The sequence below is a fragment of the Giraffa tippelskirchi genome, chromosome 2 (genome assembly GCF_054371585.1).
Source record: "Giraffa tippelskirchi isolate mGirTip1 chromosome 2, T2T-mGirTip1v1.2.pri, whole genome shotgun sequence".
NCBI classification, from domain to species: domain Eukaryota; kingdom Metazoa; phylum Chordata; class Mammalia; order Artiodactyla; family Giraffidae; genus Giraffa; species Giraffa tippelskirchi.
In genome coordinates, this window is record NC_137276.1 from 155,117,958 (window position 1) to 155,354,303 (window position 236,346).

Genomic DNA, 236,346 nt, shown 5'->3' on the forward strand with positions numbered 1-236,346 from the left:
CACTTGACTTCACATTCCAGGATGTCTGGCTCTAGGTGAGTGATCACACCATTGTGGTTCTCTGGGTTGTGAAGATCTTTTTTGTATAGTTCTTCTGTGTATTCTTGCCACCTTTTCTTAATATCTTCTGCTTCTGTTAGGTCCATACCATTTTTGTCCTTTATTGAGCCCATCATTGCATGAAATGTTCCCTTGGTATCTCTCATTTTCTTGAAGAGATCTCTAGTGTTTCCCATTCTATTGTTTTCCTCTGTTTCTTTGCACTGATCACTGAGGAAGGCTTTCTTGCCTCTCCTTGCTATTCTCTGAAACTCTGCATTCAAATGGGTATATCTTATAGAGGTTGGGAAAATGGTATAGCAAGTTTGGGAAAGCTTTCTGGAGGACCTGTGACTTACCAAGGCCTAACTGTAGAGGGGAGTAGCTGTGAGCCTCTGGGAAAAGAGCAATTGAAGAAGAAAAGGGAGTGCAGGAGCAAAGGTGTGGGGTGAAGGATGGTTTGTTGCTGGTGTGGGGGAGCCGCTAGTGGGTTGATGTACCCAAAAGGGAACCGCAGAGGCAGGAAGTGCAGGGAGATGAAGCTTGAACCTTTACACCCATTATCAAACATAATTTTCATAACTTCCTTATTGTGACATATACTATTATCATGTCTACTTAATAGATGAGAAAACAAAGGCTGAAGGAGGTTTGGTGACTTGTTCAAAGTCAGAAATGAGTGAGTTGAAGTGCTTGAACTTGAATGCAGGCCTGCTCGGTCCTCATAGCATTGACTGCACGGGCAGGCTGAGAAGGTCTGCTTTGAAAACTAAGGTGCTTATTTCCTCTCTATTAATCTTTCAAAGGTCATACCCTTGGTGAATCCTCTTCCTCCACGCACCTCATGATGTTCCCAACTTGTAATTAAGTTGCAACTAGTGAATCTGATGTTGAGGCCTCTTCTAAGTCTTGATTATAATTTTTGTCTTCCCTTTCATTCACAGAATCAGTAGCCCAGACATCTTCAAAGAAAATCTCTATTTGCCCAACCACGTGTTACAAGGGAGGAGGAGAAGCTTTATCCCTTTTCTCAAAAGGTCCAAGTTCATTAAGTAGCCCAGGTATTACCTTTAATTCAGAGAAGCCCTCTGGGTCTGAAGAGGGAGCAATCTGTGTGGGCTGGAAAAGTCTAGAGCAGATGGGCTTTGAGCTCTCCCTTGAGGATGGGTAGGATCAGGAAGGTGGAAGGTATGGCATGTGAATAATATTATTCTGTCTTACTCAGTGATAAATGGGCTATTCCTCCCATCCACCAAGATAATTTCTGGGTTGGAGTTGTCTCTTGGGCTGAAAAGGCAGAAGTGGGATTCATTCATTTATTCATTCAAAATAAAGTTTATTGAAAACTAATCAATTGAGAGTTCAAAGACAAGATGATGAAACTACAGAATGAAATGAAAAAACACAGTTACAGAGCTAAGGAAAAAAATTGAGGCTACAAACAACATCATTAGAGGGAAGGTTAATAAAGGAACAAAGTAGAATCCACTGAAAACTAAATTACTAACAGAGAGGGAAGGGTTAGGAAAACCACAGTATGTGCTTAGAAAAGAGAAATGAATCAGAGAAATTCAGAGATCTAAAGTTTGTAAAAAGATGATTTCTCAGAAGGGTAATTGGGCTATCTGTAGTCACAGCTCACTTCATATGCTGCATTGGCCAAAACATAGTCACATGGACATGCCTGGCTGCAAAGGAGCCCGGGAAAACATCTCCATCTGGGTGGCCGTGTACCCTCTTAAAACTCAGATTTGGGAAAGGCCTTTTATTACCCAAAGTGGGATGAGGAAAATGAATATTGGGAGCAATTCATCCCTGCCTCAGGGAAGAAGTCATGTTAGTCTCAGACTTGATTTGCCCCAGAAGGAAAACTTGAGAACATGGAGAGGAACTATTTACAGAGTTCTGAGGGAAAGGTCATAAAACTGAAGACTTTAACACTCAAATCACTCCTCAAGGATAAGACAGGTAGGCATTATCTCCTGTGTGCAAGGACTCAGGGAATACGAGCCCTTCTTGAGAAAACCTGCTTGATGATGAAAATGATTAGTTAAAAGCACCCTTTGTAAGAAGTGGTGAAAGGCCATTTGGTGAGCCCCTCATCCGCTCAAATAGAGAAAACCTTGGCAAGGGTGGGCTGTAAGGATAAGGAAGGAAGTGGGAGGAAGTAAAAAGAAAGAATGTAATGGAAATGGAGAGCTGGGGGAGAGGGTGGAGGACGTTAAGTGCTAACTTTCCCTCTCTCACACTGTCTTTGGAGGGTATTAGTGTCATGGCTCCAACCTATCAATTAATTTTTTTAACCCTTTATTTAAAAATTTTTTTTATTTTATTGGAGGAAAAAGTCTAAAATAGAATGGCTATATGTACACGTATAACTGAATCACTTTGTTATATACCTGAAACGAATGCAACATCATAAGTCAATTAATGTTTTTCTCTTAAACTTGGAGGGATTTTTAAGGAAATAGTATCTATTTTGATGTAGAAACGTTTGTTAAAATTTCATCTTTTCTTCTGTTTTATGTAGAATTAAAATTAAATCAAAAAAATTAAAAAAATAACTATTTTATTAAGCAATCCTATTTATTCTTCTTTCATGTATTCTTCCATCCTCCACACTCTGTCCAAATATAAATGTAGAGACATGCAGTGAAGGGTGTTAATTTATTAATCTGTTTATTTTTCTTGGGTGGAGGGATCTTGGATGACTTTTAGCTCTATAAATTTATACACTGATTTAAAGAATAATGAGCTGATATTACTTGTTTTTGTTATCAGTTTTGTAACTTCTTTAATTTTTTTCCTTTTCTTAATACAAGTATAGATGATTTACAGTGTTTCAGGTATACAGCAAAGTGATTCAGTTATATATATATATATTTTTACATATATTCTTTTTCAGATTCTTTTCCACTGTAGCTTATTATAAGGTACTGAATATAGTTCCCTGTGTTATACAGGAGGACCTTGTTCATCTATTTCTGTATAGTAATGTGTATCTGTTAATCCCAAATTTCTAATTTATCCCTCCCTCTGAGCTGGTCTTATTTGAATCAAACCACTAAAGCTAATTTAAGAGGCATCATTAAATACTAATGCCTAAGGTGTGGGGACTGGGATGGGAGATACAAAGAGATGAACAAGACCTTGTCTTTTCATGGAGAAGTTGATGAGTCAGTTATGTGAACACCAGGCTCTAGGCAGAACAAAACCCTTTGTAAATCAGGCGGACTACTGGTGTGTTGAGGCCCGAGGACAATGGGGAAGGTTTCATGAAGGATACAGCATTTGAACTGGATGTTGAGGGATGAGCAGAGTCCTGATGGGTGGAGAATAGGAGGCAGGGCACTCCCAGCCTGGAGGCAGCAGGAGAACCAGGAAGGGTGAGAGTCCAAGCTGTGTCTGGATAACCCTGAGTAATCTGTTGTGGCTAAAGCACAAAGGATGAATGAACAATGCTGTTCATTAAGTGCCAACGGCGTTCCAGGTGTGACACGCAGATCTCTATAGGCTGCCCGGCAGCCCATACAGAATGGCTTTAATTATCCCTACTGTGCAGATGGGGGCTTCCCTGGTGGCTGAGTGGTAAAGAATCTGCCCGCCAATGCAGGAGACATGAGTTTGATCCCTGGATTGGGAAGATCCCTTGCAGAAGGAAACTTAGGCTTTTATACTTACCTAAAAACTTACATGCAAAATATATGAATATGTCATGGGTCTACGTGTATATAAATATATAAAATATATTTACCTGTACAAACTTTTTGATATTTATTTATACCTGTATGTTATGTTTCACAGACGTGGCTACTTCAGGCCTTCTGAGCGCTGCAGATCGCAGCACAGGAGAGAGAGAGTGGGCTTTGAGGTATAGACACTCCAGTATTTTTGCCTGGGAAATCCCATGGACAGAGGAACCTGGCGGGCTACAGTCCCTGGGGTCGCAAAAGAGACACGCCTTAGGGACTAAATAACAACTGTGCAGATGAAGAAACTGAAGCTGAGATAAACTTACCTGCCGAGTCGTTTAGTGGTGAAAGTGGTTGAATGCCCTGAGCTGTCTGTACCTCAAAGCCCACCATCTCTCTCCTGTGCTATGATCTGCAGTGCTCAGAAGGCCTGAAGTAGCCACGTTTGTGAAACATAACATATACAGGTACAAATAAATATCAAAACATTTTTACAGGTAACTGTATTTTATATATTTATATACACACAGACTCATGACATATCCATATATTTTGCATGTAAATTTTTAGGTAAGTATAAAAGCCTAAATTACGGTTTGGACTCTGCTGTCCAGCGGCTGTGTAGCCCTGTGCAACTCAGTTTGAACTCTCATTTCCTTATCCATAAAAGGAGATGATTCTGATGCTGCCTGCCTGCAGATTTGTTTTTGTGTTCCAATTAGCTCATAGATGTGAAAAGATGAGAAAGTATAAAAGAGCCACACAGAAGAGCTTGTTATTGCTGACACACTCCTTACTCTTCTGAGAGCTTACAGACATCTGTTAGGGCACCTAGGGTGTCTGTAAAAACTCCCACAGTCATGGACACGGCCCCTCAGGCTTGCAACGACCGGTCAGAGGCTGTGCTCTCCTGGCTCAGATAACCAACTGGGGGCTGTGGTGGGAGATGTGGGGGTGTTGAGGGGTGGGGGTGTCAGGGAGCGAGGCATGCAGTTTGTCTGGCTGTCCCACTGCAGGGCAGGGGAGGACTTTGGCCTCCCTTCCTGTTTGCTGAGAAAGTCTGGGCCAGAGAATGGAGTCGGGATGGGTGTTGACAGCTTGGTGATTTATACGGGGCAGAGGAGGGTGTTTCAGACATGCCAGGCTGCAGGAAGGCATATCAGAGCTGCCAGGCGAGCAGGCCTCCACCACGTCTGTCTGGTAGAGGCTCATGGTCTGGACAAGGGACTCTGGAGCAGTCTGTAGGAGTCATAGGAGTACTGATGAGGATGAAGCAGGGTCCTGGCCCCAGAGAAATTGGGCCCTGATGCAGCACATTAGAGTGGACGGGCAGCAGCCCTTGGCATGGGACCTGAGGGGCCCAAGGCAGCTTATACCTGCTCCAGGAAGGATTGGGAGTGTTCTAGGGTCTACACTGGGGCCTGGCATGCCCCTGGGGGTCCAAAAGTCTTGTTGTGTCTTATGTGTGGGGCGGTGGTTGGTGGTTTCAGAGAGATAGCCAAGCTGCTCCTTACTGACGAAGAGATCGGTTCCTCGCTCACCCCACTGGTCTCTGCTCTGCCCAGACAGGTGTTTTAGGTCAGCCTCAGCTCTGGGTGAGTCCTTCAAATTCAGGGCACCCAAAGCGAAGAGAAGACCTTTCATCACCTACACTGTACTTACTGTGTTATATGAAGTTAGTTATGTTAGACAGTGTCTTCCAGAGGGCAGGGACACTGAGGGGATTCTCTGCATAGCACCCTGCCCTCAGGAGGCCTGGTAGACTGAGCTCAGCCCTCCCAAAGCTCCCCGCCCCCACCCCTTTGCCGAAGCCAGGATGTGTCTGCCCCCGGTGGGCATGCACAGGTGCTCTCTAGGTAAGGCCAATGTATGAGAGCACATAGCAGCTGCAGGAGCCTGTGTTGGGGAGCATCCTGGGGCTCTGGTGGGCCCTCCTGCCCCACTGAACAATCCTTTTTCTGCCTGTCACCCCTGGTCATGGGAGTGAGAGACAAGCAACAAGATAAAATGGGGAATGCTCTCTGGGCTGATCCTTGGAGCTGAGCCCTGGCGGGGAATCAGGTGTGGGACCTTGCTCTTCTTTTTCTTATGCTGTTGGGAACCAGGGTCATAGGAGTGTATCCCAGGGGAGAGAGGGAGGAAGGTGGCAAGGGAGCTATGACAAAGGCACTGAGGCGAATCATCTTGTATCTGAGCTGCCAGCAGGATTGCCTTTGTCAATTGTGTGCTGTTGGGAGGATGCTGGCCCAGGGCCGAGCCGGGGGTGGCTAATGATGGTGTCAGGAATAAATCCTCAGAAGATGCTTCCTGCTGGAGGGCTTGTGGCAGTTCCTTTTTTTTTTCTCTAAGCAATGAACAGCTTATTCTGGCCTGAAGATTTGGAAAAGGAGAAATAACAGGTATGAAAGAGACAGATGAAAGCTGCCTCCCAGGGAAATGCTCATGGGCTCAGAGAGTCCCACCCTTGTCTCCCAGCCAGTCCAGGGTACTCATAGCGGGAGGGCTGGGAGGCCATCCCATCACCATCTGTAGGGTCACCTTTCCCGGAAAACCCTGATGTTGGGAAAAAGTCTTAGGCTCTGCAGCCACACAGACTTGGGTTTAACTCCAGATGTGCCACTTCTCAGCTGTGTAAACTTGGGAACTTAACTTCTCCAACCCTCAGTTTCTCATCTGTTATCTGTGTTCATCATTCCTGCCTTATAGCATCAATGTGAGTACTGTGTAGTGCTTAACCTAGCGCAGCATGTGATTCGTGATAAATACATGGTGTGCTCAGCTGCTCAGTCATGACTGACTGTGCAGCCCCGTGGACTGTAGACCACCAGGCTCCTCTCCCCATGGAATTTTCCAGGCAAGAATACTGGAGTTGGATGCCATTTCCTACTCCAGAGGATCTTCCTGACCCAGGGATTGAACCCGCATCTCTTGCGTCTTCTGCACTGGGAGGCAGGTTTTTTTTTTTACCACCAGTGCCACCTGGAAAGCCCTGAATACATAGTAGCTCTTTTTAATATCATGGTACTTGTTAATAGTTAGTCTCAGTTATTGATCACTTAATAGGCAATTAAATGACCAGGCACTCTGCTAGGCCCTGTGGATATGGGGATACATGAGACCCAGTCTCTCTGGAGGAGCCTCCAGGTAGGAGGACAGAGCACATGGGATCAGGGATTAGATGAATGGGAACTGCATGATGTGCTGTACGAGCAGGAGGCAGGATGGGGAAAAGGAAGAAGAGGTGAGACCCCAGCAGAAGGAGTTTGCTGGGCAATTAGAATGTTCTCCCCAGAACCGCAGCAACAGACAGAGGGAGGTTTACAATTGGGATTTGGTGGTAGATCCACCCATAAGTGGTCTTCCCTGGTGGCTCAGACAGTAAAGAATCTGCCTGCAATTCAGGAGACCCAGGTTTGATCGTTGCATTGGGAATATTCCCTGGAGAAGGGAATGGCAACCCACTCCAGTATTCTTGCCTGGGAAATCCCATGGACAGAGGAGCCTGGCGGGCTACAGTTCATGGGGTCACAAAGTGTCAGACACGACTGAGTGACTAACAATTTCACTTTCACTTTTTCACCAATATGTGGGGGACAGGAGCCCACAGTAGGGTCTCCCTTAGCCCACAGTAGGGTCTCCCCACAGGGCTTCTGCCCTCTGTTGGCATTCGAGACCATGCAGTTTGACTCAGGATAGAGTCTGAAGTCTTTTTTTCTGGTGGTGGGGTGAACATGGACAGGGACCTGGCCAGGTTGGACTGGGGCAGACAGTGTTGAGTGACAGTTGTCATCACAGAGATCTCTCCAGGCTCAGAGCTAGGATCAAGGGTGGACCTCCCTGGAGGGAGCAGAGCAGCTTATCAGACAGAAAATTGCAAATGTCGAGCCCTCCAGGTGGTTGGACTGGAGGGGTTTCATGAAACTGTTGTTATCAACAGTGGGACATTGGAGGGTGGGGAGGATGGGTGACCTGGAATTTTTGTAGTTGTTGGAAAGCCTAGTCACCCCATGTGCAGTGCTCAATGTCACATAGAAAGATCCAGAGGACACCTCCTTGAACTTCAACGGTGTACATTTGTGGTTTTAGTTATTTACAAATGACTTCAAAACTCTATGATGTACACCAATTGGGTGAATCATTTGGATGAGATAAAAGCTAAATTATATTTGCTACGAGGATGGTTTATATCACTTGGCTGTAGCAGCTTTCATTTACTGAACTCATACCACCATCCCGACCGGTCCCACTCTAATTCACAACTATGACCCTTAAGTAGACTTTGGTGTTGTCAGGTCATCTTACTCTATCCAGTGGTTCTCAACTCTGGCTGCCATTAGCACTACCTGGGGAAGCTTATAAAGAATACTGCTGCCTGACTTCCACCCCAAACTGCTACTGCTACTGCTAAGTCGCTTCAGTCGTGTCCGACTCTGTGCGACCCCATAGACGGCAGCCCACCAGGCTCCCCCGTCCCTGGGATTCTCCAGGCAAGAATACTGGAGTGGGTTGCCATTTCCTTCTCCAGTGCATGAAAGGGAAAAGTGAAAGTGAAGTCGCGCATGTCCGACTCCTAGCGACCCCATGGATCTGCAGCCTACCAGGGTCCTCCACCCATGGGATTTTCCAGGCAAGAGTACCACCCCAAACTAATGAAATCTAATTTTTTATGGGGTGGATCTGGGCATGAGTATCCTGTTTTAAAGCTCTGCATTTATTCCAGTGGGCAGCCTTGGATGCAACCCACTGCCATTCTCTTCAATCTCCATGACTGTTTCATGCTTTTCTCCCTCTCTTTAAACCTTTAACACCTCCTCTCCATTCCCTGTTTTCAATGGAGAAACTTGCTTCTCACTTACCTGAGAAAATAATGGCAAAGGAGCACTTTCACACTTTTCCATCACCAGATTGATGCCTGTGTATTGTACTTTCTGCCTGTTGCTATGGATGATGAAGTGTTTCTGCTCCGTTTTAAGACCAACCCCTCTACTTGTGTATTGCATCCTGTTCCCTTCCTTAGCTACTGGACAGGACTCCAGCAATTCTCCTTTCTTTTTCCATTGTTCCTCTATAGACCACTCCCATCTGCCCCTCCCCCTGCCCCATCTGTCTGTCTGTGGCTGTTTCTCCCACTGAAAACAACCGCCCCCCTACATAAGCATATATATATCGTCTTCTGACCACATCTATTCCTCTAGCTACTGTCTCATTTCTCTGCTCCTTGAAAGTCATCTGTACTCGCTTCCTGAAGTTTCTCTTTTCTCATTTTCATTCAAACCCAGTCCAACCAATGTTTTGCCTCTGTTAGTCCACAAAAACTACACCTGTCAGGTTCTCCAGTGACCTCTGGAGACGTCAGTTCGGTCAATTCAGTATTGCCGAATCCGAATGGTCAAGTCTCAGTCCTTATCTTGATTTGTCATAGCGTTTTGTATGGTTGATCACTCTGCCCCCTGGAGTTTCTTCTCTTAGTTCTGGAACACCACTCTCTTTGGTTCTCCTTTTCTGTCACTGGCTTCTTCTTCTCAGTTCCTTGTGTTGGCTTATCTTTGCTTGTTCACTTTGGAGCGCTCCAGGGAGCAGCCCTTGAACTTGGCCTCTTCTCTGTCCCCTCAATCCCTGGGAATCTCTTACCATCCAAATGCGGACAACTCTCAATGTATAGCTTCATCCCAGACTTCCGCCTGGAATTCCACACTCACATTTAACTGTCTACTCAACAAGGCCTTCCTCTGATGTCAGCGATGACAAGTCCATGGCCCAACTGCTGCCATTCTCTTCCCCACGTCAGTAAATGACAGCTCCATCTTTGCAGTTGCTATGGCTTAAAACTCTGGAGTAGCCCTTGACTCTGATACTCTCATGCTGCAGCCAGTCTGTCAGTAAACCACGTAACCATACTTGCAAAATATGTCAAGAAACTAACTGCTTATTTGATCCACCAAATTCATGTTGGTTCAAGAGAGATCAATCTCTACCTCTAAATTTTAGAACGCTTTCATAACTAGGCTGCCAGAGGCAGTGTGTCATTTTCCATTTAAAACCAGCAAAGGCTTCCCATTGCACTTTGCAAGCCAAAGTTCCTAGAAGGGCCTCCAGGGTTCTGCACGAGCCAGCCCTCAAGTCCTCCCAGACTTCATTTCCTGCTCTTTTCCACCTCTTCATTCTGCTTCAGTTCACTGACCTGGCTCCTTAAACATAAAGCACATTTTTACCTCAGAGCCTGTTCCCTCCAGTTGGAACACCATTCCTTCGTATAGGGCTTCCCTGGTGGCTTAGAAGGCAAAGAATCTGCCTGCAACCCAGGAGACTGGGGTTCAATCCCTGGGTTGGGAAGATCCTCTGGAGAATGGAATGGCAACCCACTCCAGTATTCTTGCCTGGAGAATCCCATGGAGAGAGGAGCCTGGTAGGCTACAGTCATGGGGTTGCAGAGAGTCAGACACGACTGAGTGACTAACACTTTAACTTTTTTTCCCATTTATTCCCATTGTTTTCTCTGCCTCTTCTTCTAGGTTCTCTTTAAATGTCACCTCACTAGAAAGGTCATTCTGATCACCTTACATAAGATAGTAATCTGGGTGTCTCCTGCCCCATCATACCTGGTTCTCTTTTTCCTTTTTATCTTGCTTTGTGGTTCTTCTATGGCATAGATGATCATCTGACTTATTTATTCTGTGTCTCTTCTCACTAGGAAGTTGTTTTTTCAAGGGCAGGGACTTATCTCTTTTGTTCATGGTTATTCCTCTAGGATCCAGAGCAAATGCCTCAGGAATTATAGACACAATAGATAACTGTTGTCCGAATTCAACTAAATCCACACAACCGCACTTCAAAATTAGTTGGAATAACCCACAACTTATAAATGAGGAAATTGAAGCTCAGACAGGTTAAGTAACTTTTTCAAAATAACACAGCTTGCTAACATATTTTGAGTTAAGACTCAGAACCTTCCAAGTGCTTTTGTCATCAGACTGTCTCCCAGCATCCACATCTCAGCTTGCCTTATATTTTCCACATCTCACTGCAAGCAGGCAGCCCTGCAGAGTGACAGAATCCCTGTGAAAATGCCCCAAATGTGTCTGGAGGTGTAGGAGGTGTATAGGAAATGCATACACAATCCCTTATTTGCAATTCCCAAATCCCCAAGTCTTTGAAAAACCACACTTTATTCTTAACTCGGTGGCAAAACCTTATCCAGAGTAATGTGAGGCTATTTATAAATTCTTATTTAACCTACTTAGTTAAAATATTTATTTGTTTTGCTGCAGAAATATTAATCCATATAATTATGGAGAGTTGCCCTGCCCCTACTGCTGGTGTTGTGTAATATATGGGTTAGGCAACATACTGCTTTTCTGAAATATGAAGAATTCTGAATTCTGACGCTTATTAGGCCCCCCGAATTCCTGATATGTGGTTGTGAAACTGTGTTCATGGTTTCCTAAATGTCTGACATTTGAAATTATGTCTTAAAAATTTTCTTTTTTCTTAATAACCACAGTTTCTTTTAAGGATTTTACCAAGAACAGACTCAATTTTACAATCTGATTAAGATCAAGCACAGCAGGCCATGCTGAGTGGGGGCATGCATGAGATGCCATTCTAAAACAGGGTATGGATAAAATTCTGCATACTGAATAGAGAGACCATCTCTTCCCCAGCCTTCTTTTTTTTTGTTGTTTCCAACAGTGGTGGCAATTTCCAGTTTAGTCAGGAGATCAGTCTCTCTGATTAAATTTAACAGCTTAAGAGAAAATATTTATGTTTCTTCAGATAAGATGGACAGATTATTTTCAATCTCCCTTTGGTAAGACCCACCAGTTCAGTAGCCTTGCCCATGTACACAGAGCTTCTCAACAACTTTTTAGTGTTTCACTTTTCTTTCTCTTTTGGCCACATGTCTTGTGGGATCTTAGTTCCCTGGCTGGGGATCAAACCCAGTGGTCTTGCCAGTGAAAGTGTGGAGTCCTAATCATCGGACTGCCAGGGAGTTCCCAGTGTCTCACTGTTAAATTTAAGCTAAAAGATCACCCAAATATTTGAGAAAGTTTGAAACATGACAGAAACCAAAAGAGACAAATAACAACAACAAGAACATAAAAAGAGACTTACAAGAAACAGAGACAGTGTAGGGAGTAGAAGACAACTTCACAAAAATAATTATGAGTATCACAGAGGCAGGTGAAGCTATCCCATTAATAAAAATAAAGACTGAAAAAAAAAAGAGTGTTCAGGGAATAAGAAGGAACTCTTGGAAATTACAAATATGATAGCAGAAGTAAATGAATTGAGAGAGGGTTTGGAATATGAAGTTGAAGAAACCTTGTAAGAAGTCCAAAAAAGGCTGTGAATTGAAAAATAAGAAAGGATCATTCTAAGAAGTTCAACATCTGAATAGTAGGACTTACACAAAAAGAGAATAGAGCTAATAGAAGGGAAGAGTCATCAAAGAAACAATGGGAAATAAAAATTCCCAGAACATGGGCTTCTCGATTGAAAAACTCATTTGAGTATCCAGAGCTAAGAATGAAAACGGACACATACCAAAGCATATCATTGTTGTGGGTGGGGCGTGGGGGAAAGAAGAAGAGGCTGCTGGCACAGGAAAACAAAAACAAAACCAACCTCAAACTGATTATATATAAGAATATATATAAGAATCTTCGTCTATGCTAGAAGCCAGAAGAGAATGAAGCCACCTCTTTAAAATTCTGACATGAATTTGTTTCCAACTGAGGATTTATATCCAGACAAATTATTAATCAAATGTCAGGGTGGGACAATGGCATTTTCATGTATGAGAAGTCTCAATTATTTTATTTCCCTTTCTGAAGGAAGCTATTATGGATGTGTTCCTTCACATTTAGAGAGTAAATTAAGACAGAAATAAATGAATTCTTCTTTTCAGCTCCAAGAGCAACCAGCTCAGGTTGGAGTAGGAGAACAGAAGTTTCCAGAGGGAAGAGCTTCAAGAAACTAAAAAACAACAAAAAAAAGAATTGTTGAAAAGTCGAGGCCTAAATTAATGATAGCTATCTAGAAAACTCAGCAAATTAACAGAAGAGACAATAGTGGCCTCCAGAAATGACAACTAAGAAATGTACACAAAAGGGATTAATCATAACATACTACATGGCTCCATGGCTCAGCTGTGAACAATCATTTATCTGGTCATAATGATGAAGCTTCTAGTGCTGACTTAATAAAAAAAACAAACATGGCATAAAGCTGTTAGGGGAATGTGGGAAGAGGTCTGTAGGATGTGGTTAAAAAAAGAACTAAATCCTCATTTTCTGTAGTAGGAAGTCAGTGGAGAATCTCTAACACTGAAAAAAAAAAATACAGCCATATAAGCAGGCTATTTAGATACAAGGATGTAACCAAAAGTAAATAAAAGGGTTGAGAGTCCTTGCCTTTGAGCATCAGAAGTTAGGGGTGTGGAGGAGTGGGGCAAGGCCTGAAATCATGTATTTGGAGGGCTTAGCATCCCATCCTGTATCCAGATTGGCACCTGAAATAAGTGGAGGGTAAAAATGGAGTGATCGCTGCAGAGAATATGATAACAACACAGTGGAAGTTCTGAGAAGGAGCACTCTCCTTTGAATAGTGTGCATATGGCAGTGGCAGAAGAACTTCCCTTTTCTGGTTCTTGGAAAATCACTTTTTACTCCATTTCTCTTTTTGTTGGAATCTGTATATGCTGTGCTTAACTCAGTTTTAATTTCAGCTCTTTTACTGAAAGAGCTTGGCCTAGCTCTCCCCAAACGCTGGAGGGGAAGGCAGGCCAGTGTATGGAATTCTGGTTTAGTCACTCACCAGCTTTTGCCTGGGATAGATCCTTAAGCTCTGATTCCTCATTTGAAAATAGAGAAAACATTCCCTGTCTCATAGGAGTGTATGAGGAATAAATGAATAATTTAGTACATAAATTGTCTGGTACTTAGTCATTGCTGATATATTTAAACAAAAAAAGAGATACACTGGATAACCCTTAGTCTAGGGTGGGCACCCCATAATGTAGGGGCTAGGGCCCACAGATGAACCATCCTGTAGGGGCAAGAGCTCTGGGAGGGGGGAATTTGGGGGGTGGTGGTGGTGCAAATAATCCATGAAGTTTGCTGATTGTAGCAAAAGTTCTTACTGTATTTTTTGAGTGTAGTGTCTTTTGATTAGACTGCAGGGTTCAGCAAACTGTGGAGACCCAGATCCTGGAATGGTTTAGGCCTAAGGATCTATAAAGCGCTTAGCTTGCTGAGCTTCCAAGTCTAAACACAAAACAATTGTTCCCATCCCAGATAATGTGGAATAATGGATCCAGGGTTAATAGGATTATCTTTTACCCCAAGGCTCCTGTGTGCCTTGTGGTGATTGTTCATTTAAGCCAGGGACCTGGGATCAGGGCTCTAACTCTGTGACTAGCTCTTTCATTCTCCGACTCAAAACTGAGCTCTTTACTAATGGTCTTGCCAGGACGATGCTCACCTGCGGGGATGCTGGGGTGTGAATTTCTTAGGCTGTATTCTTGGCTCATTTTATGAACTTCTTTAGTTCTGGGTGGGATCTCTAAACCCTGGAGTTGGTCTGGAGTCAGGGCCTCACAGAGTGAGGGTTACATTTGCCTTACACTTACTGGGAGCATGTGGGAGTTCATGAGGTCTAGGCAGACTCTCATTTGCTCTCTTTGTTAGAGTTTGGTTTGAGTGCTTCTGTGTCTGACTTCGCACAGAGGAAGAGGGGGATTAGTTGCCAGAGGCCATAAGGTATGGGGCCTGTGCGGGCAGGAGTGATGGCAGAAAGAGATCATGTGGAGAACAGACCCTGAGGAAGAGGAAGGAGGTGGGTTGGCTGGGGGAAGAGAAGTGAAACTACATCTTGATGTCAAGCCAGTGACCCTTGTGGGGTAGGAGGGGGTTCCAGGAGCAGAAGATACAGATCACAGTGGTGTCCTGCTTTAAATGGGCACTGTACTAAAACTGCAAGGAAGCACATAAGTATATAGGGGGCTCAGGGACAAGGGGGCTGCAAGGAGACCCTGGGATCAGCTGATACCGCTAGGGTGATAGGAATAGTTGGTTTAAGCCACTTAATAGAAAATTCTTATAAAGAAAAGCCTGAAGTCTCTATTGTTGTTTATAAACGATAAGCTCTGTTGTTTATTTCTCATGTTTCTGCAAAGTACACTTGCAATCCAGAACTGTCCTTTCCCATTGCCTCATCTATCAAAAGCCCAGTCACAGTGTTTGGAAAGAAGTTAAAAAAAAGGCTTTTGAGCAGCCACAGTGGATGGCTACAGCTCTATCACACAGCCGAGGCCCTCTGGTCTCACACCCCTGTAAGGCTGTAGTGGGTCAGAGGCAGCTGGGATCCCTAGGGCCGGTCTAAACCGAGCTCTTCAGGGGTCCATTGAAGGGATTACAGGAAGGAAAATAGAAAGTACAGACGAGCCTTGCAGCCACTAGAAAGTTTCCAAGCATCTGCCTTCTCTGGGGATGCAGGGTTTCCTGTCTCTCTGCGGGCCTCTGCCCTGTTCTCTTTGTCGACCAGCTTCCTTTCCCTCTGCAGGGCCCCACAGCCCTGTCACCTGATCTTGTGCATGGCATTTGCTTCTCATCTTGTGCTCACTACCTTTCCTTTAAGCTCTGAGTCTACCACCAACTGACTGTAGTCTTTTTTTCACAGCTGCAATGGCACCCCACTCCAGTATTCTTGCCTGGAAAATCCCATGGACGGAGAAGCCTGGTAGGCTACAGTCCATGGGGTCGCTAAGAGTCGGACACGACTGAGCGACTTCACTTTCACTTTTCCCTTTCATGCACTGCAGAAGGAAATGGCAACCCACTCCAGTATTCTTGCCTGGAGAATCCCAGGGACAGCGGAGTCTGATGGGCTGCCATCTAGGGGTTGCACAGAGTCGGACACGACTGAAGCAACTTAGCAGCAGTAGCAGCAATGTTGAAAGCATCTAATTGATCCAACTCCCTTATTTATGGAAGAGTTGCTTTTGTTTATTAATTAATTAATTTATGTTGGCGTATAGTTGATTTACGATTTTGTGTTGTTTCTGGTGTATTGCAAAGTGATTCATATATATATATTTTCCTTTTTCATATTCTTTTCCATTATGGTTTCTTAGAGGATACTGAATATAGTCTTCTATGCTACACAGTAGGACCTTGTTATTTATCCATTTTATTTATAGTAATTTGTGTCTGCCAATCTGAAACCCCTAATTTATCCCTCCCTCCCTCACCTCTTTTTCCTCTTTGTTAACAGTAAGTTTGCCTTTGTGTCTGTGAGTCTTTTTCTATTTTGTAAATAAGTTCATTTGTATCATGTTTTTAGATTCCTCATATAAGTGATATCATGTGATATTTGTCTTTCTCTGTCTGACTTACCTTACTTGGTATGATAACCTCTGGGTCTATCCATGTTGCTACAGATGGTATTATTTCATTCTTTTTGATGGCTGAGTAACATAGTGTTGTTATGAACACTGGGGTGCATATATTTTTTCAAATTAGATATATGACTAGGAATGGGATTGCTGGATTATATGGTAACTCTACTTTTAGTTTTTCAAGGAACCTTATACTGCTTTCCATAGTGGCTCCACCAGTTTACATTCCTGTAATAGGGAAGAACCTTTGTATTCTATTACAAGTTAGTTATTAAAGGGATGTTGCCTATAAGCTTAAATTATGCACAATGGCTCATCTCAGGGAACCTTGTCTCCCAGATAATGAGTCTTAGGCAAAAATACTTTTGTTTAGCTCATAGGAAACATTCTGACAAGGCCCATCTGTGAATGACTTCAGGAAGGAAACGAACACATTCCGTCTGGAGGCTGACTGGGATCCAGAAGTGACGAGGAAATGATTGATTTTACTCTCTCTCCTTTTAGTGTAAAAGAAGCCTAAATTCTAACTCAGGCAAAATGGTTCTTTGGGACATGAGTCTACCATTTTCTCTGTCTGCTGGTTTTCTGAATGAAATTGTTATTCTTTGCCACAACAACTCATCTCTTGATTGATTGGCCTGTCCTGTGGTGAGCAGCATGAGCTTGGACTCAGTAACATTCCCAGCCACCCACAGTGTAGGAGGGCGCCCTTTTCTCCACAGCCTCTTCAGCATTCATTATTTGTGGACTTTTTGATGATGGCCATTTTGACTGGTGTGAGCTGATACCTCACTGTAGTTTTGATTTGCATTTCTCCAATAATTAGCAATGTTGAACATCTTTTCATGTGCCCACTGCCCACCTGTATGTCTTCTTTAGAGAAATGTCTATTTAGGTCTTCTGCCTTTTCAATTGGGTTGTGTGTTTGTTTTTTTATTTTGTTTTGTTATTGAGTTGTATGAACTGTTTGTGTATTTTGGAAATTAAGCTCTTGTTGGTTACACCATTAGCAAATATTTTCTCCCAGTCTGAAGGTTGTTTTTTCCTTTCACTTATGGTTTTCTTTGCTGTATAGAAGTATATAAGTTTGATTAGGTCCCATATGTTTATCTTTGCTTTTTTTTTCTATTGCTTTGGAATACTGACCTCAGAAAACACTGGTACTATGTATATCAGAGAATGTTTAGCCTGTGTTCTCTTCTAGGAGTTTTATGGTGTCATGTCTTGCATTTAAGTCTTTAAGCCATTTTGAGTTTGTTTTTTGTGTATGGTGTGAGGGTGTGTCTCACTTCATTGATTTATATGTGGCTGTCCAACATCCCCAGTGCCACTTGTTGAAGAAATTTATCTTTGCTCCATAGTATAGTGAGTTGCCTTAAAGTCAAAGTTCTACCCTTTGTCCATAAGCAGAGGCCCAAGTGTGTGAGTGGGTAGCAGTAGGGTAGGCAGATAGAATGACTTGCCTATTTGAGTAATATGGGAGGTCTACAAGCCATCTTCCAAAGGATTTAAAAAACACTAAAGGGACCTCACATTTCCTCACTAGTCTGCCGAATGCTGTGGCCAGAGTGCACGGTGCATGGGGTGGAAAGACAGCAGGGTTGGTCTTTGCCTGGGTCACGGGGACACAGAAATCCATTCAGTCTCTTTAGACAGATTACTTGGTGTATTATCCATTTATCACTGAAGGTTTGGCCTAGAGCAAAAGACAAGTTAAGAGAGGCTGGCCAGAGAGAGATGGAGAGTAGGGGCCTCCTTCATGTAAATGAGGCAGGTGGGTAAGCAGTTCTGTGGTTCTCTGGCCCTGAGGGCACTTTGCTCCTGTTTCCTGGAGAAGGTTCCTTATTGGCAGGCTCCCAGATAGCCACCAGCTCAGCTGTGTTTGCAGGCAGTGACTCTTCCTGGCCTGGTTCACTTTCCCCACAGTGACTCTGGCTTTTGGTGTCTTGTTGGTATTAATTATAGACAGCAGCAAAGAGCACAGATGCCACAAGTGATTTTTTTGTTTTTCTATCTCGCCTGATCCCATTGTTGTTTGCTCTGTTCTGCCATGAATCTTTGAGATTTTGACATTTGCACCCCCTCAAATGGCTCACTTCAACTTCAGTTTCATCTGATGTCAGTTCCCAGCATCTGTGCTTCCACAGGTGGGCTCTTATTTCTCTTAGCATCTCAGGGTCTCTTTCTTCTGGACAATATCCTTGTGTACTACCATTCCTCTCTTCATTGGATTTTTCACTTTTTCCCTCTGTACCAATTCTTACTCATGCATCTCCCCTCCCCAAAGCTTGATTAGGGGAACTCATTTTCTCATCATGGTTCTTGTTTTAGCCTTGGCCTGAGCTGAGTGTGAGTATGAAATATGAAAAACCTGGGTGCCCCAAACTCTACACTTGTTTCCACTAAAATGTTACATGTGGTGAGCAAGAATGTGGGTGAGGAAGGACTTGGGTAGGAGAGGCGTGTTAGAGGAATGGGCAGAGTTCTCCACTCCTGGGAGTTTGTGTGGTATTATAGTTCTGCAGAGAGCCCGCCAAGACTGTTCAAAAGCCCGAGAAATTTGAAAACTCTTTGACCCTGCAATTTGACTTCTAAGACTGTGTCTTATGGAAATAACTGTGGATTTCTCCCATAGTTTTAAGGAGATGGGAATACCAGGCCACCTTACGTGCCTCCTGAGAAACCTGTATGCAGATCAAGAAGCAACAGTTAGAACCAGACATGGAACAACAGACTGGTTCAAAATTGGGAAAGGATATACAATACACAGTCGAAGTTGTATATTGTCATCCTGCTTATTTAACTTCTATGCCGAGTACATCGTGCGAAATGCTGGACTGGATGAAGCACAAGCTGGAAACAAGATTGCTGGGAGAAATATCAATAACCTCAGATAGGCAGATGACACCACCCTTATGGCCGAAAGGGAAAAGGAACTAAAGAGCCTCTTGATGAAAGTGAAAGAGGAAAGTGAAAAAGGTAGCTTAAAACTCAACATTCAAAAAATGAAGATCATGGCATCCGGTCCCATCACTTCATGGCAAATAGATGGGAAACAATGGAAACAGTGACAGACTTTATTTTCCTGGGCTTCAGAATCACTGCAGATGGTGACTGCAGCCACGAAATTAAAAGACGCTTCCTCCTTGGAAGAAAAGCTATGACAAAACTAGACAGTCTATTAAAAAGCAGAGACATTACTTTGCTGACAAAGATCCATATAATCAAAGCTATGGTTTTTCCAGCGGTCATGTATGGATGTAAGAGTTGGATCATAAAGAAAGATGAACGCTGAAGAATTGATGCTTTTGAGCTGTGGTGTTGAAGAAGACTCTTGAGAGTCCCTTGGACTGCAAGGAGATCAAACCAGTTAATCCTAAAGGAAATCAACCCTGAATATTCACTGGCAGGACTGATACTGACTGAAGCTCCAATACTTTGGCCACCTGATGTGAAGAGCTGGCTCATTGGAAAAGACCCTGATGCTGGGAAAGATTGAAGGCAGGAGAAGGGGACGGTAGAGGATGAGATGGTTAGAGGGCATCACCGACTCAATGGACATGAGTTTGAGCATACTCTGGGAGTTGGTGAAGGACAGGGAAGCCTGGTGTGCCACAGTCCATGGGGTCACAAAGAGTCGGACATGACTTAGCAACTAAACAATAACAACAAATCTGTAATTTGCAAAAAAAAAAAAAAGAGTTGAAGATGACTTAATTGTTCAGCTTTTGGGTACAGAGGCATACACTTTTAATATGATTACTAAACCATGACTTGATTGGATCTTTGTAAAAAATCCAGATAACAAAATAAAGCCAGGAAGGGTGTGTTATCTGTAGTTATCTTGGCTGGAGAAGAGAGGGTAACTTTTTCCCCTTCTTTTGACAGCTACATTTTCTAAAATTTCAAGATTAAATATACATTTCTTTGGCACTAAGAAAAATAACAATTACTTTAAAAACAAACACTATCCACCCAGACACAATAATAACATACAAGTTGAAACTTTAGATTCGGTTAAAAATGTTCCCCAGTAAGTTTAGGAATTGAATTCACACTTGTAACATCATAAAGAATTTACTATAGGTCAAAGGGAGACTATGAGCCAGTTGGACGTATTTGTTGATGGAAATCGGTTGTCCACAAACCTTAGCTAAACATAAGACTCAGGGCCAAAACTAATGCTTTCTTACTCTTGCTTTTCTTACCAATAATAGCAAGTAGCATGAGGATTAAGTGATTGTAGAAGAGTTTGCTTTGCTTAATCTGCAGCTCACTCTGAAATTGCTCAGCTCCAGAAGGGGTAGGTCTGGGTGAACAGATGGCCAGGTTGAACCCTGGGAAGGAGGCTGGAGTTCTGAAAGGGGCTCTGAAGTGGCCGGAGTGACCAGGGATGGGAGGAGCAAGGGTGTTTCTCCTCCTGTGTGTATTAACATGTGTGCCTCTGATGCTCAGCCGCTAACTTGGCTTTGTTTTTTTTTCCTTCCTGCAGGCAGTGTAGAGTGAATTGTGCTGAGATCTGCAGAGAGCAGCCCAGAGAGAAGCAGTGAAGTTGTAGACCGCAGCTGAAATGAACTGGCCCACTTGAGCCTGCCCAAGCCCTGGGGCAAGGCCTGTGCCCCATCGCTGAGGTAAGAGCCCTCGAATCCTAGCCTGGGGGACCAAGAAGGTAAAATGCCTCCTGGGGTGCTGGGGTGGGGTGTGGACCCTTCATCCTCTCAAGCTCAGGAGATAAAGGCCACTTGTTTCTGGTTCAAACCACCAGCTTCTATTTCAGCCCAATCAGGGGCAAGGTCATTTCGTGGCTTAAGAGGTTTTGATTTTTTAGGGCAGGTCTTCTAACGAAAGTTGTGTTTTCTCAATTGCGGGTGAAATTTGAAGTCCTAAGGGAATGAATTTATCCTTCAGGTAAAACTGCACCAAGCTCAGGGAATGCTTAACATTGGTGCACCAGCTCTGTTCTGCTGGGGAAGTTGAATTTTTAGGATTTCCCCCCCCATCCCCCCCCCCTTCCCCGGCAACGAATATAGTGACAGAAACTACTGGGGGAGATTATTGCAAAATAGTCCATTAAGCTCACTAAAAAGTGATTTAAATTACCTAGGTATGTTCTGATTATAAAAGTAAAATGGAGAAATAACGACAAGGAAGAAAAGAAAACATGCCTGAAATCTTAGCCCTTGTAACAGACCTTCAGATAGTTTCCATTAAAATTACTCTTTAGGCCTCCAGCATACGTTGGCTCTTCCTGCGTGGAGACAGAGCCGGGAGGCAGAGGGAATACCTAGGAGCTAGGAGAACTCACCTCTCTTCTGGAGGCTATCCTGAGCTGATTTTAAATATTCAGGGCTTTTGCAAATTGGTAGTTAAAAATTGTTGGTGACTTGAAATTGGCTATAGTGGGAAAACTGATACCACTGAAATTAGCCAGGGCTGCAAACCAGGGACTTTTTGCTTTGGAGATTCTGATGGACCCCCCCCGCCCCCACTCCTGCCCCCGACGCTGGGAGGCACAGGACAGGTCACTTCACTTGTGTATCCCTCCGCTTCCTCCACTGTGAACTCTAAGTGCTCCATAATCATTAACTGAATAAATGAATGAGTTTCTGTTCTTATTATCCCATAAAGTGAGTCCCATAAGAGTGAAAATGAAATATTTTGCATGTTGTAAATTTTCCTGCCCGTAGAGGGGAGGGGCTTTAATTGATTGGTAAGCCTTTGGTTTATTGATGGAGACAAACTGGCTGGCACTTCTCCTTTTGGCTCTTGCTTCTGGGGAAATCTGTGAATTACTGACACCCTTTCATAAGGGCCGATGAAAGCTCTCCATTTATGGACCGACATCTGGGGCAAATTTCCTTCCTGGAAAAATCAAGAAATCAAGAGAAGTGTGAAAAGGAAGCCCGGGCGCTGCTGGACGTGAGAGTCAGGGTTGAAATCAGAGCTTTAGACTCACAAGCTCTGATGCGGGAGCCGGCGGGTGAGGGGGTGGGGGATGCCGGTGTGGGGTTAGAGAGGAGCAGGGGCACTTCCTGCCAAATGTGAAATTTAAACAAAAGCTCTTTCTTCCAGGCACTGCTGTCAGCAGATTAGAACTAATTAAATTAGCATAATGGAATCCCAACCTCTGCCCTCTCCCTCGCTTTCTGAACCTCCTGTCTCCTTTTCCCCACCTCCTTTAAGTAGCCTGCAAGAGGGGATGGGGAGAAGGCAGGGCACCAGGGGACTCTGTAGAACTGTAGTTTGGAAAATTACTAAAGTGGAAAGGACTGTAGAGGCCATCTGGTCCCACACTTTCATTTTAAGAAGCCTGGTCCCACAGCTGTAGTTCGCAGTTGTAGTTGCTGAGGAGAAGGTGTGTCCTCTAGGGGACGGAGGGATACGGGTTGGTGAGAGGATACTGCTCAGGAGGCCATGTGCTCACTGAGCCTTGTCTGCACCTGGCAAGGGTACAGGTGGGTGTCCTCCAGGGGCCAGCCATGCCTCCCTCACCCCCCGCCCTCCCCAGCCCCTCCTCTGTATCTGACATGCCCTTCTGGTGCGCTTGGATTTAAGTCCTCTTCCTTCATCAGGAGCTTGGCTTTCTAGGTCAGTGAAAGAAGCTGAGAAGATGTTATCTGAGGACCTTTTAAGGTTTATATATATATACACTTGGAAGGGTAGAGAAGGGCGTTGATTGAGCTCATGGTGGCGTCAGGTGCCCTGCTTCTGCTTTGGAGACACTTGATTTGGGTTTGAGCCAGGCTTCACAGTAGCTGCATGATTACCTTGTCTTTCTGACTCAGTTTCCTTGTTTGTAAACTGGGCTGAATAATACCTACCTTGAGTGAAGGTTAATAATCACAATTTTTTTCCCCCTTTTGCTTGCTTAGTCTCTATGTCATGTCCGATTCCTCTGAGACCCCATGGACTGTAGCCTGCCAAGCTCCTCTGTCCATGGGTTTTCCCAGGCAAGAATACTGGAGGGGGTTGTCATTTCCTTCTCCAGGGGAAATTCCCAGCCCAGGGATTGAACCTGGGTCTCCTGCATTGCAGGCAGGTTCTTTACCACTGAGCCACCAGGGAAGCGCAGATTAATGGTTATTTTTATAATGTTCTGCCTACAAGGTAGCTGCTTATTAGATGATAACCATCACTTTTTTCCCATGCAACTTTATTGAGATATAATTGAGAGACAAAAACCTGCATATATTTAAGTCGCACAACTTAGTGAGTTTTGACATATGCATAAACTTATGAAATTTTCCACACAAATCAGTGACTATAACCGTTACCCTCCCAAGTTTCTTCACCTAATCCTTCCCTTCTGCCCCCTCTGTGTCCTGCCTCCCATCCCTAGGCAACCACTAATCTGCTTTATTGCTGTAGATTGGTTTGCATTTTCTAGAACTTTACATAAATTGCATTATACAGCATATTTTCATCTTACACTCAGCATAATTATTTTGATATTCATCTGTGTTTGTGCATCAGTAGTTCATTCCTTTATTGCTGAATAGTGTCCCAATGTATGGGAATACCAAGATTTGTTTATCCATTCATCTGTTGACAGTTTTAGGGTTGTTATCAATTTTTGGCTGTTAAAGCCCATATATATATTTGCAGTGACATGGATGGATCTAGAGATTATCATACTAAATGAAATAAGTCAAGCAGAGAAAGAAATATCATATGCTATCACTTATGTGGAATCCCCCCAAAAATGATACAAATGAACGTACTTACAAAATAGACTTACAGACTTAGAAAACAAACTTATGGTTACCAAAGGGAAAAGGGTGTAGGGAGGGATAAAATAGGAGTTTGAGATCAGCAGAATCAAACTACTATATATATGATAGATAAACAATAAGGACCTATATTCAATATATTGTAATAACCTATAATGGAAAAGAATCTAAAGAAGAAGATATGTGTATATAACTGAATCACTTTGCTGTACACCTGAAACTAATACAACATCGTAAATCAACTCTATTTCAATAACAAGTTGTTTTGGGGAAAAAAGCCACTATAAGCATTTGTGAAACAATTTTTGTGGGGGTTTATGCATTCTTTTTGGGTGAATACGTAGGAGTACTACGTCTGGGTCATATGGTAGGTGTATGTTTAGCTTAAGGAGCTGCCAAACTTTTCTAAAGCAGCTGTACTAGTTTATATGCCCACGAGCAATGTATGCATGTTCCAAGTGCTCCACTTCCTTGTCAACACTTGGTGTGGTCAGTCTAGTTATTCTAATAGGTTGGTGATGATATCTCATGGTTTTATGTGCATTTCTTTGAAGATTAATGATGTTGACTAGTTTTTCATGTGCTTATTTAGCATCTGCATATTTCCTTTGGTGAAATGTCTCTTCAGATCTTTTGTTCATTAAATGAAATTGGACTGTCTTCTTATGGTTGGATAGTAAAAGTTCTTTATATAGTCTATAGACCAGTTTTTTTAATTGGAGACTTTGCAGATATATTTTCTAATTCTGTGACTTGCTTTTGGTGGGAAACAGTAACACATTAGCAATTACAATTCAGTTGAATAGTGCTGTGCTCAGGGAGTACAAAGGAACATCCGTAATCTTAGGAGGCAAAGTCAAGGAAACTTTCAGGAGGTCAAGGTATGTGAATTGGGGCTTGAAGGAAATTGTATGTTAGCTAGGCAGGGGAAGGGCAGTGTAGGTAGGAATTTGTATGTGCAAAGGCATGGAAATATGCAACATCATGATGCATGCCCAATTGTAAGTCATTTGATTGGAGCCCAGGGATTTGGGGAGTGGAAGGATGTGGTGTGGGCTGGAATCCCAGATGCCCTCCTACTGGCTGTGCACCTCTTTTATTTATTTTTAACTTTTAATTTTGAAACAATTATAAATTCAGTTGTAGTTGCAAAGATAGTACAGAGAGGTCTAGTGTATCCTTTAGTATCTTCCCCTGGTTTCATCTTACACAATTGTAGTACAGTATCAAAACCAGGGATCTGAGTTTGGGTACAGCTGTACATGGAACACTCTTATTTTCTCACATGTTTAAATTAATGGAGCCACAACTGCAATCAAGGTACAGAACTATTCCTCCACATAGAGTTCTCCCTCACGCCACCCATTCATTGTCATGCCGGGTTGGTCCTGTCTCGCTTTTCTCATCCCTGTAATTTTGTCATTTTCAGAGTGTCCTGTAAATAGAGTCATATAATATGCAGCCTTCTGAGACTGGCTTGTTTTCACTCATCAGAATGTACTTCAGGTCCCTCCAGGTTGTTGAGAGTACCAATAGTTAGCTCTTTTTTTTTTTTTTTTTTTTACTGATGGGTGTTATTCCATTGTATGAATGTATCAGTTTCACTATTGACCCATTGAAGGACATCTAGGTTGTTTCTAGTTTTTGACTATAACAGATTCAACTGCTGTGAGCAATTTTGCACAAGTTTTTATGTGAACATCAAATTTTATTAAAAAAAAAAAGAAACCCCCTAATTTGTGTGTGTGTGTATTTTTCCAGGATAAATGCTCAGGAGGGAAATTGCTGGGTTGTATGGCAAGTGTGTTTTTAATTTTTTAAGAAACTGCCTAACTATTTTCTAGAGTGACTGTATGGTTTTCTCTCCCCACCAGCAATGTAGGAAAGATCTACTTTTCCACCTCCTCATCAGCATTTGCAGCATCCTCTTTTATTTATTTTTTATTGGAAAAAGCACTCTAATTCATCAATTTGAACACAAACATTTCTTCAAAAATTAAGAAAAAAAAAGCACTTTATTTTATATTGGAGTATAGCCAATTAACAATGTGACAGTTTCAGGTGAACAGCAAAGGGACTCAGTCATACATATAATATGTATGCATTCTCTCTCCAAGTCCCATCCCATCCAGGCTGCCACATAACATTGAGCAGAGTTCCATGTACTATATAGTAAGTCCTTGTTGATTATCTGTTGTAAATATAGCAGTGTGTACTTGTCCATCCCAATCTCCCTACTGAAGGAAGTAAATCAGACAGAGAAAGAGCAGTATCATATGACAGCCCTTATATGTGGAATCTAAAAAGAAATGATACAAATGGACTTACAAAACAGAAAGAGACTCTCAGACTTTGAGAATGAACTTACAGTTGCCAAGGGAGGGAGTGGCAGGGAAGGATAATTAGGGGGTGTCTTCTTTTTAATATCAGTTGTTCTAATAGGTGTGCAGGGGTAGCTCATTGTGGTCTTCATCTGTGTTTCTCTAGTGGCTGGTTGTGTAACTCTTTCCCTTTCTGCTCTCAGGTTGGCTGTGTGAAGCTCAACCCCAGCCTGTACTTTTTAAATGTGAGAAGCAAAAGGAAGCTGACAGCCCCCTCCCACTGTTTCTGGAGCTGCCCTGGAAGTCTGGCTTCACTTGTTTTCGGATCCACTTAGCTGGCTATAGGATCTTGCTTCATTGTCCTGCGTGGCTCCAGGAAAGTGATAGTTTGTAGACTTGGGTGTTTTTTTCAGGAGAGGGTTTTTTTTTTTCTTTTTTATTGTTTCCCACAGATGAACAAACAACCTATGTTGATTTTTTACTAGGCTCTGGGGTAAGTTCTCCTCTACCCTTTCCTTCCCTAGTCCCCATGTGCCAGAATATGTACTTCCTGGCAGCTGAGATGAAGAAACCTCTGAATCTGACTCCGGATGACTTTTCTCGGTGTTTGGAGGTCTGAGGTGCCAAGGGAGGCTGCCATGGCCTCAGGCCCTCTCTGTGCTTGGGATCATCTCTTCTTTTTACTTATGGGTGGAGAGGCAGCTTCATTGTGCTGGGAAAAATAATAATGGTAGCTAAGAATTATACAGCACTCATACTGGATAACAAGTGCTTTGTGTATATTTTCTGATTTAATTCCCATGACAAACTGACAGATGCAGAGCTTTAGATTCCTTACTTGTAAACAGGCCAGTAACCATACCTAGTGGGTAGATTGGAAAGGATAAGTAGGGGTGGTGTAGTGACTTACCCTAGAGAATGTTGGTTCCCTCTGCTCTACAGAGGCCCTTAAGAATTATGAATACTCAGCTGCACGGCAGTACTGCACTGAGAGAAAACGAGGTGTGTGTTTACCTTGTCCCACTTTAATCAAAGATGAGTGTCCATTCACTCAATCAGCGTTCAATCAGCTTTAAGAATAAGAATGTAAGGTGTGCTTCCTTCTGTACTAGGCACCGTGAGCCCTTGAGCTACAGTCCTTGACCTCATACAGCATGTGGTCTACAGAGAGAAATATGAATTGATTAATAACACAACCAAGTGTACACTCATGGACTGTGGATTTCTGTAAAGGAAATTCTGTGGTGCTGGGTGAGTTAACCAGTCTGAGGTCGGAGGATACCTCCTTGGGGAAGTGATTCTGCTTGGAGTCTGATTCCTTAGCCTTGATCTACCGCAGGGGACCTTGTGGAACGTTCTACAGGATCAGTTCACTTTCTGCTGTGTCCTGACTAGAGACTGACCCAATGCGTGGTCATTCCTAGTGCTCTTCCCACCCCAACAACCCAGGCTGTTTTGTGAGGTTACTCATCCCCAACCATTTACAGCTGCTGCTGATGCCATGGGGATGGAGACTAAGTTCAGAGTCATACCTCACAGGGCTGGGTCATCATTTTTTGTAGTTTCTTTGTTTTTGAATATTCTCATGACTCAGTCACCTTATTACTCAACCAAACACAGTGAGCCACCATGGTAGAGTTATTCATCACACAGGTTTTTAAAAAACCATCTCTATTGAGATAGGATTTGTATTCCATGAAATTAACTTGCTTTAAGTGTAAATTCAGTGATTTTTAGTAAATTTACTGGGTTGCACAACCATCACTAAAATCCACTTTTAGAACATTTCCATCATCGGTTGGGTCATCTTCAAATGGAAAAATCAAGAAATTATTTTTCACAGAAATAGCTCTGTAATTATTTTTTATGGAATTAGTTTGTGCTCCCAGTAGAAGGATCTCATCAATTAATTCAGTTAGTATTTATTGAGAGCCTGCTGGAGAGCACAGCTGGGCTAGGTGCAAAAGGCAATAAAGAGAGCAACAAGTGGAGACGGAGGCTGACAAGCTTCCTGTTGAAGATACATTGTTAGATGTAATCTACCTTCAGGTTGGGCTTCCTTGGCATCTCAGACAGTAAAGAATCTGCCTGCCAATGCAGGAGATGCAGGTTTGATTCCTGGTTCAGAAAGACCCCCTGGAGAAGGAAATGGCAACCCACTCCAGTATTCTTGTCTGGGAAATCCTGTAGCCAGGGGAGCCTGGTGGCCTCAATCCATGGGGTCACACAGAGTTGGACAGGACTTAGCGACTAAACAACAGCCTGCAGGTTATAGGTTACCTGTGGCTGCTGTGGGGCAGGTGATAGTTTTCTATCCTGTGGCTCCTAATTGATGAGACAAGGGCCATGCTTTTGCAGTACCTGCTGATTGCACTGAAATTACTGGCCAAGCTGGAGGGACGCATACTCCCCAACATTCGCACACAGTTGTAAGCTTTGGCAAAAGTGGTTGCAGGATTGGGGAAGAGAGGAGATTGGGGGTGCTGTTTGCAGTGTGAAGATTCCACAGGTGGACTTGGGGTGAGTGGTGAGGTGTACTGAAGGAGGAAAAGAATGCCAGGAAAGTCAGGGATGCTTGGCTCTTCAGGTGGCCAACAGCCTAGGGGCGCATCTGCATACAGTGGGGTGGTGATTGGGGGCAGGGTGGGAAGTTTGGATGCTAGACTGAGGAATTTGGACTGGCTGGAGCAAACAGGGAAGATGCTATTTCAAGTCTCCAAGGAGGGGGCGTGACTATGCAGAGCTGGGCTTGGGAGAGTAATCTCGTGTGATCTGAGGGATGAGAAGTGGGCATGGGTTAGGAGGTTCGTAAGTATCCTAATGTTAGGTGATGTGGACTTGGTGTGAACAGGGGAAGTGGGGCAAGGAAAGAAGAAGTGGATGGGAGAGAAGATTCTGCCAGGTAGGGGAGAAAACCTCTCTGTCCCAACCTCTTCTCTTAGGGTCCATACCTGCCTTACCCATCTGCCTGTTGTACTTCAACCAACCCCTCAGATTCAGCCTGTCCAAAGCCAGACTCCACAACCTCCTCCCCATCATGCTTTCCCTTTGCCTGGTGTGCTTTTCTCTTTCCCTCCATGCCGCTCCTTGTCCTACTCCTCTTGCCCAGGAGGAAGGAGAGGAACCAGAAAGAAGTGGAACACTTATCCTGGTGGAAGGTGGCGCCACTGAAGGTAGTAGTGAGAGATTTCCAGGGAGGGAAGTGCCAGAAGTCAACGCGGTGAGTGAGTATAGACACTGAAGAAGGGCTGGGGACTTGGGGCGGTACTCGAGGTGAGTGAGGTCCCTCGGGCACAAAATTTAAGGAGGCCCTGACTGCGAACCCTGTGTTGCATAACCCTGAGAGTGAGGGTCCTAGACCAGGTTCCTGCAGAGTACTGGTGGTTGGGAGGATGCCAGCAACTTTGGAGAAAGCATTAGCTTTCAGAAAGTTAAGGACCAAGGGTGGAACTGTTTCTTCAGAAGATCTCCTTCGGTAGGAAGCTTCCTGAAGCTGCCTGAGGGCCTGCCTGTCTACTTCCTCTTTACTGCAAGACAGCCCCTTAGGGTCTCCACAGATTCCCTAGGCTTCCTGGAGCACAACATGAAGACCACTGCTTAGATCTAGCTCCCCTTCTTACCAGAGAATTCTGAGACCTAGAGAAATACATGACTTGTCTAGGGCCACACATGGAAGGGTGACCATAGGGGTCTTCTTTATCTTCCTTTGATGTGTGACCTTTAGTTGGTTTATCTTCTCTTTTCACTGTTTCTCCCAATCTCCTTTTCCCTCCTCCACCGATGAGAATTGGCAACAGCTGAAACTCAAGGACTCTGTTGGAAGACCGAGGGCTAATTCTGAGAAGTTCATTTCTAGAGTGCCTGCTATTTAGCATTCTTTTAGGGGCTATTTCATTCATTATTCTTATAAGAACCTTTCAAAGTAGCTGTCATTGTCCCATTTTCTTGATGAGAAGACTGAGGTTCAGAGAGGGTAAGGGGCTGGCTTAGATTTGCATGGTTACTAACTCATGCTGCCCCACTACATATTTCTTTATTCATACAACTGAGTGCCTGGAAGGCAGGCACTGGTTTGGTACTGATATGGTACAACCAAGGGCTTCCCTGGTGGCTCAGTGGTAAAGAATCTGCCTGTGATGTGGGAGACAAAGGTTCAGTCCCTGAGTCAGAAAGATCTGGACAAGGAAATGGCATGCTGCTTCAGTATTCTTGCCTGGAAATTTCCATGGACAGAGGATCCTGGTGGGCTACAGTGCATGGGGTCACAAAAGAGTCAGACGCAACTCAATGACTGAACAATAACAACAGCAAAACAATGGTACAAACAAGGAGACAAAAATCCTACTGAAACCTACGCTGTTTGTCCTGTTGCTTCTGGAGGGGATCGGCCTGTGCTTCCTCAGGTCTCCTACCTCAGGGTCTCTGGGCTGCTTGTGGTAGCTGCTGTATTTTGGGCTGTTGCTGAGGTGCTCTCCACAACTAAATTCATTCCTCAACCAACATGTCTCACGGCCTCCTTTCTCTGTGCCTCTGGGTCGAGGAAACTTTCCACTTGAATCATTCAGAAGCAGTACAGGCAGTTTATTCCTCAAGGAACACGGTTTTGCTTCAGTTCTTAGCTTTATCATCAGCCATTTCATTTGGCCACCACCCCTGAGCAGAACTGTGACTCAGCCCCATGATTTAGCCCTGATAGGCACGTTATTTTGGCTTCCTCAGCCCCAGTGAGAATTTGGACTCAATGTTTTCACTTGTCACTTTAGACTGTTTGCCAGAGTTTGTGGAAAAAGACATGTTTTATTAATGCCTTTGCTGGGAATGGCTGCGCCTTGCCAGGTTGTCATGTGAGCCCTCTGAAAAGTCCGGGGCTGCAGGGCTCCCAGCTCTCCTAGGCCCAGGGGCTCAGGTGGGAAATGTGATCCTATCCTACGGAAACTGCAAACAGCCACGGAGGGCAGAGAGAAACTTGGAAGGGGTGGGTCAGGGTCTCACCTAGGAGCTCACAACTGCCTAGTGAGTGTCTCTTGGGGCTGACTCCATTCTGGTGCTTCAGGGGGACCCGTTGTTCTTTGAACGTCCTTTAGTCTGGTGGCCTCCTCCCCTCTAAGACAAAATGAACATATTAAAATCAGCTTAGTAATATTTAGAGAACCATTTTACAGTGGATGCTATGCTGGCCACTTGAAATAAGTGATCTAGTTTTAATCTTTAGAACAAATCTTTGAGGTAGAGCTTGTTAGCCCTGTGTAAAGGATGAGAAAACAGCCTCTGAGAGGTGGAATGAATTACACAAGGTCATGTAAGTAGTAAAGAGTGGAGATGGGATTCGAATCCAGAGTCATCTGGCTTTGAGGATGCCTTTGAGGACACCATGAGCCACCAAACACAAAATAATTCCTCCTCTTTCCTCTGGTTTGTTCCTACAGTTGGTCCCAGCTCCTCTGTCTCTCATTTTGTGGCTTCTCATCACTCTGTAAATGGGAACTTGACTAGAGTTCAGTGTCAGTTGGGTCAAGGTTTGGTGGAGTAGATGGTGGGGCTGCAGGCCAGCCTAGGGCTGAGGATGAATGGTCTCTGGCTCCTTCCTCTCTGTCAGCTGAAATGACTCCTCTTCAAGCTCCACCAAAGCTCCTTTCTAGTGCCAGGAGCTCAATTCTGAGTTTAGAGAAAATAATCGAGCAACATCACTTGCTTGCTTGGAAAACCTCCTTAATGTCTGAGCAGATAATCCTGTTGAACCCCATTTCTCATCTCTGCAGCTCTCATACCTTTACCCTTCACAGCTTAATATTTCTTAAGTACAACAGGCCCACTTTTGTGACAGCCTTTGCACTGTTTTTTCCCCCCCGCTGTTGGGCATACCTTTTTCTGCCTGGTAAACTCCTATTCATCCTTCAAAACCCAGAGTGAACATTACCTTTTCTGACTTCTGAGTTGGCACCACCCCCAGCCCTTAGTTCTTGATACCTTACATGATCTTTCCACCTATCAGTTTATGGATCTTTCCCTTTCTCTAAGGCCTCAGGAATAGGGACTGGACCCTATTTATTTCTGTATCATCTGTACTTGGGTGATATATTTATGTGAACAAATGAATGAGGGCTTATCAATTAAACTATTAAATATGAGTCACAGGTGGCCCCACTAACTGAAAATCCAAGGGACTTTAGAGAAAGAGAAGTGATAGGCTAAAGCTGTGGGGCTAAAGCTGTGGGGCTCTTGATTCATTGACAGGTGAGCCAGACTGTGTGCTAGGAGCATTCCTGCAAAGGGGCCCCACTGCAGAAAGAGGGTCCCAGAGGAATGAAGCGAAGTCTCACAGTTGGGGAGCGAAGCATCCCACCTGCAGTCTCAAACTCTCCCCAGCCTGCCTCCCAGGAGAGCTGGGTGTGCACTGGGAGAAAAATTAGGCATTCTGAATATTCCCAAAAGGAAGGGGAGGTGGGTGGCATGTAGAAGAGGAGCAGAAGCAGAGGCAGAAGGAAGTTCAGGGTAACCTTTCTTTCCTTAACTGTGGTGCTCGGGGCGTCCTGCTGGCCAGGGCTTCTGCCCCATGGTGGCTCCTGAGGATGCAATATGAGCTGAGTCTGAGTGAATTTGGAGCTAGGACCTGGATATGTAGGTCATTCTGTGCCACTCAGCCTCCTGCCCATTTACTTCCGCCTTCTCCTACTGCTGCGTGTAGGCACTTAGACTTTAGACATGGTCAGATCTGAGTGTAAATAAATCCTTGTCTTGGGCACTTTAATTTTGAATTGTGTAGCACTGAGCAAAAATAAGAGGGTTGTTATGGATCAGTGATTATATTAGGATCAGTTATCACTATCTACAGACTTTCTGCTAAGTGGTTTATGACATACCCTGAAGATAGGTGCTGTCATCGTTCTGAAGTACAGATACATGACTAAGGTTCAGAGAGGCTAACTACGTTGCCTGAGGTCACGCAGTGGGTAAATGATGCAATCGGGTAGTGGACCCAGGTTTGCCGCACTTGATTCACTGGGCCACCAGCCTCCAGGTTGTGTGATCTTAGTCACCTGGGGCTCACTGATTCAGTCTGGTTGCGGTAGGGCCTGGGGAGCAATGTATATAGCAGGTACTCCAGATGGTATTAAGATCTAGCAAGTTCAGAAAATACTATATGTTACTTTCCTGCCTGTAAGGTGTGACTCATGACTGGCTGCAATAAATATTAGCTGTGACTATTGTGACATGAATTAACTGAAAGGATATTTTATTATATGGGCTTCCTGGGTGGCTCAGTGGTAAAGAATCTGTTGCCATGCAGGAGATGCAGGAAAGGCAGGTTCAATCACTGGGTTGGGAAGATCCCCTGGAGGAGGGCACGGCAACCCACTCCAATATTCTTGGCTGGAGAATTCCATGGACAGAGGAGCCTGGCGGGCTACTGTCCATAGGGTCTCAAAGAGTTGGGCACGACTAAAGCAACTTTGCACGCAGCGTATTTTATCATGCAAAGACTTTCATCTTTTAAAAATTCATTAGTCTTAGAACTAGAACTTAGAAGTAGAAGTCAAGAGAAGTAGATTCTGGATTGTGAATCTACAATCTAAAACTGTATACTCAGAACTATCTGTACATGAAATGAGCTGCCTTCAGAGATCCCTGTTCCTCCCGTTCAAGAAATCGGCTATACCACAAAGCCGGTGTGCTTTAAGGACCTAGGGCCAGGTTAGTGACTGCCCTCTGCACGCACATGCTGGGGAGGATTTGGGTGTGTGAAGGTTCCAACAGAGGTGGAGTTGAGGAGCTATGCAAAGTCAAAACAGATTCCAACCCTGGAAGGGAAAGCAGGAAAAAGGAGTGGCGGCAGCCAAAGTGAGTAGATACTCTGGGGCCATTGCTTCCTGCAGTGTGTCCTAGGCAACCTGCACTGTCTCTTCCATAGCTTCTGGGTCACTAGAACCCCAGTCCTGCCATCAGGGCTCTGAGCACTTCATGTTTCACAGAGAATGCTGGTGGGCACATGTCTTTCTATCTCTTCCCAGGATTCCCAGGTCTTCTTGTCTTTAAGTTCTCAAGGCCTATCCTGTGAGCACATACATTACAGATCATAGTCTGGAAATCTTGTCTCATTAGAACCTGGAGGAAGGCTTGACCCCCTACCCTGGCCCATTGACCTTTTGTTTACAACCTCAACCTTGATGGTAAAACTCAGCATAGGGATTCCCCTGGTGGTCCAGTGGTTAAGACTTCACTTTCCAATGCAGGGGGTGCAGGTTCGATCCCTGATCAGGGAGCTAAGATCCCACGTGCCTCATGGCCAAGAAACCAAAACATAAAGCAGAAGCAATTAAAAAAAAAAAAAAACTCAGCATAAGCTTTCTTACAGACTAAGAGCAGTCATTAAGACCCTGCTAGAAGAAAACCAGCTGAATGATTGCCTACGTTAGATTCTAAGAGCCAGGACGTTATTAATAGCTGCCACCTTGAACACTGATTGTGGGCTGAGTGTTTCTTTTGTCATTTAATTCTCCCCACAACTTGATGATAGAGGTAGCACTACCCCTGTTGTACCAATGAATAAACTGATGCCCAAAAATTCAGCTAAGTTGCCCTAGGTGACAGAGCTAGTAAACAATGGACTTGGACTTCAAACCTATCTCTCTGTGAATCACAAGTTAGAACTTATTATGCATATATAATTTCGCCTTATTGGAGTAATAGGAAGTTTTGCTTCTCTTGATGAGGAAGCTTAGGGATTGGTTATGCTGACAACTGATAGAGAGCAAAGCTGTGTAAAAGTGTATCACAGGGATGGCAGATCCTTATACTCACATTGGAACTCCTCTCTAACCTTTATTAATATGGACAGCCATGACCTTCCCAAAGACATCTTTTGATGACTTTGGCAGAGAGAGATTTCTGGTTGCTAGTGACTCTCAGTGAGGCACCATTAATGCTAAGGATGGTGGCTGACTATGTTGGGGACTGTTGGGCTCTGAGGCAACTACGTTGAGGGCCAGGAATTTGTTCATGAGGAATGAAAACAGGTGGGAAGATTCAGTGAGAGGAAGGGAGTGTGAGATGTACATCATTTCATCAACCTTGAGATAAAAGGGCACCTGTGTGTATTAACTTTGAGAAGGAGACCATCTGGCCCCATCTTGGTTGGCCAACACAAAGAGATTGTCTTCTGATACATAGATCTGTTCTGTTAGAAGAACAAAAATCATCCAAGAGAGGTAAAGAAATTTGAGGGCTTTCTCCAACTCAAGCTTTATTTTCTGTAACTGTGAGCAGATCTTGTTTTTGGTTTAACATCATTTGAGTACTCAAGATGGCGGGTCCTCACCATCCTCTCCTTTCTGATTGCCTGTCTGCCATCTTTTCTTCCAGAAGCTCCTTTGGGTTCCAATTTGAGATGGCAACCCACTCCAGTGTTCTTGCCTGGAGAATCCCAGGGACGGGGGAGCCTAGTGGGCTGCTGTCTGTGGGGTCGCACAGAGTCGGACACGGCTGAAGTGACTTAGCAGCAGCAGCAGCTCTTACACAGTACCATTTCTCCTTTCCAGGGGGAAGGAGAGAAGCAGGGAAAGGAAAGGAAAGTGGGTAGTAGCACCTTTCTTCATTTCTAACTCTAGCCACAGTATCTTTTCCTGGAACTCTTTGTGTAAATATAGCCAATATTATACACTTTACTCTGTCATTAATTTCATTACATTTGTTCAGCTATTTTGTTTTCTGCCTTAGGTGCTAAGTTTGTCTCTCAAAACTCTTTGAGGGCAGGAAATGTAGTTTATGTGGAGGTGGTGATAACTGTATTTTAATTTTAGTGTCTAGCAGGTAGCCAATAAAAACTTTTTAAAAATTTGTTTAACTGATGTTTATTCGATGCTTTCTTTGGTCTGGGCACTGGACACAAAGGCACTAGGGTTACGGAGCTAATTATTACTTGGTTGAGATGCTTAATTTTAAGGGCAGACAGACATGCAAGCCAATTAAAATTTTAATTTTATTTGAGCTATAATTGATGTTTGAGTAAAATTTATTGGGTGTTCAGAGGAGAAATGATGAGACAAGAGAGATGGAGACAGTTGTAAGAAATGTTTTGAGAGCAGTAATAATAGAACTTTGTTTCCTGTTGTGTTTGATTCAATACCTTTATGCTGCTGCTGCTGCTAAGTCGCTTCAGTCGTGTCTGACTCTGTGCGACCCCATAGACGGCAGCCCACCGGGCTCCCCCGTCCCTGGGATTCTCCAAGCAAGAACACTGGAGTGGGTTGCCAATACCTTTATGGGCTTGTGTTAGGGGCAGTGAGGTACCAGGATGAAAATGCAATCCAGGAGCACCCTGAGTGAAGGGACATTGAATATGGGATAAGAAAGAAGGAAAAGTGCTTAACAAAATATTAAGTGATGGAGAGACTGAGGGAGAGGATTATAATTCCTAACACATATTGAATGCTTATTACCATGTGCAAGGTAATTAACATGAATTGCCTCCTTTCCCTCTCATTATAATCTTATGAGATAGGTACTGTTTTCTCCATTTTTACAAATGAGGACACATCTTGAGAGTAGTCAAGTAACCTGTTAAGATCACATAGTTGAAAAGTGGTAAAGTCAGGTTTAAACCCAGGAACTCTTGTTCCAGAGTAAACACCCATATGATTGGGTAGAGAAAAACTCAACCAGCTGATCAGGAATCTCCAAAGGGCCCTCAGTGCTGATACATACTGTGTGCTATGCCTAGTTGCTTAGTGGTGTCTGACTCTTTGCAATCCCATAGACTGTAGCCCACCAGGCTCCTCTGTCCATGGGGATTCTCCAGGCAAGAATACTGGAGTGCTGATAACCCCCACATTTATACCTGTGGCCTGGACCTTCCTACCACCTTCTGTAATCTTCTATCAGACTGCCCGGTCGCACTCCACTTGAGAGTCTAATCTCAAACTCAGGATACCCAGAGCTGAACTGACGTGCTCTTCCCCAAGCTTCTCTTCCCTCATCTTCTTTTCTGTTGAAGCAGCACCATCCCCAGATACTAAGTAATTCACTCATTACACTTATGGTTTTCTATGTCTCACTCTGCTAGAATGTAAAGCTCCAAGGGCAGTGGTCTTCATCTGGTTAAGCATCTTAAGCCCTCAGAATTATGCTGAGCACATAGTTAGTGGTTAATACATTTGAAAATGAGTAAATGTAGGTGTAAATTTTCTGTACAGGTGTCTGGTTTAAGTTTTGTTTTTAAATGTGGTCTGGAGTCTAGGGGAGGTGCCCATGGGTGTGTGTAAGGGGGTACAGAGTGAGGGGAGCCCCTGAGGTTGAGGCTGGACCCCTGGGGTTGTGGACACTTCAGGGCCAGCAGGAATCTGGTCACCAGAGGAGGTTGGCATGGGGAGGGAGGAGGGAAGCTGGGAGGATGCCTGTTAAAGGGAGGGAGTTTGAAGAAAAGGAACCAGAGAGGCCTCACTGAGGAAGGTGCTGAGAGGAGATTTTGCAATTAGAGACAATTTCAGTGGAATGATGTGGGCTGACTCCAGTTATATGGGGAACAAGTGGAAAGTGGAGAAGTGTAAGCATCTCAAAAGGCCCTGCTGTGAGGAAGGAGAGGTTAGTTGTTCTTTGAGGAAGTGATTTGTTTGAGGATTTAAAAAAATTATTTATTTTTTAATTGAAGGATGATTGCTTTACAGAATTCTATTTTCTGTTAAACATCAACAAGAATCAGCCATAGGTATACATATGTCCCCTCTGAGGGTTTTTTTTTTTTTTTTTAATCTGTTAAAAAAGAAACCCCAACCTTTTGGGTATGGGTGGGTGAAGAGAAGTGAGGAAGTGACACAAGAGGGGGTTGGGAGGTGACAAATAAGCTAATAACATCCAGTTTGGCAAAGGAGACATGGAGCAAATTCTGTCTGGTGCTTGCCAAAGAATTGCTGCTGAGTCCAAGCGCATAGCTCAATGCCTGGCACATAGTGGGTCCACAGTATTTATTGAGTACAAAGTAAAATACTATAGAATTGAGTGACAGGTCACTATCAACTACAATACAGTAACAGATGTCTGATGTAGGGAGTTTGCTTTTCAAACCACTGACTGTAGGTGAGTGGCATTTATCTCCCCTTAGCAGGCTGCCATCTATGGGGTCGCACAGAGTTGGACACGACTGAAGCGACTTAGCAGCAGCAGCAGCAGCATAATCATGAGTGTTTTGGGCGGGTGTAAGTGGTTATATTTTGGTTTCCTCTTTTCTGCACCATGGTTATGCTTTTAGAAGATAAATTTGCAGATGACTCACTTGGGTGACTAGAACGACTTGTTACCCAAGAGTTCTGTGCGCATATAATGATGACTTAGTCAGTCGGGGCTACTTATAAACAACAGACATTTATTTCTCACTGTTTAGAAAGCTGGAAAGTCTTAGATCAAGGAACCAGTGTGCTGGCATTCTGGTGACAGCCCACTTCCTGGTTCATACCTGGCACCTTTTGCTGTGTTCTCATACAGTTGAAGCAGTGATGGGGCTTTCTTTTTTTTTTTTTTAATAAGAGTGCTAATCACATTCATGAGGACTCCATCCTCATGACCTAATTATGTCCCAAAGGTTCTACCTCATACCTTAACATCTGGGGATTAGGATGTCAATACATGAATTTGCAGGGGACACAAACATTCAGCCCATAGCAAGTGGTAAGTCCAAGGAAACAAAAGAGTTGGCCAAGGGTGACAGAAAGATCATTTGACTCTCAATTAGAGCCTGGCACTGAACCAATTCCATTTCACACTAAGTGGTACCACCTCTGGGAGTTGGATTTAAATGATCTAAGTTTGTTTCCTTTGAATTTTATAAATAGAATAGTGTCAGGAAAGGAAGAAATAAAAGGAACTATGATTTATAAAATGTATTAAGAACTACCGTCTATCTGTTTCCTTTTTAAAAAATGGCATGCAAAGAATGCAGGTTTAATTCCCTGATGGTGGCAAATGACAAAGTTTACAGATGTCCAGGGAGAAGGCAGAAGATTAGACTCCTATTTTAATCCCACCTTCTCTGGGAAGACATTGGCAGACTGCATAGGAAAGAATGAAAGAAAAAACACCCTTACTATTTATGAAATATCCCGTGTGCCTGAAATAATGCAAATGCACATGACACTCATCCACACTAGGGAAAGGGCAGTTTATCAGTGTTCAGTGTAACCTACCCAAGGCCACACAGCCAACAAAGGGGAGAGGAGATTGACTCCCATGGCTAAAGAGGGATGCATCTAAGAAATGCAGCTACTTGAAGTCAGCCAGAGTCCCTAGCACCTAGCACAGTGCCTTTTAATCAGGAAAATCTTGAGAAATATTTATCAAAGGGATAGTGTGTTAATTGAATGAATTACCAAAGCCCTGGGAAAACTTGCAAATGGGTTTGCTGAAGTGCTGTTGGAGGTCTTCAACACTTTCTAGAGAGTGAGAGAAACCGAGGGAGAGAAACACATTTAAATTTTCAAAAGGAGTAATTACAAAGCATCAGCATCAGGTCATCACTAAGATGACTTATGTAAAATGCCTGCACATGGTGGCTCTCAGTAATAACTAATGCATAAGGTAATTATTAAATCAATACATCCCCATTGCTTTTCCTTACTCTGGGACACAAGATATAGGGTTCCATGACCTGACACTTTTGGGGTTCATATTGGAAAACACTATAGCTTTTCTCTATCTCTGATGTCTTATTATATATCTTTCCCTGTTGGCAGTCCTAGCCTCTTGCCCCTCAGTTTAGCAACTCTTTGTGGTTTCTGCACAAGGAAACTTGTGTGTTGTCTCAGACCCTATATTTTAAAGACCATCCCAAGTATTCCCTCAATGGCCAGACATTTTTGTGTGATACCAAAGCATAGAGACACTTTATTTTGATTATGATGATAGTTAATTTAGAACTCTTCTATCAGTCAATAAACATATTTGTATCCTTAATAACTGAGGCCTCAGTTGATAAAGAATCTGCCTGCTGTGTGGGAGACCTGGGTTCGATCCCTGGGTCAGAAAGATCCCCTGGAGAAGGGAATGGCAACCCGTTCCAGTATTCTTGCCTGGAGAAGTCCTTGGACAGAGGAACCTGGCAGGCTACAGTTTGTGGGATCACAAAAGAGTTGGACACAACTGAGTGCCTAACACTTTCACTTTCAAATAAGTTGGAAAATGTGGACTGATGGTGGTTGGTTCACTACTTCAATGTAGTGCTTTTATAACTATCACTAAAGGATACTAATTTGTGTCTGTTGGGAAGATAGCACTTATTTAACCCATGATATCGAGCAGTACATAGACAGGGCTTGCTGATCCCATTTGTGGATGATTTAAAGACAGGAAGGGTAGTGAATGTTGTGTGTGCCAGGGTCAAAGTTCTCTGTAAGCTTCACAGGGTAGAAGAGGAACAGAGTGTAGAAAGATAAAGTGTAGCACCAGGATAAATAGAGGAGAAAAGGTGAGCTCCAAATACCGATGGCACACTCAGACAGCCCAGCTGAGAGGTGTAGTTAAGGAGAAAGGCTTATAAGAAAGGCTGGTAAACTTGAGTTCAGTTAACGCTTGACTAACTGAGGGTCATCAGCATGAGGCTGCTAAAAACTAACCAGAAACTCTTCACATTTGCATGGTAGGGGTGTAGTTGGTCTCCTGTTCCCTACTAGTCAGGCCACACCTAGACACTGTGGAGTTCAGAAAACGTGTCATTTAAGGAATGGCTCAAACAATGAGAATGTTTAGCTTGAAAAAGAGAAGGTTTGAGGCGGGATGCGTGTGTACTAGTTTTGGGCTTCCCAGGTGGGGCTTCCCAGTGGTAAAGAACACATCTGCAAACACAGGAGACATAAGAGACATGGGTTTGATTCTTGGGTTGGAAAGATCCCCTGGAGGAGAGCATGGCAACCCACTCCAGTATTCTTGTCTGGAGAATGCCATAGACAGAGGAGCCTGGTGGGCTACAGTCCATGGGGTTGCAAAGAGTAAGACACGACTGAAACGACTTAGCATGCACATAATAGTTTTAAAGGATTGTTTCATGGAAAAAAGAACTAACGTTTGTTTTCCTCTAGAGCGTGGTCTTAGAACCAGCAGGTACAAGCTAAAGGGTTTGGGAGGATATAAGTCCTATGTTTTGAGTTGACCTAAAAGTTCCACTCCAGTATTCTTGCCTGGAGAATCCCAGGGATGGTGGAGCCTGGTGGGCTGCCATCTATGGGGTCACACAGAGTCAGACACGACTGAAGTGACTTAGCAGCAGCAGCGGCAAAAGTTCATTTGGGTTTTTCTATAACATCTTGCAGAAAAACCGGAATGAACATTTTGGCCTACCCAATAAATAAAAGGCTTTTCAGAACTAATATTTAGCTGTCTGCAGATGGATTGCCTTGGAAGGAGAGTTATCATTATTATAGATGTGAAAGCAGATGCTGGTAGGGTGGCCATTTTTTTGTTGCTGTTGAATGGGGAGTTCATTCATCAGGTGGTAGGTTGACCACCTGACTGTGCCCTGGGGTCATTTCTAACTGTGATGGGGTTGCTAGGCCTCAGAGAGCATCCAGGCCCCCCACTTCACGTACAAGGGGACCCAATAACCAGATACCTGACGGAGAGGCGGATGTGGAATGCTTGGGCTTTGGACAAAGAGCTAATGATGGAAATCTTCCTCTGTTTGACTTTTTCTGCAATTAATGAACAATTTGAATTCTAAAGCACCCATAGGCAGCATTTGTTATTTAAAATACAGCGGTATAACAATAGGGCACTGGGATTTGAGTCTCCCAAAGGATTCCATAGGACTTCAGGGACCTTCAGGACCTCCTCATGTTCTTCCAGCCCTGTTCAGCTACCCACATCCTACAGAGCCTCCTAGGTCTAGGGCCTGGTGCAGGTCAAATCCTATTTCTTCACTGGAGGCCTCCCTTACCCACCCTTATCTGCAGGGCTGGTCTTGTCTCTGGATGTGGTAGATATGGGCTTTGGAGAGTTAGTTGAATTGGATTTGAATCCTGGCACTGTCCTAACTGCATGACCTTAAACAAGGGACTTTGCTTTCCATGTAAAGCATACTCATCGTTATCTATAAAATGTAGGTGAGTCGTATCTGCCTTGCAATGTTATTAAGATGATTGGAGAGAGAAAAAATGTTTAGCACAGCATCTGGCCTGTGTTTCATGTTCAGCCAGTAGGATTCATCTTTATGATGTTAACTGATAGGCATCAGTCTTGACATCTGTATTCAACCTACCCCAAGGATGGTTACCTGCCAAGAAGAATTCCCTGGCTGGAAACTGCTGCTCCTGGGGTGAGGTTTTCCAGCATCACCCTCTCCAGTCCCTCTCTCATAGACGATTGCAGTCCTTTTCCACAGCTTTGTCTTTTTTGATTTCCTCTGAAAAATTTCAGTAAATAATATAAACCAGATGCTGGTTTTATCCAGATTCAGCTAACTCAGATACTAGTTTCAGTCAGTTCTCCATCATTGATTGTCATGGTTGCCTGCCTTCCACTTCCTCCACCCATTTCCAGGTCACCTGCAAATAGCTATGCAGAGCTTCCAGTAAAGGCATCATCTTGCCAAATTCCTACCCTGTGTGCCTGGTGGTAACTAACGAACTGGTTCTTTTTAATTTTTATTTTTTACTGAAGTATGGGTTGATTTGCAATGTGGTATTAGTTTCAGATGTACACCAAAGTAATACATATACATATATCTACTCTTTTTAAGATTATCTTCCCATGTAGGTCATTGTAGAGTATTGAGTAGAGTTCCCTGTGTTATACAGTATGTTCTTATTAGTTTTTTATTTTATGTACAGTGGTGTGTATATGTCAATCCCAGTCTTCCAGTTTATCCCTCCCCTGCCCTTATACTCTGGTAGCCAGAAGCTTGTTTTCTAAATCTGTAACCCTATTTCTGTTTTGTGGATAAGTTCATTTGTACCCCCTTTTTAGATTCTACATATAGCAATATATGATGTTTGTCTTTCTCTGACCTACTTCACTCAGCTGACTGATTCTTGTTTTTCCTTTTGTGGGGAGGACCTTTCCATTGAAGCTTTTAGTTTATACTATGGGGGAGGCAGGTAGGACTTAGCCAGTTGCTTTCTTGCCGGAGTCCAGCTCCAGCTGATCCAGGGGTTCACTCAGGAAGGACGGCGTCGGCGATGCAAAATGAGAAGACACAGCGAATCTTGGCGTTTCCAAGTGTCTCCGGACTTTATTGTTTTCAAGACAGCTTTTATATTTTTAGTGGTACATAGAAACAGATGTAAAGTGTAGAGTCATACCAAATCAGCTTAATGGGTCAGCAGTTTTGACCCTTATCGACACCATTTGCATATCTTAGTTACAAAAAGTTTCATTTTGTTTACATCATCTTCTGGCCTGGGGGCCTGCTAACATCTTGTGACTCTCCATTGACAAGGGTTGATCAATCAGAACACTTTTGTATCAGGCACAGCAGGAAAGAATTCATCAATAGAAAGTTTCAAGGTAAAACCTGTTTTCGGTAATCTATCCTATGCCTTGAGCTTAACAGAAAAGAATGTGGTTCCATAAAGTCATAGAACAGCAAGCTGAAGGTCAGCTCTAAGTAAGAATCATCAGTTAAATCAACAATTATCTTATTATTTGTATTAAAGCTAAACTTTTATTTATATAAATCTCTAACTATTATGCTTTTATTATATAGGCTAAATACGTTAAGAGCAAAAACATAGTGAGTAAATATAAACTAAGTATCAGTTTCATAAAGCAATATTTCTTATATTTCCTAATAAGCCTTTTTTCCTACAAAGGGTTCTGTGCCCATTGGGGCTTTCTGTGCAGAGGCTGTCAATACTGTTTTATTGTTAAGGAGCAGTCATGCACATTAGCTCCAAAGGCACAGGCACACTTGTTAAACAGACTAAAATACTAGCAAGGAAAGTTTAGATTAAAATACTCTACATCCTAGATAATCTAATAGGGTGCCACCGTTCGGGGGCCTAGTTGATTAAGGTTTCAGATTGATCTATTTTAGAAGAGAATCAGGAAAAGCCTTTTGCCCAAGTCACAGAAAATAAGAAGAGGTTTATTATAGCTAACATCAGAAAGACAGATATCATCTTTAAGGTGAGCGCTGAGGCAGCCTTCCGAGAATCCCTGAGGCCTGAGAAGCTGTGCTCAATCAGTCCTTCTCCTCATGACTCTGTCATGGGTGGGATCTCGTGAGCTGGCTCCCGGCACTTTCTTGTGGGCTTTTACTGACTTGACTCTTCAGTCAGGCCAGGCATTTCTTTTCTCTTGGGTGGAGTGTGATTCTCAGACAGGCATCTCATTCATGACTCTTTCATTCAGGGCATGCAGAAGTCTTTGCTGAGGAACCAGTCGAGACAGACCTAGCAGTCCTCAGAGAGACTGGAATGCTTTCTGCAGTCTGGAAGATCACACCCTTGTAGAGAGACAGACGTAGACACTGTGAGAGGGTGCTGTGGGAGCACAGCTGAGGGGCTCCTAGCTCAGAGTTGGGGTGCAGAGAGACTTTGGCTCCTATACTGAATTACCTCCTGGTCAACACACTCTTAAGAACCAATCAGACCCACTGGTTCCTTCCACATGTTCAGTCAAAGGATGCCTGTGGCACCTCCCTGGATGGCCCCATGTAGACCTTTTGCAGTTGTCCCAAGTGAGGACTCTCTCCTCCAGCCTCCTCAGGCTTCCCTTGTGAAGCCTGTGCTCTTGTGACCTGAGTTCGTTGGAAACCTGGGTTAGTTGCCTGCTAGTCTCATGCCAAACTGGGGGTGGGAGGAGGTATGAGCTGCTGTGGTGCCCTCTGTATCATCCTTATTTGTTTTGCTTTCTTTGTTCCTATAAATCCACTGCTGGGGGTGAGGAGGGCCTTGAGATTGTGGGCAGAGGTGGGTTCCACTGAGTTACAGAGCTTGACCTCTGTTCACCTTCCCACAGTAGAAGTCAACATGGGCTTCTGTTCCCCAGCCACCTCCCTCCCTTCTGAGGACAGAGGATCATCTGCCTAAAATCTTTAGGGCTATCAGTGGATCTCACCATTTGAGAGGCTTCTCTGTACCATTGTACCATCTCCTTCCTCTCCATCTGACCTCCCATTTGGCCAAATGGGGTCCGAGGACAGGAATCCACTTCCTCAAATTGAGCCTTTCAGATACTCCTGTGGCACCTGAGAGTGGTTTCAGTATTCAACCATAAATATCTTTTAAAAGTATAAATTTAGTACATGACCACAACCAAAAATACCCACAACAAATATCTCAGGCCTACTGTTCTGGGAATACAAAAACAAATTAGATATGGTCTTTGCCCTCAAGGCATTCACAACCCACTGTCCTATCCAGATCAGATGGGTCCCATTGCTGGTCAGCACTTAGGAGGAGAACTGTTTACTAACCCCTCCACCACCACCTATGTCCTCGAATCCTACTGGGGATGGTAGGATTTGAGGAGATGGTCTCGTGTGACAGAAGGTGGCTCTTTTCCCCCATACCCCTCCCATGATGCCCATAGACTGGGATTCTGACTTGAGTGTCCTTGTCCCCACAGCACCCAGCCTAGAATGGGGGCTTCTTTTGCAGGCACTTGATAAACACTTGAGTGAAGAGTTGAAGCATCAAGTTCATAAAGGAATCTCTTTCAAGGTCATGCTCCCTGTGGGGTCCCTGTGGTCACTGCTTGGCTGGCTCTTGCCTGAACACATCCTTTGTCCGTTCTCTTTCATGAATGGCCAGTCTGAGTCAGTTATTAAGTTGCCATAAATAACCCAGTGGACTTGAGATTTAAAGGAAAAAAACAGTCTTACAGGGCCTGTTTTATTTTTGGGGGGGTGTTATGAGGTAACCAGGACTTCTGTCATTCCAAACAAAAAAAAGGTCATTTCCTGTTCTGTTCTTTCAGCTATGTCAGATGGAGCCAAGAGGTGCTGAAATAGCAAAAGGAATGCCAGGGGAACTGGACGTAAAGCTCAACAGGCTGCAGACTTGCAGAAGTCACCCTGTGGAATCATGGAGTGGGGTTTTTGTCTGCTTTTCAGTTAGGCAACTCAACATTTTTTTTTTCATTTTTAGATTTATTATTTTAAAAATGTTTTAAAAAAATCAAGGGGCCTTGTTAAATAACTGTGCCTTAAAGACCTCATTTGTAGGCAGGGGTAGCTGTGTGCTAGACTTGGGGAGTGAGATCTGAATCTTGGTTTTGTCCCTTTCTAGCTAGGTGGCCTTTGGAAAATCACTCAGTTGCTCTAAACTTCAGCTTTCTCGCCTGTAAAATAACCCACTGAATTATTCAGAGGACTTAAAAATAGAGAGTGCCTAAGAACAGGGACTCAGGAAGTGAACCTTATAATAATGGTGATGTGTATAGGTAGACATAGCGATGCTTCCTCATCAAAGATGGTCTCTGTGACCTGAACCACTCCGCAGGCTCCTTATCACCCATATATTCCTATGTGTTAAGATGTGATTATTTTCTTCTCCTAAATATCAACTCTAATACTAGAAACTTGGTATAGCTTCCTCTCAGGCAGCAAATGAGCACACAATGGCATGTCAGTTCTACTCGGCACATTTTTAAAAAGGGAGGCCTTGGGAAAGAAAGAGAGAGTAATGGAAATAGTGCACACAGTTCTGACAGCCAGTCAGCTTAATTTAAGGCTTGCATGAGTGCAGGTGGGGGACATGAACCAGGGGTCCCCCAGTCTCTGTAGGCTGAGCATCTTGTGCCGGATATGATCCCAGTGTTGAAATAGTTGTCTTTTTCGTGCTGCTGCTGCTGCTGCTGCTGCTAAGTCGCTGCAGTTGTGTCCCACTCTGTGTGACCCCATAGACAGCAGCCCACCAGGCTCCCCCAACCCTGGGATTCTCCAGGCAAGAACACTGGAGTGGGTTGCCATTTCCTTCTCTGATGCATGAAACTGAAAAGTGAAAGTGAAGTCGCTCAGTCGTGTCCGACTCTTAGCAACCCCATGGACTGCAGCCTACCAGGCTCCTCCGTCCATGGGATTTTCCAGACAAGAGTACTGGAGTGGGTTGCCATTGCTTTCTCCTCAAGATAATTATTTCTTCAGGTCCCCAGAAGAAGAAATCATCATCTCCTCTTGGGTTGGAGGAGAGCCCATCCATGCTGGATTCACTGAGTGAACTTATTTGTATGATTGTTCCAGGGTTGTATAAACAGACTATGTATTCTATATTTTATGGGTGATTTAAGGTAGGACTTTTTTGTCTGTTTCTTTACTGCACATGAACATCCTTATGAAATAAGGATTTATTTTAATTGACTTCTACTTCAGATTTATTAATTCAAATTTATTTTTTCATTTTATCTACAAATATTTCAATATGTACTCTTAAAAGATAAAGCTACTTAATAGGCTGTTATCACATTTAAATAATGAACAAATACCTTTGTATCTTCAGATATGGAGTCAATATTCAAATTTCTCCAACTGTTGTATGTATGTGGATGTGTGTGTACTCACACAGATGTATGTATCAGTATGTTTGTATGTGTGTATATGTACATTTATGTAATTTAAAAAACTGTGTTTATTCAAATCAGGGTCCAAATAAATTTATGACATTGCAATAGGTTAATATGACTTTTAAAATTCCTAAAATGCTTTTAATCAAAAGTTTCCCTGGAGAGAGGGATTTTCGAGCCCCAGAACTCATTTTGCAACTAACTGTTGGGTGAGGTGTGGCTCCATGTCTGTGGGACAAGGGCCCACAGACGACATCTCTGCTTAGCTGCCTATTTACTTGTACTGCTCAACTGTCCCTTTCAGAAACACCCACTTCCTGATCTTTTATTCATACTTAAAAGAGAATCTTCTTCTCTAAATCTTTGAATACCTATCCAAAGGACAAGTTTAGCTGCCAAAACCGCAGCTTCCAGATCTTCACCCAAGAAGCTTTGTATATTTGCTTTTCCTGGCCATGCAGGTAGAACACTGAGTTTTTGATGAAATGAAACTTTGCAACTTAACTAGAAATAATCTGGATCTCACCTTGGAATTGGGAAGACGCATGTTATGACGTAGAGAAGCCAGCCTGACCTACCAAACGATGGTGTATCTTGGTGCTTTTCACACTTGTTGACCTCGAGAGGAGGTATAGACAGTAAGGAGGTATTTTCTGGGTTAAAAATAAGAACAAAATGTTTTGAAATAGGGCTCCTGTGCAAATAACTGAGGTTTATGCAGTTGCCACAGGTGAAACTTAAGTTCCTAAGATCATGGCACACCTTCCTGAGTGGCCTGTGGGGTGAGCTGGGTGAGCCTGAAGTAGCTGAGTCAGGAGGGCAATCGTGTTTCCGCCTGTAGGCAGGACCTCTCAGCCTCATGTGGGTAGGGAGCCCATTGTACACTCTATGCTGACCTTTGCTTTGGATTAAATGCTGTAGCACTCCATGCTCATTCATATCTTTATGCCCTTCTGTTTTGTGAAATGTCTCTAAGAGTCCTTCCTATTGGCCATTTCATACAGCTTTCCCACCCCCACTCTTCTCTGCTTCTCTCAGGTAAAGTGCACCCCACTCTTGGTACCTGGTGTGCTTACACTTACTCGATTCCTCCGTTTCATGCACGTCCCATGTTGTGTTGCCAGTTTCTCTTTCTGCCAGGCCATCTGCACTGCTGCGCTCTGAGAGCCCTAAGCTTATTGCCTGGTACGCAGGGTGTGCTCAGCTTTCGTGGGGTTTTGAGGTGAGAGGCGGGTTGTCTGTCTGTAGCCCTCTGCTTGGGTTGTGTTGGGGGCATGTGAGAAGGAGGAGTTGTTTTCTTGGGGAAATTGGTTTGCAGAGACATGAGGCAAAAAAAAGTTAAATAATTGTACAGAACGGAAGGCAGAGAATGTATCAGAGTGGCCAGACAGGACCGCCCAACTTCCTTCCTGTGTGAATTATCCTACTTATTCCTGGCCTGTGCGGTCCTTTAGAGTTTATCCAGCACCTTCACGTGCATTTTCTCATGCCATGAGCAGGAGATTGTTGTCCTTTGTTTTGGGATTACAAAACGGTGGCTCAGAGGAGTGAGATGATGTGCTTAGGGCCACCCAGTTAGTAAAGGTAGAACCAGAACTGGGGCCCAGTCTTCTGATTCGAAATCAGGTTTCCTTTCTACTCCTGGTCTCGGGTAACCTGAAGCCTAGAAAGGAGAAGGGACTCACCTGGTACTGCAGTTGTGATGCAAGACTTTAGACAGTGAGTGGTCAATGAATGGGGAGGGAGAAGTAGAGAAAGAACATTGAGAAGTTACCGTGTTCAATGAAAATCAAGTCACAGATGTGGGCCACGTAGGTAATTTTAACTTTTATAATAATCACAACAAAAAATACACAGATGAAATTAATTTTAATAGTGTATTATATGTAACCCAGTATATACCCAAAATATGTACTTTATCATGTAATCTATATAAAAAATTATGAATCCAACATCTTGCATTCTTTTTTTCCCCGTGTGAGGTCTTCAGACTCTGCTATGTATTTTACATTTATTGCTCATCTCCACTGGGATTAACCATACTTCCAGGGCTCAGCAGACACATGTGGCTAGTGACTACTGTATTGGGCAGGTCAGTATTTTTTACATATTTCAAGCATTTCAGGCATCACATGGAGAATTTACTGTAGTCCTGCATAAGAACTGAGGAAATGAAACCAGGAGAGATTAGGGAGCTTTCCTGCGGTAATAAAGCTGGAGAGTGATAAAGCTGACCCAGGTCTGTCCCTTGGCTTCCAGCTCCGGCGGGTGGCCTGCCAGTCCTCAGGCAAGGAGGAAGGGAGGGATTCTTGACCCCTGGTCTGGAAGGATGGTGCAATTGAATAGGTGGAAGTGAGCGGTGTTTTCCATGTCTTGATGTTACCCCCGAGTGTCTGAGCTGCTGCTGGTGTGGATGGTGTTGAGTGTGGGGGGAAGGGGTCCCAGGTGCAGAGGCAGAAGTAGCCCATTTCCAAACCATTGTTAAATAAGCTTCTGTGGAGGTGGCTGAGGGAGCCCAGGGAAGTGAAGGGAACCATTGTCTTCAAGTACATTTGCTGGAGTTAAGGGAGTCCTTTCAGTAGGTGGAGTGTCTCTCTCCCAGGATAAGGGGCCATTAAAGACACTTACCTTTCAGAAGTTATGTGAAGAGTCTCTTATAACACACAGAGAGAGCTCAGCTAGCCAGGGCTGGGTCATCAGGTGCTAAGGGAATGTATTTGCCCTGCTCTGTGCTAAGGCAGGTGTTTCTGTGAAGTCCCAGTTTTATCTTTTTTTCAGGAAGACTGATATTCCAATGTGGGAGAAACTGAATTGGGAGGGTCACGTGCCTCTCCTGTGGGCAACCAAGTTGGTTCTAAGCTTTTCCTGTTTTATTATTCACAAAGATTACAACAGCAGTGAAGATACATTTTGAAAACCCTGGCATCCTGACATATTACTATTCATTTTACACTGTTCCCTTGCAATCATTGTCCTTTTGTGGAAAAATAAGTTTTTAATATAATTTTAATGTCGACAAAGTTTATTTCTCCTGTCGTCATAAACATTTTCCCTATCTTTATAATGCATGTAGTATGTTAATGGCTTCAAAGAAGATCACTCAATTCTACATCAAAGTTTGCTTGTTCCTTTGGTTAGGCATTTGGGTTGTTTCAAAATTTCTTGACATTGTGTTGGCTACTACTGCCTGCAGCCTCATGCTTATTTTCTTTTATATCTTTTATAATTAATTATAAACTTATAAATTTATAGTTGTCATTATATCTTATTTATAAATACAATTATAAATTTAAAACTACTTGTAAGAAATTACTCAGCCTTGGAATTCCAAGCCAGAAGGGTTGTAAACATTTTAAAATGTATTGGCTGTTCTGGCACAGCACTTCTGTTTTCTTGAAGTGTTGCTTCTGTCCCCACCTCCATTTTATTGAAATGTACTTGACATATAGCACTGGTAAGTTTTAATATGTACATCATAAGCTCTGTTTTCTTAGCAACGGGTGACATGTGAGCTCACCAGTTTTGCCACAAAAAGACCAAGACGGGATACAAAAATTTACCCAAAGTTTTGCTAAATTTCACAAAGGGTCAAAATGTGTCAAGTGTTTGTGTGTCCTTCCCCACATGCCTCTTAGAACACCACTGATGTAACTGACCAGAGGAACAGGTGACCACTATGTTTCCAGGGTGCTTCCCTGGGGAAGCTTTTGTTTGTTTGTTTACAGACTGATGGGGAGGGCTAAGCCCAAATACCCACAGCCTTTAAGTCCGACATGGCACTTCCCCACAGCTCGGCCTCAGCCTCTCACAGCAGCATAGATGCATGGAGTACAGAGCCTGCAGGAAAGGGATGACCTTCCTGTTTTCTTCCACATTCTAATTGCACTTGGATCTGCCACAGGCTTTGGAGCAGGAAGATGTGTACAGCTAGGCATGTTATTTAATCCCTCTTTCATCTAAAGGGGACGACAGCGGTAGTTCCCTATAAATTTTCTGGGAGGATCAAGTACCAAGAACATAATTACTACTCAATAAAATGTTGTAAATGTAGCTTTGAATCTTAGTTTCAATATATTCTAGATGCCTTCTTCAGGCAAATTACTTAACCTTTCTGGCCTTGTGCATCCTCATCTGTAAAATGGGATTATAGCATCAGCCTCCCAAAGACATGAAGGGATTTTAATGAGATAACGTATAGAGAACATTTAGCTGAGTCCGGCATATAAATGCTCTCTACAAGCGTAATGAAAAGAAAAACTGCTTTTTAGTTTTATTTTCTGCCCTTATATTGATCTAAGCAGCAGTTCTATTGTAATTAGCTCAGATTTTGACATATGTGCCCTCACTGTGTGTTTTTACTGTCCACATTGTTGGGAATCATCCTGAAGCAAATGGGAGGCAAATCAACATTGTCATGTCCCTGAAGCTTGTAACAGGTTTTAATGAAATCTTGTTTTTAAGGTTAGAGAGAGCATAATTTCACAGAGAAAGGATGATACTTCATATACTTATTAATTTTGTGGCTTTACCCTATGGTTGTCATCAGAGGAAACTCAGGTTTATGGAAGGTATCCAGTGTTTATGCTCAGCAACACAAATCAAGTCTGTCTAAATGATAAGGTAAAAACCCACTCTTAGGGAATGCAAAAAATGACCAATGAAGTGCTTGAACATAGCTCATCTCACACCCCCTCCTCTTATCTTTTCTGACTCCTCCTCCTCTTCATGCTTCAGTTCAGTTCAGTCAGTTCAGTTGCTCAATCATGTCCAACTCTTTGCGACCCCATGGACTGCAGCATGCCAGGCTTCTCTGTCCGTCACCAGCTCCTGGAGCTTGCTCAAACTCACGTTCATCATCTCATCCTCTGTCATCCCCTTCTCCTCCTGCCTTCAATCTTTCCCAACATCAGAGTCAGCTCTTCACATTAGGTGGCCAAAGTATTGGAGCTTCAACATCAGTCCTTTCAGTGAATATTCAGGACTGATTTCCTTTATGATTGACTGGTTTGATCTCCTTGCAGTCCACCTGCAGTGATTTTGGAGCCCAAGAAAATAAAGTCTCTCACTGTTTCCGTTATTTTCCCACCTATTTGCCGTGAAGTGATGAAACCAGATGCCATGACCTTAGTTTTTTGAATGTTGAGTTTTGAGCCAGCTTTTTCATTCTGTTCTTTCTCTTTCATCAGGAAGCTCTTTAGTTCATGTTTGAGTTACTCACATGTGAAGTTGATCCCCAGGCTCCTCAAACCATACACACTGGATGGCTGACTTCCGCACATGGCACACACTGTGACTGTTATTCCTACTTAACCTGTTTCTCTTCCTCTGGAGGCAGAGTCCTCCGCAGTGACCCTCATGTTCTCATTGCCTAGCTCTGGTCCTGAGTAACATAGCAATCCATCAGTATATATTGGCTGAATGGAGAAACTTGGCAAAAATCTGCATGTGAAGTTAGAAAGTGTGTGTAGAGTAATGACAGGTGCATCTGCAAAGTGAAGCAAGTGGGCTGAGGAAAAGAAAAACAATAATATTTATGTTTGGAAAACGCAAAGACTTTCCTTTGCCTATATATAGTTCCTTGCACCCTGTGAGGCATCGATGTTCCCTCATCCCAGTTGTTTCTTGCCCCTAAGCTGTGTTTCTCTGTGTTTCTCTGCATCTCGCCAGCTCCCATCTGTTCCATTCACCCTTGCTGAGGGTTTGGGGTGAGGATAGTCCAGTGGTGTGTTCATGTCCAATTTGTAGCCTTCTGATTTTGAGAGTAAAACCTGGACTCTGGGCATATCAGCAGAAAGGAGGAGTGTTTTCTTTTTTAATCCTCATGCCCTATAGGTTTGAGAAGGGCCAGGATCTCTTTGGCTTTCCTTGGATGGTAGTCACTGGTGGCATGGGGTGCTAGGCAGTTGGAGGAATAATCTTGGTATGAAATGAGTCTTTGCTATTCAAATGTTGGCTTCGGGACCTTCTGCATTATCACTGCTCATCTGGGAAGTTGAATCTAACTCAGTAATAGTATTCTTTACTGAGCACCTACTGTATGTGGGACAATATACTGAGAGCTTCACAAATGCTAGCTCAGGTACTTACATCTGTAGGACGATTGTGAGACATCTTCTGAGAAACCTGGCCAGACCCTGAAGCCGGGAGCATAACAACAACTTGGTGATGAAAGGAGAAATTGTCAGGGAGCCAAGAAATCTGAGTTCCACTTTGGCTCTGTCATAAAGTGTTCATGTAGCTCTCTCTGTGGCAGTGGACCTCAGTTTTTCTGTTTATGAAAATGGGATGTGGAGAGTTTGATCAGATGCTTTTAAATTTCCTTCTGTTTCATGCCATCATTGTGTTGAATACGATCCAGCCTGCTCTATTCTTTGCCTGAGTGACTTTTTGGATCGCAGGTTGGAACTATGTATTCTGCGTAGGCTGAGTGAATCTATCTCCTGGTGATACTCTGACCTCCCCGTGACAGAAAACTTGTTTTCTTAGATGCTTCTTAACCCTGGGCCTACCATGTTGGTGAGATATGAGGCAACATTGTGTAAGGTCCTGAAACATCTTGGCTGTATGTGTTTATTCTGGGACAGTTGCTTCCAAGCCTGAATGTAGTGTTTCTCACACTGAAAACTGAAATTAGTTGTTAGAACTGCTTTTAAATAACTTGGCCTTTAAATGTGTTGAAGTTCTTGCTATTTTCCCTTTTATTAGTAGTACCTTTTGTGTCTGGTCTAAGAATCTTCTCCTACCCCAAGATCATGAAGATACTCTAATATGTTTTCTCCTAGGAAGTCTGTAGCTTGATTTTTCACATATAGGTCTAGGTTCTGCTTCACATTATTTACATAGAGTGTGAAGAACAATTCAAGATTCATTTTTTCCCTATATAGATGTCCAGATACTCCAGAGCAGTTTATTAAGAAGACCTTTCTTTCTCTACTGAATTTAACTGATACTACTGTAAAAAAAAAAAAAAAAATTAAGTTACTGTTCCTTTTGGATTCTGTTCTTTTTCATTGATCTATTTGTCTGTCCTTAATCACTGTCTTGATTACTGTGGTTTTATAACAAGTCTGATAATTTGCCTTTTTTAAAAACTTTATTTTGTATTGGGGTGAAGCCTATTAACAATGTTATGATAGTTTCAGGTGAACAGTGAAGGGACTCAGCCACATATAGTAATTTATGTTTTTTTTTAAATTCTGTTTTTTAAGCCCTCTGTATGCTTTTAAAATAAGTTTTTAGTTATCTTGTTAATTTCTACAACTTGCCTGTTTGGATTTTGATTGAGAATGCACTGAAGTTATAGATCAATGCAATAGTCAAGATTCTTCAGAGAAATAGAACTAAGAGAACATGTGCATGTTTATCTTATCAATACTCTTACAGACTTACCTGGTGTAATGTTTGACCAAATATCTGGGCACCTGTGGTCCAACTGACACATTAAATTTACCATCACAGTCTATTTGGGGGAAAGTGAACATTTTAACAAAACTAAACCTATCAATTCATAAACATGATATATGTTCTTGTTTCTTTAAGTCTTCCTTAACTTCTCTCAGTAAGAACAATTTTATAGTTTTTCAGTAAGAAGTCTTGGCTACCTTTAATTTGCTTCTTGGCATTTGATGTTTTGTTATTATAAATTGTGTATAAGATATATTTTCCAATTATTTGTGTATTCATACTTTTAAAGAATGCAGAGTGTTTTGCAAGAAATGTAATTCCCAATTCATCAGACAGCAGTGATGTTTAGGAACTACTGTTCTGGAGGTAACCATAAATCATCACTAAAACATCCTTTCATCTATGTGCCAGTTTACCATTGCTAAAGCATTTCCTTCCTTTGGGCCTGACAAGGGCTCTCAGAGACAGGGGAGCTATTATTTTTCCTAATATCATATAAGAAAATTTGGCCTTAGGGATATCATGTAAAAGTCCTGTGACTGGCAAGTGACCATGGCAGTCCCAGGCTGTCGGAACTCAGGACTTTTCCTAAGAGAGAGGGTCTGCTGCTGATACCACAGTCTATGTTTATCAACGTGGACTTTTACTGAGAACGCACGGCAAAGGCATCTGGCTTTATGGTGAATCTTCAGCCTCTGGCCTCTGTGGACAGCACAGAAGGCAGGGAATAACATAGCAGAGGGAGAAAAGCGGACCAAGGTAACTATAAGTCGCCGGAACGCAGAGGAAGGACAGGCTCACCATCAGCCCATTAAGCGTGTTGTCTGTTGGGAAAGATCCCCGTGCCCCACTGAGCTCTAATGTGAGCACCGTATGCAGTGCATACCTTTCACAATCATGTGCTGCATCCCAGAGGGAAAACAGCAAGCACAGAAGTCTTAATTACTCAAGAATCATTTAAAGTGGAGGAACTTAATTTACTGAGTGTTTTGTTTCTTTTCCTTTTGAGAACTTCAGTAGAAGTTGATTCAAATCTAAAAGACTTGATTAAAGGAAGAGACTCTCTTCCTTTAAGTTTCCTTTTCCAGCCTTTCCAGTTTCCATCCTTTCTCTCTTCTCCTCTTCCCTCTGTTACTGAGCACTGAGTGCCAGGTCCTGCAAAGGTAGAGATAAATGAGGGGGCTTCTCCCCTGGGGAACTTAAAGTCTTACAAACTTTTTGGACTGTCACCAGCAATAAGGAATGTAGTTTATGGTATTATAGTTGTGTTTTTAAAATTTTTTTATTTTTTAGAAATACATACTGAAGTATTTACAAATGAATGTCATGCTATTTGGGATTTGTTTAAAAATTATCTAGGGGGTACAGGAGTAGGTAGAAATATAAACAAAATAAGATTGAACATCGTTAATAATTATTGAATCTGAGTCATGGGTCCTTGAGAGTTCATTATCTGTCATCCATCTATAGCCACCTTGCTAATGATCGATTTCAGATAAAAGTTTCATGAAGCACAGTTATTACATGCAGTGAATTCTGATACTTTCAAATCTAGTTTGCTCTATTTTATAAGCCAGTAGTGATGTTTTAAATTGTTTTTGACTCATTAATGTAAAATAATATGTATTTTGAAAAACACTGGTATAATGTGGGAGAGAAGGACCTGTTAAGTAATTACCACCCACCCCAAAGGGCTACTAGGGTGTGAGCTGAGGGACACAAAGGAGAGAGAGGGACTGAGCAAACAGAGTCCCGGAGAGTCTGGGAGAGCCTCACAGACGTCCTTGAGCAGTTTGGATGGAAGAAGAAACATTTACGTGTTGACAAGATGCTAAGGAGGGATATTTGAGCTCAAGGATGAGGGCCCTGGTGCAACTGGGAATCAGTGAGGTGGACTAGGTGAGCCTTAGTTAGGTCAGTGCAGCTAGAATCTCAGAGATGAGATTATAGATAGCAGCAAAAAACACAAAGGTCTACAAGACAGCTTAAGAAATTGGGAATTTTTTTCTCTGTGTTTCAGGAATGCATTTTGATGGTAAGCCTAGAAATGACCCTATAACATTTGCTTTTTCTCAAGATTGCTATCAGCTACAAGGAGGTAGACCAGCTTATTCTATGCAGTGATGGTTTACAACAGAAAACACAGACCCAGAGGAGACCTGATCTTGGAAACCAGATCTCCCAACCCACCTCATGCATCTCATCTCCCACCCTGCCACATTGCTTCTCTGAAGATCCACATAGTTACACAAATTGAGCTCCTACAATTTTTACTAAAGCAAAAATTATAGTCATTTCAGGACATAGTAAGAGCTGGGAATAGAGTAAGCCCTGTCCTTTCTTCTTCCCACTGCAGGGTTCTCTCATCTGCAGAGTGAAGTTATGGTAACTGTGAGAAATTGATAATAATTACTTACACTTACAACATGGTATTTCTTTAGGTGCTTTACAACTATTACCTCACTTAATGTTCACAACAATTCTATGTGGTAATCATTTTTTCCGTTTCACAGATGAGAAAACTGATGTATACACATAAAAGTAAGTGATGTGCCTGAAGTCCCATATCTAGCAGTTAGAGAGCTTGAATTTAGGTGAAGTCCAATCTCTTAGCCACCATGATGCTTCTTAGTTAGGTTTGATTTTATTGAATCCAAATGTTTGAACAAAGATAGTCAGTGAAAAGATTTGGCTTTCAGCTTGATTCTCAGTATTGCTGAATTTGAATCTTCCCTAATTCAGAGGAAGGAGACTGTTTTTCCAGCTAAGAGAGGAAGAATGACTCCTTGCAAGGAAGTAGTATTTTAATGGAGCTTTGAGAAATGGGTGAAATTTTGAGAAGTAAAAATTGCTGAGAACAAAGGGCAGAGTACCAGCCAAGATGAAATAATCCAGCTACAACTTCTCCTCACGACTATTTGTAACAAAAAATTGGATAGAATGCAAAAACCAACTACATGAAAACTTGGAAAAGGCAGATAGGATACTGGAGCCAAAGCTTGAATAATGACCCTTGCCACGTGGAATTGTGCAGTTGTTTGGGAGGCTAGAACTCTGAGATAACCCTATCTTTCCAGCCAGAGGAACCAGGAAAATGAGCCAGTGAAAGCCAGAGACTCCAAGGACATTCCTGAGAAGAAAGAGCTGAAAGGGGGACCCACTAACTCTGTGTATGGTTTGGCACAAGTCCTGGGCATTCTACAAGGTGTGCTACAAGATTTGGGATGGATCCTATGAAGCATAGCAAAAGTTTTGAGAACGTAATCTGTGGTGTTAACCACTATCTGAGTCCCAGATAAACCCTTGAGTTGCCTATGTGACTGGCACACCCAGTTGGCACAGGAAAGGCTTTGAAAATTGAATTGATGTCAGAGATACCAGTTATAAAAGATGAGGGAGAATTTTCTATTTGAACCAAAGTGGGCTAAATGCCTGCTAAAACAAATAAACAGAAATATCAACATTTTTTTCAGAAGAATTTAACAGTTTAGAGTCTATGACCCAACATTCAAAAGTCCAGGATACAATCCAAATTTACTCACTGTGAAAAGGACCAGGAAAAGCTGAACTCAAAGGGAAAGATTTTCAACAGGTGCTAACCCCATGATATCTCAGATGGTAGAATTCTCAAAGATTTAAAGTAGCTGTTAAAACCATACTCCACTCTTGAAAGACATGAAAAGAGAGAGATTTTTGGCAGAAAAACGGGAACTATACAAAATAACCAGATGGAAATTTTAGAACTGTTGAAGAGACAACATCTGAGGGAATGAATCCACTAGATGGGATCAGTGGCAAAATAGAAATGACAGAGAAAGAAGTCAGTGAACTTGAATATAGAGCAATAGAAATTATACAACACTTTAAATATGTTTGTAAATATGTTTTTTTATTGGAAAAAAATGGATAGAGTCTTATGATACCGTGTGTGTGTGTGTGTCCTCAGTTGCTCAGTCATGTCCGACTCTTTGCAATCCCGTGGACTGTAGGTTCATCAGGCTCCTCTCTCCGTGGGATTCTCCAGGCAAGAATACTGGAGTGGGTTGCCATTTCCTCCTCCAGCAGATATTCCTGATCCGGGGATTGAACCTGTGTCTCCTGCATAGGCAAGTGGATTCTTTGCTACTGAGCCACCAGGGAATTATCTAGCCACAAATGTCAGTGGTGCCAAGTTTGAGAAACCCTGCTCCAGACTAATCTAAGTTTTCTCCCTAATGGTATTTCCAGCATTTTCTTTGTGTTCTAATTCTGGACGTATACTTATCTTGCATCTGGTTTTGTATTATTCTCTTTTTTGTTTCCATCATTGAGTGAATGTGCATTTTGATACCAGCTTTTTCATTTATCCAGTTGTGTAATTTTGGTCAGGTCACTAAACTATGCTATGCTTCAACATCCATATCTGTAACATGAGATCAAAGTCAGTATGCATAGATAATGCACTAATTGCCATTTTCTCAGTGTTTGCCATGGGCCACGGACTGTGGTAAATGCTTTAGGTTTGTTATGTTTCACTTCTTCAAAACAGCTCTGTAGAGTTAGTGTAGGGACTTCCCTGGTGGCTCAGCTGTAAGGACTCTGCCTGCAATGCAGGAGACACAGGTTTGATTCCAGGGTGGGGAAGATCCCCTGGAGAAGGAAATGGCAACACACCACCAGTATTCTTGCCTGGGAAATCCTATGGACAGAGGAGCCTGGCAGGCTACAGTTTATGGGGTCACAAAGAGTCGGATGTAACTGAGCATACAGCACACACGGAATCACAGTGAATCCCAAACAGAGTAAATCCAAATGACAACTACTCAGTCACATCATAATCAAACTGCTGAAAAACAAAATTAAAAAAAAAAATATTGAGAGCAGCCTGAGAAAGATGATACATTATATGAAAGGGAAACCTATTCAAGTACTGCAGACTTCTCATCTAAATCCATGTAGATCAAAGACAGTGGAACAACGTCTTCGAAGCAGTAGAAAAACAAAACTGTCAACCCAGAATTTTATGTGTAGAAAAAAATCCTTCATGATTGAAGACAAAATATTCTCAGATGTAGGAGATCTAGGAAACTCATTTTAAATCATATTGGAGGGAAACTTTGAATGTGAGCAATAAAAGAAGAGCAGGAGAAATAATAAATATCCAACATAGTAGATTACCCAGCAGTGAAAATACACTCAAAAATACGAAAGTGAGCAGAGATAATCTACTCCCATGACACAAGGGTAATTATAGATTACTGGCAATATTTTGAATTCATTTCCTGCAAGTCATTTTCCTTTGTGAATAATTTTCCCTTTCCTTTTCTTCTCCCTCTTTTTCTCTTTCAACCAAGATTTTATAGTTTTATAATATTCTTTATCAGTTTGCATTATATTATGAATCCATTACTATTTTGTTGAGAGACCTAAATTTTTTTGTTTGATAATGGTGATTTGGTTATATTTATAAAAAGAGTGCTTTTTAGAGATCCATAGTGACATAATGGATGCAATGATACAATGTCTGAGATTTGCTTAAAATAGTCAAGATATGGAGGATTGGGTTCTTATGTCAAAGAAATGAAACTTGCCTTAAATCAGTAATTGTTGACGCTGGGTAAGGAGTACATAGTGGCTCATTATATTACTTTCTCAGTCGTGTCTGACTCTTTGTGATCCCATGGATTGTAGACCACCAGCCTCCTTTGCCCATAGGGTTTTCTAGGCAAGAATACTGAAGTGGGTAGCCATTCCCTCCTCCAGGGGATCTTCTTAACCCAGGGGTTGAACCCCAGGTCTTTTGCATTGTAGGCGGATTCTTCACTATCTGAGCCACCAGGGAAGCCCATACCACTTTCTATAGTTTTCTAAATGTGTTTTTTATATTAGAGAGCTTTAAGAAGTCTTCATAAGTGTGATTTTAATTGTTTAATCACACCCTGTCCTGCAGATATTCCATAAAATTTGATTCTCCTACTATTGCTGTGAATTGAGGCTGTTTCAGGTTATGTGTGGGCTGAGATTGAATCAGACAGCTTTTCTGATTATTTCCTTTTTGGAGATGTAATTACTGAGTTAAAAGAGAATGGGCATTTTTAATGTTTTGATACATTTTGCCAAATTGCCCTTCAGAAGAGATGTTCCATGTTATTTTTGTTCAAGAGACACGTGAGAGTGCTCTTTTCAGCTCTATATTATATATATTTTAACTGCTAGTAATTTTTTTTTTTTTACAATGACTGGACTTTATTTGGACCTTAATTCAAACAAACTCTTTAAGAAAATCAGCTCTATAAACAAACACATGTATTTGAACTTCTGGCTAGATATTTGATGGTATTAAAATTTTACCATTTATTTATGTTTGTGTTTATTTATTTATATTTACTGGGTTTGGGGGTTATTTTTTGTGTTTTTGTGGTTACTCTTTTTTAAATTAATTTTTATTGAAGGATAATTGTTTTACAACTGCTGTTAATTTGATAGGGGGAAGCTGGCATCTTGTTATTTTAATGTATATTTCTTTGAATTTTCAGTAACACTGAATCCTCAACCTGCCACTGGATTGGTCCCCATCCTCATAGGGAGAAAGCAAGGGAGACAAGTAGAAGGAAAAAGATTTACAGCCCCTCCTCATTCCTCCCTTTGGGGATAAGAAGCAAATGCAGACACAGAGCCCTGGGTTCAAATCCTCTCTGCAACTTCTAGCTACTGACTTTGTACAGCCTTCAGCTCTCGGAGCCTCAGATTTTTCCACTGAAGAAATAGAGCAGTCTCACTGGCCTGTGTAAGGGTGAGGTGATAGAGATTTATAGGGAAATAACCTGATGTGCAGAGGTCAGTCGGAAGATGGTAACTTTTTATCTCTATGGGGCTGAAGTTCAGGATCTAAAAGCACTACCTTGTGCGCACAGGCAGCAGGAACCCAATGCCAGCTCTCCTGCCTGGGACGGCCCAGCGGGGACTGCTGCTTGTGTTTGGTGTTTGGGTCAGTGACTCTTTACCTTTCATTCTTTACAACTTCCCCACACAGCAGTCTTCCAATCACTGCTTGGTGACGGAGGCAGCTATCCCGAGCCAGGAAATTAATCCTGAGGAGTAAATGTCAACACGTAATGTATTTACCTGATTCTGTGGGAACGCACCTTTCAAACCTCGGCTCCGGATCAGGGTGAACTTCAGGTGGGTTTCTTTGGCAGTGTCTCCCCTTCTTCTTTGGAGCAGAATTCAGAGTAGGAACCTGCTCTTTCCAGGGCAGCCCAGCCAAGCTGGGGTCTCAGACTAAATTCATTGTCCCTCCCTGACCGCTCACCTTCCTACTGCTCCCTCTCTGCCCAGGCCCATAATTTCTGAATTGGACGTATTCTTGCTCCACACCTAGAGGTTAAGAGCGGCTGAGACAGAGTTGGGGCCTGGGACTCTTAATATCCTGTCTGCTCACAGCTCAAGAGACAACCTGACATATTTTTCTATTTACTGCTTTGGATTGGTGGTGGGGGGTGGGGGTTACTCTTTAGGTCTTTTGAACACCAAATGAGAAATGTGTGTGCATGCATGCTAAGTTGCTTCAGTTGTGTCTGACTCTGTGCGACCTTATGGACTGTAGCTTGCCAGGCTTCTCTGTCCATGGATTCTCCAGGCAAGAATACTGGAGTGGATTGCCATGCTCTCCTCCAGGGGAATCTTCCCAACCTATGGATTGAACCTGTGTCTTTTATGTCTCCTGCATTAGCAGGTGGGTTCTTTACCACTGGTGCCACCTGGGAAGCCCCCAAATGAGAAATACTTCTCCTGAAATCAAGGCTGGATGCCCAGGCCCTGGTGCTATCAGCCTAGCCCAGTTTTGCTCTGGAATCACCTCACTGATTTCCCGTTTTCTTCCCTGGACACAGTCTACTTGCAAAAGACCAAAGGGTGGAGCTGGGAGATGGAGTGAGTTTGGCTTATTTTCTAAGTTGAAGGAAAATTCAGAGGCAAAGTCAGCAGGCTTTCTTGTGAGAATTTGGGTCTACCGACTTTTGTCTTGGGCAGCAAGCCAGCCAACTCCTGTGGGGCTGTGTGGGCAGAGCTTCTCTAGTTGTTTGTCTGCAGAAGACTCTCAGGTATGTCCATGCTCTGAGAGAATTGAATGATTTTGTGTTTGCATTTTGATGATCATTGAAAAATGATTCTCATACCAGTTATTCACCCTAATTCATAGCTAAACGATCCTTTAGTAGAATAAACCATTGGTGTCTTCAGTAAACGTTTGTCAGATGGCAAGCATTTCTTTTTCCTCTTTCAAATGGAAGGGTGCATGATGAAGCACAAACTTTATTTCTTATCGCTTTATAGAGGTGGTGAACTCATGCCATTGTTGACATTTACTCCTCAGGATTAATTTCCTGGCTCGGGATAGCTGCCTCCGTCACTGAGCAGTGACTGGAAGACTGCTGTCTGGGGAGGTTGTAAAGAATGAAAGGTGAAGAGGCACTGTCAAGTCACAGCCTTAAGGTTCCTTCTCCTCTATTATTTTCCTAGTGTTTCCATCACAACCCTGTGAAGTAAGGATTATTAAGCCCCTTTGATCGTAAGCAAACAGAGGCTCAGAGAGGATGAGTGACTTCCAACAATACACAGTGATTTGACCTGAGGACTGGGGGTCCTCACATGTATACCATGGTATCAGGCTTTTCCATGAGTTCGGCCCTCCCAGTGACAGCCCCTTGTCTGTAACTCCTTTGAGAGTTCCAGATTCGGGTTCTCATTGCTTTGGATCAGTGTTTGAAATGGTTAACACTGAAAGTGGCCAATATTGATTTTGTTGAGGTGGACATCTAGGTCCCATATTTAACCAGGCAAATATTGAGTCATGTACTCCTGGAACATTCATCTCTTCTCAGAAATGAAGACTTCCTCCATCCTCAGTAGATAAGCCTTCTGCTCCTGGCAGGCTCAGGTTCACAAGGCGCCATTTATTAAGCACCTACAATGTTCCAAGACATGGTAGGATCCTTTCTTCTAACCTTACAGCAATCCTATGAGGTAGGTGGTTTTGTACACATTTTACAGATAAGGAAGCTGACACCCAGAGCGTTCATGTAATTTGCCTAAGATCATACTGATGGCCAGTGAAGCTGGGATCCAGATTCGTCTGACTCCAAGGCTGGGTTTGCAGGAAATTTAGCTCCACTCTTCCAAATGGAGCCTTGTGTGTGGGCCTTCACCATCTTAGTCCTGATCCTCATCTCATGAGTGTGTGGGGGTGGGTAGGGAGTGGGGGTGCACCTAGGTTGTCTTGACCTCTGGACCCTGAATCAAACCTGAATTGGGGATTCTGGCTTTGTCTCTTAATAGCGGAGTGATTGTGGAGAAATCCACAGCCTCTCTGAGCCTGTTTCCTCATTTGTAAAATAAATTAGACAATTATAGCATTGTTTTGAATGTTAATCAAGTACTTGGCACAGTGCCTGGCACATAATAGTTGCCCAAGAAGCAGTGACTAGTATTTGTTTGTTGGTCACATACTCTCAGGGGGTGGAGAAGAGGGTTTTGGGGATGGACAGGTCTGCCCCTCCACCTACCCACCCCTCCCCATGGCTGAACTGGCACAGTACCATGTTGGCTCGGTAGCTCCCTTCCCTGCTCTGAAGCTCTTGATCTGCTGTCCACTGCGCCCCTGGTGAAAGCCAGACTCTCCTACCTGATGCCGTGCCTCACTGTGAGGCCTGAGGCTCCCTTTCAGCTTCACCTCCTGACGCTCAGCTTTGTCCCCCTGGCTGGGCTGACTTGAGCCTCTCTATGCACAGCACCCTGCCCTTGCCCACCTCCAGGCCATTTCCCTCCCATCCCACGGGTCTTTCCCATCTGCCAAGGCTTCTTTGATCCCAGGCTGAATTTGAATCCCTCCTCCTGGGCTAAGATCCTTGAACACCTTTTCAAGAAGAAAACACTCACTAATTTGGTAAAGGATGATGAGCCACAGGCCCTGACCCAGAGGTAACTGGGCCACAGGCTGTGGAAACACAGAGGTAACTAGATGGTTCAGGTGCTCACTCTCTAGTGAGAGAAGCAAAGTAAATTGTGCGTTAAATATTTTATCTTTGACTTCTCATGGTATTTAGGATGATTAGCATCTCGAGGGCAAAAAAGAGTACCAGTTACTTCTGGGCCGCTGTTCTGAGCTCATAGTTACTAGTGTCTTGGTTGAATTGATTGATCTGAACAGATGTGATCAAAGGTAAGCTCACAGTTCTGGCACCCCCAGGCCAGCACTGGTGGGGGTGTTAGAGGGAGAGTGGGAAGCCCAAGGGCAGCCCTCTCCCTTCTGTGGCCCTCTCTTCTACCCCTCCATCTTCCTAAGTTACATTCTGTGACTGAGTCAGCATGCAGGGTTTGGCACTTTTTTTGATGACTTGCTATTGGCTTCTAGGGAGGGAAGCACCCTGGGCTTAGAGACAGACATTCCTGGGCCAATCATATGACCTCTTCCAGCCTTGGTTTCCTCTTGTATAAAATGTTCAAACAGTAGACTCGACATTCGTGTGAGAGTTCTCTGGAGATCTTCGGAAATGCTCCACATCATCTTCATCGTTCTTACCAAGTTCTCATTTATTGACAGTAGTCCTAAGGTGAGGTGTTCTGCTCTCATCTGATGGATGAGGACATCAGGCATATGCTACCAGAACACAGAGTTTCCCCCATTTATGCAGTCAGGCTTAAGCGATATGTGTCCTGAGCAATTTAAGTGATCTGTGTGCTCTACTGATTTCATGAATATGGAGCTGTAGACATTTGTAAGTCTATTAAAAGAAATTCATCATTGGGTATAAACGTTCCTTAACACGGACTAGCAGTCTGGTTTCTTTGGGAGCCATAGCTCACAAAGTGAAAGTCGCTCAGTTGTGTCCAACTCTTTGTGACCCGATGGACTATACAGTCCACGGAATTCTCCAGGCCAGAATACTGGAGTGGGCAGCCTTTCCCTTCTCCAGGGGATCTTCCCAACCCAGGGACCAAACCCAGGTCTCCCGCATTTCAGGCGAATTCTTTACCAGCTGAGCCACAAGGGAAGGCCAAGAATACTGGAGTGGGCAGCCTATCCCTTCTCCAGCAGATCTTCCCAACCCAGGAATCAAACTGGGGTCTCCTGCACTGCAGGTAGATTCTTTACAAACTGAGCTATCAGGGAAGCCCCATAAGCAAGCAGTTACTTCTATCATGACCTGATACCTGAAGGGTATGGAACCCCACCCTGTGCCCTGAGTCGTGGTGAGGGGGTGAGCTCTCTTGCAGACTAAGGGACTCAAATAGTCAAAATCCCAAATGTTGACTCTGTAAATGCCAAAGTTCAAGTGTCAGGACAACAACCATCCAGGGCTGCTGATGGATTCAGTGAGATGGTAAGTGTCCAGCCCCTGAGTGTGCCCTGGACTCAGAACTATGGCACAGTTACTTTCCTTTTTCACCGAGATCATCTGCTTCTAGGGTTAGTGGGCTCTGCTGTGGCTGAGAGAGTGTAAGTCAAACAAGATGAATTTCTGAGTACAGGCATTAGGAGCATGGTCAGACAATTCTGGATTTACGTCTTGGCACTGCCACTTGCTACCAGAAGCCCTCTAACTTCTTTAAGATTCAGCTTCCTTATCTGTGAAATGGAAATGATAGCAGTGCCAGCCTCAGAGTACAGTGAAAGGAGGGAGATCTAGGGGTGGGATTAAGCAGTGAGTGCTGAGATCTGATTTCTAAAGTAAAAGATGCAAACCTTCCATCTGCCAACACAGGCGCAGATATCAAGTGATCTGTGTGTACGTGAGGTGGGCAGGGAGGCAGATGTGAAAACCCCAAGAAAACCAGCTCTTGCCTTCTGGAAGGGACTGACCATGGGCCAACGGCAGAGTGGAGTGTGAGCCTTCCTCTGGGACCACTCTTGGTCCAGGAGATGAATTTTCACACCACTGCTGCCTGTGTCATCCGGCAATCACATTCAAGGTCACAGATGGGAGGAGAGAAAGTTGAAAGGTCCACTTTGATGCAAGGGTTCATAACAGATTGAGTTATTCACATCTTCACTTTGGTCAGGGTGCCCCTTGAAAGTCTTGGAGATTTGGATTGAAGCTGAGGGCCTGTCATCCCACCTCCTCAGTAACTCTGGCCCATCACAGGCAGCGAGTTCCCTGGGCTATGGAAAAACCTGTGCTAAGTAGAGACTTAAAATGTCTGAGCTCCTGTGTTGACCCATCAACCATGTCCACATTTGCTGTACTGGTATTACCCCTGCCCTATCCTGAAAGGCTTGTACCTTCTCCTGTCCTACCCAAGAACCTATCCCTGTGAATGTCACATTCTTCAAGGCCTCAGTCAATGTTTATTGGTTCAGACCAGTTAAATCAGAATCTACTGAGGAGAATATTAAGCATCTAACTATATTTTTACTGAAGTATAGTTAATTTACAATATTGTGTTAGTTTCAGGTGTGTAGTAAAGCAATTCGGTTAGACATATATATCTACATAGGTATATACATTTTTTCCATTATAGGTTATTATAAGATATTGAATATAGTTTCCTATGTTATGTAGTATGTTTTTATGACTTATCTATTTTATAAACAGTAGTATACATCGGTTAATCACATCCTCCCAATTTATCTCTCTCCGCATCTTCCCCTTTGGTAACCATTAGTTTGTTTTCTATGTCTGTGAGTCTGTTTTGTAAATAAGTTCGTTTGTACTATTTTTTATGTTCCACATATAAGTGATATTATATATTTGTCTTTCTCTGACTTTCTTCACCTGGCACGATAATCTCTAGGTCCATGCGATGCGTGTTGCTGCAAATGGTAATATTTTATTCTTTTTTATGGACGAGTAATATTCCTTATGTGTGTGTGTGTGTGTGTGTGTGTGTGTGTGTGTGTGACACACACACACATATGCACCACATCTTTATCCATTCATCTGTTGATGGACACTTAGGTTATTTCCATGTCTTGGCTGTTGTAAATAGTGCCACTCTGAACATTAGGGTGCATGTATCTTTTTGAATTATAGGTTTCTTTGGATATATGCCCAAGAATGGGATTGTTGGTCATATGATAATTATTTTTATTCTAGTTTTTACCATTTTCAATAATGGTTGCATCAGGTTACATTCCTACCAACAGTGTTACCTTCTCTTCACAACCTCTTCAACATTTATTGTTTGTAGGCTTCATGATGATGGCCATTCTGACTGGTATGAGGTGACATCTCATTTTAGTTTGAACTTGCATTTCTCTAATAATTAGCTATGTTGAGCAGTTTTTCATGTGCCTGTTGGCCATCTGTATGTCTTCTTTGGAGAAATGCTTATCTTCTGCCAATTTTTTTTGCTTGGATCATTTGTTACTGAGTTGTATGAGTTATTTGTATATTTTTGAAATTAACCCCATTCTTTGCAAATATTCTCTCCTATAAGTTGTCTTTTTTTCAAATTTTTTTTTTATGGTTTCCTTTGCTGTGCAAAAGCTTATAAATTTGATTAGGTCCCATTTGTTTATTTTTGCTTTTATTTATATTTGTCTTGGCATACTGACTTAGGAAAACATTGCTATGATTTATGTCAGAGACTATTTTGCCTATGTTCTTTTCTAAAAGTTTTATGGTATCATGTCTTATATTAGGTTTTTAAGCCATTTTGAGTTTTTTTGTGTATGGCATAGAGGTGTGTTCTAACTTCATTGATTTACATGAGGCCATCCAACTTTCCCAATATTACTTGCTGAAGAGATTGTCTTTTCCCCATTTTATATTTTTGTCTTCTTTGTTGATGATTTCTTGACCGTAGGTGTGTGAGTTTTTTTCTGAGCTCTCTATTCTGTTCCATTGATCCATATGTCTGTTTTTGTGCAAGTACCATACTATTTTGATTACTGTAGCTTTGTAGTATTGTCTGAAGTCTGGAAGGGTTATGCCTCTACTTCAGTTCTTTTTCCTCAATACTGCTTTGGCAATTCTGGATCTTTGGTGTTCCCATATAAATTTTATTTGTTCTAGTTCTGTGAAAAATGTCATGGGCAAGGCATCTGTACTTTTAAAATGCTTCCTAAGTGCTGTTAATGCTCAGGCAAGAGCAGCAGTCTTCTAAGGGGTTCCCTTCACCCACATTGAACTTCATGGCTATGGGATTTAGAAGTGGGGAGCACTTCTGAGGACAGACTTGATCCAACTCTTTCGCTTCGCTTTTCTCTTTGCATGGTGGCCCATTTGCCCTTGAGATCCATTTGCAGGGATCTGAGAGGGGTAAACAGCCATCACCTTGGTGATGTTAAGGAGAGGCTGATCACTTCAGTGATTCTGGTATTTAGGAAATGTTAAGGAACTCTAGCCCTGAATTCCTCCTGTAAAACTACAGTTTTTCCTCAGGTAAAACTACATGGGGGGAAATTGGAAATGGCCCCTGACACAATCCCCAGTGGTGGGGTTTCTGGAGGAAATTATGTTTAAGACAACATTAGCAGACGTCATTGTTCTCACTAAAGATACACTTAAACTGGGGTTCGAAGAGCGAGATGTAGGTCATCACACCTTGTTACCAAGATTTAAGACAAAATTCTTAAGCTTTGTTTTTTCGGTAGCACTCTTTCCCTTCTGTGTTGTTGCCATTTAGTCCTCCTTTGCTCTTTAGTGCGTGAGAATTCTGGGCAGCTAATTACCCTGCCCAGCTATCACAGCACTGCTGTGCGTTCAACTGTTGAGAGCTGAGATGATGAGGAGGGAGGCTTGTGTCTGTTTGATCTGTGAGTAAGTGAAGTCGCTCAGTCGTGTCCAACTCTTTGTGACCCCATGGACTGTAGCCTGCCAGGCTCCTCTGTCCATGGGATTTTCCAGGCAAGAATAGTGGAGTGGGTTGCCATTTCCTTCTCCAGGGGATCTTCCCCACCCAGGGATCGAACCCTGGTCTCCCGCATTGCAGGCAGACTCTTTACCGTCTGAGCCACCAGAGAAGAACAAAGTGAAAGTCACTCAGTTGTGTCCGACTCTTTGCGACCCCATGAACTATACAGTCCATGGAATTCTCCAGGCCAGAGTACTGGGGTGGGCAGCCTTTCCCTTCTCCAGCGGATCTTCCCAACCCGGGAATCGAACTGGGGTTTCCTGTATTACAGGAGGATTCTTTACCAACTGAGCTATCAGGAAAGCCCTGTTTGATCTGGCAGTCACATAAATTCTGGGTTTTCATGGCTATTTTCCTTATTTTTAAGCACTAGGAGCCAGATTCTTCCAGATAAACTTAGAGTGCCTTAATTTTGCCCAGTTGGGTGCAGATGGGGGTAGATTTTTGAAAAGTACTCTTCTATATCTAGTCAACTGGCAGGACCTGTTTTTTTAGGAGGCCAGCTGAGATCAGAAAGTTATGATTATATTGGAGTCAGTTTCAGGTCATGGACAAACCAGAATTCCTTGCCCAGGGTTTCCTGAGACCCATCAGACACTTCAGGATTTCAAAAAGTTAAATGGGAGAAGCACATTTGTCCCCAAAAAACTGCTCAGACCAAGGAAGTCATCAAGTTTCTTTGTCTCAAGCTCAACTTGTGTCATCTGATTGTGATAATAATGACAGTCTCATGCTGGTCAGAACCTCTTTTTTTAAAAAAAATTATTTTTAATTGAAGGATAATTGGTTTACAATATTGCTTTGGCTTTTGCCATATATCAACATGAATTAGCCATAGGTATACACATATTCCTCTCCCTCTTGAATCTCCCTCCCACCTTTTCCCACCCCTCTAGGTTGTTATAGAGCCTCTGATTGGCAGCAACATCCTTGTCCATTTGATGAAAGTTTTGTGAAAGTGAAAGCCGTTCAGTTGTGTCTGACTCTTTACAACCCCATCGTTCAGTTGTGTCTGACTCTTTACAACCCCATGGACTATACAGTCCATGGGATTCTCCAGGTCAGAATATTGGAGTGGGTAGCCTTTCCCTTCTCCAGGAGATCTTCCCAACCCAGGGATTGAACCCAGGTCTCCTGCATTACAGGCAGATTCTTTACCAACTGAGCTACAAGGGAAGCCCTGTCCATTTGATAACAAATAAGAATGCAAATTATTAGTTAAATTTGGCTGACAACAGTTTTTGAAATTTGGGGGTCTTGACAGGGGTAAACAAATAAAAAGGCACTAGATGTAGAAGAATTTAGAAACTGGTGGCTTTGGCTAAATTAAGGAGAACTGTTATTTTACTGTGCTAATGAAATGCTGGGATGAAGAGAGAATTGTGTGGACAATGAAAAATCTATAGCTAAGAATTCTAATGAATTCTCAGAATTCTACTTAGACCAGTAGAAATCAATACATAAAGTCTGGAGTACAGTCCATGGGGTCACAAAGAGTCGAACACTGCTACACAACTAAGCAGGCACACATGCACACACACTCTACTTAGTAGCCTATTTAGTTACAGTAAACAAATAGAGCAAATAGATTCGATTCTTACCTTGCCCAGAAGTGACACGTGTTATTTTTGGTCACACTTTATTGCTAATAACTAGTCAAACAGTCCCAGTTCCACCTAAATGCAGGATGTCTGTGTGTATGTGCACGCATACACACTTCCTGAAAAATATCAATATAATCCCTGGTTGGGCCACCACCAGCAACTCTATATGGCAGAAAGAGCACATCTTTGGTAGGATGGCAGCTATCACTGACATGAAGAAACAGGGAAATGAGTCATTGCCGAGTTGAGTGGTAACTCAAGTGACCCAAATTAAGAGTTTGAGGAGACTTCCCCTGGCGGTTCAGTGGTTAAGACTTCACACTTCCAATGCAGAGGCTGCGGGTTCCATCCCTGGTCTGGGAAGTTATATCCCGCATGCTGTGTGGCACAACCAAAAAGTGAAAAAAAAATAAAAGAGTTCCTGATCTGAAAGAAATGGGAGCCCATTACAGGGAGGTTTCTGGAGGCCAGGACATAGAGACTACTTCTTGGAGGTATTGTGGTTAGCTGAAGGCATATCATATCAAGGATTCTAGTCTGGGGACAGAAAGTTTGGGTTCTAAAGTGCAGACGAGGGTGAAGTTTGCACACTGAGAAATTAAAGAGGTGGGGATCAGCGCAAAGTATAAAGAACTGTCAACAGAAGTTTCCAAAATGGTCACTGGCAACTCTAGTTGACCTGGTAAAGCAGAGGTGCTCCAGTAAACAGACTGAGTCGAGGGACATATGTTGGATTGCAGAACCAGGCTTACAAGTTAGAACAGGCTGGCTCACACCCCAGCTTGACCATTTACAATATCTTAAGTAAATGGCTTAAACTCTTTGAGCCTCAGTTTCTTCACTCATAAAAGAGAATTGTTAATACCCGCCCCACTGGGTGGTTGCAAGAATTAAATTTAGTAACACAAAATGCGAGCGCCTGGGAAGAACTCTAGTTAACAGGACCCTGGGTTTTCCTCCCCTGGCTTGTTGCAGTAGCCTCTTAAAAGGTCTTTCTTTTTCTTTAACCTTACCCAACCTGCCACCCACCACAGTTGATTCTCAATGTAGCAGCCAGAATGATCCCTTTCATACCTAAGTCAGCCAAGTCTTACGTAGAGTGAGTTCGAGTTCTTAGCTAGAGTTCTTACACCAGCGGAAACCCCTCTGTGATCTGCAGCCACCACTTCCCTGCCCCCTCCTGCACTGTTTTCCTCCTCACCATCTCGCCCCAGGCCTCCATGCTGGTCTTCAAGCAGGTCAAGCGTGTCTCTGCCTAACAATTTGTTGGTCCTCCATCTGGAAACCTTTTCTCTCCAAAATCTGCCTGAGCCCTCCTTCACTCCCTCCAATATTTGCTCAAATGCCTTTTCAGTGAGGCTCTCTCTGAATATCTAGTTTACAAGGGATCCTCTGCCCCCCAGCCCCTACTATCCCTCTCCATCTTCCTTGCTTTAATTTTCTATCCACTTACAAAGCACACTGTATGTCCTTATTTTGTCTTACTCTCCACTTACCCTCTCACTGGGAGGCATATTCTGGGGCGTGAGATTTCTAGCTGGTTTATGCACTGTCATATCTCCACTTTGACTCGCAGTAGAAAATGAGTACTTGCTGAATGAATGAACCTATTGTTGAAGTATTGGAGTATGTTGTTCCTTAAGCTCTGGGACCACTGCAACGTGGAGAACTCCCTGTTCATTTCTCCACCCCAAACTCCCTTAGATGATCAGGGTTTAGCCCCTCTTAGAATATCAAAACAGTGGGAGGATCATTGAACTTAAAACCACTGCATCTCAAGAAGCCTTGGAATCTAACACTAAGGTTACAGGAGACACAGAGCAAAGGGGAGTAAGTTGATGCCACAAGGAAATCTCAACCAGATTCAGTATGTGGCATATTCCATAGGACAAATGACTTATACATTTCAACAAATGTATATCATGAAAAAGAAAAAAACAATAAAGGAGTAGGGAACTGTTATAGATTAGAAGAGAGTTGAAAGTGGTGTATCATCCAAACAAAATGTGCCCACCTTGATGGGATCCTCATTCAAGGAATTTAGTGTAAAAGACATTTTTGGGAGAATTGGCAAAAATTTGAAAGTGAAATGGCTATTGGATGATAATGACATCGTGGTCATGTATGTACACACACAGAACCTAACATGTAGAGGTTGGGGTGGATAATACTATACAGAATTCAGCTCCACAGAAAATGATTTTGAGGGCCTATGTTCTCAGTTCTCCCGAGGAGGGTAATAGCTAATACTATTCTAGATGCCAAAGTGTGCCATGCTAAGTTGCTTCAGTCATGTCCGATTCTTTGAGACCCCATGGACTAAAGCCCGCCAGACTTCTCTGTCCAAGGGATTCTCCAGGCAAAAATACTGGAGTGTGTTGCCATTTCTTCCTCCCAAGATGCCAAAGAGGTAAGTTAATTCATTACATAAAAGGATGTCTTAAGATATTAAGACTTCATTTTCTCATGGCACCCCAGTTAAGAAGAGCTGGTGTGGGGAACTGACACGAAGCCTGGCATTTGCTTTAAATTACCAGAGTGTGAGATGGATAAAACAAGGTTGGCAAAATACTGATAATCTTTGGATTTGAGTTATGAAAACATGGAGGTTCTTTATGGTGTTTTCTGTCCATTTTTGTATGTGTAAAAGCTTCCTTAATAGTCACTACAAACTTAGTTTTTCAAGATGAGGGGGAGGTGAAGCAGTTCTTCTTTCTCAGGAGGAAAGAGGCCTTTTTTTTTCTCTGTGTCTCTGTGGGGTGTGAGTTGGGGTGTGAAGGAAGAGAGGTGGGTCTCTTGCTTGGGAGGAGCATTGTGTCTGTTCAGCCTTCCTTGTAGGCCCTTTTGCTCCTTCCTCCTCGGGCCACTCATGACTGATGCGGGGGAGCAGACTTGTCGTAGCTGGTAAGAGTGGGGAGATGGTTTGGGGCTGGGGCTTCTGCTGCTGGTACTGGGAGGTGGGCGTCATACAGAAGGAGAGCTGATGGGCTGTGAAATGCTTACTTTCCACCAGGCACCTATTGAATTGGAAGGCAAAAATTTCCACAAATATGTGTCCACTAAAGACACAAAAAAGACTGAAGACAAATCACAAGCAAACGGCCTGTGATTTTTTTTCCCTTTGTCCGCTCCCTTAGCCCGGAGTTCAGAGATCCCCTCACCTGTTCTGAGAGGCTGGCTCTGGCCTGGCACCATGGAGCAGCTGCCCTCTCTGTGGTGGGGACTCAACACCCCTACAGATAAAGTTCTGTTCTCCATGTTTTAGGAAACCTCAGGGAAATGTACTTAGCCATTTCACAATCTTCTCCATTAGTGCCTGCCTGGCTGGGAAAAGATCTAATCTCTGTTAAGAGACCATTTTGTTTGTTTTGTTTGCAGTCTGGATCTGGAACAGGCAGGAATGAAGGCCCATGTATCTTGAGGGCTCTGATCTGGCAGGATTTCCCCCTCCCCAGCAGGCAAACACTTGTCAGCGCAGCCACTTAGGTACTTGGCGAGTCTCTCATGGTTTCTTTTCACTTCCTCCTCAGAGTCACCAGCTACAGATTGGTTTCCATTGCTTATCACATTTCTGATATTTTCTGTCCTTTTGAGTCAAACTGTGACTTGTCAGAAGTGTTTTGACACAGCGACTAAGGTTCTGACCTCTGCTGGCTCTCATACAGTGGAGCTCAGTGGTTGGGACCTGAAACACTGTGTCTGATAGCAGCCTGGACCAGCTCTGCTGGGGACCCTGGGAGGTGAACCAGCTGCACCCACCTCGAGCACTATTGATGCTGCTGGGAATAAATGACCTTCACTCAATTACAGGAACTTTACGTTCTGTATTGATGATGTATTTAGCACATGGTAAAAGTACAATAATTATTAGCCAGAACAGAGTGATAAAGTCTATCAGTAGATTGTCAGCACAACCTTGTGGAGGCAAATTTTTAAGTATTATTATCCATACTTCACAGATGAAGACACAAGGCTTACAGATTATGGCAAAACTGGTCTAACATCCTGCAACATCTGACAGATAGAAAAGCCAGAATTTGAATCTGGGCTTTTGAGATGCCAGAGCCTGAGCTCTTTCTCCAAAGTTGGGGCTTCTCAAACCAGTGGTGGTAAAGGACAGGATTTCTGCCCTAACCTCTCCCACATCCATAGTTTTTAAAATACAATAAAAAGGAGTTACTAGAATAATGAAATGAAAAAGACATTTAAAATAGCAAGCCATATTTTTAAAGTTACTATTAGACTCAACAGGCATAAAATTACTCTTTCAAATTACTGTAAAAGTCAATTACACTCATTTTCTATGCTTTTCCCATCCTGGATCTTGATAAAGCTTTCTCAGACTAGCACTTCTGTTGGCATCAGAATCACCTGGGGTGCTTGCTAAATGCAGTTTTCCTAGCCCTATCTCTACTTGGATCAGAATGACTGAGGGTAGAATTCAGGAGTCTACATTTTAACAACTAATTTCAATAATGTGCTCTAAATCTGATCGTCATTGTTCTCTGCAGTGCTGCCTCCTCTCTACAGATTATAGAGGGTACAGTAACAAGTGAAGTGAATATAATGTTTATTTTAGTCTCCTAACCCGAGCCCTACTCTTCCTTTTAGTTTGTTTTTAAGTATTAGAGACTTCCTTTCTGTAGAAGCTCATCAACAGAACCTGTTTCTGAACTCATTTTAGTGCATGTCAGTGTCAACAAAAAAGTATAGTCACAACCTGAAAGTAGAGAGTTATTTTATTTAGTGGGAATGTTTAAGACTCCGAGCATGGGAGACAGCATCTCAGTAGCTTTGAGAAAACTGCTCCAAGGAGGCAGGGGGAACATCAGGCTATATAAGTTTGCAACAAAGGGAGCAGGCAGTCTGAACATCAAAGATCAGGAATCAAGTTAAGGAACTTAGCATTCCACCTACGGGGAAGATGCGAGCCTCTGGGCTCACTGAATTCATTCCTTTCATATGCACCTCAGCTATCTGAGGGGCCAATCCTGTCTCCTTGTTCACCTTGCTTTTTGCATTCCCCCAGCTCCTCAGTAATTACTATGAGTGGCAGCATCCACTGGACGCCGGTTTGGGGAGCCCTCATTCACATTTGGAGGCCAGAAATCGCTGATGGCTGTGACATTTCTTGTTGATTAATATTGCAGGGAATATTTTCATTTCACATTATCAAAGGTGTTTTGGGTGCAAACTACAGACTGGGTAGACGGGGAACAGGCTACAAGGTGCCCACATCCAGGAGAGAGGGAGTATCACTAGAACAAAGTCCAGAAGCTGGGGCACTTCTGTGTGTAGAGGTGGGGGAGAGTAGGGGGAACCAGTGTCAGAGACAACTGAGGAGGAGTGAACAGTAAGGGGAGAAAAAAAAAATGTGGGTTTTGGAAGCCAGAAAGGGGATGTGACCAACTGTGTAAAGTACCGCTGATGGGCTGAATAAGATAAAGACAGCCCTGAGCATCTGATTGGTAGCATGGAGGTCATGGAGGTGTTTGGGACATGGCAAGAGCAGTCTTAGAGAGATGAGGGAGGCTTGATGGAGGGGCTTCAGGTGAGAAGGGGAAGAGGGAAATTGGAAACAATAACTCCAGATAGTTCTTTCAAGCAGTTTTACTGTAAAGGGAAGAAAAAGGTCTAGAGCTTTCATTGGAGGAACAGGGAAAACGAGGTTATTTAGACCTCACGTAATGGCTAAATAGGCGACTTCTCTAATGTCCTGTATCTTTTTTCAGTTAATTCCTCCAGTAAAACAGAAACACTATTAACCATAACTGTTTTGTTTTCAAGCTCTTTGAAACTCTCTTAAATCTCAAATGATGTTGTCTAAGAGGAGTCTACAAATCACCCTCTTTCATTACATAGCTTAATTTGAATATATTTGAACAAAACAATATTGCATTTTTTTCTTATTTGCTTTATTTTTGGCTGAATTATTTTAAAGTAAATTTTATTTCTAGTTCAGATACATAGTTTTTTTCTAACATAATCACATATATAATCATGATAATCCTATTATTATACCTAGCAAAATTAACAGTGATTTCTTAATATGATACCTAATCTATATTCAGATAACCCATTTTGTCACCAGTGTTGCTCTGTTTAAACCAAAGGTCTACAGACTGCATGTGATTGTCTTTTTTTAAGCTATTTGGGTTTTTTTTGTGTGCCCATTGACTTGATGAAACTAGTTCAGTTGTTCTATAGAGTGTCCCACTTTCTGGATATATCTGATAAATTAGGGTGTCTTTTAACTTGTTCTTGTTTCTCTTGTATTTCCTAAAAAACTAGAATTGCATGTACAGATTAAACATCTTGGATAAGAATTTTTCATAGGTGGTGCTGTGTGCTTTATATTGTCTCACTTCAGAAGGCACAAACTATTGAGGTGTCCCATTGTTAGTGATGCTAAGACTGATCTGGGTCAGGCGGTGGTTGCTTCAATTAGGAGAGTTTGTTTTTTTTTAAAGATAGGAGAAATAATAGCATGCCTATATGCTGATGATCTTTCAGAGAAGGCTATCTATTGATGCAGAAGAAAAAAAGAGGGATTTTTAAGGATGTCTGTAGGTAGACAAGAGTGTGTAGAATCTATGGAAAAAGTTGGATATTGCAAGTGTTGAATGCAGCCAATTTATTCATAGTAATGAGATCATTTGGGCATAAGTGCAGGTAAGGTGAGTAGCTGTTGTACAAAGGCATGCGTGTGAAAGTTCTATTTTGTTAGCTTCCTTTTTTTTTTTTTCCCTGTGAATAAGTAGCAAGTTCATCAGGTGAGGGTAGGACGAATTTCTAGGGGGAGGAAGTCATACAGTCCTCTAGGAGAGTGGCAGATGAATTGACTGGAAACGTAGCATATTATTGCTGTGAAGCATTAAGGAGCTACTTGCAGTTAGTAGTCATGAACTTGAAGTGAAATTGGTAAGCATTGTTGTGTGATTTTCTTCAACCGTGTTCAGCTGCATACTTGCAGGTTGCAGTAGCACAGAGAGTTGAATTTAACCAGACTTGGGGTTTATCCAGCCATGCATGATGCGAGAGGTCAGTTGAATGACTGACCAGGGAATCTGAGGTGGATAGAAAGGAAACGGAGGGCAGGGAGGAAGTGAGAGGCAGTGAGAAGGTGGTAGGATCAAACACAGAAGACTGTTGGAGTTGGGTACTGGTTGGACTAAGCTGCAGAGATGAGAGTGGTGATGAGAGAGGGGATACCTGAAATCGAGACTATGAAGGGAGTCTATTTTTTGGAAATGACAAGATCAAAGATATAACCTTAGAGTGTGTTGCTGAAGTCACAGTCTTTGGAATTGAGGAGATAAAAAAACTGAGACCGGTTGTTGTTGTTGTTCAGTCATGCACTTGTGTCCAACTCTTTGCAACCCCATGGACTGCAGCATGGCAGGCTTCCCTGTCCTTCACTATCTCCCAGAGTTTGCTCAAAGCCATGTCCATTGAGTTTATGATGCCATCCAACCATCTCATCTTTTGTTGTCCCCTTCTTCTGCCCTCAATCTTCTCAGCATCAGGGTCTTTTTCAATGAGTTGGCTCTTCGCATCAGGTGGCCAAAGTATTGGAGCTTCAGCTTCAGCATCGGTCCTTGCAATGAATATTCAGGGTTGATTTCCTTTAGGATTGACTGGTTTAATCTCCTTGCTGTCCAAGGGACTCTCAAGAGTCTTCTCCAGCACTGCAGTTCAAAAGCATCAATTCTTTGGTGCTCAGCCTTCTTTTGGTCCAACTCTCACATCCATACATGACTCCTGGAAAGACCATAGCTTTGACTGTATGGACATTTGTTGGCAAAGTAATGTCTCTGCTGTTTAATACATTGCATAGGTTTTCATTGCTTTTTTCCCAAGGAGCAAGCATCTTTTAATTTTGTGACTGTAGTCACTCTCCATGGTGATTTTGAAGCCTAAGAAATAAAAAAACCAGGGGACTAGAATAATTCTGTAAGTGGATATTAATGCTATGAACAGTTACGATAGAAATAGTGTTGGAAAGAATTGTAGAAAGCCAGGAGCTAGCATATTCAAGGAATGAGGAAGAGTGTCCTGGGTGGAGGAGAAGGTGGGCAGCAAGGTGGGCAGTAGGCAGTGTGGCCTTCACAGGGTTGTCATGAGGATGAAATGAATGGGTGCATGTGGTAGAGTTCCCAGCACTGAGCATAGGCTCAGCAAGCATTACTGGTTTTCATTTTGAATCTGTATGAATCTAGAGATCAAAGCTTAAACCACTGAGTTTATTTTTGCAAGTAGGTTGATTGCTCTTCATTTTAAGACTTTTCTAAGAGGCAGAGCTGCTCATACAGCCACATTCAACCTGGGGAAGTGGTGAATTTCCTGTCACTCAGCATGTCCAGCAAGCAGAATGAACATCTGCAAATGACAGTGCTGTAAAGGGGACTGCAGCAATTGAAGGTGATGGGTAGGGAGATGGTGGGGGTGATTCTAAAAATTGAAGGGCATGGGGAGAGGGGAGGAGAGGTGTCCGAGCTAGATTCTTTCTTTCATTCAAACATGACTGAGCACTTCGCAGTTATGGCGCAGAGCCTGGCTAGGTGCAGGGGGCCAGAGATAGATCTTACAGGCTGGGACAGACCTGCAAACATGTGGTCTGGTGAGAGCCAGCACAGGCATGGCAGAGCTGTAATGATCTCTGTGGGGTCAAGAAAGGCTTCAAAGTCCAGGGGCACTTGAGCTAGTAGAGGAGGTTCAGGTGGGTGGTTGTGGTCCTATGTGAACAGGGAAGGAAAGGACATTTTAAGCAGAAGGAGCTCTCTGGGCAGGACTGCAAATGCATGGAAGAGCATGAGGCATTTGGAGTGCTACAACTGAGTTACTCTGGGCAAATCACTCTTCTTTCTTGTCTCAGTCTCCCCGTTTGTAAAATGGGGATAGCAGTGGTATCCTCTCAACCATGAGATGGTGAGGAGGGTGGTATGGTGAGGAGTAAATGAAGTGATGTGGATAATTTTTGCCACAGTTCCTATTGCAATCTCTTTGGGTGTTTTGTCTAACTTGATTATTTAAATAATCCCATGAGATGGGCTCTGTTGTTATTATTACCATTTTACATATTAAAAAAACTGATTCCTAGGGAGTTGAACAGCTTGTCCAAGGTCATGTAAACTGGTGAGAGGCAGTTTGAACTCTTTCCCAGTCAGTCTAATTCCAGAGTCCTTACTCTTAACTCTAAAGCTACAGTCAGTGCTTTGCTTGTAGCTAGTATTACACACTTGGTAACTACTATTGTCGTGAGTGCTCAAGTGTCTTTCCCAGAGAGTTGAGGATTCTATTACTACTTCTGTAGCTGGTTGAAGATCACCACTGCTAGTATCTCATAGCCAGCAGTGACTATTTTTGGAAGGCCCTCACCACCTACAGTACATATAGATCAATGGTTATATCACTTGTTTCAATTGGTTGATTTTTAGAAATCAAGAATCAAGAGTGATTTTTAATCTCCTTAGAGGGCAAGTTGTTCCAAGTAAATGTGATATGAGGGAGGAAGAACTGGGTTTTCTGCATTCCTCTGATGTCTGTGCAATGAACCCAAACACAGGTCTCATGCCCCAGCATTGAGGGAGTGGCAGTGAAGTGGCAAATAAAGGTGTGAGTGGCATCCCAAGTGCCATGACTGCCCAGAGTGTTGTCTGTGAGGCCGCTGAGCAGGAACCCTGACCATCAGTGGTGCCTGAGGTAAGCATAGACCTGTAAAGGATGGGCAACACTTCCCTCACTCACTCATTCATTCATTCAACAAATAGTCCTTGTTTGTTGTTGTCTAATCACTAAGTCATGTCTGACTCTTTGCGATCCTATGGACCACAGCCTGCCAGGTTCCTCTATTCATGGTGTCTGGGGAGTTTGAAATTTCCTTGGTTCCATCTTGTTGCAACAAAAATTTGAAGTGACAGATGGCCCAGTGTTACAGCCCCTTGTGATTTCCTCGGATGGACTAGTGTTACAGCTCAGTTTTATTTCTAAAGCAAAGGAAACTACATCCTCAAGGCCTGAGGGTGGGTCGACCCAAAAGACACAAAGAGAAGAGAAGCCCCCAGCCCAATTTTGGCTCCTCTTTTTATATGTTTTTTCTCCTCCCCCTGGGCCTGCCCTATGTAAATTGGGCTAGCCAGGAATGCTGTTTGTTTTACCTGAGGTCCTCACTCCGTCTGGACCTTCCTTTGTTCTATTTTTGTGGGCTTTTCCTTCTTTGTCTTTTAGCCACTGCAATTCTGGACTCCTTTTTCCTATTCTAACTACCTGACAATGGGATTTCCTAGGCAAGAATATTGGAGTGGATTGCCATTTCTTCCTCCAGGGGATCTTCCTGACCCAGGGATCGAACTTATGTCTTATTGAGTATCTCCCATATGCCAGACATGCATCTGGGCACCGAGTGTAGTAGTGAAGAACCAACACTTACAGGGTTCACATTTTTAGTAGGAGGAGACAAATGGTAATCCAATAATAATATGAATGCTTGCATAGTCACAAACCCCCCTCCCTCACCTCAGAGGAAACTTATATGAATGAAAAGAAGGCTAGCTATCAGAGGGAATTTTTGGACTGTATCAGGAGGCTGCTAGGGAGCCAGTGCTTCTCTAAATGGATAAAGGGGAGCCCTGACTGTTTTTTGACAAAGAGCAGAATGGCACCTCTCACTTCTGTCCTGTCCATCACGCCCAGGATCTACCTGCCTGCCTCCTGGTCATGAAAAGCTCAGACATCCCCAGCCTAGATATTTGGATATGTAGAACTTTTAGTCACAGTGATGTATGTACAGGTAACATTTTGTTTCACTTTCTTTGTTATAATATTTTAAGCATTTTATTTCATGTTGCTACTTAAAATTCATATACCATTATGTATCTGATTGTAAGTACCATTGTTTAATTATTTTGCTATTGTTGTAAGCTTAATTATTAATCTTAGATTTTTTTCACCATTATAAATCTCTTTGAAACTGAAAGCTGTTTTTTCTTTTTGCACATGCAAATTGGTTCATAAAACTCATTCTTTATCTAATGAATCTTCTTCCAATTCTCACCAAAGCTGTGTACAGTAGGGAATTATCTTATATGTGAGGAAATAGAAATACACAACTTTTTCCCCTTGGAATTATTTATTCAATCTTATTTCCTGGAAGTACTATAACTTGGTTCATAGTCATAAGCTCTTAATTCTTTGGTGTGATTACTTTCTAAAAAAGTTAAATTAATTTCTCCTGCTCTCTTGAAATATACCAATTTAATTATAATCTGCCTGTCAATGAGTATTATCATTTTGAAAACTACTAGTTAAAGTTAATTTTATAAACTAGTATCTTAATGTTCCAGTTACCTCTTTTGGGTTTCTCTCAAGAGTAATCATAATTTCATATGTTCATTACTGATATTTTCTGTTTTGTGATTTGTTTGCTCATGTTAATTACCTGTTGATTTTTTTAAATTAGTTTATTTATCTATTTTTTAACTTTACAATATTGTATTTGTTTTGCCATACATTGACATGAATCCGCCATGGGTGTACATGTGTTCCCCTTCCGAAACCCCCTCCCACCTCCCTCCCCATCCCATCCCTCTGGGTCATCCCGGTGCACCAGCCCCGAGCACCCTGTATCATGCATCGAACCTGGACTGGCGATTCGTTTTACATATGATAATTTACATGCTTCAGTGGCATTCTCCCATATCATCCTGCCCTCACCCTCTCCCATAGAGTCCATAATACTGTTCTATGTATCTGTGTCTTTTATTGTCTCTTTTATTGTCTCACATATAGGGTTTAGTTCAGTCGTTCAGTCGTGTCCAACTCTTTGCGACCCCATGAACCACAGTACACCAGGCCTCCCTGTCCATCACCAACTCCCGGAGTCTACCCAAACCCATGTCCATCGAGTAGGTGATGCCATCCAGCCATCTCATCCTCTGTTGTCCCCTTCTCCTCCTGCCCCCAATCCTTCCCAGCATCAGGGTCTTTTCCAATGAGTCAACTCTTCACATGAGGTGGCCAAAGTATTGGAGTTTCAGCTTCAACATCAGTCCTTCCAATGAATACCCAGGACTGATCTCCTTTAGGATGGACTGGTTGGATCTTCTTGCAGTCCAAGGGACTCTCAAGAGTCTTCTCCAACACCACAGTTCAAAAGCATCAATTCTTCGGCACTCAGCTTTCTTCACCATCCAACTCTCACGTCCATACATGACTATTGGAAAAACCATAGCCTTGACTAGACGGACCTTTGTTGGCAAAGTAATGTCTCTGTTTTTCAATATGCTATCTAGGTTGGTCATAACCTTCCTTCCAAGGAGTAAGCGTCTTTTAATTTCATGGCTGCAATCACCATCTGCAGTGATTTTGGAGCCCAAAAAAATAAAATCTGACACTGTTTCCACTGTTTGCCCATCTATTTGCCATGAAGTGATGGGACCAGATGCCATGATCTTAGTTTTCTGAATGTTGAGCTTTAAGCCAACTTTTTCACTCTCCTCTTTCACTTTCATCAAGAAGCTCTTTAGTTCCTCTTCACTTTCTGCCATGAGGGTGGTGTGATCTGCATATCTGAGGTTATTGATATTTCTCCCAGCAGTCTTGATTCCAGCTTGTGTTTCTTCCAGCCCAGCGTTTCTCATGATGTACTCTGCATAGAAGTTAAATAAGCAGGGTGACAATATACAGCCTTGACATACTCCTTTTCCTATTTGGAACCAGTCTGTTGTTTCATGTCCAGTTCTGACTGTTGCTTCCTGACCTGCATACAGGTTTCTCAAGAGATAGGTCAGATGGTCTGGTATTCCCATCTCTTTAAGATATCTTTACCAATTTACTAAATTCCATATATATGTGTTAGTATACTGTATTGGTGTTTTTCTTTCTGGCTTACTTCACTCTGTATAATAGGCTCCAGTTTCATCCACCTCATTAGAACTGATTCGAATGTATTCTTTTTAATGGCTGAGTAATATTCCATTGTGTGTATGTACCACAGCTTCCTTATCCATTCGTCTGCTGATGGGCGTCTAGGCTGCTTGCATGTCCTGGCTATTATAAACAGTGCTGCGATGAACATTGGGGTACACGTGTCTCTTTCAATTCTGGTTTCCTCAGTGTGTATGCCCAGCAGTGGGATTGCTGGGTCATATGGCAGTTCTATTTCCAGGTTTTTGAGGAATCGCCACACTGTTCTCCATAGTGGCTGTGCTAGTTTGCATTCCCACCAACAGTGTAAGAGGGTTCCCTTTTCTCCACACCCTCTCCAGCATTTATTGCTTGTAGACTTTTGGATAGCAGCCATTCTGACTGGTGTGAAATGGTACCTCATTGTGGTTTTGATTTGCATTTCTCTAATAATAAGTGATGTTGAGCATCTGCCTGTTCATTTTTAAAAGCTTTTACTGTGAAACTTTCACACACCTTGAGTCTTATTTTCCTTTTTATTACAATATTTTTATTGTATAGAAGTTGGAATTTTCATGCAACTATTAAGTTTTCCTTTGTTGTTTTTCTACATTCCATCAGAAGGAAGAAAGCTGACAAGTATAGAGTTCTATTTTTAGCTTCTAAAACTTATATTTTTATAATTTTTTTCTAACTCTAAGAGTAATGCATGTACACTTTAGAAATTTTTTGATGTACAAAAATTTATAAAAAATGAAAATGCTCATTACTCCTTATTCTACCTTCCAGGTGTGTGTGTGTGTGTGTGTGTGTGTGTGTGTGTGTGTGTGTGTGTGTACACACACATATATTGGTGTAATCTTTCCTCTTTCTCACATTTGAATTTAAAATTTTTTGTCTGAATTTCAGTTAACATTATACTGATAGAACTTTCATATATCATTAAACATTCTTTGATAATAAATAACTTTTAAAAGGTCTGTTTAGAGTTCATTTTGGATGAACTGAATCCTGTCTTCCCAAAATTGCTATTTATGTATGCCCAAACCAGCGACTAAACAATTCTTTCTTCCCACGTTGGAGTATGGTGCTTGCTTCATCTTTCTGTCATGTTCTTATTAGTATTGGACTATTTCTAGGATTTCTGTGCTGTTTATGAGCCCAGAACATTGCACCTGTAATTGACTTTTGTCTCTCTCTTTTTTTCATCTGAGCCCTTGGGGCTTCCTGGATTGAGCCATACCAGGGCCCATATTGGAGTTAGGCAGAGGTCCCTGTCTATCTTTTTAATCTTTAACCTTGCTACTCTTGGAAACTGGTGCTTAACTCTATTTTACCCTCCTCTTTGTAGATGGTTTTTGATCATCCTGAGAAGAACGAGCCTTGGCCTCCAGACCCAGTAAAATAGACATCCATGGAGAATAGTGCTCATTCCTGAGGACCTGGAGGGCTTACAGCCCAGGAGGATTAGCTAGAAGCAGGTAAGGAACACCTGGAGGAGTGGGATGTGGAAGCAACATAGGGGTCCATACTCTGTTTAGGAGAGGCACAGTGGAGTGCGCTGGCAAGAAGCCACAGGGGCTCAACGTCTGGCTACAGCTTTGCTGTTTTCTTCATGTTTTTTATTTATTTTTTTCAGTCCCTAGTGTTGATAGGTGATTTGCTTATTTCTATAAACTATAAATATAAGATTTAAAGTTATTCTGTAATTCAATCTACCTTTTTAAAGCACCTACTCTGGCCAAGCCCTGCATATGATACCTGGCATGTAGTGATATAGTGATATAGATGGGGAGCCCTCCTATGGGATTTTCTTTCTGTTGGTTCATTGTTGGCTTGTTCTCTGTAGGTGATAATGTGAGTTATTACTTATTCTTCTAGAAGCCAGGTGGGGGTTGTTAGTGTTCATTGATAAAGTCCAATCAATTTCAAGAATCCTTTATTGAATACCCACTATGTTCCAGGTGTGAGGTGGGCACTAGAATTTCAGAAATGAGCCAGGAGGAGTCTCCCTCTAGCCAGGGGGTCAGCATGAAAAGCAAACATTACTGGGACTTCTCTGGTGGTCCAATGGCAAGACTTCATGCTCCCACTGCAGGGGACAGGGGTTTGATTCCTGGTTTTGGAACTAAGATCCCACATGTTATAGGGCATGGCCTAAAAAAGAAAATCAAAAACAAGCATTACTAAACACTAGAGACAAATAGCAGGGAGCAAGAACAGTAGGGAAGGGGAGGTGGCCTCCACAGGAGCCCAGAAATGGAAAGGCTGTTTGGTTGCCAGGCAAATGGACAAGGAGAGAGATTCCAGCAGTGCAAAGTTCTAGAGAAGTAAGAAGGCAATCTGAGAAATGATTGAGAAATTTAAAACTTGGACTGTTTTCCCAACGAATTGGGGGAAAAATATTTACTATTTCTTTCCTTCAGTTTGGGCTGTTCAGATGAAACTTCTTCAGTCTGTGTCTCTCTGTAGCAGCTTGAGAGATGAGATTGATGCTCTAAGTCCCTCTGACCAGAGGGTCTAGCCAGTGGTGGACTTGGTGCCTCAACAGAGGATGGTGTTCAAGAGAACTGGGAGCCCTGACATGAGGTTTCAGATGAGTGCCCATGGCACTCATGACAGAGCACTGACCTTGAAGGCTGAGGTGCTCTTGAAGTTGTAAGACTGCGTATGGTTGAAGGTTTGGAGAAGTCTTCTTTCCTGGGAAACTTGACCTTTGAGGGCAGGGTTTGGCAGGAAGCGGAATGCAAGCCCTTCTGAGCCTCGGCCCAGTGAGATAGTGAACCAGGTTCCACATCCCTACCTCCTGTCTTATTTCACTTATACACATGAAAGTTAAGTCCAACCTCCATCATTACCAAATCATTCACGCAACTTTGAAAATTATTTATGTTTACAAAATTGTAGTTTCTGTAGTTATAAATGAAACTAATAAAATTTGCTCTGCTTATCTCACAGGGTTGTACTGGGTCTCATAAATCCAGTTGCTGGGTCACCTAAATGGTAAAATAGTGCACAGTAGCAGTGTCAGCATTGATAGTGAGGGTGTTTATTCTGTGATTGTCCAGCAGTTGTCTCATTAGAGACCCTAAATTCTGAGTCTTAAGTCAACACTGACTTTTCATTGTACTTTTTCACAATGCCTGTCCATTAGTGCAAAAACCATGGACTTTTAGTCAGACAAATCTGGGTTGGAATTCTGGGTTGTAAGTATGCTCACCAAACTCAGGAGAAGAATAGAGGAAATAAGTACTGGGAAGGGTGTGGAGAAAAGGAACCCTCATACACTGTTGGTGGGGGTGTAAATTTGTGTATCCACTGTGGAAAACAGTATGGAATTAGCTCAAAAAATTAAAAATAGGACTATCATATAATCCAGGCAGTTCCACTCCTGGGTATTTATCCCAGAAAACAAAAAGCTAATTCAAAAGATTTATGCATGCCAGTGTTCATTGCAGAATTACCTATAATTTATAATTGCCAAGATATGGAAGCATCCTGAGTGTCCATCAACAAATGACTGAATAAAGAGTGTGTGATATATACATGTATATACACAAACACAATGGAATATCACTCAGCCATTAAAAAGAATAAAGCCATATCATAAAACCTTGCATTTTGTGATATGGATGGACCCAAGGAGTATTACGCTAAGTGAAATAAGTCAGAGAGAGAGACACACACAAATACTGTATGTTTTCATTTACATGTGGAATCTACAAAAACAAAAAACAGAAACAGACTTATAGATACAGAGACCAAACTAATGGTTTCCAGAGGGAAGGGTGATGGGGGGAAGTGTGAGAGAGGTAAAGGGGGGTTAAGGTATAAATTACCAGTTATACATCAGTGTGCTGGTGTGATCTTGGCTGGCTGGCTAGAGTATCAGTTATAAATAAGTCACAGGTATGTAATGTACTGCATAGAGACTATCGTCAAAAATGTTATAATGGTACATAATCTATAAAAATATCAAATCACTGTTTTACACCTGTAACTAAAATTATAAGTGAACTGTACTTCAGTTATACTTGATGAAGGACCTGAAGTTCAGGTGGATGAGTCATGGCCAGTGTTCCACTCTGCCAGTGTTTGCCGTCCCACATTGCCTCCACGTGCCTCTCATCTCGGTGGGGGCTGGGGACTGCTCTAACCTTCTGTGCCTTTATATTTACCTAGTTCAAAGTCCATGAATGCCATTCTCCATTGGAGTTCCCTGGACCAGTGAATGACAGGGCAGAGATGATTACTCCATAGAAACAGGTGCAGAGAGGTTAAGAGACTTGCCTAAGCCCACCAAGAGCAGGGACAAGAAGCCAGGTTCTGTGATACCCATTTCAGTACTCCTACCACCTTATCTCTGATATCCTTAGGAGCAGGCTTCCTGGAAGTGCACTATAGATTTGTTTCTTTTTTTTTTTTTTCTGAATTTTTAAAAATTATAGTATGGTTGATTACAATGTTGTGTTAATTACTACTGTATAGATTCTTAATCAGTTAGCAAAATCCTGGGGGTAGTTGCTTTGACTCATTATGGTAAATAAACCTAGTTACTTAGGGAATAAGTTAATGTTTTCCAGAAGATACAGATATTATTTGAATTCAAAGTTCTTCCATTTTCCATTCAGTTTGACAATAAATTCTGGGAAAGCAAAGTAGGTCTTTACTCAGATATAAAGAGGCCTATTCAGGCTCTATTTAATTTGTAAAGTCCATTTTCTAGAACTTTCAGCATCCTGGACATGATGCAGTGAAAGGGTCATGGGTTAGGAAAGCAAGTGCGCTTGGATTTGAATCTCAATGCTACTGTTCACACAGTTCTGTGATCCTAGGCATTTCTCTCAATTTCTCAGAGCCTCAGGTGGTTAATCTATAAAAATGGAGATTATGGCACCATCATGGTTGGTGATGGTCAGGGCTTTTCTGCTCAGCTCTGGAGATGCCCTTCATGTTAGGTTATTATTAACATGGTGCTCACTGACATTGTGTATCATGATGCCCCCTGGTTTATGATGAAATTAAATGAAATAACCTCCTATGTGCTTAATGCATTTTTGTTTTCATTTCCTTAACTGGTCACATATCTGCTATCTTATTAGGAGAGCCCATCTTCTGCTGTGAGGAGAGTCAGTTTCCTGCCACATGCAGAACTCCATAAACCTGAATGTTCTATTGTGAAGCTAACCCTTGGCTTTCTTCTCGCACAGGAATCTAGCACCAGAGCACTTACAGAGATGCACCATGCACCTACCACACTGTTTGTGGTGAGAGGTCTCTTCCTGGCAATTATAAAAGGAGGCCAGGCCTTTTTACGGAGTTTGGCTTCCTGTGATGTAGACACGTCAGCCTGCTCTGCTGTTTTCTTTTAGTTTTTCAAGCATGTATGCCTTCCTTGAACAAATAGTGTGAGGTCCTAGGAACTGAATGTGTAAGCTGTGGTTCCCAACCTCAGGAGGCTCAGAGAACAGTCAGGAAGCCAGACTGAGACAACAGGAAACTAAGATTCAAGGAGTACAAAGGTGTGATGGGCAAGTCCATAGAGTGCTCATGGCTCAGAGAGGAAGATGAGAGTGTCTGAGGATGACTTTCTACATTTCAAGCCCAAACTGAGGGTGATTTTTTTTTTTTTTTTGAGATTTGCTGAAAATGGGAGATAGGCATGGGCTGGAATTCAGTTCTCGTCACTCTAAAGCCATTGCTCAGCTCGTCATAACTTTTGGCTGTTCTTTACATCACTTTCTGCCTTGTCTCACTTTTTTTTAGGCATATTTTCCTGCTCAGAACAGCATGGTTTCCTCGAACACGTCTTTCATTATGACTCGCACCAGCTTGAAGAAAAAATTCTTCAGCTGCTGTGTGCTCATCTTTCTCCTGTTTGCGATCATCTGTGTGTGGAAGGAAAAGAAGAAAGGGAATTACTATGAGTTCTTTAAACTGCAGAACAAGGAATTCCAGGTGTTGCAGGGCCTGGAGAAACTGGCCGTGAGCTCTAGTTCCCAACCTGTGTCCTCCAGCAGCACCCACAACCCCCAGAGGAGCAGCCAGGTGCTCGGTGGGCCCAAGGCCAAGTTGAAGGCTGCCTTCCAGGTGTGGGACAAGGACAGCTCCTCCAAAAACCTTATCCCCAGGCTGCAAACTATCCGGAAGAATTATCTGAGCATGAACAAGTACAAAGTGACGTACAAGGGGCCAGGGCCTGGGGTCAAGTTCAGTGCAGAGGCCCTGCTTTGCCACCTCCGGGACCACGTGAACATTTCAATGATAGAGACCACAGATTTTCCCTTCAACACCTCTGATTGGGAGGGTTACCTGCCTCAGGAGGACATTAGGACCAAGGCTGGGCCGTGGGGCAGGTGTGCTGTTGTCTCTTCAGCAGGATCTCTGAAGTCCTCCCGGCTGGGTCGAGAAATAGGTGGGTTCTGCCGTGTGGAGACTGTTATCTGAGTGGCCAGTGCTCGTTTGGACCATCTGGGCATGTGGACAGGAGTGGGGACTAGCAGTCCCAGTATGGCTCATGGACTGGTGGAGCAGTCCAGTCGGTGTTCCTCAGATGTGCTTTATGAGTCAGAGGTGGCAAGGGGGCAGTAGAGAGAATGGGGATCCAGTCTTCCAGCAGCTTTGTTAATTCGAATAGCTCTATTTTGATCCATCTTAAATACTGGTGTCCTACAGAAAATTTTGTTTGAAAAGAAAGTTCCTTTGCTACCAAGAAGTAAAACACTGCATTAACATTTAAAAATATTTAAAGCATAGATCTCTACTTTATCTTCAGATCCTGAGATTCTATAATTTACTGATTAATTAGCAACTAATTATCTCTTTTGGCCTCAATGACCTAACTAATTTTTAGTTTTTCTTTTTGAAAGGAATTAATTGGGGATTCTGGACCAACTTCAGGAGGTTCACAAATCCCTAAAATCGTATGAAACACATGTGCTGTTTCAGTGTGTTTAATGTGTGTATTTGTATAATTCAGCATGCATTTTTCCAAAGAGAGAGTCCATAGCTTTCAGTTGTATCTCAAAGGGGTCTGTGACCCCCAAAATGGTTAAAAATCACTGATGAGAATATATAAATTTTCTTTTCCTGAAATTTTTCATAGTTAATAAAGATAGACAAATTAGGAGTTTGGGTTAACATATACACTATATGAAAGAGATAACAAGAACCTGCTGTATAACATAGGAAACTATTCTCAATATTTTATAATAACCTATAAGGGAAAAGAATTTGAAAAAAATTAAATGTATATACATATATATATTTCATGGGCTTCCCAGGTGGTGCTATTGGTAAAGAACCCACCTACCAGTACAGGAGGAATAAGAGACGGGTTTGATCCCTGGGTTGGGAAGATCCCCTGGAGGAGGAAATGGCAACCTACTTCGGTATTCTTGCCTAGAGAATCCCTTGGACAGAGGAGCCTGGTGGGCTATGGTCCATAGGGTCACACAGAGTTGTACATGACTGAAGTGATGTAGCATGCATATATATGTATATGGTGTGTGTGTGTATGTATATGATGCACTGAGCAATATGCCTGAAGCTGATGTAACATCGTAAATCAGCTATACTTCAGAGGCTCAAGAGGGAGGGGATATATATATGTATATAATTATGACTGATTTGTGCTGTTGCACGGCAGAGACCAACACAACATTGTAAAGCAATTATCCTCTAATAAAAAAATAAAAAAAACTATACTTCAACAGAAATAAACTTAAAAAAGTAGAAAGTTTATCCAGATTTGTAAACATGTATACATCACAGAGCTATGGATTTGCTTAATGCTCCTTAGTTCGATTGTTCTGAGAGAATGTGTTTTCCATGATTGTGAAATGAATCAGGCTAAAGAAAGCAAAGCACAGGAAGCCTAGCTCTTCTGTCAGGCCCTGGAAGGTACTGGAGCAGGTGAGGTCATATGTCTCCTTTTTTATTTCCTTCATATGACTGCCAGGAAAAATGGTCTGAAACCGAGCACAGGCTCTCAAAGGAAGAAAAGTAGACCCAAATTAGATTCTCTAGAGCAGAAAGAAGTGATGAGATCATCTTTTATACTTCCCCAAATGGGCAGCACTTAGGAATAAAAGCTGCCAAGATAACCAACCCCACCCCAACTTTTGCTTTTGCTTTTCTTGGTTTCTTTTGGACTTCGTTTTCTAGAAGCTAAATGTAATTGGTTTTTATTTCATCTATAATGGAACTAGATTTCCCCTTCCCCAATTTTTCTCTTTAATGGTAATGTTTAGAATATTCCAGGTGTTAGCTGATCCTCTTCTTCAAGTCATCATTGCCTGCCTGGCTGGAATTGTGTTGAAGTTTCAGGTAGAACCTAATACTTTCATGAATTGGAACTACAATCTTTATTTTTATGTACTTCATAAAACATTGGAGGGGTTTAACTAAACTTCAAAATAATCTTTTTCTATAGACTGCAGTTATCATTTCAAATATGTGATTCCATGGAAGGACTTTGATCCTGAGATCTAACAAAAATCGTGTGCTAGACTTCAAATGTTCTGCCTTTTATTGGGTATTTCCTTTGGGCATTTAGTCTAACAAATACTTTAAGAAATTAATTCATGTATTCTTTTATTCCCTCATGGATTCATCAACAATACCAAATGGGAACTTAGAATACAAAGAGGAAAGTGCGAGGAAAGGCCTTTTGTTTAAGGCCTCTGAGCTTGCCAGGCCCACAGCCTTCCCATCACACCTGGAATTTGTCCAGCTTATTCCCAACTGTTGAACATATCAGATAGTTTCAAATTGTTTGCTCTTAAAAATAGTACTGCTAATGAGTTTTTTGTGAAGATAACTTAAGTGACTACTACTACTGCTGCTAAGTCACTTCAGTCGTGTCCAACTCTGTGCGACCCCATAGATGGCAGCCCACCAGGCTCCGCTGTCCCTGGGATTCTCCAGGCAAGAATACTGGAGTGGGTTGCCATTTCCTTCTCCAGTGCATGAAAGGGAAAAGTGAAAGTGAAGTCGCTCAGTCGTGTCCGACTGTTAGCGACCCCATGGACTGCAGCCTACCGGGCTCCTCCGTCCATGGGATTTTCCAGTCAAGAGTACTGGAGTGGGGTGCCATTGCCTTCTCCTAAGTGACTACTACTGCCCTGCAAAGGGGAAATATCCTCAGGAGTGGGGCTAGAAGACCAAAGTAACATATGTTTTAGGGCTCTTTTTCTGGTGCATTACAAAACTGTTTATCAGAGGAACTGTAACAATGCGTTGTGTCTCTGGCAGTCCCACAAATCAACCAATGGTGGGCATAGTCATTTTTAATTGTTTTTGATACATACACATGTAAAGTATCTTAGATTTGTTTGAATATTCATTTCAAGCAGTAGCACACTTAACAAATATTATAACTAATAGGAGTAACACGTACGGTGCACCTGCTGTGTGAGTAACAAGCCTTGCTCTTAATCCTCCCAGTAATCCTACGAGGTAGGTACAATTATTGTCCCCATTTTACTGACGAGCTAAGTGTTAACACTCAGAAAGCTTACACAGCCGGTTGATAGTAGACTGGGACTTGACACTGCGGTGTTTGACTCCAAGGCCCCCACACTTAGCCTAACTTCTTCTTTTGTGCCCCATGGTGGTTGTAATTTTATAATAATGAATGACTCCCTTATCAGGTTAAAATAATCACTTCATATTCTTCCTGATTTTTTTCTCCTAGAAGAGAGGAGAAGAGCATTCTGAGACAAAAATAAGAAACAAAGGCTGCATGGAAAAAAAAAGTACGGAGCATGTTTAAGCATCACAAATAATCCTGTTTGGCTGGGAGGTAGGGTCTCACAGGGTGAAGAGGGCTGAGAAATGAGGTTGGAAGGGTAGTCAGGGATCAATTCTTAGAGGAAGTTGACCGTCATAATAAGGACTTTGAATTTGATTCTTTAAGCCATGGAGAGGCCTAGAAGGTTTTGAGCAAGCAAGTTATGGGATCATGTGTGTTTCAGAGAGGTTTCATATGTCTCTGAGTCTCCTTGTCTCAGGGGATTGCAATCTAATCTCTTTGCTGTTAGGGACTATTGCCACATCCAATGAGAAGTGCCAGGCCTGGTGAGCAGTGGTAGTGGTGGCGGGAAGAAAAGATCTGACTTGAGAGGCATGGTGAGGTAGAAGAGACAGAACTTGGTTCTAATTAGACATGACGTTGAGTGAGTGATAGAAGCCAGGGTCTCTGGCCTGGGAACAGGCTATATTATATCACCAGGGAGCATTCTTCTGGAGGAAGACAGGTTCCATTTTGGATGTTCTAAGTCTGAAGTGTTTGTGGGTATCTATGCAGTTGGGTATTTGCTTCCAGGGAAGTGTAAGGGTGGGAGATTAAGAATCATTTGTTTCAAGGTGATAGTTGTAATCCAGAAAAGAAGACTGATGAGAAAACCTAAAGCAAAGTTTACATTTGAAGGGCAAGAAATAACAGGGACAAGCAAAAAAAAAAAAAAAGAAAAAATCAGAAGGACCAGTAAGAAGGGCTGAAGTGAAGCAGGTATGTACTACATGATGGAAGGCAAAAGTGGGTAGAGTTTGGGCATATTTTGGGGCAGATGGTGTTCCTAGACAAGGTGATGACTGGGAAGACACCTTGGATATTGAGTAGCTCAGATAGCATGATTGTTTATATCAGGGCTCAGCAAATTTTCCCTATAAGGGCCAGATAGCAAATATTTTTGGTTTTGAAGACATCAACCACATGCATGCATGCATGCTCATTTGCTCAATCATGTCTGACTCTTTGTGACCCCATGGACTGTAGACTGCCAGGCTCCTCTATCCATGGGATCCTCCAGGCAAGAATACTGGAGTGCGTTGCCATTCCCTTCTCCAGGGAATCTTCCTGACCTAGGGATCGAACCCGTGTCTCCTGCATTGCAGGCGGATTCTTTACCATCTGAAAATCAACCCCAGATAGTAATAAATGAATGTATCTGGTTATGTTCCAATGAAACTTTATTTACAAAGATGAGACAGGTCAGATTTGCTCTGTGGGTCATAGTTTGCCAACCCTGATCTGTATCATATCTGGTTTTCCTAGTCAGAATCAGAATGTGGTCTTCCATACATGGTTATATGATTCATTAAGCTCATTGGAAAATACAAAAAAATATTTGGGCCAAGTAGTGATAAAATTTCTTTCACCATAATTTCTAGCTATTTGGAGTTATTATACCTGGACACAGTAGATTTTGATGTATTTATGAATTTACTGACAAACTGATTCTGTTGAATTTTCTAAGCATGTAGTGTGTCACATGCATATCATTGTGTATTTCTTCCTTTTCTAATTTGCATCTTTTTCTGTGTTCTAATTCTAAGTTAAAGAGAAGTGGATCCCCTTGTTTTCTACAGCCTTCCTCCTTCAAGACTTATTTGCTGGGAGCCCAGTAGCTGTGGATTTTTCCTGGTGATTTCCTGGAGACCTATTTGAGACAAAGTTTTTTAGTCTTCAATAGCAATAGCAAAGGACAGTTTGGCAAATAAGAATCCAATCCCTTTTTTTTTTTTAATAAATTTATTTATTTTAGTTGGGGGCTAATTACTTTACAATATTGTAATAGTTTCTGCCATACATTGACATGAATCAGCCATGGGTTTACATGTGTTCCCCTTCCTGGACCCCCCACCCACCTCCCTCCCCATCCCATCCCTCTGGGTCATCCCATTGCCCCGGCCCTGAGCCCTTGTCTCATGCATCGAACATGGAATGGTGTTCTGTTTCACATATGATAATATACATGTTTCAATGCTATTCTCCCAGAATGTCCCACCCTCACCTTCTCCCTCAGAGTCTATAAAATTGTTCTATGCATCTGTGTCTCTTATTCTGTCTCGCATATAGGGTTATCGTTACCATCTTTCAAATTCCATATATATGCATTAGTATACTGTATTGTTGTTTTTCTTTCTGGCTTACTTCACACTGTATAATGGGCTCCAGTTTCATCCATCTCAGTAGAACCGATTCAAATGCATTTTTTTAATGGCTGAGTAATATTCCATTGTGTATATGTACCACAGCTTCCTTATCCATTCGTCTGCTGATGGACATCTAGGTTGCTTCCATGTCCTGGCTATTGTAAACAGTGCTGCGATGAACATTGGGGTACACGCGCCTCTTTCAATTCTGGTTTCCTCGGTGTATATGCCCAGCAGTGGGATTGCTGGGTCATATGGCAGTTCTATTCCCAGTTTTTTAAGGAATCTCCACACTGTTCTCCATAGTGGCTGTACTAGTTTGCATTCCCACCAACAGTGTAAGAGGGTTCTCTTTTCTCCACACCCTCTCCAGCATTTATCGCTTGTAGACTTTTGGATAGCAGCCATTCTGACTGGTGTGAAATGATACCTCATTGTGGTTTTGATTTGCATTTCTCTAATAATGAGTGATGTTGAGCATCTTTTCATGTGTTTGTTAGCCATCTGTATGTCTTCTTTGGAGAAATGTCTGTTTAGTTCTTTGGCCCATTTTTTGATTGGGTCGTTTATTTTTCTGGAATTGAGCTGCAGGAGTTGCTTGTATATTTTTGAGATTAATTGTTTGTCTGTTGCTTCATTTGCTATTATTTTCTCCCATTCTGAAGGCTGTCTTTTCACCTTGCTTATAGTTTCCTTTGTTGTGCAAAAGCTTTTAATTTTAATTAGGTCCCATTTGTTTATTTTTGCTTTTATTTCCAATATTCTGGGAGGTGGGTCATGGAGGATCCTGGTGTGATTTATGTCGGAGAGTGTTTTGCCTATGTTTTCCTCTAGGAGTTTTATAGTTTCTGGTCTTACGTTTAGATCTTTAATCCATTTTGAGTTTATTTTTGTGTACGGTGTTAGGAAGTGTTCTAGTTTCATTCTTTTACAAGTGGTTGACCAGTTTTCCCAGCACCACTTGTTAAAGAGATTGTCTTTTCTCCATTGTATATTCTTGCCTCCTTTGTCGAAGATAAGGTGTCCATATGTGCGTGGGTTTATCTCTGGGCTTTCTATTTTGTTCCATTGATCTATATTTCTATCTTTGTGCCAGTACCATACTGTCTTGATGACTGTGGCTTTGTAGTAGAGCCTGAAGTCAGGCAGGTTGATTCCTCCAGTTCCATTCTTCTTCCTCAAGATTGCTTTGGCTATTCGAGGTTTCTTATATTTCCATACAAATTGTGAGATGATTTGTTCTAGTTCTGTGAAAAATACCATTGGTAGCTTGATAGGGATTGCATTGAATCTATAGATTGCTTTGGGTAGTATACTCATTTTCACTATATTAATTCTTCCAATCCATGAACACGGTATATTTCTCCATCTGTTTGTGTCCTCTTTGATTTCTTTCATCAGTGTTTTATAGTTTTCTATATATAAGTCTTTTGTTTCTTTAGGTAGATATATTCCTAAGTATTTTACTCTTTTTGTTGCAATGGTGAATGGTATTGTTTCCTTAATTTCTCTTCCTGTTTTCTCATTATTGGAGTATAGGAATGCAAGGGATTTCTGTGTGTTAATTTTATATCCTGCAACTTTACTATATTCATTGATCAACTCTAGTAATTTTCTAGTAGAGTCTTTAGGGTTTTCTATGTAGAGGATCATGTCATCTGCAAACAGTGAGAGTTTTACTTCTTCTTTTCCTATCTGTATTCCTTTTATTTCTTTTTCAGCTCTGATTGCTGTGGCCAAAACTTCCAAAACTATGTTGAATAGTAGTGGTGAAAGTGGGCATCCTTGCCTTGTTCCTGACTTTAGGGGAAATGCTTTCAATTTTTCACCATTGAGGATAATGTTTGCTGTGGGTTTGTCATATATAGCTTTTATTATGTTGAGATATGTTCCTTCTATTCCTGCTTTCTGGAGGGTTTTTATCATAAATGGATGCTGAATTTTGTCAAAGGCTTTTTCTGCATCTATTGAGATAACCATATGGTTTTTTTCTTTCAATTTGTTAATGTGGTGTATTACATTGATTGATTTGCGGATGTTAAAAAAACCTTGCATTCCTGGGATAAAGCCCACTTGGTCATGATGTATGATCTTTTTAATATGATGTTGGATTCTGTTTGCTATAATTTTATTAAGGATTTTTGCATCTATGTTCATCAGTGATATTGGCCTGTAGTTTTCCTTTTTTGTGACATCTTTGTCTGGTTTTGGAATTAGGGTGATGGTGGCCTCATAGAATGAGTTTGGAAGTTTACCATCTTCTGCAATTTTCTGGAAGAGTTCCAGTAGGATAGGTGTTAGCTCTGCTCTAAATTTTTGGTAGAATTCCGCTGTGAAGCCGTCTGGTCCTGGGCTTTTGTTTGCTGGAAGATTTCTGATTACAGTTTCGATTTCCGTGCTTGTGATGGGTCTGTTAAGATCTTCTATTTCTTCCTGGTTCAGTTTTGGAAAGTTATACTTTTCTAAGAATTTGTCCATTTCTTCCAAGTTGTCCATTTTATTGGCATATAGCTGTTGGTAGTAGTCTCTTATGATCCTTTGTATTTCTGTGGAGTCTGTTGTGATCTCTCCATTTTCATTTCTAATTTTGTTGATCTGATTCTTCTCCCTTTGTTTCTTGATGAGTCTGGCTAATGGCTTGTCAATTTTGTTTATCTTCTCGAAAAACCAGCTTTTAGTTTTGTTGATTTTTGCTATGGCCTCTTTTGTTTCTTTTGCATTTATTTCTGCCCTAATTTTTAAGATTGCTTTCCTTCTACTGACCCTGGGGTTTTTCATTTCTTCCTTCTCTAGTTGCTTTAGGTGTAGAGTTAGTTGATTTATTTGATTTTTTTCTTGTTTCTTGAGGTACGCCTGTATTGCTATGAACCTTCCCCTTAGTATTGCTTTTACAGTGTCCCATAGGTTTTGGGTTGTTGTGTTTTCATTTTCATTCGTTTCTATGCATAATTTTATTTCTTTTTTGATTTCTTCTGTGATTTGTTGGTTATTCAGAAGCGTGTTGTTTAGCCTCCATATGTTGGAATTTTTAATAGTTTTTTTCCTGTAATTGAGGTCTAATCTTACTGCATTGTGGTCAGAGAAGATGGCTGGGATGATTTCAATATTTTTGAATTTACCAAGGCTAGATTTATGGCCCAGGATGTGATCTATCCTGGAGAAAGTTCCATGTGCACTTGAGAAAAAGGTAAAATTGATTGTTTTGGAGTGGAACGTCCTGTAAATATCAATTAAATCTAATTTGTCTATTGTATCATTTAAAGTTTGTGTTTCCTTGTTAATTTTCTGTTTAGTTGATCTACCCATATGCGTGAGTGGAGTATTAAAGTCTCCCACTATTATTGTGTTATTGTTAATTTCCCCTTTCATACTTGTTAGTATTTGCTTTATATATTGTGGTGCTCCTATGTTGGGTGCATATATATTTATGATTGTTACGTCTTCTTCTTGGATTGATCCTTTGATCTTTATGTAGTGTCCTTCTTTGTCCCTTTTCACATCCTTTATTTTAAAGTCTATTTTATCTGAAATGAGTATTGCGACTCGTGCTTTCTTTTGGTCTCCGTTTGCATGAAATATGTTTTTCCATCCCTTCACTTTCAGCCTGTGTGTGTCCCTAGTTTTGAGGTGGGTCTCTTGTAGACAGCATATATAGGGGTCTTGTTTTTGTATCCATTCAGCAAGCCTTTGTCTTTTGGTTGGGGCATTCAACCCATTTACATTTAAGGTAATTATTGATAAGTATGATCCCGTTGCCATTTACTTTGTTGTTTTGAGTTCGTGTTGAAACATCCTTTCTGTGTTTCCTGTTTAGAGAAGATCCTTTAGCATTTGTTGGAGAGCTGGTTTGGTGGTGCTGAATTCCCTCAGCTCTTGCTTGTCTGTAAAGCTTTTGAATTCTCCTTCATATCTGAATGAGATCCTTGCTGGGTACAGTAATCTGGGTTGTAGATTATTCTCTTTCATTACTTTAAGTATGTCCTGCCATTCCCTTCTAGCCTGAAGGGTTTCTATTGAAAGATCAGCTGTTATCCTTATGGGGATCCCCTTGTGTGTTATTTGTTGTTTTTCCCTTGCTGCTTTTAATATTTGTTCTTTGTGTTTTTGATCTTTGTTAATTTGATTACTATGTGTCTTGGGGTGTTTCGCCTTGGGTTTATCCTGTTTGGAACTCTCTGGGTTTCTTGGACTTCTGTGACTATTTCTTTCCTCATTTTAGGGAAATTTTCAACTATTATCTCCTCGAGTATTTTTTCATGGCCTTTCCTTTTATCTTCTTCTTCTGGGACTCCTATGATTCGAATGTTGGGGCGTTTCATATTGTCCCAGAGGTCCCGGAGGTTTTCCTCATTTCTTTTGATTCTTTTTTCTTTTTTCCTCTCTGCTTCGTTTATTTCCATCATTCTATCTTCTACCTCACTTATCCTATCTTCTGCCTCCGATATTCTACTGTTGGTTCCCTCCAGAGTGTCTTTTATCTCCTTTATTTCATTATTCATTCTATATTGACTCCTTTTTATTTCTTCTAAGTCCTTGATAAACATTTCTTGCATCTTCTCAATCCTTGTCTCCAGGCTATTTATCTGTAACTCCATTTTGCTTTCAAGATTTTGGATCATTTTTATTATCATTATTCTAAATTCTTTTTCAGATAGATTCCCTATCTCCTCCTCTTTTGTTTGGCTTTGTGGGCATTTCTCCTTTTCCTTTACTTGCTGAGTATTTCTCTGCCTTTTCATCTTGTTTAGATTGCTGTGTTAGGCGTGGCCCTTCTGTATTCTGGTAGTATGAAGTTCCTCTTTGTTGTGGAGGTTCCTCACTGCGGTTGGGGTTGGACAGGTGGCTTGTCAAGGCTTCCTGGTTGGGGGAGCTTGTGTCGGTGTTCTGGTGGGTGGAGCTGGATTTCTGCTCTCTAGAGTGCAATGGAGTGACCAGTATTAATTTTTGAGATGTCTATGGACTTGGTGTGCCTCTGGGCAGCCTGTATGTTGATGCTCAGGTCTATGTTCCTGCGTTGCTGGAGAATTTGCGTGGTATGTCTTGCTCTGGAACTTATTGGCTCTTGGGTGGAGCTTGGTTTCAGTGTATATATGGAGGCTATTGGATGGTCCCTTATTAATTAATGTTTCCCCTGGCTTTCAGTCTTATTCTTGCAGTAGCCTCAAGACTTCTCCTTCCATACAGCCTCAATAATAAAACTTTTAGGTTAATGGTGAAAAGATTCTCCACAGTGAGGGATACCCAGAAAGGTTCACTGAGTTACATGGAGAGATGAGGTGGGGTGGAGGGTTGAGGTGACCAGGAGGGGAAGAGAGGAATTCAAATGTGGAGAGAGCAATCTAGCCAGTAAGCACTTCCCTCTGTGCTTTCCAGTTTGGAACCCTCAGAGTGGTTCACAGAGATACATAGAGAGGGGGGAGGAAGGTAATAGAGGTGAGCATGAGTAGAAAGGGAGGAATCAAGAGGGGAGAGAGAGATCTGGGCAGTATCCTGTTCCTGAAGTGTTCTCCGGTACCCAGAACACCCTCAGAGATTCACAGAATTGGGTTGAGAAGAGAAGGAGGAGGGTGGGAGATAGAGGTTCCCTGGGGGAGAAGAAAGAGCATCAATAGGGGGAGAGAGTAATCAGGCCAGTGATCACACTCCTGAGTAAAAATGGGTCCTAAAGATTGGGTTCTTAAATGTACAAAATTGATATCAAATATGTAAAACAAAGATTAAAAATCTAGAGTAGAGGTTAGACTCTTATAAAACTTACAATATAAAAAAAAGAAAAAAGGAAACAGTGTAAAAAGAAAAAAAAACAGTAAAACAGTAAAAAAAGTAAAACAGGAAAAAAAAATTAAAAAAAGAAAACACAAAAGGTATATATGTAGCGTTCAGTAGTTTGCTTCAAAAATAGGGTTTTTTTTTTTTGCAAGTTAATAGTGGGTTATGAAAATGAAAGTTAAAGGTGTAATAGAGGACTTGAAGAAAAAGGAAAGAGAAAAAAAATTTTTTTAATTTAAAAAAAAAATTAAAAAAAAAAAAAAATAGTAAAAAAATATATATCCCGGACTTTCTCTGGAGCTGTTGTGAGCCGTGTGGGATCTGCTCAGTTTCAGATAGATCCTTATTCCTGCTTATACTTTTCAAGATCTATAGGTCCTTTTCAATGCAGTCGGTATTAACTACAGGGATTTTAATCTGTTGGCCTGTCCCTTCCAAAGCGCTTCCCTCTGTTTATTTGGCTTCTGTTTGGAGATCTCTTCAGTATCTAATTTCCGCCCTGCAACAAAGCGGTGGAGGTGATCTCTTTAGGTTCGCTTGTTCAATCGTGCTGTGGGGAGGAAGGAACACTGCAAATCTGGCATGTGTGTGGTAAGCTCGCAGTGTCTGGGCCGCACTGGGTTCGCCCCCGTTCACGGCGTGTGTGCTTTCCCCGTCTACCCTGCTCAGGCTTCAGGTTACTCGGCCGGGGAGCGGGCCCTGAGCTGCGTGCACTTCCCAGGTCTAAGCCGCTCAGGTTCAGGCTCCCGGTTACTCCACAAAGGCGCAGACTCGGTTTCGCCCGCGGCTTGTGCCGTTCCCGGTGGGAGCTGCTCAGGCGGCCAGGAGTTTGGCGAGCGCGCTCTCCCCTGTTGGGGCGGTGCGGCTTATCACCTCCCTGGTCCCCGCCTCGGTTTACGGGCGCGCCCGGCTCCGGTGTGCTTTGTGTCGGTTCTGGGGAGCTGGTCTCTGGCTGCGACCCTCCCGGCGGCTGTCGACCCTCCGGGATCTCAGGCAGTCTTTGCTTAGAAACTGGGAGCCTGTTTGCAGTTTGGTAGGGGGTGCCCTCTCTGGAGCCGAGTTTGCCCCTTTCCGGCTCTGGCGGGCCCCGCCTGCCCGCTGTGTCTGGCGGGGGATGGGGCGGTCTGCAGCCGGCTAGCTCTCCTCTGGTATCGCTCAGTCCTTTGTTCTGTGAGCGGGCCGGCAGTGCCTTAGAGTTGGGCTTTTCGCGGGATAGTTCTCTCTCTCTGGCTGTCCCACAGTTTAGGTTACTATCTCACGTTAGCTAGCTCCCTCAGATTGCCCTCGGGGCACTTGGGCCCGGTCCTTACCCTAGGCAGTGCCGCCCGCTCCTCTCCGTTCAGCCCCCACTTGCTGGTGGCGGATGATGCGAGCGTCTGGGGTTCTTTGCTGGGAGTTGCTTTAGGCACGTAATCTGTGGATTTTATTTATTTTTTCCTCCCAATTACGTTGCCCTCCGAGATAAGAAATCCTCCCCCACACCCGCCGGTGAGAGGGTTTCCTGGTGCTTGGAAATTCCTCCTCTTTTACGACTCCCTCCCCGGGATGGGTCTCCGTCCCTAACTCTTTTGTCTCTCTTTTTATCTTTTATAATTTCTCCTACCTCTCTTGAAGATAATGCGCTGTCTTTGTGGAAGCCTGACGTCCTCTGCCAGCCTTCAGAAGTAGTTTTGTGAAGTTTGGTCAGCGTTCAGATGTTCTTTCGATAAATTTGTGGAGGAGAGAGTGGTCTCCCCGTCCTATTCCTCCGCCATCTTAGCCCCGCCTCTCCAATCCCTTTTTTTATGAGCTTAAATTGAGTGGTTTGTTTTAAAGTTTTCTTCTTGGATTTTTTTTTTAATCTTAGAATAAAATTCAAACTTCATACCTTCATACCACAGCCTGCGTGATTTGCTTTCTGCCAACCTCTTCCACTGCATCTTTTATTTGTTCTTTCCCTCACTCACTTGTTCCCAGTTAAGTCCTTACCCTCCTTAGGGTCTTGAAACTGCTGTGTCCTCTGGCTGGAATTTACTTTCCTGGGCCCTTCCTATATATATGTATATTTTTTTTCAGATTCTTTTCCATTATAGGTTACTATTTTGTGCCACAGTACTAATCATAATCTGTAGTTATCTTGAATATAGGTTGTTGTGCTTATTTATTGTCTTTCTCTTTACAGTGAATTTCAAGGTCTCTTAAGGGCAAGGACCTTGATTTCTTGCTCACAACCGTTGTCTCCAGTGCCAGGCAGAGAGTAGGTGCTTAATCAGTATTTATTGAAGGAACAAAAACATTTTCCTTTCTCATGGTCAGCCAAGGACTATCCCAAGCCTCCTGTGCTGGATGTTCTCTATCTGCCCCTCCAAATCCACTCTCCACCCTTTCCTGGGGAGTAGAAATGTGGACTCTGTCACCTGGTCGTTCTTGCCCTTTTGGCTTTCATTTGGAACTAGACAGTGGAAGCGGGCTTCCCAGGTGGCGCTAGTGGTAAAGAATCTGCCTGCAAAGCAGGAGATACAAGAGATGTGGGTTCAATCCCTGGGTTGGGAAGATCCCCTGGAGAAGAGCATGACAGCCCACTCCAGTATTCTTGACTGGGAAATCCCATGGACAGAGGAGCCTCGTGGGCTATAATAGTCCAATGGGCTGCAGAGAGTTGGACACGACTGAACAACTAAGCGTACAGATAGTGGAAACACTGGCACAAACCTGAGACTAAGAAGAAGGAGAGTGAGGCGGAGTACCTGTCTCCTCTCCCCCTCCCGTCCCATCTCTCCTTTTAGAGTGAGTGCAGACTGCTTCTCTTCCTTGAGTAAAAGTTTCAGTTCCTTTCAGGTTCTCTGAGTCCTGCTTGCTTCCTTTTCCTTCCAGGCCTGGAGGTCAGAGGAGAGGAGGAAAGAGAGGTTGTGGTAATGATTCCCTCTGAGGTTCCCACCAGGTGGCCTTCCTGCTGCCTTCAGTGTAGCAGTGGGGTTCCCTGCTGTATCCAACCCCAGGGTATGGTCCCATTCCTTGTTTGATTTCTACCTCATTAAACTCCACTCACAACTCTGTAAATAGTCCTTTTATTTGACTCTCAATGATTGCATTTGAGCTTGCCATTGTTATCTACTGGGACTCTCAGATTAATAATTTATTCACCTGTGAAATGGGCAAGTTGACCAAGTGAAGTTTCTAATGCATCAGCATTTCTAGCATGGTTACTGCTGGTTACTTTTGAAACCAGGGGTTAATTTCAGCAAAACTGATTGCAATCTGAGTTGTGTAAAGATAAGCTTACTGCTGCATTTGCAGTTCTCTGTGCCTGTCCTGTTATCTGATAATGTCTAGACTATGAACATCTTATGTAACTTTTTAAAAAATTTATTTTTAGTTGGAGGATAATTGCTTTACAATGTTGTATTGGTTTCTATTGTAAAAGAACGTGAATCAGCTTTTTTATACATATATGTCCTTCCTTTTGTGCTTCTGTCCCATCCCCACCCCTCACCCCACCCATCTAGATTGTTACACTGGGCTGAGTTCCCTGTGTTATACAGCTAGCTAGCTATTTTACACATAGTTGTGTATATATATGCCGATGTAACTTTTAAACCATTTTGATAAAATTTTTTTCCCTAGGATTGAGGATAGGGTTGTTTTTGTGAATGAGGTATCTAGATTGCTGAGGTGTAGAAATACAAAAAGAGGGAGGCTTTCATCTGTTAATTCTGTGGATATTCTCCTTTAGACACTCTTATATTGAGCCAAAATCCACTCCTACCCTTCTTCTCCTAATGCCACCTTTGTGCACGAAGAACCATCCAAAATCAACCCCTCACGGAAAGAAATGGAACAGAGGTTTGGGCTGACCTCTAAATCCTGTGCAGATTTCAGTGGTGAGCGGAAGCTTGTTTGATCACGTAAGCTTGAAAGGAGCTCTCATAGGATCAGAGAGGCTCCAGGTTAAAATGGATCTTAGACGTCATCAGTTCCTTCCCCCATCAGATTGGTCATTGCAGGTAGAGAATCTTCTCCAAGTCTTCCAAACACTGCTTGAACAGCTATAAGGACAGAGAATGAAAGCCGGGGAGTGAGTAGATTTTTAAAAAGATGGTCTATTTGATCTTGGCTGGATTTAAGATTTTGTTCCTTACAAAGAGCTTTTTTTTAAAAAAAAAAAAAAATAGAAAATATGGGGTTTAGTTTAGCTCTATGACTTCTCGTTCCATCTCTTCCAGCATCCAGTTTGTGACCCCTGCAGGGGCTCGGATTCCTAAAGGGAACACGTAGGGAGCTGTCTCGCATGTCACAGTGTGCTGCTGTCACGTGCTATGCCCAGCCGGCTTTTCAGAGTGCCATGGGGATACTCTGCACTTATGGGTTAAGCCAAGCTTATGGTAGGATCTTTGATTTTCTGATAAGAACAGAAGTATGACCTACTGGTAATACCAAGAGAATGTCTGGTTTGTTCCTTTGGTAACTGGAATAGTGATTCACTGGGAGTAATGCACTGGCCCTGTCCACGTTGCCCCTGTGCCCAGGTGCACTGGCATCATTGAATGGGTTTCAGGAACACCAACGTACAGACTTCTTTAGCCTTCACAGTGGCTGGGCAGACAACTGGTGATCTCTGTCTGTGAACCTGACCTGACTGTGCTATACAAATACGGTCACTGTCCCCTGTGTACCACGAGGACATAAAGATTGGGAAGTGTTATTCCCTTGCCCTCCTCTTCCTTCTGCCCTCTCTCCCTCCAGACCTTCTCTCTCTTCTCATATTGCTGATGTTCACACCATCATCACTGCTGATGTATTGTTTCCTTGTGGTTTCTAGATGATCACGATGCAGTCCTGAGGTTTAATGGGGCACCCACAGTCAAATTCCAACAAGACGTGGGCACGAAAACCACCATTCGTCTGGTAAACTCTCAGGTAAAATTTCTTCTGTGCAGAAATACATCCTTCCACAAACATGGGTGGTGCTGAGTAGAGTGCAGCCATCAGTACAGAGACTCTGCAGGTAGCCTGTCTGCCATCGAAACCAGCTCTGCCTATTGTGAGCTAAAGAGTCGTGCATACGTTACTCCTGTCTCTCTGAAGAAGGGAGAATGACAGTGCCTCCACAGGGTTGTTGTGAGGAAGGAGTGAGAAGATCCACACAAAGCACACAGTGGCTGGCACTTATGTGTCAATGTTATCTACTCTGATATTTAAGTGTGCAGAACTGAGGTGGGTGTGGAGGGTACATTGGTGAGTGAATCAGACTCAGCCCTGCTCTCATGTAACTTACAGTCCAGTAGTCATACAGACAAATAGAAAGTTACAACAGATAACTACAAGGAAGAGGGTCAAGGTGCCACCAGAACCCAGAAAGGGGAGTTGTCCCTAGACAGGGAAGTCAGGAATAGCATGGAGGTGTCTTCACTGTGCAGGAGGAGTAAGGCGTCATGGTGAGAAGTGTGGGAAGAGGCAATGGCCTGAGGAAGGTCCTGTGTGGAAGGGGACGGGGGCACCAGGATCCAGGAAGAGGTGAGAGTCTCAGGGGGTGTGGTGGGGGACATGTAGAGGGGGACAAGGCTGAAGATAAGAAGGAGCTTGGCCACGGTGCTTGTCTTCTTCTTTGATACATGCCTACACTTGGATTTTGTAAACATCCCTGGCTTCCATTGATCACTGCAGTGGATGCAGTGGGTACAGTGGGTCCAGTGGATGGCGAAACACATTTAAGAGGCTCTTGCAATCGTGTGGACTAGAAATGCTGGCAGTTGTACCAGAGTGGACATGCAAGTGACTGTGAGAAATGATGGATTTGAGAGCTATTCCATGTGTGCAGATGACAGGCTCTGTGGGGTTGAGTGTGAGAGGTGAAGGGAGGAGGCCACAGATGCACTTGGGCTTCTAGCTTGTATAACTGGCCAGCTAGAATACTTGGAGATGTTTTAGGTTGTGAGAGGCTTGATCAGAGAGGGGGCAGAGATAAAAAAAAATATATCTTCTGGATATGATTGATCTGCTGCTGCTGCTGCTGCTGCTAAGTTGCTTCAGTCGTGTCCGACTCTGTGTGACCCCACAGACGGCAGCCCACCAGGCTCCGCCATCCCTGGGATTCTCCAGGCAAGAATACTGGAGTGGGTTGCCATTTCCTTCTCCAGTGCATGAAAGGGAAAAGTGAAAGTGAAGTCGCTCAGTCGTGTCCGACTCTTAGCGACCCCATGGACTATAGCCTACGAGGCTCCTCCGTCCATGGGCTTTTCCAGGCAAGAGTACTGGAGTGGGGTGCCATTGCCTTCTCCGATGATTGATCTGAGCTGCCTTTTATGTATCTATGGAGAGAGGTCAAGTTGTGCAAATGAGATTGGAGGTAAATGGGAAGGTTTGGACCGCAGATGAGGATTTGTAAATCATCTCTATGTGGCAACAAACAGTAGGACCAAATGAGAGCATTGGAGAGAGTGTAAAGAAAAGAAAAGTCCATGCAGAAGCTTTGGGCAATGAGAACAGTAAGAAAGAGGTCAGCACCATTAGATTCTGCTTCAGGGCCAATTTAGATGAAGATTAAAAAGCATCATTCTCTCCTTAGCAAAATGGAGGCCACTGTTGGCCTCAGAATAGCTAGGTGATGAAGGGAGAGTGATAAAGCCAGAAGCCAGACTGGAGTATGTGGAGAAGTGAGATGGGTTGAGGGTGGCAAATAATGGAGAGTTCCTTCAAGAATTCTGGTTCTGAAGGGCAGAGAGAAATAGAGCAATAGTTGTAGAGAGAGTTGAGGGTTCCAGGCCTTGTTTTTGTTCTTTTCATGTTTTAGATTAGAGAGAATTGAGCATGTTTAAAAATCAGTGGAAAGACAGTCACAAAAGGACAAATACTGTATGCTTCCACATACATGTGGTCCCTGGAGTAGTCAAACTCGAGACAGGAAGTAGAATGGTGGTTGCCAGGGCCTGGCAGGAAAGAGGAATTGTTGTTTAATGGATATAGAGTTCCAGTTTGGGAAGATGAAAAAATTCTAGAGATGGATGGTGGTACAAACCCAGGTTGTACAACAGTATGAATGTACTTAATGCCACTGAGCTGTATACTCAAAAATGCTCGAAAGAGTATATCTTCAGTCAGTTCAGTTATTCAGTCATGTCTGACTTTTTGTGACTCCATGGACTGCAGCACACCAGGCTTCCCTGTCTATCACCAACTCCCAGAGCTTGCTCAAACACATGTCCATCGAGTCGGTGATGCCATCCAATCATCTCATCCTTTGTCATCCCCTTCTCCTCCTGCCTTCAATCTTTCCTAGCATCAGGGTCTTTTCCAATGAGTCAGTTCTTTGCATCAGGTGGCCAAAGTATTGGAGCCTCAGCTTCAGCATCAGTTCTTCCAATGGATATTCAGGGTTGATTTCCTTTAGGATTGACTGGTTTGATCTTGCAGTCCATGTTTCTCTCAAGAGTCTTCTCCAACACCAGAGTTCAAAAGCATCAATTCTTTGGCACTCAGCTGTCTTTATGGTCCAATTCTTACATCCATACATGACTACTAGAAAAACCATAGCTTTAACTATATGGACCTTTGTTGGCAAAGTAATATCTCTGCTTTTTAATATGCTGTCTAGGTTGGTCACAGCTTTTCTTCTTATGTTACATATATTTTATCACATACACACAAATTCAAGTCAATGAGGAAAAAACCAGTTGATCCAGAAATTGAATATACTAAAAAGAGGTGATAAATGAAGTCGATGGGAGGAGTGGTTGGTCCAAAACCTAGCGGAGGATTAACCCCAGCAAGAGCAGGTCAGAAAGGAAGAAGGACTGGAGAGGGGGAGTAGCTGGAGGCAGTCTGTAGTGGAAAGCTGAAGGGGCTTCTGTTTTCTCTGCAAACTTAGAGAAAAGGAGGCATTTTGTAGGGAGGTGAGGGGAAGAGAGGTTTTAGTAGAGGAGGTTTGAGCCAAGAAGATTTGAAATTGTCAATGAGGATGGAGTAAGCCAGAGGAATGGAGCAGGATCTCTAGGCAACTGACCACTTTGAGGTTGGGGAGCGTGGGTTCAGAGAGAAATTCAGTTGTGTTTGCTCATAGGTGGTATGACCCACAGGTCAGCAGGCAGCTGCATGTGAGGAAGCATGGAGAAGGCCTGAAAATTCTCTTGGATTTGGAAGGTTACCCCATTCTTGGGCATCTCTTCTAGGTGTTGGAAAGTTGCTCAGTCATGCCTGACTCTTTGTAACTTCATAGACTATACAGTCCATGGAATTCTCCAGGCCAGAATACTGGAGTGGGTAGCCTTTCCCTTCTCCAGGGGATCTTTGCAACCCAGGGATTGAACCCAGGTCTCCTGTGTTGCAGTTGGATTCTTTACCAGCTGAGCCACCAGGGAAGTCCTCTAGGTGTTTAGTGATGAATTGAACCTCAGTCCTCAAAGATTCTGAAATTTTAATTTCTAGCAATTGCTCTCCTGGGTATATATGCAAAGAAAACCAAAACAATGCTGTGAGAAAATACATGCACCCCAGTGTTCACTGCAGCACTATTTACAGCAGCCAAGACAGGGAGGCAGCCTACATGTCCCGTGACAGAGAAATGAATTAAGAAGACGTGGTATATATACAATTGAATATTACACCATCATAAAAAAGAAGGAAATTTTGCTATTTGCAACAACATGGATGGGCTTGGAGGGTATTATGCTAAGTGAAATAAGTCACACAGAGAAAGACAAATACTGTATGATATCACTTATACGTGGAATCTAAAAAATAAAACAAGTGACTATAACAACAACAAAACAGACTCACAATATGGAGAGCTAGTGGTTACCAGTGGGGAGAGGGAAGTGGGACAGGGGCTTAAGAGGTAGAAACTACTAGGTACAAAATAAAAAGCTACAAGGATATATTATATAGCGCAGGGAATATAGCCACCATTTTATAGTAACTTTAAACATAGTTGCTATGCTGTGATTGAAACCGTATATAATATTGTTTATCAACTATACCTCAATAAAAGAAAATAAATAAAGCCAAGGTAAGTTTGCTTGGGAATTACGAGATAGACCTTGATCAGATTTCTCCCTCAGCACTTCCTGCGTGAGTGACTTAGGCAAGTTGCTTTTTCTTTCTGAGCCTCAGTTCCCTTATTTGTAATGGGGAGTAAGAAAAGTTACCGTTCGGGGTCTTTGTAGGATCCAGTGAGACTGCTTAGTGTGGAGCAGGTCACTCGGAGGCCCGCATTCTGCAGTGAGGACTCAAAAAAGGGTGGCTGTGGTCACTAATACAGAGTGAAGCCCTGCCCATGTCTGCTGGGCAGTCTCCGTGTCCTCTCATTTCCTAGGCTAGTGGGTTTCTTGGCTTCTAGTAGGGATGCCAGCCAGCTTGGGGTTGCTTCAGAGGTGCCCAGCAGAAGGGAAAAAGTTAAAAGATAATTTTCAGGAAAAAGTAAACTCATGACTCTCATAGAGATAGTGTCTGTTTTATTGATATGAGGAGGGAACCAGGCACATGTTATAACTGCTTCAGAGAAAAAGTCCAAACAGTACCAAAATTTAAATAAAGGGAAAAAAAAAAACCATCATTTTTTTTTTTTTTTTTCTTTTTTCCCATGAGGTAGGCAGGAAGAAGAGGGAATCTAACTGAAATTCTACTGGGCAAGGTTGAATAAGCATGTCTGTAGTTTGCTACAACTTACTAAGAGCTGTAAGACAGCTCCTCTGTGGTCAGAATCTGATAAAGAAAAAGGGTGTGCTGCAGACCATGCATAGTTTTCCTCTGAGGTACAGCATTTGTCCTGCACTTCTGGATCGCTGTGTTCCCTCTGCCAGGGCTGAGAAACGGGTGGCTGACTTCCCAGGGTGCCCTGTCTACTCTTAACAAAAGCCTTTCCCGTCCTCCTCAGACACGCAGACCCTACTTCCTGTCCTGCTGTAAGTGGCAGTAAACATCCAGGCTGTTCCTTTAGCACTGGTCACAGGTAGCTGCGTGACCTCACTCCTTGTGATACTGACACGTGACTGATGCCCTTCTGTTATTGTCCTTTCTCATCTGGCTTTCCTAGGAAGCTGGCAGTCAGTCTCCTTTACCTTTTGTCTGGGTTGGTTATCTCAGCTGTTTTGTGTCTGCTTCTGAGCAAACTGAGTCCCCATGTCACACACAGACAGCACCCGGCACCCCACAGTTCCTGGGGGCATAGCTGTGAGCTGTGGGCTTGGTAAATTATGCCTTTGAGCAGCTCATTCTCTTCCCAGAGGGAGAGCTCCTCTGGATGGCAGCTGGGCCCAGGTTTGTTTGCTCAGCACCCAGCCTCCTCACCTGCAGAGGACAGACTTTTGTGCATCTGGCCTGCGACAAGGCCATGGAAAACAAAGAGGTGGTTCCTTACTGAGAAGATGGCTTTTTATGAGAGAATGGTGTCACACTGTGAAGTTTCAGTAGATCTATTCGGGCGAGTATATGCCAGGTATTGTTATGAGATTCAACAGGAAAGCTATAGATAGCTAAATGTGAGTCTTTAAATAGATTCAACTGTGACTATAAGTGTAAAGGTTTTGTGAGACTGAGCTGAGCCCCTGCTGGGCCCAGTGGCTTCCTCAGAGACACTTGTACAGGTTGGGGAAGAGAAAGCCATGCACAGGGGGACATATGCCAACTGGACTTCACCCAGGGCATTTCCAGATCACTTATCTTGAGATATGAGGTAGTGCCACTTACAACTACTTCCATTGTCTAAGGGCCATATTTGTCTTATCATAGTTGATCTTCATGATAATCCTATGAGGTGTGGTCACCAAACACCATTTTACATGAGGACACTAGCTTCAAAGAGTCGAAGTGAGTTGCTCAGGTTGGGTAGGAAATGAGCAGTTGAGGTGCATGGGATCTAGGTTTGTTTGCTGGTGGTATTTTAACTCCCCTGAACTTTGTTTAAGCTTTTCTAGGTCGTTGGTATTTTTCAGAGCCAGAGAAGGAGATCGACTTGATGATATTGGACTCAGGGTACTTTCTTACTCCAAACCTCTGAGTCATAAGTGGTTTTCAACCTGTCAAAGCTTCCCTTGGTCTTCTTTTCCTCGTGTAGCTCATCTGTTGTGCTGTGTGGCCAGCTACCCCGATTCCATTCAGTCAATCAAATAAGTTCCAGCAAGATCCTGTCTAGTGTGAGGGAAGAGCAGAAGAAAACAGTGCTCATAAGGATTTCCCTTTGGATGAAGAGAAAAAGACACCCCACCCCAACATGCTGTTATTGTTGTTCAGTTGCTACGTCATGTCCAACTCTTTGTGATACCATGGACTGCAGCACACCAGGCTTCTCTATCCTTCACTATCTCTCAGAATTTGCTCAAACTCATGTCCATTGAGTCGGTGATGCCATCCAACTGTCTCATCCTCTGATGGCCCCTCTCCTTCTGCCCTCAATCTTTTCCAGCATCAGCGTGTTTTCCAATGAGTTGGCTCTTCACATCAAGGTGGCCAAAGCATTAGAGATTCAGCTTCAGCATCAGTCCTTCTAGTGAATATTCAGGGTTGATTTCTTTTAGGATTGACTTGTTTGATCTGTGCCATCCAAGGGACTCTCAAGAGTCTTCTCCAACACATACGCACACAAGACCAGTAAAGGTGAAGTGCAAAAACAGAGTATATTCTTTTTCTATGAGTCTGACTATTTTTAGATACCTCATATAAATGGAATCATGCAGTTTTATTTCTGTCAGTATAACGTCCTTCAGGTTCATCCATATTGTCATATTTGGTACAATTTCCTTTTTTTCTTTTTTTTGAAGCTAATATTCTATAGAAACAGACTGTTAAGTGGTGGTTTCCAGGGGCTGAGGTGAGGGGCAGGTAGGGAATTGCTATTCAGTGGATATAAAGTTTCAATTGTGCAAGATTAAAAAGTTTTAGAGATCTGCTGTACATTGTGTCTATAGTTAATAATACTGTATTTTGCACTTAACAATTTGTTAAGAGGGTAGATCTCAATTTTGTGTTCTTACTGCAATGAAAAACAGAAGGGTATACTCCAGTGTGGGGCTGCTAGTTTAGACAAGGCAAATCTTTGGCATGGAGTTCTTTATGTGTGGGCATTACTGAATTGAGAAGGGGACATTCAAAACCTGTATTTAATTTGTGGAAAATAGTTATGTTTAAAATAACCTCTATCTGACACACACCCCATTTCAGCTCAGTTACTACCTACAACTAGTGCTTACACCTCATTCAACCTTAAAAAATTTTTGTCTACACTTTGAGGTCATTTGCTAGGAATTTTTGCATCTATGTTCATAAGGGATGTAAGTTTGTAACTTTCCTTTCTTATAACATCTGTCAGTGTTTTTGATATCAGAGTAATGCTGCCATTGTAGAGTAAGTTGGGAATTGTTCCTTCAAAAATTTTCTGGAAGGGTTTGTGTAGAATTAGTATTTCTTGACTGGTAGAATTCACTAGTAAAGTAAGCTGGGCCTAGAATTTACCTTGTGGGAAAGTTTTTAGCTACAAATTCAGTTTCTTTAACAGACACATAATAGTTGGTTATTCATGTTACTTGTTTCTTCTTGACTTCTTGAGTCTTGATAGTCTATATCTTTCAATAAATTTGTTCATTTCTTCTAAGTTATTGACTTTGTTAGCATAAAGTTGCTGATAATATTCCCTCATTATCCTTCTAATATCTGTGGAATCAGATGTGATGTCTGAGGTGACATGACATCCTTCAAGGTGAATCAAATAGTATTGGAAATCCTAGAGCTAAAAATGACTTTGGAGATCAAGTAGCCATTCATTTATTCCAGAATGAGTTATTGATCACCTGCTCCATGCCAGACTTTGTGAACAGAGCTAGAACTCAGCCGCCAACAACAGCAGAACAGAAACAGACACACTCCCTGCCCTTGTGAAGCCCAGCATCTTGCTTGATCATTTCATTTTAAAAATGAGATAACTGAGGCCTGAGAAGAAAAGGTGACCAGTACAGGTGCACATAGGGCAATGGCAGGCCATGTAGACTGAAGCCTTCCTAACACCTGGCCTAGGACTCTTTCCTGGTTCTCTGATAACACCTTCTAAGTCCATATTTTCTCACTCCCATCAACTTATTTATCTAACTCATTTATTACCTAGCTCTCCCTTTAGGGGAGGAGGCATTTTGGTCTGTTTTGTTCACAGATGCCCAGTGCCCAATGCCCAACTGCCAGAATAGTGCTGATTACATATCTACATTACATAGTAGATGTGCAAGAAATATTTGTCTAGTGAAATATAGTCCAGGGAACCTTCTCATTCAATGGATTGCGTCCAAACTTCCTCCAATTTATTTTTTTTTTTGAACTTTTTATTTGGAAAAACTTGAAAACCTCTAGAAAAGTTGCAATAATATGATGAATACAAAGAATGCCTATATACCATTTATCTAGATTCACTTATTATTATCTTTTCATTTTACCCCATTGCTGTATCATATGCCCTATCTATCTTTCATAATATCTTCTTTTTTTTTTTCATTTGAGAGTGCTAGTGGTAAAGAATTCACCTGCCAATGCAGGAGACATGAGATGCAGGTTTGATCCCTGGGTCGGGAAGATCCCCTGGAGAATGTAATGGCAACCCACTCCAGTATGCTTTTGCTTGGAAAATCCCGTGGACAGAGGAGCCTGGCGGGCTACAGTCCATGGGTTGCAAAGAGTCAGACACAACTAAAGCAACTTACCATGTGTACATCACAGACATTAATTCCTAAATATTTATTACAGACTGAAAGTTTACAGCTGCCTCCCCAAATTTGTATGTTGAAACCCTAACCTCCAGTATGATAGTATTTGGAGGTGGGGCCTTTGGGAGAGAAATATGTTTAGATGAGGTCCTGAGGGTGGGGGCCCCATGATGAAGGGATTAGGATCCTTATACGTAGAGGGAGACCAGAGCTTGCTTGCTCTCTGCCACGTGAGGACACAGTGAGAAGGTGGCTCTCATCAGTAACCAAATCTGCTGGCACCTTGACCTTGGACTTCTCAGCCTCCAGAACTATGAGAGATCAATATCTTTTGATCTCTACCATACCCAGTCTATGGTATTTTGTTATAGTAGCTGGAGCAGATTTTTGTTGTTGTTACTGAGAAGTAGAGTGCTGCTGGAACATATACCTATGTGCGAGTGGGTTTAGAACTGGGTAACTGATAGAAGCTGGAGAAGTTTTGAAGTGCTTGCTAGAAATACAGACAGCAGGATATTCTGGTGAGGACTCAGGAAGAAAAGAGGAGAGGTGGAGAGAAAGCTTCTATCTTTTTGGAGAAGACAAAATAATCAGGAATAGAATGTTGGCAGAAATACAGATGATAAAGGCCATTCTGGTGTGGTCTCATATGGAAATAACATGAGGAACATGTCATTTAACAGTGGAGACAAAGTGATCCTTGTTGTAAACAACTTATTTGAACTGTGTTCTAATGTTTGTGGAAGGTAGAACTTGTGAGTGAAGAAACTGGATATCTAACCGAGGCAAGCTTTAGAAATTGTCTTAGGGAATGTGTTGGGAGGAGTGGCTTGATTCCTCATGACTGCTTTTATTATAGTAAAATATGAAAGGAGAGAAATGAATTGAAGAAGGAATTATTTAGCAAAAAGGAAACAACTTAAGATTTGGAAAATTCTCAGCCTATCTGTATATTGCAAAAAAATGAGAAAGCTTGTTCTGACAAAAACACTAAGGGGATGGCCCAAGAAGCATTTGATTTAAAAGGTCAATTTGAGAGTGAACCACAGGCCTAATCAGCCACCCCAGCAGAAATACTGCTAGTTTGAACTAAAGACAAGATGAAGGTAGGCTGTCAAATTTAGATTCTATGGGACCAACTAGAGAGTTCTTTGCCTGCAAACAGATACCATTCTTCAAGACAAGGGATCCCAGTGGTGATTCAGAGACCATCAGGGCTGCTTCCTTGGTTCCAAAGGGGAGGGGGGATTGTCTTGACTTCAATAGGCCAGATGGCAGCTGCCCAGGGCCTTGGGGGAGTGACCCCTGCCCAGCAGAGCCACGCAGGTGGGACTGATGCCCTACCACGTCCATAACGCATAGTATCAAACCAAAGAGGATTATTCTCCAGCCTTAAGCTATAATGGTATTTACTTTGCTAGGCTTGGACCTTCTTGCAACCTGTCATTTCTTTATTCATTCCAATTTCTCCCTTTTGGAATGAGAATCTCTATCCTATACCTGTTCCACCATTGTATTTCGGAAGCACATAATTTATCCAGTTTCACAGGTTCACAGCAGGAGAAGGTTTTACTTCAGGTTGAATCATTTGGTTCTTTTCTGGTTTAGATAATATTTAGATAAGACTTTGGACTTAAGCCTTTAGAATAGATGCTGGAATGAGTTAAAACTTTGGAAGATGTTGAAGTGGAATTAAATGTACTTGCATGTGAGAAGGACATGATTTTGGGAGATCCAAGGGTAGAATATTATGGACTGAATGTTTCTCCCCCAAATTCATACCTTGAAGTCCTCAAGATATAAAGAAGGTCTTGAGGGCGAGGCTTCTACGATGGGATTGGTGTCATAAACAGAGAGAGATACCAGAACTTGCTCTCTCTCTGCTGTGGGAGGACACAGGAAGAAGGCAACCATCTGCAAGCCAGGAATTGGGCCCTCACATGGGAACTGAATTTGCTGGTACCTTGATCTTGGACTTCCCAGCCTCTAGAGCTGTGAGATATAAATGTCTGTTGTTTGAGGCATTCAGCCTGTGGTATATTTGTTGTAGTGGCCTGAACTAAGATAACAGTTTAATGTGTATTTCCTAAGAATAAGAATATTGTCTCAGGTAAGCAAAACGTAGTTATTAACTTCATACATTTACAATGATACCATACTTTAATCTGGCTGCATTGCAGTTTTGTTAATGTCTCCATAATGTCTTTTATAATTTTTCTTCTAGTACAGAATCCTGTTCAGGATCAGGTGCTGCATCTAGTTGTCATGCCTCTTCAGTCTCCTTTAACCTGGAATATTTCCATAGCCTTTGTCTTTTAAGACATTGACATTTTTGAAAAATTAAGTCCTTTAAATTTTTGTCTTTTAGAGTTTATCTGATGCTTTCTCAATAGCAAATTCAGTTTCTGCACTCTTGGCTGGAAAACTGCATAAATGATATTGTGTCCCTCTTAGAACATCACCTCAGGAGGCATCCGTATCCATCTGCCTTTCAGCTGATTTTTATTTTGAGCACCTAAATGTGCTGTTGTCCAATGAGACCACTGTTATAATTACATTTTCCCTAGAAATCTATGAGTGAACGCTTTAATACTATGCCATTCCTCTGCTCTGCGTCAAAATTTCCTGCTACATTTAACATGTAGCGATCACTTTTGCCTGAACCAATCTTTACTATGATGGTTGCAAAATGATGGTCTTTTAATTCCAGCTCCCCCTCCTCCATGTCATCTAGTTAGCACTCAGAATTTTACTATAAGCAAGAAGCCTCCCTTCTCATCCTCCATTTATTTCCTTCCTCCCTCTTTTCCCCCTCCTTTCCTTCTTTCTTTTCTTTCTGTATTTGTTATTGGTAAAAACTCATAGATTGCTATATTTTCAATGGTTTATAATTCATTTTATAGTTCCGAACTACCTAGGTATTCAATTTTTCCCAGGTTTGACAAAGGAACTCCTAGTGGGAGTTCCTTTAAACTGGCTCTTGTTGTTCTGTGACATGCATGCCCTCATCGTTTCTTTAAAATACTCCTATACTTTCTGGCACAACAAGATGTTCTAGTTCATTAGTACCTATCTGTTGGGTTTTTAATATTTCATATTTATTAATTTTATCCTGAACGTACACACAAAGTGTTCTAGATCAGTGACGGATTTCTTATTTAAATGTGTGTGCTCAGTTGTGTCTGACTCCTCTGAGACCCGAGAGACTGTAGCCTGTGAGGCTTCTCTGTCCATGGGGTTTTCCAGGCAAGAATACTGGAGCAGGTTGCCATTTCCAACTCCAGGGGATCTTCCTGACCTAGAAATTGAACCCATGTCTCTTACATCTCCTGCATTGGCAGGCAGATGCTTTACCACTTGGGCCACCTGGGAAGCCCTTTATTTAAATCCCTTCAGTTCAATTCAGTTCAGTCACTCAGTCATGTCCGACTCTTTGCGACCCCATGAATTGCAGCACACCACGCCTCCCTGTCCATCACCACCTCCTGGAGTTTACCCAAACCCATGTCGATCGAGTCAGTGATGCCATCCAACCATCTCATCCTCTGTCGTTCCCTTCTCCTCCTGCCCCCAATCCTTTCCAGCATTAGGATCTTTTCCAATGAGTCAACTCTTCACATGAGGTGGCCAAAGTATTGGAGTTTCAGCTTCAACATCAGTCCTTCCAATGAATACCCAGGACTGATCTCCTTTAGGATGGATTGATTGGATCTCCTTGCAGTCCAAGGGATTCTCAAGAGTCTTCTCCAACACCACAGTTCAAAAGCATCAATTCTTCGGCACTCAGCTTTCTTCACCGTCCAACTCTCACATCCATACATGACTACTGGAAAAACCATAGCCTTGACTAGACGGACCTCTGTTGGCAAAGTAATGTCTCTGCTTTTAAATATGCTATCTAGGTTGGCCATAACCTTCCTGCCAAGGAGTAAGCGTCTTTTAATTTCATGGCTGCAATCACCATCTACAGTGATTTTGGAGCCCCAAAAAATAAAGTCTGACACTGTTTCCACTGTTGCCCCATCTATTTGCCATGAAGTGATGGGACCAGATGCCATGATCTTAGTTTTCTGAACGTTGAGCTTTAAGCCAACTTTTTCACTCTCCTCTTTCACTTTCTTCAAGAGGCTTTTTAGTTCCTCTTCACTTTCTGCCATAAGGGTGGCTTTTTAGTTCCTCTTCACTTTCTGCCATAAGGGTGGTGTGATCTGCATATCTGAGGTTATTGATATTTCTCCCGGAAATCTTGATTCCAGCTTGTGTTTCTTCCAGCCCAGCGTTTCTCATGATGTACTCTGCATAGAAGTTAAATAAGCAGGGTGACAATATACAGCCTTGACGTACTCCTTTTCCTATTTGGAACCAGTCTGTTGTTCCATGTCCAGTTCTAACTGTTGCTTCCTGACCTGCATACAGGTTTCTCAAGAGACAGGTCAGACGGTCTGGTATTCCCATCTCTTTCAGAATTTTCCACAGTTTATTGTGATCCACACAGTCAAAGGCTTTGGCATATTCAATAAAGCAGAAATAGATGTTCTTCTGGAACTCTCTTGCTTTTTCTATGATCCATCGGATGTTGGCAATTTGATCTCTGGTTCCTCTGCCTTTTCTAAAGCCGGCTTGAACATCTGGAAGTTCACGGTTCACGTATTGCTGAAGCCTGGCTTGGAGAATTTTGAGCATTACTTTACTAGCATGTGAGATGAGTGCAACTGTACGGTAGTTTGAGCATTCTTTGGCATTGCCTTTCTTTGAGATTGAGATGAAAACTGACCTTTTCCAGTCCTGTGGCCACTGCTGAGTTTTCCAAATTTGCTGGCATATCAAGTGCAGCACTTTCACAGCATCATCTTTCAGGATTTGAAATAGCTCAACTGGAATTCCATCACCTCCACTAGCTTTGTTTGTAGTGATGCTTTCCAAGGCCCACTTGACTTCACATTCCAGGATGTCTGGCTCTAGGTGAGTGATCACACCATCGTGATTATCTGGGTCATGAAGATCTTTTTTGTACAGTTCTTCTGTGTATTCTTGCCACCTCTTCTTAATATGTTCTGCTTCTGTTAGGTCCATACCATTTCTGTCCTTTATCGAGCCCATCATTGCATGAAATGTTCCCTTGGTATCTCTCTCTAGTCTTTCCCAATCTGTTGTTTTCCTCTATTTCTTTAAATCCCTTACCTGAAATAATAAATGCATTAATCTCTCTCTGCCTTAGTTCTTATTCCTAGGGCAATGCAATAAGAGCCAGGCCAATTATCCTACATGAGTAGCCAGTACCCCATAAGAAAGGAACAAAAAAGAAGTGATTTTTTTTTCCCCTTGCTTATAAAAGGCAGGATGTAGCTGTCCTCTTTTCCTCCTAAAGAGAGTCCCCTTCTTACTCCAGCCCTTTGGAATATAAATAAACATATCTAGAGCTCTCTCTGGGTTCCTAGGTCTCTTTCTTCCTACTCCAGAATATCTCTTTGAATATCTCTGTATTAATCTTAAGTTATAGTCTGAGCTATAACCATTTAGCTTCTGGGGGAGATAAGCAAAGTTTCATTATGTTTGGAGTCAGAGAAGAGCAGTTAACTAGACAAATTAGCTATAGATTTTACTTTAATGATTTATAAGGTCTCAGGAGTCTAGGGCTTTTTGCAAGAGTGCTGAGACATCCTGGTAAGTTTTACTTCCCCATACTATTCTACCCTAGTTGTGGGATATGCCATTTCTTCCCAAGGAGCTCTGATTCCTTTAAGTGAAAAATGACATTAGAAACTAAGATCTAGGTACTAGGTATGTTCATGCCTAATGAAGTTGTCTTTGCTTCTTGGCCCTTTCAGTAGGTAGAGGAAATATATGCTGGTACACACACAATACACATACATGTGTATTTGTCCATTTATATATATGCATGTGAAAGTCCGTCATGTCCGACTCTGTGACCCTATGGACTATACAGTCCATGGAATTCTCCAGGCCAGAGTACTGGAGTGGGTAGCTGTTCTCTTCTCCAGCGGATCTTCCAAACCCAGGGATTGAACCCAAGTCTCCCACATTGCAGGAGGATTCCTTACCATCTGAGCTACCAGGGAAGCCCATATATATGCTGCTGCTGCTGCTGCTAGTCGCTTCAGTTGTGTCCAACTCTGTGCGACCCTATTGACAGCAGCCCACCAGGCTCCTTTGTCCACAGGACTCTCCAGGCGAGAACACTGGAGTGGGTTGCCATTTCCTTCTCCATATATATGCATACCTGTGGTATATGTACACATCCATATAGACACATGCATATACATGCACATATGCCTGTTTTAGAAATGATAGAGTCTAGTTGATACCTCAGTCTACCCAGATAAAGGTACTTGCCTTTCCATTGTGTATTTGCATCCCCTCTTCTTCCACAGTAAGAATCCTCCTTCTAACAACATCAGCACATTGATTTATTTGGTTATATCTATAATACATCTAGAGTAATTTTCAAATTACAATTTTCTAATTTTCAAATTGTTTTGTGTAACTCTACATACAGCAAACCTATTTAAAATTCAGGATTTGTTTGCAGTTCTCTTTCACACCCTGCCCAAGATAAAGGGTTTATGGCCAAGTAATGTATACCTAAATTACCTTGATTAGTTCTTCTGTTTCTCTTCACTTTGATTATGAATTCATTTGAAATTCAATTGTACTCATTTTGTTTCAATTCTAGGTTTTTCTTTTTCTTCTTCTAAAAAAATATGCAGAATGTTAACATGCTTCTAGAATTCAAAACTAATCCAAAAAGGTATACTCAGAAAAGCGTTACTTCCTACTGAATTCTTTCCACCCTGTTTCATTACCACCCTTTGTATATAACTGACTACTGTTTTGTGATTTCTTCTATATGTAAAGACAGATAGATGTATATATATATATTTTTAATTCCTGTATTCCTTATAATAATACAGTGGATTGTATATGCTCTTCTATACTCTGCTTTTTCCCAGTGCTTTCTGGAAATAACTCCATATCAGTTCACAGAAATCTTCCTCATTCTTTGTTGCATCTGCATAGTACTCCTTTGTGGGTAAATATCACAGCTTATTCTATCAATCTCCTTTGCTCAAACATTTAAGTACTTTCCAACATTTACTCCCCCTACCACTTTATGGTTCTTTGAATGACTTTTCCAGTCATTCCAGGTTGAATGACAGGACCCTCTGATTTTGGGTTTGTGGTAGGTTTCAATTTGTGGTGCCTTTCTGTTTAGCACTTCCCTGTCTAGATCCAGTTTGCAAAGGTCAGGTCTGCCTTGAAGACCCACAGACTCCATATCATTTTTCAGATCTCAAGACCCTGAAGATCCTTTTGTCTTCCTAGAGCATTAACTAGCTTTGCAACTGTGGCAAATTTGCAACTCTAACAGCCAGAATACAAACTTTTATTATCCCTTTATATTTTTGAAAGAAGATTGCTTAGTATAATAAGAGGTTAGGCAGACCTTGCTTTGTACTGTGGCTCCATCCCTTCCTAGCTCTGTGATTGTGGGCCAGGTACATAATCTCTTAGAGCTTCCTTTTCTAGCCGTGTTTGGGGCTTGGAAATATTGTGAGGAGTAAATGAAAAGATATCAAACTGGACTGTTGTGTGAGTTTAACAAAACTGTTAAGTCTAGACTCTACAGGTAAGATATATCAGTATCTACATCCATACCCATACCCACACAGAAGGTGTATTAATTTCCTAGGACCACCATGACAAAACACCACAGATAGCGTGGCTGAAACAACAGTGATTTATTTTCTCACAGTTTTAGGGGCCAGAAGTACTAGATCAAGGTGCTGTCAAGGTTAGTTTCTGACAAGGGCTCTTCCTGGTTTGAGGATGGCCACCTTCTATACCATCACGTGTACATGTGAGTTCAGGGGAGAGAGAGATCTCTGCTATCTCTTCCCTGTCTTATAATGACATCAGTTTTATTAGATTAGGGCCCTGTCTTTATGACCTTATTTAATCTTAATGACCTCCTCAAAGCATTATCTCCAATATGATTACATAGCAGGTTAGGACCTCAACATATGAATTTGGGAGGGACACAATTCAGTTTGTAACAGAGGGAAAGAAAGATTTGGTAAGAAAAAAGACCCACATACTCACAGTGGGAATATCTGAAGAATGCAATTATATATGATTACTTTCTTCTATATGTATATAGATAGATGGGGGGGTGTGTATGTGTGTGTGTGTGTGTGTGTGTGCGTGCGCGTACATTCTTGTATTCTCTTTTGACTTTCTGCAGTGACTATTTCTAACTTTATGACTAGAAAGGCTACTTTAAATGGGTTTCTAAATAGCAACAAACCATCTCCCCAGTGTAGTCTTTCCCTGGCATGTTCTCCTTGGGGGGTCCGTTGCTCTGGAAATGACTTACTTTCCTCATCATGAGGCCCTGGGGATCCTTGAACTCAGGTCAGACTCTGCATGAGGGTGAGTACAGGAGCATTTGAGAAGAGTTTTATTTTTAAGTCCCTTGGCTGCAGTTGGACAAAGGACTGAGATGTTGTCCAGACATGTCTAGTCACCCAGGCAGGGCCTTACAGGATGGTCATGTCTTATAAATAAGGCACTTGGGGCCCAGATAGAGCAATGACCCTCCTAAGACCACGAGTGATTTAGACACAAAGTAGTCTCCCAATTCCCCAAGCACTATTAAGATTTTTTTTTTTGAGGAAATCTTTGACTCTCATATAAAGGGGTACCAAAATTAACATGGTAAGTCCAGAGCTATGTTCTTCTAAGGCTGAGGGGTGCTTGCTGGTTTCTCCTCTTTCCTTCCACCAGATCCCAGCCCTGGTCACTTTCTTTCCCTTCTCTCCAGATAAAACAAGAATTTACCTTCACCTTTTCTCAGTTTTCTAGGTTACTTTCTCACTTGTCTCAAGTGGCTCAAGTGAATGACCATTTCCCCACTGTGTACAGTGAGAACTGAGATCAATCTGATCCTCAGAGTGTGCTGGTTTATTTGAATATCTTTTGGTTTATGAATACAGCCCTGTGGGAACAGAAACAACAGTCTGCTAAGAGCTAGGCTCTGAAATCTGGTCTTGGTTCTGCCTTATACTCAGCTTGAAGTCTCAGACAAGTCTCTCTTCTCTTCAGACCTCAGTTTACCCTTCTGAAAATCATGGGTTTGGATTCAGTCTTTTGAGGATTTTCCTGTATGACACACGAAAACTTAGACAGGAAGCAAAATTCTCATGACACGTTTTCTTTTTTTAAAATAATATTTATTTGGCTGTGTTGGATCTTAGTTGTGGTATGCAAGCTTAGTTCCCCTACAGCATGTGGAATCTTAGTTCCCTGACCAGGGATGGAACCCAGGTCCCCTGCATTGCAAGGTGGATTCTTAACCACTGACCACCAGGGAACTCCCTCACAACACTTGCATATCCCTCATCAAGTGCTTTCTTTGATGTTTTCTGCCACGGGTGTTCCACCCTATCTTCTTAGCAGTGAAGTAGGTAGATTAGAAGTGTAGAATCTGGAACCAGACAAAAGGGATCCCATTCAGACTCCCCGAGTTACTAGCCATATGGTTTGGGTAAACTACTAATACTTAGCATCTCTGAGTCTACTCCCTTATTTATAAAATGGGTATATTAAGAATTGCTATGTACGATTGTTGTAAAAATGAACTAAGTAACATATAAAAGTATCTGGCTTAGAATAAACATCATTTAAGCAGCATCTTCTATCATCATAGTTATCCTTTATCATAAAGGAGAAAACTTTCTGCATCTCTCTTGGATTTGCGAGGACAGTAACACCACAGACCCTGGGAGAGTATCAAGGTGCAGAAAGTACTGCTCCTGGCCTCCGGCTTTGTGTACTAAAAAGACAGCTTGAGAGAAACATTTTTTAAAAATCCCAGTTATCTCTAATCCTCATGAATTAGGGATAAGTCACCTGGTGTCAGTCCTGTACATAGAAAGAAGCATAGCTTAAGAAAGGACACTTTCATTATACCAGCAGTTTTTGGCGGTGGTGGGGGGTGTGGAGAGGGATGGGGACAGGTAGTGAAATTGTAGAGTTCAGTCTTGAAAGTCATGTATAAAATAGTGGGAGGGTGTCCCTCTGCCCACCCCTTATGTCTATCTTGCCAATCCCTGTCTGCCAGGATGCCCACTCTGCCTTTGGACTATAGCACTGAATGCCTGTGCTGTGAGTTACCATGTTTCCCACAGAAAGAGGACAGTGCTTAATGTTGGAAGATGTGGGTCCCACTTCTGGTTCCTATGGCCTCCCACCTATGGGACTCTAGGCCAGTTGCCTCATCCTTGAACTTCAAAACTCTATTCTATCCCCACATACTGGCTGCTGTTCTTTCCATGTTCTTGTTTTAGGAAAGTGGCCTGAGGTCCAGGACTCATCTTGACCTCTTTTTCCTTCACTTTCAACATCCAGTTAGTCTGCAAGTCTACAAGACATTCTGTCATTGAACCCTTGAAGCAACCCTATTAGGTAGATACTATTGACTTGATTATTCATATTTGTATGTGAATTATTCATACAGCTGACAGTTGTAACTTTTTCATTTCCCCATCATTTTTACTTATGCTACAGTAGCATCTTCTGAGCTTCCTTTTCTGTAAAAATTCTAGTCCAGAACACTGGTCTGTTTGGATCCTTCTCACGAGCCTTCATTGGTCCTGTAGTCTACTGAGGAAACCCTGAGCTCCCCCGTGTGGCACTTATCTACATTTCTCTGACCCCTTCAGGGTCTCCCTTTGTGTCTAAGCCACAGTGGACAACCTGCAATTCCTAAACAAGTATTCACTTTACTAACTAGAATTAGATTTGTCTGCAAGTGACAAGAATACTCTGCCCTCCTCTCAATACTAGTTTAGCAAGATAAAAATATATTTTTCATGTAAAAGAAGTCTAGAGCTGTAATAGTGTTCCAGAGAGTCAGGAACCCAGACTTCTACTCCCTCGTGCATCTGCCACTCTACCATGTGACTTCCACTTCATGGTCCAAGGTGGCTGCTCAAGCTACAGCTATTACACCCACCTTTTGCAGCAGGAAGGAGGAAGGAAAAAGGAAGGTCATAACCCTGCCTCTAAGAACAGTTTCTGGGATTCACACTTGTTTACACACTAATGGCCAACACTTTGTCACACAGCCACACCTAGCTGTTAGGCTAGGAAGATTTTATTTTGGCTAGTCTTTATTTTAGATAGCCATGTGCTGAGGTAAACATTGTTTCCAAGGAAGGAGAGAATGGGTATGGGGTGACACCTAGGAGTCTGCCATGTAGTCTCACATCTGGGAAGTGTGCGCGTTGTTCCTTCTCCCCTCTCCCTTCTCAGTCCCTTGGCTTGGCCTCGCCTTATCTGTCCCTTAACACTTATCTCATGCCCATCCTCACTCTGGCACCCTGTGACTGCCTGGGGCTCCTTACGACCCAGTACAACTGCACAGTCTCTGGCCAAGGTGGGCCTACCACCAATATTTCTTCTTTCAAAGATACACTGAAGAAATGGGATTATGTTCTTCAGGCTCCCAGGACCTTCCTACATCTGGGGGAAAGTACAGGGATGGGGTAGCTGAATGATCTTAAAGGCTCATGGCCGACTGCCGCTCTTGGTTGTACAGACCACCCATCTTCCCACAGTGGGACACTGTTCAGGTCTCAGCCTTCGTGATGGTATGTGTTCGATGTGGAGAGGGGTTACTATTGTGCTTCTTGCTTTCAATTCCAGTCAGTTCTTGATTTGATTTCTGCCATTTGTTCCTCTCATTTTAAACCTGGGCAGTATCTCCCACCTGCTTTTTAAGGTGACTGACAGCTGGTCTCGTGTATCAGCTTTGTCCCTTAAGAGGGGCACAACTTCTTTCATTGCTAAGCCTTCAGGCCCCTCCTTGGTCTTTCTCCCTTGCTGCAGTGCCCCACTGGATCCTCAGGACAGCTCCTGAGATAGGAGGGCACTGTTACCGGCACTCACAGATGAGACATGAGGACCTAAGTGACTGCCTGACTTGCTCGCAGTCATCGGACATGTGGCAAAGCCAAGAACTGAGCCGGGTCTTTCTGTAATAAGTGTAGTAGCTTTCACCTTCATCTGCCACACTTCTCCTATTTTAATAAGTACTTTAATTAACATTTCTATGCATAATTTCTTCCCAAATTTAGAGTCTCCTAGGATAAAAGGCAAAATGTGAAATTACTGAGTCAAGGTGTATAAATATACTTTTTAAGAAGGCTGTTAATGTGTTTTGCAAAATTGATCCAGCGGGGATGTCCTATGGAGCCTTATCACAGTCACATTTTGCCCAAGCTAGCCCAAGAGCGGGGGAGCCTGAGAGTATGGGGAGGAGAGGGGCTGGCTGGTTCCTCAGCAAGGCGCGTGTGAGCCTCCCCTCAGCCTGGGGGGATTCTCATGTTTAAGCGTATGCCATGGCCCCTCCACATGGGCCAACTACTTTGTCTGATGCTCAAGCACAGATTCTGCCATCTGGTCCAATGTGGCAGAAACCAGTGCCTGTATTAGATCCTCAGATGTCCCGCGTCTGTCTCCAGCATGCTTTGTAATAGTAACTACTACATGCTGGGCTTGATAGGTGATTGAAGGGCTTTTCAGAGATCATTTTGGTTATATGTGATTCTGACTTTAAACCTCAGCCCCCTGACCTCCATAAGAGGCATGACCGCAGGGGACTCTACCCCAAGTCCTGTTCACTGTACCCTTTCTCCAATAATCTCAAAAGTCTGAGTGGAACCCTTTCTGCTATGTGGCTGATGGGTTATGACAAAATGTCCTTTAAGGTCCACACAGTTCCAGCTGTCATCTTTGCCTTCTTCTCACAAGTGCTGCACAAAAACTTAGACACTTCACTGGGCTCTGGGGCCTCAGGTGGCACTTATGATGTGTCAGGTACTACTACAAGCCAACACTCACATGTAAATGTCCAGGTGACAGCCTGTCTGTTTCTTCCTGCAGTTGGTCACCACAGAAGCGGGCTTCCTCAAAGACAGTTTGTACAATGAAGGAATCCTAATTGTGTGGGACCCATCTGTTTACCATTCAGATATCCCAAAGGTAAGTGGATGTCCATGGGAAATTGGGATTGAGTCACTTGTTTTCTATACATTTCCCTTAAAGTTGTGGTTGACCTGGGCCGCCCTGAGGGCTGACTGGTTCCATTTCATGGCACCTCACTTTTGGATTAGTTATTCAGGAGGATTCCCGTCCTATACCAGTGCTCTCCATGCCTGCCCTGCATTGCCATGTATTTGTCTCCCAACTGTGGTCTCTATCAGGAGTAACAGTGGCTGGATTTCCCACCATGTGGAGTGGATTGTGTTCATGTAATACAGTTATTTCTGATGAGCAGTAGCAGGACAGACAGTTGTTACTATCTCTCCTATACACAATATTACCATAATATTACTTGTCCCACATTTCAGTTTCCAGACACTTTTCATTTCACTCATAGCAACAGAAAGAAGTAGGCAGAAGCATGGTTATTTCCATTTTACAGATGAGGAAACAGAATGTGGTGGTGGTGGTAGGGTTATCTGCCTGGGACTTGATTTGCTAAGCAGAGGGCCCAGATCTGCAACATCAGCTTTTCCAGGGCAGGAGACAGAGTCTCAGTCCTGCTGGGCTCTAGCTTCTCTGGCCTCTCACTGTTTGTCACACAAGTCAGCTGGCCTCTCCCTGGCATGGGCTGCAGGGGCCACGGGAGAAAGGCTTTAAGGAGGAGGGACAGAGAGCACCGTCCTTGGGAGACTCAATTCTCATGCTGGACACACCGGTAGCTGACAGGCTGTGGTGATCCCTGGCACCCTCCTCTAACTACCTCAGTTTACAGTTTTGCACTGATCTCACTTAGAACTGAAATTTGCCTGGGTCAGGTCAAGGACTGTGAGTCCACAGCTGTGGCAATCTGGGTCCCAGTTTTCACCCCTTTAAAAAAGAGAGGTGGGGTTAGATAGGGCCAAGAGCCCCTCTCAGCTCTGATATCTTTCCCAGTCTGTGATCCTGAGGTCTGAAGCTGTTCCATGTTCACCAAGCTCAAATGTCCCTGTGAGCACAGGCTATGTGCTGGGTGCCCTGTTATCAAGTGAGAGCTGTGATATGGAGGAGAAGCCTGGAGTCTACCTCAATGAAGGGATGTCTCTCAGGAGTCTGCCTTGGTCCCTCCCCACCTCCCCTAGGATGAGGATGACTGCTGGGGGTGGCAGCAGACCAGCCCATTGGCTCTGCTTGAGGAGACCTCTTCTTTCTTTTTCAGTGGTACAGGAATCCTGACTACAGTTTCTTCAATAACTTCAAGAGCTATCGTAAGCTGCATCCTGATCAGCCCTTTTATATCCTCAAGCCCCAGATGCCTTGGGAGCTGTGGGACATCATTCAAGAAATCTCCTCAGAGCAGATCCAGCCAAACCCCCCATCCTCTGGGATGCTTGGTGAGTCCATGGCTGAGAAAGACCTCTGGTGCTTGTCTCTAGAATAGAGTAGCTTTCTTCTGGGGTCTCATTCGTTTGTTCGTTTACCAAACAGTTGCTAGTTTTTTGCTATATTTTTATGCTGAGGCAAATTCCAACTAAGACACAGAGATCAATATGATAGAATCTTCTTCCTTAACTTCAGGGTGTCCAGTGGGAGCGTTCAGTCAGGTGTCTGAGGCAACATTCAGTTTGTGTCAGGAAAGTGTGACCAGCTCGGTGCCATAGGAGAGATGACCCCTTCTAGGGAGACAGCCTGAGAACTTTGTGGAGAACAGGACCAGGCCTGGGAAAAGGGAGAATTTGGCAGGTGGAGATGGAGTAAAAAGGGAAGCACAGAAAAGATGAGGCAGGAGTAGGGCTGGGACTTGGGTGAGGCCAGCCAGGCACCTGCTTCAAATGTACAATTTAAGGAGCTGTCACGAAATTCAGAAACAAATGATATCGTAATAGTGTCTTTAAAAAAATCACAATGCAAAATTTCATGATAGACAAAACATTAAAATTTTAGATAAAGGATCAGTAATGTCATTATTGTCCTGAGCCATATTAGAATCTGAAGAAAAAGGAAGAAGCAGTAATATTCAGAATTTCACCTAGTGACCACCATGTCTGTGTCCCTGAGAGAAGACTGAGTGGTGAAGCTGCAGTTGGTCTGGGGGTCACAGATGGAGTTGTGGGTGCTGATGTGGGGGTGGGCTGGGGTCAGAGTGCTGAGGGCCCTGAGTGCTGGCTGCAGATTTTCTTCTTGGACTTATACCACAGCTCTCTGCCCTCATGGCCTGTCTGCCCCTTGCTCCCTCTCACTCTGAGTTCAGCTGGACCACAGGCACTTTCTGCCAGATGACCCCTGGCACTCACTGTCATCTGCCCACCTGCCTTCCCTATTAGACTGCAGCTCCCTCAGGGCAGAACTGTGTTTGCCTCATCCTTGTGGGTCTGGCACAGGACAGGCCTGAGGTAAATGTTCTTTGAATAAATGAACAAATGCTTTATTATCAGAGGCATTTCCTGATAGAGATGAGAGTGCTTTCAGTATCCCATCTGCTTTATGCCTTTCTCTTCAGCTTTTGGATAGGTGCCTTGGGGGTACTCCCTGGACCCCTTTTGAGCAGAAGTAGATGGAGAGCATCCTAGGGACACTCTCCTGTTGCCCTACTGCCTGCCTTTGCCTGTGCTGTTCCCTCCACCAGCAGTCCTTCCCCCTTGCCCATCCCTCATGGCCAGAGCCCTTGCCAGCCCCCACACCAGTGCTCCAGCCTGCTCTCATAGAAGCCTCCCTCCCCTCATCTGGAAGCACGGCTGCTGTGCCATCATCACTTAGTTGCAGATGTCTTTTCTCGCCCATCATACTAGGGTGGGGGACAGCCGGAGGGGGTTAACAGGGCTTTCCCCATGTCTAATTCTTCCAGAACAGAGCTGCTGCTAGCAGTTTACAATTTTGCTGTTAGTAAAAATTGTTCATCATAAAAGTTTCCTATATTGATGTTTGACAAGAGCAGTCTTAGAGCCATGATCTTATTGCATCTGAACAGTAGTAGCCTATGTGGTAGGGAGAGTGGGTAGATCGCCCCCTTAGGACAGATGGAGAACCTGAGGCCCCGAGAGGGATGTGTCCTGCAGATGACTGAGCTATGTGGGGACAAGTGTGGTGGATGGGAGGCATCCCCCATCTCTTGTTGGGTCTGCACCTCTGTGTTCTGTACCCTTCCCTAAGTGCACCACCCAGCACACTCTCTGAGCTCCTCTCTCCTGCCTGACTGAGCCCATCAGTACAGACCAGCACATGCTCCCATAACAGCTGTCCCCCTCCCACCTGAGGCACGAAGCCTTCCTTCCCCACACTGTTTCGCCAGGTGCTAGTGTAAGAAACACCTCCCAAATAACCAGCTACGAGGCTCATCCAAGATACGGACATGAGAGAAAGTAATATCTGCATGGAATGGTTCTGTCTCCTCAGTCACCTTGTCCTCTCTCTTCATATTGCTTATTGACAGTGATCAGTTCATTGGCTGATGGTGGAGCCCTTCTATTCATTAATGTTTAGGGAGGACCTGCTGGGCAACGGGCTCTGACCTGGGTGCTGAGCATACGAAGGTTCGTGAGCCCTGCACCCTGAGGAGCAGCCTGTTGGGTGGGTTTACCAGAGCAGCTCACACTGGGAATCACGCTCATAAACAGACATTCCAGACAGACACCTCTCCAGCTTCTGGGGCGTGAGCTCTGGGGCTCCCTAGGCAGAACTCCGGGAAGCCAGGATGGGTTGTTGTGCAGGACTCACCTCTGCTCTCCTCTCCAGGCATCGTCATTATGATGTCGCTGTGTGACCAGGTGGATATTTACGAGTTCCTCCCATCCAAGCGCAAGACTGACGTGTGCTACTACTATCAGAGGTATTTTGACAGTGCCTGCACAATGGGCGCCTACCACCCACTCCTCTTTGAGAAGAACATGGTGAAGCACCTCAACCTCGGCACGGACGAGGACATCTACCTGCTTGGAAAAGCCACGCTGCCTGGCTTCCGGACAATTCGCTGCGGAGCATAAGCTCCCCAGCCAGGCCCCCTCACCCCTCTCCATCAGCATTTTACAGCCGGTCTAATGGCCACCCCGGGCCCGGGAAGGAAGACTGTATTCCTGAATAATCACAGCCCACACTCTCCAGGGAGTAAGAGCCCTGGGGCTTCAGAAACTGAAGGGCAAGGCCCCCAGCCCAGCCTGCCCTGTTGTCAAGGGGGTGTGTGAACCCAGAGCCTCCTGTCTCACTCATGTAAACCCATTTAGCATTCCTTCCACAGAGGGTCTTCCCTCCCCCGACCCAGGCAAATGCAAGATCCACCTTTCCCACCAGGGCTGCCAAAGCTGGTCTGCTTTCCCCACCAGAATGATGTTGTTATTGCGAACCAGGGAAACAGGAAAAAAGATACAGTCTCCATCCTCAAGTTGCATATAGATCAGTGCGAGGGACCAGATGGACTCAGTGTGCTTGATGCACTGGGGCTTGTGGGTGTGGGCTTGCTGTGTGGCTGTTTTTGCACCCAGGAGGGACCACACTCTTCCCGTGTCAGTGGGTCATAGAGGGCTTCACAGAACTGGGGCTGTGAAGTGGATTTTAGAAGAGGAGCAACATGTCAAGCAGATTTTGTCTAAGTCATCTGAGATGTGTTTTCCTGTCTGCCTTTATTACCTGTGTTTAAGATCTGCCCGAGTTTACAGGCTCAAGGTACTTTTTGAGGAAACCCCCTCCTCATGTCTGAGGCAGCAACTGAAGCCCCATACAGATGCCAGGCAAGCCAGATGCCAAAACCCTGATTTCCCCAGGCTAGCCTGGCCGGAGCCTAGCCTAGCCTACCAGCTGGGTGTGCACAGCCTACCCAAGTCTTCCTTTTTGATGCCAACCCCCAAACCTCCTCCTGCCATCCTGTTTTTCCCTTTAATCTTCTCCCTCCCAAATTACTTTCAAGCATTTTCCATTTTAAAACCTGACTTTTTTTTTTACCTTCTTGGGCCTTTTGTGAAAGGCCTCTCAGGGAGTGGGAACATGGTTTCCTAGGACTTAAGAGTTGCTCTCAGAGGTCAGAACCTTGGAGATCATGACTAATTCTCACCAGGTGTATCAGAGTGCTGTGCTCCCACCCCCGCCTGCGAGGGAGCAACATCAAAGTCTCCGGACAGAGGTCTATCTGCTGTGGTCTGTCCACACACACTCTGGAACATTGTGCTAAGTCCCCTCCCCTGATGGGGAGCCAGACTAGACTGGACCAGGCTTCTGGACTCTTGAGCTAGCCCCATGTGCTCATGGGTCTTGAATGTTTGAGGTCCAGACCAGCTGTTGTGGAGCTGGAGTACTCATTCATGGTCAAACTGCTGGCTTGTGCAGGCGGTAGAAAGAGCTCTAGAGTGAGAAGCCCTGGGTTTTCAAAGTGATGCTCCCCTATTACTCGCCATGCCACCATGGGCAAATTCTCCTCTCTGAGCCTATTTCCACATCTGTAAAATGGGTGGTGAGCCTGCCTCACAGGTGCCATGAAGGTTATCTGGGAGAAGGCGGGTGCTCGGTGCACGCTGGATTCCTCCCTTCCTTTACTAAGATCCTGCCCTGTGCCCACACCTGGCAGCATCCTGCTGTGAAGCAGGCCAGAGAGTGGGCTTTGTCCTCAGGGAATATAATGTCCTGTTGGGAGACAATAATACCTACCCTGCTTGTAACACCCTGGCAACCATCCGAGGAAGTGGAGGGTGCAGAACGTGTCCCTGCTCAGGCCTGATCCACTCTGGGATGGGCAGAGCACTTGGGCCACTGGCCGCTGTGACCTCAGGCTTTTCCATGTCTCTGCGCCCAAGAATTCCTGGCAGTCATTGAATCATGAGCATGGAGTGCAGAGGGAGGTGGCATTCCATCGCCAGGAGAGATATGTTGGTGTGGACACTGAGACTACACTGGGTAGATGCTAGCTTTTATGTGTTATTATTAAGAGATCAAGTTAATTTAATTGTGCTTTCTCAACCTGGAAACGGGTAGAATGCAGATAAGATGTGGATACTCTCGTTAGTCTGATTAAATGTTTTATATTTGTGACAGGCAATTTAAAAATTATGACTGTGTCCTGTAGGAAAGCCACTGTCTCTAAGCTGTTCTGTTTTATTCAGTAGCCATCTGTTCATTCTATGTCATGAAGTCCTCAAATCTTTCCATCTCAATCAAATAAGCTATTGATATTGGCCTGGAGTTGAGACGTCAATCTCAGAAACTTCTGAATCATGTCCTAAGCTATTTCTGAATTATCCAAAGATTATGTAAAATTTTAAAATAAATGATTGTTCAAAAATTGTATCCCTCTTTTCTTGTTAAGGGGACAACTTCTCATTGTCAATTCTTGTCTCCAAAGAGGACACAACAGGAATCCTGAACCCCCAAACCCTCCCCCTGAGCTCCTCTGGCCTTAGCCTCTTGTCACTTCTACAGGAAAAGAACTCCTTACTTACACAGCAGGGTATCATCTGTGAGATGAGATAGTGACTGGTTTGTTTTCTTCCTTTTGCTCTTGCTTGGATTCAAATGACAAAGCTGTTGTTCATCCAACACCTCAAGGAAGGGCTGCAGGAGGACAGAAAGCAGAATGAAAGGGAGTTCTTGCCTCGGTTTCCAAAAGTCTAAACCCTTAAAGGAACAATGTCTCAAGGGGATAGCCAAGTTGTTTAGATATAGAAATTTCTGCCCAAACCTCAGGAGAATGGGAGTTCAAAAGAGGAGCAACAGAAAAGGAGATTTCAATTAGTTTGGAAATTGAGATCTGTGCTTGCCAAATTTACAATAGCCTTAAGTCTCTGTTAGGTCCTTTCAACTGGTGAGCTGGGTTTTGGGGTGGCACCAGGCTTCTCTGTTTGGACCTTGTGGGGAGCTTCTGCCACCTTCACAGGTTGCCTTTTCCCTTGGGTCCTACTCTGGTATCTGCTGCTTATTTTAAGGTGTGTATGTTAGGGGTGAGGGAGGAAGAATGAGAACCTGGCTTCTTCTTTACCTCATCAGCCATTTAAGCAGAAGAAAGACACAAATCACAAAAAGAAAGACCAATAAAGAGAGAGAGGTACCCACCTACAACCTCCATGCCCACCCCACCAATAGTGCCCTTGAAGCCCCACGCCAGGCTCTCTGTTCTTACAGAATGCTTCACACCCTGGCAGTGTGCTTTACTCATGCCAGTAATGGCTCCACAGCTAGAAACAGGAGGCAGAGAAGGGGTACTCTGGGACTGCCGCCTCACCTATTCCCAGCTCCTCACCCTCTGTGTGGCTTTGGTTTCTACTTCCCATGTGACCCTCAGAGCAGCCTTTGAGGAATGTTCTGTGATGTATGGGGAGTGCATTATGGCCCCCGGGACACTTACCACTCTAACGGGGGCAGAAACACCCTAACCCAGAAAATTCATCCCTATGGGCTGGCGTAACGGCATCAGTTTCAAGAGAGAAGAAAAGGCTTACCTGCACCTATGACATCACATCACCTGGTGCATTTATGCTGCCAGCCAGTCCTTCTCAGGTCAGGACTGACTGGAAACAAGTTTATCATGGGAAGAGGAATTCTATCCAGCCCAGCAAGTGCACAGTGAGCACCCACTGTGAGAGGCCCTGGGAAACAATGATGAAGACTCCCAACACCCGCCCTCCAAGAAATCAGAGCCCGAGAGACTGGATCTGCCCTGTCTGTGTATAGTATTATCAGGTTCAAGTGAGATAAGAGAGCTGCCATTTTCTGAAAATGAAAGTATGGTTATTGTTGTTAGGCTTGCATTTATAACTGCATAGAAGAAAAATACTATGCAAATGCAAAATATGAAGGAATATGATCATTTAAGGTAAAAGCACAGTAATGAAGTTGTAGAAGAAAGATTCATTTTGGCTGGAATTTGTGGAATCTTAGTGGGTGACAGTCTTGAGACTGTCTTCATAGGCAGGATTCCTCCTTATTTCTTTAAGGAAAATGCTTTTCTGAGTATAAAAGTTACAAATATTTACTGTCAAAACACAAAATCATGAAGAGGAAAAACTTCGTTTTTTCCAAATATAATACCAATTAGCAGTTCCCAAAGCTGCAGATAGGAAAAGGAGTACGTCAGGGCTATATATTGTCACCCTGCTTATTTAACTTACATGCAGAGTACATCATGAGAAATGCTGGGCTGGAGGAAGCACAAGCTGGAATCAAGATTGCCGGGAGAAATATCAATAAACTCAGATATGCAGATGACACCACCCTCATGGCAGAAAGTGAAGAGGAACTAAAGAGCTTCTTGATGAAAGTGAAAGAGGAGAGTGAAAAAGTTGGCTTAAAGCTCAACATTTAGAAAACTAAGATCATGGCATCTGGTCCCATCACTTCATGGCAAATAGATGGGCAAACAGTGGAAACAGTGAGAGACTTTATTTTTTTGGGCTCCAAAATCACTGCAGATGGTGATTGCAGCCATGAAATTAAAAGACACTTACTCCTTGGAAGGAAGGTTATGACCAACCTAGATAGCATATTAAAAAGCAGAGACGTTACTTTGCTGACAAAGGTCCATCTAGTCAAGGCTATGGTTTTTCCAGTGGTCATGTATGGATGTGAGAGTTGGACGGTGAAGAAAGCTGAGCAACGAAGAATTGATGCTTTTGAGCTGTGGTGTTGGAGAAGACTCTTGAGAGTCCCTTGGACTGCAAGGAGATCCAACCAGTCCATCCTAAAGGAGATCAGTCCTGGGTGTTCATTGGAAGGTCTGATGCTGAAGCTGAAACCCCAATACTTTGGCCACCTGACGCAAACAGCTGACTCATTTGAAAAGACCTTGATGTTGGGAAAGATTGAGGGAAGGAGGAGAAGGGGACGACAGAGAATGAGATGGTTGGATGGCATCACCAACTCAATGGACATGAGTCTGGGTGGGCTTCGGGAGTTGGTGTTGGACAGGGAGGCCTGGTGTGCTGCAGCTCATGAGGTCACAAAGAGTTGGACACAACTGAGCAACTGAACTGAACTGAACTGAAAGCTGCAGTAATCAAAAGAGTATGGTACCAGCACAGAAACAGAAAAATAGGTCAATGAGATCTATAATAGAGATCTAAAATAGATCAAGAGACGACTCTATACATGGACATCACCAGATGGTCAATATTGAATCAGATTGATTATATTCTTTGCAGCCAAAGATGGAGAAGTTCTATACAGTCAGCAAAAACAAGACTGGGAGCTGACTGTGGCTCAGATCATGAACTCCTTATTGCCAAATTCAGACTTAAATTGAAGAAAGTAGGGAAAAACACTAGACTATTCAGGTACGACCTAAATCGAATCCCTTACAATTATACAGTGGAAGTGACAAACAGATTCAAGGGATTAGATCTGATAGAGTGCCTGAAAAACTATGGACAAAGGTTTGTGACATTGTACAGGAGGCAGTGATCAAGAGCATCTCCAAGAAAAAGAAATACAAAAAGGCAAAAATGGCTGTCTGAGAAGGCCTTACAAATAGCTGAGAAAAGAATTGAAAGGCAAAGGAGAAAAGGAAACATATACCCATCTGAATGCAGAGTTCCAAAGAATAGCAAGGAGAGATAATGCCTTCCTCAGTGATCAATGCAAAGAAATAGATGAAAACAATAGCATGGGAAAGAGTAGAGATCTCTTCAAGAAAATTAGAGATACCAAGGGAACATTTCATGCAAAGATGGGCACAATAAAGGAGAGAAATGGCATGGAGCTAACAGAAGCAAAAGATATTAAGAAGTGGCAAGAATACACTGAAGAACTACACAAAAAAGATCTCGTGACCCAGATAACCGTGATAGTGTGATCACTCACCTACAGCCAGACATCCTAGATTCTGAAGACAAGTGGGCTTTAGGAAGCATCACTATGAACAAAGCAGGTGGAGGTGATGGAATTCCAGCTGAGATATTTCAAGTCCTAAAAGATGATGCTGTTAAAGTGCTGCACTCAATATGCCAGCAAATTTGGAAAACTCAGCAGTGGCCACATGACTGGAAAAGGTCAATTTCATTCCAATCCCAAAGAAAGGCAATGCCAAGGAATGCTCAAATTACTGCACAATTGCACTTATCTCACATGCTATCAAAGTAATGCTCAAAATTCTCCAAGCCAGGCTTCAACAGTACATGAACCGAGAACTTCCAGATGTTCAAACTGGATTCAGAAAAGGCAGAGGAACCAGAGATCAAATTGCTAACGTCTGTTAAATCATACAAACATCAGGAGAGTTCCAGAAAAACATCTATTTCTGCTTTATTGACTATGCCAAAGCCTTTCACTGTGTGGATCACACAAATTGTGGAAAATTTTTAAAGAAATGGGAATACTAGACCACCTGAACTGTTTCCTAAGAAATCTCTATGCAGGTCAAGAAGCAACAGTTAGAACCAGACATGGAATAACAGACTGGTTCCAAATTGGGAAAGGAGTACATCAAGGCTGTATATTGTCACCCTGCTTATTTAACTTATATGCAAAGTAAATCATGCAAAATGCCAGGCTGGATGAAGTACAAGCTGGAATCAAGATTGCTGGCAGAAATATCAATAACCTCAGATATGCAGATGACACCACCCTTATGGCAGAAATCGAAGAGAAACTGAAGAGCCTCTTGATGAAAGTAAAAGAGGAGAGTGAAAAAGCTGGCTTGAAACTCAACATTCAAAAAACTAAGATCATGGCATCTGGTCCCATCACTTCATGGCAAGTAGGTGGAGAAACAATGGAAATTCCTGTACTCCAAAATCACTGTGGATGATGACTGCAGTCATGAAATTAAAAGATGCCTGCTCCTTGGAAGAAAAGCTATGACCAACCTAGACAGCATATTAAAAAGCAGAGACATTACTTTGCTGACAAAGGTCCATTAAGTCAAAGCTATGGTTTTCCCAGTAGTCATGTATGGATGTGAGAGTTGGACATAAAGAAAGCTCAGCACTGAAGAACTGATGGTTTTGAGCTGTGGTGTTAGAGAAGACTTTTGAGAGTCTCTTGGACTGCAAGGAGATCCAACCTGTCCATCCTAAAGGAAATCAGTCCTGAATATTCATTGGAAGGACTGATGCTGAAGCTGAAGCTCCAATACTTTGGCCACCTGATGCGAAGAAGTGACTCATTGGAAAAGACCCTGATGCTGGGAAAGATTGAAGACGGGAGGAGAAGGGGACGACAGAGGATGAGATGGCTGGATGGCATCACTGACTTGATGGACATGAGTTTGAGCAAGCTCTGGGAGTTGGTGATGGACAGGGAGACCTGGCATGCTTTGCTCTGCAGTCCATGAGGTCACAAAGAGTCAGACATGACTGAGTGAGTGAGCTGAACTGTAACACTTTAGAAAGTCCAGAGATAAACCCACACACCTATGGTCAATTAATCTACAACAAAGGAGGCAAGAATATACAATGGAGGAAAAGATAGTCTCTTCAATAAATAGTGTTGGGAAAACTGAACAGCTGCAGGTTAAAGAAGGAAATTAGAAGAACATTCTCTAATACTGTACACAAAAATAAACTCAAAATGGATCAAAGACCTAAAGGTAAGACTGGACACTATGAAACTCTTAGAAGAAAGCATAGGGAGAATGATCTTTGACATAAATTGCAGCAAGATCTTTTTTGATCCACCTCCTAGAGTAATGAAAATAAAAACAAAAATAAGTGGGACCCAATTAAAAGCTCCTGCATAGCGAAGGAAACCATAAGCAAAATGAAAAGACATCCCACAAAATGGGAAAAAACATTTGCAAATGAAGTGACCAACAAGGGATTATTCTCCCAGATATACAAACAGCTTTTGCAGCTCTATGTCAAAAGGCAAATAAACAATCCAATCAAAAAATGAGCAGAAGATCTAAATAGACATTTCTCCAAAGGAGACATATATACATGAAATGATACTCAACATTACTAATTATCAGAGAAATGCAAATCAAAACTACAATGAAGTATATCCTCTTATACTGGTTAGAATGGCCACCATCAAAAAGTCCACAAACAATAAATGCTGAAAAGGAAGTGGATAAAAGGAAATTCTCCTCCACTGTTCGTGAAAATGTAAATTGATATAGCCACTATGGAGAACAGTATGGAGGTTCCTTGAAAAACTAAAAATAGAGCTACCATATGATCTAGGAATCTCACTCCTAGGCTTATATCTGGAGAAAACCATAATCCCCAAAGACACGTGCATCCCAGTGTTAATTACAGCACTTAACAATAATCAAGACATGGAAGCAACCTAAATGTCCATTGACAGAGGAATGCATAATGCATAATGCATAATGTGGTACATTATACAATGGAATATTACTCAGCCCCCTAAAATAATGCAATAATGCCATTTGCAGCAACATGGATGAACCTAGAGATTATCATACTAAGTGAAGTATGTCAGACAGAAAAAGACAAATATCATATGATCTCTCACATGTGGGATTTAATTAAAAATTATACAAATGCACTTATTTACAAAACAGAAACAAACTTGCAGATATCAAAAACAAACTTATGGTTACAAAAAGGGAAACATGGTTGGGAGGGATAAATCAGAAGCTAAAGATGAATATATGCACACTACTATATATAAGATGGATCACCAACAAGGACGTACTATATAGCACAGGGAACTCTACTCAATATTCTGTGATAACCTATATGAGAAAAGAATCTAAAGAAGAATCAATATATGTATAACTGAATCACTTTGCTGTATACCTGAAACTAACACAACATTGTAAATCAACTATAATTGAAATATATATACACATACATATAGTGTGCGCACACACTCACACATATATATAGCATGCAAAAAAGAACATATCTTGCTTTTTTTAATTAAAAATATATTATAAAAATGTCTCCAAATCATTAAGGCAGCCAGCTATGTCAGGAACCAGCCCCCTCCACCAGCAGACAGACAGTAGCTCCAGGAACCCCAGTTCGGCAACCACCCACCCCAGAACCCGGCTCTGCCCACTACTGGGCCAGAACTAGCCCTGGGACCCCCTGGGGTCCTGCAACCAGCCAGCTCAGGACCTAGTCCCATCCACCAGTGGCTGGCAGCCATGGCACAAGGCAGGGCCTGGCAACCAACTGGAATGGAAGCCAGACACACCTACCAGATTACCCACAGTAGTCAGCTTTCTTTATGTTTCCTATGCTTGGGGCTATTTGAGCTTCTTGGATAAGTATGTGCATTGTTGTGTTGTTGTTGTGTTAGTCACTCAGTTATGTCTGACTCTTTGTGACCTCATGGACTGTAGCCCACCAGGCTCCTCTGTCCATGGGATTCTCCAGGCAAGAATACTGGAGTGGATTGCCATTCCCTTCTCCAGGGGATCTTCCCAACCCAGGGATTAAACCCTGGTCTCCTGCATTGCAGGTGGATTCTTGACCATCTGAGCCACTAGAGAAGCCCAAGTATGTGTACAGTTTTAATCAAATTTGGAAAAGTTTTGGCCATTATTTCCTCAAGCATTTTTTCTCTCCCTCTCTCTTTTCTCCTTTGGAAACTTGAACAACATGAATAGTAGGTTGCTTAATGCTGTCCCATACTCACTGATTCTCTTTCCATTTTTCACAATTCTTATTTTTTCTGTTTGATTTTATATAGTGCCTGGTGTTACATCTTCAGGTTCGCTAATCTTTTCTTCTGCAATGTCAAATCTGCCACTAATCCTATCCAGAGTATTTTTCATCTGAGATAATTGAAATTTCATCTGTCTTCTACTTTCTTGAAAACATAAAATGTAGCAAAGATCAACAACCTCAGATATGCAGCTGATACCACTCTAATGGCAGAAAGCAAAGAGAAACTAAAGAGCCTCTTGATGGGGGTGAAAGAGGAGAAAGAGCCAGCTTAAGACTAAACATTAAAAAAACTAAGATCATGGCATTTTCCCCTATTACTGTGTGGCAAGTAGAAGGGGAAAAAGTGGAAATAGTGACAGAGTTCCTCTTCTTGGGCTTCAAAATCACTGTGGATGGTGGCTGCAGCTATGAACTCAGAAGATGATTGCTTCTTGGCAGGAAAGTGATGACAAACTTAGACAGTGTATTGAAAGCAGAGACATTACTCTGCTGACAAAGGCCCATATAGTCAGGGCTATGGTCTTCCCAGTGGTCACATATGGTTGTGAGAGCTGGACCTTAAAGAAGGCAGAACACCAAAGAACTGATGCCTCCAAACTGAAGTGCTGGAGAAGAGTCCTGAAAGTCCCTTGGACATCAAAGATATCAAACCAGTCGATCTTAAGGGAGATCAACCCTGAATATTCACTGGAAGGACAGATGGTAAAGCTGAAGCTCTAGTATTTTGGTCACCTGATGTGAACAGATGATTCATTGGAAAAGTCCCTGATGCCAGGAAAGATTGAGAGCGGAAGGATAAGAGGGCATCAGAGGATGAGATGGCTGGATGGCATCACCAATGCAATGAACACGAACTTGGACAAACTCCAGGAGATGGTGAGGGACAGGGAGGCCTGGTATGCTGTAGTCCATGGGGTCACAGAGTCAGACATGACTGGGTGACTGAACAAAACAAAACAAACAAACAAACAAAAAACTCTACCAATATTTCTGGGTCAGTTTTGATAGATTTTGCTCCTCATTATGGATAGCTTTTTTCTGCTTTTTTTGCATGTCCTGGTGATTTTAGATTGGATGCCATATATAAATATTTTCTTTATGGATGCTAGATACTTTTTCAGTCCAATAAATGTTCTTGAGTTTTGTTCTGGGATGTAAGTAAGCTTCCTGGAAACCACTGGTTCTTTTTAGGTACTTCTCCTAAGCTCTTTAATTTCTCATTTCTCAAGGGATCACTGCTGTTACTTGATCCATTACCTGTTGTTACATTTCCAACATCTTCAAAACTGCATTTTACCATTTTTTTTTATAGTTCTTTAGGTGTTTAATGCAGGAGGATGAAGTATTTAATCATTAAACACTGAAGTGAATAAGTGTTATAAGAGTTTTACTGAAACTGAATCTGGCTCATTCAATCATCTGGCTCTGTCTCAGAGTCCAGGGGCAGGCAGGTTGGTGGCTAAAGATGGTAAAGGATCTGCCTGCAATGCAGGAGACATGGATTCAATCAAGATCCCCTGGAGAAGGGAATGGCAATCCACTCCAATATTCTTGCCTGGAGAATCCCATGGACAGAGGAGCATGGTGGGCTACAGTCCATGCATGGGGTCACAAAGAGTTGAACACAACTGAGCTACTAACACTTTCACTTTCTGAGACTGGAGAAGGGATCCTATGAGCCTTTATTTTCCTAATTGGTAAAGAGCTTCCAGAAAAGAGCCTCATCCAAAGAGGAAGGGATAAAGCTGAGGTGAACCTGCCTGGTTTAAGGTCAAGGGGCCACAGGAGGAGGGATGGATGCTGATTGTTCTGTAGCCCTGTTCCATGGAATAGGAAGAGAGGACTCTAGTGAAAGTATGAGAAGACCTTCTGAGTTCACAGTCCCCTAAAAATACATTGGATATTGAAAACGCAGTGTGCCACGAGCAATTTGCAGCTCCAATAACAGTGAATTTGGTGGTAAGGAGAGGCAGCAAGAAAGGCTGGTACCAGGCATTGGTGCTGGAACTCACAGAAGAAAAAGAAGAGGAAAGTGATAGCTGTTATGAAGACAGATTCACTTATACTAATGCCTCTCAGCCCTATTTCAGTAGACTTGTGGGTGCTGCAACTTTAATTAAAGGGCCAAGGTCAAAGCTTGAAGTGAGATTTGGGGAAGCAAAAATGGCCTCTAACAGAAGAGTTCCTTGAGTATGTCTATATCCAGTTCAGTTCAGTTCAGTCGCTCAGTCATGTCCGACTCTTTGCGACCCCATGAATCACAGCACGCCAGGCCTCCCTGTCCACCACCAACTCCTGGAGTTTAACCAAACCCATGTCCATCGAGTTGGTGATGCCATCCAGCCATCTCATCCTCTGTCGTCCCCTTCTCCTCCTGCCCCCAATCCTTCCCTGCATTAGGGTCTTTTCCAATGAGTCAACTCTTCGCACGAGGTGGCCAAAGTATTGGAGTTTCAGCTTCAACATCAGTCCTTCCAATGAACACCCAGGACTGATCTCCTTTAGGATGGACTGGCTGGATCTTCTTACAGTCCAAGGGACTCTCAAGAGTCTTCTCCAACACCACAGTTCAAAAGCATCAATTCTTGGGCGCTCAGTTTTCTTCACCGTCCAACTCTCACATCCAAACATGACTGCTGGATATATATATATATATATATATATATATATATATATATATATATATATACAGAGGCCAACCAGGAGGGGGCGGTAGGGGCAACATGATAGTGGGGGCCTCAAAGTAGTGTGGTGGCTTTGAGTAACTGAATTTTCAGACTGTGGCTACAAAAGTGACCCACTCTTTTCAGACATGAGATCTGCTCTCTCTGTGGTAATGAGATCCCTTTGTCTCTAATGACTACATCTTCCTCCTGGGCAGCCTACAGGTGGGCCTGTCCAGCTGAATAAACAGGGTCAGGGCTGAAAGCCCAGAGCTCTCACTGTGGTTCCTCAGATATTTGCTTTTACCACTTGCCAAAGAAAGACTGAAGGAGTCTTAAAATGGGTGGAAAAAAGTTACATAAAGTTCTTTATTGGGAGGCTCTGAAACCCACTTGTCTACCCCAAGGCATGCCAAGGTCTACTCCAAGGCATGAACAAATAAATGGAGAAGAACCAGTTTTAGGCACAGCATGAAAATAGCTGAAAGTCTGTTAAAATCTGTGGCTTAGGTTGAGACAAAGGCTATGAACCTTCTTGAATCTCTGTGGAAGTAGACTGAAAGAAAAACGTCTGCTAGGTCTTTACACGAACACCTTTTTTCCAAATAGAAAATATCCCATTCTTGAAACGTATTGCACAGAGAAAGTGAGTGGCCCTGGGCAGCATTGAGTCATAAAGTACTATTCAACTGGGAGTTCTAGGTGAAAGTAAAAACTTAAGAGAAACCCTGAGTAGCCGCTTTTACAATAAAATAATCCAACTGGAGGAGACTCGAATGCTCCAGGCAGTGCTTACCAAGAGGAAGGAGTTAGTGGTTTGGCCTGTGGTGACGGTGCTGATCTCACTGTCTGCTATACTTGGCTAGCAGTGAGTAATCTCAGCTTTTTTCCCTTCAGTTTCACTCATGTGAGTTATTTCTCATCAGACAAGGTAAATTCCATCAGAAGCCAGACAGCAGTATTTCATGTTTACTAGCTGGAAGAATACCAACAGTGCCAGCCCACTATTCAAGAGTGGTAACACTTTCTAAAGTTATCCTTGCACTGAAGTTTTTACTATGGCCTAACTCAGAAACCTTCATTTAGGACACTCAGTTTTAAGTTCACTTAAAACTCTTTGAATCTAGTGCCACCAATCCTGCCAGCTATCTCATTGCATCCTCTTTTAGAACTTAAAAAAAGTATTGTTTGTTCCTTCATCCATCTATCCATCCACCCATTCACTCTTCCATTCAACTGATGTACACTGGTGTACACACTGTGTAATGGAGTTACAAAGATAACACTCATGACAGCAGTGACAAGGAGAGTGATGGCATCAAAATGGCAACATAGGAGACCCTAAGCTCTCTCCGTGCACAAAGACCAACAATTAGAAAGCTAGTTGTAACACAAAATAGCTCTGGGAGAACTCTGGATTCCACCTAAGAAATTTTAACACACGGTGGAACAAAAACTCTGAGAATAAATGCACAAGAAGAGAAGACAATTCGTTTCATTTTGCCTGCATTGTTCCATCCCTTAAGCTGGCACTTCTTAGTGCCAAGAGAGAACTTCCTAGCTAGAAAGATGTCTCCTTTCTAGGAAAGAAAGAGTGGGCCAAGCAGCTTCTCCAGCCTTCCTGGGTACCATACAAAGGATCTGCTTAGGTTTTGCTCCACAGACAGAAAAACCTGAGATGTACAGAGATGGCTAGGAACCAAAAGAAACCAGTCATATAGTGGGAGCAATTGCAATTCACACTGATCTGCTCTACAGACAAACCCTTTGCCACCGAAGAAGAATCAGTGGCTAACACAGCTGCCACAGACTCCCTGAAGATTTCCCTGGCTTTTGTCCTATAGGTATTTGTGTTCACTGAAGCCAGCTGCCTGAGTCCCTCCCTGCTCCATCACCTTCCCCACCCTCACCCCCTATATCCCCTTGCCAGAGCCTGGGAACAGCACTGGCAGCTAGCTCAAGCCCCTGAGGCTGCACCAGTGCAAAACAGCAGCTTAGACCCTGTGGATGACCCCTACTGCTGTACATGCACTCAAAGCTAGGCCCTTCAGCTCACTTTTATGCTGCTAGCCTGACATCTATCACTAGCTTTCACCCAGCTGCACACCTAGGGGGAGACTGTACAGCCTCTGGGAGACCATGCTAACCACCAGGGCTCGCATAGCCAGTTGTGGGCCCAGATCAGGCCCTGCCCTATGTCACTGGCCTGAACGACTGTGCTTTCCTTAACTGGAATTCTTCCAGCTGTACACCTGTATGCTCCCAGCCCAATCCCCTTTACTGGCCTCTACTAAAGTTCATATACCCGGGGGAGGATTGTGCAGCCATGGGAGAGCATGCTGATAGTCAGGGCTCCAGTAGCTGCCAGCTTACAGCTTATAGCTGTTCCTGGCCCCTGCTGCCTGCGCTGGCCCTCACTGAGTTCTGTGTACCTACACCTGGCTCCTGCCATGACATAGGCACCTGCAGCTGGCCCCCACAGCGAGTGTGTTCATACTGTCAGCAATTCCTGCCCTGGTCCCTAGCTGCTGGACTTGCAGGCACCACCCAGGACCCCAGCAGCTCTTGTAACCACCGCAGACTCCCTGCAGTCCTCACCAAGGACATGCAGCTGTTGATTCTGGGGACTCCAGTGGCCAGAGCTGAAGAGACACTATGCTTCTGATGGACTTGGTGCTGACACATGCTGCCATACTTGGCACTGGCAACACCAGACCCGACATCACAGCCTGCTCCAGTGTGCAGCCCCCGACGTGGTAAAGGTCTTTTCTTACTAAAGTCAGTCCCCAAGGTTTGGAAGAGGCAACTGCTTCTTTACATGCACAGATACTTTAACAAGGCTACCAGAGTCATGAGGAAGCAGAGAAATATGATTCCATCACAGTAATACAGTATACCTACAATAACTGGCCCCAAAGAAATGGAGATCCAGGAAAGTGGTCTGATGAAGAATTCAAAGCAATTTTTCTAAAGATGCTCAGTGAGCCAAAAGAGAACACAAATTAAAAATTTAATGGTAGCAGGAAAACAATACAAGAAAAAATAAGTTCAACAAAAAGAAAACATAAAAAAGACCCAGACAAATTTTGGAGCTGAAGAATACCATAGCTTAACTGAAGAATTCAATGAGAGCTTCAACAGCAGCCTGACAAAGCAGAAGACAGAATCAGTGAGTAAAAAACAGACTAACTGAAATTATCCAATCACATGAGCAAAAACAGAAAATGAAAAGAGCCTGTGGGATTTATGGGACATGATCAAGAGAAATAATGTACAATGATTGGAGTCCCAGAAGGAGAAGAGGAGGGGAAAAGGAATAGAAATCTCCAAGACCCATTTTAACAAAACTGTTTAAAATCAAAGAGAATTTTAAAAGAAGCAAGAGAAAAAAACTCTCAATAGAGGTCTTTATAGAGGTCTTGCAGGCCAGGAGAGAATGGGATAATATATTCAAAGTGCTGAAAGAAAGAAACTGCCAACCGAGAATATCTAGCAAAGCTGTTTCAGAAATCAAGGTAACATAATGACTTTCTTTAATAAACAAAAGCTGAAAAAATTCATCACCACTAAAATTACTTTATAAGAAATGCTGAAAGAAGTCCTTCAAGCTGAAATGAAAGGATGTTAATTATTAATTTTAAAACATGAAAGCATACAACACACTGGGATAAAGATAAACTTATAGCCAGATTCAAAACAGTTGAATACTGAGATATGGTGGTGGGTTAACTACTTAACTCTAGTATAACAGATAAAAGACAAAAGTACTAAAAATAGATGTAACTACAACAATTAGTTAATGGATACACAATATAAAAAGATGTAAAATTGTGCCATTGAAAACATAAAAGCGAGAGTAAAAGGGTAGTTTTTGTATGAGATTGAATTTAAAATTCTTATGCATAAAAAACTGTTACACATATAAAATGTTTTGTATAAGCCTCACAGAAACCATAAAGGAAAAACCTACATAAAGGAAAATCACGAAGATAAAGAGAAGAGAATCAAAGCATACCACTAAGGAAAAGCATCAATTCACAAAGGGAGGCAGCAAGAGAGGAAGAAGGGAATGAGAGAATGACAAAACAGTCAGAAAACAATAAATAAGGTGGCATTATTAAGTCCTTACCTGTCAATGATTACTCTAAACATAAATGGTGAATTCTTCAATCAAAAGACATCAAGTGGCTGGATGAGTAAAACAAAGCAAAACAAGAACCAGCTACATGCTGTCTAAAGATACTCAACGGGGAAAAGGTCATCTCTTCAAATGATGTTGAGAAAACTATTCTCTTCACATGCAGAAGAAAGAAAACTGGACCTCTTTCTTACACCATTCACAAAAATTAACTCAAACTGGATTACAGATTTAAACATAAGAACTGATGCCATAAAACTCTTAGAAGAAAACATATAGTTTCTTGACAATAGTCTTGGCAACAAATTTTTGGATATGACACCAAAAGCACAAGCGACAAAAAGAATACTTAGTAAGAAGGACAATGTAAAACTAGAAAGCTTTTGCAGAGCAAAAGAAAAAATGAACAAAATGTAAAGGCAACCCAGGGAATGGTGGAAAACATTTGCAAATCATATATCTGGTAATGGGTTAATATTCTAAAATATATTGAGAACTCATATAACTCAACAGCAAAAGTCAATCTGACTAAAAAATAGGCAGAAGAGGAAAAAATTGAATGGACATTTTCTCAAAGAAATTGTATGAATTGTCAATGGAATCATGAAAAGGTGCCCAGTAACATTAATCATCAATGAGATATTAGTGATGTCTCACTGTGGCAAATCAAAGCCACAATGAGATATCAACTCACACCTGTTAGAATGACTTTTCATCAAAAAAATAAGACATAATTTGGATTGGTAAGGATGTAGAGAAAGGGAACTTTTGTTCACTGTTCAGTTCAGTTCAGTCGCTTAGTCGTGTCCGACTCTTTACGACCCCATGAACTGCAGCACGCCAGGCCTCCCTGTCCATCACCAATTCCCGGAGTCCACCCAAACCCATGTCCATTGAGTCGGTGATGCCATCCTACCATCTCATCCTTTGCTGTCCCCTTCTCCTCCTGCCCTCAATCTTTCCCAGCATCAGGGTCTTTTCAAATGAGTCAGCTCTTAGCATCAGGTGGCCAAAGTATTGGAGTTTCAGCTTCAGCATCAGTCCTTCTAATGAATATTCAGGACTGATCTCCTTTAGGATGGACTGGGTGGATCTCCTTGCAGTTCAAGGGACTCTCAAGAGTTTTCTCCAACACCACAGTTCAAAAGCATCAATTCTTCGGCACTCAGCTTTCTTCACCGTCCAACTCTCACATCCATACGTGACCACTGGAAAAACCATAGCCTTGACTAGATGGACCTTTGTTGGCAAAGCGATGTCTCTGCTTTTCAACATGCTGTCTAGGTTGGTCATAACTTTCCTTCTAAGGAGTAAGCGTCTTTTAATTTCATGGCTGCAGTCACCATCTGCAGTGATTTTGGAGCCCAGAAAAATAAAGTCAACCACTGTTTCCCCATCTATGTTCACTGTTGGTAAGAATATAAATTGGTGCGGTCATTATGGAAAACAGTATGGAGATTTCTCAAAAACTGAAAATAGAACTACCATTGATACAATTTCACTTCTGAGACTGGAAAAAAAACGAAAACAGTATTTTGAAAAGCTATCTGCTCCCCCATGATCATTGCAACATTAATTATAAAAGCCAAAATATGGAAACAACCCAAGTGTCTGTCAATAGAAGAATTATTAAAGGTGTAAACATACATAAAATGGGATATTATTCAGCCATGGGAAAGAAAAACTTCTTGCCATTTGTGACAACATGGATGAATCTTAAGGGCATTATTCTAAGTGAAATAAGTCAGACAGAGAAAGGTAGATACTATATGATATGTGGGATCTGAAAAAGCTGAACTTATAGAAACAGAGAGCAGAGTGGTAGTTACCAGGGGCTGGGGAGCGGGAGAGGGTCTTCCCTGGTGGCTCAGTGGTAAAGAATCTTCCTGCAATGCAGGAGCCTCAGGAGACACGGGTTCAAACCCTGGGTCAGGAAGATCCCCTGGAGGAGGGCATGGCAACCCACTCCAGTATTCTTGCCTGGAGAATCCCCTGGACAGAGGAGCCTGCCGGGCTACAGTCTATAGCATCGCATAGAGTTGGACACAACTGAAGCAACTTAGCACGTATGGGGAGCAGGAGAAATGAGGAGGTGTTAGTCAAAGGGTTAAAAACTTCCAGTTATAAGTTCTGGGATCTAATGCACAGCATGGTGATTATAGTTAACAACAAGGTACTGCATTCTTGAAAGTTGCTAAGAGAGTACATCTTAAATGTTCTTACCACAAAGAAGAAATAATTATGTGATATAATCGAAGTTTTAGCTAAGGATGTGGTGCTAATCATCTTGCATCATATAAGTGTATTTAATAAACATGTGTACACCTTAAATTTACACAATGTTACATATCAATTATATCTCAGTAAAGCTGAGGAAAAAATCAACAACAAATTCTTGTATATCTGTTAAATGCCAGGAACACTCCTATGTACTTAATATTTTTAATATTAATCCCGACAGTAACTTTATGAGAAGGTGCTCTTATTATGCCCATTGTTCAGTTAAGGAAATAAGATTAATAAAACAAGATCCCTGCTTTCAAAGGCATTCGCTGAGTAGTTAAGGAGTTGAAATATGTATTCACAAAAGGGTGAAGTTAACATTGCTAGGCCTAAATATCAACACAAGCTCACAAAAATGATGACATAGTTTTATATATGACAAGAGAGTGTGTCTTATGTCACTTAGGTTCTCCTTAAGTCACTGAACTAAGGTGGGTGGTGGTGACTAAGGAAGTACCCTCGAGAGCCCACTTCTCTACACAAGGTAGATGATCAGATACAACGTCCAAACTCAATCCACTTGGAGAATTTCCCCTCAACACTATCTTCAGAACCACCGCCAAGTGTAGACATGGTTGATTTTTGGCTTAAACCAACATATTCAACAACCCATGAATCAGGCTTGATTACTTTTCTCCTCTGTCAGTTGATCAAAGTCAGGTCCTCTATGAGCCACAGTTGTCAGCAGAGAAGTACTAGTGATGAATGATGAGTGAGAACTGGGCCACCTATTCATGCAGATTACTTGTGCCCTCTGGACCAGCTCCAGCTGCATCTGGAACATACTATGTCTGTCATATGATGGCCTGCTGCTGGGCCTTCCTGACATTATGAGTTGGTAGTTATCACAGCTCTCAGCTTAAGAGGGGCACCACTCGTCCCAGAGTGACTTGATTTACTAAGGCCAGATGCTCATTTTTGTCAGGGTTCAGATGCCAGGAGCTATTCTTCTTTTTTTGAATGGTAAAGTAAGCAGCCACTGCCTAGGAGAGAAAACATCTGGTGGTCACAAGTGTTGATGGTTAGCTGCAAAGCGTGGAGAAGCTGGGGGATGAAGACACACACTGGTTACGGGCATCTGAGGAGGGCACCCTTATGCTTGCCCCAAAGTGAGACAGGAAGAAATGCTCTGATTTCAGAGATTCAAGAGATCAGGAGAGAGAGGGAGTGGTCAGAGAAAGCTCCCTATACAAAGTCAGACTTCAGATAGTTTCATTGAGAGGCAGTGAACATGTGACTTCAATTGTATTAACAAGGGCATTATAGTTATGTTTAGTGGGGCTGTCAGTAGTGACTGGGCACAAGAGAGTCTGAATTATCACAGGAGGTGACACTGAGATTCTTTAATGCTTTCTCTATATTATCCATTGTTGTTGTTTAGTTGGTATGTCTGACTCTTTGTGATTCCATGGACTATAGCCCAGTAGGCTCCTCTGTCCATGGGATTTCCCAGGCAAGAATACTGGAATGAGCTGCCATTTCCTTCTCCACAGAATCTTCTGGACCCAGGGACTGAACCCATGTCTCCTGCTGTGGCATGAGAATTCTTTACTGCTGAGCCACCAGGCTCAAAAAAACAAACTACAAAGCCAAACCCCAAATATCTCAACATCTACCTCTGCTCAATAATCTCTCCTTCAAATTTGTTGCAAGGTCCTCTAGGAAATATCTTTTGAAAAAGTAAGTTCTGAGCACATTGGCCCAATTCCCCTGCTCCCCATTCCATTCCCAGCCTCTTTCCTTTTCCACCTCTCACTCTCCTCTGTGTATTGGGTGCTGGTCACCCAGCAAGGACTTTGAAGTAAGGCACTGCATCTTCTCTTGGGACATAACTGTATCAGGTTAACATTTACAATTGCCCTGCCTTTACTGCAAGTTGCAAATCACTGCTATCTAATAATATAAAACAAAATATAATGAGAAACAAACAAAAAAGAATACAAGATAATGAATACGAGAGCTCAGAGACCAAAATTTTGAAATGATAAGAGACAACACAAGTTACATTTATGGTAAATTTAAGACATCAGAATGTAGAAAGCTATCATTGTTGAGAATTCACTGTGTATCTGTGGACCCTATGCTTAGGGCTTTATGTATATTATCTGAGTTTTAATCTAATGAAATCAAATGATGTCCCAGTCCATCCTTCCAAAGGGAGAACTCAGGCTCAGAGAGACTGAATTGCAAGTCCAGGGTCTCATTAGTGGGAGGTAGAGGAGCTACAGCTCAACCCAGGAATCAGAGACAATTTTGTTCAAGCAAACATGGAAGACTTTCAGAAGACAGCAGGACTTGAGTATTAGAATATGATAAGCTGTAGAGAAGGTGGAGGGGAATTGCTGTCACAGTAGCTGAAGTGTCTGTACATGTGTGTGGAGGTATCTGGTATGGAGAAAAGAGACAGGAGAATGCTACATCAGTGCTTATCAAACTCGATCCTCAGATCACCACATCAGTACCATAACAAAGGCACTCATTCTCCTTTTGTTCTCTCCCACCCCATCTCTCTATTCTTGTTCCCCAGAGGCAACAACTTTCAAAAATTTCAGGTATTTATCATGGTATTTACTTCCATCTTTCTAAAAAAAATATGATTATAAATTTTCAGTTTTAGAAATTATTTACTGAACATGATAATTTAGCTATTATACAATTCACCCCTCACTAATACATAATTACCCTGTACCCTGCTCCTAAGGTGATTCCCTGGTAGTTCAGCTGGTAAAGAATCCACCTGCAACGTAGGAGACCCCAGTTTGATTCCTAAGTTGGGAAGATCCCCTGCAGAAGGGATAGGCTACCCACTCCAGTATTCTGGCCAGGAGAATTCCATGGACCTTAGAGTCCATGGGGTCACAAAGAGTCAGACACGACTGAGCGACTTTCACTTTGGATCTTTTGGCAAGAATACACAGAAGAACTGTACAAAAAAGATCTTCATGACCCAGATAATCATGATGGTGTGATCACTCACCTAGAGCCAGACATCCTGGAATGTGAAGTCAAGTGGGCCTTAGAAAGCATCACTATGAACAAAGCTAGTGGAGGTGATGGAATTCCAGTTGAGCTATTTCAAATCCTCAAAGGTGATGCTGTGAAAGTGCTGCACTCGATATGCCAGCAAATTTGGAAAACTCAGCAGTGGCCACAGGACTGGAAAAGGTCAGTTTCGTTCCAATCCCAAAGAAAGGCAATGCCAAAGAATGCTCAAACTACCGCACAATTGCACTCATCTCACATGCTAGTAAAGGAATGCTCAAAATTCTCCAAGCCAGGCTTCAGCAATACATGAACCATGAACTTCCAGATGTTCAAGCTGGTTTTAGAAAAGGCAGAGGAACCAGAGATCAAATTGCCAATATCCGCTGGATCATCAAAAAAGCAAGAGAGTTCCAGAAAAACATCTATTTCTGCTATATTGACTATGCCAAAGCCTTTGACTGTGTGGATCACAATAAACTGTGGAAAATTCTGAAAGAGATGGGAATACCAGACCATCTGACCTGTCTCTTGAGAAACCTCTATGCAGGTCAGGAAGCAACAGTTCGAACTGGACATGGAACAACAGACTGGTTCCAAATAGGGAAAGGAGTACATCAAGGCTGTATATCATCACCCTGCTTATTTAACTTATATGCAGAGCACATCATGAGAAACGCTGGGCTGGAAGAAACACAAGCTGGAATCAAGATTGCCGGGAGAAATATCAATAACCTCAAATATGCGGACGACACCACCCTTATGGCAGAAAGTGAAGAACTAAAGAGCCTCTTGATGAAGGTGAAAGAGGAGAGTGAAAAAGTTGGCTTAAAGCTCAACGTTCAGAAAACTAAGATCATGGCATCTGGTCCCATCACTTCATGGCAAATAGATGGGGAAACAGTGGAAACAGTGTCAGACTTTATTTTTTTGGGCTCCAGAATCACTGCTGATGGTGACTGCAGCCATGAAATTAAAAGACGCTTACTCCTTGGAAGGAAGGTTATGGCCAACCTAGATAGCATATTTAAAAGCAGAGACATTACTTTTCCAACAAAAGTCCATCTAGTCAAGGCTATGGCTTTTCCAGTGGTCATGTATGGTTGTGAGAGTTGGATGGTGAAGAAAGCTGAGTGCCGAAGAATTGATGCTTTTGAACTGTGGTGTTGGAGAAGACTCTTGAGAGTCCCTTGGACTTCAAGGAGATCCAATCAATCCATCCTAAAAGAGATCAATCCTGGGTGTTCATTGGAAGGTCTGATGTTGAAGCTGAAACTCCAATACTTTGGCCATCTCATGCGAAGGGTTGACTCATTGGAAAAGACCCTAATGCTGGGTAGGATTGGGGGCGGGAGGAGAAGGGGACGACAGAGGATGAGATGGTTGGATGGCATCACTGACTCGATGGACATGGGTTTGGGTAGACTCTGGGAGTTGGTGATGGACAGAGAGGCCTGGCGTGCTGCAATTCATGGGGTCACAACGAGTCGGACACGACTGAGCAACTGAACTGAACTGAAGGTGGTCTTCAGAGAAGGCAATGGCATCCCACTCCAGTACTCTTGCCTGGAAAATCCCATGGATGGAGGAGCCTGGGAGGCTGCAGTCCATGGTGTCGCCAAGAGTCAGACATGACTGAGTGACTTCACTTTTACTTTTCCCTTTTATGCACTGGAGAAGGAAATGGCAACCCACTCCAATGTTCTTGCCTGGAGAATCCCAGGGACAGCGGAGCCTGGTGGGCTGCCGTCTATGGGGTCTCACAGAGTCAGACATGACTGAAGCGACTTAGCAACAGCAGCAAGGTGGTCTTAATAGTATCCTACTTGGTTAAATCAATATTTAACAATTACATTCTTGGCTGTGTAAGTGTTACCTGTTATTTGTGGCTGATCTATAGCTCATGGTGACATTTCCTTTGTTTAAAATCTATTCCCCTCCCAAGAGTTAACATTTTTGCTTGCTTATGTGTTTTTTTTTTTTTTTTTTTGGTACTATAACCATCGGGAGACGGTAAGGGATAGGGAGGCCTGGCGTGCTGCGGTCCGTGGGGTCACAAAGAGTTGTACACGACTGGGCGACTGAACAACAACAACAACCAGTTTATCCCTGAATTCTGACAGAACTATATAATATTTCTCAGTATATTTATAAATATTAGATATTCTATTACCTTACATTTTTGAGAAGTGGCTGTGAGGGAGTCATCTCTCCTGAGTTGGTGGTCTCTAATCCTATATTAAACAGGTTTTCATTTCACAGAATTTCATTTCACCATCATCATGTCAGGAATTCCCTTCGCCTTTCTTCTCTGTTGATTCTGTCCCTTTTCCACTACAACTGCTTTATTGTTGGCTTAAACCTCCATGCTTTCGTGAGATATACCTGAACAGTGGTTTCCAGAGAAAGGATACATGGATGGAGAGAGGGAAGCAGGGAGTAAAGCTGGGGATGGCTCAGAGAAAGCACCTTCATAAAGAAATGTGAAGATATCATTCTGGGGTAATGCAAGAATACTGTGAGCTTCTGCTCTTTCTGAGGCAGCAATAAGCTCCAGTCATACTGAACTAGTAAGGTGAGGGTTATAAGATAAATCTTTATATTCTTCCATGCATGTAACAGGCTTAGAACTCAAATATAGAACATACAGAAAACAAGCATTAAAGAAGCTGTACTTTGCCATAGTGACAGAAGAGGGCACCATTAAACTAAGAATCTTGTAAACCATCACAAATCCACAAAAAGAACTGAAGGGAATAAATCTGTGCAAAACTACCTGGAGGGCAAGGGGCGGAGAAATAAACATTTCAAGTGATGAAACTTCACCATTCCAAGGAAGATAAAAACAAAACACAAAAACATCCAAGCAACCATGAAGTGAAAGAAAATTGCAACACCACGTTTCAAGGCTGAATTAAATACCCTCAAATAAGTATTTGGAAATATGAAAAGTTATCTTCAATTGGAAATTAAAAACAAATGGATTTGGGAAAAAAAAGGAAGTAGTTTTAAAAGAGCTGGTTGAACTCAAGGAATAACTAGAACAAAAAGAAAAATTATCTCAGAATTAAAAAGTAAATTTTAAGTATTTGTTTCCTAGGGCTGCCTTAAGAAGTCACCACAAAGTGAGTCACTTAAAACAATAGGTATTGGTTCCCTCAGGGTTCTAGAGGCCAGAAGCCTGCAATCAAGGTGTCAGCAGGGCTGGTTTCTTCTGGAGGAGCTCTCCTAGTCTTCAGCCCTCGCTCCTAGCTTCTAGGGACATCCAACAGTCCTTGATCTTCTTTGTTTATATATGCAGTGTTCTAATCTCCCCCTCCATCTTCACACTGCCCTCTTTTCTAAATGTCTTCTCCTGCTTCTCGCTTCTCATCTAAGGACACTTGCCATTGGAATTCGGCCACACCCAGCTAATACAGACGGATCTCATCTCAAGATCCTAAACTTAATTAGATCTGCAAAACCTCTTTTTCCAAATAAAGTCACATTAATGGGTTGGAAGTGGACTTACCTTTTGGGAGGCCAACATTCAACTTTATACAGCACTCAAGAAAGAATGAACTCACGTGGAAATTTAATAAGCAGCCCCAAAGAAGGGCAAGCAATCAGCCAAGAAAATGAAATAAGATAGACTAATAAGAGCCAGGAAGGAAATGATTGACACAGAAGACAGGCAATGCAGCTTAGACATAATTGGAGCCCTTGAAGAAGAATTATAAAACAATGAAACTTTAAAAATTATAGTTGAAGAAAACATCCCAGAAATAAAACATGTATCTACACATCGAAAGGATTTGCTAAATAGATAAAAATTAATCTGAAATGGTCAGCTCCAAGATAATCTAATAAAACGATTTGATTCCTTCATTGTACCTGTTTATTCTTTCAACAAGTCCACTCTGATTTGATTACTGTAGCTTTATAATAAGAATCAAAATCAGGTAGGACTAAGTCCTTCAACATTGCTGTCCTTTTCCATTGCTGTTGTTTTCATTATTCTAGGTCCTTTGTATTTCCATATAAATTTTAGAATCAACTTGTCTATCAGAAAGTCTACTATGTTTCTGATTCGAATTGTATTGAAATTATAGATCAATTTGGAAATGACAATTTAACAATATTGAATTTTCTAATCTATGAACATGGTGTATCTCTCCATTTATTGAGGGCTTTGCTTTCTTTCATTGGTGTTTTGTAACTTTTAGCACACAATCCTACACATATTTTGTTAAGGTTTATACTTAAATTTTTCATGTTTTGGTATTTTGTAATTGGTTCTATTTTAATATTTAATTTCTAATCATTAATTTCTATAAAATGTTTATCCAACTGATTTTTGTATACTATGTATCTTGTGGCTTTACAACTTCTCTGATTAGTTCTAGTATCTGTTTTGTAGGATATTTTATAGAATCTTTGGGATTTTCTATATGAAAAATCATTTCATTCATGAATAGAAACATTTTATGAGTAGATTGCTTATCTTTACTGCAGTTAGTTCTTTTTCTGGGGTTTTACTTGTACGGAAAAAGTATCATAGAAAAAGCAAGGGAATTCCAGAAAAACATCTACTTCTGCTTTGTTGATTATGCTAAAGCCTTTGACTGTGTGGATCACAACAAATTGTGGAAAATTCTTAAAGAAATGGGAATACCAGACTATCTGACCTGCCTCCTGAGAAAGCTGTATGCAGGTCCAGAAGCAACAGTTAGAACTGGACAACAAACTGGTTCCAAATTGGGAAAGGCTATATATTGTCACCCTGCTCGTTTAACTTATATGCAGAGTACATCATGTGAAATGCCAGGCTGGATGAAGCACAAGCTGGAATCAAGACTGCCGGGAGAAATATCAATAACCTCAAATATGCAGATGACACCACCCTTATGGCAGAAAGCGAAGAGGAACTAAAGAGCCTCTTGATGAAAGCGAAAGAGGAGAGTGAAAAAATTGGCTTAAACTCAACATTCAGAAACCTAAGATCATGGCATCCTGTCCATCACTCCATGGCAAATAGATGGGGAAACAATGGAAACTGTGACAGACTATTTTCTTGGACTCCAAAATCACTGCAGATGGTGACTGCAGCCGTGAAATTAAAAGACGCTTGCTCCTTGGAAAAAAAGCTATGACAAACCTAGACAGTGTATTAGAAAGCAGAGACATCACTTTGCTGACAAAGGTCCGTATAGTTAAAGCTATGGTTTTTCCAGTAGTTATGCATGGATGTGAGAGTTGGACCAGAAAGAAGGTTGAGCAATGAAGAATTGATGCTTTGGAACTGTGGTGCTGGAGTAGACTCTTGAGAGTCCCTTGGACAGTAAGGAGATCCAACCAGTCCATCTTAAAGGAAATCAGTCCTGAATATTCATTGGAAGGACTGATGCTGAAGCTGAAACTCCAATACTTTGGCCACCAGATGTGAAGAACTGGCTCATTGGAAAAGACCCTGAAGCTGGGAAAGGTTGAGGGCAAGAGGAGAAGTGGGTGACAGAGGTAGATGGTTGGATAGCATCACTGACTCAATGGACATGAGTTTGAGCAAACTCCAGGAGATAGTGGGCAGGGAAGTTTGGCATGCTGCAGTCCATGGGGTCACAAAGAGTCCAACATGACTGAGCGAGTGAACGACAACTGGTTTAAACATATTCCTCTATCTAATTTTGCCTAATTCTCTGTGTTTATTTCTATGTATTAGGTAGGTCAGTTACATTTCCTGATCTTGCAGCAGTAGCCTTATGTAGGAAACATCCTATGGTGCCCAGCAGCACACTCCCTTCTGGTCACCAGAGCTAAATGTTCTAGGGGTACCATCCAATTTCCTCAATACAATAGATGAGAAATAGTAATTCATTGTAATTTTAACTTGCATTTCTCTAAGACATCTTTTTATACGTTTTAAGAGCCATTTTTATATGTTTCTTGTGTGTATATGTGGTCTGTTAAAACCTTTTGCCCATTTTTCTGTCATATGTGTGTTCTGGGCATCAGAACAGCCCTTCAAAATGAGGAACTTAGGATTTGATACAGGATCAGGTCTCCAAAAAATGGAGAAATCTGCCATTCATGTGAAGCAAAACTATTTTTAATGAGGAGACAAGGAAATCTCCCAACTGGTCTTCATAAAAACATATTAGACATATTTACGAATATATAAACAAAGCTAGTGAACAAAGCTAATGGAGGATAGAGGTGATGGAATACCAGTTGAGCCATTTCAAATCCGAAAAGATGATGTGAAAGTGCTTCACTCAATATGCCAGCAAATTTGGAAAACTCAGCAGTGACCACAGGACTGGAGAAGGTCAGTTTTCATTCCAATCCCAAAGAAAGGCAATGCCAAATAATGTTAAAACTACTGCACAATTGCACTCATCTCACACACTAGCAAAGTAATGCTCAAAATTCTCCAAGCCAGGCTTCGACAGTATGTGAACCGTGAACTTCCAGATATTCAAGCTGGTTTTAGAAAAGGCAGAGGAAACAGAGATCAAATTGCCAACATCCATTGGATCACAGAAAAAGCAAGCAAGTTCCAGAAAAACCTTTACTTCTGCTTTATTGACTACACCAAAGCCTTTGACTGTGTGGATCACAACAAACTGTGGAAAATTCTTAAAGAGATGGGAATACCTGACCACCTGACCTGCCTCCTGAGAAATCTGTATGCAGGTCAAGAAGCAGCAGTTAGAACTGGACATGGAACAACAGATTGGTTCCAAATCGGGAAAGGAGTAGGTCAAGGCTGTATATTGTCACCCTGCTTATTTAACTTATATGCAGAGTACGTCATAGAAATGCTGGGCTAGATGAAGCACAAACTGGAATCAAGATTGCCAGGAGAAATATCAGTAACCTCAGATACGCAGATGACACCACCCTATGGCAGAAAGCAAAGAAGAACTAAGGAGCTTCTTGATGAAAATGAAAGAGGAGAGTGAAAAAGCTGGCTTAAAACTCAACATTTATAAAACTAAGATCATGGCATCTGGTCCCATCACTTCATGGCAAATAGAGGGGGAAAAAATGGAAACAGTGACAGACTGTATTTTGGGGGGCTCCAAAATCACTGCAGATGGTGACTGCAGCCATGAAATTAAAAGATGCTTGCTTCCTGGAAGAAAAGCATGACCAACCTAGATAGCACATTAAAAAGCAGAGACATTACTTTGCTAACAAAGTTCCATTAAGTCAAAGGTATGATTTTTTCTAGTAGTCATGTATGGAGGTGAGAGTTGGACTATAAAGAAAGCTGAGCACTGAAGAATTGCTGCTTTTGAACTGTGGTGTTGGAGAAGACTCTTGCGAGTCCCTTGGACTGCAAGGAGATCCAACCAATCCATCCTAAAGGAAATCAGTCCTGAATATTCATTGGAAGGACTGATGCTGAAGCTGGCCACCTGATGCGAAGAACTGACTCATTGGAAAAGACCCTGCTGCTAGGAAAGACTGCAGGCAGGAGGAGAAGGGGACAAGAAAGGATGAGATGGTTGGATGGTATTACTGACTTGATGAACATGAGTTTGAGTAAGCTCCAGGAGTTGATGATGGAAAGGGAAGCCTGGCGTGCTGCAGTCCATGGGGTTGGAAAGAGTCGGACAAGACTGAGCGACTGAACTGAACTGATGAATGTATAATTATATACATAAATTATATCTATCAATATATTGATATATAACATACACATTGTTGTTTAGTTGCTAAGTCATGTCCAAATCTTTGGGACCCCGTGGACTTGTAGGCTGTCAGGCTCCTCTGTCCATGGGATTTCCCAGACAAGAATACTGGAGCAGGTTGCCATTTCCTTCTCCAGGGGATCTTCCCGACCCAGGAATCAAATCTGCACCTCCTGCTTGGCAGGCAGATACTTCTTCACTAAGCCACCAGGTAAGCCCAGAAATGACTTTATAGGTCATCTAGTCCCAGTTTCTCACCCCAGGAATAGGAACCCTATCATGATATCCAAAAATGGCTCCCACTTCTGCTTGTATGTTGCATTATATGAGGTGAAATGTGGACTTAAGAAATCCTTTCATTTGGCCTAGAGTCCTGCCCCAAGACCCAGCAGATCTCTCACTAGACAAAATCACCAGCTCTAATATATACAGACACAAACTTATTTTAGCATTTCCTAGTGGGAATGATAATCACTTTACTATAGTGAATACCTGCACAAAATAAGCTTTCTCCTGCTGCACTTGTTCAACGGGGATGACACATCTTCCTATCACTTGGACCACCTTGCCAATCTGCTGACCTTTGTAGTGTCCTCACACAAATTGAACTTCAATATTCTTGCAGATGGCATAGATTCAGCATTGTACTTCTGTCTCAGCAACTTGGGAGGGGAAGGCAATCTTCCTACAAATGTAGGAAGGTGCATTAAAATGCCTTTCAGGGTTCTTGCTCTAGTAACAAGTTACACAGGGATTAAACTTCATTTTGGCAAGAGGAGGGGAAAAAGCTGATAGATGCTTTTACTTTTCTTGCCACTCTATGCTCTTCATTAGCTGAAAATATCTGTCAAGAGAAAGAAGGCAAGTGAGGGATTGAGCCTGAGGAGCAGTGGACCAGTCCTGTGCAGGCTGCAGATGCCCAACAAACCAGCAGCCAAGGAGAAGGGAGCTCTCTAGGGCTTCTGTTAAGGTTGGCAGTGGTGCATGAGTTATCTGATTTTATGGGTCTCTTCAAAAGGAGAGAAGATCCTAATCGACCACAGATGCCATTAGAAGGCATATGGCCTATGCTCAAAACATAACCTGAGTCAAGAAACTTATTGTCTTGAATCTGTATGACTAAAATTGTTTTAAAGTTGTCAATCCCAGAGTGTAGTCAAAGCCTCTGGTGCAGCCAGCAGTCAGCCCAGACCTCCACTCAGAAACAGACCGTCGTTCCAAAGTTGAGATTCTGCCCACTCAGCCAACTAAACCCAGCTCAGAGCCAGGCCTCTGAAACTCAGCATTTAATGAAAAACTTATCTTCCTTACTGCCCCAGTTTACAGAGTATTTCAATACCTTTCAAGATTCACAACCCACTGAGAAAAGTAGCCTCTAATTTCCAGATGAAATACTGAGGCTCTGAGAGGGCTGCTCCAGTTGTCCAATATGATACAACTGTTGGGAAAAACCATGACTTCAAGGTACCAGTCTCCTTGTTCTTTGCTTTTTGTTTCTAGATTTATTCTGGCAAGATTCTTCCCAGAAGCAGGACCATTCCCACAAACTGAGTCCATGATTTCAGAATGGAGTCTAACATTTTAAAATATGGGAGTAAAGATTTGTTCAATTAGCCAGGCTCAGGATACAGAAATACCTAACGTTTCCCTTTTTCCAACACCGCAGCTTTTCCCAATGTGATGCCTGTAAGTTCATTCAACCCAGTAACAATCACTGATGTAATGCACAGTCCAGCTCTTTTCTCCACTGTCTCACCACTGGGTTGTCTTTACCTACTTTGTGTTAGGTCTTTGATATTGCTCTAAGTCCTGCAGATGTAGGATCCATTTTTCAAAAAGCATTGTCTTAAAAATATCATTGTCTTAGGCCTTTTTATTTTCTACTTTTTCTAAGTCTACCTACTCACACCTTTTACATTCACCTCAGATACATTTTTGTGCTCGATGCAGGCACACACTTACAAGGTAGAGCCTCTCATTCAATTTTGAGAAGAGGGAATTCCCTCCTAACACTAGAGAAAGAAATGTTACTGACACCTTAGTAGAAAAAAAAAAACATACCCCTCCTTTGGAAAAGATGTAGCCCTGCAGAGGGCATGGCTTGGCAATGGAAATTCTGAGAGCTTTTATCCCCACTAACCTCCTTGGCCAGGCATCTTTGTGTGACACTCCAACTGCACAATCATATCAGGTAGCCCTCAGTGTGGGATCCATGAAGAGTATTACTTTAAGATTTTGTTTAGTGGTTGACAAGGCAAGTAGACGGGGTCATCTCACAGTCTGTAATTACATCTGTAGTTAGTTAGTTCCATGAGTTTGTGCGCGTGCTAAGTCGTTTCAGTCGTGTTGGACTTTTGTGACCCTATGGACTGTGGCCCACCAGACTCCTCTGTCCATGGGATTCTCCATGCAAGAACACTGGAGTGGGTAGCTATGACTTCCTCCAGGGGATCGTCTTGACCCAGGGATCAAACCGGCAATTCTCACATCTCCTGCATTGGCAGACAGGTTCTTTACCACTAGCACCTCCTGGGAAGCCCATGAGGGTAGGAACTCTGTTTTTACACACTCTATTATGTCAGTGCCTACTATAGTGTCTGGTACCTAGTAAGCGCTCATTATTTCTTTGATCCTTTTTATAACTGTGGCTTTAGTTCTTTGGACAAAGCAAAAAGTTTCCAACTCAGACATGACCATTGTCCAAAAGTTTATCTGTGGCAAACACGGGGACCCTTACAGAGAAGAGTGAGATGGGCAGCCAATTCCAAAGCAGAGACTGCTAACGCTAATAGTTAGCCAAGGTTACAAGTTTTGGATCAGCATCTACAATTGCTTCTGAATACTGTCTCATTTAACTAGAGTAGCAATATAAATTGGAGAAGGCAATGGCACCCCACTCCAGTACACTTGCCTGGAAAATCCCATGGACGGAGGAGCCTGGTAGGCTACAGTCCATGGGGTCTGGAAGAGTCAGACACGACTGAGCGACTTCACTTTCACTTTTCGCTTTCTTGCATTGGAGAAGGAAATGGCAACCCACTCCAGTGTCCTTGCCTGGAGAATCCCAGGGACGGGGGAGCCTGGTGGGCTGCCATCTATGGGGTCGCACAGAGTTGGACACGACTGAAGCGACTTAGCAGCAGCAGCAGCAGCAGCAATATAAATGATTGAATCTGTGGCTGGGCCTTAACAGACTGCTGTGATATTTACACATTATTAGTTACCTGTTTTTTTTTTTTAATTCCATTCTTGTCTCTTCTTCCAATCTATTTGCTGTACCACAGCCACTATGAAAACTAACCTGATTAAGGTATTCTTCTCTTCAAAACCTTCCAGTGGTTTTACTGCTTATGAAAAAATGGTAAAATTTTATCATAATTTACAATGCCCTGTGTGAGTTGGCATCTATTTACCTCTACAAGCTCCTCTAGAGTCCCTCTCTTTACTTTCTATGCTCTGACCACCATCCCTCCACTTCCTTAGGTTCCTGAGGTTCACTGCTGCTCAGGCATTCATACATGCTGTTTCCTCTGTCTAAAACACTTTCTTCCCCCACCAGAATAGCCACTTACCTGACTTTTGCCCTTGCTACAGTTCTCAACTTAAACTGAGTTCTGACTGGCATATTGACTGCATAATGTGAGTCTCCCCTCTTGCCCAATAACTCTACCTCCTTGCAGCCTGTTCTTTTCTTCCGTAGTCCTTGTCCCATTCTATCCCAATCTATACACTTGTATGTTCTGATTAGCATCTATCTTCCCCACTATCAACATTAATTCCATGAAGCTCTGTTTGGCTCACTGGTATATTCTCAGTATTATTTAGGGGTTTGGCATATAACCTGGATTCTAGTGTTTATTGAATACATGAAAGTACAGTTTTTAAGGATCAGAGAGACATGTTAACATGGGTTAGGAGAAGGTAACATGAAGAAGTAAAATCAGACAAGAAAGAGCATCCCTGGCATTACAGCCAGGGCTCATCTCCTCGCCATGCAGATCCCATGGCAGCTCAGGAGCAGTTCTTGAGCCTCAGGAATCCGAGTCATTTGTAGCTCTGATGGTGTCTCAGCAACAAAGGCAAATGTCCCTTGGTTCCTGCAGTTTCTGATTTCTTCCTGCTATTCATTTCTCAGCAACATTCTTCTGCTTCTCTTGTTAACTATCTACCATGAGGAAGTTTTCCTTATCTTAAAAAAATTGTTCTTATGAAAAAAGTAAACTTATTACAAAAAAATTGGATAACACTAAAAAGCTATCATCTTATTTATCTAGAAAGAAACTAACAACTTGATACAATATCTTCCTAGAGAACATACATGTACACACAGAAATTATCTTTCTACAAACTGGAACATTTATAGATATAATTTTGTAACTACAATTCTTAATACACAAATTTTGGGGGAACTTTTTAAGTTGTCACAATAACTTTTTATATTTGGAGATCTTAAATCTGTTCTAATGTTCTACTATTAACAATACGAAACACAAATAGCTGGTTGAAAATGCATAGGAATCTAAAAGGAAAGTAATTTACCTCCATAAAACTTAAAATACAAATATATACATTTAAAACTGGTAATGTGTTGTAGGACCACCTCATAGTATGTTTATATTACTATTTTAAACCCCAGTACCTGTGGATATTAATCTTCTTTTGAAAATCTAATTGTCAAAATCGACTAACTTTCTGTCTATTGAACTTCTTTCAAACTGTGTGCTACCACTCCAGTGGAGGATCTTAGACCTCTCACTAATAAATGTTATCTTCTGAACTTGGGTTTAAGAGGCCAAATAATTACTTTTAATGGATTTAGATGCAAAAGAAGTCTAGGTCTCAGATGGTGGGAGTAAATTATGGCAGCACAGTCTTACTGTAACTGATGTTAGAGATATGTGAGCTGTATGGATATGTTGTGACACGGGAACTTTTCTCCCCAACCCTAAGGTGGCAAGGGTGGTGGCAGGGCACAGAAATTATGAAGTGTGTCCACATTCACACATAAGACCTATCTGCTTGTTAATCCAGCCTTTTCAGATGTGACCCCAAGTTATTTGCTTGGCTTTCCTCCCATGGTTATCTTATTGCTAGATGTCTATTCCATGTCCAGCATCTCCTCTAAGATGCAGGTAGAAAGAAGGGGAAGAAATTAGGGCAATAGGGTGAATATCTAAGGCCATGCCTGAAAGCTCTCTTTTAAGGAGCTTTACTAGAAACCCTACCTTACCTTTAGTTATACCTCATGACAAGAACTGTGTCACCCTGTCATCCTTATCAGTAGTGGGGGTGGACAATGTAATTTTTTAGTTGAGCACATTGTCACCACCATGCAAATCAGGATTCTGTTAATAAAGAAGAAAAAAAAAATAAAGGAGTAGTTAACTAGCAGTCTCTCCTACACACAGTTTTAGAAAAGATGGCTTAGGAAGACTTCTGGGAATTTCAGTTCCCAAAATAACCAAAGGAAAATGAAGGGAAATATAAAAAAGAGAAAGAAGTAGTTTTCATTAGAAAGACATATTGGTCTGGCTATTAAAAGGTAGGGTACAAAAAGCCCAAATTGATGGGCAATCTATGAATGCCAGGGTAAGGAAATACCAAGAAAAGGAATAGAGATTGCCAATCTTACTCTCTGCTCTTCAACCCTAATACCCAAACTTCAGACAGGTCTGAGAAAAATGTCTTAGTGGGGAGGCCAACATCCTCAGACCAGAATACTTTCTGCACTGAGAACACTTGGGAACAGGAGGTTTTATGTGCAGGTAACAGACTTGCAGGTACATAGGGTGGGGTATAGAGTGAAGTTGGTTGAAACACAAACGCTTCATGGAAAACAAGCCACAGGGACCCCTCCAGGAGTCTACAAGCTAATAGACTTAACAACAAACAAGCCTGGAAACTCTGTTGTTGTTCAGTTGCTCAGTCATGTCTGACTCCTTCAACTCCGTGGACTGGAGCATGCCAGGCTTCCTGTCCTTCACCATCTCCTGAAGCTTGCTCGAACTCATGTCCACTGAGTCGGTGATGCCATCCAAACATCTTGTCCTCTGTCATTCCCTTATCCTCCTGTTTTCTATCTTTCCCAGCATCACGGTATTTTCCAATAAGTTGGCTCTTCACATCAGGTGGCCAAAGTATTGGAGCTTCGACATCAGTTGTTCCAATGAATATTCAGGGTTGATTTCCTTTAGGAGTGACTGGTTTGATTTTCTTGCTGTCCAAGGGACACTCAAGTCTTCTACAAAACCATGGTTCAAAAGCATCAATTCTTTGGTGCTCAGCCCTCTTTATAGTAGGACTCTCACATCCATACATGACAATTGGAAAAACCATAGCTTTAACTAGACGGACCTTTGTTGGCAAAGTAATATCTTTGCTTTTTAATACACTGTATAGGGTTGTCATAGCTTTTCTTTCAAGGAGCAAGCATCTTTTAATGTCATGACTGCAGTCACCATCTGCAGTGATTTTGGAGCCCAAGAAAATAGTATGTCACTGTTTCCATTGTTTCCCCATCCATAGGCCATGAAGTGATGGGACTGAATGTTATGATTTTTGTTTTTTGAATGTTGAATTTCAAGCCAGGTTTTTCACCCTATTTTACCTTCATTAAGAGTCTCTTTAGTTCCTTTTCACTTTCTGCCATTGGGTGGTGTCCTCTGCATATCTGAGGTTGTTGATATTTCTCCCGGCAATCTTGATTCCAGCTTGTGCTTCATCCAGTCCAGCATTTCACATGATACACTCTTCATATAAATAAACAGGGTGACAATATACAGCCTTGATGCTCTCCTTTTGCAATTTTGAACCAGTCTGTTGTTTCATGTTCCGTTCCAACTGTTGCTTCTTGACCTGCATACAGGTTTCTCAGATGGCAAGTAAGGTGGTCTGGTATTCCCTTCTCTTTAGGAATTTTCCACAGTTTATTGTGATCCACACAGTCAAAGGTTTTGGCATAGTCAATAAAGTAGATGTTTTTCTGGAATTCTCTTGCTTTTTCTATGATCCAATGGATGTTGGCAATTTGATCTCTGGTTCCTCTACCTTTTCTAAATTCAGCTTGTACATCTGAAATTTCTCAGTTCACATACTATTGAAGCCTAGCTTGGAGGATTTTGAGCATGATCTTGTTAGGATGTGAAATGAGTGCAATTGTATGGTAGTTGGAACATTCTTTGGCATTGCCCTTCTTTGGGATTGGGATGAAAATTGACCTTTTCCAGTCCTGTGGCCATTGCTGAGTTTTCCAAATTTTCTGGCATATTGAGTGCAGTACTTTCACAGCATCACCTTTTAGAATTTGAAATAGCTCAGTTGGAACTCCATTACCTCCACTAGCTTAGTTCGTAGTGATGGAAACAAAGACCCATTTGATTTCGCACTCCAAGATGTCTGGCTCTAGGTGAGTGATCCCACCCTCATGGTTATCCATGTCATTAAGATCTTTTTTGTATAGTTCTCCTGTGTATTCTTGCCATCTTTTCTAATATCTTCTGCTTCTGTTAGCTCCATACCATTTCTGTCCTTTATTGTGCCCATCTTTGCATGAAATGTTCCCTTGGTATCTCTAATTTCCTTGAAGAGATCTCTAGTCTTTTCCGTTCTTTTGTTTTCCTCTATTTCTTTGCATGTTCACTGGGGAAGGCTTTCTTATCTCTCCTTGCTGTTCTTTGGAACTCTGCATTCACATGGGTATATGTTTCCTTTCCTCCTTTGCTTTTTGCTTCTTTTCTTTCCTCAGCTATTTGTGAGGCCTCCTCAGACCTTTTGTCTTTTTACATTTCTTTTTCTTGGGGATGGTTTTGATCATTGCCTCCTGTACAATGTTATGAACTTCCATCCATAGTTCTTCAGGCATTCTGTCAGATCTAATCCCTTGAATCTGTTTGTCACTTCCACTGTATAATCATAAGGGATTTGATTTAGGTCATAACTGAATGGCCCAGTGGTTTTCCCTACCTTCTTCAGCTTGAGTCTGAATTTTGCATTAAGGAGTTCATTATCTGAGCTACAGTGTTCAGATCCTAGTCTTGTTTTTGCTGACTGTATAGAGCTTCTCCATCTTTGGCTGCAAAGAATATAATCAATCTGATTTTGGTATTGACCATCTGGTGATGTCCACGTGTAGAGTCGCCTCTCATGTTGTTGGAAGTGGGTGTTTGCTATGACCAGTGTATCTTCTTGGCAAAACTCATTTGCCCTGTGCTTCATTCTGTACTTCAAGGCCAAACTTGTCTGTTAGTCCAGGTATCTCTTGACTTCCTCCTTTTGCATTCCAGTCCCCTATGACGAAAAGGACATCTTTTTTTGGGTGTTGGGTCTAGAAGATCTTGTCAGTCTTCATAGAACCATTCAGTTTCAGCATTACTGGTTGGGGTATATACTTGGATTGCTGTGATAGTGAATGGTTTGCCTTGGGAATGAACCAAGATCATTTGGTCATTTTTGAGACTGAACCCAAGTACTGCATTTTTGACTCCTGCTGACTATGAGGGCTACTCCATTTCCTCTTAAGGGATCCTTGCCTACAGTAGTAGATATAGAGGTCATCTGAATTAAATTTGCCCATTCCTGTCCATTTTAGTTCACTTATTCCTAAAATGTCAATGTTCACTCTTGCCATCTCCTGTTTGACCACTTCCAATTTACCTTGATTCATGGACCTAAAATTCCAGGTCCATGCAATATTGTTCTTTGCAGAATTGGACTTTACTTTCACCACCAGACACATCCACAGGCGGACATTGTTTCTGCTTTGGCTTAGCTTTTTCATTCTTTCTGGAGCTATTTCTCTGTTCTTCTCCAGTAGCATATTGGGCACCTACTGACTTGGGGAGTTCATCTTTCAGTGTCATTATTATCATTTTGCCTTTTCGTTTATGGGATTCTCAAGGTAAGAATGCTAAAGCGGTTTGCCATTCCCTTTTACAGTGGACCACGTTTTGTCAGAACTCTCCACCATGACCCGTATGTCTACTGAATGGGTAGTAAAGAAAGAAGAGACTTACTACTCTATTTGTTCCATCCTCTCCTTTTCTCCCTATACAAAAGAGAATCTTTAGCTATCTATCATGGTTCACTCTGGGTTACCAAATGATGACTTTGGACAGCTATAGAAAACATCTAACTGACTCAGATATACTCTTTGGATGATTTTACCACTCCTTCCATAACAATTTGTACCATTGGCTAATCCTCTCCAGCCATTCAGAAAAGGTTTGGAAGGATGTGAGAGAAGGAATCATCTGGGTGGCCGCCAAAACCAATGGGAGGACCACTCCCTTCCTTGAGAACACTGGTTGTGCATCCTAGGGTTCTTGAGATCATTCTCATTTGAAAGTCTTCTCAATGAAAACGTCACTGTAGTTACACAAAGATGTGAAGTAGGACAAAGGTACTTATTGTACTATTCCATGTAGCAATTCCTAGTAAAGTGGATGAGCACCAAGAGTCTGGGGACTCTTGAGCTAGGAGCCCTGACCCAGTGTTGCCAAAAGTTCAATACCAATAACACACAGCTGTTAGCTGGAGCTAACTCTTTGTGGAAAAAATTCAAAGAGATTATCTGTAACCCATATTAAGATAGGAGATAGTGAAGATAAATTCTAGAAGGTCTGGCTATAATACCAATTTAAATAAGGTTATAGCCATAAGCTAGAGGTCATTATTCTAATACAACAGCACTGGTTATGACAGCAGCTCTGTCTTGAAGGAATGATCACACTAGATATCTTATGTAATTCAGAACACCTGTGATAACTGACTTTCCTCAAAAGACTAAATTGCATATTATTTGTCAATATGCCAAGTTATCTAATTAGTGTAGGGGATGCATATATAGAATAATACAGATCTCAACTGTGAAGATTCATATTTCATATCAGAACAAATGAAGGATGGGAAATCATATCATGCCAAGTAAAAACCCAGGCAAATTTCAGAACCTGTATAGCTTACGCAAAGGCTAAATTTAAAAGTGATTATGAAGGCCCTACTGTAGTTATAAGAGAAGACACAAGTGAGGATGGGGTCACACTAGACTTATGAAATCTCTATTAGCTGGAACAGGGTTAACTGTAGTTGGTCATTTAACTGGAGCTGTTACAGAAATGATCCATTACCCAAACCCCGAGGACACTTCCTGGTCCCTGCTGTCCCTGTCCTAAGCATAGTCCCCAGCCCTAACTATATTTGCTTTTCTTGAGTCTGAGCTGAAGGGAATAGGCACTAGCACTTGTAACATCAAGGATGCTTATAAAGATCTTATCCTATAACACCCATATTAAGTACCAAAAACTGGACTCTGGGTTTTGGCAAAAAAGTGTGGCCCCACTCCTAATTCTCCTACCTGTTGGATATGAGGACCAATCCAATGGCTTCCTGTGAAATACAGTAGGAGCTGCTATGTGGGACTCAGTAGACCAGCATTGGGAGCCACTAACAGCTCCCCCAAATCCTTATTAGGATCCAAAACAGAATTTATAATTTCCAAAGTTTAGATTAACAAAGCAATATAGAGATCTGTGATAAAGCTACTATATATATATATACACACATACGTACATACACACACACACACACACACACACACACACACACACACACACATATATATATAACCCTAATGCTGAAGAGTTGCATCAAGGCATCACCTACTCAATGGACATGAGTTTGAGCAAGCTCCAGGAGTTGGTGATGGACAGGCAGGCCTGGAGTGCTGCAGTCCATGGGATTACAAAGAGTCAGACATGACTGAGTGACTGAACTGAACTGAATGCTGAAGAAATGGTAGCCACAAGATATACAGTGGTCTAAAACCACATCTTCTTAATATAACATTCTAGTTAGGAAGGAAGAAGGACCATGTGCTTAAACAGGGAAAATACCTAAATCCCAGACAATTCCCAACACACATGGGATTCAATAAGATATATCCATAAGGAAGTGGCTAAACTAAGTGAATTTCATGTGGTCCTGGCTCTCCATGCCTTGTAATAAACTGGGGATTTATATTAAGGAAATTTGTTATTTGTGAAATAAATATTTCTATTTTTAAGTGATGAGTTCTATGAAAGCAATGGCAGCATGTTGATCTGGAGTCATTGTATTGGTCTAGACAAAAGCTATCAACTAAGGGGTGGATCATGACTTGTAATTTAAGAAGTCCATGGCTGCAAAACCCCTCTGGAAAGGCCCCTTGTTATGTGTAGCTCTGAACTGGAGAGTTTCTATATTCTTTGGTTCAGTTTGAAGGTCTGTATTCAAAACATGAACTTTAGGTCCCGGAACAAGGTAGCTAGAGTACAGATTTACTGGTTTATCTATCAATGACTTCACCCTCTAAACTGAAAGAAACAAATTGAAGAGACTCAGTGCCCCTGTAATCTGGTAGGATTCCCATCCTGCATTAGTCCCATAAACCCACAGATTCAGGGCACATCTCAGGGAGAGAAAAGAAAGGCACTGGGGAGCAGCACCTGTCCTACCACCTTAAGGCATCCTCTGTTCTAGCTAGTTGAGTTATAGCCTTCATCTGAGATAAGCTTATTCTTGCTACTGTCAGGTTAAATTCTGACATTTATGCTGACTCACAATCTTCCAGGGGTCATGGGCTCTTACCACAGTCAACCATTACTGCTTTCAGGGGATCCTGGAATTCATCAAGTGACTGTCAAGCATCCTTGAAGGACTCTAGAAATATGTGTCAGGGTTTGTTCATTACTGCCCTAAGCCTAGCCTACAAGGATGATTATAAATCCTAACTATTACACACTAATTAGAGTACTGAAGTATCTCACCAAATTTAACAACCTCTGACCTCTGAAAAGCCTACCAGCTTACCTTCCAAAGGTCAAGGAACAGGATTAACTATAGTTGAGTCATTTAATTGGAGCTGTTACAGAAATGATCCATTTCCTAAACCCTGAAGACACTTCCTGGTCCCTGCTGTCCCTGTCCTAATCATAGTCCCCAGTCCTATCTATATATGCTTCTCTTGAATCTGAGCTGAAGGGAACAGGCACTAGCACTTGGTCAAATGCAGGAGTAGTGTATTTCTATTTCCAGTCCCCTTCAAAAGATATCTAAAGATAAATATAACAGACTCATCCTTGCCCAGTAAGCAGGTGTTCTGAGTCATCAGGAACAGGTTGGGAAGAGGTAGTTTCTCATTGAGAATCTTGCCTACCTCAAGGGATCAACCTGACATAGGAAAAAAAGATGATATGACTTATTTTTGGAGGGGGGAGGGAGGTGGTTAAAATATTATCCATAAAATGATTAGAACTTGACAGTAAATAAAGTTTGGGACACTCCATGTGCTATCACAAACAGAAACTTTCCTAGGGATAAGAGTACACTCTTTATAAACCATTTATACTTCCCAAATTTCATGTCTCCAGACTTGTTAAAAGTATGGAAAAATCAAACCTCAAAGAAAGTGCCATGAACTGTGAAACAGATCCTGTACTAGGCACATCTCTGCATTTTGTGAGGCTTTCTGAATTGTGGGAAGCATTCCTTGGAACCCACTAGTGAAAATAAGAGCAGTTTGGAGTGGTTAATATCATAAATATGAAACCCTGGGAATCTTTTCACAAGGAGAGTTTCTGTATCAAAATCATCTTGTGTGTCCCATGTCTGGATAAAGGTATAAGCTAAAAACAGAAGTCTTTTCTTAAGGGCCTCAACATCCATGTATTTTTAATGTTTTGAAAAACCACAGTATTTTGATGAACTGCTGTGCATTACGAATGTATTTTCCAGATTTCCCGTTTCTGCTAATGGTGGTTCAGGCTGTTTGAATCAGGCCTACAGCTGAAAACAACTAAAAAGCTGGATAAAATATATTTGAAATAATCTTTTTAAAAACATCAAAGAGATTATAAAATAGTAAGGAATTATCAGGCAAAAGTAAAGAGAAGTCAACAATCTAGAGAAGTAAACACTCCTGAAGATAATCCCAGAAAACTAGAACCTCCATTCTGACAGCCTTTCAGGATGTAGAAGGGGATAGAAAACTAAACTCTGGGTCCATGCAAGTCGGACAGTCTGACAGGAGACCCTCCCCTACAACAATTTGGGTTCCAGGATCTCAGAGTGAAGGTGAACAAAAATGGAATTAACTTGAAGAGAATTAAAACAGAGTAACAATCGCTTGAGTTATCCAGGAAATAGCAAACTTTGAACAGGTGGTCCCAGACAGGCAGTGCCCTTAGGTGCCTGGCAGACGTAAACACAAATACTCTTTGGAGCAAAGTATTTTCATTACAAGTCTCACAGTTCTTCCTACAAAAAACCTTTCAAGTGCAATGACCAGTGCAGAGTCAAATATATCCAGCACATAGGAAAATTAAAATTAGTGAAAAAAACAGAAAGAGATCATCAGAAACTGTAAGTGTAGGACCCAGGATCTGTGCCTTAATAGGCCACCCAGGTTATTCTGATATATGCTCAAGTTTGAGAATCAATGCTTCATACTTTAATCATATTAAATATACATTCTACAAAAATGTGTAAGTGTATTTGGTCTGGGACAGAGCCCAAGAATTTGCATTTCTAACAAATTCCAGATGACGTGGCTGCCAGACCATACTATGAGAACCATTGGTATTAAAAAGTGAATTATTACACAAGTCAGCATAGTGGTCACCTATGGGGAGGAGAATGGCTGCAATTTGGAACAACATGCAGAAATTTCCTGCAGTTTCCTGGCAATTCTCTATTTCTTGATATCAGTGGGGATTTCATGGTGTTATCACTATACATTTATATTCAAATGCAATTGATATCACTGTCTGTCCTTCTTCCATTGAGTCACATACATCAAATGCCACTGCACTAAGCTTACCCACCATGATCATGCCACTATCATTTAAAGTCAATTCCCAAGGTAGAAAGTGCAAAAAGTTATAAAGCTATAAGATATAACTTCTTCAACTTTAGTTCCTAATGTAATTAGCTCACAAGATGAAATAGCTTTCAGAGTTAAGAAAAACTGCTTAAGTTTCTGAAAATCCTAGAGATATGTCAGACACAGCTCAATGTAAAAATACCCGCCAAAGTTGAAAAACAATCATCTTAAATTTTAACAAGAAAAAGTGTACAATATAAAAAGTTACTGCTTTTTTCCTGAAGTTAAAAGAAAGGGGAAACTTCCTACTTCGACAAGGAAAAGATGCAAATACAACCACTTTTTGCCCTTGTTAGGATACCAGGTTCATATGAGTGTCACTTAAGAGCTGTATAAAATCATCTAGGTCACCCTGTAAGTATAAGGAGGATATTAGTGATTACTCTCAGGCTAGGTTAAGACTTCATCTCATCCACAGTTATAAACTATACTTTGTTATAATAATCACTTGGCTTGAAAACCAATCACAAGTCCTCAAAGCGTCTTACTCTTGTAAGAAAGTCAGAGTCCCTGCTATAGACTCATAAAAAGTTGTAGATATACCTGTTGACTGTCCAACTCGCCTGTGTGTCCTCTGGATTGCCAGAACTGGTTTGGAAGGTTTTGAGATTTTCTAGTCATTTGCAAATCTTACTGCGCTTCATGTGAGTTGATAATGTTCTTTGTCACTCTCAAACCAAAGTTCTTTATACATACCATTCATTGGTTTTATTCTCACTTTATCATAAATAGCACTGGTAAGACTTTTCAGCAGCAATTTTTTTTTTCTGTATGGCAAGAAGCTTCTGAGTAATCTTCAATTTTGAAACTGAAAGTATTCAAGTATTTTATGCAGAAAATACTTGACACAGAAGTAGTAATCTTCCTGCAAGTTGTTTTTTTCCACATTTCCATCATTACCAGGTTATCTGCATCAGGAAGTTTCCATCAAATATTTGATCACACTTGTGTGTGTAATTCATACTCCACTGACTCGTACAAAGTTCAAGGCATCACTGTACAATTTTCTGAATCCTTTTCCTTAGCATGTCCTCTTTCCATTTCTGCACGTCTTTGTTTGGTACATAACCTAAAATCAAAGTGTTTTTTAAAATCCTTTTTTCACATACACATACATCGCATTCCCATACACCCCCCTGCAGGTTGAAATGTTTACCTCTTCTGTGTCTTTTTAAAAAATAATTATAAACATTATTGAGGTAACATAGTTTATAATACCGAATACAATGTAGGCTTCATGCATACAAAATTATATTCACACACCAGTTTGCTCACCATCAAAAGTTCAGTTTGTTTGTCACTATACAGTTGACCCCTTTAACCCATTTCACTCTTTCTCCCTTTCCCTTCCTTTCATGTAAATACTACTCTGTTTTCTGTATCTGTGCACTTGTTTTTCTTCAGTTTGGTTTATTTTATGGTTCTTTTGTTTTTTATGTGTCTTTGACCACTGTCATAGTGGTTGAAAGAACTCTGGAAATGGATCACACAGGCTCAAGTCCCAATACCACCACTTATTATCAGTGTGACCTTGAACACACTATAAATCTCCTTGCTGTTCATTTTACTAATCTGTAATACGTGTATAGTAATAGCTGGCATCATACTTATGAAGTTATTATTATGGATTTTGTCTGTGTATGGATTCAATGTGTTAATGAATGTAAAACTCTCAGAATAATGCCTGACATATAATAAACATTACACAAGTCTTAGCTATTATTATTAAAATAATTCTATCTATAGCCATATAAACCTCATAGCTGTTGAGATTATATATGCTCCTGGTCTTATGATTTCTGTGCTGTTTTTACTATATAATCAAACTATCTTGACCATTTAATAGGAAGGTAACACATATATAGCTTATAAGTTCATCAAGAGGTCATAAGTATCTCTCCTGGATACTCAAGAACATGTAAAAGAATAACTGAGAAAATGATAGAGCCTTCCTTATCTCACAAAATACAGAGTTTTGCCTTGAAGCTGTGTGCCTCACAACCATTAATGCAGGCTGCAGGGGTCATAAACACTCCTGGCTTCCATACCTGAAACAAAACAAACAAACAAACAAGTACCTAGACCAGATGTACCACCCATAGCAATATAAATCAAATGTCTCCAGACATTTGATAGCAAAGTTACACATGCATGTGCATGAATACTTACACATCTACCCAGAGATGGTCAGTATTCTTGTTGTAGATAGCTTATAGCTATACTCTGCCTTCTTCCTCATCCACAGAAGATCATAAACTTTTAAGTTTCACTCAGAAATCTACAGGAAGATGCTTGCCTGCAGGGGAGTAAAGTCCAAACCTGGCGCCAGCTAAATGACCCAAGAGTTGTGGAAAAAATAGGTATGAATCCAGCTCTTCAACTAGAGTTCATTGAAGTAATGAGATAAATCTGCTCCTGACAAGCAAAAAAATAGTTAGACAACTCATTTTTCTTATTCTCTATTTGAGGAAAGATTTCGCAAGAACCCCTTTGCCTTAGTAAGAAACAGATGTTTCCCCATATGGCTTCTTAATACCTCAGGAACCATCTTTGTTCAGATTCAATATGTATAAATATTTCAGTAATTTGGCTTCTGCTGAAGATGTAGAAATCTAGAAAGAGCATTGCTCTCACCTTAACAACTAGAAAAACTACAAAATAACTTTTCTTGAACCTATCAGAGATCTGAGCTTAGGGTGACCAAGTGGACTTTCTTGGGTTCAGTACTGAAAATCTCCCATCCTGGGAAACTTCTCAGCCCCAGGCAATCGGGGATGGTTGGTCACCCTATCTATAGCTGCAGACTAGTCAAGTAGCCTGAAAGTCATGGAAACACTGTACCCATCAAGGACAGATAGGGTGTGGGTACAAAAGAGACATCAAATACAACACAAAATGATAAGAATTCAGCTAAAATTGTTAATTGCTAAAGGCCAAGTGTGGGCTAGCATGAGAGTACCAAACCCTTGGGAGCCTCAGACAAAAAATGGATTTGCCCTCAATTTCAGTCTCTTCTCCATGCTCTACTGGGTACTGATGAGAAAGATTTAGGAAAAAGCAAGAGACCAGAGAGAGACTCTTTTGGTGGTGAAGGCCTGTTGGAAGGGAGTAAGCTCCCAGTGTAGGGAAGGGTCCTGTGCAGACCCTTCTTCACCTATAATATATAGTTTCAAGTCACTGGGGAAGAGAGAGCAAACTCTATTGTCTCCAGGGGCCTTTGATACTGAGTAAAGATAGAAGTAGGGGAGGACAGACAATTCCTACACTTCTGGGTAAGGAAGGGCAGGAAACTGTCTCGGGCCAGGATCCCATGCTATTACAATTAGAGGGCTCCTACACTGGAAGAGGGGCTTCCCAGGCGGCACTAGTGGTAAAAAAAATCTGCCTGCCAATGCAGGAAATGTTAAGACATACAGGTTCAATCCCTGGATCAGGAAGATCCCCTGGAGGAGGAAATGGCAACCTACTCCAGTATTCTTGCCTGGAGAAAATCCCATGGACAGAGGAGCCTGACAGGCTACAGTCCATAGGGTCACAGAGAGTTGGACACAACTGAAGTGACTTAGGGCACATGCACGTACACTGAAAGAGGGTCAGAAGACTCTCATCTTTTCAAGACATACGAAGGATACAAGGCAGAAATTTTGTCTGCCACAGCGAGACTGAAGGTCTAAGAAAGTCCCACTCTCCAGGCCTAAGAATACAAGGCTTGCCTAAGAGAGGCTGGGCCAGAATGACTAAGAACCCTCCAGTCCCCACTTCCAAGCTAGTGAGCACCAGATAACAAGCAAAAGGAAAGGCAAAAGCATGGAGAGAGATCCCTTTGAGATGCAGTTTCAGAGGAAAGGTTGGAAGCTACGAGAGAAACAGGAATATTGAGAAGATACCTCTACTTTTCCAGCCCACACTCTAAGCATAAGGTAACACTAGAGAAAATCAAAACTAGCTGTGTATTGAAGGTGGAACAACAAAACCCAAGCCCGCCTTAACTAGTGGTTAGATTAATTCAACACATCACATTGCTGACCCAGCAGAGAAAAAAACGCTCATATTGAGGTATACATTCTCTTTATCATAAGCTCTGTTTTTCTATACAGGATGCCTGACATATGAGACATGTATTAATAAAATAGAAGAAAAAAAACAAAATACCCATATTCAGAGAGAACGTTAAGTGTTGGAACTATGAGAGAGGAAATTTAAAGTAACTTTGACTAATATATCAATAATCATAATACTAAAGGTTCCAGTGGAAAACATGACTCAATAGATAGAAAATTTCAGCAGGGATTTGGAATTCCAGAAGAAGAGAGAGAATAGCAGAAGAAATATTTGAAGAAAGAATGGCTGAATCTTAAAAAAAAAAAATCTACACCAAACCACAGATCCAAGAAACTCAAAGATTTTTCAAGCAGGATTAATATTAAAAAATATACACCCTGACACATCATATTCAAACTGCTGGAAAGTTAAATTATAAAGAAAATACTGAAGGTGGCCACAGAAAAAAGATACAATACAGAGAAACAAAATTAAAAATTACAGTGGGGACTTAGAAACCATACAACCCAGAATACAATGGATACATGTCTAAAACACTGAAGGAAAAATACTATTAACCCAGAATACTACACCAGGGAGAATGTCTTTCAGATATTAAGGGAAAATTTACCTTTTAAGACAGATCAAAAAAAAAAAAAGAAAGAGAAAAATTATTATCAGCAGACCTTCACTAAAATAAAGGTTAAAAAACTTCCTCAGTAGAAAGACTATGATACCAACCATATTTGCATGTACACACATACAAAAAATGAAGATTTACAGATAAAATTAAAGCAAAATATAAAAGATATATTTTCATCTACTTTTTAATTGCTCTAAAAGACAATTGGTCATCTAAAGCAGCGGTTCTCAACTAGAAGCAATTTTGGAAATATTTGGCAATGTCAAGATATTTTTGGTTGTCACAATGGGGGCAGGATTAGGGATGGGAGGACAGTGCTATTGGCATCAGCAAGTAGTGGCCAGGAATGCTGTTAAACATACTACATCCTAAAAAGGCAAGCCCCATACTACAAAGAATTATTCAGCCCGAGATGTCAAACATGTCAGACTGCTTGAGCCTGATTAATAAAAAAAAAAGTAAAAACGACACTATTCACCAATGTGTGGAATGAAAAGGGAGACATCACTACCGGTCCCAAAACATTAAAAGAGTAAGACAATATCACAAACAATGCATGCCTATAAATTCAAAAACTTGGATGAAATAAATTCCTTACAAGGTGGAAACTACCAAAGCTCACTTAAGCACATAATCTATGTCAATAGTCCTACGTCTATTGAAAACATTGTTAGAAATTCTAAACTACAAATTCAAAGCAGCCTATAGTCCAAGATCCCTTCACCGCCAAAAGGAAAAGATCAGGACAAGACTAACTCTTCTTACTACACATCTATTTGACAGACATCTATCTTAGTGCCATCTGTCTTAAGGCTCAGGCTTCAACCTCCTGCAAATTACAAAAACTCCGGAATTTCAAGTTATTTTCTCCAAGGCACCATTTCAGGGAGCTAAATATTTCACATTCTTTGATGAAGACACCTTAGTGCTATCTTGTGGTGCTGACTTGATCATGGCTGAAAGGTGCACTTGGCCTTTCCAAGTTGAGTGAAATCATGGAAGCCTCTGAAATTCAGCAGTATTTTGAGCGGAGATTCTCTCCAACTCAACTTGCCAAGACTTTTCTGCTTAAAGCTTTCTTTATCTCTTATCTGGATACATCCCTGTGCTGGTAGGTCTTCCCATACTTCATGGGGCAGTCTCATTTCAGTAATCCACAGGTGTGGATTACTGAAGGGTGTTGAGATCTAAGGGTCTAAGATCTAAGAGTCTAAGGGTGTGGAGATCCAGGTTGTTAACTACAAATTGTCTCTTGCCATGGGCATTTGCCGTCTACCTGTATCCCAGGCTGCAGTCCTCATGGTGCCCCAAATAAAACTTGACTCGCAACTCTCATGTTTTTTTTTTTTTTTTTTGGTTGACAAGCTTCTGGGCTTTGGCCAGATAGTGTAGCTCATGAGGCAAAGCTCTTAAAGAGCACAGCTGAGAGTGAGCCTCATGGTTGAAGGGGTAAGCAGTGGGTGGGCAAAGCAAACTCTTGGGTCAAGTAGCTCACAAACAAAGCCAAATCATTCTAGTGGGAGACACAAACCTAAAACTGAATCACTCTGGAAAATGTGGGCAATAAGAAAACAAACTGAACCATTCCACAGAAGGCAGCCCAAAGGCTGGGAGAATGGCAGCAAATGCCCTGGCTGCAGCCACAGCAGCTGGGCGGATCCCTTTCACAGTAGTCTGAGGTAATCCAGTGACATGGAGACTCTCAATATTGGCTGACTCCTGGGCCTCAGCTCTCTTACATAAACTTCTAGAGCTACTTTCCAGTGAACAAGAGGCTTTAGGAGGACTGGGTTAAGACTAGCATCTAATGTACATTGGTTTAGAGCTAACATCTTTACTCACCATACTGCTTTTAAGAGCCATTCAAAACACTGGAGATTAAGATATTCAAGTCCACCCGTTGTGCATTTCCTAACTAAAGGAAGTTTAATTAAGCTCAAGTGAGAGCTTAAATTTACAGATAACCTTCCATTCTTATCTATACTTCAGACAAGGGCACCAAGCAATTTCTTCACCAAAGCCAGTTGCTTTTTGAGGTGGTATGACAAACAAAAAGAAGTCAGGCCAAGGCTGCTGAATCCCGTAATTTGTAACAACATAATGATTTGCAGTAAAAGTTGGTGAGGTGACCACCTTCCCCCTCTTATTTCTTCCTCTCGCCAGTTTTTCAATAATTTGTTTCTGCCAATCTGAACAATTAAAGAGCCAAAGCAGCACAAATAGCTTTACAAGCACCTGAATTGATTTTAGGGGCAACAGCTGACAGAAGTTTGAGCCTTCTCTGTAAAAGTGACTATAATTTTGAAATTCTAGAGCATGGTTAGGCTGCAGTTCTTTAAGTGCTGAGGCCTTTAGTTTGAAGTTACTGGGTTAGTAAGGTTGTGGGTGATGTGGGTGGTAGGACAATGGTAGGTAGGGTACTTTCTGGGAAATGTGAGTTTTTTGAGGAGAGGCAGAATTTTCAGAACTTTTAAAGTAAGCAGTTTCCAATACTCCAAAATCTTTAGAATAGAGCTCTCCAAAAGAAATGTGAGCACACATATAAAATCTTCCAGTAATCACATTAAAAAGTAAAAATTAACTGAAATTAATTTTAACATTTAATATATCCAAAATATAATTTCAACAAGCAATTCATTTTTAAAAATAGAATATTTTACTCTAAAAAGTGAGACTTTGAAATCTGGAGGGCTTTGTACATGTAGAGCACACCATATTTCAGACAGCACACTTCAAGTGCTCAGGAACCACCTGAAGTTTGTGGCTGTAGAACTGGAGGGCATAGCTTTAGAACCTCTTTCTCCAACTCTCTCTCTTCCTCTGAAGGATATCAAACAAGTCAGCCTCTGTTCTCTGAATCCCCCACACCCACCAGCACCAGCCCTTCCAAAGCACCTGTAAAAATACCCCCAAGACACCCATTAATACGTGATTAGCCAATTCCTTACCTGCTTCTCTCCTTAGGCAAGCAGCCAAGCATTGTTGCCTTCAGAGATGTGGCATTTCCACATTTTGCACATTCTTCAAAGGCCCTAAAATATGAGGCAGTGGGGGATGAACACTGGATCACAAAGGTCTCAAGATCCCAACAACTCTCATTTTAGTCAGTAAAATCACCCCTCCTCTGCCTCTTGAGGTGTCAGTAGCTCAGAGGTCTAGAGTAGAAACCTTGTAATTACATTTTTGTATAATTAAATGTCATCAATGAAGGTTTCTGGAAAAAGAGGAGGGTTGGCACATAATTTGCTGGGCCCAGTGAAAAATGAAAATATGGGCCCGTTGTTCAAAAATTAAGAACTTTAAAATTTTGACTGCAGAGCATTAAAGCAAGCACAGGGCCCTCTGAGAACAGTGTTCTTCTGAGCCTGGAGTCCTGGAACTGCACAGGCTGACCCTCTACAAAACCGGTCCCCGTTGGGCTTATGTCTTTGGATGAAGCATGCAAGTGGTAAGATTCCCTAGACTATCCTTGAGGATCTAGACCTTAAAGAAGACTCCAAAATTTTCACTGGGAAAGATAAGTTTTTGAGCCAATGGAAAACCTTGGAAAGAGGAAGTGAGGAGATGAAGGAGGCAGGTAAGACACGTGCCTTCGTGGATTAAACCACTGATTAGTCAGGGTCATTCACCCGTCAGATGTTCATAAGGTCAAGGGTGGGCAACAACAGACTGACATTTACAAAGGTGACTTGCAGGCCTGAGCAGGAATCCCTTTAAAGCTACTTCTACTCAACTTCCCACCGCTCCTAGCCAGACACAGGTGGCGATGATGAACGACCTCCAGAAGGTCTGTGAAGCCCTGTAGGAGTCTAAGCTGTGGCGTGGTTTGTAGCCACGGGCCGTGCTTGGACGGCCGAGGGTGAGGAGGGAAATTTCTTACCCACGGCCAGCATCGGCTCTTTCTGGAGTCTGCACTTCTGCTTCTCCAGGACGAGGGGAACGCAGACCTCGAGACTAAGAGATTAGGGCTGGGCCTGTCAGCCCCTCGACCGAGGCACTACCAGCTCTGGGAACAACCAACCCGAACCACCTCTACTGTTCCTGAAACCCGAGGTGGTATCACAAAAGGCAGCTGGGGCCACTGTGGACCTGAACCTCAGAGATCCTTCTTCTTCCACGGGCGTCCGGGGGCCTCAACCGCTCAGGGCGTCCACCTGCAGCGGTTCAACGGAAATTGGCATCTGGAAGCAGGCTGAGGGCCAGCCAGGGGTTTCCTGGGCAACAGGCCCCGCCCTGCCCGCATGCCCGGCCACGCCCCTCTGAGGAGTAGCCCAAGGGGGAGGGATTCTGGGGTGTGCTGCGCTTTGGGATGCTGTGGGGTTCCTACTCTTTATTTGTTCTGTGTCTGCCACCCGACAAGGGCGCTTGGCACACTACATGGACTAATAATTCTCCGGTGTCAGATAAACTAGTGAAAGATTTTCACACCTTCGCAGGTTAGGAGACACCAAGGCCTCAAGGATGCGCCAAGGCCTCAAGGATGCACCCCCGGTCCACCGAGCAACCTCCAGCCTCTCAGACATCAGCACCACCACTCTCAGCTCCGAGTCTTCCTCCATCCCTATCGGCTCCTCTCCCTACTGGAAGTCTTCCCGGTGGCGCTAGTGGTAAAGAATCCACCTGCCATTGCAGGTTAGATGTAAAAGATTCGAGTTCGATCCCTGGGTGGGGAAGATCCCCTGGAGAAGGAAACAGCAACCTTCTCCAATATTCTTGCCTGGAGAATCCCATGGACAAAGGAGCCTGGCGGGCTACAGTCCATAGGGTCGCATAGAGTTGGACACGACTGAAGCAACTTAGCACAGAGGCACTGCTGGCAGTCAAGATGATATGCTCACATCACAGATTTCTTAGGCAACTAAAATTTAAACTCCGCTTTATTTAAAAATGATAGTGACAAAATTAGTAAGATTCCTGCTAATGCAGTATCTATGCTAACTTAGTTCTAAATTTAAATAAAGGAATGCATGTTAGCAGTTTACCGCTTATTCATCTTCGCAGTAACTGCAATGGTACATCAAAACCTTTCTCAGATTTGCAGTTGGAGATGCTATTATAAGAAGTGTATCTTCTTTCCAAACAACTGGATATAAAAGTTTGAACTGAAGATACAAAATCCTTCCTAATTACATGGATTAAATCACACAACAGTAGAATAGGTATCCTTCAAATAGTCTGATGTTGTTTTTACATTATTACACGTGGATTAATCACGTAGACCTTTTCTACCATACTCAGAAGTCAGTACATTTCCAAATCTGGAAAAAAAAGATGGAGCCAGGATAAACACTAACCATCCCAGGCACCAACCAAAGTGCTTAGTTGAATGAGTACAGCTGCCACCTGTGTTCACATACTCCTGCAGAGAATTTACAGTCATTATGCTATTAATTTCTATAGGACATCTTTCAAGAGGAAGTATCAGGCAGCTTGTTCAAGTTAGAGTATGGGTGTGGCTTGGTTCTCAGCATCATCCCACCCACTGGAGACTTTGAATATGTCATTTCAAAGTTACTTTCCAATACTGGCTCATCAATTGTAACAAATGTACAATGCTAATACATCATGTTAATGATAGAGGAAACTGGATATAGGGACATTTTACCCTCAATTTTTTTCTGTAAAGTTAGAATTTCTTTATAGTCTTTTAATTTTTAAAAAGTCAATTTCATATTGATTAAGAAGATATGGTTAATAACGACATGTTTCCAGCTTGACTATAAAAGAATTGTGAGCCCAATCCAATATATAAGGGTTGAATTTTACTGAACTATATTTCTTTAAAAAGCTTACATCACTTTATCAAAATCCTCTAGGATAGTTATTAAAAAAGAAAGCCAAACCAAAAAAGCCCCGACTCTGAATCTCAGGGATGAACTGGGTGCCCAAGAATCTGCATTTTAGTAATCACCCAAGTAGACAATTCTGAGCTTGAGGATATCACTTTAGGTTGTCACAATTCATCAGATTGAAAAAAAAAAAAAAGCTTATCCTTATTTAACTCATGCAAAGACGGAAATTTTGAAAGGTGTTGGTAAATGAAATTAACATGCTGCTGCTGCTAAGTTGCTTCAGTCGTGTCCGACTCTGTGCGACCCCATAGACGGCAGCCCACCAGGCTCCGCCGTCCCTGGGATTCTCCAGGCAAGAATACTAGAGTGGGTTGCCGTTTCCTTCTCCAGTGCATGAAAGGGAAAGGTGAAAGTGAAGTCTCTCAGTCGTGTCTGACTCTTAGCGACCCCGTGGACTGTAGCCTACCAGGCTCCTCCGTCCATGGGATTTTCCAGGCAAGAGTACTGGAGTGGGGTGCCATTGCCTTCTCCAGAAATTAACATAACATGACTTAAATTTGTTGATAAATCTCACCTTAATTTCTTTCATTTAATGAGAACTTATTTTCTTTTTTTTTTCTTTTTAATAAATTTATTTATTTTAGTTGGGGGCTAATTACTTTACAATATTGTAGTGGTTTTTGCCATACATTGACATGAATCAGCCATGGGTTTACATGTGTTCCCCATCCTGAACCCCCCTCCCACCGCCCTCCCCATCCCATCCCTCTGGGTCATCCCATTGCCCCAGCCCTGAGCATTTGTCTCATGCATTGAACCTGGAATGGTGAGAACTTATTTTCTTACAGTTTGAGTTTTAACTTTGAAATATATTTAAAAGATATGTCAGTCTTCTACTTTTTTTGATTGAAACAAAGCATCCTATTCATTTCAAATAGTGAACAAAATATTTAAAAAATTTTTTCTTTATAGACAAGATTTCCTTATGCAGGCTAAGACATTCAAACTCTTATCCGTTGTTAATGTGAGATTTAAAAATACCATTGAAAGTAGTTCTCTTAGTTTTAGTAATTAATTCTATAATGCTCCTGGGTTGTGATTTTTTTTAAGAGTACTGTTGATAAATGATGTGACCAATTGATCCTACTAACCAACTACAGCTGATATTCAAAAAATGCCATCAAAATGTGTTTTTTTAAATTGTTCTGAAACAATTTGTGTATCAAATGTTAACAACTCCACTGTATCTATTTTCAGTAATTTTACAAAAACAATACCCTCTATCAGCTTTTTAAAAATTAAATTTCATATTTTGAGATAATTGTACATACATTCATGTGCAATTGTAAGAAATAATTACACAGAGATCCTCTGTGCCCTTTACCCAGTTTTTCCCAAAGGTAACATCTTACAAAAGTATGCTACAATATCACAACCAGGATGTTGAGATTGATGTAGTCAAGATACAGAACGTTTCATCACCAGAAGAATCCCTTCTGTTGCTCCTTAATTGTCACACCCACTTTCTACCTGTCCCCACTCCCATCTTTAATCCATGATAACTACTACAAATAATCTGTTCTCTATTTCTATAATCATGTAATTTCAGGATTGTAATATAAATGGAAACGATTTATAACCTTTGGGGATTGGCATTTTTTAAGCAATATGATTCTCTGGATATTCATCCCCATTGTTTCCTGTATCAATAGTTTGTGCCTTTTTGTTGCTGAGTAGTATTTCATGATGGATATACCACAATGTAACTAGCCAGTTGAAGGACATCTGGGCTGATTCCAGTTTTTGGTCTTTACAAATGAAGTTGCTATATACATTTGTGTACAGGTTTCTGTGTGATAAATGCCCAGAAATGCAATTGCTGAATTGCATAGTAAATGCATGTTCAGTTTTTCAGAAACTGCCAAAGTGCTTTCCAGGATGGCCATACCATTTTATAGTCCCATCAGCAAGCTATGAGTCATTCAGTTTCTCTGCATTCTCACCAGCAGTTGGTGTTGTCAACATTTTTAATTTTAGTAATTCTGATAGGTAGTGATATCTCATTGTGGTTTAAATTTGCATTTCTCAATAATGTTTTCATGTACTGATTTGCCATCTGTGTGTCCTATTCAGTGAACTGTCTTTCCATTGGATTTTTTGGGTTTTTTTCATTGTTGAGTTTTTCCCTCCAGCTTTATTAAAGTGAAATTGACAAATGAAATTGTAAGATATTAAAAGTATATCACAAAATGGCTTAATGTTTCATCGTGAAAGGTTTCCTCCCATTGAATTAATTAACACATCTATCACATATTTACCTTTTTTGGGGGGTAAGGGAGTGATAATATTTAAGTTCTACTCTCTGAGCAAATTTCAATGATACAACACAGTGTTATCAACTGTAGACACCATGCTATACCTCAGATCCTCTGACCTTATTCAACTTATAACTGAAAGCTTGTTCCCTTTTACCAACCTGTCCCTAATTTACTGTTGCATTTTGAGAGTTTTTAAAATACATTCTAAGTAGTAGCTCTTTGTCAGATATGTGTCTTGCAAATATTTTTCTCCCATTCTGTAGCTGTTTTTTTCATCCTCTTGCAATGTCTTTCACAGAGCGAACATTTTAGCTTAGTTTTGTCACATTATTTAATTTTATGTTTTAGTATTTTAATATCTACCATGCAATGTGTTTTGTAATTTTTTTAATGTATATGTTTATTCTAATACTTTGAACATTATTTTTGATCTAACAATTATTGTTATAACTTAAAATAAAACCTTTAATCCTATGTCTATTTAGACAGAATCTAACTCCACACTGTGAGTAATCACAAATTAGTATATTTCCTTTTGCTTCACTTTTACCCCTCCATTCAATATTAGTTACCATTTTTCTTAGCTTTACCTTTGTATTGCTAAATAAACTTCCATTAATTTCACTTGATTTATTAGTTTCCAATGATATGTTTTGAAGACTTGCTATAAAGTGTGAGTGAATGCAGCAGATATTAATACCTACTTATTCTCCCAAATCTTTTCTCAAATCTGTTATATATGTTGTTCCCATACAGTCAGGATTATTACATTTACATTCTGCATTATTTCCATAATCCCTGCATTTGCTTTCATCTTTGTCCTACAGTAAAGTAGATCAATCTCAATGCCAGTCCTATTGTCTTTCTCACTTATCTCCTGGCTGACTAAAGTTCGTCTTCTAGTATTTTCTACAAGAAAGGCTCATCAGATGTTCCAAATGTTTATTTCTTGCCTTTGCACTGAGTGACATTTTGAGTGTGTTAGTCTTTGCTTACGATTTCTTTTGAGGATTTATAAGCATTGCTCCACTATTTTCTGGTATGGAAATTTGCTCTTGGGAAATCTGAGACCAGCCTTATTTTTCTCCTTTGAAAATAACTTAGTATTTTTGCATAGCTCCCCAAAGAATTCTTTGTCTTTGAAGTTCAGTAGCTTAGCTTTGCTGTATGTCTCTGTGTTACTTTTCCTGGGACACTGTGTGTCCTTGCAATTTTGCAATCAAATTTTTATTTTTTAAAAAAATATCACGGTGAAATAGTCACAGTTTTCAAGTTGTATAAAACAGATTTTTTTCCCCTGGTAAACGTCCTTCAGATCCTGTTTGTTTTCTTTTTCTTTTCCTCATTTGTTTTTAATAAGATATTTGCAGTCTTGGTGATCTTTTGATGGCCTCATTTTTGACAGAGGTGAGTATTTTCTGCATCAGATATATACAGTATTTCCAGGAGATTCCACATGGAGGTGGAGCCAGGCCTACATTTTAAGTTAGCAGAAGTTTTCTTTTGGTTCTGGATTTTAAGAGGGTTTTAATGTGTTTTTACATCCTTTAGTTCTGATGATGGAAAAAGGCAGCTACAGGGGTTTTCACTTAAGTCTCTGTTCTCCCCCCACCATACAAGGTAGACTGTTACCTGAAATTATGTCTTGTTGGTGTAACTCAGTTTTACCTTCTCCACTTTTTACCTCAAAACCAAGTCCAGAGAACCTACCATTGTATACTATATCCCTTCAGTTAAAAAAAAAAAAAAAGTTAGATTTTTGCAACTCAGAGTGTGCACCTGTCCTTAGAAGGTGTGCTTTATGTACTTCATGATCTATTTCTGATCATGTAGGCATTCTCTCTTTCACTCTTTCACATACTCCTCATGTAATTCCAGTTCACCGGCTGCTGCTGCTGCTAAGTCGCTTCAGTCGTGTCCGACTCTGTGCGACCCCATAGATGGCAGCCCACCAGGCTCTGCCATCCCTGGGATTCTCCAGGCAAGAACACTGGAGTGGGTTGCCATTTCCTTCTCCAATGCATGAAAGTGAAAAGTGAAAGTGAAGTCGCTCAGTCATGTCCGACTCTTCACGACCCCTTGGACTGCAGCCTACCAGGCTCCTCTGTCCATGGGATTTTCCAGGCAAGAGTACTGGAGTGGGGTGCCATTGCCTTCTCTGATTCTCCCCAATCCTTCCTGTTTCCTCTAGTTTTGTGAACAGAGGTTTCAACAATCTCCTACTTTCTTTGAAGGAAGAGTTTGCATTTCTGCCTCTCATCCTACTGGTTGCTTTGGATTCCTTTCCAAGGAAAGGAAGAAATGGAAACTTTATGCTCCATCTTCAAACCAGAGGTGCTTAAATTAAATTCTTACCTGGCTGAAGTTTAGTCAGTTGTAGCTTCCAGCCATGATAACTTGCTGGAGACATTCTGGATGCACAAAGAAACAGGAGTATGCAAGGGAAATGTGGCCAGTGAGACATTTCCAGTGGTGAATATTTCTCTTACTGCATGGGTCTTTTTGAATATCTATACGGTGACTCTTCCCTGATCTTTGTCTTTTTCTGGTGAGATAAATGGTCCTAGTTCAGAACGCAGGTAGATGAAGGATGGTTTTTTAAGGTCCCCCATTACCTGTGTGATATGTGGTGTCTCAGCCTTTGTTGTCTCTTCAGTTCCCATTTCATCTGTGAGCCACCTGAAAATACCCTGCTGTCAGTAACGAATCTGCTGTACCTCATATCTTCTTCCAATAGTGTACTTAATGTTTCCTACCTCATAGAAACACATGAAAGGAAACCACACAAAGACACTTTAGTTTATGACACTGGAGGCAAAGCCTTACAATCTGCTCATTATGAAGGGATTTCTCCTCTTTGGAATCCTTCCTTGGCTGCTTGTTTAGGTCAACAGATTTCCCCCAAATCATCCAACTAAAAATTCCCTTACCCCTAGTATCTTGCATGAGAGAAAAGGAATTTTTTGAGACATCATATGTCTGAAAACATCTTTATTCCTCCCTCATTTTAATTAAGAAATTGGTTGGGTATAAGCTTCTAGATTGAACACAATTTTATCTCAGAATGTTGGAGGTGTTACTCCATTTGCTAGCTTCGAAGACTGTGGAGAAATCCAACGCCTGATTCTTGAACTTGTGAACTTCCCCATCTCTGGGAAATTAGGGTATTTTCTTTATTACTAATATTCTGAAATTTCATCATGATGTCTTACTGTGGTTCCTTTTATTGTTAATGTGCCACTCTTCTGTTGGTTGCCTTAAATCAACAAATCTGTGGTTTTCAGCTTTGGAAAATTATTCCTTTCCATAATTTTCTTTTTCTGGGAATTTTACTGTTCAAATGTTGAATCATAGATATAAAAAAATTATTTTACTATGGTCAGGACACAACATGAGAGCTACCCTCTTAACAAATTGTTAAGGATACAAGTCATTGTTGTTGACTATAGGCACAGTGCTGTACAGCAATCTCTTGCTTAACTGAAACTTTATGCCCATTGATTAGTAACTCCCCATCTCCCCCTCCTCTTAGTCCCTGGCAACCACAATTCTCCTCTTTGATTTTGTGAATTTGATTATTTCAGATACCTCAAATGAGTAGAACTGATCTCAGAGAGTCAACAGTGAGCACTGGTGTGAAGTGAGATCTTAAATCCCTGTCCAGGAAGTGAACCTGGGTAGCCTGGATGAAAACCTGGAAGCCTAGCCATCAGACCAGCAAGAGCTAGAGGCTAGAAGCTATTTTTTCCCTGGATCTTTGCCCCCAGTGAAAAATGCATTTCTTATGGAGGCAAAATGGAGAAGGAAATGGCAACCCAGTCCAGTATTCTTGCCTAGAGAATCCTGTGGATGGAGGAGCCTGGTGGGCTGCTGTCCATAGGGTTGCACAGAGTTGGATATGACTGAAGTGACTTAGCATGCATGCATGCATTGGAGAGGGAAGTGGCAACCCACTCCAGTATTCTTGCCTGGAGAATCCCAGGGATGAGGGAGCCTGGTGTGCTGCCATCCATGGGGTTGCACAGAGTCGGACACGACTGAAGCAACTTAGCAGCAGCAGCATGGAGGCAAAAACTGTAAATGCAGGTACAAAGTTTATTATTAAAGACACTGCACAGCACTAAGTGGGAGGGCACACAGAAAACAGTTAAGATAGAAGCAAGACAGAGGTGCACACCTGGAGAGAAAGGGTTTGGGCATCCCCCTAAATGAGGAGGAGCATGGAAAGGAGGCAGTTAAATCATTTATATAAGGCAGTTCTTCCAGGTCTTTGTTCACCTTTGGCCAGTTATCTAGTTTCTTTCTCCACACCTGATCTGCCCTAGGACCTCCCTCCAGCCACACGTGTGCACAGCTTTTGTCCAAGATAGATTCTAGCCTAGAGACCTTTGGGATCACATATTAGCATCACATATTACGGGGTGGTGCCTCCTGCTTTTGACTCTGAAGGAGGCTTTACGAGCATGTGAAATGTCTCTCTTACTCCAAGGATGGGAAATATATGACCTCCTGATCCATTACTAAAGCAAGGTTTAGCCCCTCTCTGTTCTTGCCATCCGGAGAAGGCAATGGCATCCCACTCCAGTACTCTTGCCTGGAAAATCCCATGGATGGAGGAGCCTGGTAGGCTACAGTCCATGGGGTCGCTAAGAGTCGGATACGACTGAGCGACTTCACTTTCACTTTTCCCTTTCATGCACTGGAGAAGGAAATGGCAACCCACTCCAGTATTCTTGCCTGGAGAATCCCAGGGATGGTGGAGCCTGGTGGGCTGCCATCTATGGGGTCGCACAGAGTCAGACACGACTGAAGTGACTTAGCAGCAGCAGTTCTTGCCATCATTGCTATCTTAAGGTGTCCTTAGGAGACAAAGCCTGGCTATTAACCTTATTTCAGTCATTACTTCCATTTTGGAGAGCAAACAGGAGGCTGGTTGTAAATATCTAACCTGGAGCCCACTTATCCCCTGTTTCATGAAATGTAAACAGGAGGTTAGTTGTAAGTGTCTGGCCTGAGGCCCATCTTTTTCTTGCTCCAGTGTAAACAAGTGGTCAGTTGCAAATGTCTACCCTGGGGCCCATCTATCTCCTGCTTCAGAAACACACATCATTTCTGTGACTGGCTTATTTCCATGACTCGTTTATTTCCATTAGCATACTGTTCTCAATGTATCTCTGTCTGACCATAAAAAAGGCTGAGCACGGAAGAATTGATGCTTTCGAATTGTGGTGCTGGAGAAAACTCTTGCGAGTCCCTTTGACTTCAAGGAGTTCAAACTAGTCAATTCTAAAGGAAATCAACCCTGAATATTCATGGGAAGGACTGATGCTGAAGTTGAAGCTCTAATACTTTTGGCCACCTCATGTGAAGAGGTAACTTACTGGAAGTGACTCTGATGTTGGGAAAGATTGAGGGCAGGAGGAAAAGGGGATGACAGAGGATGAGATGTTTGGATGGCATCATCGACTCAATGGACATGAGTTTGAGCAAACTCTGGGAGATGGTGAAGGACTCTGGGAGATAGGGAAACGTGGAGTGCTGTAGTCCATGGGGTCGCAAGGAGTTGGATACGACTGAGCAACTGAACAACACTTCTTGCTTGGGCCCCAGTCCTGCCTTTCATAGCTCTATGAAAGCCCACAGGTAAAAAATTCTCTCCTGACACCGAATGTCTCTTGGTTTCTTTCTTTCCCACTGTCATATTCTAGTTGCAGCCCACTGTAAGACTGACTCCCCCCCCCAAAGTCTCAGGGCTGACTGCCCAACCCTTCATTCCCCTGGCCAAAGGCAATTCCCCTTGTTCTTTAGATTTGCTGTTTCGTATTTCTTCCCAGGAACTCTGTGGTTTCCTCTTTTACACTCTGTCTTCAACCCTCTTCACCTCTTTCTGTTACTCCCTTCATCTTTTCTCCCTTCTTTCTTTTTTTCCCTCTTGACTATTGACCTTAGGAGGTCAGTACTTACTCTAACACTACTTCCTTTAAACATTTCTTTCTGGACTGTCCTGGTTCTTTCTCTTTTTAACCCTCTTTCAGTCTCTCTTCCTTTCTTCTATAACTTCAAACTTCTCTTTGCTACTTTATTTCTTAGTCTCTATTTCTTTCTGCCTGTCTCTGTGTGTTTCTCTTTCTTGCTCACATTCTTAACTTCTTTCCTTTTCCTTTTGCTGAAAAAAACCTTAATGTGAAACATAAACATATGTAAAAGAAAGGCACAAACCATTAACCATTTGTGGTTAATGGGGCATAAACCATTAAAGTTTAGCAAGTAATTATAAATTGGGCACCTATGTAACTTCTGCTACTGCTGCTGTTGCTGCTAAGTCGCTTCAATCGTGTCCGACTCTGTGCGACCCCATAGACGGCAGCCCACCAGGCTCCCTCGTCCCTGGGATTCTCCAGGCAAGAATACTGGAGCGAGTTGCCATTTCCTTCTCCAGTGCATGAAAGGGAAAGGTGAAAGTGAAGTTGCTCAGTCATGTCCGACTCTTGGCGACCCCACGAACTGCAGCCTCCCAGGCTCCTCCGTCCATGGGATTTTCCAGGCAAGAGTACTGGAGTGGGTTGCCATTGCCTTCTCCTGTAACTTCTGCAAAGGTGGCAAATAGATTAATGCTAGGATTCATAGTCTTTAGTAGGTACCATCCTGACCGCAAATACTTCAATCTTCACAAGCCTCAGTTTTGTATATCAGTTTCTTGCTTTTCTTTATAATGTGATCACTTCTGTGTGTCTCCTAAACAGTATAGTTTAGTTTTGCCAATTTTTGAACATTATCCCCATGGAATCATATCATATATGTTCTTTCATGTCTTTCTTCTTTCACATTAGGTTTGTAAGATTTATCAGTATTGCTGCTTGTAGCTATAATTCATTCATTTTCATTGATTCTTATTATTCATTGGATGGACATGCTGAGATTTATTCAACTATATGACATCAAATTGTAGTTTTCAGACGACTTGTTTTGCCTTTAAAAATAAGGGCTGGATTTGCTGCCCCCTTGTGTCTTTCAACAACTATAACAACATCATTATATAGATTCTTACTCCTCAGGGGCAAAGAGCTCCCCAAATGAGAGTTTCACCAGGCCAGCTTGCTCAAATTACACCTGGGGGCTAAGGAGACCATGCTTTTCAGCTGCAAAGAGCCCTATGAGGGAGAGGCCTTTATTACCAGCACAAAGCTCAGTGCTAACTCTATTGAGGTTTGAGTTACCAGGTCTGAAAAGAATTTGGCATCAATAGATCTGCCAAATATAGTGGGGCGGTGCCCAGGTGCCTAAAAGAATGTTTTTCAAAAAGATATCTTTTACAATGTTATTAACTCAGATGCCAAGCCTTACTCTGAAAGCAGGCTGGGGAAATTCATTTCAACAGGCATTTTATTCTTTTATTCACCTGATGTTTATTGAGTACCATACATTGTTCTAGTCATTAGAATACAAAACTAAACAAATACAGTAAACAAATAGGCACATAACTTTGTAAGTTATTTTTATCACGAGTTAGTGATAAGTATTAAAAAGAAAGCAAATTAATGGTAAAGAAATAGAGGATAACCAGCTGGTTCTTGGAATGCCATTCAGAGAAGGTGACATGCAGAAAGGTGAATGATGTAACAGAGCAAGTCATGTGAGGGTCCGGGGAAGAGCATAGGTAAAGGGAACTACAAAGGCAAAAGCATTGAGGAGGGAAAGAACTAATTATACTTGCAGAATAGTGAGAAGGTTAGTTTGAAGAAAGCAGAGGAGGGAGGCTGAGATTAGCAGGGGATGAGGTGGAGAGATAAGTAGGACGTTGCAGGTATGGTAAGAAAATTGGATTTTACTCTGAGAGTGATGGAAATCCATTGGAGAGTTGAAGTGGGGAGGGATATGGTTTAATTTATGTTTTGAAATTACCCCGCTGGCTCCTGGGTAGAAAATTGATTCGAAGGGTACAAAAGTAGAAACACGTTAGTTAAAGAGAAAACTATTGCAAAAAATCCTAGCCAGAAATGAGATAGCTTTGGACTAGGTGAAATGCTGCAGGTTGTGAGAAGTGGTCATATGAAGGGTGTATCTTGAAGATAGAGCCCACAGGACATGCTGATGAACTGGTTGTGGCGAAGGAGGAAAATAGGAGTTCAGGATGATTTCTGGTTTGGGCTTAGCAGGTAGTAGAGGGGTGGAGATCAGAGTGGTCAGGGGAAGAGACACATCTCAGGTTCTAGTGGGAGCGAGATACTTATTACACATCCAAGGGGACATGTCCAGTAGATGGGTGGTACATAAGTCTTGGATAGAGACTAGGACTAGAGGTATACATGTGGGAACCATCGTGGAACTGAATGAGATTACTAAGGAGTGAGAGTAGAAGAAAACATGGCTGAGGACTAAACTCTGGGACACTCAACATTTAGACAACTGGGAGAAAGGTGGGGCCAGCAAAGGAATCTGAGCAGGAATGGGCAGTGAGGAAGAAGGAAAAGCAAGAGAGCTTAGTATCCCAGAAGCCAATTTCTAAAAGTGGTTTAAAAAAGGAAAGTATAAACTGCCCTCCCCTTCACCCCCAAAAATGCTATTGAAAGGTCAAGTAAAATGAGAACTGAGAATTGACAACTGATTTTCTGGGAGGAAGTCACTGGTGACTCTTGCAAGGAATGACCTTAGTAGGCTGATGGGATGGAAGCTTGATTGGAAAGAACCGAGTTAAGACAAGAAAGGAGAGATGAGACATTGTGTGAAGACATTCAAGAAGTTTTTAAGAAATGAAATCCATGATCATAAGAAGTTGAGTTTATAAAGATGAATGAATATTTCAGAGGGCTTCTGTGTCTTGTGAATTTATACCTGTTACACTATAGGTAGGCAAAGAAAAAAAAAAGGTAAAAAAAATGCCTTCATGGTTTTCTGACAGGACAACAATGGAAACATTTTGAAGAAATCCCTTTTACATTTAAGTGGCGTAAAAGTGAAGTAGAAACTCAAAGTCACCCTAGATTAGGCATTAGCAGAAGACAGAGTACCAGCTATATATGTGACATCATCATGGTGATGGTGTGGATCAGGAGGATGTACCAATCAGTGGCTGAGATTTTGTACATGATCTCCTTTAAAACATAAATTTAATAACCTGATATATTTGTTTCCTCTTACTTTTTCATTCTTAATTTCTCTTTAACCACCTATTTCTAACCTATTTAATGTAACTTTCTTTTACTGTTTAACTATTGAATTCTTTATTTTTAAAAGCTGCTTTAACTTTTTTTATTTTTGAATCAGTTCAGTTCAGTCGCTCAGTCGTGTCCGACTCTTTGCGACCCTATGAATTGCAGCACGCCAGGCCCCTCTGTCCATCATCAACTCCCGGAGTCTACCCAAACCCATGTCCATCGAGTCAGTGATGCCATTCAGCCATCTCATCCTCTGTTGTCCCCTTCTCCTCCTGCCCCCAATCCTACCCAGTATTAGGGTCTTTTCCAATGAGTCAACTCTTCGCATGAGGTGGCCAAAGTATTGGAGTTTCAGCTTCAACATCAGTCCTTCCAATGAACACCCAGGACTGATCTCCTTTAGGATGGATTGATTGGATCTCCTTGCAGTCCAAGGGACTCTCAAGAGTCTTCTCCAACACCACAGTTCAAAAGCATCAATTCTGCGGCACTCAGCTTTCTTCACTGGCCAACTCTCACATCCATACATGACCACTGGAAAAACCATAGCCTTCACTAGACGGACTTTTGTTGGCAAAGTAATGTCTGCTTTTAAATATGCTATCTAGGTTGGCCATAACCTTCCTTTCAAGGAGTAAGCGTCTTTTAATTTCATGGCTGCAATCACCATCAGCAGTGATTCTGGAGCCCCAAAAAATAAAGTCTGACACTGTTTGCACTGTTTCCCCATCTATTTGCCATGAAGTGATGGGGCCAGATGCCATGATCTTAGTTTTCTGAACGTTGAGCTTTAAGCCAACTTTTTCACTCTCCTCTTTCACTTTCATCAAGAGGCTCTTTAGTTCTTCACTTTCTGCCATGAGGGTGGTGTCATCTGCATATGTGAGGTTATTGATATTTCTCCCGGAAATCTTGATTCCAGCTTGTGTTTCTTCCAGCCCAGGGTTTCTCATGATGTACTCTGCATGTAAGTTAAATAAGCAGGGTGACAATATACAGCCTTGACGTACTCCTTTTCCTATTTGGAACCAGTCTATTGTTCCATGTCCAGTTCTAACTGTGGCTTCCTGACCTGCATACAGGTTTCTCAAGAGACAGGTCAGATGGTCTGGTATTCCCATCTCTTTCAGAATTTTTCACAGTTTATTGTGATCCACACAGTCAAAAGGCTTTGGCATAGTCAATAAAGCAGAAATAGATGTTTTCCTGGAACTCTCTTGCTTTTTTGATGATCCAGCGGATATTGGCAATTTGATCTCTGGTTCCTCTGCCTTTTCTAAAACCAGCTTGAACATCTGGAAGTTCACGGTTTTGAATCAGGGAAGTGATAATCTTTTAGCTGACCCATGTAGTTACTGATGTGTTTGTAATTCTGGAACATAAGGTGAGAGGAAGGCATAACAACCCCTCTACTGGCAGCACCACTGAACTACAAACCTCAGCCCTAGGAGTAAATAGCCTGGAGGATTCTGGTCTTGCATCCAGAGCATTCAAAGGCCCCATAGTCTTGGGGCTGACTATGGAACAAAGGTTGGAGAAAAAAGGGAAAGACTTGACTGTGGCCCAACCAGCTGTGAAGCCTATTGTATGTATTGTATAAGAATCTGCCTGCAATGCAGGAGACACAGGTTCGATTCCTGGATCAGGAAGATCCCCTGGAGAAGGAAATCCACTCCAGTATTCTTGCCTGGAGAATTCCATGGACAGAGAAGCCTGATGGGACTGTAGCCCATGGGGTCACAAAAAGTCAGACATGACTGAGCCACTATTTTTTAATATATTGTGTGTATATATATTAGCATCCTTCCATTCCCTTTTTGATTGCAGTCATGCTGTTCAAGCCAGGTTGACATCTCTTATCTTTCATAGCTCCAATGTGGGCCATGATTGGGCCAAATCAGTGATGCAATTTTAGCCCCTTCGCACAATGGTTGGACCAATAAGTGATTGCCTTGGCTGGTCTAATCAAAGGTGAGGACCAGGATACCATTATTTCAAGATTAGGAGAAATAAGCTTTTCTTCTTCCACTGGATATGAAAAGAGAAAACATATATTATCTGGCACATGTTGACAGCCATCTTGCAACTACCAGGGAAGCCAGACTTAGTTTAAGTTCCTGTCTCAAAAAGTTAGAACAGAAAGATGAAAGGGGGAAACAGAATAAAATGGACTTCAATGATTCTGTTGAGCCACTTGGTCAAGGCTTCTTGAAACTCAACCTATTCCTGATCGAGGGTATCTAAAAGGTTGACTTTTAAGCAGATTCCTTTAACTGTTTATACTATTTGAGTTAGAATTTCTTTTACTTGAAGTAATATAGAAGCCTCTATAAATCTACTGCCCAAACTTTCCCTGCCTCCAAAAGGGCAAAAGATTGATTCTAGAAGCAGAGGCAGGACTGAATGTCCAGTTGGTAAGTGAAGGGGCCCAGCTACAGGACAGATTGCAAGTTGCTGAGCAAGACACTAAAGAGCAGAGGGGCCGTGTCTGGAAGCCATGAAAGAGGGAGTCCCCAGGGTTTGGAGGGGGCAGGAAGGAGTTCTCAGAAAGCCTGACTGGCACCAGAAAAGACCTGGCTATAGTCTTTGGAAAGCAGACAGGACAAATGGAAGTTGTCCAGGCTTCCCTCTCCATCCTCCAGAAACCCCAGCCCGTTATAGAGACTAGGAAACTCTGAGTCAATTTTATGGGGGCAGATATATCAAAGCTCCAACCTGTCAACCCCATCCTGTCCATCCTAGCAGAATGCCAATGACAGGTGAACTCAAGAACTGATATGTGGAAAAGGTGGACAAGGGAGGTGACATCCCTGGGTTGCCTTAGGGAGTGGGAGTAACCTTGTGTTACTCTTCTTTTCAACCCTCTTTGCTACCCGCTCAGGAAGCATCCTTGATCTTGACTCATGGGGTATGTGGCCGAGGCTTTTTCATAACGTGGGACTCGGCAAAATAGTGGATGCCCTTCAACTCTCTCTTCAGTCTCTTATTCTACCTTGTACAGTATTTCTCACCCTGTCTTCATTCTGCTTCAAGCCCTCTCCTTCCAGAATCGCCTTGATTTTGTGCAAAGAGTGATGTTCTCAGGGTCAGGTGATCTAGGGTCTGAATCCTAGTTTTGCCCTGTAGTAGGTCTGTGACCTTGGTTAGTCACTTGCCCTCTCAGGATGCCAACTTCCTCACGGAAGGAAAAACTAGGGGGGAGGAAAAGCACAATCAAAGGCATGTTGTGGGTTTGCATATTCCGGAAGTGAAGAGTTGGATCTGACTGACCTGCCCAGCTTTTCCTGGAAACATCATCAATCATCCTGAAGTAAATACATCTTTGCTTCCAAATTACTGTCGTATTTCTGAGTGACGTGAGTGTTTTCTCTGTGCAAAGTCTTTGTATGCACAGCGTGCTTCTCCAGACTAGTGTTCATCATGACTGTTTATCATACTTCTGTTTCAGCCATCCTGAAAGATAATTGTTTCTTCCCGCTGTCACTCAGGGACCTTCATAACTTTTATACATACCACACAGTCTCCAATTTAGATCAAACTATTTCAAATATAGCATCCAAGTTTGGTGAAAATTTGTCCACTCAGATTTCAATTTTGTAGTATCCCTTAAGAGACAGAACCTTAATTGTAATTTTAAAGATAGAAAATATGGCTGGACATGTTGTTCCAGGTAAAAGAGAATGTTCAGAGTATTTCAAACAGGGCTCAGTTTGGAAACCATTGAAAAATCAACAGCTTGGAGCATGTGAGCCCTTGAGGAGTCTTCTTAATAACCCTGTTCTCATTTTTTCATTCCAAGAGTGTTACTGATACAAAGGACTAACTCCCACCTCCACAGAGACTTCCCAAAGGGGAAGAGCAGGGAGCCATCCTCAGTGCAGAACGTTTTAGAGAAAACAGAGCGTGAGTGGGTGATAATGTCTACACTGCTTCCTTGGCCAGAGCTCTAGGCATTTCTGAGGGTCACCATCTCACGGAACTAAGAGAGCTCAGTGGTGAAGTAAAGTGCAGCCAGGGAGGTCAGTCACAGCCCCAGGGAAGCTTTCCTGGGTTTGTTTTGAACATGTTGTTGAGGACAGTGCTCTTCACACACCTCTCAGTGGCTCCTTAATGAAGACCCATAGGAGAGGATTTGCTTAGGACTCAGCGTCGGGGAGGGTGCTCTGCCTGAACACCTCGTTTGTTTCTGCTATGTAGACATGGAGAACCATCTTACTCTGTCGCCTTTTTCACATTGTTGGCTACAAACATTGACCAGGTTTATATGGAGTGTGTAGGAGTACATGGAATTCATTTGTGCACCAGCTCCAGTCCTGGATCCATCTTTCAGTTTGCTCTCTTTTACCCTCTCTTTGTATTTACTGATTTTAAAAATGTTTCAGTATGAAATTTCCAAATGTACTCAAGAGTAGAGAGAATAGTATAATAAGCTTCCACATATCTATCCCCCAGACTAAAGTGATCAACAACAACAATATGTACCCCCCAGACTAAAGTTATCAAGATTTTGCCACATTTGCATTATTGGTTCCTTTTTCTTTTGGTTCATGCTTGGAGAATTTTGAAGCAAGTCCCAAGCACCTTGTCATTTCGAGCTTAAGTACTTCAGTACGTATCTCTAAAAATTTTGGACAGGTTCTTAAAAATCCACAATGACATATGAAGTGAAGTGAAAGTCACTCAGTCATGTTTGACTCTTTGTGACTCCGTGGACTATACTTTCCATGGAATTCTCTCAGGCCAGAATACTGGAGTGGGCAGCTTTTCCCTTCTTCAGGGGATCTTCCCAACCCAGAGATTGAACCTAGGTCTCCCACATTGCAGGTGTATTCTTTACCAGCTGAGCCACCAGGGAAGCCCACAATGACGTATGGCACCCAACAAAATTAAGAATTTCTGATTAGATTAGAGGCCTGATTAGATTCAGATTTAGTTTTCTGACATGAATATTTCATGATTAATATTGTACAATTCCTCCAGCATTATATCAAGAGCCACATAACACCTGGTTGTATTTCTTTTCATGATTGATTCACCCTGTCCTGTTTTTCTCCCTGAGAGGGAAGAACTTTCTTTGGTTATTTGTTTATTATTCCATTTATTTTTATTGTATGCAAATATTTATCTCTCATCTTTAGATCATAGGTGTGCATGCTCAGTTGCTCAGTCATGTTCAACTCTTTGCAACCCCATGGACAGGCTCCCCTGTCCATGGAATTTTCCAGATAAGAATACTGGAGCAAGTTGCCATTTCTTACTCCAGGGGATCTTCCCAACCCAGGGATTGAATCTGGTGTCCTGCATTTCCTGCATTGGCAAGTGGATTCTTTACCACTGCACCACCAGATCAAAGGTAGCAATCTCTATATATAGTTCTGCCCCTTGATTTTTTCTTTTCTTCTCTTTTTAAGTCAAGAGTATATCCTGGAGACTATAATAGTCTACAGAGACAATCCTTATTCTTTTGTTCAACTTCATAGTTCTCCATTCTGTGGGTGTTCCATATTTGTTCATCTAGTGCCCTACTGGTAAGCATTTAGGTTGTTTTCAATTTTTAGATACTAAAAATAACATTGCAATGAATAACTTTTGGTGTATATCATTTTCTATTTTTGCCAGTATATTTTAGGCCAAGATTTCTGAACTTGGGATCGCTGAGTTGGAGGGAAATGCATATATTATTCTGTCATATATTTTTGGGTGTTTTAAGATATAGAAAATATTGTCATGTTTTGTGCATATTTGAATGCTATTTTAAACTTTTTTCCAAGAAACTTGGGGCATGAATTAATATTTATTTTCATTATTATAATAGTACTTTTTGATGCAATAAATAAATTTATGATTGTATGTATATCTATTATCTATAGGTATAATTTTCTGTTGTGAAAGTTAATATTAACCAGGGATTATCCATATACTTCCCTCTCCCCCCCAGTCCATCAAAGCCAGCACCATCATTGCCAGGTCAACCTTTTCTATTTCTGCAGGCTTTTCCCATCCTTTGTACTCTAAACTTGTCATTGCCAGTCCAGTTTCCAGATTTTATGACAGAGAGAAATGACCTAGGGAGAAAAGTAGAGGACTGGGAGATGAGAAAACTGAGGCTACAGAGGCTGGAGATGGGCAATGTGGTGGGAAGATGGGGGCAGTAAATGAGAGGTGCTAGGGGACACAGGAGGTGAAGAAGGGGAGGGGAATATGTGAAATGTTGCTAAGTTGGTGAATTTGATCACTTTGTCTCATTTTGAAAAAGCAAGTAAATAAAAGTCTTCTGTAATTACTTGTTTGGTTTTCATAATATGCATCTTGAACACAGTGCCATGTAGAGATGAAACTTTATGGACTACAACTTCATCTTCATAATGCAAGCACCTAATGTGTTTGCAGATAATACCAGATTGAGATTTAAGTTGGCTGTGAGCATGCAATCAGTTATGTGTGAATTAATATATATGTACTGACTATGTACTAACTGAAACCCATCTACGTACTTGGGTGCACTGCATGCAATGTAGGTATGTCTCTTTCTAGTTATGAGCAGGCCTAGAAAGCAAGGCTTGGTCCTACCAGATACCACGTGTCCACTTACATCCTAGTGCTTGAATCCAGGTCTTCTGGAATGAAACTGTGAATCTCTGGCAAAGTTTCTAAAAAAGAAGAAAAAATATATCAATAGAAAATCAAGCCTGGCTCGAAGCACAGCCAACATATTAATGAAACAGGATAGGCCAAGTTGTCAAGACGTTGGCAAGTGTGGCTGTCACATAAAAAACTCCTGCAGTCAGGTTGTCCATGATCAGTTCCCGAGGAGCTGCCACATTTGTCCTGCACAGGATTCTTTCATGGGAAAGGAGCCTTCTGGGCCTGTCCCTGGTGACCTTGAGGGCTGATTGGAACTCATTCCCCAAGGGTAGCATTCTTATAATCCTCTACTTAGTTGATCTCCATCTGTGGAAGACTTGGGGCCTGAATTCTTTTTCCAGAGAGTTTAGTTTTTAAACTTCTATTTGCAGCAACCTGGGGAAGTCACAGACCTGTGACTGATTTAGCCTCTTTCCTTGTCCCAGGCTTCTTCTGGGAACCTTAGGTTGATTCTGCTTTCCTTCTGCTCAGAGTTTATCTCTGGATTATTGTACTGATATGCATTGGTAAATTGCCAATAATGCGACTCTCTCTTTTTCTGCCCACCACTAGTTTAAGCTCGACGTTTTAAAAGTAAATGCAAACATTCCATATACTTACCTAATTTATGCTCATGAACATTCTGTGAGGTTATTATCCTGGCCCCTACCATAACCACCCAAATCAGCCAAATGAGGCTACAGGCTTTAGAAGATATAAATTCTTTCAAAATTACACTCATAGTAAGTGGCAGAGCTGTGGGTTTCAGTCCTGTTTGTTTGACTACAAAGTGCATGCTCGAAACCACCATGCTCCCTGCCAACTCCTCCCAGGGGTAGACTATGACCTTGGCCTTCAAATGGCCACTCTGCTGTTTTTCTTCATGTCAATCCACCCTTTGTGCAGGTAGCCAACTGTCCCTTTTTGAACATGGCTGTCTAAGATAGCACCAGTCTAACCATCCTTATTATGCCATCTCCCTACTTCCCACCAAAATGTGCAAAAATACACAAAGGACACAATTGCAAAAGCACTGTGGATTAAGGATGGTGATAGACTATTTGCTAGTGTCTGAGAAATTTTCCCACTAAGTGAGATGTGGAGGGGCTTACAATGACAAACTTTCCCTTTGACCTGTGACACAGAACAGCAGGACTAGCCATGATGATGCTACAAAGCAGATCTGACACTTCCCTCCCCGAGGTCCTCTCTCCAGGCCATAGCAACCCTTCATCTCCAAGTTGTCACATCTACTGGACAGCAATTCCCTGTGTGGAGGGAGAATGGAGGAACTGTCTATGTTAGTTTCTTCCTGGCACAAAATCTAGAGCCTTGGGGGCAGTGCCTTCAGGAGCTTTGTTTCCTGAGGTAGCACTGCCCTGCCTCTCCCTCCCTTTCTTGTGCCAAGAGAAGTAATAGATGGGCATAGGGTCGCTTGGGAAGGAAGCCAAGAGATCTCGGTGGGGCTGGGGGAGGGTGATTTAACAGGTTTTGTTGAGGGAGGCACTCAGGAGAGCCAGTAAGGGTTAGGTTTCTATGTTGCTTTGAAGAAAGGTAAAGAAAAAGATTTTAGAAGCATATGCTATGGTAAACAAGAGATGGATACGTGAAAAGAACATTTAGGACATGTTGCTTTGTGTTACACAATATAATTCACTACCTGGCAACTCTCTGAGTAATGTCAATAAAAATATAAATTATTTTTCATTGCCTTTTTTGGATTGTGCTTCTTTTGGTCGTAGCGCTGGGTAATGAATGATTGTATGGTGGTCCAAAGTTACCTTCCCTTCACAGTCAGACAAAGGGACAGTGGAAGAATCAAAAGATCCCTTCTTAGTCAGAATGGGTCACTCCTGATGCCTAATTTTCTACAGGACAGTCACCTCCCTCCTGGGTGTGACCTGAATGAGGGGAACTCAGGCAGGCAGTTGGTAAAGAGGGTATCCATACCAACAATTTTCTGGAAAAGACTGAGCCTTCATGGATCTTCTTTCAAATTTGAGCAAAGAGAAAAACAAGCCTCAAATAAAGCCAAATAAAAACAAAAACACAATCCAAGTGGAATCTAGAAAACAATTAAGCCACAAAAAAGCATAGTAATACTCTACAGTTGCAGAGGAAGTACAAATTTAAAAGAAGTTACTATAGGAAACAAAAGCTTGCTTTACAGTAATCTGCTTTCCCTTATTTCTTCTCCAACTTCTGTTTCTTTCTTTCTGTGACTCCCTTGTTTCTCCTAACCTTTCACTGTTCCATATTCTTTCTCTTTTCTTCCTCCCTGTCCACATGACCTCTCTTTCTTCCTCCTCCTCTAATTTCCCCTATTTTCCCATTATCCTTTTAAGTTTCCATAGTCCTTGCTAAGGATGACAAGGCGGACATCTTTAAATCTTCCCCCCATTCTCTATCCTGTGTCATGGGGGGCATGTGGGATCTGAAGTCCCAGGTCATCTCAGCCCCTGAGATGCCTGGGATTGGGGGGAAATCTCTCTTCCTGTGGTTGCCTCCTTTTCAGCGTTGAAGTTCACGTCTTCCTCAGATTCCCTTGGCTCTGTGTTCACTTGCTGAGGCTTGTTAGGGAAGGCAAGCTGCATCAGGTGTGTGTGGCAGTAGTGATGCCCTGTGTAGAGGGGGAGTGCCTTGGATTGAGTTTCCCGGAAACAAGCTCAGAGGTGGAGAGTTGCGTGCAGAGTTTATTGGGAAGTGCTCTCAGGAGTTATACCTGTAGGGAGGTGAGGAAGGCAGGATTGGATAGATAAGAAAGGAACATGCAATATGGTTGCAACTGAGCAATAGTCTATCCTATGTGGGGCTCTGGCAGTAAGATAGTCCTTTAGAGTTGTCTCAAATCAGGCTGGGGAGGGGGGCAGGACTTTGGATCCTTGAATCAGCCAGTCATTGCCCTTTGGGAGCCTGCTGTGAAGGGCAATTCCCAATGAGCCATCAGCAGCCCCAGTATTCCTAGGTGAGGGATGCCTGGGGCATTGGTAGAGAGGAGGGCATCTAGGTGGAGAGCTGGAGTGATATCTTGGGGATGGGCATAATATATATTCACCCATCCAATATACTTCTGCGGCCACAGTGATGAATGAGACGTAGGGTAATCAGACAGGGGTTTGGCCTTTCATTCAAGGTACAAAAAGATAATGACCAAACTAATAAAGGAGCAAGAAAAAGCCTGCAAAAGGGACATATCATCTTTAGGGGATGATGTGAGAAGGGTCCCGGGGGAGGTAGCATTCAATTGGGCCTGAGAAAAAGGCCAGATTTTGATAGGTAGAGATGAGGGGTAGGTAGCAAGAATGTAGGCAGAGAGTTATCTGGAAGGACTTTAAGTCTTTGCAGGTCTTCAAGTCCCAGATTATTGTGAATAAAAAGGATCTAATTTCTCAGAGATAATGTCCTTTAAAAACACTTTGGATAAAGCATAGAATGGATAGAATGGAATGGAAGAGAAGCCCAAGAGACCTTGCCCTGGAGGTGCAATGTCATACTTCAAATATGGCAGGAAGATGCAGATGTTTCCCAAAGGCTTCTAACATCTTTTATTTAATAGAAGTTTATTCACAGAGCCATTTCTGAGGCTTGTGTCTCGAAGTGAATGTTTGGAAAGTTCCAAGGGTCATAACTGCAGCTGCCTTTAAATATCTGAAGGGTGCCTTGAAGTGGGGGGAGTGGATATCATTTACTCAATGTGAGTTCCCAAGGCAAACTTAAGATCACTAATGGATGAAACAGGAAAACAGATGGTTCACTGCATTGAAACAGTTTAAAGGAAGACAGTGTTTTTTCAGAATTAGGCAGGTTTTGAAGTAGTGAGTTGACTATAGGAGGAGATATTCAAGAAGAAGTTGTAGACAATATTAGAGAGAAGATTCTTTCTTTGGAATTGGCAGTTGACCTAAATAAACTTTAAAGCCAATTCCAGCTCAGAGGGGCTTCCCAGGTGGTGCAGTGGTAAAGAATCCACCTGCCAACACAGGAGACATAAGAGATGTGGGTTCGATCCCTGGGTTGGGAAGATTCCCTGGAGAAGGAAATGGCAACCCACTCCAGTATTCTTGCCTGGGAAATCTCATGGACAGAGGAGCCTGGTGGGCTGCAGTCCATGGGGTTGCAAAGAGTCAGACACAACTGAGCAACTGATGCCAGACACAGATGCCAGCTCAGAGATGATATAAGAATGACAAACATCTATTCAACATTTGCTATATACCAAATACTATTCCAAGCACTCTGAATGTATTACCTAATTTAATCCTCACAAGTTCATAAAGTGGGCACTATTGTTAATTTTATAGATAGGAAATTGAAACTAGGGAGATCTAAACAAGTCATTTAGCCAATTGTCACATAACTAGGAAGAGGTAATGCCAAGATTTGAATGCAGAAGGCTGATTCTAGAATCTGCTTTTCAATTCTGAGCCTGTGGCATCATTGACCACCCCACATCAGTAGGAAAAGCCCAGGAATAACAGTGATAGACTATGATGAGTTAGTAAATGTCCCCTCCACTCAGTGAGTTACTTAACTCAGTCATCTATAAAGTGTCCACAAATAATGGTACTTAGGGGACATATCATCACCACTTACCTGAGGCAGGAATAAGATAATCAAGCCCTTGACAGTCTCTAAGTGATGGGTGTTATTCAGCAAGTGGAGAGTAAGTTTGCAGATGCGTTTCTTTGCTTCTCTTGCAAGATTAGAGGGCGAACAAGAATATATGACCCAGTTGTCCTATCTGAGTGGAGGTCCTTGTAGGCAGGAGGTGTAGCCATATTTCTTGAGGCCCAGCGTATTGCTTGGGGCCTCGCCTCTTGTGAGTCAGCCTGGGTTCCCAGACAAGAGCACTGAGCCTGGGTAGTTCTGGCAGACACAACCCTACCCTTAAGGGGCTTGTGAACTATTAGAATTGCTGTCACAGTCATGATTCACTCACATTCAAGATAACATCGTAAGTGTAACAGAGGCATCAGAAAAGAGTTTGCAGTGGCTTAGAAGACAGAGGACGTTTTCTCACAGGGCACAGTGGGGAAACTTCCCAGTGCAAGCAGGAATTTAACTCATTCATTCAACTTTCTTTCATGCTATGCCTTACACATCAGTGAGTTAAGCTGGAGGAGGAACTTGTTCTCAGCTCAGCTTTTCTTGGAGAAGACGGATTATTCTGCCATCACCCAGCACAGTGGTTAAGACAGTGTGCACTGCCATCAGATTTCAAATCCCTCCTTCACCACCTGCTGACAAGTGACCCAGGGCAAGATGCTGAACCATTTCAAGGCTTGAGTCGTCCATGAAAGGCAGAAAAACAAGAGCTTACTTTATAGGGTTGATATGAGAGTAAAACATGAACCTTTAGCAGGATGCCTGCTTGGCATATAGTGAGTGCTCAGTAAATGCTAGCAATCTTTATAAACGTGGCAGTATGGAATATGTGGGCTGCTACAGAGAACATATGCACTACCTCCCCTTCCACTGTATAGGGGAACAAGCATACCAGGCTGGGTAAACTGGTGCTCTATGAAAATGGCAACAAGGCATGTCGGGTAGAAGAAACAGAAAGAACAAAAGAGGAGGTAGATTCCAGATCCTGTTCTGGAGAAAGAAGCATTGGCAAGTTGGGTTGAGAAGGGATGATGTGGTGGGAGCTGTGCTTGGTGAATTAGGCTGAGAGCAGGTGATGGGAGAACTTGAGTCCCATGGGGACTTATTTCCACACTTGTACATCCATCCTTCTTTGCAGACTCTGCTGAGTTTATGTGGAATCAGAAAAGACCTGAAGGATACACTGATTCAGGTAAAGACATAATCTTGAATTATCTGGATGTGAGGGTAGTTATTTCATAACTTTGGCCGTTTAAAAATCTGAGGAGTTTTCTAAATAATCACCAGTTCTTATTTATTCAGAAAATATTTCATGAAGAAAACTAACGGCATAGCAGTATCTATTCATTGGGAAAATAGAAAGTAGCTCCTTATATGTTTCTGAGTATCTAAGTGGCTTTTTTAAAATTAATTTATTTTTTTATTGAAGGATAATTGCTTTACAGAATTCTGTTGTTTTTTGTCAAACCTCAACATGAATCAGCCCTAGGTATACATATACCCCCTCCCTTTTGAACCTACCTCCCATCTCCCTCCCCATCCCACCCCTCTAGGTTGATACAGAGCCCCTGTTTGGTTTCCTGAGCCATACTGAAAATTCCCATTGGCTATCTATTTTACATATGGTAATGTGTTTCCATCTTACTCTTATTGTACACCTCACCCTCTCCTCCCCTCACCCCATGTCCATAAGTCTATTCTCTATGTCTGTTTCTCCATTGCTGCCCTGTAAATAAATTCTTCAGTACCATTTTCTAGATTTTGTACATTTGCATTCGAATACAATATTTATCTTTCTCTTTCTGACTTACTTCACTCTGTATAATAGGTTCTTATTAAAATTGACTCAGATGCATTCCTTTTTATGACTGAGTAATAGTCCATTGTGTATATGTACCACAACTTCTTTATCCATTCATCTGTTGATGGACATCTAGGTTGCTTCCACATTCTAGCTATTGTAAATAAGGCTGCAATGAACAATGGGATACATGTGTCTTTCTCAATTTTGGTTTCCTCAGGGTATATGCCTAGGAGTGGGATTGCTGGGTCATATGGTGGTTTTATTCCTAGTTTTTTCCTTAAAAACTAGGTATCTCCATACCATCTTCCATAGTGGCTGCATCAATTTACATTCCCACCAACAGTGCAAGAGTGTTCCCTTTTCTCCACACCCTCTCCAGCATTTACTGGCTTTTTGATGATGGCCATTCTCACTGGTGTGAGATGATATCTCATTGTAGTTTTGATTTGCATTTCTCTAATAATGAGCGATGTTGAGCATCTTTTCATGTGTTTGTTAGCCATCCATATGTCTTCTTTGGAGAAATGTCTGTTTAGGTCTTTTCCCCACTTTTTGATTGGGTTGTTTGTTTTTCTGGTATTGAGTTGTATGAACTGCTTGAATATTTTGGAAATTAATCCTTTGTCAGTTGTTTCATTTGCTATTATTTTCTCCCATTCTGAGGGTTGTCTTTTCACATTGCTTATAGTTTCCTTTGCTATGCAAAAGCTTTTAAGTTTAATCAAGTCCCACTTGTTTACTTTTATTTCCATTACTCTAGGAGGTGGGTCATAGAGGATCTTGCTTTGATTTATGTCATCTAGTGTTCTGCCTATGTTTTTCTCTAAGAGTTTTATAGTTTCTGGTCTTATATTTAGGTCTTTAATCCATTTTGAGTTTATCTTTGTGTGTGGTGTTAGGAAGTGTTCTAATTTCATTCTTTTACATGTAGCTGTCCAGGTTTCCCAGCACTATTTATTGAAGAGGCTGTCTTTGCTCCATTGTATAGTCTTGCCTCCTTTGTTAAAAATAAGGTACCCATAGGTGCATGGGTTTATTTTTGGGCTTTCTATCTTGTTCCATTGGTCTATGTTTCTGTTTTTGTGCCAGTACCATACTGTCTTGATGGCTGTAGCTTTGTAGTATGATCTGAAGTCAGGAATTTTCATTCCTCCAGCTCCATTCTTCTTTCTCAAGACTGCTTTGGCTATTTGGGGTCTTTTGTGTTTCCATATGAATGTGAAATTTTTTGTTCTAGTTCTGAGAAAAATGCCATTGGTAATTTGATAGGGATCGCATTGACTCTGTAGATTGCATTTGGTAGTATAGTCATTTTCACAATATGGATTCTTCCTACCCAGGAACATGGAATATCTCTCCATCTGTTTATGTCGTCTTTGATTTCTTTCATTATTGTCTTATACTTTTTCATGTACAGTTCTTTTGTCTGCTTAGGTAAGTTTATTCCTAGATATTTAATTCTTTTTGCTGCAATGGTGAATGGGATTGATTCCTTAATTTCTCTTTCTGATTTTTCATTGTTAGTATATAGAAATGCAAGTGATTTCTGTGTATTGATTCTGCATCCTGAAACTTTGCTAAATTCACTGATTAGCTCTAGTAATTTTCCGATACTATTTTTAGGGTTTTCTATGGGTATCATTTCATCTGCAAACAGCTTTCATTCCAGCTTGTGCTTCATTCAGCCCAGCATTTCTCATGATGTACTCTGCATATAAGTTAAAAAAGCAGGGTGACAATATACAGCCTTGACGTACTCCTTTCCCTATTTGGAACCAGTCTATTGTTCCACGTCCAGTTCTAACTGTTGCTTCCTGACCTTCATAGAGATTTCTCAAGAGGCAGGTCAGGTGGTTGGGTATTACCATCTCTTTCAGAATTTTCCACAGTTTGTAGTGATCCACACAGTCAAAGGCTTTGGCACAGTCAATAAAGCAGAAATAGATGTTTTTCTGGAACTCTAGTGCTTTTTCAATAATCCAACGGATGTTGGCAATTTGATCTCTGGTTCCTTTGCCTTTTCTAAAACCAGCTTGAACATCTGGAAGTTCATGGTTCGTGTACTGTTGAAACCTGGCTTGGAGAATTTTGAGTGTTACTTTGCTAGAGTGTGAGATGAGTGTAATTGTGAGGTAGTTTGAGCATTCTTTGGCATTGCCTTTCTTTGGGATTGGAATGAAAATTGACCTTTTCCAGTCCTGTGGCCACTGCTCAGTTTTCCAAATTTGCTGGCATATGGAGTGCAGCACTTTCACAGTATCATCTTTAAGGATTTGAAATAGCTCAGCTGGAATTCCATCACCTCCACTAGCTTTGTTCATAGTGATGCTTCCTAAAGTTTGACTTCACATTCCAGGATGTTTGGCTCTAGGTGAATGACCATACCATCATGATTATCTGGGTTGTGAAGATCTTTTCTGTATAGTTCTTCTGTGTATTCTTGCCACCTCTTCTTAATATCTTCTGCTTCTGTTAGGTCCATACCATTTCTGTCCTTTATTGTGTCCATCTTTGCATGAAATATTCCCTTGGTATCTCTAATTTTCTTGAAGAGAGCTCTAGTCTTTCCCATCCTATTGTTTTCCTCTATTTTTTTGCACTGATGGCTGAGGAAGGCTTTCTTACCTCTCCTTGCTATTCTTTGGAACTCTCCATTCAGATGCTTATATCTTTCCTTTTCTCCTTTGCTTTTCACAGCTATTTGTAATGCCTCCTCAGACAGCCATTTTGCTTTTTTGCATTTCTTTTTCTTGAGGATGGTCTTGATCCCTGTCTCCTGTACAGTGTCACGAACCTCTGTCCATAGTTCATCAGGCACTCTATCGGAGCTAGTCCCTTAAATCTATTTCTCACTTCCACTGTATAATCATAAGGGATTTGATTTAGGTCATACCTGAATGGTCTAGTGGTTTTCCCCACTTTCTTCAATTTAAGTCTGAATTTGGCAATAAGGAGTTCACGATCTGAGCCACAGTCAGCTCCCAGTCTTGTTTTTGCTAACTGTATAGAGCTTCTCCATCTTTGGCTGCAAAGAATATAATCAATCTGATTTCGGTGTTGGCCATCTGGTGATGTCCATGTGTAGAGTCTTCTCTTGTGTTGTTGGAAGAGGGTGTTTGCTATGACCAGTGTGTTATCTTGGCAAAACTCTATTAGCCTTTGCCCTGCTTCATTCTGTACTCCAAGACCAAATTTGCCTGTTACCCCAGGTATTTCTTGACTTCCTACTTTTGCATTCCAGTCCCCTATAATGAAAAGGACATCTTTTTTTGGGTGTTAGTTCTAGAAGGTCTTGTAGGTCTTCATAGAATCATTCAACTTCAGCTTCTTCAGTATTACTGGTTGGGGCATAGACTTGGATTACCGTGATATTGAAAGGTTTGCCTTGGAAATGAACAGAGATCATTCTGTTGTTTTTGAGATTTTAGTTAGTTAGAGTTTTTTGTTTGTTTGTTTTTGGTTTACTCTTTGCTTCCTATCCTCCACAACTTTGGACTCTGCTGGTTCAGAGGTCTTGGTTTCCAAGGGAGGAATGTTTCCATCAAGGAAGAAAAAAATGGTTTAATTAGGTTGCAAGTTGAGATTACCACCTGGGCTCTTTATACCAGTAAATTAACAGATCATGGAGGGGCTTACTATTTGGGTTCAGGAAAGGTAGTTCATTTTAGGAAGGACAGTTCTTTGTTGTGGAACTGTCAGGTTTATTTACATCCTTGGTCTCTAGGCACTGTGTGCCAACAGAAACATCTAGTCATTGATCCAACAAGCAAATATACCACCCTCCTTCCCAAATGCCCTTTAGGGATATGGTATTGTTCATGGTTGAGAATCACTTGTCATTAGTGTATTATTTTAAGAGTGAGGATGTTTATTTTTTATAACATTTTGATAAGCAATAAGAGAATAATAAACTCAGGAAATATTTCTTATTGAGCCAAATAACAATTAGAGACATGGTTTTCTTCCTTTTTTCTCCCCCACTGCCACACTATTTTCTACTTGGGGATTTAGCTTTAAACTATTTAATGGATTTAAATTGTGACCACAAACTTTAAGAAACTGGTCAAGGTGAGGCCATTGGCTTTAAAGACATCTATATTTGAGACAGGCTGGGACAAGGGCCCCTTTGCTGCAGGGTTTGCAGCTGGACAAACATCCCCTCAAGCAAAAAAAAAAAAAAAATGAAGAAACTATAAGGGGCTAAAAACAATTGCAGGCATGTTCAGTTGGGGCAAATTATGAACATCAGGATATGAAAAGACCAAAAGCCCCCTGCCACTTCAGATGGGTCCAAAGTAAAAGCAAGGTACTGTGCATGCCCCTTTCCCTTAGAACAAGGGTCAAACCACCTAGGCTACCCCTCTGGCATAACCCCTGGACCCATCCCTACCCTCACTCCATATAAGGAAGTAGCTTGCTGCTCCCTTCGGGGATGAGCAAGAGAAACTGTTACTTGTTTCCACCCCTTCCTACTGTAGCACGAGTCCCAGCAAAGCCTTGCCTGGATTTTTCCATTGGCCTCTTATCAATTTGTATTGATTAGAGTCCAAGAATCCTGATTGCTAAAAGACTAGCAATCTCTAAATCGTGGATTCCATGGCATCAGAATTCATTCAATAGAGAGCAAGTAGCAATACCATAAGGTTATTTGCCTTGATAGAAATATTATTATATTAGAGAAAATATTCTCCTATACAGAAGGATTTATTACATAGATCTCTGCAATAGTAAGCTCAGGTTCTAAATTAAAACTTAATTTGTGCCAGTGGGAATTGCATCAGCTGGTTACACACACACATGTGGACAAACGCACAGACACACACAACTCTGGTGATTCTTACCTTGTGTGTTCTTGTCTTTCATCATAATGTTTATTGTAGCAACAACTGCAAAATACTTCTAGAGAATTTGTTCCTGGTGTCAGGTAATATATTTTGGTTTCACAACGAGTTCACAGAAGCTTCTCTCAGCTTCACATGCTTCCTGGAAATATCCTCAGTTTCCACTCTCTCCTTGGCCTGTGGCTGCAATGTAAGACAGCTTCCATCACACCTCTGAGGCTGGTTGGTCAGTTTATGTATTTCTCTGGGTATCAACTGCCTTAACTCAGAGGCAAGAACACTGACTTGAAGGATAAAAGTTTAATGAGACTAAAAATCCTTTCTAGCATGAATGTTCAGTGGCTCTGATTTAATTTCTGTCCTTCTTATTATGTCCTGTACAAAGCTAGTGGGTTGACACTTCCCCAGAGACCTTTAACTATGTAGCAGCCCCCAAAGAGACAGACCCTGGCCCCAGGAACTACCTGCAATGCCTCATGAGAAACATCCTTCTTCCATCCAATGGCCTCCATCCTACCTCTTGCCCTCCAAGGATTCAGGTTTCTAAGTATAAAGCTCCTTGAATTCCTATGTGGCTACAATCAGAGGAGACCTTAGCCTTACTCTCTATTCTAATTCTTCTTTGTACAGATGAACAAACTGAGGCTAAGAGAAGTGACTTGACCATGGTCACAAAGTCATCCAGTAAAAGGGCTGGGGATATATGTTGATATTTCCACCTTCCAGTTCAGTGTTCTCTCCACTGAACCTGCGTGCCTCTCATCAAATGACTATGGCATCACAGGAATAGTGAAGCTGCTGATATTACCTCTGTATAGAGATTATTATTACGATGAAATAAATTAATACATATATGGCACTTAGGAAAATGCCTGATACCTCGCTTAAGTGCTACATAATGATTGCTGTTACTATGCAAATTAAAAATGTATTCACATAAAACATCAACACACATTTTGAAATGATATATATAAATATATTAGGATATCCAAGAGGATATAAGAGCATTCCCCCCCAAAAAAACACCCAGGCAAGTAATTTCAGAGCTCCTGCTTTTAATCACCAGAGACACTACTTCGTTATTATCCCACTGCCTATCTGAATAAACTGAGGCTAAAATAAAGGATGCCAAAGCATCAAGCATTCATGCAAAGGCAGGAGAATCACTTGGAAAACAGTCTTGAGTATCAGATAGGAGATTTAAGCCCTTCTTTTTCATCCCTAATCTTCAGATTCTGTAGGCTGTCTACAAGTTATACTTTTGAAAGAGCCTGCTCATGTTCTAGCCACATCAAGCTTCTACAGGGAGTAGAGCCACAACTGTGTTTTCCAACTGCAGGAAGCATCATCTCTCATGCCTGAAATGCATGCCCATGAGCTTCAGCAATAAGCTTTATTCAAATAGGAAGTTAGTGTAATTGTGAAATGTTGAAAAAATTGATGCCCCCAAATAGAGGGTTTCCTAAATAAATTATGCTCAACCATATAACAGCATATAGGCAGCCTCCAAGATGGAATAATATTAATGATGTATGTGTGTACATATACACACATACATGCATACACATGCACACACACACACACATATATACATATGTACATGTACAGAAAAATAACAGGCAGGGTGTGCATATCATAATATTAACAGTGACTATCTTGAGCATGGTTATTAGGAAGAATCTTATCTTTGTCTTGTTTGATCTATATTTTCCAATTTTTCTATTAAAAAACTGTATGGCTTTTATAAAGGAAAATGTATTAAAGATTAGCCAAAGAGGCAGCAGTAGTAAAGGTTGTTTTCCCCACGGGTATTATGTTCCTCTTCTGTGATCAAGTTGAAGATTATCTTTTCTGCTTCTGCCAGGCTGATGCAATGGTCCCACCTTTGTGCACAGGTGGCTGCTCTTCTACATGGCTGTCACAGCACAGATCCTGTTGCATTCTGGTTACTGAGTACATACCCAGTTAAACTGTCTGGCATACACAGAGCCTGGCACCTGGGTATGTTTGACAAACAAATTGATGGATTAGTACAGGCTCAACAGCTTGGATTTGGCCAGGAGCTCTGCCATTTATATGCTAGGTGAGTCCCAGTCTCCTGATTTGTATAGAGGCAATTACAGTTGTGGGTCAAGAAACCTCCAATCGTTTTTGTAAATGGCAAAGTGCTGGTTGCAAGACAGGTGAGGGTGCAGAGAGAGGGTTTATTATTATTGCTGCATCTATTAACAGGTCTGCATCTTCCCATCTCTCATTTCTCTGTGGCTCCCGAAGTCATCATGGTTACCACAGCAGCCAGATGCTGATGACACCTCCAGGGGCAGCAAGGTAAAGCTGAGCCAGTTCCCAGGTCCTCACCTCTGCATGCCCTTGGCAGGCCAGAGTGAGATGGTCTGAAGCTCACTCTCCTTTCAGACCCCCCACCCTGTCTAAGGTCGCTGAGATTCACAAACTCTGCCTCCGAAGCCTCAGTTTGGGGCCCTGAAACACCCCTTCAGAGACTCCCTCCTTCCCAACCTCTGTCTCTTGGCTCCCTGCCTGGTTGCCGTGGAAACAGGTTCCACTGCAGACAAAGGAGGGAGCTGGGTCCCGCTTCCTCCCAGTCCTACTGATGAGGATTTTTAGACCGTGGAGACTGCGCTGCCCTGCCCTGCACCTGCCCTCACTCCCTGTGTTCTCACTCAAGTGGAGCTTGCCCTCCCTCGCCCCTGACGAGACCATGTGTAAAAGTGTGACCACAGGTGAATGGAAGAAAATCTTCTATGAGAAGATGGAGGAGGCAAAGCCAGCGGACAGCTGGGACCTCATCATCGATCCCAACCTCAAACACAACGTGCTGGCTCCAGGCTGGAAGCAGTACCTGGAGTTGCATGCTTCGGGCAGGTGAGTAGCCCAGGAAACAGGCTCCGCAGGCAGCCCTGGGGACACTTTTCCAGAAGAGACAGAAATGTGGAGAACCCATGTGCTAAGGGTCAGCTTTGCTGTCAGGCCACTGTAGACTGGGAGGCAGAGGAAGAGGAGCTAACTGGGAGTTGGGACATGAGTTTGATCCCAGTTCTTCCACCTGGTAACTTTCCCTCTCTGAGTCATAGCTCTAAGTGCTGATATTTTATCTATTTTTATATTTTAATAACCTCTTTGATAGCTCAGTTTTAAAGAATCCACCTGCAATGCAGGAGACCCTGGTTCGATTCCTGGGTTGGGAAGATTCACTGGAGAAGGGATGGACTACCCACCCCAGTATTCTTGGGCTTCCCTTGTGGCTCAGCTGGTAAAGATTCTGCCTGCAATGCAGGAGACCTGGGTTTGATCCCTGGGTTGGTAAGGTCCTCTGGAAAAAGGAAAGGCTACCCACTCCAATATTCTGGTCGAGAGAATGCCATGGACTATATATTCCATGGGGTCGCAAAGAGTCGGAGGACATGACTGAGCAACTTTCACTTTCAACCTCTTAAAAAGGTTGAAAGCCAAGAGATGGGGGAGGGGCTTGTGGGTCAAGAGATTTGTGTTCTGGTCCTGAAATAATTCAGTTTCAGTCTATTTAATTCAGCTTGACTTAATATAAAATACTGAACACATGAAGTATGTTGGAAACTAGCTCTACTCTTCATGGCCTTTGAACAATCCAGTTTCCTTCTTGGACCTCACTTTTCCCACTTGGCGGAAGAAAGGGTTAACGTAGATCCTTGTTCCTCAAGGACAGTAGTATCGGCATCACCTGGAACTTGTTAAAGTTGCAGAATCTTGGGTCCCATTCTAGACATACTGAATCAGAACCTGCGTTTCAACAAGGCTCCTAGGTGATTTGTACTTACAATAACGTCTGAGATGACTTTCCAGCATTCTTGTCCGTGGGTGGATTATGTAAAGACTTACCTCTGGGACACAAGGTTTGGAGGCTGAGTGGTACAGCCTGGGGGTCAGAAGCAAGGCCTTCCTTCCTTCTTTCCCTGGTTCAAATCACTCCATTTAATTCAAGAAACACCTACTGGGCACCTGTTATGTGTTGGATATCAGCTCTGCCTCTAACTCACTGTGTGTTCTGCTTTCTTACTCTCTGTGCCTCAGAGTAAAACAAAGGGCTAACTAGGTGACTCCTAAGGTCCCTCTAGTTCTGACATTTTCCATTCCAAGTTTTGTAGTTTCATTTGGGAGAGGGGAAACAGTCCCCAAAGGATGTGAGTAAAAGAAAAGAGATAAAAAATGAAAATGTGGAGCCCCTTACCCAGTTGACAGATGCAAAAGGACTGGACACTTGTTGACGGGGCCCAGGAGCTGCTCAAGGGCCTGGAAGGCTTTTGGGGCTGAGTGGGGAGGGCTGTGTCTCCTCCGGACCCAGCTGATGGCCTGAGAGCCCCAGCTGGCTCCATTTAGCTCACTCTGGGTGTAGATTGCCTCCATATCCAGAACTTCAGACACATTAATCTTGGCACTGGCCTGGAGGCTAAGAAGCGGCAACAGTGTCATTTTCTCCTGATTTGAGTCTAGCCTGTTCACAGTCAGTGTTGACAGATAAGAGCTTGTGGATGGATTTTGCGTTTTCTAGGTGATGTGGGCCATCCCTGCTATCAGACTCAAAGGATATTTGAGCAGGAAGAACTCTTTCCGTGCACTGTGCACGTTTTACATGTGACGAAAGATGCCCAGAGCCAATCTCCCAGAGGCAAGGCCCTTGGACATTGAGATGGAGGGCGCTGAGGCTTCTGCAGGGCACAGAGAAGGGCCCCGCGATGGCTGAGCACTGCTGGATGCCAAGTGCATCCTGAGGAGCCGGCTCTGGTCCTAGCAGGGCACACAAGGGGGCGGGCTGAGCAGCCATCTGGGGAAAGCTAATGAACTCAGGGAGCCGTAAACACACCGCCTCCACCTCCCGGCTCTGCCTCCTGCCCCATACCTCCTTCCTGCAGGCTGTTTCCATCGTCTCCACTCTGGCCTCTCCTCTCGCCTCTCCTCGTCCCCGCAGGTTCCACTGTTCCTGGTGCTGGCACACCTGGCAGTCGCCCCACTTGGTCATCCTCTTCCACATGTACCTGGACCGCGCCCAGCGGGCGGGCTCGGTGCGCATGCGCGTCTTCAAGCAGCTGTGCTACGAGTGCGGCACGGCGCGGCTGGACGAGTCGAGCATGCTGGAGGAGAACATCGAGTGCCTGGTGGACAACCTCATCACCAGCTTGCGCGAGCAGTGCTACGGAGAACGCGGCGGCCAGTACCGCATCCACGTGGCCAGCCGCCAAGACACCCGGCGGCACCGCGGCGAGTTCTGCGAGGCCTGCCAGGAGGGCATCGTGCACTGGAAGCCCAGCGAGAAGCTGCTGGAGGAGGAGGCGACCACCTACACCCTTTCCCGGGCGCCCAGCCCCACCAAGCCACAGGCCGAGGAGGGTTCTGGCTGCAATTTCTTCTCCATCCCCTGGTGCTTGTTTTGGGCCACGGTCCTGCTGCTGATCATCTACCTGCAATTCTCCTTCCGCAGCTCTGTCTAAGATTCCCTTGCAGGGCCCAGGGAGACGCGGGGGGCCCGAGGCCCGAGGGGCCAGTCAGCTGGTGGGAGAAGGTGAAGAGAGCCCTGGGTAGGGAGTGGGGTTAGTTAAGTTCTAGCGCTGGTGCCACCACTGACTCCATGGGGACCTTGCACAAATCACCCAGCTTTTCCATCTATAAAATTAAGGGTTTGGGTTAGATCATTGGCTTTTCAATGATTGGCTTTTCAGGGTCCCAATCCTCTGCATAGTGCCTCAGGGACTTTTGCATTTGGAAGGGAGACTAAGGGAATGGCTTTCCCACCCTGGTCCTACCTCCCATCCCCAACTCCTACCTCCTCCTCTTGCTTTAATCAGAGCAGCTCCATGTTAGATAGAGTTTTATTTAAGAGTTTTAGATGGAAAAAGGTCCAACTGCTTTTAAAACGTTTGAAAGTTACAGGACTAGATGATCTTAAAGGGCCTTTCCACAGTGATGAGCTCACCCTTGCCTTCTGGTTCACCCTACCCCTACCCCTCATTATCATCCACATCGGGAGCTGAGGCCTTAAATTAGCCTCTGCCTAGTGTATGAGTCTCTTCCAGAGCTCTGTCTCCACACACACAGCAGAGGTTCCTCTCAAAGAGAGAGAGAGGTAGGCACACTAGCCTGCCCCTTTTTTCCTGGGTACGTCAGGGTCACACTTCCAGTTTCCAGCTTCTCTCCATTCAGGGAGGACGTGGTGGTTGGGGTGGAGCCCCATAGTGCTTGGTTTCCCATCCACTGCATATGAACCATCAGAGAATGTAGGAGAGGTTTAGAAGGTAGAGTGTTAGAAGTAAAGCACAAAATTCCTAGGAAATAAATCAGTGTCTCTCCATTATAGTGAAGAGTCTTCTAAGTTCAGGGACCAAGTCCAACTGATTCTCAGCGGTTCTGATGGTCAGAATACAGGAAAAGACACCTGGCTTCTTGGGCTGTTTGTTGAGACTTTCCCATACTGACCAGGCTTGGTTCCTCTCACTAAAGATCAGCAATGCACCCAGAACTACAGGGTTGGGGTTTCATTAGTAAGAAAGGGAACATTAAAGATGCAAAGGGTTTTGCCCATAAAGAAGTGCATTAGGTGCAAGAATCCTGATAGCTTTCAAATGGGATACAATATGGTTTGGAGAGGGAGGAAAGATGATTTCCAAAAGTAGGGGTATAGAATAAGGTATGGGGGAGGCAGAAAGCAAGAAGCAGGATGCCACTCTGCATTTCTGATGGTCCTCATTCACCTCACTTTTGTTAATAACTGTCTCCTTCTTCTTCCCTCACCACTCCCCTTTCTAAGGGAAAGTCACCACCATCTGTAGTGGTGGAGGGAGGAAGGCCATTTATATATAGGCAGGGTACTTGAATAAAGATGAGATTTCTTCAATCAGGCTTCGTAGTCATTAATGTGTGCTTGAGATTCAGCAGTGTCTCTGATCTGTAATGGGCTGTTGGACACCCTGGTCCCCTCTTTACCCTTTCTGGGGTCCTCACATAAACTTGATCTGGCTCCAATCATGTACATAGTCAGGAGGGATGCAGCCAGCCCTTGGCCAGTCATTCAGGGGACTCAGCGTAAGATCAGTCTTATTCTTGGCCTTGCTCTGATTCTAGTATCTGGCTGGTGACTTCCTCTGCTTCACGTACACAGTATTCTTTACTTTATCCAGAAAACATACCTGAGCACCTTCTGTCTGGCAAGGCTTGGTGCAGTGGCCACTAAGGGACGGGCTCTGCCTCTTAGAGATCTCTGCTTACGGCAGATGTTCTCAACCTTGGCTGTAGTTTAGAAATCCTGGAGAGATTTTAGAGAAATGTCTGTGCTCAGCCACTACCTCAGACCCATAGAATCAGAATTTCTGGGTGGCACTTGAACATCTGAATTAGAATCAGATCCCCAGGTGACCCACCTGAGTTGTCTGGGGTAATGCCGCCTACCTGAGGAATAGGTTTTCTTCTGCACTCAGACTTATAATTATAAGACCTGAGATCTTCCTTGATGACCTCCCTTGGATTCTTTAGGATTTGCGCACAGTTTCCCTACTCACTACCCCTCTCTGCTGGGGACTTGACCCTCCCTCAAACCTCCCTGCTCCTGCCTGTCCACCTATGACCATGGCTTTATCTTGCTCTGAAAGTCTCCATTTTTTAAGCTCTGTCACCATTGCCAGATGCTTATCAAACTTTGTTGCAGTTATTCAATACTTGTCTTTAGCTATACTCCATGCTAGAGCATGATCAAAGTTACCCCAGGTCCCACTGTCAGGTAGTGGCAGAGCAAGGAGTCCAACCCTCACCTGGTTTTAGTCCAGAACTCTTTGCTAAAGCATTAGGCTTCTTACTGCTCCGTAGGAAGATGTCTACAATCTATGAACGCCTCCTCTGTCTCCCTTATTGTCCCTTATACTTGCTAGGCTTGCTCACAGCTTAGCCCTTGTCTTAGCAAAGACTTCTCAGGGACAGTTCTTTCTTTGCACACATGGCCACATGCCACATGATGAACTTGTTAGATGTACCCTAGGTGTTATAAATAAACACCTCAGGGACGTTTCAGGATCCCAGGCCTTTCCCAGTAGAGGTTCTGTGCATTTGTCTTGATGTTCAAGCTAGGAGGAGACCTCTAGGTACTGAATTGGGGTTCGAGAGGCTGCAATCCTTGGTTAGGGTCAGCATGAAGTGCTGCCTTGATCACTTCTGTCAAACTCAGCAGGCCAGGGGATCGACCACTCTTCCTGGGGCTCTAGAGTCTTGAGGCTCTTGAGGGGGCTCCAGAAGATCACCAACTAAGGACAACTTCTAACATTAGTAAGTCCATAGTCCATCAGAGCTATAAGACACATTAGAGGTGTCTTGATTGAGTTCCCTTATTTTATGGAGAAGAAACTGAAGCCTAGAGAAAGCACCAAAGTTGTAGTGCGGAGTAAGGCAAGACCATGGAATCTGAGGAAGGAATACTTAAGTCCTGGTTCTGCTACATACTAGCTGTATTGTTGTTGTTCAGTTGCTGAGTCTTGTCTGACACCACGGACTGCAGTATGCCAGGCTTTCCTGTCCTTAACTATCTCCTGGAGTTTGCTCAAACTCATGTTCATTGACTCCATGGACTCCAGTATGCCAGGCTTCCCTGTCCTTCACTGTCTCCTGGAGTCTGCTCAAACTCATGTCATTGATGATGCCATCCAACCATCTCATCCTCTGTTTCCCTCTTCTTCTTCTGCCCTCAGTCTTTCCCAGCATCAAGGTCTTTTCCAGTGAGTCGGCTCTTCACATCAGGTTGCCAAAGTATTGGAGCTTCAGCTTCAGCATCAGTCTTTCCAATGAATACTCAGGATTGATTTCCTTTAAGATTTACTGATTTGATCCCCTAGTTGTCCAAGGGACTCTCAAGAGTTTTTCTCCAGCACCACAGTTAGAAGGTATCAATTCTTCAGTGCTCAGCCTTCTTTATGGTCCAACTCTCACATTCCTACTTGACATGGCCTTGGGCCAATTAGTTAAGCTCCTTGAGCCCCATTTTCCTCCTCATCAAAATGAGAATAATAGGTTTGCCATGGAGGTCTATTATAAGGAATAAATAATACATTATCTATGACATTCCAGATTCAAAGCCTGTATTCATTCTCTTCTGATGAGACTGAACAGTCATTCTTATCTTTCTCCTCCTTTCCCTTTCAGTTGGCAGCCTCCTCTTTGAGTCTTCAATGGCTCTTCCTCTTTGTGATTTCGATTATGTTGCTAAATAATTTAGGAAAACAAGGGTTAACTTCCCAGCCCAAGAGTTAGAACTGGTTCATTTTAATATACGTAGTATCATTTCTTTTCTTCTCCTCAAATATCTCTCAAAGCAATGACTTCATTTTTCCAGCAGCATGGTAGCACTCTTCATTCTTCAAAGATAGCTATTAAAAAAATCTCCCCAAACAGAAAACATCAGTGATTTCTGGGCTCCATTCCCATTGGCTGAAATACCCAAGAAGGAATTTAGTTCTTTTCCAAGTCCCATTCTGGTTCTCTGTAGGACTCCCAGCTAAGAAATTTCCTTTGGGATCATTTTCAGCATTGTGTGGGTACTGCTGCATGCATCAGGGGAATGAAATCTGCCTATTTTATGGCTTTGTTGTGACAGGACCTTGTGAGGGTGGGTGGTGGTATAGAAAACTCATTGACCTGAGAGCCAGAAACCTGGGTTTCAGCCCTGGCTTAGCCATTATCTAGGCATCTGGGCTGCTGAGCTTGGGTGACCTAGTCTTTTCCCTTCCCTGGCTCTCAGTTTCCTCACTTATCAAGCAAAAAGGTAAGGTGATCCGAAGAGTCCCTGATAGCTCTGACATCACTCAAAAATTGCTGCTTAGCCTTATTTTGTCCTCAGGCATTTGGGATGGTGCCCTGACCCTGATCCCTTTAATAGGTCATCTAGTTGTTACACCAAGATTTCCATCTGCTTAGGTGAGCTTGGAGTTGGACCTTCTTATCTGAATGCACATAGCATCTTCCTTTCCTTTCTGGCAGCAAATTGTTATGTCTTACTCTGACTCAACCTCTCTTTAAAGGTATTCACATTTTGAAAGGTATTTACCTTGAGAGGTGTCACCTTATACAAATACTTGTGTGGTAGTGATGAAATTTCAGCCTTTGTCTTATTCTCTCTCTTCTAAAATAAGCCCAATAATTTTTATTCACTCGCATCTTAATAGGCCTATAATTTTACTTTGAGGACATAATAAGATAGTCAGTATTTTCAAGACTCATTCACTCAATGAATGTTTATTGAGTACATATTATGTGCCAGTCATTGGTCTAGGTGCTGGGATACATGGAAGAGCAAAGTGACTAAATCACTGACTTTATGGAGAGTAGAGGAACTAGACAGAAAACAGTATAAGTAAGCTGTGTGGTACACTAGTTTAAGGACTAAGGAGAAGAATAAAGTAGGTAAGGGGGACAGGAAGGGCAGGGGACAGAGTTACAGTTTTAGATTAGGTAGCTGGGAAGGGCTCACTAAGAAGTGACATCTGGAAAAAAAGATGAAGAAACTGAGTAAGGGGAAGAGCATATGAAGGCCCAGAGGTAGGAGCAGCCTGGAATGCTGAACCACAAGGAGGCCAATGTGGCTGGAATGCAGTTCAGGCTTAGCAGCCATTACTAAGTGGGAATGGGGTGATGGGTTCAGAGCATAGAATCCATATAGGTCATTATCAGGACATGGATTTTTAAATTAAACAAGATAAGATGCCATTGGAGGGTTTGAGCAGTGGAGTGATGCAATTCAGTTTACTGTCACTGTGTTGAGAATGACCACAAAGGGACAACAGTGAAAAAGGAAAGATTAGCCAGGAGGCTGGTGCAACAATCCAGCAAAGAGGAGATAATGGCCCTTTCCAGGGTGGCAGCAATTGGGATTGAGTCTGGCTATATTTTAAGGTAGAGCTGAGAGGGTTTGTTGATGACTCAGATGTGGGGTCTAAGAGAAAGGGGAGTCAAAGACACCCTAAGATTTTGGATCAGGTCATCTGGGAGAGTAGAGTTACTGCTTTCTGAGATGGGGAAGGCTGTGTGAGGAACAGGTGTGGGGCCCATATCAGGAGCTTGACTGTGGACACATGAAGGTTGAGATGCTAATGGCATCCTATTAGATACTGAACACAAGAAATGCCAAGGCAGGTGAATATTCATAGCTATGGTTCTGAGGCAAGGACCAAGCTAGAGATGCAGGTCAAGTCTTTAGCATTTCCATGATGTTAAATGTCATGAGATTAGATGAGATCCCTGAGGGAGTGAGAGTAGAGAGTACAGAAAGGAGGCCCAGAGACTGAGCCCCGGGGCTGTCTGAGTATAGAGGCTGGAAAGAAGGAGACACCCTCAGGGGGCTGTGGAAACTGAACACAGAGAGCGTGAACCACTTGAGCTTTCAGGACCATCAGGCGGCAGAGCTGGCTCTGGAGCCTGAGTCTTCAGGGTCAGGGTCCAGGGCTCTTCCCATGCGTCCAAAGTGCCTTCTCTCCCAATGGCACCAACTTACTCCTTGGATTGGAATCCTGCCCCTGTCCTCTGCATGGGGTGTGTTGTTTCAGCAGGTCTGAGCTGGACATGGATTTGTGTCTCTGTTTTTTTTCTTTTTTTTTTTTTAAAGCATTTCGTAATGTTGAAATGCACTGAAATAAAAAGACATAACAGAAGGCCTAGACTGCCAACATGGATTTGGGCCTTGGGCATACAAACTCAGACCAAAGGGAGTTGTTGTTGGAAAGATTCCATTGTCTGGGATCCCATCAGCAGGTCTGGGCCACATGTGAGTGTTTAGTGGGCCTGGGTTAAATACGACAGATAGTCCCAGAAGATGGACAAGATGGAATAGTGGCATAGGATGAACAGCTCAGGGGGAGGTGAGAATCCTCACTGTTAAAGTAGGTCAGCATTTCTGAGACCCCAGGCCTGCACTGCATCCATGCTGTACCTTTCGTATCCCTGGGGCTTATTCTGTTTGGTGCTGGCCCGTTGGCCTGTTACTTTGCAGAGGCTTCCCCTGGGACTGGAGGATATTAGAGGAAGAGTTCTGTTCCCACCCACACTAATCCGTTCATCATTCTGCACGCTCGCCCTGGGCGCCGGCCCAGCTTGACACATCTTCCCCTTGTCATAACACTGTTTTTTCCTAACGCCCCTTCCTCACAGGGGCCTCCCGTGGAGCCTTTGCCTAAATATTGGCAGGGTCCTAGCTCTTTATCCTGTGATCAGAGGCTCATTGCTGGGAACTGAGCCTGTGTTTTTGCATACAAAAAACATTTTCCTTATCTTCCTGAAAAAAAGTCAGCACATACCAGACACAGGAGGTGGTCACAAAGGCCCTGTTTGTCTCTCTTTCTCAAGCTCAGAGAATGCCCTGGCTTTCTTTCTGGAGACCCGCACTGATGCCGGAGGGTCACGGAAAGTCCAGGGACCCGAAAACAATGACTGCCTTTGGGTTTTGGCCTCTGCTCTTTCCCCTCCGTGCTCTCTACTTATTCACTCTCACACGTGAACAGAAGTTTGAATCTCTTTAAAGAGGCTTCTCAGGGCCCAGCCCTAGGTTCTCAGAGGCCCTGGAAGCAGGTTCCTCTCCTCCCTCTCCTCGGTCTGCCCTTGTTCAGGACCAGGGGGTCCCTCACCTGTTGCTCGGAAGCCATATGGAGTCTCCTTATCTTTAGGCTCTTCTCCCTCAGTTTACTCTCTGCAGTAAAGCTTAATTTTGAAAGATATAGCCGATCACGTCTCTCCTTGGTCCAAAATCCTCAAATTCCCAAACCACACTGAGCAATCCAGTCAGGACTTCCTGAAGGTGTTCTTTTTCCTCCTGATTTCTCAGGCTCTCCAAGGACAATGAGCCACTCAGTTTCCCCCAAACATTCACTACCCTTTCATCTCCCTGCTTTTTCACATAATATTGTCCGGGGCTGGGATGCTTTCTTCTTCAGTTTGCAAAGTAAAAGAGCACGGTTCTTTCCAGGAAAACACTAATGCAGAATGTCTTATTTATGCTGCTGCTGAGTCAGAGAAGTTCTGGATCTAGGGCCGGAGCAGGAGGATGTCTGCCTCACCCCTGCCTTCCGTGACCTAAGTCGAAGACCCAAGCTTGGGAAATACTCACTCCAAAGTGTTATTGATTATTTCCCATAGAACTATTTATATTGATCTAATTTAGTTTCCAAATTTTTTTCCAGTATGTTAATTCATCTGATTGCACAACCCTCAGACAAGGGTAGGGCAAAGATTTTTCTGCCAGTTTGTAGATGGGAAAATTAAGTGAATAAGGAAGTCAACCAATGCTTGGATTACAACCTAAGTCTCTTGATTTCAAGACTCACTCTAGACCCAGATTGGCTACTGTTTCTGCTGCAAGAGAGGTATAGATTTTCCTTCCCTGATTCTTGCTTACCTTTACTTAAAGGACTTCTTGGTGGTGCTGATGCTTTGATTCTGTTGTTGTAGCCATGCGTTCTGGGAAACAAGCTCACTCAGAAGGATGATGCAGATAGTGAAGTGCAGTTTATTACACCGGTGGGCCCAAGGCAGAGTCTCCTCTTAGCCAAGGACCCCAACCAGCATTTGTGAAAATCTTTTATACTCTATGTGTACGTGTCTGAATCCACCACCCCAAATTCCTTGAGACTTACAATAACCCCATCATTCATGTGTTATGTGTTCAAACAATTAATAATCAATAAGCCCGAGGTTACAGAAAAATTTATGACCTGTCTGGAGGTAGGGGGATCGGTGTATGTTTTCTCTTAGGTGACGAGTAACCTGGATATAATCTTCAAGATTCCCCTGTCCGGACGGGGTCTTATCCTTCTATTGTCGTTTCCATAGGCACTAAGCACCGAGTTCAGAGTCCATTAGAGAGGTGGCCGAGCATGATCAGCATGAACAGGCCTAAGGTGGAATCCAGGCTCTATGAATTTCCTCTTCACTGTCACCTGGTAATAAGTTTAATTCATGGCAGAAGGAAAGTACATACTCCAATTCAGAATAGGCTACTCATCAACCTGGTGCCATAGTCTCTGAACCAAACAATTGAACACATGATCCGAAAAAAAACAAAAAAAAGTTTTTTCTATTCTAAGTGTGGATGACAATCAAGAAATGTAATTTGGATATTGAAAGACTGTCTTCCTGGGATATTTTGATAACTTACAGGAACAATAGAACAAGGTATTTCATCAGAACTGACCTGAGAAATCTAAGAAGTGCTTTGGTATCAGTGATTTGATTTTCCCATCATAATCTCTCTCTCTCTCTCTTCATGGTACAGGGATCCTAATTGGATACAGAGAACTGTTGATAAATGACAGTGCAACTCACCAGAACCATCAGTCCATGAAAAACATACAAGCCAAACAGGATGCTTTGACTCAATACAGATGTTTATTGGAGCAAACGTGCAGTTACAGCTACACATGTTGTAGAGCAACAGTTTCTGTTTCTGATGAAATTGGGCATGATCATTACTGCTAATAACAACACTCATGGTACAGAATCATAGCTTTAGATATATCAACTATTCTCTGGGAGGTGAATTGTGGTTGCATAGAAGAGAGACCTTTCTAAGAGACAGTCATTTTGAAGTTGAAATTGGCTATATTTGGATGTAGCTAGTGTCACATCTTTAGATATGCTCAAGAATGAGGTCAGTTAGACAATATGGTCCTAACGGACCCTCCAACCCTCTGCTTCTACAACCCTGTGAGACATTTGGGTTTCTTGGACCTTAGCAGCAGTGCAGGGGCTGGTATATCTAGTAAATGCTCATAGATCAAGGGTAAGGTGAAGCCCAGCAGCACATCTAGACATCCCGTAGATAAGGATGAAGTTGCAATTGGAATAAACAAGATAAACCGGTCCAGCCAGAAATTGGCATTTGTACACAAATTTTGAGGCTGCTTCAAATCCCAGAATTGCCTGAATTTAAGGAAATAGGTTCTTCTAGATGTTGACTCTGATTTCAGAGTCAGAGCACTGGTCTGCTGGACACGTCATTTTTATGAGAGAAGAATGGACATGTGCTCTTGTTGTTGTGTCTAGAAGGTCTCCTTTTGTCTTACTTGTAGAAATGCCCACCTTCTTCAAGGTGCAACTCCAACACCGTCTCCTCTGGGATGCTTTCCTGATGTCCCCTCCTCCAATGCCTGCATACAGGAATGGCCTTTCTTTCACCTCTGTGCTGTTCTGACACATAGCACTTGGTAGGGTTCATTCTGTCATGGTGGATACTTGTGTAGGTGTCAGTTCTTCCTGCAGGAGCTGCTGGAAAGTATGAATCATGTTTCCTGCATCATGGTGGTACCCATAGCAGTCATGACAGCCTGGCACAGGGGGGCACTCCGGTAGTGCTGTGAAATGAGCAGGCATGCTTTGGGTAGTAGGTTTGGAATGCTTTAGTGTAGCTCCAAAACTTTGCATTGTGATTCTTCTTTGGTGTCTAAAAATAGAGCTCCAGTTTGCTTGACAAATGTCTGGTGGCATTGAGTATGAAGGCCACCTTCTGTATACAGAACAAACAGCAGGGCACAGAGAGGTAGAATGACCTGCTCAGAGAATCAAAAGCAGGCTGTAAGTTGCTGTCCCTGAGTGGTCAGCCTAGGGCTTAGTGTTCATAAGTTCTCATTCCTCAGTATCTTCTTTTGGCAAGAGACCTTGAATGACTCCAGCAGCTGCAGTGCAGGTCAAGAACTGAAATCTCCCATGAAGACCAATTTTGCAACAGAATTGAAAACAGAACAGAAGACAGGACTTGGGGCTTCTGATCCCTTGAAGGACTTACATCTCAGAGTTCTGGAGGGGAGGAGGACCCTGGAATCTTCCTGAGAGAGAAGGTGGCTCCTGAAGGGAAGAGGCATTCTGCTTGGGAAGATTTTATGACCCTGCAGGGCTGGGGTGTTCTGACTGAGGAACAGGGGTGAGGAACCAGGGGAACGGTGCTTGGGGTCAGCTGTGGACACAGGGAGGGAGGGTACAGGGGCCTGAGTATGGCCTCCCAGGGCCTACCTCATGCCAGGTTCCCAGGAAGAAAAGGAGGTGGACACCTAGAACAGAGGCTCTGCTTAGGAATAAGAAAAGGCCCCTAAGCTTGCACGTTGCCTGGGCTACATCCTGGGGAGCCAGGGTGTGGTGCACGGAGTGGGTGTTGCAGTAGCAGCAGGATTTGGTCTGCATCAAAGCTCTACTGGGTTCTTGGGTGGCTCAAGTGGTAAAGAATCTGCCTGCAATGCAGGAGACCTGGGTTTGATTCCTGGGTCAGGAAGATCCCCTGGAGAAGGGAATGGCTACCCACTCCAGTATTCTTGCCTGGAGCATCCCATAGACAGAGGAGCCTGGCAGCTACAGTCCATGGGGTCACGAGGAGTTGGACATGACTGAGTGACTAACACTTTCACTTCAAAGCTCTATTGGGCCTTTTTGACCTTTTGGTAATTTTGGCTTTAACTCATCTCATCAGGGAGAAATGGCTTTGTTGGATCCTTGACTGTCAGAGCTGGGAGGGTCTTCATTGGGATGAGGGAAAGGGACTTGCATAGACTCACAGGGAGCTGGGGGCAGAGCTGGTTCCCAGTCTCCCCTCTCCCTGTCTCTACTTCTCTCAGGCACTATTACAGTTTGGTACCCAGCTCACAGTCATAAGTGTATCACTATGTGACCTCCATAGACTAAGACTGTCTCTTTTACCTTTTGATGGAGAGGGGTGGGAACTGGGGTTGGGAAATGCACGGTAGCAAAGAAGCATAGAGCATTTGGGGGCAGGCGAAGGTGATGGTCAAGGTTGAGAGGACAGGTTCACACTTGATCAACCCTAAGGCCCAGCCAGGATTTATAAGCGAACGCAGCGTGCCTGGTAGACACACTGGCCTTCCACTAAGTCACATTTATTGAGCACTTAGTTTATACCTGCACTGTGCTAAGTGCTATGAAATAAATTTGATCGTCATCATTGTTTTCTGAGGAGGTAAGGTAGGCCATTTCCATCACAGGGATGAAGAAACTGAAGCTCAAAGAGGTAAAGTCACCTGTCCAGTGTTGCAAAGCTAGTAGGTGGTACAATCTGGGTTCTGATCACTCTGCTACTCTGCTTCTTTAAGGAGAGTGAGAAGATGGCTGAGATGCCCCCTTAATTGGCCAGTAATGGGTGGGCTGAATGAGGTGCGTGTAGGGTGAGGGACGTCTCGCATCAGATAATTATCCTCTGCTGCTGACTGACCATGGGCAGGTGAGGCGGGGGTGGGGGTGAGGAACTGAACTCAATTGCTCATGCCGGTGACCCTCTGGATCCAGCCCTTGTTGTGGAAGATGTACGAATACACTCCGTAGCGGTCCTTCTTTCCGCAGTCCACGCCCCAGGACACTGTGCCCACCAGGTACCACTGGCCTCTCTTTGTATCCAGTGTCACCATGGGCCCTCCAGAGTCACCCGCACAGGCATCCCTGCCCCCTAGAGGAAGAAGTGACGCGGGTTGAATTGTCTCCTTCCTAGACCCAAATCCAGAGGACCCGCCCGCCCCCTACAACTGACTTGTAGTTCAAAGAATTGGACACCAGGGGGCGCAGCAGACCGTTAGACTCAAACGAGCTCTGAGCTGTTGTATGTCATGCCTCCTCCTACCTCGGTGATTTTATTTTTCTTTTTAATTTTTAAAATTAATTTATCTTAATTGGAGGCTAATTACTTTACAATATTGTAGTGGTTTTTGCCATCCATTGACATGAATCAGCCACAGGTGTACATGTGTTCCCCATTCTGACCCTCCTCCCACCTCCCTCCCCATCCCAACCCTTAGGGTCATCCCCGTGCTCCGGCCCTGAGCGCCCTGTCTCATGCATCAAACTAGAAAGCGTAGGTTCAGGACTCTCCGTTACATAGGGGGAAAGCTGGGCTGGGAGAAGGGAAGTATGGAAATTCCTTACTTAGCACACTTTTCTCTGATGTAACTTCTCCAGTGGAGTCTTGCCTCTCATGATCTCCCCCCCCCCCCGCCCCCGTCCCCTTCCTCGTTCCTCCCCTTCCTCTGCTCCAAGGTCTGCAGGGCTGCCATTGCTGGGCTTGACGCCCCACCCTGGCTGGTGGCGCCCTGCTGTAGGCAGGCCTCTTGACTCACCTTCCTTCTCCCCAGCACAGATCATGTCTCTGCTCACTTTTTTCTTCAGTGGAGCATAGGCCTCCCGACAGATGTGGTAGTCAACAATTGGGATTTCGATCTGGAACACAAGGCCATTGTCAGTCCCCAATCCTGGCTGAGGAGCCCTGCTCTTCTGACACCCCATCCCCCTCTCTGTCCCCTTCCTGAACGAACCTGGGTCTGCTTTAGACCTCGCCTCAGAAACTGCCCTGTAGTACAGGTGAGGGAACACTGAATGCAGAACCAGGAGATCTGTGTTCTGGTACAGTCTTAGTTATGAACTTGCTGTGTGACCTTGCACATGTCATTAGCCCCCTCTGGACCTCAGTTTTCTCATCTGTCAAATGGAGATAATATTGCTTAGCATATGCATTATTTCAAACACATCAGCATATGCAAAACCTATGGGCAGTCTTCTTTTCCCTACCCTTATCATTACTGGTTGTGGGACGTGGGACATGTAGCCTTCATCACTGTTTTTTCAGATTTCTGAGATTCTGTTTCCTCATTTGAAAAGTGGGAATCATAATATTTGACATACTAATTACACGGAGTTGTTATGAAAAGATGAGTTGAACGAGCAGATGCTCTGTATACTACAAACTCTGCATACACAGTAGGCGGTGCAGGCTTCCCAGGTGGCACAGTAGTAAGGAATCTGTCTGCCAATACAGGAGGCGCAAGAGATGCAGTTTCAATCTCTGGGTTGGGAAGATTCCCTGGAGCAGGAAATGGCAACCAATTCCAGTGTTCTTGCCTAGAAAATTCCATGGACAGTGGAGTCCATGGGGATCGCAAAAAGTCAGACATGACTGCGCACGCACGCAATCGCATAGAGGTTAGCGAGGCTCACCTTGCAGCAAGCTTCACTTATGTTCTTCCTCACCGTGGTTTGAGTTTCCATGCACTCAGTCTGTACGTTGCCCATTTCTATCTTATATAGCTTGGAACATGGTCAGTACTCAGGAAATGTTATTTTGAATTGAGATGATACATTGATACATAAAGGTGAGGTATTGCGTTTATTATTGCCCTTGATTCAGCTTGGGGGTAAATGTTGGAGTGGGTGACTAGAATAAAAAGAGGAATCACATGAGTCTCATTCAGCCAAACCAAGAACTGAATGAGTCACATCCTCCGCAAAGCACAAGTCCTATTGGCCCTTGCTGGGAGGGTACCCGAGGTATCCACGTTGCTTTGGGGCATGGTCTTCCCAGAGAGGTGGGGGAGGGGAAGTCAGGGGGGGTGGTATAAGCACCTGTCCTCAGCAAACCATCAAGTGTCTGACTAACCTCTATCCATCACTCATACATCGCTTAATTGTCACTTCCTCTGGCCTTCTGCACTCCTAAGACAAGGTCAGAGCCCTGGTTATACATTCTGAAGCATCCTGCACCTCTTCCTCATTCTGATGATCACACTGATGAATACTTTCTGTTTGTCCCTATAAGCCAAGAAGACAAGGGGCCAGATCTGTCCTCTTATCCCCTTGCATACTTAGTAGTTAATACAATACAAAGTAGTTAATACAATGTCAGTTGTGTCCAACTCTTTGCAACCCCATGGACTGTAGCCCACCAGGCTCTTCTGTCCATGAAATTCTCCAGGCAAGAATACTGGAGTGGGTTGCCATTTCCTTCTTCAGGGGATCTTCCCAACCTAGGGATTGAACCCATGTCTGTTATGTCTCTTGCATTGGCAGCTGAGCTCTTTACCACTAGTGCCCCCTGGGAAGAGGCACTGAATAAAAACTCAAGATTGAATGATTGAAGGGGTAAATGGTTGTTGCAAACCCCAAATTTTAAAGTGTGTTAAAATAATGTACATCGGATGGTTTAGAAACTAGCCATGGCTCTCGTAGAACCTGGTAATGTCCAAGCCAAATAGCTCTTGGAGGACATCTAGTGTTGCTGGTGACTTTGCAGCTTGAGATACTACACTGCAGTCTAGAGAGGCAAGATGACTTGTTTAAGATCACCCAGCAGGTTACTAGGAGCTGGGACTTGGAAGTGTGGCTCCTTACTCCTGGTTCAGTGTTCTTTTCTGAAATGACGAGAAATGTAAACTTTCAAATGCCATAGTCAAGTTCATTGCTGCAAGGACTGTGGCTCTCAGGGCCCATCTCTTGACCCATTCTTGGTTACTGCTATGTGAGTCTTCCTGATGTATACAGATGGATCACCTTTTAGGGTGTCCAAGCCTGCTGTTTTCTGGAAGAATTTCCATAAATTGAGACTTTAATAAGCTACAGACATGCTGAACAATGTTTACAGACTAGAGTCCTATGACATGTAGAACAAACAGATCAAACTAGTTGGGATTCAATCTCACTTAACTTTGAAGGTGAGTCTGGCCCCTTC

At 42.5% G+C, this 236,346-nt stretch overlaps 2 protein-coding genes, 3 long non-coding RNA genes and 1 other non-coding gene across 20 annotated transcripts; 2 read left to right on the forward strand and 4 right to left on the reverse strand.

Annotated features, from left to right (window-relative positions):
- Nucleotides 1-20,642: 20,642 nt before the first annotated feature.
- Nucleotides 20,643-135,075, forward strand: ST6GAL1 (ST6 beta-galactoside alpha-2,6-sialyltransferase 1). 12 transcript variants are annotated; one of them, XM_081535394.1, is made up of 11 exons: nucleotides 20,643-20,759; nucleotides 26,383-26,672; nucleotides 79,784-79,923; nucleotides 81,068-81,204; nucleotides 85,757-85,886; nucleotides 90,172-90,820; nucleotides 94,103-94,163; nucleotides 106,913-107,010; nucleotides 128,736-128,834; nucleotides 130,033-130,207; nucleotides 132,546-135,075. In XM_081535394.1, the coding sequence occupies exons 7-11, from the start codon at nucleotides 94,151-94,153 to the stop codon at nucleotides 132,791-132,793; spliced, it is 633 nt and encodes a 210-aa protein (XP_081391520.1). In that variant the 5' UTR covers nucleotides 20,643-20,759; nucleotides 26,383-26,672; nucleotides 79,784-79,923; nucleotides 81,068-81,204; nucleotides 85,757-85,886; nucleotides 90,172-90,820; nucleotides 94,103-94,150; the 3' UTR covers nucleotides 132,794-135,075. The 12 variants fall into 12 exon arrangements, with proteins under 12 accessions (XP_081391520.1, XP_081391494.1, XP_081391507.1 ...); XM_081535398.1 differs by lacking the exons at nucleotides 20,643-20,759; nucleotides 26,383-26,672 and adding an exon at nucleotides 74,363-74,406; XM_081535408.1 differs by lacking the exons at nucleotides 20,643-20,759; nucleotides 26,383-26,672 and adding an exon at nucleotides 74,363-74,406 and having other exon boundaries at nucleotides 94,106-94,163.
- On the reverse strand, nucleotides 23,123-23,193 carry TRNAC-GCA (transfer RNA cysteine (anticodon GCA)). Its single transcript has one exon. It is a non-coding gene; the product is annotated as a tRNA-Cys (tRNA).
- Nucleotides 90,224-93,288, reverse strand: LOC145524050 (uncharacterized). Its single transcript, XR_014067098.1, has 2 exons — nucleotides 91,789-93,288; nucleotides 90,224-91,577 (listed from the first exon to the last, which is right to left on the reverse strand). It is a non-coding gene; the product is annotated as an uncharacterized LOC145524050 (long non-coding RNA).
- LOC145524049 (uncharacterized) lies at nucleotides 124,999-167,138 on the reverse strand. Its single transcript, XR_014067097.1, has 4 exons — nucleotides 164,249-167,138; nucleotides 162,601-162,952; nucleotides 135,233-135,344; nucleotides 124,999-125,274 (listed from the first exon to the last, which is right to left on the reverse strand). It is a non-coding gene; the product is annotated as an uncharacterized LOC145524049 (long non-coding RNA).
- A 7,644-nt stretch (nucleotides 167,139-174,782) lies between these two features.
- Nucleotides 174,783-184,886, reverse strand: LOC145524043 (uncharacterized). Its single transcript, XR_014067095.1, has 3 exons — nucleotides 184,588-184,886; nucleotides 183,656-183,739; nucleotides 174,783-177,092 (listed from the first exon to the last, which is right to left on the reverse strand). It is a non-coding gene; the product is annotated as an uncharacterized LOC145524043 (long non-coding RNA).
- Nucleotides 184,089-222,730, forward strand: RTP1 (receptor transporter protein 1). Of its 4 annotated transcripts, XM_081535435.1 has the most exons (7): nucleotides 185,224-185,339; nucleotides 203,172-203,325; nucleotides 210,340-210,393; nucleotides 217,711-217,929; nucleotides 218,079-218,174; nucleotides 218,262-218,729; nucleotides 220,810-222,730. In XM_081535435.1, exons 6-7 carry the CDS (start codon nucleotides 218,458-218,460, stop codon nucleotides 221,327-221,329), a joined length of 792 nt encoding a protein of 263 aa, XP_081391561.1. In that variant the 5' UTR covers nucleotides 185,224-185,339; nucleotides 203,172-203,325; nucleotides 210,340-210,393; nucleotides 217,711-217,929; nucleotides 218,079-218,174; nucleotides 218,262-218,457; the 3' UTR covers nucleotides 221,330-222,730. The 4 variants fall into 4 exon arrangements, with proteins under 4 accessions (XP_081391583.1, XP_081391550.1, XP_081391572.1 ...); XM_081535457.1 differs by lacking the exons at nucleotides 203,172-203,325; nucleotides 217,711-217,929 and adding an exon at nucleotides 184,089-184,284 and having other exon boundaries at nucleotides 185,144-185,339; nucleotides 218,577-218,729; XM_081535424.1 differs by lacking the exon at nucleotides 203,172-203,325 and having other exon boundaries at nucleotides 185,144-185,339; nucleotides 218,577-218,729.
- The last annotated feature ends 13,616 nt before the right edge of the window (nucleotides 222,731-236,346 follow it).

Coding starts and splice junctions, on each gene's coding strand:
- RTP1 (XM_081535424.1), top strand. CDS start 217,715: ATGCAATGGTCCCACCTTTGTGCACAGGTGGCTGCTCTTCTACATGGC. Junction 218,175..218,576: donor ACACCTCCAGGGGCAGCAAG/GTAAAGCTGAGC, acceptor CATGTGTAAAAG/TGTGACCACAGGTGAATGGA. Junction 218,730..220,809: donor GAGTTGCATGCTTCGGGCAG/GTGAGTAGCCCA, acceptor TCGTCCCCGCAG/GTTCCACTGTTCCTGGTGCT.
- ST6GAL1 (XM_081535368.1), top strand. CDS start 90,196: ATGGTTTCCTCGAACACGTCTTTCATTATGACTCGCACCAGCTTGAAG. Junction 107,011..128,735: donor TTCGTCTGGTAAACTCTCAG/GTAAAATTTCTT, acceptor TTCTTCCTGCAG/TTGGTCACCACAGAAGCGGG. Junction 130,208..132,545: donor CCCATCCTCTGGGATGCTTG/GTGAGTCCATGG, acceptor TCTCCTCTCCAG/GCATCGTCATTATGATGTCG.